Consider the following 288,358-nt stretch of genomic DNA (forward strand, 5'->3'; position numbering starts at 1 on the left):
ACAAGGGGGCACGAGACCCTTTATTCCTGATGCAAGTCCTGCCTCTATACCCTTTCCCCATTGGCTGGGGTCCAGCCATACAATCTAAGCTAATCCCGCTTGGCTAAACATTTGAACTTTTTTTTTTTTTTTTTTGAGACGGAGTCTCGCTGTGTCGCCCAGGCTGGAGTGCAGTGGCGCGATCTCGGCTCACTGCAAGCTCCGCCTCCCGGGTTCCCGCCATTCTCCTGCCTCAGCCTCCCGAGTAGCTGGGACTACAGGCGCTGCCACCACGCCCGGCTAATTTTTTTGTATTTTTAGTGGAGACGGGGTTTCATTGTGTTAGCCAGGATGGTCTCGATCTCCTGACCTCGTGATCCGCCCGTCTCGGCCTCCCAAAGTGCTGGGATTACAGGCTTGAGCCACCGCGCCCGGCCTGAACTTTTTTTTTTTAAGATAAGGTGGGCACGTAAGGGAGACAGGGGGAAAGGGGAAGCGGTGTCTACAATAAGCTAGAGAGCTAGTCTTCTTTCCACATAAGGAAAGGAATGTGAGCTGGTACTGATAACGCCTGGTACTGTGACATGTCTGGTCATGTAGCAAAGGCAGAAAGGAAGAAAAAAGAGAAAAAGGAAAAAGGAGTGGGGAGTACAATGAATTAAAAAATAAAGGATTGACCAGGCTATTTGAAGAGAAACCTCATCATATTCCACAGGAGATTTCTCAAAGAACCTACAACAGAACTACCATTTGACTCAGCAAATGGTAGTTCTGGTTATCTACCCAAAGGAAAATAAACCATTCGACCAAAAGGACACATGGCACTTATATGTTCATCGCAGCTCTATTCACAATACCAAAGAAATGGAATCAACCTAGATGCCTATCGATGGTGGGCTGGTATAAAGAAAATGTGTTACATAACACCACGGAATACAATGCAGCTGTAGAAAAACAGATCATGGTTTTTGTAGCAACATGGATGGAGCTGGAGTTCATCATCCTAAGTGAATTAATGCAGGAACAGAAAATCAAATCATGTTCTCACTTATAAGTGGGAGCTAAACATTGAGTAAACATAGACACAAATAAGGGAACATTAGACACTGGGGTCTATTTGAGGGTGGAAGGCGGAATGAGGGTGAGGATTGAAAAACGGCCTATAGGGTACTATGCAGATTACTTGGGTATCAAAATTTTCTGTACACCAAATCTCCACAACACACAATTTAGCTACGTAACAAACCTGCACATGTACCCCCTTGAACCTAAATACAAGTTGGAAAGAAAAAAAGGAATTTATGCCAAGTAAGGTAGCCAAATATACTACTCAATAAGTTATGGAAGGAGTCACGAATACATGGAAGGAGAAAGGTGCACATGCGCAGTTGGGCTTCCTGCTTCTCCATAAAATGGTGATGTAAGGGTGGAATTTTCGACCCTTTGACATCCAAAGATGAAGCAGAGGATAAAAAAAGCCCTTACTGTGCAAGCTCTGTTGACTCACAAGAACCACTCCATGACTGTGATTTCTTAATCAGGCAAAACAAAAGAGAGGCAGCATCAGGCAGTTGGTTGATATCAATGGTGGAGTCATTTAAAAGGGTTGGTTCCTCTTTAGCCCTTAGGGAAGAAAGGCTAATCACCGTCGTGAGGGAGGGAGGGACCTAACACCCTCATCCCATCAAGACTGACAATTTCATTTTCAAGGTTACTCTGGGGTCCCCTTGGTCAAGTGATGGTCTGTTTAGTCAGTTGTAGGGTTTAGGATTTTATCTTTATTTATCATTTATTTGTTTTCTTCTCCTCTAGAAAGAAGGCTTTACAACAGCAGGTACTTCACTTTGTTCCCTGCTATGACCTCAGTGACTGAAATACTGCCAGGCGCATAGGAAATGCTAAATGAGTATTTGATGAAATCACGAATAAATGATATTTCCAAAATCAGAGGCATGGTAATAAAAACAGCCAACATTTATCTGATATTCATGTTATGTCAGGTAAGTTCTAAGCACTTTACATGGATTATCTCAATTAATCTTGACAGTAATCCCATGAGATTGATATTACGATAATGATCTCAGACTTACAAAACTAGGAAGTATTAAGAAAGCAAACTAAAACAAGGTGTTCTGATTTCGTGGCCTGAGCTAGATGCTACCTAGAGTCCTAGAAATCCTATTTCAAAGGCTGCTGTATATAGAATCTGTCCAAATGATCTAACTTTCCTAATAGATGTTCCTGAAGGGGACTCTTGATGATGAAGCATAGAAAATGAATAAAATTTGTAGCCAGACTCTTTGTTTTTCACGTTTTTTTAGCCTTTAGGAAGTTATTAAACTCAGGGAAAGTCTCCAAATGCTTCCAACCCTCATTTGTAAAATAGATGAATAGCATATACTTCAGAAGATCCTGTGAAAGAAGATACTACGTATAGTGTGTTTTTACACAGAAATGCTCACCAAATGGCTATCTTTATGAGGAGGATGATGGTGGAATTTGTGGTGGTGCTGTGACTGCTGCAGATGGCAGGTGCATAGCACAGTGGTTAGCATCTCTATCAGTATGACTTCAACATGCTTGACCATGCCTGCGGACTGGCCAGGATAGAAGGGACAGGAGACTGTGGTATGGGGTATCAAAGATTCTTAGGAAAAGCCAAGTTTCTCATGTGGGGGGTGACAGCTGACATCGTGGATGAATAAGTCTAAGCTCCAGGGTAGTCACTCCAAGGTTCCTAGGCAGATATGGAGAAGGAATTCAGCTTCAGGAAGGATTGAGTCATGGGCCTGATCTTGGTTTGGAAAAAAAAAAAAAAAAAAAAAAGGTAAGACACACAAGGTTCATGTCCTGATAATGACTATCAGATCATCTGCCTGCCAGTGCCAGGGGGGATAAGGAAATAGGAGCAATAATAAAAATAACAAACGGTCACTGGAACTTCTGGATGAGCTGAGGGGCTTTGTAAAGCATGTAATAATAGCACCAATTAAACTAATAATAATATCTCAATCATGTGGCAGGAATGTGATTTTATCCTCACAACCATATGAAGGGAATAATTATTATTATTTTTTAATTGAGATGGAGTTTCGCTCTTGTTGCCCTGGCTGGAGTGCAATGGTGCAATCTTGGCTCACTGCTACCTCTGCCTCACAGGTTCAAGCAATTCTCCTGCCTCAGGCTCCTAAGTAGCTGGGACCACAGGTATGCACCATCACAACTGGCTAATTTTTTTTTTTGTATTTTTAGTAGAGACGGGGTTTCTCCATGTTGGTCAGGCTGGTCTCAAACTACTGACCTCAGGTGATCCACCTGCCTCAAGCCTCCCAAAGTGCTGGGATTACGGGCATGAGCCACTGCCCCCAGTCAGGAATAATATTATTATCCCATTTTTTTCAGATGAGGACCCCAACAGGCACAGAGAAGTTAAATAACTTTCCCAACATAACTCGGTTAGCAAATGGCTACTGGGAGTCTATATAAGTAGAAGAAACAGAGGATTCTTCTGGGAAAACCAAGGAGATGGCCTCATTGAGCCAGAGAGCCCGACAAAGACACAAATGAAAATATTGGTCCCAGTAATGAGAAGAATGAAGATTTTCAAATCTTTCCTTGAATAAAATTGTAAGAGAAACTAATCATATTGTCAACTCATTAATTAAAATAACATTTGATGATAATGCTGTGAGATATAGCCTTCAAAAGATATTTAAGTATTTGGATGACAGCTTTATAATGAAACTCCAATCTCCATTTAATTATGTAAGTACAGTTGCTTACTGTTATTTGTAGAAATTTTTAATTTCTACAAAAATTAGAAATAGCATTTTCATTGAATTTGGTTCATTGTTTCAAGTAGACTTCATCCACAAGTAATTTAATTAATGGACAACGAAAGAAGCTCCATTTATCTTATTAAATGTATTTTCATTTAAGATTTTTACTTTTTAATGATTTTCAAAATTTGGAATATATTTATGTCCTTTGGGCAAATTGTGATGATTTGTAATTTTAATTTAACTCCAAAAAAAAGTTAATACTTGGAGGATTTTTTTTTTTTTTTTTTTGAGAATGAGTCTCACTCTGTTGCCCAGGCTGGAGTACAGTGACACAATCTCTGCTCACTGCAACCTCTGCTTCCCAAGTTCAAGTGATTCTCCTGCCTCAGTCTCCTGAGCAGCTGGGATTACAGGCATGCACCACCACGCCTGGCTAATTTTTGTATTTTTAGTAGAGACGGGGTTTTACCATGTTGACCAGGCTGGTCTCGAACAGCTGACCTCAGGTGATCCACCTGCCTCGGCCTCCCAAAGTGCTGGGATTACAGGCGTGAGCCACTGCGCCTGGCCTACATTCTTAAATAAGAATTAAATATACGTATTTTTGTTTCACATTTGTGTGATAGTAATCAATAAAATAACTTAAAATATAAGACTTGCTGTATCAGGATAAAAATGTTTGAAGCAAGTGGAATAGAAATATGAATAAGAAGAAATAGAAATAATATAAAATTTCGGGCTGTTAAAAATGGTTAAAGTTGGATTGTTTTTCATTATTTTAAAATATGATGTTGAGTACCAAATTCCTATAATATTTTGATTTCATTGCTGTCATTTATAAAGAGATGTAACTATGTTATTTTAAAAGTTTGAAATTGATATTATACTGAAAGTTATATGCTTTGCAACTATGGAAACGTATAATAAGAAAGTTAGTTTTTAACTTAAAAATGATTTAGTGGCTACATAACTTTTCAAAATTCTCTTTTAAGTACTTGAGTGACAAAGGTTGAAATCTACTTTTCAAGCTCATGGGTGATATTCAATGGATAATCCTTGCTCCAGAGAACCAAGGCAATGAAGAGTGAGTTGGTGGAGGTGGATGGTAAGTATATAGGGATTTCTGGGTTCTGTTTCTACCTCACTTCTGCGTTTGTGTCCTGGCAAGGTACAAGATCTCTGAGGGGCAAACAACACAGACGTATCTTGGTGGTTTTGGGCCGGAGAGGCTCAAATTGTCTCCCAGAATGGTGCAGGAATAACAGAAAAATTCCTATTCCTCTAAAGCATGTTTGGACATAGTGGAAAGCTCACTTGCCCTGAACAGGCTTTGCATTAGAAATAAGAGACAGCATAGAAGACCTTCGTGAACCGGTAACAAAGTTAAATGGAAAAACTGATGTTATCATAGACGTCAATATGCAATATGGATAAATGACATGAAATATCAACTGAACTATGTAGATGCAATCTGATGAAAAAGAGAAAAATGCTCAAATGAAAAAAATGGTTTTGCTCTCCTGATTTAAAAATAATAGCATACGCTGGAAGAACTCCATGTATTTTATTCTCACAACATAACTACCACATGGGATAGATATTATAATTCCAATTTTAGAGAAAGTGACAATTCATCAAGAGGGATTAAATAACTGTTCCAGTTTATATCACTTATAAGTGGAGAAGCTGGAATGGGAACTTGAAGCAGAAATTGGGGCTCATTTTGGAATAATGAATACACTGAATATAGCTGGTGTGTGGATTTGTGGGTATGTAATCTGTATATACATATACACATACATATGTGTACATGAAAACATCACTGGGATTCTGCTGAATGTGCCAGGCTGGTGGGGCTTGGGGAGCATCTCCTTCATTTTATTGTTTTCTGTGGTCTGCTTTTCCTACACGAGACAAGCTGTCAATACAGAACCACAGCTTACAACACTTCCAGTTCACATCAACTCAAAGGAAGGTAATTTACAGGTATAATTTCTCTGTTTGACTATTCATGATTTGACAGAGAAGTAAAGATGAATACAGTTTATCCCCAGAATCAGTAATAAAGGAAAAAGTTAAAACATATAACTTTTCTTATTTTGAAAAGTCCTAAGAAAGTGAGAAATTCCTTTTATCTCATGAGCCAAGGATAATTTGTATATTGAAAAATATCCAGAGGAACAATAGGAATGACCTTTTTCATAATTCTATCATATATTCATTCTGCCTTGCAGAAATAATTTTGTTTATGATCTCATAAAGTACTTGGGTAACTTTTTTTGTGTGAATAATTCAGAGAATTAAAAAGAACACTAAAGGAATAGAACTTCACCCTGCTTTTGTACTTGGAGGTTGAGAGGTAACCTCACATAAACAGTTTTAATGTGTTTGTTATAATGTCATTCTTTAATAGCACTTTATGTAAGTAACACTCAAGCATGGCAACATAATAGCCCTGAGAAATACACAATTTAAACTATGTGGAAAGTAGTATTTTATGAGGTGAATAGACAAATACATTAGAGTCACTAGAATGAAGATGGCATTTTTTTTTTTTTTTTTTTAAATCTTGGAGCTGGTTCTTCCAACTCTCATACCTGTGTACTATGAAGGTAACCTGTGTACTATGAAGGAAACCATAAAAATTAAAATGTATACCAGAGGTCCCTTAAGAAAAACAACTTATTGACAATGAATTTCACCAATTGGCATGCATGCCAGTAGAATTCGTGGTGGTTTTAATTTTGTGGAGGGGCCTGCATTCTTGTGCAAAAGGTGGTTGGCTAAAAGGTTACTAGGATAAACTCTTAAAAAAAAAAATTCCACAGTAATCTGCAGCTTTGTCATCACACATGGAATTCAATAAAATTCTCAATGTCTCTGGTTAAATAAACATTTTTTCTTACTTAGTCTGCTTATTTTTTTGTCTAGACTAAAGCTTTTTAACAGGCTGCAAAACAAGCTGAATGTTTCTCTTGACTTTAGCTAGCAGAATACACGTAGGAAACTGTTACCATTTTCTTAAAAATTTTCACTTAGGTAAAAGACATAAATCAGCAGCACATTAAAATTATAAGAAACACATCAAATATTTTAAAACTCAAGTTAAGTTGAACCATAAGCAAGGAGATACTGAGAAATAATGAAGCAATTAGTGAGTAGTGCAGAATTGTTAAGTTGGAAGACCTGTTAAGACAACTTTTAATTTTTGTGGTTTTTTCTTCACTGACATTATAAAAGATTGAAAACCCAGAGGTAGAAGAAAGCTGTAATAGGTCTGCCATTCAAATGTGTTAACTGGATTATGAGTTAATCTGTGGTTTCTTTCCTCTAATTTATTAAAGGCTCATTTTACCTGATAAGGTGTTACCTAACCCAATGACTGCAGTTTCCCCACTTAGATCATTGGTATTTAACTTGCCATAGAATACAACTGAAACATTCCTTCTTGTTCTAGCAAAATGATGCCTTCTAAATAAGGCAACGTTAAGACATTTATTGAATACTTACCATGTAAAATGTTCTGTCCTAATGCTTTACTGGTATGAACTTGTATAGGAAAGGAAGGCAGAATTTTAAAACTTTCCCAGAATAAGACAGTTAGTCTGGATTCAAATGCAAGCAATCTGGCTCCAAAGACCGTGCATTCCTAAACTGTGTATTTTTTCCAATGTAGACACAACATACTCTGAATAAGTATCTGTAGATGTGTATGGATGTACAATATTGGGAGAAAACAAATATGTATTTGTTTGGAAGTATACACAGAAAATGGATGATATTGGATGTCCTTTGGGTTGGGACTCAAATAAATGAGGGCTATTGGTACTGGGAGAGCTTTATATGTGCATCTTTCTGCAATTTAAATCTTGAAATAGATGTATTACCTTCACAAAAATGGATAAAGGAATATTTAAAAATCATATGAATTCAGTAGGTTGTATCATGCTAACAAGTAAGTTAATCCTACATTAAAAATAAAGGCTAGAAACATAGTTGGGGAATTCAACATGTTTTATTTTGCCAGGCCAATGATTTCATCAATATCCAATTAAATTTTAGTGTGACAACTACATTTAGTTTGTTTTCTTACACAGATTGAACATTCACCATTATGACAGTTTCATCATGCTAAAATCTATTCACAAACTTACACTTTGGAAAAAAGTGTATTTCTAGAAAATTTTATGTACAATACAAATGGAAAAGATATTAAGTCCTGAATTGTCAAACTACACAAAACAAAACCAATCAACCACCAGTAGTATACATTAACATTTTTGAAAAAAAATTTCTTTTACATTCAGCAGAGTTATGTTCATGAAGAATTTCTACATTTTTAAAAGTAATGAAAGTATACACAATTTAATAATTGTGAAAATATAAAGAATTAAATAGCACAAATATAGTATAAAACTAAACACCCTTACTGTCTATCAATTTGGGCTTATGTGAAACAAAGGGAACTGTGACTCTAAAACAATTTTACTTTTAACTTTGGACATAGAATAGATTGGCCATAAACACAGAAGATGGTTTTGGCTTTACACTGACACATTTCTATGTGTCAATGTAGAGGAGAAAAGTTTAATTATACCTTTTAAGCAGGCAAACCATTATAATAAACTGCTTTAGAAATTACTTTAAAATTATACACATTTGGAACAACAGATTTTTTTAAAAATGAAGTTTGGTGTTATGTTATACATTTTAACTATTTTTGCCATATCGAGGCCTCCTCATATATTATCATAATTTATGATAACTTAAATAGTGAATCATATTCTGATATTCTGACTAATAATCATATTCATTTTGACAATGACTTTAGTTTTTGAAGTTTTATACTGCAATACTTAAAAAGGCCATAATCTACTTTAATTACCTTCATCATAGATTATTAACTATAAATAAAATTTTTATACAAGATTTGGATTAGGTACATGGTACAATATCTGTCTTTACCTGGAAGCATGAAAATGTCTTAAAAGGTAAATAAAAAAGCAAAAGTAGTGTTTTTTAAATATATATGAGAACATGAATAATTTTTTTCACATTTTTCCATCTAATTTTTATTTGGAGAAAATAATTTCAGTATGGAATTTTTCTAATAAAATTATTCAAACATACAATTGGGAGATAATTATTTTATTCATCACAAAACTTACTACATTTACACTTAGAGACCAGTGAACATAGTACCATTACCTTTTGAAAGAAAGAATGTCTCTTCATACTGTTTTCTTACTTTCTAGACATAACAAGCACCTTGCCATCACACCAAAAAGATCATAAAATATATAGTGTTGACTTAAAAATCAGTGTGATATCTGAGACTGGTTTTAATAAAAGGGAGAATCAATCATTGAATTTGAGTACTGAAGTTGAAAACTAGCCACATTTGTTATAAATTCCTCTTTAAAAATTAGTAGTTTCTACTTTGATTTTTCTTTTTGATGATTTCACCCCTTATTTAGAAGTCTAATACTTCAAAGATTTTTCCTTCTTATATTTTTTAATTTGCCACACAGACTAGGAAATAAGAGAACAAACAGTAATAACTGAACAGTGCAAGATTATATTCTTTGAGTCTAAAATAAATTAAATAACTTCCAAAAAATGTAAATGCTTTTGTTTGGAAGGTGATAACAAGAATATAAGCCGAACTGCTTCACTGATATAACTCCCATCAAGTATCTTCATGGAGCAGGTTACTGATTTTTATCTTCCTGAATAAGGAAACAAAGGTCAATGACAGATACTGGTAACTGATTATTTCTACAATCTTAAAAAAAAAAATAAAATATTTCATTGGAACCATATAAACTCATCATTTTCTCTTTATGAATAACTCATGTTTTCACACAATTTTAAATGCCTTCTTCCTTTTATATTTCTTTTGATAGCCATTCTGTCATATGCATTTATGACTTTTACTATGTAAAAGCTGTGGATTTGGAACTTGTTTTCATATATAAAATCACTGACAATTAGAATTCTAAAGCCCCAGAGCAGGAAAGGAATACCACAGGGATATGGCCCTCATTCAATTGAGGGATGCAACAATTCTAGTTTTGTAGCTACCATATCGATTTTGAAGAAAAGGTGAATAAAGATATAAATAAAATCTGGGTTAAGTTAAATATTTATATGCACCATGAGGACCATGACATGTCTAGTGCTAGTCACTATCATACAAGAAAATGCATGCTCATTTCAGTTCATGTAAAACTCACTTTAGGAGTAATTACCTTTTTCAGTAATTCTCATTGGTAAAGCACAAGTTTCTTTGCTCAAAATTTGATCATTGAAGACAGAGCATTTGTTAATGGAAGCATAAGACCCACATAAGAAAATATTATGACTCTGGCAACTGATTCCTCCTGTTTCTACTTTTCCGGCTATTGATGAGGGCCTTTAACTTGCCATAGTCCCCTCTCATTTTCTGTGACTCGTCTCCCTGCTGATGTTGCTGCCGAGTGTCTTTGCAGTATTGGTTAATCATCTGCATTTCTGAGTGGCTGAATGCTCCCATGATGTCCTTCGGGTGGAAGGGTAAAGCCCTCACAGAGCTGGCCCAGGTCCATGGGGACCATTTGTCAGTCACAACGGCCACCATTTCTGAATCTAAAACTTTGAAGTTGATCTTGGCTATGGTCTGCTTGAAACTATTTTCTGTAGCAATGCAGTGATAAAGTCCTTGGTCAGAACCCTGAACAGAGCGGATCAGGAGTCCCTGTGAAGTGGCTATGATTCGTTCATTCAGCTTAACCTAAAAGAGAGACACATTAAAGTTACTGAAACTGAACATTACATTTCCTTAGATTATGACCAACATATACAGAATAGTGTCAACTTTCACAGATTTGGGAAAAAAGTATTGAGTACTACTTAGCATCTTTCTCAGTGGACACGAAATTTTGGTCAGTTCCACTGCCTTTAAATAAAAAAACAAACAAACAAACAAACAAACAAACAAAAAAAAACCACACAGGAGATCTTGTCACACTGTCACAGGGGTATTGAATCTAATAAAGACAGGGTGAAGATATTATCCATATTGGCAAAAACAGCTTAAAGTGCTTTCCCCTGGATAGAAGAAGTTTCTCCATATATAAGCACAAAATTGTGGTTGCCTTTGAAATTAGAATCACAGTCAATATATGTAAATGAAACTCACAGATACTTTAAAATATCTATTCCATCCTGGTGTTCTAGTCTTTTATATTTATAAAAAGTACTCACTAGTAAAAACATGAAGCCACAATTAAAGGGTGAATTTTATCTTTTTGTTTCAATGAAGGAATGTTCTTCTAAATAAAAAATACATAAGCAGAGGCAGAATTTTGAACATTATCAAGGGCCTTTTTCAATTATCCCCAAATAAACAATGTCTAAAAATTAGCTGGGATGTCATCATCTTTTAAGTCCTGTAAGTGGTTTTACTTTACAAGGAAAGGTAATAAAAAGCTATGAATTAATATTTAATTGCTTTATAGATTTTACTGGAAAAATGATTATTTACTGGGTATCAGTAAATGCTTGAAACCTTCCTTACAGTTCCACCTGTAGTATTGCCAATGAATAGATAAAAACGTAAGTGGTAAGAGGTTCTTTGACACGTATACTCAAGAATACTCTTTCATTGAAGAAAAAAGAAATTTGATCAAAATCAAAATTAGATAATGCATGTTAAATGTTTTCCTAAATGATAAAGTTCTGTGCAAATGGACAAGATATGACTAATAATATCTGAATCAAAGATCAATTGGTTTGTGCACACACACACACACACAAAAAAAACACACAAAAAGGCAAGTATAGTATTAAAAGACAGATAATAGAACAGAACTAGAAAAGAGAGAGTCACTTGGAGGAAGAAAAAATTTTGACATTAATTAATTTTACTAAGTTTAAATGTCCCTCAAAAACAAATCATGTATAAATACATTCAGAAATTAAAGAAAAAAGAAATGTTATCCTATTTGTGCAAAATTGGGAAAATATTTTGAGTCCAATATGGTAAATCCATTAAACATGTATATAATATTTGGCACAATTACATTTTAGGAATTTATCTAGAATATATACTCTCACATGTGTGCAGGTGTTTTTGATAAGAGGAAAACAAGAAATTATCTAACAAATAGATGGCTTTGAAAAAAAAACACTTACAGTATATTCACATGATGGAATATTATGCAGCCAGGAAATATGACATTGAATCACATGTACTGATATTCAAGCAGGGTCTGTGTGTGTGTGTGTGTGTGTGTGTGTGTGTGTGAGTGTTGTGTGTGTGTAGGGGAAGAAAACTATGGAACATATTTGGAGAAATATATAAGTCTTGGGAATCTTACTCTGGGCAGTGGGAATAAGAACTGAGTAATTATTATTCCATAAGTATTAGTATTATTCAATAAGTATTAGTATTATTCAATAGATATTAAAAGTGATAAGTATTGAAGTGGAGGAGGGCTTTCAGTTTTCACTTTATGCTACTTAGTATGAACGATTTGCCTTTGCTCTGTGAGCTTTTATCATTTGTCTTACTTAAAAAAATGATTAATGTTTACACAGTAATATGAGTGAGAAGCATATGTTTTCTTAAAATAGAAAGGATCACAATAAGTTTAATAAAATATTAATAGTTTAAGAATAAGTAAAATTGTGCTCTGCTTAAATTCTGAACAAAACAGACTTTCATACTTGTGTTAGAGCTAATGTTATTGCAATATTAAATTATTAAATTCTTATGTTTTTGAGATTGAGAAAGAAAGTCAAATAGTAATATTTGAGTCTCCATATTCTTGAGCATTCTGAAATAGAACTTTGGAAATATTATTAGAGGGAATAAATCCTTAACATTCCATTTACATTTTACTATTAATTTATATGGCAGATATTCAAATATATATACTTATTTTAAATCATAGATGTTATATTCACTTATATATTATTCTATTGAACTTTTTACTGAAGAAAAGAAAATTACTTTTTAGTTGATCCTTGTTTCAGTATTACCCAATTCACATATATACCTATAGGCTTTTTCTGGAAGGACTGTTAATATCCTTGTGTTCCTGCCCTGGCCTAACAGCTCACTTGTGTATAGTAATCATCATCACACATTATGACTTCTAACCCAGGTTACTCTGCAAGCTAATTATTATAATCCATATCCATTCAAAATAGTTGAAAATTAATTTGACTGCAGAAATGTCAAGACTTCTTTGATAACAGATTTTACAGCAAAGAAAAAAGATCTCAATAATTTTCATGATTAAAATCTTTCTAAAAGTATTGTTAGCATGATAGGCTTTGGAAGAGTGATGGGACTCTGATGTCCAACTAGCTCATCTTTCCTCCAGATAATTCAATTTCCTCCTGCAAGTAGTCATCTGCTTATGGTGTAATATTCCAGTAATGAGGGACACATAATTTCCGAAACAGTTCATAAGATATTTGGGTAGACAAGTCTGAGAGTCGGAAAGTATTTTGCATATGAAACCAACATTTATATCAGTAATGTTGATGCAGTATCTGTGTTCTACAGCTTAAGGCGGTACTCAGTCTACATACCCTTAATTAACTTAAATGTAGTAACCAAATTGCCCACAACAGAAGAATACACATAAATGCAGAAGGCTCCACTTCCCCCTTGGCTCCATCAGACTTTATGATGCACAAATGATGGTATGTTTTAGACCTCCCTAAGGCTTTAAATATACATATATATTTTTATCATCTCATTTGTCAGGACAACATGACATCGATATTACGAAATTCATTATTTACAATATATCACCCTATGCCATTTTACAATGTCTCCCTTATTTCAAAAAACCCAGCTCTTTCCAATCCATGAAAAGTTTCAGTAAGCGTGTTTTTATTTGAAAATCTAAGGACTTTTTCCATATCACTAAATAAAGGCAATGGTCTCATAAACAATGATTCCATATATTACCTAACCAAAGCACAAGAGTTATGAATAATAAAGCAATGGAAACAGATTACCACAGAGCAGAAAAAACGCTCTTTGTCATGAAGGTTATAGTTCAGTGTACTTTCTTGCTGAGGAAAATTAAACTTTTTTTAAAAAGCCCCCTTTTATCTTGTGAATCACACAAAGGTGCTGTTGTGTGAAAACTTGGCTTCTGGATTTGCACACATCTTGTTTCTTTTAGGAATGTTTCCTCACATCAGTACCACTGTCTTAGTGCCCAGGCTCTTGTTTCAATCACCATGTTACAGAGGTGAGCAGGCAGAGAGAATTTCTAATTAACCCATCAATTCTTAGGACAAAGGATTTTAAGGAAAGTGGCACTTGTCATCCCAAAGACATAAAAGATGATCATATGCCTTTCCTTTTTCCTTAGATCTGAGCCTCACCGAGGGACGTTGATTTAATGTTCTCTCCGAAGCCCTGATGGATTGCTGCTGTGCTGCTTTACTCACCTCTTTCCTCCTGTCTTTGTCTTTCTGTAACAGCCACTTGATAGATGCCTGCGGAGACTTGGGGGCACACTCCAGAAAAGTGGTGTTATTTTTTACTCCATACTGGACAATTTCAGCTGCATTTCTGTATGCTAGCAGGCAAAAATAAAAGGCGAGAAAGAAAGAACACAACTGAATTTAGAGCACATTCTCCTGTAAAAATGCTATATACATGATTATTTTTATACAAAATTGTGAACAATTTTGGCAGCCAGTAAAAAGCAGTGATAATCATTTAACAAGCAAAGTAGGATACGTTGTTTACTTGTTTTGTTTATGTAAAGGGAAGGAGAGACTGTGAATTAAGGTAATGTTGATAAAATCATGTTTATTCAAGAATTACTCTACACCAAGGATTGTTGTTAATATTACTTTGTTAACTTAATTATTACAATACTCCTGCCACATTTTCTCAACTTTTCACAGCTGAGCAAACTGAGGCTGTGAGTTATGAGGAAATACACTTTAGTGAATGTGTCAGGCAATACCGAAGCCAGGTCTATCCCATTCCTAAAGTCCATCCTCAGTGTCATATAGAGGAAACAGGTAAGCACTGGGAAAGGGCAGAAAGAAAGCTGTGGCCTTGGTGGAATGCAGTGATTGAGAACACTGTCTTCAGAATCAGTGGAACGTAGGGTAAAATCCTGACCTTACCACTACCGGCTGTGTCAACTTAGACAAGTTACTTGATGTCTCTGTGCTTTAGTTTTACTCATCTCTAAAACATGGATTATAGCATTTTTACATAGGGTTCTCAGTAAAAGTATTAAATTAGGCAAAACATTTAGTATTGCCATATGGTAGCTTAGATGTGAACAGAATCCTCACTAATAAAGCAGGAATAATAGGACTCTAGTATGGTTTTTTTTAAGCATTGAGTGAAATAATCATTAAAAAACACTGAGCTCAGGTTCTGACACAAAGTCAGCATTAATATTTGTTTGATGTTACCTCCACTGCCATTATTCTTACCACTATGACAACTACTACTGATGGGAACTGATACACTTTTATAAAATTGCAAATGGAGAAATGGTAACTTGAATTTATTCACTCAACTAGATGTATGGAACAAGTAAGCAAAATCTGTCTTAATTTGCTCTTTGCAGTTAGAATAGTAAAAAGAATGTCATTTTTTACTACAGGAAAGCACAGACTCAAAGGGATTAGAAATAGGAGTCTCACTGTTAATTTTTGAAACAGCATATCTGTAGCACCTTGGTGAGCCACAAGGAAGGTCTTCTTGGAAATATTTTTATTTGGTGGGACTGAGGAAGGGAAAGTATTGTAACATGGTAACTCCATGTCAGAATGGGAAGGATGGAATTAGTTTAATTGAAGGACACAAGGCAGGATTGTCAACAGGCATTGTAGTACACCCATGTTCACAGCAGGATTCTCACTATAGCCAAAAGATGGAAGTAAACCAAGTGATGGATGAATCGATAAACAAAATGTGGCTTACCTACATACATATGTACATATATATGTATATATACACACACACACACAATAAATACACACATGACAAAATATAATTCAGCCTTAAACATGAAGAAAATTGTGATATATGCTACAATATGAATGGACCTTGAAGACTTTCGGTTTAAGTGAAATAAGTCAGTCACAAAAGGACAAATATTGTATAATTCCACCTATAGGAGGTATCTAGAGTAGTTGAATTCATAAGAAATTCGTAAAGAAGTAGAATGGCGGTTTCTAAGGGCTGGAGGGAAGAGGTAATGGTTAGGTGGTATTTAATAGGTCTAGTTTCAGTTGGGAAAGATGAAAAATATCCAGATGTGGCTGGCAGTATGTTGCACAACAATGTAAATATGCTTAATGCCACAGAACTGTAAACCTTAAAATGGTTAAAATAGTAAATGTTATGTTATGTATATTTACTGCAGTAAAGAAAAATGCTGTTCTAAAGGTTCTTCGGTGGTAAATCTCAAAATGGAAAATAGGTTTTCTTTAGAACGAAAATAGTAGCTAAGAAAATCTGTAATTACAATCTGTGTGAAAGATCTTCCAGCTAACATACTTGAAGTATATGTGTTCCGAGACATTTGTTTTTCATGATTCTCAGTATACACACAAAAAGCCTTTAAGTTTTAATTACCATATATAAATACACAGAATGTTATAATAAATATTTTTGAAAGTGAAACGTTTGAATCTATGACAATGTTTTCCCTTACTGAAATGTGACACGGAGCATTGCCACTGTGCACTGAGATTGGCCATTGCTCACTTTTAATACCTTTTAGATTAAATCCTCTGCATTGAGTCAGTGGGTTTCCATGTCTCACGTCTTGTCTTCGGCTCCTCCTGTAAGTGCAGAAATACATAAAAGTGACTGAGAATTATCACTGCCAATTACACCACTCTTAAAACACTGTAATTTTAAACGTTGCATCCTTTTTATTGCTAAGCTTTCATAAAAATTTTTAAAAAGAGTTCTGATTGATGTAGCTATCTCACATTTCTTATACAATTCATCAATAATGGGGGGGGGGTTACTTATCTTTGCTTTTCAATCTGAATAAGTTTTTCCATCTACATTCAGGATGGAATGGCTCTGAATCTCCTGTTGCATGCATATCCTGAGTAAATGCTACCTTCTCTAATTAATAGTGTAAATGTTTAGTTTAGAGAAATTCAGCCTAAATTTTCTAAATCTATAACCTCCAAAGTATAAACTCACTAGCATTTTTCTTTTTATAATAGTTTGTCTTAAATAAACATACTTGTTTCTTACAAAAGTCAATGTTTTCTGTTTCTAGATATATTAAAACTTTTCTGAAATAAGCAATAAAGATAAAAATAGGGACATTTAATAAAAAGTTAATTTCATTTACTAGAATAAGCATGTTGTCCCCAACTTTTTATTTTGAAAATTTCAAGTCTACAGAAAAGTTGAGATATGAGTAAAATGAATACTCGTATACCTAGATTCACAAATTGTTATATTTTGCCACATTAATTTCTTTCTTACATGTAAGTACATATCATGTATATATTATGGATCCACACCTATGAAAGCCTTTAGAAAATAAGTTACAGACACAATAATGCTTCACCTGTAAGTGCTTTAGTATGTATTTTTCAACAAGTAATCTTTCAACATAACAATATAATTATCATCCTAAATATATTGATATTTAACAACATAATCTAATGCATATTCTATATTAAAATTTCTCTAGTTCCCAAAATCTCTTTTATGGATTTCTTTTAAGTTAACTAGCTTCCAATCAAGGTTCATCCTTTGCATTTAGTTGTTATGTATTGTTAGCTTAAAGCATTTCGACATTTTAGTTACATTAAGCCAGATGTGGTGGCTCACGTCTGTAATCCCAGCACTTTAGGAGGCCAAGGCGGGCAGATCACGAGGTCAGAAGTTCAAGACCAGCCTGGCCAACATAGTAAAACCCCGTCTCTACAAAAAATACAAAAATTAGCCGGGCATGGTGGTGCATGCCTGTAGTCCCAGCTACTTGGGATGCTGAGGCAGGAGAATTGCTTGAACCCAGGAGGCAGAGGTTGTGGTGAGCCGAGATCATGCCACTGCACTCCAACCTGGGCCACAGGGTGAGACTCCATCTCAAAAAAAAAAAAAAAAGTTACATTGTTTGCAAACTGGTCATTATTTAAATAAAAGTTTTAAGTTGTATTAAATTATTTAATTTCGTGAGTTTCAGATGCACTAAGTACCTTACTTTCAGTGGTATTACATCGTCTAAGAAATCGAAGTGGAGCAACTGAAATCATCTGAGCAAGGCATCAAACATTGTTAAAAGTCAGAAGAAGGTGACTCTTTAAATATTGTGAATACCAGCCTAAATTGATTGCTTACTATCAATACGTGACTGAGCATATCACTTAATTGGGTTAAATGCTAAGTCTTTCTTAATACTTTTAAAGATAAATAAAAATATTCAGCAAGAACAGAAATATTAAAAGTACACAGTGGTTATTAAACTTACAAAGAAAAATTAATCTCAAAGTCATTGATAGTGAAAAAAGCTCATTTTCTAGCTAAAGAAAACATTACTTCATGTACACAACAGACTTTATAAATCTACTTATGGCAGAATAGGTATAAAATTTTGTACCACTTAGGTATTCCTTTTCCAAAGTCCCGTGACCCTTACCAGCTGTATATTTCTGTACACACACAAACACACAACAGTGAAAGTGTTAGTCACTTTTCTCTCAGGAAATATGATTAATATGGCACTGTACTCTAGAATAGCTCCCATATCGAGTTTTTACTGCATAATATTTGCTATATTTTGAAGTCCAGCATTATTTTACTATAGTCAACTTCTAAATATATATTATATGAGCATCATGAGAGCGTTTTCAGCCGTCTAGGCAAGCAATATCATTCACAATGGCTAAATTTATTGTCCTGTGATCAACACTATATAATGGTTTACTCATGTATACAAACTCTCAAGCTGGGCAATCTCAATTTACAATATCACATAGCTTCTAGACATTCAAATATAGAAAAAACACTGTTATGGCTTGGCTTAAATCATGAGATCAGCAAGGCAGCCATCTGAGCCTTTTTTATGTATAGATTCCTTCCACGGTACTCACATAGCATCACAAAAACATGCTCGTAGGCAGAGTAGTACTGTATTGCATGTAGGATTTGGAATTTGGTTCAAGTTTCCCATGTTTCATACACAATAGTAAATTCTTTTCGATAAACAATGAAATCTTTTATAGAAAAGGTATTTATTTGAAAATTGATCTGATTATCTTGTCTTAAAATAAAGTTTCTAACTACTTGTCTGAATCCAGAACAAATAATGTTAGGGACTATACAGCAATATTTGATACAAAACCACAAATATTTAAGATATTTGAGAATGAAAATGGAAAAAAAAATGCTTTTATTGTTTACTATAGTTTTTTTTGTTTGTTTGTTTGTTTTTGAGACAGAGTTTCACTCTTATTGCCCGGGCAGGAGTACAGTGGTGCAATCTCGGCTCACTGTAACCTCTGCCTCTTGGGTTCAAGTGACTCTCCTGTCTCAGCCTCCTGAGTAGTTGGGATTACAGGCATGAGCCACCATGCCCGGCTAATTTTGTATTTTTAGTAAAGACAGGGTTTCACCATGTTGGCCAGGCCAGTCTCCAACTCCTGACCTCAGGCAATCTGCCTGCCTTGGCCTCCCAAAGTGCTGGGATTACAGGTGTGAGCCACCATGCCCAGCATGTTTACTATAGTTTTTTTAAAAAGGCAGACTATTGAGCCAATGATATTTAACAACTTCATTATGTCAAAGTATGGATTCCACCAATTTCCAAGTATAACTGTATTTCTCCATTTGTATACAAATAAAACAGTTTTTTGCTTTTTATTTCTATGAAATCCTCAAAGTGATCTTTGTGTTTTGCTTAGAGTGGCATCAGCACAAAACTAGGTAAATTAACACTATTAAATAAAATAAATGTGGAAAAATACTTCAAATCCATTACCTTCAAAGGAAAATCAAAAATTCATATGGGAATTTACAAAATAGTTAATTCATTCACCAATATGTTTTGCATTTACTATAAGTATAGGCTTAACTAAGTTAGGACATAATTTGGAGAATGTAAATACTGTAGATATTTTTAGTGAAACTTCCAATATGCTAGTCAAAGATAAATATGGGTAGCCTCAGGCATATTTTATACATATGTAGCATTTTCTGGCTTTTCAAGATAGAATTAAAGCACTGCTGGAGATAATCAAGATAGCCTCCCCCCGTCTTTTTTTTTTTTTTTTTTTTTAAAGACAGAGTCTCATTCTATCTCCCAGGCAGGAGTGCAGTGGCGTGATCTCAGCTCACTGCAATCTCCAGCCCCCAGGTTCAAATGATTCTCCTGCCTCAGCCTCCCAAGTATCTGGTATTATAGATGCCTGCCACCATGCCTGGGCTAATTTTTTTTTTTCCATTTTCAGTAGAGATGGGGTTTGCCATGTTGGCTAGGCTGGTCTCAAACTCCTGACCTCAAGTGATCTGCCTGCCTTGGCTTCCCAAAGTGCTGGGATTATAGGCGTGAGCGACTGCACCCAGCCAAGACAACTCTTTAAATAGCTACTACTTTCCTTCTCAACCCATTATTCATGGTTTAATATCAGACATGATATTGTAAATGCAAAGAACTGTATGATAGACTCATTTCTTTATTAAAAAAGTATGATTAAAATTGTAATTTGTGGCGGTAGAATGACAATGTAGAATCTATATTTAAGCACACATCTTAGAAAGGATACTTGGGGTTGTAATAGGTGGGAAAATATGCAAACAAATGAGCTGGTGCATATTGGGCAGCAACTTCTAAAATGTAAAAAAGTATCTCTAGTAAGCAATGACAGTCTATATACAGTATGGAATTTTACTTGAGAAATATTATTTGTTACATAAAAATGCTTATTGGTGAAAACCAGTCTTTGCAGAGAAGGAGTACTGATGTCCACTTCCCTTACATTATATAATAACTGATATACCTATACAACTATGGTAAAAGTCCACTTACAGTCCCCATATCCCTTTCTTCCTTGGAAAGTATAGTGCTTCAGCTTCCTTCAGCACTAAATCTGCTTAATAAATTGAAGATTATATTGCAGGTGCTAGAGAGGAAAATTTTCAGAGCATCTTACCAAGTAAACAGTATCGCCTTACAAAGAATTATGGTAATTTAACATATCACTACTATCATATTTGGCAGTGAAAAACAAATATGGTTGAAAAATACCAACAGTGGCCACAAAAATCACTTCTTATGTGAGATTACATTTGAAATTTGCCTCCCTCACACTGTCTGTCCAGGTTGAGGCCTCCAGCCCCATATTAAGATGAAAGATCAGAGTAATGATGTCTAGAAATTCTAGATAGACATCAAAAGAAGTCAGGGACCTCCTGCCTAGCACCTAAATTAACATGGAGGAACACAGAGTCTTGGAACGCATCTATGAGACTCCTGTTTTGAAGAGTGGGAGTTCTCTTCCTATCTCATGCCATTAAGAATCTCAAATGATCCAGCCCAGGCCACTCCTTTCTACTCCAGATTCATATTTCTAACTGCCTACTCAATATCCCTGTGTGAACATCTTATTGATACCATTAACGTAACATCCTCTTTCTCCCCACAAACCTGCTCCTTTCACAGTCTCTTCTTTCTCAGGAAGTGACATCTATATAAATCCTAATGTTCAGTTCTGAGAACTTGGATCATTTTTGACTCCTCTATTTCTCTAACCTCCCACACCCAAATACATCAACAGATTCTGTGAGCTCTGTCAAGCATCAGATCATTTTTTTTTGCCACCTCTACCTCTACAAGCCACCATTATAACTCACCTAGATGATGGCAGTAGCCTCCTGTCATGCAGCTTCTGCCACCCCTTCCCCTCTAACTCCAACTTCTTCCTACACCAGGTCTTCAAAGTAAGCCAAATCCAACCAGTGATCTTTTGAAACCAAAGCCAAACACTATCATTCACATGTTCAAAACTCCTCAGCTGTTTTCCATTTCACTTTAAATAAAAACTTTTCAATTACTTACAAAGTCTGACATTGTGTGGCATTCTGACCTCATTTCTTCCTATCATTCCTTTTTCTCATTACAGCGCAGCCTCATTAGCTTTAGAGCTGTTTCTTGAACAATCCTGGCATCCTCCAGTATTAGAGATTTTTGATCCCTCTTCCTGGAATGTTACTCTGCTCGATAATGTCTTGGTGCATTCCACATCAAGTCCTTGCTCACACAGTATATCTGCAGTAAGGCCCTTTTTGACACCCATTTAACTTCACAACCTCCTGCTTACCACATATCATACCTACTTTCTCTGCCCTTTTTAAATTCACAGATTGTGTTATTATTTGATATACCAGGGGTTTTCCTTATTTGTTTATTATCGATCTTTTCTCTTTAGAATGCATTATTCCTGAAGACAGAGGTTTTTGTCTTTTTTCCTGTTATACGCCTAGCTTCTAAAACAATGCCTAGAAAATATATTTCCAGTGAAAATATTTGTTGAACTAATGAATAAGAGGATCAGAATACTTTTAATACACAAAAGCACTAAGGTTGTTATAATCTGTTAAGGTCCTCAAAGAAAGGTAGAGAATAAAAGCCATAAAGCACCATCACCCCAGTGCTTTACTTGAAAGATCACTCATGCTCGTGGCTGCTACTATTTGCTCCCTCTGCTAACCCTAATTTTCAAAGGTTTTAGCCCCATCACCATCATGACCCATGTCACTCACTGTATAACTGAAAATAGCTATGACCTTGGCTGACTCTGAATTCTGCATATTCCTTTTCAATTTCTCTACTCATGGTTCCTTCCAATTTGGTACAAGTTGATGCAGTTTCCCGCCTAGGTTTACACTTGGATAAAAAGTACCCTGCCTCAGACTGCCTTTCTTTCTTAACCCAACCAGTAATCACACAGTCACCACTCCAAGGATAAAGCATGGTCATCAAGGTTCTGAAAGCAAATCTCAAGGTATCCATGCTGAAATAATACTCTTGTAGCTTGAACTGGAACCAGCATTATAAGATAATTATTTATATCCTTGTTTACAAGATAATTAAGCAATGTAGAGAAATCCTAGGAAGGTGGGTTTTAAGGATACACTAAAGCATATAAAATAAAAAAGACGGCCTGGAGCGGTGGCTCACGCCTGTAATCCCAACACTTTGGGAGGCCGAGGCAGGTGGATCACAAGGTCAGGAGTTCAAGGCCAGCCTGGCCAAGATGGTGGAACCCTGTCTTTACTAAAAATACAAAAATGAGCTGGGCATGGTGGCGGGTGCCTGTAATCCCAGCTACTCGGGAGGCTGAGGCAGAGAATTGCTTGAACCCGGGAGGCGGAGGTTGCAGTGAGACAAGATCGCGCCACTGCACTCCAGCCATGGCGACAGAAGTGAGACTCTGTCTCAAAAATAAATAAACAAATAATAAATAAAATAAAAAAGACATAAATTAGATGATGCAAAAAATGAAAAAAGCTAAATGCTACTTGAAATATTTGATGGGTCCTAGAGGAGTAGGTGTTACAGAGGAGCTCTAAAGGGAGAAAGGACTCTTTCCAAAGTACTGTACTCTGGACTTGCCATATCTGTGAGAATCTCAAGTTATAACGCATTACCATTTTCTTCATTCAAATACTATGTGTGGTGCTAAACACAGCTTCTACTTTTAATGTCATTTAAAGAAACAGCAATAGAGCTAATTCTAAAGATGTGAAACACTTCTGTATTGTCTGGTGTCATACATTTGGATGTTGAACTGTTTAGTGCTCACCGTTTCCCAGTTGGGTAGAATCTGGAGCAGGAATGGCCATCCCAGGCGCAATAAGGGTCCCGTGCCAGGCAGCAGTCAGCACAGGCTGTACCATAGATGTGGCAGCGATGCAGAGACACTTGGGAAACCCCTTCATTGGAACTCACATACAACTGTTGCTATTAAAGGAAAATGATGATTTATTTCAGATGTGGAAGTTAAAAGAAGACTTTCAGCAGGAACACATTATAATATATGCTCACAAACCCTTGGATTCATTTTGGAACCGACTAAAAACGTGAAGCAAAGCACAGAAGGGTATAAAGCCAAAACAAATAGAATTTTCCTACGTTAATATGCCTATAACATTACCACTTTCCTGTTAAAAAAGAAAAGCTCAAAGCACCATATAGAATGGTAATGTGTTTTAGACATTGGGATTCATTGTTCTCTCAGATTTGAGCTAATATATTACAGATTTAAGTTATGAATTTTTTTTCTTTGAATGCAGTGTCTTAGCAAAGCACAAGGAAGCATTCTTATTTTTTAAGTATGGCCACACATTACTTTGTAAATTTGAGAAAGTCTGGTTTAAAATAAAGGGCATTTTAAGTTTACAAGGAAAAAATGGTCAATAGTAAGCATTGGATGAAATAAAAAAGTACATTTTGGTCACCTGCCTTTGAAAGTAGCATGTTATCCATTAAAACTACTTAAAAATAATTATTTAGAATAATATCAGTATTTATATTTATACATGTGTTAAAATTCTGCTTGATCCAGTGATCATCATCATCCTAAAAATCTCATGAATGAAAATTTCATCCTCTTTCAATTGTAGGATGTCTACTGCTTCTAATGGTTTGATTCCTTTAGCTGGGCATAATATGGTTCTAAGGAGTTGAAGGAATGAGTCTCTTAATTGACACTCCTTACTTTCCAAAGGACTGATATAACTCAAGTTAGCACAGAATCTGTAAGCTGAAACTTGAATAGACGTGGATGTATGGGTGTGTGTGTACTCCTCCATGTACACATACACATACATGCACATATATATACATTTAAAGATTAAATCTCTGGAGATACCATGTGTCCACCAGGCCCTGAAGCTCTGGAACCAGAGTTCCAAGATTCAAATCTCAGCTCAGCTACAAATTTGCTGTGCAACTTTTCTGAATCACAGCTTCCTCATTAGTAAAATGAGGATAACATAACACTTACCATATGGATTTTTTGTAAGAAATAAATGTTGTAAGGGTTTCCTCCACATAAAATGCTTGGAATAGTTTCTGGCTCATAGCTTGCTCAATGAATGTTAATTAATGGTAAAAAGTACGGTAAAATATCAATTAAACTATCAATATATGTTTTTAATTCTAATCAGTTATTTGAATCACATCTCACTCTATTACATCTAATAATTTTATTCATATCAATTGAGTTTTCAGAAATTTTGCTGAAATTGACTGGTCTCCAGTTGAAACATTCAAACTACAAGAAAACAACTGCATGTTTTGACAATAACCATTTGTCCAGGAACATTTGAAATAAATGTTTATTGAATAAATTAGTAAGTAATACAGTAAATTTATCAGCTTCATTAAAATACTTTAAGGATACTAGTATATTTGAGTGTAGGACACAGGTAGTTTCATTCTAGATAATATAATTTTTATTAGTCCTACTATTTTCTGTTATATGGAGTAAAAGAACAAATTAAAAAAATAAGAGAGCATAAAATGGATAATAAAATGAGAAACACTGAGAAAGTTATTTAAATACACACAAGATGTCATTAACAATTTGTAGTCCTCTCGCACTGAAAAAAGGATGCAGTATGCAGTTGTACAAATGATTTCCAAAAAGTCAAATAATTATCCTTGCCTTGAATCTCACTGTTTTAATGAGACATTTTAAATTATCTACAATTTAAGATGTTGAAGACAGATGTAATACGTAACTACAGTTAAAACTTGCATACAGGATTACTATGCCACACAAATGACTTTGTGTTCATTTTGAATCTTGCCCTGATACTTTCTCTTTCCATTAACTACTGTAAACAAAGGGCTTCCCTGCTGACTTCAAAGACAATTCCGACTTGAGAGTCGCTCCCTAGGACATTAGACAAAATGACGAATGGCTTCTCGTTACTTGGGAAAATGTTTGTTATGCACCATACAAACATTTTTACAGATGAGATCGTTAGCTCCATTGTACCTTATTTATTTTCCCTAATAAAATTCAGTGATGTGAAAAGAGTGTAAGACTGACCACAAAATACTACTTCATCTCTAACAAACCAAATATGGTGAAGAGCTCCAGAATTATGTAATCAGTTGTACTAACACATAAAACCTTTATTGTGTATTCCAAAAAAAAATAGGTCTCAGGCTTTTACACAGACAGCATTTACTGAGGATCCACTTTATTCCAGGTAATTTATATAAATTAACTTGTTTGTGAGAAAAGCATTACCTTACAAATGTAGAAACTTAGGTCAGTGAAGTTACTTGATTTGTTCGTACATTATGGTCAGATAGGGATGCAAATGCATGCCAAGCCTATTTGGAAGCCTACTCCATTCTGACTATATTACTCTGTACCTTAAAAATTTTTTTTTAAATAATACATTTTGGGAATGGAGAGGTACATGGTTTGCTCACGTATATAATGGAATTGTACTTTTTATTTCCACGATCATTGTATATTTGCATGTGTAGGGACAGATTTGACAATTAATTTGAGGATTTCAATTACAGTCAAATATTTCTTTTTCAATTCCTGAACTCTTAGATTTGAGACTTTCTTTCTTTTCTTTTTTTTTTTTTTTTTGACATGTTTAAATCCTAGGAAATAATATTTCCTTTAAAATAAGCATAAAAGAATGCACTGCGTATTTCAAATATGTGACAACAGTAGAAACTTAAGAGAGGATTGATGACTCATTCCAAGCCTCTAACAATGTTGTGACATTACAGAGTAGCCCAAACTTTATGCTAAATTCTTCTCAGAAAGATTATTTTTATTTTAGTTGGCTTCACACACCGTAATATTTGAGAAAATCGGATATACAAAATGTTGGAACATCTTGCTGTATATATGTTCTGCTCTGACAAACTTTTATACAAAAATAAACCTATTCGGTCTTTCACTAATAACTAGGTAAGTTCTACATCAAAATTAAAGGTGACTTTGTGGTATACTTTCAGAGGTATTATTTATTTTGTTAATACGAGAACTAATTATTCAGAAGTTATAAAATATAATGTCTCATAATAAAATATTTTAATAAGCAAAGAGCATAAAATAGCTTAGTTTTTACCTTTTTAGATGAAATTTTCATTGTCGTTATAGGAGCATGATTCTAAAATATTAGAAAACAACATGTTAGGTGCTCAAATATTCCTTAAAAGGATTTTACATTCAGATTTTTTTCTATTAAATCTCAAGAATAAATCATTTTTCTTTATATACACATCTACTTTAAAAGTACTTGTCATATATGCACATTTGCATATACTTGTCTATAAAGTACACTTTCTCTTTGGAAACTAAGGATAGAGTTGTTATACCTAAAGTTTGAGACCAGCCTGGCCGACATGGTAAAACCCCATCTCTACTAAAAATACAAAAATTAGCCAGGCATGGTGGTGGGCACCTGTAATCCCAGCTACTCGGGAAGCTGAGGCAGGAGAATTGCTTGAACCTGGGAGTCGGAGGTTGCAGTGAGCCGAGATTGCACCACTGCACTCCAGCCTGGGCAACAAGAGCAAAACTCTATCTCAAAAAAAAAAAAAAAAAAAAAAAAAAAATGTAGTAATTAAAACACATGTATCGATATAGGTACTAGAACAAAAAATGAAAATCCGAAAAGGAAATTTTTGGAATATTCAATACAATGAATAATTCAGAATCAGATCCATGGACTCAGGTGGAGGAAGACGTGGAATGGTACACCACCTAATTCCTCCGCAACACAAGCACTCTGCATAAGACACTGTTGTTCACCTGCCAGTGCTGTTTTGGAACGATAATATATTAGGCTGAACTATACTAGTTAATACTCATTGTTGCAAACAAAAAATATTGTTAGAAAAGGTTCTCTTTTGATAAAATGTGAATGAAAGAACCTAAGAATTTTCTGAAATAGTAATGTGCTTGCAAAGTATTCATAACTTTACTTCTTAAAAATTATCCGTTACTTTTAATGATTAAAAATTAGACTTCTGGTGGGGTGCAGTGGCTCATGCCTGTAATCCCAGCACTTTGGGAGGCTGAGGTGGGCGGATCACCTGAGGTCAGGAGTTCAAGACCAGCCTGGCCAAAATGGTGAAACCCTGTCTCTACTACAAAATTAACTGAGTGTGGTGGCACATGCCTGTAATCCTGTAATCCCATTTACTCAGGAGGCTAAGGCAGGAGAATCGCTTGAACCCAGCAGGTGGAGGTTGCAGTGAGCCAAGATTGCGCCATGGCACTCCAGCTTAGGTAACAAGAGTGAAACCCATTTCAAAAAAAAAAACCAAAAAACAAATTAGACTTCTGGTAAAGTGATTAAGATCCATGAGCTTTACTTGAATAACTCAGGTGGGAACAAGCTCTCAAAATCAAGTGTACCCCATTTATTTTGCTTTCTGGAGCTGCATGTATTTGCCAACATTTTAAAAGGGAAAACAGTGGTATCTTTAATTCTCCATTGCAACAATTTTTGATCATCCCATATAAATACGTGCATGCACATGTGCGCACACACACGCATATACACATATACAAATGTTGCAACTTATAATCAGCTAGACAGTTACTAGTAGTTATACTTCCAATTCTAGTTAAGCTCAGGGAAACCAGACTTATTGCCAGAAAATGTGGAACAGAGGACTAAAAGAAGAGATTATGGTCCTGCACTGTATAAAAACTAAGCTCCTGGTTTTTCGAAGTCACACTGAATTTTCTGCAGTACGTCAGTGTGACACTTAGCTAAGAAAACTTTTCAATTTAAATGCATTATTTCCTCACATGCTCATCACAGTATATCATACACACCCAATTATTTTTACCCCACCTCAGAAATGTGACACAAACACCATGCTGAAGACAGTAACTGTATTCGGTAACTGTGTCTCCCGACTTGGCCGTATCAATCACTGGCACACACATTAGTAAGAAAATTCAGACTTTTTTTGGTGTCTCTTGAGCTGATGTCCCCACATGCATTCTGACTGACTCTGTTTTTCCACTGAGAGTTTATTATTCAAGATGATAACACCAGCATAACTCATATGACAGACCATAAGTAGTTAGCACGTGATCAGAATAACTCATGTTTCTTTCTGTAACATGTATGTTTAGGCTTATGTCATGCTCACTTAATTTAACATTTCCTGATAATCAAAAGGTGATATTTCAGTATAAAAAATGAAGTGCTGCTATATGACATTTTTGCTATCTTCAAGAATACTCCAGAATAAGGCACTTCATATTATTTTGGCAAGCCAAGTTGTCCCTACAGAGTTGAATGAGAAAAAAAAAATGTTCTATATAATGTAATTTTGGTTAATCTAGTGAAAAAATCAATTTCTTTATAAAACAAAGCATGAAAAAAGCACTTGTTTGAATATCATTAACATCATTTTATGAGCCCAATTTTAACATGCCAATCACAAAGAACCTGTGCCAGTTAGTCTGGCATTAAAACTTGTAAATTTAATAATGTAGTAGGAAACTTGCCAGAGTTCTGCAAATTTTTTATTTGATTCTATTACATATTTCTTTACATTTAAAATTTATTACCTAAATCTAACAGCGCTGCACCCTACCCTCTTACGTGCTTATAAAGTCAATATTTTTGGTGACAGTGGGAATGTCTATTAGTGAGTCAATACATTCTAAGTCTACTCAACTAAGAAAAGCAATTTGCTGGACTAGCAATAGTCTGCTACTGGGAGTTCTAAAGTGCTACTTTTACTCAGTCATAGGCTGACTCTGGTCTTTTGTTGTGTCTGGGCCATTGTTTCTTAATTGGTTTAGTTGGAAATAGTGGTCTGCAGCAGGATTGATTCCATGCCAAACTTTCTTTGCAATTCTAATAGCTCCTCCGCTGCGCTTTACCCATCTTTCCAAATGCAGATAAAAAGCACCATGTGAACTACAGTGACTGATACTGTGAGCAGAGAAGGGCACGGCAGGACACCACAAATCCCCTCTCCTGGCTCACAGATAAAGAACAGGCACTCTGCCCTGACCAGGTGAGATCTTACAGTACTGAACTTCCCTTGGGTACGTTTTTTTTTTTCTGTCCTTTTTCTTTTTTCTTTTTTATCCCAAATTCAAGGACAAGGAGAATAATACAATGAAATCTCAAGTTCTGATAGAACATGAAGTTCTGAGTGGTAAAGAGACAACATTTGTTTTATTTAACTGAAGTGACATTTGAGTTAAAGGCAATAAAACAAGAGAAAACAAAGTCGTTTTTCATGAAATTACTGGCTAAAAAAATATGAGAAAGCTTATCTAACAATCAATAATGTGCAAGTATTTGGGTTTCAGTGGCTTGTGAAGCAAATGATAAAAGCCCTTTCATGGCAAAATCTTCCAGACCTTGACAACTAGAACTCATTTTTTAAAAATAATGATGACCACAATTCTTCAAGTTGTGATGATAGCTTAAAAACAGAAAGAATCCTTTTATGTTAAGATAACTTGAAATGTAGGAAAACACTTTGCAAAAATATTTGTTCTGTATTTCTTATTTTATCTGGTGTTTTCCTACCCTCAAAAATTCATAACATTCATTTATTTGATCTTTTATCAAATATAGTTTCCTCCCAACTGGCTGTAAGATTAAAGAATTCACTCATCATGCATGTTCTGAGATTAATAGAAGAGATGTGCAAACCTTAAAGACTTCCAGCTCCTCCAGAATGAGCTCGCCACTGACAGAGTTGTTAGTAGGAAGAACAACCACTTTTTGCACAGTACCCCGATCTAAATTTAAAAAAAGAAGCAATGAGATGTTACAATACTTTTTAAAAGAAAGCTATTTAGACACAGGACTACTGACTTAGAATATTATTTATATAAGTATTTAGTAATCAAAAAACATTGTATGTATTAAGCCATTGACATGTGCTGAATGTATTCCAAATCTCATAAAAATTGAAACACATACAATTCAAGGGGAACCAAGAATATCTTTTTTTTTTTTTTTTTTTTGAGGCGGAGTCTTCACTCTGTCGCCCAGGCTGGAGTGCAGTGGCACCATCTCGGCTCACTGCAAGCTCCGCCTCCCGGGTTCGCGCCATTCTCCTGCCTCAGCCTCCGGAGTAGCTGGGACTACAGGCGCCCGCCACCGCGCCCGGCTAATTTTTTTTTGTATTTTAGTAGAGACGGGGTTTCACCGTGTTAGCCAGGATGGTCTCGATCTACTGACCTCGTGATCCGCCCGCCTCGGCCTCCCAAAGTGCAGGGATTACAGGCGTGAGCCACCGCGCCCGGCCAAGGGAACCAAGAATATCTTATATTTTGCACATATTGGGTATAGCTACAACTATGAGAGAAGGAAAGAATCTCCAAATGTTAAGTCAAAAGTTCGGAACCGAATGTGTATTCTTGTAATACAATACATAAGTTTTTTTGTTTTGTTTTGTTTTTTTGAGACAGAGTCTTGCTCTGTTGCCCAGGCTGGAGTGCAGTGGTGCAATCTCGGCTCACTGCAACCTCCGCCTCCCGGGTTCAAGCGATTCTCCTGCTCCAGCCTCCCGAGTATCTGGGATTACGGGCGCCCACCACCATGCCTGGCTAAGTTTTTGTATTTTTAGTAGAGACAGGGTTTCACCATATTAGTTAGGATAGTCTCGATCTCCTGATCTCATGATCCACCCACCCTGGCCTCCCAAAGTCCTGGGATTACAGGCGTGGTGAGCCAATGTAACCAGCCAATACACAAGTTTAAGTTTGATCATTAATATTACTTTCTCCTCCACACCAACATTCTAAAGTGACAATCTCATTTTGTTAACATTAAAACAATGATTTCATTATTCAAAGAAAGATGACTACAAATGAATTTTTATAATAACTGTATAAGTCACTAGGATTGGAAAATTCACATTTGGTCTGTAACTATGATGAACTTTAGACATGGTAAAATGTTTCCCTCACCATTCAAAATCATCTTCAAAAAAGAAACATAACTGATTTTATTTCAGGTGTGGATTCCTATTCATAGAAAAGTTCTACTATTTACACAACTTTGTCAGTTTGTTACAGTAGGTAGATAGTCAGACATGAATAGGTGAGGAGAGAGTCCCCACCCCCAACCAGTAATGTCAGGCAACCAACGGGTGACGGTCAGGCAGTTATCACATGTCATGTCTCTCTAAAATAATAACTGGTTGCAGCTGGTGCTGAGGCAGGAAAATAGGGTCTGGAGGCAGGGAGTGTCAAGCCAATTCACACTTCAGCTATGACAGGAAATATCCTCTCCACAGGGCATACACCGGGTAAATGACTTTGTAACTTTACCTCATCCCCTTCCTTTACACAGGTCATACCCCAAATAGAGGGTATTTAAACTCCAAAAAATTCTGTAACGGGGCCTTTGAGCCCCTGTGCTCAGGCCCACTCCCACACTGTGGAATGTACTTTCCTTTTCAATAAAACCCTTCATTCCTTCCTTGCTTTGTGTGTTTTGTCCAACTCTTTGCTCAAGATGCCAAGAACCTGGACACCCTCCACCGTTAACAGTGCCAGGGAAACACAGTCTCCCAGTAGATGGAAACACCTGAAACTGGTGATCGGCAGCTTCCCAATAAGATCTCAGGAGCTGGGTGAGTGAGCTCAAGCATGTGCATTAACAGGCAAAACGGGGCAGTTTTACTCGTCTCTGACCTTCTTTTAGGAATGCTAGACTGTGAAGGGAAGAACGCCTCAAGTGAGCACGGGCACAACTCCAGTAAACACACTGTGCATGCTCCCCTCCCACGTGCTGGCAGGCCACCATGCCTGCGGACAGCCTACCCCAAGGCAGGAATCAAGGGAGAAGGGACCCAAGACCCCAGAAGTATGTGAACCTGTAACACCCTAAGTCAAAGGCCAAAACTGCAAACTTGATTTCTCAAGTCACACAATTGTATTTTCCTTCCTTTAATTCCTGCTCTAAAGCTTTTCAATAAACTTTTAACTCCTGTTCTAGAACTTGCTTTGGTCTTTCACTCTGTCTTAGGCCCCTTGGTCAAGTTCTTTCTTCTGAGGAAGCAAGAACTTAGGTTGCTGCAGACTCATACAAATATGCCGCCAGTAACAAGCTGGCAATATGTTTCTTTGGATATTCTCAAAATGTAGAGGAAATACTGAAATTAGAGGATCCAAATAAGTTAAATCAAATAAGAAACGTACTCGTATTTCCCAATTACAGATAGCCAAAAACTGAGATGTCCAAATAAATATAAGAATATAAGAAATAACATTTATGTCAATATTTGTAATTAAAATGGTTTCACAAGTCACATAAACATTATGCATATAATCATGCCACTCAACCAATCACATACATTTTAGGTTGAAAAGACACTAGTTTAGATTTAGCAATGTGGGGGTTAAAGCAAATTTGTGAGTAATCTGGCAAAGTAAAAATGTATTTACTTAAAATGTTTCTATTAATTAGTGAGTTGGATCATAAATATCAAGATATTGCTCTTTTAAATTATAACTATAAATTTTTAATTTGTAAATATGTATTATAATCAACATAATGCACATTTTTAAATTCTGTTGAAAATGTTCTAAGAAGAATTAACTTGAACTGAATTGTACAGGGATTTACAACCAGAAATCATTTAGTGAGTAATATGATAAATTTCAAATCTCATATCTCAAGTTGGCTTCTATTCCACAGGCACAAGTTACTCTGACATCAAAGATTTTATCTCATGTTTATAGTTTGTGTTTTATGAATCCAATGGAGTCAAAGTAATTCTTAATAAAGAATAAACTCAACTTTAAAACACTGCAAACTAAAAAATAAAAATCCACTAAATTAAAAACAGTGTTTATACAAAAGAGCAAGACAGAGTTTGCCAGAATAATGCCTGAAATTTGTAAGGATACAAAGTATAAGCACATAATCTTAGAAGTTGCAAAGCACTCTGTAATTTAAAATTCACTTCTTAAACCATACTCAAAAAAAGGGAAAATAATAATAATCCAAAAGATTTGCAGGCTTTAGTTTTAATCAAAAAGCTCTGAAATATCTGTTTTGTAGCTGCTTCCTTAGAATTACCCCGATAACAACTTAGATGATTTTCTTGAAAGATAAATAATACAAGTAAAAATTAGAAGTGAAAAAACATTTGGGGATGCTGTGCAGAGACATGTCACAATTGAAAAGGGATGCATGTGGTTGGAGGTGTTCCTTAATTTCTACTAACGACCTATTGGAATTAGCAGTGGAAACTTCTAGGTAAACACAACATACCAAAAAACGATCTGAAAGCCAGGAAACTGTGATAGCTAGGGCAAGATTTGTGTGTGCATGTGAGTGTGTGTGCGTGTGTAAATGACCACACACATGTGTATGCATATATGTTCCTGTTGAATATTTGTTGAATTAATCTGTAGGCCATGAAGGATGAAAGAAAACTCAGGAGGATACAGATGTAAAATCTTTGTTATACGGGCATGTTATCATAAAAAGCATGTTCTTTTTTTTTGTTAACAAATCATATCAGTTTTACAGTTCCCTGCTGCAGTTTGTAAGAATCACTACCATTCTATGTGACAGCAAAATCCACATTCTTTCTTCTTTGTTTGCAACTCTTTAAATTTTTTTATCTTTAATCATTATGGATATATAATAGTTGTACATATTTATGAGGTACATGTGATATTTTGATATATATATATACAATGTTTAATGATCAAATCAGGGTAACTGAGGTACTCATTATCTTAAGCATTTATCATTTCTTTGTGTTAGGAACATTCCAATTCCAATCTTTTAGTTATTTTAAAATATACAATAAATTTCTGTTAACTATAGTTGCCCTATGAAAAGAGACGGAGTAGAGGCTGTGTATAACACAGCTCCAAATAAAACCATGTAAAAACAGGTTTTGATTAGAAAGGTTCCAATAGATAAAACTATCAGCTCTGAAAAGAAATAAGTACTTCAAATGATACAACTGACTCCATATTCCCCTAATGTTTTCACTTACTATGACAGCAAAATTTTACAGAAATCCCCATTTTCTTCTGACAGGGCCCACAACAAACGTACTTTATGCACACCACCTTTCAAATATTACACAAAGAAGGGCTATAAAGATGAGCTAATAAAAAGATAATGCAGGCCGAGCACAGTGGCTCATGCCTGCAATCCCAGCACTTTGGGAGGCCAAGGTGGGCGCATCACCTGAAGTCAGGAGTTAGAGACCAGCCCGCCCAACATGGCGAAACCCTGTCTCTACTAAAAATACAAAAAATTAGCCAGGTGTGGTGGCAGGCACCTGTAAATCCAGCTGCTGAGGAGGCTGAGGCATGAGAATCGCTTAAACCTGGGAGGCGGAGGTTGCAGTAGGCTGAGATAGTGTCACTGCACACCAGCCTGGGGGATAGAGCAAGAGTCTGCCCCCCTTCCCCCCCAAAAAAAAAGATAATGCAAACCCTGTTTTTTATCCATTTGCAGTAAAAGTTACAATACTACTTTTAGTCATTTCTCTTTTCCTTTGTTATTTTTGGTTTTGACAGTAATGGGTTCCCTATATGAGGACTACTTCTGAGGTATCCGTGGGCTGTATCGTTTACTAATAATTAAGTAAGTAGTCTTAAGTTGTCTTCTATCCATTTTCACTCACTGATTCAACAAGAAAGTATTGAGTGAGTTCAGTGAGTTGAGCAGTATGCATGCAAACACACAGGCATAGGACTCAAGAGTTTAGAATCTAGAATTTATGGTTTTCTGAGAAGTAAGTGTGTTCCCATTAAAATGTTCGTCATTGAGAGATAAGCATTCCAGAATGGCCGTAAAACTCCCAATTACTTATGTCCACAAAAAGCCATCTCCATGCCCTTTCATTTGAAGATAATAATATACTTATCAAATGTCTTCCTTCTGGGGGTGGTGAGAATGGTATTCTCTGAATGTATTCACAACTATAAATCCTTTTTAGTGTTCTGTAGAATTGGGTTATTTTTACATCCTTGGGGAAAGCACCATGCCTGTGATACAGTTACAGTGAAGCTGTCACTTCTTTTTTCTTTAAACCTCACTTTGCTATTGTATAAAATGTAAATAATAACCATGCTTTTCATAATGGCTATCTAAAAATCCATTAAGCTAAGGCTAAAGCCTAGCCAGAATCACTTCCCTTCTTTTGGCACTAACACCCTGACACATCTTTCGGAAACACCAACTACCTCATTTCGAGCCTACCTGCTTAAGGAATGGCTTACCTCTCTCCCAGCTCCAGGGAGGCCCACATGATGTAGGCCTGGCCAACAAGAGCATACCCTTGCCCCTGTGATTCACATAGGAACAGGCTAGAAACAAGTGAGGGCCCTGCCCTTCCCGGGAATGAGTGAAGTGAGACTCTTCTTCTTTCTGAAATCAGGAGCATTAAACCTTGTAAATCTGGAGGTGCTGGAGCCATTCTTGCTACCACATGCAGAGACTTCGTTTAAGAACAAGCAATGCACAGGAAAATAAAACTGAAAGGTAGTGAAATAAGTTCCTGACAACATGATATTAGCACAAATTCAGCTATGTCTGAGGCTGTGTTCTGGACTTCTCAGTTAAATGAAGAAAACGGTATTTTGTAAGTAGTCTGAGTAAGGTGTGTGGTCACTTTCAGTTGAAAGAGTTCTGACTAATAAAAATTAAACAAATAAGACATGGAAATTGCTTAGCATGGTATCTGGCACATCAATAACATTCTCAGTAAGTGGAAGTTATGTTTTAGCTTTAGCTCCATCATTGAGTACACTTTTGACACGATTGTAGTCACGTTCTTTGACTGGATCTCAATTTTCTCATCTGTGAAGTATAGATAATTTAAGAGATACTCTAAATACATTAAAGCATTGTGTGAATAAGCAAGACAAATCTGCAAAGTGATTTACATAATGCAACTCTATGCACAAAGATAACACAGCAGACTCATCAATCCATATGAGATATTTTCATTTTCTTTTGTTTTATTAAATCATCAAAGAAAATTTCCTAGACAGGCTTCCTTCCTACCTTATTTTATACTATCTAATTTTTTTTCTAATATAAGGAGCACAGCAGTTATCCTTAAGCCTTTCCACTGTCTCTGGCCAAGAGATCAGCTTACATTTATAAGTACAGTAAGTGTTGGCTGTGGCAGGCAAGTGATCAAACACAGCTCATTACCAAGCAGGTCATTGGAATAGTCATTTGTATATCTATCTCCTGAGTCTTATGTAAACAGTCCTTAGGGAGTTTCCCTGGAAACTGATGTGCCAAACTGTCTGCTTTCCCCTGTGGTTCTGGTTGCCTAGGGATTTGGGGCAACACTGCCTCCTTAATGAGATCTGGCCAGTCCCTTCCTCCTGGTTGCTAACCTATAAACGTATTCCAGTCAGGGCCAGCCTAATGGGTGTGTCACCCACAGTCACACAAGTTCCTGTGCTCTTCGTGCTCCTAGGTGTCAGTCTAGGCAGCCCCGTACATGATATTAGGGGTAAATTACTGCAAAATAATTAGTTCTAGTATTAATTTATAGTAGTATTATAAAAGATAAAATCACTACATTTACTAAAAGGCATCTCTTCCCTTTTAATAATTTTCTGAGACAACTTGCTTATTAAAATAAAGAAACATACTTTGAAAGCCCAAAAAAGAACTGCAAAATCTTTGCTTGGCAAATGAATGCTTAATAGAGATGAGGGAGGTATGACTAGACATGTCAATTATTAATTTCTATAATTATGTATTGATAATTGGCTGCCTTATTTTACGTTAAAATACCCATTCCTAATACATTTATTTTCCTGTTAGGTAATCAAACTGCTGCTACAATCTTTTAATAGTGAGTTTTAACATTTCAGAATAAAACTGAATCATGAGTTATAAAATCTTTGTTAGTTCACTGAATCTACTTTTAAAATGTAGCATTCTATGCATGTGTATGCCTTGTTACAAAAAAATATAAAGTATTTCTAAACTGAGTTATTTAGCACAATTTCTCACGTTTAGCAGGGTTTCTCACATGGTGAGCTTTGAATTGGTCATTGGAAAACTGTAACGTTGACACCTTCAGCCTCAGCCCTGGGGGCATTAGAGCCCCAGTCGGGCATCTCAAGTGTCTGTATTTGAGGGGAGGCCCTAAGAAAGGCTGTCTCAACAAAAGCCATCTAATCATCTTCCCAAGTGTGTTGATGCTAAAGATTTTATAGGGTCATATAAATTTGGAAGGACTGGGTTAAACTAGGTTAATTTTTTTTTCCCCTGCAGAGCCTTTCAGAAAAGTTAACATTCTTTGTTGCATTACGAGGAAAATAGTGCACTCAGTGACTTTCAAGTTTATTTGCTGATACCATTAATTTCACTTGGCTCCTTAGCACCTTAGTCTGGCTTTCAGATTACCTCACTCAAAGTCACCTTCGGAGTTTACTAAAAATACAGATGCTGGTTCCCACATCACACCACAGACATAATTTCTGGAGGTGCTGCATATTAAATAAGCTTTAGAGAAGAAGCATGTGTTTGCTCAAACATTAAAGAATCATGAGAGACAAACAGTATCATTTTTTAAACCTATTTCATTTCTTGGTAGTTGTCTGTATTTAATCAAAGAGAAAGCTACCAAATTAGTTTTTAAAATATAAATATGTTACTTTTTTTCTATTTTTAGCTAAAATAACATATTTTCTACAACTATATTAAATTATTGACCTATTTGCAATATATTAAAATATTTGGGGGAAGTCTTCAGGCAGAATTTTAACAAATAATTTTCACATGGTTTGAAAATTAGAGTACATATATAATTTAAGAAATTGTAAAAATAATGATCTTCAGTAAAATGAACGATAAAGCCTAGAGTTGGCATAAAAATAAGGAAATAGACATTTTCAAATGCTTTTGGTAGAAATGTAATCAGGAAAATCTTTCTGCAGGGCAATATGGCCATTAACCATGATGGGGTAACTGATACTAGAGTACTTTCCTGCAGTAAGGAAATAAAAAAACTGGACAAAATGTATGAGGCCATTCTTTTTAGGTAACAGCTAACAGGCAGTGCAAGACTAGAAGAAAGGATACTCACAAGCTAATCTTCATGATCATCCCCCACTTTCTGTCTGGGAACAATCCCAACAGAGGTTCAGAGAGCTTGTGTTCAAGCAGAACATGGTGGTCCCACTAAGATGAGGAGGCAGATACGAAAATGTGGGGCAGCAGAAAGAAATCAATTCTGTGGTCCAGAGTGTCAGAGAGAGGGAGGCGTCCAGAAAGCGGGTTTCAGAAATCCACGTGGAAACACTCTGTGAGTCTGTGCTTGAGTCCTGGGCTACATATGCAGGATGAGAGCACCGGAGGCTTACCAGATTGCAGGTGCTACTTGAGAAAACTGTTCAGATAAATTACAGGTTTGGCAATTCTGGAAGAGCAAAGCTGGATGAAGTTGTTCTTGCTTCAGTCAGATCTCATTAACACCTTGTTAAAAACCGTGACATCCAGCTGACACAAGAAAGGCTGAGGTTTTTAAAGTGTCACATTCTAGAGTAAGACCTAATTTAGGCCTGCCCTAACAAAACCTGTAACCTAATCTGATAAGATGTGGAAGGGAGAGATTTTGGAGTTTGAGTCCTGTAAAATTGGAGTGACATGCTTTAAGCATATGCATTTGAACAAAGAGTAGTACAAGTCCAAACAAGCGCAAAGCGATCAGCTAATAATAAAGTGCTTGCTATAATAAGAATGAACACCATCAGAGGAAGAAAACAGAACTCAAGCCCAGGGCATTATCCATGATTTCCAGGATTCAACAACATAATTCATTATATATCAAAAAGAGAGAAAACAGGACTAAGAGTCAAGAAGAACAAAGTTGAGATAAACCAGATGCTGGGCTTAGCAAATAACAGCTTTAAAGCAGTTACTGTAATTAGTATAAATATGTTCAAATAATAAAACAAATATATTCAAAAACTAAAGGAAGGCATGGTTTCAACAAAATAACAGGAAAATTCAGAAAAGAAATAAAGACTATCCACCCAACAAGATGGAAATTTTAGAACTAAAAGTATAATAACAGAAATAAAATATTAACTCCATGGGTTTAACAGCAGATTAAAGTATTAAGAGTTGAAAGAGAAAACAATTAACTTGAAGGCAGATTATAGAATTTATGCAATTGGAAGAACAGAGGGAAAAGAGACTGAAGGAGGTGAACAGACCCTCTTGGTCTATGTATTATCAAATGGTCCAACATATATGTGACTAGAGTTTCACAAGAAGAATAGAGAGATTGGAGAAGAAAAATACTTGAAAAAATAATGGCCATACACTTCCCAAATTTGATGAAAAACATTACATTACAGATGTAAGGATTCATTAATAACCAAGCTGAAGAAATGTTAAAGGAGTCAAACCCTGGCATATTTTATGTAAACTGCTGAAAACAAACCATAGAGAAAAATCCTTGAAAGGAACAAGAGAAAAAATACATTGTCATGAGAACAAGGAACATAATTATTGGTAAGTTTTTATGAGAAACAAGGGAGGCCAAGAAGATAATGGAATGACTTTTTTTTTTTTTTTTAATGCTGAAAGAAAAGACTAAGTGAACCCATAATTCTACATCCACAAAAATACTCTTTTTAAAAAAGTGAAAACAATCAGTAAAAGCATGGAAAGTTTGTTGCCTGCAGACCTCCTGCATTTGGAGAAATTTCTAAAGGATGCCTTTTAGCATGAAGGGAATTGGTACAAAATGGAAACTCCAAAAGGAATGAGAATCTGGTATGATTCTCTTTTTGTTAGTGCTAACTGGTGTGCAGGTAGAAATTTTGGAACTGCTACAGATATTTGAGAACATGGTAAAAGCTGAAATAAGAATAAAGCTGACCCATTTCCGAAAATCTTAGTGACAGAAAAATAAAACTATCTACTCTAAAAAATAAATTAAAAAGTCAAACAGACCTGTATGTGATATCTTACAGAGTATTAAAAAATCAGTATTTTTAGTCTAATCCCTGTATTAAGTAGGGAATTATATTCTATTTTTAATGCAGGCCCATTATCTTTTATCTACAATTGTAAAATTCACAAGTTTGTTTTCTTTTTTCTTAAATTTCTTTGGTGGCAAAATCTGTCCTTACTTGAACTAATTTGGTCATAAAACCTGACCTGCACTGACTTCAGGCTATTTATGGCGGTTGTTTTTTTTACACAGGGTTTGAAGATTTCTGTTTCGCTGCAGAAACAGTACTGTGCATTATTACAGGGTGTGATCCCGGGTTCTGCAAGTCATGTTACCTCATATATATGAATACATTACCTTTTCCTATTCAACTACTTCTGAATTCTGAGGCACACTTGGTTTCAAATAAGGTAATATAAACTGTAATTGCTTTTCTTTTTTAAAAAAATATTTTCTAGATCCTTTTTACAATGAGCATATGTAACTTTGGCAATAACAATGTAAGAGACATAGTTAAGTGAAGCTATAGACTGAAATGTATGTTCCTGTTTTTACTAAGATGATGAGTGTACATCCTCAAAAGCAGATCTACAAAGACGACTTTACTAAATCAGGATACCACTATGTCTACGCAACAGTTATGTTAGAAGGAATACAACTAATTTGTACTGTTCCCTCACACGCTGAACACCATGTATGTACAAGACCGTGCTCTATGAAGGTTCTCTTTTTGCAGTTATCAATGGCCCTCAGGAGTAGATAATGATTTCTCATTAACACACCAGTTAATGGCAGCCCCGACAACACTGCCAAGTAAATTACAAAGAAAAAGAAAATACACCTCCTTCTCCTGAATCTGCAACAAATGTCCTCTATTTCCATTTTAATCGTTTTCGTTTTGCACTTGCACAGTATAGAGTAAAACCTGCCAACTGTAATCCTTTGTTTCTTTATAAAATGTGAATACAGTATTTGCCCTACACACCTGACAAGGCTGTTCAAGATCAAAGAGTCTATGTGAACCTTTCTTGTAAATTCTACAGATTGTAACTAATTTTACTCTCCATAGTCTGAAACTGCCTTTCCTATTTGTCTCTTCACCTGTTACATAAATTATTTATGTTCTTTTGCTATACACCAGTGGTTTTTACTTTTATCTACAAATTCCAAATGAAAGAAATGCCACCAACGTACTACCAACGGATTCATCTATGATGTCACTGAAGTTTTAAAAATATATATACTTTTTGCTTTCAGCTTTTCCTGATATAGTGGGTACTCAAATGTAGTTGATACTGGAAAATAATTGCATGCATATTGTTCATTACCATTTGTATTGCTTACAAGTATCCGAGCTCTGTCAAAGGAGATGCATTTTTTTGTTTTGTTCACTGCTTATGTCTAGTGAATAGAACAGTATTGGACATGTGACAAACATTCAAAATACGTATTAAATGCATATATACTAATATATATGACATACATCATAGATATGTGTGATTGATTTCAATAATAGATATTATATAGGTAAGTGTGTGTATGTCTCTACTGAATGCTTACCAATTGCTAGGTTGTACACTCAGGCTTATACATATTTTATCTCATTTGGTCTTTAAAGTAAACCTATAAAGTCTACTTTAAAGGTCTCCTATAAGGAAACTGGGCTTAGAGATGTTATATAATTTCCTCGAAGTAATACAACTGATAAGTGATAGAGGGCAGGATTTAAACTTGAATGCCAAACTATATTCCCTAATTTTTCATCCAGGAATGACATTAAAAAACATTCTAATAAATTATTTTCTGGGGGTGTTTTTTGTTTGTTTGTTTTTTGAGACAGAGTCTGGCTCTGTCACCCAGGCTGGAATGCAGTGGCAGTCTCGGCTCACTGCAACCTCTGCTTCTCGGATTCAAGAGATTCTCCTGCATAAGCCTCTTGAGTAGCTGGGATTACAGGTGCATGCCACCACACCCAGCTAATTTTTGTATTTTTAGTAGAGACGGGTTTTGCCATGTTGGCCAGGCTGGTCTCAAACTCCTGACCTCAGGTGATCCACCCGCCTCGGCCTCCCAAAGTGCTGGGAGTACAGGCATAAGCCACTGCATCCAGCCTTGTATTTGGTTTTATACAAGGTTTTGGAGAAGTCACAACCAAAATTAGAAATCTCTTGATGTTCCCATATGTTGATCTAGATTTTTATAGGTGCACACACATGCTTGCATCCATCATGGTTGTAGAAAGTTTCAGAGTTAAACCTTTAGGCAGGTTAATTGAAAAACAGACTTCTGGGACGAAGTTGAAAGAGAAATATTAAGGCCAGTGGTTTTACTAAACTAGAAAGTATGTAACGAATGACTAAGTTATGTTTTAATTGAAAAATACCAAAAAAGCAGAAAACAATAAAATGTTCCCTTTTAAGATTTGACCTAATACTTTATTCAACTAAGGTGTCTGTCCTCACAAAAATATCTGCTATATCTAATGTGTCAAAAAGTGTTTAGTAAGTTTGTATATTCTGGTTCTAGAAGCAAATTTTCTCTGTGAGGGTTAAAAAAAACACCATAATACAGTATTGGCTCAAGTGATAATCCACCAAAAAAGGAATTACTACTATTATTTCCTGTGATATAGCTAAAGAATATTCACATAGGACCTCAGGAATCACTGAAATTAATGTTGTAGGACTTTGTAAATTACTAAAAATTAAATATCACGTTTTAGTATTCCTGTTGCATTACATTAAGAATTGTTTCTATTTTAATTTCAGATAAACTGACACATCTTCAATAAAGAAGTCTTATTATGTAAGTTTTTACTGATCCTACACAAAAGATGCAACAACTACATTTCCAAAGATGTAAATTCAGGGCTAACCTTCTCTATTTAATCCTTTATTGTTTGGGGAGAATTACTCATCCGGTATTCATGAATTGTATGGTCACTCAACCTGTTTTCTTGCACCATTTTTTATCATAAGATAGGTTCTTCTGTGTTAGTTTTCAAAGTTTAAACCACATACATAAACTGGCCTTGAATATCTATCTACAGTTCTAGGTGCCTGGGTAAGGAAAACATCTTTCCTCTCAGAATGTGGTCATCAAACAACCCATTTACTTGCATTGTTAACCTCTTCCTACTTCTTTCTGTTCATGTCTCAGGTCTTTCCATCTGAAATGGTTATTCTCCTGGCAAATGTTACTAGTGTGTAAGAAGATAGGATGAGGAAAACAACCTACTACCAGGGCACTCAGCTATAACTGTGCCATGTCTGATGATCTTGACCACTGCATCTTCCTTCCTTTCAGTGTTTGTTCTTAAGACCACCACAATATCACATTCTTTTATTCTCCTGTTACTTGTATGATCACTCTCCATTTTCTTGGTAAATATTCTTTATTTTCCCACCCCTTAAATGAGCTCCAAGAGTTAAATCCTTATCTGCATAGTCTCCTAGACTGACTTCAAGCATTTTCATGGATTCAGCTAACACCCACATTGCTAATGACTCCCAGATCTCCAGCTCTAGCACAGTGCTCTCTATAACACCCTCTTTGACTCATCTGTCTGAATTAGTCCACCAAATCTTCAACTTGTTGTGAGACAGAGCAGAGCTTGAATTTAATTACTGTTCCTACTAGCTTTGCCATCCTAAGCAAGCATTTAATGTCTCAAAGCCTCAATTTACACAACTGTAAAATGGGGATAATGATTTTTATTGGGTTGCTGTGGGGTTTTAATGAAATAATGTAATTGAAGTGATCAATTTAGACTCTTATGCACAGTAGGTCAAAGAAGGAGGTAAGTGTGCCATTTATTAACAAAAATGAGTTCATCACTCTCCAAATCTGATTGCTGATTCTCTCTTACCTTGATCAGTCAATGGTATTTCTTTCCACCATTTGCCAAGTCATAAATCTATGAATCAAGTCACAAATCAATTTTTTATCATCAGGTCCTTTCTTTCTCCCAAATACTTTTTAGACCAGATAATGTCATTTCTAACGCCTGTCTTAATTTAGGCTCTCATCATTTCTTACCTATAACCTATAAAGAGTCTTATTTTCTTTCATCTGTCTTTAATGTATCCTCTACAACACTGTAAAAATGATCTACCTAAAAACGTGTATGGGTCACGGCTGACACACTCTAAGGTGACCCTCAATGAGGCATGCTCCTGTATAACTCCTCCTCTTGAGTGCAGGTGGAACATGTGACTTGCTTTTAAGCAACAGAAAAATATAAAAGTGATGGTATGTCAATATCAAGATTATGATTATATGAGACCCCATCTCAGCAGACTGAAGTGAGAGACTCTACTACCCTTGAAGAAGCAAACAACCACATTTTAAAAAGCCAATGAGGAGATCTATGTGCAAAAACCTGTGGGTGGCCTCAAGGAGCTAAGGACCTTACTTCTGCAAAAGTAAGGAAGTGAATTTTGCCAAAAACCAGGTGAGTTTGGAAGAGGACCTTGAACTTTAAAAAACAATTGTGGCCTGGCTAAATTTTGTTGTGAGACCGTGATCAGAGAGGCTAGCTAAGCAATCATCCTTGGGAGCTGTAAGATAATAAATGTATGTAGCCTTAAGCCACAAATTTTGTGGTAATTTGTTATACAGCAATAGAACACTATCTCAAATACGTATCAGGCAGTAGAACACTATCTCAAATACTCCCATGCAAAATAAATATTTATTGAATTGGATTAAATTGTCTCCTCCACTGAGTCAAGACATTCTTAAAGGAAAATGATGTTGCCATTTTTCTAAGTCCTGGAATGCAATAATCTCAATAAATTCTAATGACTGAATAAATGACATCTTTGTGATATATTACTATGTTATTCTATACTGGTAGAGAAAAGCTCAAGAACATAACATGTTATCTTTTTGCATAAATCATTAAGGACATTTCCAGAGTTTTAAAACATCAGAATTGATTAATCTTTATTTTAAAAATTATTAAAAGAAGCATAGATTAAGTTATAACTCAAAAGTTAGTTGTCTTAAGCTTCTATTGCTGTCATGAGCAAATTACTACCAATTTAGTGTCTTAAAAACACACATTGAAGGCCGGGCGCAGTGGCTCATGCCTGTAATCCCAGCACTTTGGGAGGCCGAGGCGGGCAAATGGCTTTGGGAGCCCAGGAATTCAAGATCAGCCTGGGCAACATGGAGAAACCCCATCTCTACTAATAAGAGAAAAATTAGCCAGGTGCGGTGGTGTGCGCCTATAGTACCAGATACTCGGGAGGCTGAGTTGGGAGGATCACCTGAGCCCGGGGTACGGAGATTGCAGTGAGCTGAGATCACATAACTGCACTCCGGCCTGGGCCGCAGAGTGAGACCCTGTCTCAAAAACAACACAAATTTATTATCTTAGAGTTCTGTAAACTAGAACGCCATCACAGGTCTCACTGCACTAACAAAAGGTTTTGAGAGGGTTCCTTTCTGGATGCTTTAGGGACAATGAATATACTTCCTTGCTTTTTCCAGCTTCTAGAGACCACCTGCATTCCTTGGCATATGGTCTCATTCCTCCATCTCAAAAGCCAGCTAAGTCACGTTTCTCTGACACTTCTTCCACTATGACATCTCTAACAATGGCCAGGTAAGCTCTGCTTTTTAAGGACTCATGTGATTAGAATAGGCACACCCAAGCAATTCAGGAAAATCTCCCCATCTCAAAGTCTGTAACATTAAACATATCTGCAAGTTCCTTTTCACAAGTAAGATAACATGTCCCCAGTTCCAGAGATTAGGACATAGAGATCTTTTGGGACAGAGGCATTATTCTGCCCGCCCCATTAGTGGAAGAGAAGAATAAGAATGCAACTCATTGTAACACATACGACTCTTAAATACCACAGACTTCCTCAGAAACTCTGTTTTCAGATCTTTTCATTCCAACTTATACTACATTTCACATTCTAAAATGAAACATTTCCTTCTATTTTCTAGAATTTGAACTTTTCCAAGTTAAATAAAAAAATTTAAAATCAGCTTTCTGCAAAAACCACCACAACTGGCAGCTATAGCCTTCCTATGGATACTCACATAGGGAAGGCCTGGCCTGACTGAGCAGCAGGCTGTGAATTCTTCTCCTCGGGACAAAGCCTGCCAAGTCTGCCTCAGGGAAACTTGGCAGCACATCAAGAACAAAAACTTAGTGTGGCCATTTATTCCTGACACACAGACAATAGACTGCATCATTTAATGTCTTCAGGCTAGAACATTTTTCTTACATTCATATCACTAGAGGGTTAAATAGGGGCAACACCCAGGGATGAGGTGTGACTGTAATTGTTTTCAAGTCATCTAGAGAAACATCAGGGATTCAGTAGTAAATGAGCCAGCGGTGCAGAGCGAGTCACTGCCCTCTGTCCTCCTGCTGAGAGCCACTAGGTCCTTGCATGATATTCTAAACTCTCCAAATATATGCAGAATCCATTTTAATTAAGGAAACAAAAACATGCCAAAGAGTTTGATGGGTGTTTTGGTGAGCGTGTAAGACATTTTGAATATAGATATGAGTCCCATTTTAACACAAATTGTAAATGGGCAAAAATTTAGTGATACATCAAAAATGAAGGTAAAGTTCTACTCCCTTTTCACATCTTCCCCTCTTGCCCCAAAGTTTTATCTCCTTTCTTCCTAGCCATAATGTAATTGACATAAACATATCAAATTCATAGGTTAAATTCGAGCACATAGGTTAATTCACACAAAAATTCAGTCTGTTCCAAGGTGCAGTTCATCCAAGTCTTCTCTGTCATCTTGCAAGATGAATCTTGTTCACATGTAAGACTTGGCAACAACATATGGATGGGTTAAAATGAGTGGTATCATTCAAACAAAGCAATGTCAATGCTAATGTTGCATGTCAACACATCAGGGATATCATCATGATATATGTGGATGAAACATTTAATTCATAGTAAAATGAAAAAATATAAATGAAATGAACTTCATTTAAGGAAAAAATGTAAAGTAGTTATGGTAAATGAGGTAAAAATGTGAAGAGAATAAATGTTCAATATATGAAATCAGATGGCATGGGTTTATATTTTGGTTGTATTACATATTAACTACTATCTTTTTGATCTTATCTGTGATTCTTCCCGAAAACAATGACAAATAATAAATGCAACTCATTCATTCAAATAATATCTATTGAGTGGCTACTGTGAGTGAGGCACTAGTCTAGGTACTAAGGATGCATCAATCAATCAATGAAACCCATATCCCTGCCCTCCATGGCACCTACATTCTTACAATTCTTCATATGATATTTATAAGGGTTGGATGAGATAATTTATTTAGCATTCCTGGAAAAAGATAAGCACTGCAAATAAATTTAATTAGCATCATTATAATAGTAATAAAATATTTTAGGAATCTGTAAATATATATTTGCCTAAGTCAGAATACTAAATAAATGGGTAATTTGAGCAGACTAGAACCAATTATTATATATAACATATATATAACACATTATATGTATATATTCTTTATACTATCATTATATGAGATTTTAAACTGTCCTTAAAATAACAGGTGTCCGAAGAGGAGCTTAAAGAAAAATAATTCTGCTTTTTGAAACAAATTTTTTCAGCAATGAGCCCTATTTTTATTTCTAATAAGTTCTCTTTTTAAAGTAAAATGTAAATGACAACATTTGCCTCTAGATTAGCATTCACTCAGGGCTATGTTCCTTTCTTCCCCTCTCTCTTCACATACCCCTCTTTGCTACTCTTCCACATGATCAAGTAGTCATGACACCGTGACTTATCACCTATCTCCCATCAATTCAGCCATCGTTCTACTCTGCTCCATTAGTATTTCCTGCTGTGAAAATCCCTGTAGAATCTATGGTAAACTCTCAGAGGTTTCCACGTTCTGCTTTGGAAAGCAGTGACCCACAATGTTATTAAAAATCAGTAACTTACAAAGGGATTTTTCCTCACGCCAAAGCAAAAGAGACATCTAGACATCATCCTCAGAGTGACATTCACGCACAACTTCCAGCTGACAGTCATCGCTTCTGAACTCACATGCACTGCTCCAGCTATCAAATTTTACATGGGGTATTTTAAGGAGTTCTTTAAAAATCAAAATTCCTGGCTCTGCAGTTCATTAAGTGTGCCATTCCAAGAGATGCAACTGCCAGAACTGGTTAGTTACTATGAAGGCAGTTATCCTCTAATGCTACAAGGCAAGCATTTTAAAGCTTTATTCAAATATGTGACACACACTTCAAAACTCCACACTTTCAGAGGACTTCCTGGAACTAATATTCCAACTTAGTACTCCTCCAGTTAAACGGAAGCTAATAAGAAGCATGAGACAGTATACACTATGTAAGAATGTTAGCAGAACACCACATGTATTGACCCTACATTAAAAAATCATAATAGCATTAAATTATCCTAAACCTCTAACACCCATTCATAAGAATACTCTCACTCTTTCATCAAAAACCACACGTCATTCTGATTCATGTATAGTGCTAAAAATATAAATTTTACAGAATGTCTCTGAACCTGACCCAGACACTTAAATATTTTCATAACTCCAGAAGCAAAAGGAAAACCAGCAAAAATCTCTTGACTGTGTAACACAGTCTGCTTTGAACAAACGGCCTGGATGCAAGCAGTAGGTGGCAAAGTTAAAATAGAAATGTTAATCCTATGAGAACCCTTGCCTGCTGTTTTATAGCCCTTCCTCAAGATTAAAAAAAAAAAAAGAGAGAGAGAGAGAGAGGTAAAGAACATAAAAACACCTATAGCCCTAATACTACAGAATAAAAGGAAGTGCTGATTTTAAAATACATGTTTTCAACCTGTGATTTTTTTTTTTATAGACAGTAGTATCAGGAATGGGTGGGAAAATAAATAAATATAGTTTCCAGTTTAAATTTTAACAAAGTAGCAGCCTTTTTTCTTTACCCAGGATAAAAGAAGAAACATTAATTTTGGGTAACATTATGAATTACTTTATTGTATCTACATATTAGAAAATAGCTTCTTGAAGAAGTATTAATTTTTAAAAAATTTACAATGATCAACCAAAACAGTAACAAGCAAACTTTTTCTATAAAAGGCCTATATATATATATATATATTTCCGGCTTGGCTGGCTACAGGGTCTCTGTAGCAACTAATCAGCTCTGCTGCTGTAGTACAAAAGCAGCCACAGATGAAATGTAAATGAATGGGTATGCCTGTATTTTAATAAAACTTTCTCTGTGGACATTGAAATCTAAAAATCATACAATCTTCACTGCTCATGAGATATTCTGCTTTTTATTTTTTCAACCACTTAAAAATGCAAAACAACATTATTAGTGTATGTACCATACAGAACATACAGTGGGCTAGATTTGGGCCACAGGTTATATTAACAGTTTGCCAACCCATAGACTAGATAGCAATAATGAAAACCGTAAGAAATAAAAGGTCAGAGGACAAAGCTCACTTTTCCTTCCTTCCTTCCTTCCTCTTTCCCTTCCTTCCTCCATTTTTTCTTTTCTTTCTAAATTAATTAATTAATTAATTAATTTTGCTTGATATCTGGCAACACAAAAAATAATCCGATGCAGTTTGATGAAGTAGAAGGTCAGTATCTCAAATTCAGTCAGAGTTGTACATGATAATGGTACCGGGCTAACTGTAACAGTTACCAGGCACAGAGCTCACACATCTACCATGGAGATTCTGTAAGCTACAAAATCATTCATAATATTCAAAGTGAATATCATTACATGGAATCCTATTTGCATTCCAATGAACTGTCACATAAGTTTCCCCTATGGCATCTTCTTTGACAAATAATGTCTTCATTGAATTCCCCTGAATTTTCCTTGATGATACAGAAAAAAAGACAAAAGAGAAACTTGCTTCACTGTGCCAATAACTGGAGCATCATTATTCGTTTATAACAGCTGAAGGGTTGTCTGACACTAGGGGACCTGGAAACACCCTAGAAATGTTATATCCTTCCCAAGACAGTTAGATATATAATGCTGGGAAATCCTGGGACAATGACCTGTGATTCTCCCCCAAAAACGCTATTTTGTCTCTTTTAGTTACAAACAAGAAGAGAGAACTCTCTTTGGGAGAAATTTCACCAGCAAACCAAGAACTACTTGAGCAGTAGTTTTTTTGTTGTTGTTGTTGTTGTTGTTGTTGTTGTTTTAGATGGAGTTTTGCTCTTGTTGCCGAGGCTGGAGTGCAATGGCACGATCTTCGCTCACCACAACCTCCACCTCTCAGGTTCAAGCGATTCTCCGGCCTCAGCCTCCCTAGTAGCTGGGATTCCAGGCATGCGCCACCACACCCGGCTAATTTTGTATTTTTAGTAGAGGCGGGGTTTCTCCACGTTGGTCAGGCTGCTCTCAAACTCCCGACCTCAGGTGATCCGCCGGCCTCGGCCTCCCAAAGTGCTGGGATTACAGGCGTGAGCCACTGCGCCCGACCGCAGTAAATATTTTATACCAATATACTGGTTGTTAGAGACTCAGATAAATTGAAATCATTGTTTAAAAATTATAATGCAGCCTGTAATGACAGTAAAGTCCAGTGGCTAAGGGCGCTACCATGTCTTCAGTAAGATGCTGGGGCATTGCCACAGCACACACTTTCCTATTAGGATGGGATCCTCAAGAGACTCCTGTGGCTTTGTAAGCAATCATCAGTGCAGCTTCCACTACAATTAAAAACATATGCCTAAATATTGTTTTTGAAAATGACACAAGTGTTTAAATACCAAAATAAAAATTCTATGAAATGGTGCCAGAAGCTTATGTGGTAAGAAAAGCCAAAGAATTTGTGCAAAAGTATGCTTCTTACTGTCTTCTATGAATAAACACTGCTGAACAGTTCATAATGGCTTAAAATTCCACCCATGAAATCTACATCTTTTATGTAGAAAATATAATTATTTCATGTAGATTTTCATGAAAAAACAACAACAACAACTTAGTTGTGGCATCTAAGTCCACCTTTAAGGCAGGCCTCACAAGAAAAAAAGCCAGTCATCTTTTCTGGGTAATATGAGACATTATGGAGAGGTAATATTCCAAATTACCACACAGCCTCAGGAAAAAGAAAACTGCTAACACGAACTCTACGTTGAATGATTGAGCTAAGGCTAAAAGCAAATCTTTGTAGTCACTGACATGAAGGCTGTATCTGTAGAGAACAAAGCTTATATGCGAATGAAGATTAGCTTTTACAGTCACATTTATGAATTCATATTACATGAGTAACAATGGACATAGTTATGATTTTCAATTTATCTTGACAAATATTTATTCAGCTTATCAGGTACTGTGACGTGCCTAGAAAAGAAATTATATAGCAAAGAGAGATAGAACTTTGAGAGAAATGTTCAGTAATGAATACAAATATGGGAGATTGGATTAATTGCTGGGTGGAGAATTTTCAAACAGGATAAATTGAGTTTGAAGCATGATGTTTGAAATGTTAATGGGTTATACAATGTGTGTTATCTAACAGTCAACTGTACATGAAAACACTGAGCATAGGAAATGGTAAGGAATAACGATATACATTTGGGATTTGTTTGCACAGAATGGATAATTGAAGCCAAGTGAATGAATGAGATGGGCATGGAGTATCTTAAAAAAGGGGACTATAAGGCCAGGTGCGGTGGTTCATGCCTGTAATCCCAGCACTTTGGGAGGCTAAGGTGGGCGGATCACGAGGTCAAGAGGTCAAGACCATCCTGGCCAACATGGTGAAACCCCGTCTCTACTAAAAATACAAAAATTAGCTGGGCATGGTGGCACGCACTTGTAATCCCAGCAACTTGGGAGGCTGAGGCAGGATAATATCTTGATCCTGGGACGCAGAGGTTGCAGTGAGCAGAGATCGCGCCACTGCACTCCAGCCTGGGCGACAGAGCAAGACTTCATCTCAAAAAAAAAAAAAAATGGGGGGGACCACAGACAGAACCTCAAGGAATACCCACATTCATGGGCAGGAGGAAGCCAGCTAAGACGGAACCACTAGGAAGAGAGGAGAATCCTCTGACACATGAGTGGAGCAATAGGTAAAGTGAGATTCTCCAACGCCAACTGATGCAAATAGGAGACAGAGGTATTTCAGTGGTTAAAAGCCTGTATTTTTCTTATCATGAGACCATGCAAGACCTTGGCAAAATCTGCAAAACAGCAGAGGTGGCAGTGGGTGAAGACAGATATCTAATTTCATAACCTGGCAAGGCTTCTAAGTTGAGGATTCAGTGGAGGATGAAATGGAAGAATCAAGTGAGTAAGAATATAATTGATAACAAAAATCCTGGAGATGGTAGGATGAGATACAAATTGAGAGCAGAGTGAGGAACAGTTATTCTGGGAAGGAAGGATTATTCCTCAGCTGTCAGGCAAGCAAAGAGAGGACTAGTGAAAACTCAGATATGTCCAACTGTGGGAAAGGATGCCAACCAAGGATGCCAAAAAGGATAACCAATGTAGTAGTACATTTTAGAAGATTCTCAGTCTCAGTCCAGTAAAGCTGAAATTACATGAAAATGAAACATTCAGATATGGGATTTTTAAGAATAAAAAAAGGATAAAATAAAATCCTTATCTTAGCACACTTTGGAAATTTTATTTAGCCAAGAAAAAGTATCCACATCTTAAACTGATCGAAGTATGAGTGCAATTTATCCCTTCATCCAGAACACATATTCCACCACTGCCATATTTTATAATGACTTTTACAGACGTGTGGTCTATTTCCTAATAAACTACCTAATTTCATAAAGTAGTTCTAAGATTACAATAAGATGTTATTGTAAGGAGTGTTATTGTAAGTGAAGAGATTTCATCAGTTCCTGTAAGGTAGTTAGGGATGTTTGAAATAGATTTTAAATTACTGCCTGACCAACAGCCAGGGTGTGAAAGACGTGAGGAGTGGTTCCTAACTTTTGTGTGCATCAGAATTACTTAGAGGGCTTGGGAAAGCACAGATGAGTGGGTTTCATCCCTAGAATTTTGGAGGAAGCACCTCAGAATTTGTATTTCCAACAAGTTCTCAGTGACACTGATATTGCTGGTCCAGGGACCACACTTTGAGAACCACTGCTCTGTAACATACAATGCTAGTTATTCCTTATCGTGTGGGTCTATAAACAAGCACATTTTCATTCAACTTCTATCAAAGTAAATTGATGGAATTTGTAGATGTGTTAAGACTGCCATCAATATTTTCAAAAAACCTGTCTATATTTGAGTCACATTCACTTCCAAATGTTGTATTGAACATGCTATCTGTCATTATCATTATCCTTAGAAAATGGCTTCAGGTACTGATTAAGAAGTCACAGAATCTGTTTCTGTTGAAAGGAACACTTAACTACATGGCTTATTAAATAAGGGATAAACCAGCTTCGGTTATGTCTGGATGCAATTCTAGTACTTAATCATTGCTTTTTTTTTTTTTTTCCCATCGGGACAAGTAGAAGTTTTTCACAAGGCTGGTTCATTTCCAGTTCAGGTGGAAAGTGCAGCAGAGAAATCATACAAATATCTTGTAATGACAAATTGCCAAGAAAATCATATAGCCCTACCTACATATATTATATGTATTATATATTAAATATATATATATATATTCCTCACAAGAACTCTATAGTTTATTTACTAGCTTCATTTTACAGACATGGAAACTGAGGCAAAAAGAGATTAAATATCTCACTAAGGGCTAGACAGAAGTAATTATTGGAGTTTTTCTAGTTTCAGTATCATGGCCCTTACCTACTACCTATATTTAATACATACTTTTACTACATATTAAAGCACATGTTGGGCTCAAATATTTACCTGTTCCGAGAAACAGGACGTGGTATCTCCCATCAGCAGCATTCACTCGATCCACAGCTATCTTTGTATACTTGTAGTCAGTGCCAATACGAACAATCAAAGGCCTTTTGTGGATTGGGTAGATGGAATTGTACATGAGAGGATGGTTCCGAATAAAAGTGACAACATCATCTGGGAACTCCTTGGTGGTTCGCATATTGGGTGTAAATGCTCCTCCTGGACACTAGAAAGAAAGTTTTAAAGAACCAAGTTAATAAAATAGTTGCCTTGTTCTAGTAATAACAAAAACTCTCTACTTTTGAAATCACTTAGTAGCTCCAGTTGTTTTAAGCATATCTGCTACCTATGGAGGTGAAAAGAAATAGCATGACTATGTTTTACTATCTGTAGATGATTAATACTGTGTGTATTAACTTTGAATTAGGCTAAGTCCTTGTATGTTATTCTGTTTTCAGAGAAGAGCTGATGCCATCTTGTATATGAGATAACTCTTCACCCTTCTCACTCACCATTTTTCTATTTCTTATTTTGTGCCAGACACCATATTGTTAGGAAAACAAAAACTAGTGGACACAATCTAATGCTGCTACTTCTTAAAGTAAGTCATATTATCATTAAATTCAGTCAAACTCTGACATGTAAGTTTTATTTCATCTGATCTGCCCTCCCAAAAGAGAGAGCTTAGAAATTGGGACTTAGGGGCTTAGGTGGCTCAGGCCTGTAATCTTAGCACTTTGGGAGGCTGAAATGAGAGGATGTTGAAGCCAGGAGTTCAAGACCAGACTGGACAACACAGCAAAATTCCATCTCTGGGGAAAAAGTTAAAAATTAGCTAGGTGTGGTTGTGCATGCCTGTGATCCCAACTCCTTGGGAAACTGAGGCAGGAGGATCACTTGAGCCCAGGAATTTGAGGCTGCTGTGAACTGTGATGGCAACACTGTACTCTAGTCTGGGCAACAAAGTGAGACCCCATCTCCATAAAAAAAGGAAGAAGAAGAAAAAAAGGAGGAGGAGGAGGAAAGGAGGAGGAGGAGGGAGAAGGGGAGGAGAGAAGAAGAAAAGAAGAAGAAAGAAGATAGCTTAGACTGGATGTGTTAAATTAAATCTGGTAACTCCCCTCTATCAAAGATCCCATTCATTATCCTTAGAATAAAATACCAGCAGCTTAGAACAGCCTACAAGCTTCTGCATGATCTGGCCTGAGCCTGCCCCTCCTACTATAGGTCTTGCTGCTCCTGAGCCTCAAGCATACCTTCCCTCCAGGATCTCGGCACCTGCTGTTCCCTGCCCAGCATACTCCTCTTCAGAACACCCCATGTCGTTTTCTGTTACCTCATTCAGTTCTCAGTTCAAAAGTTGCTTCTTGAAAGTGATGACATATAAAAGTATCTCCCCTTCTCCATCTCTACTTTGTCTCCTTGGCCTGCCATTTTTCTTCACAGCCCTATTTTAACTAACAGTATACTATATATCAGTTGCTTGCGTCTTTATTGCAAGCTTGTGCTGACTGTAACTGGGTCTATTTTGTTATTGTTTTGCCATCAGACTTTAACAGAGCTGGTTAGTAGATAATCACCAGAGTAGCTGAATGAATGCATTATATCATTCATTGTATCTGGCCTGCAATTTTGGTGCAGGGTCTGTATGAAACAGGGGCCTCAATTCTGGCCAGGAGGGAAAAGTTTCAGAGCATTAAGTCCAAAGGGGCAGGCAGAAAACAAGAATGAGATCTGGAGAAAGGACTGCTGAACAGCGTCAGCAGTTCTGGAAAGAGAACCTGACAAGGGCCTCTGAGGAGAAGATTCCATTCGTAGGGTACCTAAGGCCAAACTTAAGGGTAGGCTGGGAACTGCTGAGGCCAGAACTCAAACTCACTAATTGGATCTGAGTGTTAAGCTACATGAGAAAAACCATTGGGTATAATATTTTAACACATACAACATTATTACTAATGTTATTAAATACCTGTCAATATTAAATTCCTGTTGATATCTCTACTTCCAGAAACAAAAACACTATGTTATAGTTTTCTTGAAACACACAGCACTATTGTGTTATTTTTCATTTTTCTTCTTTAGAGAGGTATGTGGTAAAAGGAAAGTAACAAAGCAAGCTGCCTGTTCAATAGCAACAGGCACAGCATCAGACATAAATAGCAAGATGCAATGGGGACTGTGACAAACTGGGGAGTTATGTGTTATCCAAAGATGGTAATGAACACTTATCCAGCTGACTGCTTCTAAGCAGGAATAAAATCCTCGTGCTTCCAGACCTCAGCAGAAGACAGAATGTGGAGTTTTATGTAAAATCTGCCAAGTGTTTAATGTTGATTCAGTAAAAAAAGAACAGCAACGTGGGGGGCCAAACAAAATATGACAATCTCCAGGTTAAATCCTTGCAACAGCTGTCCAACAGTATTAGTGCCTTCGGGCCAATGCTGCCAAGCAGACCTCCATGTGCAGCTAGATCTCAGCCGATTACTAATATCATCTCACTCATTTAGATTGCATCATCATGAGTGCAATATTTAGACTAACTTTGACCAGTTAACATTACTAGACTAGAACTTTTTACAGATCTGATAAATATAGTTCTCTTTTTGTAGAAAGGCACAAGGAGCAATTAAATGACTTAAAAGAGTAGCAGTAATGAGACAAGTAATAAAATGAAACCTCTCATTCTTTATTCCATTAACTAGACTTTCATCTGGAGTTCACGCTTTTATTTTTTAAAACGTATTATATTTAAATACACGTTTATAAACTGCTCACAATGAAGACCAAAATGAGGACAAAAGTTTTAATTTGAGGCTGTTCTAAGCTGATGAATGTGTTCCATACTTCTGCAAAATACAGAATTATGGGTGTTTTCTAGCCTCAATCTTCACACAAAGTGGAAAAAGGGAACTACATTGCTCACTGCATGAAAACATGGAAAGAGCAATGCATGGGTAATTTAAATAGTTCCAGATCTTCATAAAACACCACTAATTATGGCTTGCTAAACTGATATGTCTCCTTAAGTATTTGCAAGCATTCCCGTTTCTAAGTTCTGGAAAAATCAAAGTTAGCATACATTACTAAACAATTTACATAATTTCTAGTTAGTACAGTTTGATGTGAGATAAGCTTATTAAGTTATCAGTGCCTAGTCTCTGGCTTTTCCTTAAAGGTAACTGAAATCCAGGTTAACAATTATGTCAAGGTTGTTCAAAACCATAGTTATTAAAGAGGTAATCTAAGCAAATCGAATCAAAGACGTTACTTTGCATTCATTAAAATATTCCCCACAAGACTTTTTTTAATCCTCGCATGAATTTATCACCTAGAAATAAGTGTCTCCTAGTACATGTTCAAACTTACCAAATAATTTTTTCATAATAATTAATTCTTCTATTGATTCATGGAATCAACTCTGCTGATAAGACAATGAGTGATAATAATGTAACACAAACAAAAATTGATTGCCCTTTGTAGACTCTATCTGCAGTACTGAGTTTGCTCAGTGTCATACTGCCAAGAATAAATCAGAAGTGATTAACTTTTCTCTCACCTTGCAATATAATAAAGCATGTTTATTGAAACTTCAAGATAACATAACATCTATGTGCTATCGTAAAGTATCTGTCCACTAATTTGGCTGGTGTTTCATTCTTTAGAACATTAATTTTACTCTGCAAATAGTCATTAAGTAATTTTAAGTAAGTAAACTTCTCCTTTAAGTGTTTTTCCTCAGTTCTCCTAGCTATTTGTTTATCAAGCAGTGATAACCCCTCCTTTTTTGAGTAAAGACAGTTCAAGGGCTCTGATTACTAAAGTGTGAGATAAAATGCTACGAACAATAAGAATGCCATGTTAGGAAAGTAACACCAATTGTCCTTACCAAACTTCTTTCCTATACTCAGGTATTCATAAATATCTGTTGCCCTCTGGAATTTCTAAATGTTCTCTTAATCTTCACATCCATTAGGCCAGTTTTCAGAATATGCTTATATATTAATATACGTATCCATTATTTGGACATACTTTATCCAAAAAGCACTCTGATGTGCCCAGTAGGGGATATAATAATATAAAAGTACTGTTATCTTCTAGACACAAGTATTCAAGTAAGAAAGACATATTCAAAGCAAAATAACAATATTATGACAAAAAGTAATAACTTGAGACAAATGTAAGATAAATAATCAATTTTGGTTTAGGATCAATTTCCCTACATAGTCAAGAGCCAATATTTTTAAACTGAGTTTGTAATAGTGGAGAACTTACAGCTGCCAAGGTCAGTGAAGATGTTTAGAGATGAGAAAACAAAATTTAGAGTATTTAGAGAACTGTAATTCCTAGGGCATTGCTGGATCATGGAGCCCAAAGTGAAGGAAAGAGGTAGGAGGTGAGGCTGAAGACGGATTGCAGAAAATAATGCAAAACCAGGCAGAGAAAGAGTGACTACCATGGTCGAGGGGATCTTAACACGTGGGGGATGAGTGGTATATAGATATATAAAGGGTCTTAGTGGCACTCTAGAATCTAGGTTTATTTCTAGTACTGGTCTATGAAATTTGTATACTGAGAAAAACTCATATTTTATGTTTCAACCTTGGTAATCCAAGCCCTTTGTTTGAAGCCCAAAAAATTACATAGTTGAAGACTTGTACTTGTGTATTAGCTGACCCTCATCTTCCTTATATTTGCCCTCCCCTACATATAAAAGCCCACTGTTCCAGTCCTACTAACCCACACAGAGCTTTGAAAACTCACTTATTCATTTCCATCTGTGTCTTGTAGTGTATGCTGTACCCTGCATCTGAAAACCCCTTCCTTTCTTACCCAATTTATTCACATCCAATCACTCTTTAGGGCAAGTTCAATCTTACATTTTTTTTTATCCCTTTTCAAATCAGGCTGTTTTACTACAATCTCTCTCTCCTCTAAACTTTGATATTTATTTTTTTTATGATGTGAGATGACATGTAATTAATTTTTCATGTCTGCATGTCTTATGCATTCAATTTTCCTAGAAACGTTCCTGTTTTCAAACATCTAAGAGAAACAGAAATACTCTAATGTAAGCACAACCAGAAGACGTATGTAATCAACAAAACTGCCAGCAATGAACTTCTCGTATCCTTGCCACTACTGACTATGTGGATCATCAATTTTCTGTGATCCTTTGCATGTACCCGACCTGTCCAAAGCATGATGATGGAAGCACATGACTCTGTTATACTTATAAGGAGATGTTCAAGTTGAACACTTTCATTAAGTTCTGCCTTAACAGGATATACAACATATACAAACAATCTCCTGCAAAAGCTTTATACACGTTGCAGCAGAATAATGTAATATGCTTGCTTGGCCACAGAATTTTCATTCTTTGGCTGCCCTTTGCAACATACCAAAAGTGTCTTGTTTCTTCCACAAACTTGAATTACTTATGGAAAAATATTATGACACAATTGGCAGACTTCTTCCTACTGACTTGGGCTTGCTGATGGGGTCGTTTGCTAACTGAGCTATCAACCGTGCTTTAAAAGAAGTACCTACAGGGAACATTAGAACGAGGGTATGAGATTTCTGCCAGTCTCATTTCTTTAAGAACACAGCCATATATTTATGGGGTTGACTGGGCAACCATACTACAGTATGAGGAAATAAAGTAGGACAATCACAGTTGATCCTTCATTGGGAGGACTTCAGAAGCAACATTCTTAACCTTAGAGAAGAGAGAATACTTTGGATTACTTGGCTGCAGATGGTTTGGCTACATGAGACGATATTAAACCCTGGAAGTGCAGGAAGAGACAGACACTGCCACTCTGAGTCAGAGAGCTGACTTCATGATGTTTTGCTGGTTGAAGGGTGGAGGGATAGAATCTTCAGGGAGGTACGCTTTTCCACGAGGAGTTCCAGAGGTCACTCCTCTACCCTGCCTCTTTTATTCTCTAAGGATCACTCATCTGACAATTTTTTGATTTAAAGGAGCTGCTCTGGTCTCAACACCAGATGTAAGAAACCACATTATAGAAATATTTCTCAAACCCTGACTACTCCCTTTTTTCACGGAGTCTGCTGCAGATGTGTGGTGCTAACCCTGGCTTACTCTACACTGCTTTGGAACAGGAAACAAATGGTCATTCTTCAGAGCTAAAAAACAGTGAAAAGTGGGACTGTTAGCAGAATTTTCTAATTTAGCATTGGTTTATTCTGTTTTACTAAAAAGGGTTTAGTATTCCTACATTTTATGTAGAACAATTGCTGCCTGACATGAGTGGTTTTCTCACAGTGATTCTCTGAGTTCTACACACCTGTTAAGGTGCCTTTCAAGTTGTCACCTGGGTGAAGAGCATGATGAGAGGTAATGTCAGAGGTCACTTTTCTTGAGGAAAAAAAAAATCCCTAATTTGTAGCATTTGTCAGTTTCCATGGTGTAAATAGTTTCACGATGGCTGATTTCAAGTTACCACTCTAATGTTCTTAATTGAGAAGAGGTGCACATTATCTGCTCATGTAAGCTAGGTACATGCTGGCTCCAGCACAGACTGCATGAGGCTCTGAGGCCTCAAACCCTGATTCGAGCAGCATGGCTCTCTTTTATCTTGGTAATATCTTTATATTTGAAGGGTTTCCCTTAAGTTTTTTTTGGGGGGGAACAGAATTTTGTTGAGTTTGCAAATCAAATGCTCCTGTAGTAACCCCATTTATATGTTGTTCAAAAGAATCACTGATGAAAGCACATGTAAACACAACCACCTCTTAGTTTTCCATATTAAGATGAGTCTATGACTAGGTCAATTTCAAATAGCAGGTCACTCTCAAAAGTGTATTTTTCTCTGAAAATGCACAAAATATGTTGAGTAAAATAGTAACAGCCTTTGATATATAATGGAATTTCAAAGTTGTTCAGCCTCCCCTTCCTTTCCTCTTAAATAATTTCTGCTTCTTATCCAGCACGCCCCAATCTTAAAATGGCTGTATCCGCTGATGCTTTTCCCTGTTTTATACAAAATTAATGTTTTGTCCATTTTCTTTCAAGCTGTGAACATCAAAGAGAGATCATCTTAAAGGATAATATAAATTCTGTGACAGGACTTTGTTGTCACTTATAATCATGACCTAAAAGTTTAATCTTTTTATGAATAAGTAGCAATTCCCATAATTTTTCCAAAGTTAATTAAAGATCAATTGTTCCACACAAAATACACATAAATGATTAAACTTTGAGCTTCCTAGCTAGGAATGAAACTTAAGCTTTAAAAATTTTGGAATAAAATGTGCTCTTTAAAGGCTTAGCAAACTATATTTTCAATTTTCAAAAAATGAACAATAGTATAATTTAAGAAAATAAAGGAGTAAACAATATTGCAAATAAACTCTAATAACAAAGATAAAATGAATCAACAATTAGTAAAAATTATATGGGATAATTATTTGGAAGAACATTAGCAAAGATAATTTCAAATTCAAGAAAAAAGGAACACCTTGTTAACCTAACTGTTAGTATCTATCTTTTGATTTTTAAAATAAATTCATTGTTCATATTTATCCATTCTATAATTATAACCCTATTTTATGAAATACAGAGATATAAGATTACATTTCTATTAATGTTCAATTGTATAACATCTCTCGGTGTACTGTCTGACATTTTAGAAACAAAAACTAATGAACATTCTAGAAGGCAGCATTATTATAGGCCAAATGAAAAAGAAAGAGTAGGACTTACCAATGGACCCTTAGAAAAATTCTGGTTCTAATATTCAAGTGCACTCTCTGTATCTTCAGCTGGAAAACTGAATTTTCAATGTATCCCTAATACTACTAATATTGCATGATACGGATATATCTACCTGCTTTAATAACAGTACTTCTATTTCAGACCATTCCTAATTAGAAAGCTGCCTATAGTTAAATCGTTCTAATTTGTGTTACTTTATAAATATTTTTTTTGAATAATTACATCTCATCTGTGGTAATTATTTGCTAACACATAAATTTTCTTCCTTTGAGATGTAAGTAACATAATTTCTATCTAAATAGATGCCTAGAAATGGCACTATCTCTATATGAAGTATCTCTAAATTATTTCTCACATGGTTATTCCTTAATTAAAACAGATATTCAGGCTGCGGTGGCTCATGCCTGTAATCCCAGCCTGTAAACCCAGCACTTTGGGAGGCCAAGGCGGGCGGATCATGAGGTCAGGAGTTCGAGATCAGCCTGACCAACATGGTGAAACCCCATCTCTACTAAAAATACAAAAATTTGCCGGGCGTGGTGGTGCCTGCTTGTAATCCCAGCTACTTAGGAGGCTGAAGCAGGAGAATTGCTTGAATCCTGGAGGCGGAGGGTGAGGTGAGCTGAGATTGTGCCACTACATTCCACCCTGGGCAACACAGCGAGACTCCGTCTCAAAAAAAACCCCCAAAACCCCACAGATATTCATTACTTGTTAAATGAATTTATTATTATTATTATTATTATTTTGAGACAGAGTCTTGCTCTGTTTGTTGCCCAGGCTGGAGGGCAGTGGCACGATCTTGGCTCACTGCAAGCTCTGCCTGCTGGGTTCACGCCATTCTCCTGCCTCAGCCTCCCGAGTAGCGGGACTACAGGTACCCACCACCACGCCTGGCTAATTTTTTTGTATTTTTAGTAGAGACGGGGTTTCACCATGTTAGCCAGGATGGTGTTGATCTCCTGACCTCGTGATCCGCCCACCTCTGCCTTCCAAAGTGCTGGGATTACAGGCTTGAGCCACCGCACCCAGCTGTTAAATGAATTTTTATAAAGCATCATAACAAAGAATTTTTCCTGGATACTCACAGTTCCAGGGCGAGGATATGGAATTCTGCCCTGATAGGAAATCAGCTGGTGATTGGGCCCTTCTTTGTGGGCAAAAGGCCCATTAAACACAGTCTGTATATCAGATAAATGATACACACACACTGCTGATCCTTTGAAAACTGAGCTAAAAAAGAAAACAGAAAAAGGCATTTTCGAATTTTTAAGATTAAAGTACAATTAAAAAATATATGGTAAAATTTATGATAAAAAGTTAATATAATTCACCATAGAAAAGTTAAATGTTATCGAACACATGTGAAAAGTTGAAAAACTTTGAAAAAAGGTATTGATACATAAAGCATTACAATATTCAATTCATCCACGGAGATAGACAATAAGTTATAGTAAAATCCTTTTCAATGTTTCCAAAATATAGGACAACTCAAAAAAGTTTCTAACTAGTTTATCTTAGCAGCAAGAAAGTATACTGATGATTTTATTTAAAAATATGAATTTGAATTCCAAATCACTATCATATAACCTATCAGCATTTAACTCAAAGAAATGAATCTCATTAATAATTTAACACCATATCTTTCTGTATTATGATTATTTTAATGAGAGTGTTCTCACATGGTATCTTGAATACTAGTTGGAGAAGTCTATGTCGTCACGGTTTATGTACTTCCCCTGTTGGTCACAGAACAAAAAATAGGAGCCCCAAAATATTCACCAAACCATCTTTAGTCAATGACACCTCATAAAATTTGTTTGACTATTTAGTAAGAAATATTTCCATTGTCCTATGGCAGGTTGGCTGAAACCAATATTTCTCTGACTCACATATTTATTTCAAATTAGATGTCTAATGAAAAAAGGTGCATTCCCATAAAAACAAATAAGATACATTGTTAATCGTTAACATTAACAGGCAGAATGATGATTTTGAATTTTTTTGATATTAAAGTTACGGGTATTGGAAAAAAAACTAGAAAAACAATTTTATTGAAAACAACATTTTCTTAAGAATTTGATTTTTTTTCTTTGTTCAATTCTTTTTTTTTTGAGACAAAGCCCAGGCTGGAGTGCAGTGGCGCAATCTCGGCTCACTGCAGCCTCCGCCTCCCGGGTTCACACCATTCTCCTGCTTCAGCCTCTCGCATAGCTGGGACCCTGTAGTCCGCTATCACGCCCGGCTAATTTTTTGTATCTTTAGTAGAAACGGGGTTTCACCGTGTTCGCCAGGATGGTCTCAATCTCCTGACCTTATGATCCGCCCGCCTCGGTCTCCCAAAGTGCTGGGATTACAGGCGTGAGCCACCGCGCCCGGTCTCTTTGTTCAATTCTTTCGTGAGTTAAATCAAGACTACTTAGAACAGGAGTTAAACACATCCTTAAAGACATCTTTTTAGACATCTTGTGGGGCAACCGCAAATATTTAAAAACAATTTCCTTGTACATTTCTTTTACTTTTAATAGCTCATTGCAGTTTACAATTATACTGTGTTTTTCCCATTAAAGAAAAAAACAGCGAAAATCTTTAGAGTTTTGTTTTGTAGTTGATTGTCTAATCAAAGAGACCCATTATCTTCAACACTGGCTGAGTTACAGCTCAACTCTAAGGAATATGCCTAGTATAAAATTAATAAAGAAAAATATGAGCAGGAAAATATGAAAATATTATTTTTTATCTTGAAATATATACTTTAGTTTGGGCATCCCAGAGAAGTGAGAAAACATTAAACTAATTTTCAAATACATAAAATAATCGCATATGGAATAAGACAATTGGCCGGGCACGGTGGCTCACGCCTGTAATCTCAGCACTTTGGGAGGCACAAGTTGGGCGGATCACAAGGTCAGGAGTTTGAGACCAGCCTGACCAACATGGTGAAACCCTGTTTCTACTAAAAAAAAAAAAAAAAAAAAAAAATACAAAAATTAGCTGGGTGTGGTGGCACATGCCTGTAATCCCAGCTACTCAGGAGGATGAGGCAGAAGAATTGTTTGAACCTGGGAGGTGGAGGTCGCAGTGAGCTGAGATCACACCCTTGCACTCCAGCATGGGCAGCAGAGCAAGACTCCATCTTAACAACAACAACAAAAAAAGGCCAGGGGCGGTGGCTCACGTCTGTAATCCCAACACTTTGGGAGGCCAGGGCGGGTGGATCACGAGGTCAGGAGATCACGGCCATCCTGGCTAACACAGTGAAACCCTGACTCTACTAAAAATATAAAAAATTAGCTGGGCGTGGTGGGGGGCGCCTGTAGTCCCAGCTACTCTCGGGAGGCTGAGGCAGGAGAATGGCGTGAGCCCGGGAGGCGGAGCTTGCAGTGAGCCGAGATCGCGCCACTGCACCCCAGCCTGGGCAACAGAGTGAGACTCTGTCTTAAACAAAAAAAAAAAAAAAAAGAAAAAAGAAAAAGAAAATTGGTTCAATGTTTTGTCAGGTTCTAAATAGTCATCACTTTACTTCAGAAGTAGAAAGTATTTTTACAGAAATGCCCAATTGTTTCCAGCTTTCCTAAGGTATAACTGGTATACAAAAACAATACAGTACATAATTAATGTATACAATGTGGTAAGTTTGAACATATGTATACACTTGTGTTACTATCACTACAATCCAGGTGATAAACATTTATTACCTGTGATAACAGCAACCAAAAAAATGCCAAAAGTTTTATTTGCTCATGAGTCCTCAAATTATTTTATTGAAAAAAATCATTTATTTTTTCCTACATGATAATTCATATCTTCATTTGTTTGATAAAAATATCATGCAATCGCTACAAATACTCTCTACAAAAGCATTTGGAAAGCATTAGTTTAGCTCCAATATATTTTGATAATCAGGCAAAAGTAAATAAAATGGAAGGGTTACATCCCAAATGACATGTAAAATTAAAAGTTGAAGAGAAGAATGCTTTTATAATAATTACTGTTACTCCATGAAGTTTATTGTTTAACTCGTAAAATGTAACTGTTGAATAATTACCTTGATGTTGTAAAAATGCCATACACTAGTGTTGTCCTCGGGTTATCAGTTTCCAGCAGAAACACGTCCTCTATAAAAAGAAAAATATTCTTTAAGTTTCTAAAGAGTAACTTTTGTTTTGAAAAATTTACCCTAAGAAAATAATTTCAACTATGTAAAGTATTCTGTAAAAAGATATTCCTGTACCATCATGGTAATCTGGAAACAAGTAATGATAGAAACACTAAATTAAGTTAAATTAATACAGATACTAATAGAATTTATAAAAATTTTGTATCCTTGTGAAAACCATGCTAGTAAAATAATATTATGGGGAAAAAGTACAATGGCATATTATATGGACTAGAACCATATTAACCTCAAAAACATCCATCAGAATATAAGAAAAAGATTAACAGTGAGTGTTCCAGGAGGCAAAGCTATAGGAATTTTCTGGTGCTTCTTTCTAAATATCCTTTAATGTTAATATATTACTGTTTTAATTTTAAAAAATTACAAATCTCAATTTCTTTTTGATCTAATCTTAGGAGTTGGAAGATGGAATAAAACTTTTTCACAGTAACTTATCATACCATCAAATAGAACTTTCTGTGGCAATGGTCAAAATTGCTAGTGATACTTTTATTTAATGATACCTCCTCTAACAAAAAGATGTTTAAAGTACACTAAGGCAAAGACAAAAGACAAAAGTATGCATAGTGAAGTGATAAATAACAGAATATGAAAGTAGATTTCCGATAGAAAACTCCAATTAATAATCAATTGCCATGATTATATGAAAGGCCTAGATGTAGTGACAATCTTGCTAACATAATTATTGCTGAGAAACACAAAGAAATATGTATTTATTTTAAATTAACAATGAATTTAAATGACCTCATAAGCAATAAATTTATAACCACTCAAACAAGAAATTAACAACCACTAGTCCTTCCATATGTGAATAAGGGCTGACAATGTCTAGCTCTCCCTAAAAAAAAAGAAAGACTGAAACATAAAAATATTCCCAAACATTTGGAGGGATAGAATGAGCAAGTAGGCCTTTTCACAAAATAATACTTAGAACTTTTCTCTAGAAAAGCTTATCCAGAAACTTTTGTTCTATAATCAACATAATGGTTTTTGAGCAGAAGAACGATATAGTTCATGTTTATAAAACTATTAGAATCAGTAAATTTTTTCCATATGGTAACACAGATTTATAGCTTATATTATCACCTGTCTCAAAATCTGAGAATGACCATTATTTTACATTTTAATGAATTACAGTGAAAGAAAAGTCATTTATAAATGGCATTTAGTAAATATGATATGCCCTGGGATATTCAGATTAAAAAAATAAAAAACTGTTCCTTGGCAGATGTAATCAGACTGTCAGTCCTTATTTGACCTGGAAAGTATAAGCCTCATGTCACACTGAGAATACTTAATCTCAGAGTCACCAAGCAGAACTAAGAAGGGAACACGAGTCTCCAAATTTCTACTCTGACACTTTTTTCCATCCAAACTCTATTCTGTCCATTAGCTACAATAGTAAAAATATATAGCTGTATTTTCACACAAAATGAGAATATTAGATATTCTAATATACATGAAATAAATATAAAAACACAAACATATCATTACCTATATACAAATTATACAAGTTACACTCCAAACACACACATTCGTTCGTATATTATGGTGAATTCAATGAGCTAAATGTTTCAGCAGTGACTCATGGGCATAATAGATTAAAAAATACTTAAGAAAATTTATGAAAATTTAATTATTTAATTATTTTAAATTAGCATACTATTTATGCTGAAAATACGGAAAATACATCCTCTTCTGAGACCTTATTTAAATATATAAAGCCTTCTTTCAGAAACATTTTTCAATCTCATATGTATGTACCTAATTCATCAAAGTGCGTTTCTGGGCCGTCTTCATCTGTTACCGAGCACACCAGCCTCGCCTTTAAGAAAGTGGTCCACTTGTTGACAAGGCTACGCAGTCCACCAGTGTCATTCTAAAACCATTTTGTAAACATAATTCAGATTGCTTAAGTAAATACTGAAGCACATTAAAAATTCAACTTGAACTCTAGTTGCTTGGAGGATGAAAATCTGAAGAATGGATATGTTAACCACTTCTGCACATCGATAGTCAAAGAGGAATATTTATCACTTATAGCATTTTATACAATAGTTATACTATTATTCTCTTACAGCATGATATCAGCTGAAAATACATGTATTTGATAAATGTATGACATAATTATTTCTAATTTTAACAATGTATAATGGAAGTATTTATAAAATGTCATGGAAAACAGATCATTTAATCTACCTTTCCTTGATAAAACTAATTGTCTTCAATTTGAACATAAATTATTATATACGGTGAGTCCTGCAGATTGTGGTCAGGAGAGTGCTTATATATTTACACCAAATGGTCCCCAACAGTTTTGTATTCACTCCTTCATTTATCCAAATTATCACATAATTTTCAGTATTTCTAATCTGATGCCTTATTATACATTGTAAGGGGAGATGGCATTTGGATCATTCACAAATAGTCTCTATTGAAGACATTTTTTTTCTGTGTCCAAAAGCCTTTTAGCCCTTCTGCTGACTTTGCTGTCTTGTTGCAAATGACTGAGAAACAGCTGAGCTCCATGATCAGTGGAATATTATAATATATAAACTATTTTAAACACTAAGCACTTTAAGAAACATTTTTTCACAAACGACGCTAATCATAAATATGTCAGGACAAGTCTGTAAAACTCTATGATAAATAGGGCGTCACAAATTTCCTTGTGTTGCTATGTATACTTATTGTTTCTACACAAGAACATTTTGGTTACTGTTTTTAATTAGAATTTTATTTTATTAAAGCTGTTCTTTTCACTATTTATAAATGGTTCCTTAATAATCATCTTTTACTGAGATAGTTACTGTATTTTATTCACAAAAATCAGTTTCTTTTGGTAATATACAATTTAGCTATTTTTTTGAATAGCAATGCATTAAATGGATACGTAGAAATTTGCCACAAGTGTTTATTTGTTCAAGAACACAAACAAAATATTTTCTTAAATTAAGATATTTACTAAAATAGGGTATGCTTATCTCATATAACTTAATGAAGGTTAGAATTTGAGTTAGGGTTATAAACACTATATTCAATATAAAATGATGAATATTAAATACAATAATGATGAATGCTACCTTAAATGTTCCCCTCAATATTTCATTTATTTGTAAATAGTTGATAATAAAAGCACGGAGATAAAGTACAATTTGAATTTCTTGGTCTTTCTTCAAATTAGATTTGGTACTGTTAAAATATACAAGCATTAATACTTACAGGACATATTCGAGCAATCATGGAATGAATCTGTTTTGTGCTCCTGTTATTGTCAGTCAGTTTTTCTTTGAAGAAGAAGTATACCTTAGCATCATTTGGATCAGTACCATCTGGGATGACATGTGCATCTACAAACATAGGTTCTAGAAAAAAATACAAAAGACTAGGTATATATTCATGATGAAAATCCATCTTCTGTCATCTAAGTAGACCACCGGCACATGCCTTCCCCATCTTTGGTAGAAAAAACAATTCAATATTTACAGATACCATTTCTAAAAGCAGTAATTGCATTCACTCACCATACCATATTTGATGTCAGGTACCACAAAGTATAGCTATAGTATGATAAATCACTTTATTTTTTGTCTGCAATATATTCTGGAAGTGCAGGAAATACAAAAATTCTTTGTGCACTGGTGAGTTTCAAAAAATTGAAAAACTTTTCTACCAGTTATTTCCTAAGGAACCTGATGGCTGTTTTATTGAAAAAAAATATTTATTTTTCAAAGTGTGTTTTTCAATCTAGCGCATATAAACTCAAATTCGTTGAAGCAGAATAAGGAGTTGGAAGTCCAAACTCTGAAAAACATGATCTTTCTTAAAACGCAACATATGAAATGAAGGGGAAACTTTTCAAGGAAAAACAGCATCGTTAGTCATTTGGAGACATACAGGGTTTCCTTATTTCAAGAACAGAGCAACTTTTAGAATATTCTATTTCCAGATGTACTGGAGGAATAATCTGAAGAAGTAAATGAACAATCAATGCTTTCTTGTGCTGGCCTATCAGCGAAATAGGATGCTTCACTGTGGTGATTCATGCTTAACTCTGCAATGTTAAATGAATTGCCACATTAAGGGTCAGCTAAAAATTTTCTCTAGGGTGAAATGACAAGAATCTTAGTTTTGTTTTTTTTTTTTAATTGCTCTAAACAACAGCAATTGATTGGAATAATACGGTAAAACCAAATGAGCACCTTTTTTGATGTGAATTCCATATGATGCCAAGAGCTGGAGGCAACTGAATATGGATAATCATAAAGTTATCATTCCTATGATTTCTACTGAATATTAGTCCATTTATGAGAAAATACATACCAGTTTCATAATTTTAGAATCTAAGTTTAAAACAAAAAAGGAGGACCCGGCTATACCCTATTCATTGCATCTAAATGTCATACATTTGGGATAATTTTTAGATTTGGTATTGTTAAAATATACAAGCAGATTAAATGAAGTAAAAAGCATATTTAATTGCAATATGTTACAATTAAACAACTGGAGAAGATGCTTGGGTACTGAAATATAAATTATCACTGTCACTTTTATTTATTCATATTCTTATAATTGTAGGATGATTAATAGAAATAAAGAATCAAAATATGGACTATGAGCTATTCAATTATTTATTTTCCCCAAATATTTTAAATCATAGAGTACAGAATTACTATTATTCATGTCATAGCCTGATATTTTAGTTTTTAACCATTATCCCTAGTTGTTAGGATGGAATTAAATAAGTTAGTTTAACATGATACTAAAAAAAAAAAAAAAACATCAAATGCTTTCTTACCACTTAGCCATTTGGAATTATGTTGATCAGTTCTGACCGCATTCCTCTTGGTTAAACTTCGAAAAATAGCAGCATCTGTCCCCATGAAATCTATATACATTCCAGAGAAAAGCTCCTCATCTATGAAAAAGAAAATATTAATGAAATGTAAATTTTTAAAGCTAGTTTGAAGTTCTATATGAGTTTATTAGGAGATCACCACAGGTATTACAGTGTTATGATAATTGGTTATAACCAAATGTTAATTGGTTTGCACTGTTCAGTGAATCAATAAATTTTATAAATTTTAATCTTTTCTCATTATTGCCTGAATGATAATTACTATGTTTTTAAAAAAATCAAACCTCAAAGCAACTTTATTCTATGTAAAAGTGAAAGTTCCTCTACCTGTACTTAATTATACTATATATTAATTTTTATATAGAGTCTATCAGAAATGGCAGGTGTATATAGATAACAAAATAGCTTAATTGTTTACCTATAACACATTTAAAAGAAAAACACTGTAAGAGTCAGAAAACATTGTTTCTAACTTTGGTAATCCCTAACAGGCTGGGAATTAGTGCTAAGCTATTGAACATCTGGAGTTTCAACCTTCTAATCTATAATGTATGGGAATTAGATTATGATCTTAAAAGTTCTTAACGCATATTAAAATTTCTATGACTTTCCTAAATGGATTGAACATAATAGTTTTAAAAACTATTATTATGACATGACGAGGAAGCCACATTATAACTGTCAAAATATTATCAGTGATTGAAAAATGTAATCACTAAAAGTATATATTTTGATCTTTAGTGCTAGAAGGTTCCTGGTAAGGTAAACAAAGTGCTACTTTTTCAACTGCAACTCAGCCATAAAAATAGAATACAATGATAAGAAAGAAAAGGCATTTAAAATTAACTAAATTTTTACTATTAACAGAATCAGATGTATTAATCTATACATACATATATACATAACATTCAACATTTAGCTTATTGTCCGAAGATCCATATTACTTTTCATCTAGTAAGAAGCAGTAAGCATTGAATTGGTAACAAATGTGACTCCTGAGTATAAAACAGTAGCTAAATATCTATTTTAAAAAGCATGAAATTTATCAGCCTGGCCCACTGAACTGCCATGCAGCTGTGTTCCTTGACTGTTGTTCTAGGATTACTCCCTGGGCTACCTTCAGACTGTGGTCATTTTGGCAGGACTGGAACGTTTCAAAGTACTCTAAGCTCACTGTTTAGTAATAAGCAGTACCAGTCGGCCCAGCATCGAATGGAGAATGGAATGTGTCTAATATGTGCTCACCAGGTTATGAACTGGACCCTTACTAGTTAGCAAGCTGGTGTGGCGGGTATTTGGTTGCTCAGCTCTCCTTCCTAGTAGGGGTTCTAGGCCCATGGAAACAGATTACAGGGAGATAACAAAAATGTGCATGAAGGCTTTTTTTTCTTTACCATTTTAGCTTCTTTAAAATTCTGAGAACATTTGTGAGGCTTATATATACACAGATCTAGCTATTAAATTGTGGCAACTTTGTAAATAATTATTTCACATTTTTGTTACAATAAAACTGTGGATTATACATTCCTGCTATTCAACAGATTGACACAGCTATCAATTGTCGTACCTGTTTTCAAGCAGAAAGAGAAAAAAGATACTAAGAAGTTTATGAATGGCAGAGAGGACTAATTCTAATCCTACTTCATACCATCTTATTAGTTATGTCTCAAACATTACATAAGCCTGCACATCTAATTGGCTTCATTTCCTATATTAAATTCTCAGTAATTTTAATAGCAAGTTAGGAACTTTCTGCTTCATTTTATATCAATAAGAAATTTTTGATTAATGTCACTTTGGTAACCATTTTGAGAAGAAGATTTTTTGCAGGACTTCATGCAGAGATAAACTTGTGCCTTTTAACTTTATTTCAAAAACATTTTGCTTTCCAATTGCATTTCTACCAACTAGAAAAACTTTATAAAGTTTATGTAGACTCTTTAAAAGACAACATCCGACTTCGTTGTTGCCCTACAGCAGTGACTGAAAATAGCAAAAGCACAGTGAACTTGCACAACTACATTATGAAATTTGGAATTCTAATTCTTCAGGTCTCTGGTCATTTAATAGATATAAATATCTTAACCAATCTGTGCTTTTTTTTTAGCGCACTGTGCTTGAATGGAAATGATAAAGCACTATTACAAGGTTAAGGGAGATGACCACACAAATCACAGGAGGTAATTTTAGAGGGATAATCAACTGGATGAATAAAATTATAACTACAATCTCATAAAGCATTTTGTTCTTTTTACTGTCAGTTTTTAAGGTAAGCAAATTGTTTAATGACTTTCATTTGATTAAAAAATGTAAAGTTACTCAAATATTAATAGTATAGGAACATGAGCATAGGAATTCAACTCTCAGGTCCTTGAGAAACAAAGAAGGCCAATGTCTAACTCCTATTCTGGAAACAAATCCCGTTCTCTAAGGGCAAGACTATTAAATGACTTAAGACAATTTAGCAAGAAAATTTATAATGCCTTGTTCTAATCCTTATTATTCTAAACAATATTCAATGAGATAAAACTCCAGTAGCAGCTATGTGAACAGACCCTTGAGGTTTATTTTGTAGCATTTAAATGGAAACAAATGAAAACTATATATATTTAATTACTATCAAACACACCACATGGTTTCTGAAGGTGAATAAAATTTCCTTTATAATGGAGAAAAGAATTTCCAAAGCACTGCTTCTATTAAATAATATTTGGAAACATGCCTTGCATAGGACATAATTGGATAACTTTGTAGTTTCAAAGCTAACTTTATGTCCTAAATGATATACTTTTGGCTCCTCCCTGTCTGATTTGAATGCCAATATTCAAGCAATTCACTGAATAACTTCCAAGGTTTACCTGTCTTAATGTAATTTCCAGATATGAGAAAGAAAGATGAGTTATCTATGTAGATGAATCAAAGCAAGCATTTTGAACACAATAATTATTTTTCACCTATTCTATGGTTGAAGGATGAAATTTTAATGCTGGCAATACATTAAAAAAAAGCAAAGAGGAAAAGGTATCTACTGTAGGTATGACATACTAAAATCCAGCATTTGTTACTTGGTCAACACATGGTAACTCAGATATATATATATATTCTCAGATATATAAGTATATACATATATATTTGTACTCATATATATAAATATACATATATATTTAATACTCAGACATATAAATATATATATTTATACTCAGATATATAAATATATATATTTATACTCGGATATATATTTATACTCATATATATATATATATATATATATTTTTTTTTTTTTTGATACGGAGTTTCGCTCTTGTTGCCCAGACTGGAATGTAATGTCACAATCTCAGCTCACTGCAACCTCTGCCTCTCAAGTTCAAGTGATTCTCCTTCCTCAGCCTCCCAAGTAGCTGGGATTACAGGTGCATGCCACCATGCCTGGCTAATTTTTTTGTATTTTTAGTAGAGACAGAGTTTCTCCATGTTGGTCAGGCTGGTCTCAAACTTCCAACCTTAGGTGATCCACCCACCCTGGCCTCCCAAAATTCTGGGATTACAGGCATGAACCACTGCTCCAGGCCAACTCAGGCATATTTTTAAAGTGTCTTAATCAAAAGAGAATGTCTTTTAAGTGAGTCATGGAAAGCCATTCAATGACTGAGGTTTAAAAATTGACTTGTCAATGTGTGGATCATTAAGCAATTAGGCACGTGGCTTAACTGATATTTTGTGTAAAGTGAAAAAATGAAAAAAATAGCTTTATTACCATCTCCTTTTTGCCATAGCAATTTTTAGACAATCCCCAGAGAATGTACTTGGCTAACACGTGCACTTTGTTCATCTTTCCTTTGAAAAAACACCCCTTTAACTATTTCTAAAAGATTAATAAAACACAGTAGTGCAGATACCTCTTTGACATACTGGTTTCAATTCCTTTGGACATATACCCAGAAGAGGAAATGCTGGATCATATGGTGATTCTATTTTTTGTTTTTGGGGGAATGTTCATAACATTTCCCAAAATGACTGTACTAATTTACAATCCCACCAACAATTTACACAATTTCTTCTTCTCCATATACTTCCCAACACTTGTTATTTGTCTTTTTTGATAACAGCCATTCAAACAGGTGTGAGGTGATATTTCATTGTCTATACTTCCATGTTAATTTCAGCATTATTCACAAAAGCTAAGACATGGAAGCAACCTAAGTGTTCATCAACATATGAATGGATTTTTAAAAATGTGGTACATATATACACAATGGAATACTATACAGCCTTAAAAAAGAATGAAATGTTGTCATTTATAACAACATGGATGGAACTGGAGGACATTACACTAAGTGAAATAAGCCAGGCACAGAAAGACAAATAACATATGATCTCACTTATATGTAGAATCTACAAAAGTTGATCTCATAGAAACAGAGGTAGAATGGTAATTATTAGGGGCTGGAGGATAGAGGGAGGGGCAAAAAAAAAAAGATGTTTATCCAAGGAATAAATTTTATGTGATTTTAGTGATCTACTATACTGCACAGTGACCACGGTGACAATAAATAAAATTTATTGTATATTTCCAAATTGCTTAAAAATAGATTTTTAACATTCTCACCACAAAAAAATCAGTTGGTGAGGTAATGGATATGTCAATTGGCTTGAATGAATTTTTCCTTTACGTATACATCGATCAAAACACCACATTGTATTCTATAAATATACACAATTATTTGTCAACTAAAAACAAATAAAAAATAATGAAAGGTAAAGAAAAAATACTAAAACATGAGGAAAAGTGGGTGTACTTAATACTACAAACACAATTACAGAAAACACTGAAAACTACTTTATGATAATATATAAGTATACATATGATAACATATAAGTATACATATACACACTTTTAAAAATGCTTGGCTTGCTCTAGGTATGACGAAACTGTCATTTATAGATGAAAAGTTACATGCTTATTAATTAATCTTATTCTTACAAATGAGAAACTGAATTCTCTATTTCTCAGCTCACAACTTTCTTCGTATTATTTTACTCATATACTATCATCCATACAACCATCAAGAACAGGCCTACCATGTCAAGCTAATTTTCCATGTTATTTTATGTTTAATCCTCCCTCTTTCATTGTCTACTTACTGATCATAACAGACACCGTGTTCACGTTGGGGTTGAAAGAGCAGCGTCCTTTTCCAGATTCACACTTGGAGTCAATCATGAAAACTTGGTCCTTTATTGTAGATAAAATTTAAAATGTGGCAACAATAACTTATTTAGTGAAGACAATTGTTCATCAGTAAAACAAAGCATCGTTAAAATTAATATGCTTTCTAGTTGGTTGCTTATTATGCCTTCCAATTTACTATATTAAGATTTGCTAAAACTATGAGGAGAATTGATCTGTAATTACAAGCTAACCACAGCAGGGCTAGCTCTCATTCTATTACACTCCCCAGAGGGCTAATCCAAGAAGTCGTTCTCCTCAAATCGACATTAGCAAAAATCACTTGAAAACCAAGTATTATTATAAATCTCAACTAGATGTGTTGAACATCAGCCGAAAGAAGACAATTGTCCATAGAGGAACAATCTATGTAAGGACTATAATATTTTCAAAATAATTAAGATTTTTAAAACATAGAATTTTATCTTACTGTTTAATTTTATCATATAAAGCATTGTACAAGATTCAACAAAACAATTCATAATTCAGATTTAAAATGTGCCATTTACTCATGAATTTATTTAACAAAAATTTACTGAGCATCTGCCATGTACCAGAAACTGACTAAACACTGGGGATATTGTAAATAAAATACACCAAAATTTTTGTCCTCAAGTAATTTATAACCTAGTGAGAAACCTAATAAATAATTAAACTATGGAATATGTTAGATAGTGCTTGCTACTGAGAAGGAAAGTTAAGCAGGAAAAGGGAAGAGAGAAGACTATAGATTGGGGGCAATAAATTCAATGGTTTTAGCCTCAGCAAGAACAAATATCTTGTCAGTATAAATATGTACCTTTTTCTTTATATAAAGTTAGTACAAGCCCCCTACTAAAATTCAAAGTAAAAACAAATGACCATTTTAATAGGTCAAATAAGATGATAAGGAATCTTAATTATCAAGCTAAGGCTTTTGAAAGTTATCCTGAAAGAAATGTGAACTCAGTAATATTTTTGAGTGTGGAAATGGAAAGATCAAAACCTTGCTCTAGAAAGTTGGCCTTTATCTAGGAAGACTGGGAATGAAATGTATAAAAACAGACACTGCATTCAGGAAAACTGGTTAGTTTCCTATTACAAGAGTCCAGGAATTAGAAGGTAATATCTGACATGGCATGTTTTCAGTGGTCAAGGTAAGAGCAGCAGAGATGTAAGAAAATTTATATAGTGGCAATCAACAGAGCTTGGCAATCAGTTGTAATTTGGTGGTTCTAATTTCATTGTACTTGTTGTCCTTTTCACATTGCCTCCACACCTGAAAGGATACATCTATTACATTCTCTATACGTGCCTCCAAACTACTTTTGTAAAAGGAACCTAAAAAGGTAAATCCAAACAACTATAGATATGTGATCATCAATCACAATCAATTTCTAATTGATCATATTCAGGAAAACAAAGATGATTCTAAAGTTTTGACTCCTTGAAAAAATAAAGCTAGTACACAGTTGTTATACTGAGTGTCTATACTACCGCAGGACCTCTCTGAACATAACAGAGAATAATAAAGCTTAAAAAGAATCACAGACCTCTAGCCTAAAAAGGTTCTTTCTGAGTATCCTAAGATCTTCATCAATGAAGTCACTCTACAGGTGATGAAAAAATATGACTTGTCCAGAAGACCATGTAGCTAAAGGGTGATAATAGCACAATTTGAATTCAGTCTCCTGACTCCTAGTGAATCAGATTTCCAAAAGGTCTTCATTCATGTTAACGACTAAACTAAAAAAAAAATCATAAACCAGAAGAAAAACAAACAAAAAAGCCTTATTGTGATTCTAGAGCTGGAGACCGATTTGACCAAATAAGTGAGAGTTCGTCTTGCAGGAATGGATGAGGTTGTTTAGGTACCATTTGCTCTCAACTGACCTACTCCTACATCACACAGCACTCTAGATGTAGATCTTGTCACCACCAGGAGCAGACGTGGTCTATCCTAATAATAACTATCTCAAGTACCCTGAAATAATTCTTCAGACTTGTCTCCTAAGAACTCTTCTCTACTTCTCCCCAGTTCATTAGGCTTTTCTCTTTTTCACTTTGTTAACAGGTTAGATTCCATGTTTTTTGTTTGTTTGTTTGTTTTTTAAAGACAGGGTCTAGCTCTATCTCCTGGGCTGGAGTGCAGTGGTGCAATCTCGGCTTACGGCAACCTCCACATCCCAGGTTCAAGCGATTCTCATGCCTCAGCCTCTGGAGTAGCTAGGACTACAGGGATGCACAACCATGCCTGGTTATTTTTTTGTATTTTTTTTTTCTTTTTTTTTTTTATAGAGACGGGGCTTTCACCATGTTCCCCGGGCAGGTCTAAAACTCTTGGGCTCAAGTGATCTGCCCACCTTGGCCTCCCAAAGTGCTAGGATTACAGACATGAGCCACTGTGTCTGGCCAGATTCTATTTTTAATTTCAATAAATTTTGACACAACATTCGATTCCTTGAATGTATGACTTTTTTCATTGCATCCACACCCCAAAGGAATACATCTATCTACATTCTCCATACTTGCCTCCAAACTACTAAAGATTTTGTAAAAGGTAACCTAAAAAAGTAAATTAAATACACTACAGATTTGTGGTCACCAACCACAAGTGGATCCCCTACAATGTACAGTGGCCTTTCAAAGATTCTCTTATCACAACTGGTTCTGTCATCAAAAATTTCAAGCCTTTGCCACTACAGTCAAATCCTGATTTTTCTGACCCCCTAACTTATTCTCAACTCATATTATTGCTACTGTGCAGAGAAAGCAAAGCCCTTAAATGGCATATCTTCAATTCCTCACTACTAAACACACAAATACCATATTATATTTAGTAATGTAGTATTATATTGATATATTCACTAATACATGAGACTAGTTCTCTTACTTTGAGGCCAGTACTTCGGATTTCATTGCTTTGGATTTCATCTTGTCTTGTCTTTTTGGGCACCTTAGATTTCCATTATTCCTTGCGTTTATTTGATACATACTTTCATCTTATTAATTGGAGCCTTTATGCCATTATTTAAACAACTCCTTCAGCTCCCATATACTACTCTCCTTATAAACCCCACTTCTCAGGGAATTACATACATCCTCATAACCATTTTCTGACCTGCCATTTTATTTTCAATCCACTTTAATTCAGCATCTAATGTCAATTTTGCATTGAAACACTTATTGATAAGATCTTTAATGACAATCATGATACACAACTCAGTGCTTATTTTTTAGACCTCATCTTACTTGAATTCTCAATGGCACTTGGAATTGTTGAAAACTTCTATGTTTTTACAATGACTTATTTTTATTTCTCAGAACCAACATAGTCTTTTTTTCCCTACCCCCCTTCCTCTGTCTGTTTCTCTTTATTTTTTTAAGATGGAGTCTTGCTCTGTCACCCAGGCTGGAGTGCAGTGGCTGCGATCTTGGCTCACTGCAAGCTCCGCCTCCTGGGTTCTTGCCATTCTCCTGCCTCAGCCTCCCAAGTAGCTGGGACTACAGGCACCCACCACTATGCCTGGCTAATTTTTTGTATTTTTAGTAGAGACGGGGTTTCACCATGTTAGCCAGGATGGTCTCTATCTCCTGACCCGTGATCCACCCGCCTTGGCCTCCTAAAGCGCTGGGATTACAGACATGAGCCACCCCACTCCGCCCTGTCTGCTCCTTTTAAGGCTTGTTTGTAAGGTGATTTTCCTCCAATTGGCCATTAGTTAGGAGACCCTCAAGTCTCAATCATAGTCATTCTTTTCTTTTACTCTATACTTTATCTCCCTCTCTGCATAATTAAATCCATACTTTTCTTGGGCTCCAGTTACTCTTATAAACAATGACTCACACATGTATATACTCAGCCTTATATTTAACCACCTACTTGATATCACTAGTTAGACCTTTCCATGGCATCTCTCATTCAACAGACCAAACTCAGGCTTATAATCTTTACCCTATACATGGTCTCTTCATTCTCATCTCAGTTCATAGCAACTATACCATTAAAGAGGCTGAAAATAACAAACGAACAAGGAAAGTGTCAACATTTATATCATTTTCTTTTCTATATCCAAATCCATCAACATCATCTATACTATTTTACACTTTATACCATTTTATACTCTCTGTCACCATTGCTATCACCTGAGTAAAACAATCTCTTTTGTGGTCTTCTACGTCAACTCTCAAACTAATCTCCTACAACTTTTCCACTCCCCTTCTCCCCATGCCACAAATCATCTGTTACCTAACACACGAGTGACAACACAATTCTGTTCATGCCATTTTCTGCTAAAGATTGTTCCAATTTACTTCTCTGTTGAGATATAAGAAAGACCATGATCTTTAAAGTAGACTAAGCTTCAACATGATTTTGATTCTGCTTTTATTCTCATTAAATGAATATTTCTGGATTGAACAATAAGAGAAAATAACAGAGAGTAGGTGGTGAAAAATTAAAAAGTAGGCATAGCAAAGTGTCCTATGGTCATAGACGTCAATAAAAGCAATGAAAAATACAGACCATGAATGGCGGAATTTAATGTCATAGATTGTTCTAGGAGAGGGGATACAGATTGAGGGAGTCAACTTGGTCACTGAGGAATCTGCCATTAATCAAACAGTTTCAGTTAATGTGTAGGAGTGAAATATTAGAAAGGATGAATAAAGATATACAGAACTGGAGCATAAAACTTAGAAATTCAGCCTCCTACTCTGAGAAGCTTAGTAATGAAGTAAAAGAGAAAGGAGGAAATTAGAAAAAAGAAGTCACAGAACCAAAAAAAGGATTTTAAGGGAAAGAAACCCAATCCTTTCTTTAAATGGGCAAAAAAAAAAAAAAAAAAAAAAAAGTAAAATATGAAGGTTATTTATCAAAGAATTTAATACAGAAAATGTATAATTTTTCTTCTAAAACAGAAAACATACTAGCAAAAGATACTGAAACAGACTAGATTGGTGGCAAATTTCATTCAAAAAGCATAGAGGATAATTTGCATACCTATGACATTCTTGGTCACCCGTGATATTCTTGGTCAGTCTAAGGTAAAGTTACCTGCCTGATGAGGGTCAGGGTCAGGGGAGCTTAGGGGGAGCTTAATTGGTATTCAGTTATTGAAACAGATGTTATGAAAACATCTGATGAAATCAAAGATAAGATGTGGTAATATTCCAAGAATTTATTGCAAAATTAACCAATCACCATTTTTGCTTTATGTTTTATTCATTCATTTAAAGTCATAATTCACTTGTATTGCTTTATCTTTTTCCAGGAACAGAAGACAAGGAGTAAAGACAGTAGACACAGGAGAAGAACTGGGGTTAGGTCTTCATGTAGCAAGGATTCTAGGCTCTTTAGGTGGGTACTGTTGAAATCTCAGAAAGCTCTGAATCAGTCTTGCAAATAATAAAAGAGAAATGGGATATAACAAAAGCATGTGATGTGCCAAACACGAAGTAGGCTCATCAAATATCCCCCTAACACCAATGAATATCTATGAAGACACTCCAATGAAAGATGGCAGGTAATGTCCCAGATATAAAATTGAATAATTAAAATAACTCTGCCAACCTAACTTGGTTCACCTTCAAATTATGGTTGAATAGATGAAAAATGTCATCTCTCAATAATAATAAAAGAGTATCAGCAGTAACTATTACCTTTGGTGATTACAAAATACAATGTTAGTGATAGAGAAGAATTCTCTCAAAATAAAACTTTCTGCATCATGGTCATTTTATGCTAGGAGATCTTTTATCCTAAACTAAAAGAAAGCAAATCCATTATCTGTTTGATTAAACTGTGTAGTTCTATATTTACACTATGGTTTTCATACTACAAATATACAAAAGTGACGTTATGGTGAGATTCTCCGACTAGAGTGAACTATCAAGGACTACATTTTATAAAGCTTAAAAATCATAACCCTGTTCATACCTAAATTGGCTCTTAAGATGTTCACATATTATTTCAGAGATTCATTAATGAAACTGCTTCTCTTTTGAAACATATCTTTTGAAGTGAGACTAAAGTAGTTCTTATTTAGCAAAGTGATTAAAATGTATTCCATGCTGGTTTTCCAAAGGAGATTATTTTTTTGGACAGAATTTCCAATTACGCCTTGAAGTGCATAGTGGGCAATTCGTACATGGGAAAATAATTTTATTTGAAATGTGTGCTCTGAAAATGGCTATGCTATTGTTGGCCTGTACAGTGACTGCACAGACTTCAGGGAAGTGTCTGACAGATTGCAGACGTCTGAGGCAGTAGTTTATTTAATCAATTGATCACAGGCATGTGGTTTTAATGACAAGTTCAATGCAGCCAACTGTATTCTTCCAAAAAGCATAACTTTACTTTCCTTGTAAGAATTTTAATATTTCATAACATCTTGAACCACATTAAAAATGTCTCATTTTGGGGTCAAATTATAATTATTTTTAAGTGACTTCTTATTCATTAAAACATACTTATGTATAAATTACATGTCTGAAAAACAACTTAAAAAAGCATCATTGTTCAGTCATTAGTACTAAAATAGATTAACTGTTGTTAAAGGAAAATAAGCTTTAGATCAGTAGTCATATTTATTTTTTGCAAAATTCTAATCTAAAAAATCAAATTAAAATATTATTTAAAAACTGGACTTTCTATATTTAAGTTGCATAATAAAGCCAAACCAAGTTTGAAAATTCAGTTTTTGGCCAGGCGTGGTGGCTCATGCCTGTAATCCCAGCACTTTGGGAAGCCGAGGCGGGTGGATCATAAGGTCAGGAGATCAAGACCATCCTGGTTAACATAGTGAAACCCCGTCTCTACTAAAAATACAAAAAATTAGCTGGGCGTGGTGGCAGATGCCTATAGTCCCAGCTACTTGGGAGGCTGAGGCAGGAGAATGGCGTGAACCCAGGAGGCGGAGCTTGCAGTGAGCCGAGATCGCGCCATTGCACTCCAGCCTGGGCGACTGAGCAAAACTCCATCTCAAAAAAAAAAAAAAAAAAAAAAAAAAAAAATTCAGTTTTTAAAATAATTATATTAAGTAAAACAAGATGTTTGACTAAAAGAATGAGTAGAAACTCTCTCGGTGTAATGTACTTTCCTTAGTCAACAGCTGTGGACTGGGATAACAAAAGCTTAAGTAGCACAGGTGAAGTTCAACCAGCCTCATATTCGACTATACATTAGGTATATATTTGACTAGTGTGCAGCAAACATCGTATCATAATACCCCATATCACTCTAACTAATGTAAGAATAAGGCTGGAATAGCCTAATGTAGGATGATGTTGGTCTAAGATAAAAGTATGATTTGTTAATTACATCAAGTTCTTTTCAGCAGATACTTGGCATCCTGCTTTATACATCTTTTACAGATATACATTTATAAAGTTTTATTGAATTTGAAAGACAAGAAATTATACTAGATTTGAGAAGGTTAAGTTTATGCTACAATATTTCTATAATTTGGAGCAAATATCACTGTATTACATTCAAGTTATCTTGAAACTATAACATTTTTCTTTTATCTTTTACAGCTTTACAAATATATACTAAAAATATATACATATACACTAAAACTATATATATATAGTTGTGTCCAACTAAAAGTATATATATATATTTACATATTTATAATACACACAAAAATATATACACATTTTTAGCTGAAGGCAAAAGGTGATACTTCAAGTAACTTGGCGGACAGGAAAATATGTAATATACTTTATGTTTAAAGGGCATGAAAATATTTATGAATATTGATATTTCCAAGTCTTTACTCTAAAACACAGTTTCAAAAATCCTTGACACTAATATCAAAACTAAGAATGTTAAATAGTTACGCTTACCTCTGATCTCCTCCCTCTGTTCAAGTAAGTACAGACGGGACTGAAAGCACCACTCCCACAGACATATAAATGTGTACGATTGAAAGTCTGAATTACACGGACAAAGTTCCCACAGCCGTGCTAAAAGAATCAGTAAATAAGCAGTTAGTAACTCAATGATTTTCACTGTTATTTCAGTTAGCTATGTTAACCTGAGATCGTGTATGATAGGTAACAATGAGGTGACATAAACTTTTGATGTTATTAGTCCAGGGGTGTCCAATCTTTTGGCTTCCCTAGGCCATACTGGAAGAAGAATTGTCTTGGGCCACGCATAAAATACACTAACCCTAGCAATAGCTGACGAGCTAAAAAAAAAAAAAAAAAAAAAAAAATCGCAAAAAAAAAAAATCTCATGTTTTAAGAAAATTTACGAATTTGTGTTGGGCCACATTCAAAGCTGTCCTGGGTTACATGAGGCCCGTAGGTCACAGGTTGGACAGGTTTATATTAGGCCATATCTTTGGGAAACTATTAATATATTTGCACCTCTTCAAGGTAATTTGAGAATACTTATCTAACTTGTAGAAGTACCAAATCAAATACTAAGATTTGGTGCAACTGAAGGAAAACAGTGGTTCAGGAATAGTCAAAACATTATTACAGGAACAGTCGCTCAACAAATATTTACTGATTACCTACTATTTGACAGGGTATAATCAAATTCTCTGGGCATCCTTACTGAGAAAAACACAAAAATCTCTACGCTTGTAGAATGCAACTGAACAAAGTTGTCATACGTGCCCTGCTTTTTCTATTTCTGTTTTAATCTGGACTAATTCTAATACTTCATTTGAAAATGATCTCAAATTTATACATGTCAATGCAAATATTGTTTGCCAATACTTTGCTATACATTTTCCTTTCTGCTCCATTTTTTTATTGTTAAAAGATGTATTTCCAGAAATATTAAAATAACAACATGGTTTATTCCACTGATTTATTTCAAGAGAAATATAGTGCACGGCAGATAGTAAGTAAAATGCTCTATTTCATTATTCTCATATTACAACACTGTCTAAATTTTTACGTCCTGAAACTTTATAAACATATTATTTACCTGAGAAAGTTTACAAATTAACACATAGAAGTTATTTTTTCTCAAGTTTTCCTTAAAACAATAAACACACACACATTATATAAACGTGTTCTGAATGCACCTGTGCCTATACAAGTTCCATATTACCATTAGTACACAATGGCAAACACTATTCACCTTAAGAACTGGCAAATAAAACTAAATAAAACTAATCTCCAACAAAATGCCAGCATAATGACTGCCTTCTATGAGGAATGACATAATCATTCTCTTTGCCCTGGATCCCCTAAAATATTCCCTTCTTCTCTCATAGAAACTCCTTTCTTACTTGCTCCCAGTTCAAGTAAAAGCAAGGCTGTCATTTATTCACCCAATGAAATAAAATAATTATTGCAATTCTCAATTGACTGTGACCTTGCAGGAGCACAGAAACATAGTCAGCACTAGATACACATCTCTGTGACTAAATTAACCACTGAATGTTCCAGTTACTAGCTTCACTATCCTTTGCTGACTATAATTCAATCAAGCCTGAGACTGAATGACTTCACGAAGTCATTTTTCTCTCAAAGAACATAATAAAATGATTGTATATTAGAGACAGTATTTTTATTAAAAACTATAAAGAAACGTATCAAAAGTTAACAGTAATTTTTCCCTGGGTGGCCTGGGTGGTCAGAAAATATATTTTGCTTTTCCCCCTGCTAGGTACCATGTATGCTCCTTTTTTTTTTTTTTTTTTTTTTTTTTTTTTTTTTGAGACAGAGTCTTGTTCTGTTGCTCAGGCTGGAGGGCAGTGGCGCGATCTCAGCTCACTGCAACCTCCGCCTCCCGGGTTCAAGTGATTCTCCTGCCTCAGCCTCCTGAGTAGCTAGGATTACGGGCATGTGCCACCATGCCCGGCTAATTTTTGTGTGTGTGTGTTTTTAGTAGAGATGGGGTTTCACCATGTTAGCCAGGATGGTCTTGATCTCCTGACCTCATGATCCACTCGCCTTGCCTCCCAAAGTGCTGAGATTACAGGTGTGAGCCACCACGCCCAGCCTCTCCTATTTTTTAATAAAGCGTATCTATTATTTAAATTATTGAAAAACTAAAACAAAATAAACATTGCTAAAATAGAAGTTAAAATTAAAATCAATATTATTTTACATTTTCCATCATTTTTCCTTTTATGTTCATTATTACTTGCCAGCAAATATATACTTCTTTTCTTATGCAGTAATTTTATACAGGTGTTTCTATGATACATTTTTATTATTAAATAATCAATCATTAATTCTGTAGTCAAAGAAATTAATCCTTACAGACTAGACCATATACTTTATTTTTAAATCATTAAGGACTTTTGTTAAATACACAGTGTCATTTCTTGACACCTGTTTATAGAGGTATCTGGAAATTGATTACATAACTACAGATAACATGTTTCCGAAGAAAAAGCACAGATGAAATATGGTGTGTTTATAATGTGTCTATGTAAAGGGAATCTATGAGGAATGAGACGCATGCATATTTTTTCACATTCAAGTTTAGTCATTCTGGGATTCTGTATACAATATTTCAATATTTCCCCATAAGATATAAATAATTCAATCCAATTCCTTTAATAACAGGTTATGTCTCTCTCATCTTGGGTCTTATGGATGTCAATGTACTTTCACGAATTACTGGTATTGGTAAAATGAAAGAAGTCAATAACATCTCTTTTATATTTCAAATGCACTATACTCATTTCATGTATCTATCTGCTTATTATGACTAATATTTATTTAGAGTTTATTATATCCTAGACTATGAAATAATCATATTGTATGTTTTACCTTTTATTTTTACCTTCAGAAAGTTTGATTTTTACCTTTAGAGCAGACATTTATTTAAAACTTACTGTATGCTACTTAGGCACTGTAAGGTTTTTACCATATTCATTCAGGTTTTTACCGTAACTCAGTTCCTTTTGGAAAAATAAACTGTAGAGCTTTTTAAAAAAATAACCTGTCTGAGATCATATAGGTAGTAACTAAAGCAGATTTACAAACACATACATCTCTAACACTGAATCCTGTACTTTTAGCTGCTTTATAATTGGTCATTGGATGAGAAGTCCACAGTTGTTTCCTGCGGGGGTTGGGGTGGGGAACTGAATGTCTCTGCTGCCCAGGCTGGAGTGCAGTGGCACAATCTCGGCTCACTGCAACCTCCGCTTCCTGAGTTCAAGCGATTCTCCTGTACATCCTGAGGAGCTGGGACTACAGGCATGTGCCACCACACCCGGCTAATTTTTTGTGTTTTTAGTAGAGACGGGGTTTCATCACGTTAGCCAGGATGCACAGTTGTTTTTATAAGTTAATACTGATATAACTTTTTAGTTTTTATAACATTTATTAATATTCACAGAGCTCTTAATCCTTTCATGTAGATTGTTTAATTCTCATAACAATGCACCAATTTATTACTACTCCATTTTAGTGATGAGGAAATTGAGTCCCAGAGAGGTTAAATAAAGAGTTCTAGTTTTAATAAGTAACTAAACTGGGACTTGAACCACAGCCACTCTCCACTGTGCAGCTTTTCTATAGGAATCTGATTAGCAATGAACAGATTCCCACACTATCTGTTGCTCAGTGTGCTCCCTACCCCTCCCCACACACAAGACTACAAAAGGAAAAACAATTCAGATGAGTTAATTATTGAAAATTATTATCTCGGTCCTTTCCATTTCCATTGTGCTGCCTTCGTTTCTGACCTAAACTGCTGCAATAGTGTCAATTCCATCCTGCAAATATGTGCTGAAGTCATTCTACGCAAGGCACTGTATATGGTACTAGCAACACTGGAATGAATAGACTCAACCAACACATGCTTTTAGAGAAAGGAGAGCATAATGTATCAGACTGTGGTAGATACTGCAATAGGACTGTATTTTTAAAAATGTATTGTAGAAGGAAAGAAAGACATTAAATAATGCTGATCTGGAGTAAAGATTTGAGTAGAGGTGACATTTGAGCTGAGTCTTGCAGAATAATTTAGAGATTTTCACAGGCAAAAGCATAATAAGGAAAGAACATTTCAACAAAAAAAATAGCATGAACAGAAAACAGAGACATGAGAGTGCAAGATTTACTTGCAGACTAGTGCCTAGAAGGGTTACAGGATAACTGTGTGATGAAATCAAGAAAGGTGTAATTACAGTTGGTCTGCCATCCTGCCATAGTCTTCAGATAGGCACTAGAGAGTATTGCAGAGAAGACCGAGTAGATTTAAGTATGCAGGTCTCAGAGCCAGATGACCTCGGTTTAAACTTTGGCTTCATCTTTTACTAGCTTTCAGAACTGAAGACAGTTACTTGGCCTCTGGATGCTTCAATCTTTGCATTTCTAAAATGGCAATGGTAATACTTGTTGTGGACAATATATTAATAAAGCAGTAGAAATAGTATCTGGAACATAATAAACACATCCAACTGTCCAATATTAGATTTGTTTTATTTGCATTTTAAAATTGATATTGTCTATAAACCCAGTGAAATGGTCAGGGCATCTGTCCTGCATAAAGCTTAATGCAGGTCCTGACCACAGTAAAAATCCACAAAAAGTCTGGAGTATGAATGAAGCCTTAGAGACTTCAGTGGAAATAAATACCATGGATGCTCTCTTTTCATTGTTTAATTCTCTTTTGAAATGATTTCCTGGCACAATGTTAATGAAATATAAGGCTGCTAACATTATACAGCATATAATAAAATTCTATTTTTTATAAACATTTATGTCTATATAACAAAATCCTGGAAGAATATACCCTGAATTGTTAAGAGTGATTATGTTTCAGTAGTGCAATTTACTTTCTTTAACAGTGATACAGCATTAACTACGTACTATGCACTGCTCTAAGCTCTCTGCAAATATTAACTCATCAATCCTCTTAACAACCCAATAAGGTTAAGTGCTACAGATTAGCACATTTCACAGATAAGAAAACCAAGATGCACAGAAAGTTTAAGTTTCCAAGGTCGAAGAGCTAATAAGAGATGGTTTATTTTCTGTTGCTTTCTATGTACTTTTCTAGGTCTTCAAAGATTGTTATATTGAAAATATATTACTTTTATAATATAAAAATATATGTTTTAAAAATATATCCTGGAGCACAGGTGAACAGGCCTTTAAAAATATTGACTCATCATGGCCTATACTCTGCAATGACATAAATATACTTCATACTTTATTCTTCTTGGTCTGTACCTTCTTGGTCTAGGGAAATTAATCAAGGTATTTTGATAAAGAAAATGTATTTTTTAGGAGCTTAGGATTGTATGGTCACAGAAATAGGGAAACTGATATTCTACAACTAATAAATCAAGTTTGACACCATGTGCATGTAATGTATATATATCTAAATATATATAATCCTACTTAATTTTTCAACTGTCTCCTATAGTATTTACATAGTACATTCATTAAGCCCTATCTCATGGATATGTTTGACAGCATGTGCTATTGTTTAACCTCAATTTATTTAGAGTATGAATAAAATATTAGCATTTAGAAATAAATGGAGCATGTAGGAATGTGAGTATGCAGTGGCAGGAAGAGAAATGGGAAGTAGGTTATATTCTTTTTAGCTGAGGCAGAAAATTAGCTATATTCCCACCATGAAAATTTATTTTCTTTAAAAACGTTAGTTTATTACAGAATTATGCTATATTATTACCTAAGATCAAATGTTAAATCACATTAAATTTTCTTCTAATAATTGTTATCTTGTTATAATGTCAATTAAAATTTGATACAACCAAAAAATCTGAAGGATTAAGGGATGCTTAATTCTTGTTTTATTTTTGCTTTCAGTTGTTATAGTAGTATGGATATTAATTGCTACCACTTTATGTTCTGCTTAGATGATTAACAGAGCTAAAAGCAGAAAGTTTTAGCTTAATGAAAATATACCTCTAAAATATATGCATAATAAATGTGCTACAAACATAATTAATCTAAAAGCATTAATAAACTCAGCATCTACTGTGTCCTACCCTCAAGCCCTGACAATCAGTTGCAACGATTTCCCATGCTTGTATGCACTGTGACCTGAAGGGGTGAGTAGATGTTTCCCAGGCTGAAAACACGGGAAGATTATTGAAGGACAAGAGAATCAACATCATGTAGCACATATCAAACACTGGAAGAGAGAGAGGGTACAACTTGTTCGAATTTCAATACCATTGAAATAAAAGGTTAACAAGTTCTAATATGATTACCACAAAATCTATCAAACCTTTCCTAAATATCCCAGATGTGCTTTGTGGGTATCCCTTAGCATTTATCATTTTCTCTCTGGTAGGGTAGCATGTATTAGTGGCTAAGAGTACAGAATCCAGAGTTGCGTGTGACTTAGACAAAGACCGTCCCACTTCACAGCAGCACAGCTTCAGTGTCTCGCTTTCTTAGTAATGCAGGTATTTTATCTTAAAAATACAGGTGGTGACAATAATGCCCACCTTGTAGCATTGTTATGAGGATTAAAATAAAGCACTTACAAGAAGACCTGGCCTGTTCCATTAAATGTTGGGTATTTTTTCTGAATATTATTGTATATACATCTCATCATCTCCAGTACGTTATGAAGACTTAAATGTAAGGACTCCATCTAACTCACCTCCAGCTTCTTCACAACAACTAAATAATTTGTGCAAATTAAAATAATCGATTCCTGTGTTTTAAAAGTATTAGGTTATTAGATAATATTTATTCCAAGTTTTAAAAAGTTCTTAAGTATGTGGTTTCATTGAGAAATGAAAGGAGGATAGGTTGTTCTACAGAACTTCCAAAGATCTATTTCACATTATTTTTCTACCACAGGCCTTTTTTTCCCCAGAGTCTAAGTAAAGGACACTTCTGTAAGTACTTCACATGTATGAAATGAGACGGATTTGTCAGACATTATTTTCTTGCATAGACCAACCATGTATTTTTTTGATTAGTGTTTCCCAGGACTCAACAATATTATATGGACAAACAAAACCTGTCCGGCCGAGCCCTAAAAATACCTAGGAAAGAGCACTCCATTAGGTATTTCCCTTGTGTAAAACAACTGGCCTTATAGTAGAAATTAAAAATATCAACAAATTACAGCATGACAAAACTATGGGAAAATGTCAGCATGTATTGAAGATTTTTATCTAATAACTTTTAATTGTCAAAAAGCAAAACAAAAACCTCAGGGTTTCTATTTTGACAAAGGAAGCAGAAACCAAATGACTTGTCTAAGAATCTTCAGAAACTCAACAGCAATTTTTGGAAATAGAAGGTACAAAGGTACCTAAATTCTGCACATTCTGCCTGTGGCAGTTCTTATGAATGGGAATTGCAAATCATTTTGAACAAAGGACAATGAAATTCAGGAACTACAGCCACGGGATATTATTGTGGCAAAAGGCAAGGCATGATCAGACACACATCAATGGGAAAAAATCCCATTAGAGAGAAAAGAAAATAGTTTAATTCATTCACAATTATTAAAATAATAGCCTCAGGGGACAAAACATCATTCTCTGCAACATTATGCTTCATTCTACCATTAGTTTCCTGGAACATCGTTGTAATATATGTAAGTGTTTTTTCTACATTTTTCTGGATTTTCCCCCCAAGATTGTGGTCTAACAGGTCCCTTGGATAGCAGATATGCCCCTGCAAATTTCTCCTGCTCACTTTTAAATTTTTCTTATTGGATAAATCACTCCAAGAACCCTTTAGTTAAGGCCAGATATCCTACCCTCCAGAGTCTTCCATGGCCCTGCCTTCAGCCAAAAATTTTTGCAACTTTACACCTGGGGCTGTTAGGAGTCAATGAAAATAAACGTTTCATTTCCTCAATCCCATATTTCCACTTTCCACAGGATTAGTATTTTTCCCATGTTTGGTCTTGTCTGATCCATCTCTACTTCCAAGACTCAGGGCACAGTCTTCACTTCTGAAATCAGTATCTCTTGACCCTACCACAAAATAAATGATTAGTCAACATTTTTTTAACCCTAAGGTGGTCTATTACTTGTTATGACCTGAGACCTGAATGTATGTGTATATACTGACTAGTCTGTCCACCCGATTACCATATTTCTAGCTTATTTCTAAATTAGTTTGTATTTCCATGCTCATTTGATTATGGCTGACTTTTCTAACAAGATAATAAAGTTGACTGGAGTTAGAACTATTTCTGTCTTTGCACCAACTATGTCTTTAGCAACTAGCTCCGTGCTAGATATATAACAGGTGCTGAATCAGTATTTATTTAGCAAATAATGGAAGGAATGAATGAAGAAAGAAACCTCTTGACCAAACTATTTTTGAAAGAGAGGGTGATTTTGATGCTTGGTTCTATTACATTTTCATTATTTGAGGCAAAATGGTGAGATGACATATACGCTCCCTTATAAACATTAAATGACGTGTACACATTAAAGATCTGCTCCACGTATTGTTTTAGAATATTCAAGAATAACAATGTACTACTTTCAGCAGTCATTTGTAGAAATTAATATAGATTTCTTCCTTGATTCTTTATTTTGAATCTCAACTAGAGGAATACAATTTGCACAAGCGTTGCATACTGAATATTTATTGATACTTGTATCTGTCTCTATTGCTGTTTCTGTGGCTATTTTTAATTAACAGAGGTACCATTTATCACCGGTGATTTATATTTACGGAATTTGCTGGCTAACCACTACCCTTTTGCCAAGAATCTTTGTTTGGAAAAGCCCACAGGGTATCTGGGAGCTGCTCCAGACACTTGCATTATCATCGTTTCAGGAGCCTGCTGAGAATTCTGCAGGTTGGATCCACTAGGAACAGAGGTTATTACTGAAATCCATCATGAAATGTATCTGAATGAAATAATGAAAGCAAGGCAAGCAATTTTTGTCCAGTTAGGAATTCTGAAGTGACAGAGAGCCCGAGAGTTCCAGTCTCCTCAATGTTTAGGTGTTTAGCCTGTGTCCAGCCCAAAATTTAAAACACCACCATCCTTTGTCTCATTTTTGGCTTCCCTCAAAGTACATGGATTCGAAAACCAAATATTTAAGTTAGTGGGTTTTTTTTTTTTTAAAAAAAAAACACTTACTGTGGGATCTTTGCCAGCCATTTTGCATTCTTCAACTTTGATTGTAGATGCTGGCCAGAAAACCTGCTCAGAAAGAAAAATAAAGGTTGCATAATCTCACTTGGACGTATGACAGCCCAGTACTCTTCATTTACTTTTTGTTAACAGATTTATTTAAGGTGATCCTATACTAAAACTTTAAAATTCTTTTTATGAATTCATTAATATTCTATTAGTTTAACAATTACAATTACTTTTTATTTCTTCCATCAGTGTTTCCTTTCACAAATGCTTTTCAATAACGTATGTTCATTTACTGATTGTATATTAAAACAATTATTAACATAAATGTGAACGATATAATTTTTCACTCCTTCTGACGTACACTTTTCCTAACTGCTTATATGACAGTAAATTTACATTTACATCTCTTTCTCAGTTAATATTATTTTTGGTAAATCACACAGCCAGGCTAGATTTACATAAGATGGGCCCCTAGGTACTTCAATAGCTAAAATAACTTGGATGAAATCCAAGAGATTCTCTCTCTCTCTCTGAAATACTGTGCTAGTATTCGAAGTAGTTGCAGCCTTGGGTCCAGTCTGGCAATAATCATTAATTTAGTTGTCAGTCCATTGCCTATGTTAACACTTCCGCAAATGCGGAAGTCTCCTTGTTGTAATAAATTTATAATTAATCTACTTGTATTTCTTTACTCCAGTGAAGCTCAATTTTATTTCCTTGTGAAATAGAATGATAAATATAGGCCACACTGGATCAAGTAACAACGTATTTAATAGCTGTTTTCCTTTCAGGCCCTTCATGGGTTACATGGAGATGACAAAGTAGATCTTCCTTTTCTCTGACCATTTCTTTCATGCACTACTCTACACTCCCTTTTTTCTTTCTTACACACAGGTGGTATTTTCTCAGTTAGCTCCGGGTTTTGAATTGTTAAAAACTATGGAACTAGACGAGGAGAACTGAACTTAGTATCTTTTCAGTCCATGAAAAAATACTAACTTTCATAGTAACATGGGACCAGTATTTTCTATTGCTCTAATAAAATGCATATTATTTTTTACTTAATGCTTTTTAAAAAAGAGACACTCAAAAGGTGGACACTGGCCTCGTGAAAAGGATAAACTTACACTCAAAGGTTCTTGACTTATATTGTTAATATTCAGGGAAAGAATATGATCTTTGCTTCCCACATATATCCGGTCCTGATCTTCATCCATTAATAAAATCCTGTAGTCTAAAGGGTAGTGGGAAAGGCTGAAGTATTCAGAGGTCTTGGTTTCTCGAAGTTCTGAAAGAGTGAACAGCACAAGTATAGATGGAGCATCCTTGTTCTATAATTCTATTATTTTAATAAAAACCATTATGCAAATATTTACCAGAAAAAGTCAAGGTACATTTCCTTCTACAGTAAGAAATTAATTTTAAAATAGAGTTACGGGCTAGTTTCCTGTAATCTCAGCATTTTGGGAGGCAAAGGTACAATGGTCACCTGAGGCCAGGGGTTCAAGGCCAGCCTAAGCAACATAGTGAGACCTTGTCTCTACAAAATTTTTTTTGAAAAATTAACTGGGCATGGTGGTGTGTGCCTGTAGTCCCGAATACTTTGGAGACTGAGGTGGGAGGATCTCTTGAGCGCAGGAATTCGAGGCTGCAGTGAGCTATGATCGTGCTGCTGCACATCAGCTCTGGCAAGAGAGTGAGAGACCCTGCCCCCCTCCCAAAAAAAAGTTATGCTAATGGACATTTTAATTCATTATATTTATGCTGAAGTAAAACATAAGTCAGTAAGTGCAATGTTAAAGTTTATGGTAATAATATGTGATTACAAAATCAGTCATGTTTGCAATAATCTCAATTCTGTTTTATTACTGGACATCATCAACTTAAAACAAGTTAAGTTAAACAACCAAAAAAAAAAAAATACAGTGAGCAGACTGAACAGAAAACAAAACCAATAGCAGTGTGATTGTCTTCTTATGCTCTATTAATGTTTTATTCTTGGACTCTATTTATTCATCATTTTAGGATTGCTATTTCCTACTACAAATATTTGTCTTACATCCCAACATAATTCTAATTAGTCCAACTTGTTTTTTCTATAAATTACTTGAAAGTAGATGTACTTTCAAGAGGCAATGTTATTTTTAGCAGAATAACTATGCATATATCTAACGAAAATATATGAATTTTCAGGTATCTAAATGTTCATATTTTCAGTATCCTCAATGGTTAGTGACTCACTCACTCATTTAGCTTCTTTCACATTGCCTAAGTGCCTTTGAAGGTAATGAATGTATCGTGACATTCATGATACATTCTTCAGTCAAAATGCTCCTCTGAAGGAGTGGAACTTTAGACCTTTCTATTCAAATGGTTCAGGATTTCTTTGTTCTTTTGATTATAATCTGAAGAATGACAAACTCTAAGAAAGAGACTGCTTTTTGAGACTACTGCTTCCATGATGAACTGTTCCTAGATTTTTAGGCGTTGAATTACAAACACATTTCTAAAAATTTTGATAGAGCTGCAGTTTGACTTAAACCGAAATTAAAATGACACAAATTCTTATAGAAAGTCATGGACTATATTCCATGAGTACTTGGGCCATAGCCCATATGAGAAGATACGGAAGTCACAAATTTAACCTATTTTCTGGGCACATTTGTTCAGAATGTCTGCCATAATATCCTGCAAGTAGTTTTAGCCAATAATCTGAAAATTCCTGGAAGAATAAGAGTGATAATGAAACCAGGTTTTGTTGCCAAACTTCCTGTGATACTGAACAAGTTACTTAACCTCTCTGTACTTTAATTTCCTCATTTATAAAAGCAATCATAGTACCTTCTGCCAAGAGTTTCCATGGAAATCAATTTAATTGACACATATAAATGTGTGAAATGAGTGACAAGAGATAGTATTCAATAAATTATAATTATTGTTATTAAGTTTGGATCATGATTTTTAAGAAAAATATGAATTTAGATAAAATACGTTTTCCTACTTTTTAAAAATTTTGGGAGCTAAATCCGTAAAATTATTAAGACATAATCTTATAGCCTCAAATTTACTGTTCATACAACAATAGTAAAATACAGGATTTTTTTATGTTGGAAAAAACAATCAAGAGGTTAGAAAAATATTTGAGAAGAATCTTAAAATGTAAGATCATGACAGTATACAAGGACAAAAGGCAGGTCATTAACATCAAGGGCCTGGATGAAAGATCTGTGGAAACAGGGGGCTTGGGTGCTGAGCATGGTGTAGCCTGCTGACTTTCCAGTTACTGAGCCTCCCTAGGAATCACAGAGAGGTGACACGGTTGGCAGGTGGTGCCACAGCCCAGAAACTGAAACAGCTTCCTTCATAAGGAGAGCAGGTAAGGGGAGAAGGAAATCCTTCAGGAAAAAATCAGCCCATACCAGACTAGAGGTTAGGGCTAATAGAAAAAAATCCACGAGCTGAGAACATGGGAGAGACTACACAATCAAAGCAAGTATCACTCTAAGGTTGGAGAGGACACAGACTGCCTTGATTCTGTCTAAAATCCAGGTGTTTTGTAAAGCTTGCTTTCATCTCAGGGCTATGATTCATGGTTGTGTAAGTCTTCTGTAAAACACCAGGGGTAAGATATTGCTTGGGCTGCTGGAATACACATTCAACAAGTAACTCTTAATAAATAATTGTGGAGTGACATACACAGACTAACATAGTAAAATATAACTGAGTTCATGGCCTCTGGGGCTCAACCACTGGAGTCTGGATTCTGGCTCTACCATTTCATTTCTAGATGTACTTGGCAAGTGCCTTTATCTCTCTGAACTCCAGTGTCCTCATCTGTAAAATCAGGATGATAATATTATCTACATTATGGGGTTGTTGCGAAGTTTAAACTGTTGTCAAGTTTAATATACATAAAGTTTTAAAAAGAGTCCCTGAGCTATAGTGATGCTGGTTACATGGGTTACCTATTATTATAATTTGGGGCAAGACATCAATCTTCAGCAAGCAAAGTCAGAGCAATTTCTTATGCAGGGAAGAAAAAAATGACTAGAATGCCTGCTTTAGAGTTAATATTAATATATTCAATATTTATTTTTTTACAAGTAGAATCTACTCAAATTAATCAGGAGAACACAATAATAAAATAAGGCATTTTTTAAGGAAAATAATTTGAGTATGCAGAGTAATTTTTTAAGTGTATAAGCTGAAAAGACTAAAAGACACTATTCTAGTAGTTGAGATATTATATTGATGAACACCTGATATGCTAAAATGGAAAAGAAAAACTGATGTGAGAAACACCTAAAACAAAGAACTTGGAATGATTTTATATAGGTTTTGGCTAGGGGTAGAGGGAAGATTGGGGTAAATTCCCCTTAACATTGAAAGCTAAGTATAGGAGAAATGAATATGCCCTTACAACTTTTGGGAGATCTGAAAAGGAGATATATTTGATAGAGAAAGTACTTAGGTATGGATAGGTTAAATTACATTCAAATCAAAGCAGAAATTTTCCACAAGAATGTAGAATTAGATAAGGAATTTAATTTTGCCATTCCAAAGAGCAAATCTTCAGGTAGAGATGTTCAGTTACTTTCATGGATGATTATATGGAATTCTGAGAGTAGATACACTCTCTGGGGAACAGTGTATCTAAAAAGCAAACCAAAGCATAGAGATGAGTTGGTTGTTAGATACAAAAAGGGAGCTGGAAGGTGATTCATGATGTACAGGAATCAGTTTGACATTGGGAAGAGAGTACTCAATTGGTGTCACAGTTCCGAGTTGAATTTCAGTTTCATCACTCACTAAGTCTATTATTTTGGGAAAACTAGCTCATTTCTGTTTTAATTTTCTCATCGATACATTGGCAATAATAACACCAAGTTCAAAGTATGTTCCACCAGCCCATAGTAGAGGATCAACACATGCTCCTTTCATCAAGAGACACTGTTGATTATCTATCTAATAGATACTATTCTTTTCTCCCACCTTGACAGGGCTGTTCCATGACAACCATACTGGCCCCATTCTTCTAGCCAGAGAGTGTTTTAAATACAGCCATGTGAACAACTTTAGCCAGTGAACTCTGGAGGGAGGGCTTCTGCATGGCTACTGAAAAAAGGCTTATTGAGTCTTAAAAACTGGCACACAGAAAAGAAGAGGTGATTTCTTTTTCTGCCTCTGGACATTGGTATGTGACTATATGATGCTTGCAGCAATTGCATCTACCAAGAAAGTTGCTTGCTGAGAATGGCAAGCAGAAATGTAGAAAAAAAATCTGGATCTTTTAAGAAATTGAGTCACTGAATTAACAGGAATTCCATTATTAATGGAATATTCTGTTATATGAAATAAAAATAAATCCTTGCAGTTTTTAGGCACCTTGAAGTTTTCTTTTTCTGTTTTAGAGATAAATACTAACTGATATATCTTTTGAGGGTCCACAATGCCTACTACCACTTTCTCACACTTTCTCTCATGAGGAAAGTTTAGTTTTGATGTTTTTTCCAACACATTATTTTTTCTTTTTCCCTTCTTTTTCTAATCTGTACTGAAATAAAACCAAGAGTATGATCTCAGCTGGAAAAATAGGCTCAACTAAATTTTATTTGCAAGTAACAAGCAAACAATTGCAGTTCTCCTCTTTACCTGTTTCATTAGAAAATCGGCAATCCAGGCCAGGCACGGTGGCTCACGCCTGTAATCCCAGCACTTTGGGAGGCAGAGGCGGGCCGATCACGAGGTCAGGAGATCGAGATCAGCCTGACCAACATGGTGAAACTCCGTCTCTATTGAAAATACAAAAATTAGCTGGGTGTGGTGGCAGGCGCCTGTAATCCCAGCTACTCAGGAGGCTGAGGCAGGACAGCCTCAATTCTCCTTCTGAAGCAGGAGAATCGCTTGAACCTGGGAGGTGGAGGTTACAGCGAGCCGAGATTGCACCACTGCACTCCAGCCTGGGGTGACAGAGTGAGACTCCATCTCAAAAAAAAAGAAAGAACAGAAAATCGTCAATCTATCGCATTAATTCAAATACCGCAGGGAGCAATAGCTACATCAACTTAAGACCTTTCTGGTCCAGGGATTTTTATCTAGTTTTCCAAGCCATAAAGCATCTTCAAATTTAATTACCTATAGCTCACTGATAGTTGACAGCTGTTAATCAGGGAGATTTACTTCAGAAGTGCCCTTGTTGTAATAAAAGCCTAGGCTATTTTGTTAAAATGCTATTTAAATTGCTGTTAGTAGTCATAATTGAACCATATGACTTGGGGAGAGAAACAACTTTTTGTTAGAACACAGAGATGAGCTCAAAGCAATGAGAATTTTATTTATAAAAACAATGACCCAAGAATCTATCATTTCGTTTCACATAGATCCAATTTAAGTAAATGAATGATCCAGTGATTTGGCCACGGTTATAGAAAGTGACTGATGTAATGATTTGGCTACAGTGAGAGAAAAACATTACAATGACTAGTCCATCATCTAAACAAGGCAAAGAATGGCATTGTCATTCCATAATGCTGTCATCCTTTTTGAAGCATATGAGCTACAGCTATTTGTGTTGTTTCTCAGGACATGCTCAGTTAATGAATAAGGGACTCTGGCTGAGAGTATGTAGTATTAGAAAATGCAGTGGCTCCGCAAAGAGCAGCATAGGTCTCCTGGCCCCTGGGAAAATCTCCCAGGAAACAGCATTAAAAAAAAAATTTCTGCATGTTTGTTTCCCATAATCCACATTATTGTACAGCTCCATGATGGAAAATTACTGTAATGTCTTCTACACCAATGTTCCCTGGGGTAAAATTTGCCGCATAATATGCTTACCTAAAATTCATGTATCTACATGAACTTTTCTTTGTAATAGAAACCACTGTGAAGCTTGAGAATTTAACCAAAGGTGGAAGAACAATAGGTTTCCCCAAAATCTAAGCCCTGGCAACAGAAGCTTCCGGAGCTACCTGAGTATAGTCAATATATTGTTACAGCAATTATAGCATAATTCAAAATACAGTAATATATTATGTCTGTCAATAACACTCTATTACTATTCATGAAAGAACAAACCTTTGTTCTCTGTTAAGCCAGTCAGTGATCTTAATATTTTTGAATTAACTAAGTCACGAAGAATCTCATTCATGCACTCAAATATGTGATCTTGATAAAGGAAGGTAGAAAGTTTAGGGTTTTATTTTAGAAATATTTTTTATAGTTGTCCCTTGGCCATCTGCGGAAGATTGGTTCCGGGATACCCTACAGATAGCAAAATCCAGGATGCTCAAATCTCTGCTTCAAAAGGGCAGAGTACTTGTATATAACCTACCCACATCCTCCCTATACTTTCAGTCATCTCTAGATTACTTAAAATACCCAATGCAACGTTAATACTATGTAAATAGTTGTTATACTGTATTGCTTTTAAAATGTGTGTTATATTTATTGTAGTATTGTTATTTTTTATTTTTTTCTGAATATTTCTGATCAGTGGTTGGCTGAAACCATGGATGTGAAACCTACAATTCAGAGTGCCAGTTGCATACCTGTCAAACTACACAGTAGGGTAACTCATTCACTCAGAATACTACATTGTCTTCAGCCTTTTATAAAATTCAAAAATAGGTAAAAGATTACTTGATTGAAAATCAATTCCCAGGAGTCCCTGGATTCGAGACATATGCAGTAATTACTCATTAATTTAAAATTTATGATGTTATTAATTTATTCAATATATATTTATTGAGTCCTTATCCCAGCAGGCTAGACATTTTGCTGAAATAAGAGGACAGAAATAATGAAGATACCATGTCCTAATGACTATTTCATTGCTTACCTAACATTCTGTTATTCTGTTTGGCTAGTCCATCAAAACATTCTTCCCATCATAAACCTCAGATCTGCCTCAGGCAGAATGTACATCTACAGATTTCAAAGTAAATCCTTAGGATATCTTTTACTTCAGAGATATTGCTACTGACAGGATAATTGCCTCTTTTGAATGTCTTATCTCAGAAGAATTTCAAGTAGAGTGGGCTCAAGTGACCCATCCTCTCTCCGAGGCTTATTGTTTTGAAACTGGGTTAGAAAGTGAACTTCACCTGTCTGTTTATAAAAATAAATAAATAAATAAAGACAAGCAGTGAAACTTCAGCAGACTAAACTACAGCTACTAATTCCTAATGTGAACAAAGACAACAGAGACCAGAGGGCATGTTGTTAAAACCACATTTGCTCAAAAATAATAGTCCTGGTAGGGCACGGTGGCTCACGCCTGTAATCCCAGCACTTTGGGAGGCCAAGGTGGGTGGATCACGAGGTCAGGAGATCGAGACCATCCTGGCTAACACAGTGTAACTCCATCTCTACTAAAAATACAAAAAATTAGCCAGGTGTGGTGGCGGGCACCTGTAGTCCCAGCTACTTAGGAGGTTGAGGCAGGAGAATGGCGTGAACCCCGGAGGCAGAGCTTGCAGTGAGCCGAGATCATGCCACTGCACTCCAACCTGAGCAACAGAGGGAGACTGTCTCAGATTAAAAAAAAAAAAAAAAAAACAGACAGACAGACAGCAGTGAACACAGAATGTCTCTCCCAGGCACTGCATCAGAGGGAAGATTAGCAAACACACAGGTGCCTAGAAACAATGACTCTCGCCCTGGTTTGTCCCAAACAGCCCCAGCTTGTGCCCATTTCCCCAGCATCATTATCACTAGTGCCCTCTTTCATTCTCAAAAGACTCATGTTTTGGATGTTAAAGTGTATGGCCGCCCTACTTTTAAGCAACCTCTTAATTATCTTGAATGGTTTTCTATTAGTTTTAGTAAAAATTTCAAAATTTTAACCCTTTCCCATTTAGAACAGAAAGTGGAGCATGCTGCCAGTGCTCATTTAATTTTACATAAACATGCTGTTTGAGGCTGAAGCAAATCTGACTGATTTTCGCTGTGAAATAAAATACAAAACTGTTCTTGCAGTTATTTCTAAACAGAGCTAACATCAGAATCATCTGAATCTTCAGAATCATCTATTTCGCAAACGTCGGATTAATCAAATCAATCTTCGGCCAACAACTGTTCAAGATGTTAACATCACACATAGGAATGCTACGTTTTCTGGGATTTGACATTTTCAGGAATTGAGAATTACTATATTTCGTGAATTGAAATACCACTACTAAAAACAGAATACTATAAACAGAATAAGTATTTTGTTTCCTAAGTCGATACACTAGAGTGATGCGAAAATAATAATAAAAGTGAGATATTTTGTGGCAAAGTTACCTTGGGGTAAATGCTGTAGCTCCAAGTATTTTCGGAACAAACAGGAAAGGGTTAACATGGCCCTCCAGGCCTCCTATGATCTAGTTCCAGATTACCTCACCAGAAATCTTAATCATCACTGTTGGCCTATTCTTTGTTCTTGCTCTGCTGGCCTTCTTTTTACATCTTGCTCCTTTTTGGCCTCAGGACCTTTGTACATGTTATTCCTCTTGCTTATAAAATTCTTCCTGCCTTCTTCTAATTCATACTTATAATTTGACCAATAGATTTGATGTAATTTAAACAGGGCTGTCTCATAAAAGCTCTCTCAATCCTTTAGACAAAGTCAGGTCTCAGGTCCGCTGATATATTTGCTCCTTTCCCTCCTTGGTTTTCTTTTCTCTTGAAGGCCACCTGGAAGGTCACCTGAAATAGTCTAAACTGTCCTGGATTGGGGGGTGGGGGACTACACTATGACTTGCTGAAACCTACCTTGTTTCTGTACAGTTTTTAAGTAGAAATTGGCTCTAAACATGAAACACAGGTCTTTGTGCATTCACATTCTACCATTTTTTTTGTTTGCTATATTGATTTTTATTATTTTTAAATCATGGTGAATTAAAAATACGAGCATAAACCAATCAAATGGAAAAAATGTCATCAAATTTCAGAAAATCATGGTTTACATGAAATATTAATAATTTATCACTATTAAAAAGTAGGGTGTGTATGGCTGGGGTAGGCGAAAGGCTTGGCTTTGGAAATAGTTGACCAAGGCTAAAGTTCTAGTTTCACCTTTTGCTGGTACAGGGTTTCCCCCAACACCACCCTCCAGAGCATTCCCCTTAGGTCCCTCATCTACAATATAAAAAGAGAATGAGAATATTTTGGAACCAGAATAATCTCTCATGTTCTGTATAGCAACAAAATGTCTATAAAAATAATTCCTTTTTCACTGTTTGCACATATTATCTATTGTTGTGGGATATCTGTAAAGCTAATGTAATCCTTCATATTACCATACATCTTATAGGAAAAAAGGTCCTATGTAAAAACCAATCTCAGAAGTATAGCCACAGTAATACAACTGTGTATTTTCTACAAAGATGAAGCTAAACCAAAAACAAGGCTATCTTGTTCCCCTACTATATTAGTCCATTTTCACACTGCTACAAAGATACTGCTTGAGACTGGGCAATTCATGTACAAAAGAGGTTTTAATTATCTGTTTCACATGGCTGTGGAGGCCTCAGGAAACTTACTATCACGGTGGATGGCAAAGGAAAAGCAAAGCTCGTCTTACTTGGTGGCAGGAGAAAGAGAAAGAGCAAGAAAGTGCAACACTTAAAACGCTCAGCTTTCCTGAGAACTCCCTCACTGAGAATAGCATAAGCAAAACCACCCCCATGATCCAATTACCTCCCACCAGGTCTCTTCCTTGACACATGATGATTACAATTGAGATGAGATTTCAGTGGGGACACAGAGCCAAACCTTATCACCTACCAAAAACATATTCCGTTTGTGTTGTGTAATTCAATTAAATTGAGAATTCTAAACTCTGATTTCCCTTTCTCTAAGCTCACTTGGAAGACATGGCCAATCTTTTGTTTCTTGTGTGGTAACTACTGTCTGGATTCTAACTCAGGGTATGAAGAATACACAATTAGGGAATATCTCATATGTCTTGAGAGACTCTGAACTGGCAGTAAGTAACTTCTAAAAAGTAGAATAAAATCTGAATCTATCACTAATCTATACAAGGACAACACAGATGAGCTATCAGTATCAGTGATATTCATACAGCTAGGAAGGCCTCAGTTTCAGAGTTTCCACTTGAGATATCAACAAGGCAGATAAACTCATAGAGGAGGAAACACTTCATCTGACACCTGCTTTCTAGACCTGCTGGCACGTCTGAAAAAGCTTTACTTTGAGGCAAGGTGTTCAAGAACAGTGGTTCCAAGACGGTTAACAAAACAAAAGCAGATATCTAACAACAGACAGAGAAAAAAGTGGGTACAGAAGAGAAATGTGGTATCAGTTGGAGCTCGGTGTAAATAAGTGTACCTCTTCTAAATAAAGTATTACACTGTCATTACAATTTTTTGGTAAAAATGTTAAGATATAGAAAACATTTTCTCATGTGCTAAAGTTATAAAAGCAGGCTATATTCAATATGAAAACAAGTGTTAAAGATCATTCACAAAAAATAAGACTTGTAGGGATATATTTTAAAACATTTATAGCAAAGCCCTTGGATGGTGGGACAGAAATATAAAGACAGCCAATATTTCAGACCAATGTGTGTGCATTGGGGAAGGATGATGAGCTGACATGGTGTATCAAGTCAGTAAAACCCCAGAACACCGAGAATCTAATAGACTCCATTCCTCAAGCACGTCCCTTTAAGTGACCACACTGGAACCACATATGGAAAGAGTCTTACAGCAACATTTAACACTTGTCTTTCGCAAAATTTATACTATTTGCTGGATTTGTATGCTTTCAATAAAACTCCCTTGACTATATTGTGGGCTTCCAGTGGGTACTTTTAGTCAGCACACTCAATTATAGCAAGGATAGGAGATCCTATGTGCTAAGTGAAGTCCCTTGTCCCTCTCATCCTCATAAAGTTCTGAACACAGCCCACAGCTCTCTCTGACATAATGCTTGTGTTTATACATAACACAGCCCACAGCTCTCTACGATGTACTGCTTGTGTTTATACGTAACACAGCAGGCTGTACACAAAATAGAAATATTCTTTGAGACATATATTTATTCATTCATTCAACAGATAGTAAAAAGTCCAGGTGTGGTGGCTCATGCCTGTAATCCCAACATTTTGGGAGGCAATGGCAGGTGAATCGCTTGACTCCAGGAATTTGAGACTAGCCTGGACAACATGGCAAGACCACGTCTCTACAAAAAATGGAAAATTTTGCAGGCCTGGTGGCATGCAACTGTAGTCCCAGTTATTCAGGAGACTGAGGTAGGAGGATCACTTAAGCATGGGAGGTAGAGGCTGCAGCGAGCTGTGATCACACCACTGCACTCCAGCCTAGGTGACAGAGCACTTGTCTCCAGGAAAAACAAAAAAGAGACAGAGCGCGATGGTAAACGCCAGGAGCTAGGTAAAACTATGAAAAAAATGTGATCTCTCAAACAGGATATAATCTAAAGTGGAGGTACACAAGCAACTGCAGTATAAAAAGATGACCTCAGAGATTGAGGAGGATTAAAGAATGAAGATTAAGTCTTCCTGGAAATAACAGAGAAATCTTAGACAGAAGGAAGTACTTGTTCTTGTTTCTCCATTCAATAAATATTAACTAAGCCACTCAATATTATACTAAAAATCACAGAAATAAATGTACAAAGTATAGTAAAAGAGAGGGTAAGTGTTTAAGACAAGGGCTTTACATCATGGCTGTGGAAACAGTCAAGTAATCTTTGACCTGAAGGATAAAGTTGAGCTAATAAAGAAATAAGCATTTTCCAGGGAGTAGAAAAAGTTTATGTTGAAACCCTCAGGTGGGAGATGCAAAGGATGATTAGAAGTCTGGGGGGTTGATCAAGAAGAGGATTAGAGTGGGGTTTTCTCAGCAGAAACAAGGAGCCAATCAACACGGAAAGAGACAAACTTCTTGACTGTTAAACCATAGGGGTTAATTTTTCCCAAGTCACTTCAGATGCCAATGAAACAAATCTGAGCAAGTACCTACCGTGATCACATACAAGTTTGCTAGAAAGACAATTCTGCTTAATGAAGAATTATTGAGAGCAAGACTGCTTCATGATACAATATTAAGTGAGTAAAGTAGAATAAAAATATTTTGTATTCTTAAACTATTATATGGCTGCACATAAATAAATAAATGTTGAAAAAAGTCTTGACAAAAATGCAACTGATAAATATTCTCATAATCCTGGAGGCTCATTTCAATGCCCTGTCAGTTAAAAGGACTGTAATTACTCTTTGATCAAGAATCAGGCTATTCAAACTTTCCTTACAGACCACTGTAATTTACATACATTCTTATACAGGAGTCTAGCTGCACGGCACTTCATAAAATGCGGAACTAGGCAATGACAGAAATATCAATATCTAACTGGAAAACAGTTATATGTTGGCAAAAAAATCCCCATCTTTAGATTCCTTCAGAATGATGGACGACCACCCACAGCTTTCAGTAAGACAAACCATTTGAAATTTAAAAACTCAGCTCTCCCCACCCACAAAAATTCTTGAACTATGCTTTCACTTGATTCATTCTTAAACTCATTTTCTTTTGAACACAGGAAAAATATTATAAACTATATACCACAAAACCTCAAATGTAAAGGTCCAGACTTTATGAACAAAGAGATGGAGAGATGTTTTCCTAAAAAGACAGCTACTTTGTCTAAATATTATTTATTTCAATGTGACTCATTGTTTAGCCAAGTTACTACATTTGGCTTCAAAACAAGACACAAGTCTGCAGAACTGCAGAGGACAGTGGAGACATGTTCATTTAACTTTAAACACATCTGTCAGTCATTCTACGCAGAAGCTCCTTTTCTTCCTTTTTTCTTGTCTCTCCCCCCCGACACTGTCTAAAATACAAGGTCAGTGACTCTGCAGTGCTCAGCTGCTGGAGCAGAGATTTCAACAGTCCTTGGGAGTGGGCTTCTACATAGTAATAGAGCCACCCTTTAATTCTTTTCAAGGGAAGCACAAAGGATGCAACCATGTTTCCTGCAGCTTTGAAAGCCCAAGACTCATCATATATACAATGGCTTTTCAATGTATATCCAAGACATTTCTTTTACCTTCGTGCTAGAGTGGGAAACCATTTGTTTCCAAAATTCACGTGATGGTATTTTGAGATGGCATCACTCAAGCTTTCAAAAGAGATCAGTGTTGCACTTTGCTGTTTTTGTTCTGGAAACATAATATTTACCATTCTTGCATGTACTTCAAGAAGAATAGCAGCATATGAGACTCAAAAGTTTATTTATTTTACAAAATGCTGCCACCCCATTGAGACAAACATTAGCCATGACTTTCTTTTTAATTTTCAGTAAAATCTTTTGGTGGAAATAAGGCGCATTTAAAAGAGGAAAGGACAAACCATAAGAAACCCAGTTTGACCTAAGTATTAACAGCTTATGGTCACCTTTTTAATGCAGAGGGAAGTTTCACTTCACTGACTTACAGACATTTTTATACCTGAATCTCAAAAAGCAACACATTTTACTAGGCAAAATGACAGTTATAGATAGCTGAGGTGTTATTTGAGGGACTTAACATTAAACACTTTAAGTAACTTTACAAGATTAAGTCAAACAAGCCACATTATGCCATATGATCAGAAGAGCAAATAAACAGGGCTCTAGTTCAGCATCTATCTTTTGCTTCTTTTCATCAGAGACATATCAATTGTATTCCCTAATTTTAAAACTCTGCAAGCTTTGTTACTTCATCGACAGTGAATATGAAAAGAACAAAATTATCTTTGCACATCCAGGTGTAAAATTAATTCAAGTTAGTACATTTGCAGTCCAAAAATCAGTTTAACCTAAAACATAAAATTAGAGGCTGGGAGTTGGTGTGTGGGTGGGGGTGCGGATAAAGAGAAGTTGGTTAATGGATACAAACATAGAGTTAGATAGAAGTAACAAGTTCTAATGCTCTATAGAAGAGTAGGATGACTACAGTTAACAACAATGTATTATATATTTCAGAGTAGCTACAAGAGAGGACCTGAATTGTTTCCAACACATAGAAATGATAAGTACTCAAGATGATGGATATCCCAAATAACCTGACACTATCATTACACATTCTATGCATGTAACAAAATATCACGTGTACGCTCTATATTATCTATCAGTTAAAACACAAATTAAAACTTAAAATGAGACTCTTTTTCTCTGTGTGTGTGTGTGTGTGTGTGTGTGTGTGTGTGTTTAGCTTAATGCATTTTCCTGGAACAAAGTCTGGCTTTTGAAGACAAATCTATTCTCAAATCTTGGCACTGCATCTGACTAGCTATGCGGCTTTAGGCAACTTAAATTATTAGTGCCTAAGTGTTCCCACCTGTATGATGAAAAAATACCTATCTCATGGGACCACTGTGCTAACTGAATGAGAAAGTAAGTGTGAAACACCTGGAGCATAGTAGCCATCACTCACAACTGGTAGGCTAGTCATGCAAAGATAAGAGTTTCAATTTTAAATAGGGTATTTGTACCCTAGCTTTAGGGCATTACTCCAGAGTTGTTTTCTAAATTAATCCTGCTAAATAAAATCTATTGAATTAACATTAATTTGTATTGAAATGTAATGAATGCACCAATAAAAATCATTACGATATCTCATCAGTCTAGGAAAAACAATTTTCATTACAACACAAAAGTAAATGAGAGGAAATTTTTCTTACTCTTTATCCAGTCTGCCTAATTTAAGTTACCACACACACTACCTAAGTCCTACTGAGAACATACAAAGTACCTATAAAGTCTCTAAGAGGAGTTTACAAGCACTACCTCATTTACTCTCTACAAAAATGTTATTAACTAAATTTTATTATATTCTCCATTAAATATATAAGAATACTGCAGATGAGTCGTGGGCACCTTTCCCAAATTTTGAATGTTAAGTGCCAGTGCCCACACTCTCCTGTCCCCATGGAGAATGAGATATGCTCAGCTGAGGCACTTGGTCTCCATCACTTTTCATGAGTATAGCTGTAGTCTTCAAGTTTTAATGCACATACGAAATATGTAAGTTGCTTATTAAAAATAAACGTGCTGGTCAGTGCCAGTTTTATGCTATAAACTGAGATCCAACAGTTCTCCCAGCAAAACCTATCTGACCAATTGTCATATTAGTATTATTAATGATTACATTTAATCAAACATTTGTCCAATAATATTTTCTAAGATTTTACATAAATTAACATTTATCCTCATTACAGTCCTATCTGGTATACAGTGGTTCAGAGTGTGGGTCCTGAGCTTGACACTTACTTGTTTTATCATCTAGCAAAGTTACTTAATTTCCTTGGAACCTCAGTTTACTTACCTGTAAAATGGGAGTAATGATATTATCTATCTCATGGGTTTCTAATTAAGATAAAGCAAATTAATAAATTAAAGCAGAGCAGTTCCAGGTCTACTATATTGCTCAGAAAATATTGACTATGATCATTATTCTCATTTTTAAGGAATAATAATAATAGTTCTCCGAGAGGTCAGATATCTTTCTCAAGGTCACACAATTAAAAATGGCCGATGGGAGAAAATTAAAATGATTATCTTTCTGGCTCTAGAACTACTGGCCTTTCCAACACAACACATCACCTTTCTACACTGTCAGGGCAAACTCGACCGTCAGTGAACCATGCCTTTTTGAGTAAATGCATGAAATGTGCCAAGGAGTTAGCACATTGCTGCAGTAGTTTTCAAGATGTATAACAAGAGCACCATGAAAATGTCCTTCTAAATCTTTGTATCTTTGTGAAATGTCTTTCTTTTTTTGTTAGAGGGTTCACTATCTCACTGCTTGAGTTGAATTTTCCAAATGAAAGCAGAATCCAGAGTGTGAACTAATCAGTGAGAAACTGCTCTTGTTGAAACTATTGTGAAGCTAAAACTGACAGGAAATTTGGAAATGGGAGACAAAAGGTAGTTATTTCTGTAGCTACTGGGAAGTTGACCACACCCTCTGTGTCATCTTTCACTTTTTTGAAACCTGCATTTCCTGTGTACTTCTTAGGTGGACATCAGTAAGCCAACTGTTGTTGAGGGTATTAACACTTTTACAAACTAAAACCGTCTTCAAGGAGAGAGACAGCATGCTCACAGTACTAGAATACAAGGCAGTATATGATAAATGCCTGTAAAGACAGGCAGCGAACGGCACCGCCATCCATATTCAACCTACAAACAATAAAATCATGCTCCATTCCTCCCTCCCAACCTATCAATCAACCGCTGAGCCTTGCTGATTTTACCTCTAAAATGTCTCTCATGTCTGTCATTTTTTCTCCACTTCTATTATCACTCCATTCTAGACACATATCAATTCTAGTCATTTCTGATGGATAATGGCATGAGCCTTCTACTTGCTCTTCCTGTCTTTAGTTTCCTTCTTTGTTCAAATATTTATTGAATGGTGGAAAACCATGGGCATTACAGTCTGTGTGCTGGGAATACGACGACTAGGACCTACCTTACAAGGCATGTGGAATTCTCACATCAGCTTCGTGCTTCTATCTGAACTAATTTACTACCCAACACTAAACACGACCAGGCTTTCACACATTTTCACTCTGTCCCATTTGAAATCTACTAATGACTTCCTATTTTTTAACCAATAGTTCTGAGAAGTCGTGCCTACTTTAAGAATGTAGCAAATGCGATGGCCTTTCTTCTTCTGAAAAATTTCATATAGGTCATAGTCATAAAATATTTCATGCAAATTCAGGGTGTCGCTGATACTATGAAATTCATTCAAGTATCCCATAAGTGTAGTCTATGTGCCTAGGAGATAAATCTAAAGGGAAAATTTCAAGCCTACAAATACGTTAAACAAGGCCCTTCATGACCTGACCCTTGCTACCTCCTCAGCCCGATGCCTGGTATTTCCTCCTTGATCTTTATGCACCTACAATAGAGCTATCTGTATTATTTGGAAAACATCATGCTATCTCATGCTTCTCAGCCATATTCATACTAGTCTCCTGTGCCTTTTTTGCTTTGCTAACTTTTCGTTGTTTGTGTGTTTGTTTTTGAGACAAAGTCTCACTCTCACCCAGGCTGGAATGCAGTGGCACGATCATAGTTCACTGCAACCTCTAACTCCTGGGCTCAGGGGATCATCTCACCTCAGCCTCCTGAGTATCTAGGACTATAGCCACACAACACCACACCCAGCTAATTTTTGTTTATTTGCTCAGCTGGTCTAGAACTCTTGGCCTCAAGTAATCCTTCCACTTCAGCCTCCCAAAGTGCTGAGATTACAGGTGTGAGCCATCGCACCCAGCCCCCTTTCCATGTTTTTAAGGCTTAATTGATACTACTATCTATATAAAGACTTTCCGGATTCTCCTGTGAGAAATGATGAAAATGGCTCACTTTTATTTAATAATACACTGTTTTACTGGTGCCAAGATAACTAATTGTAATTACATACATTTAAACTTTGCAACAGCACTACGAGGTGCATACACTGCATATCGTATCTTATACATAAGGAAACTACACTTAAGAGGAGTTAAGTATGTGTGGATCAACTACAGCTGAGGAGCAGCAGAGTCAGGACTGGAACTCCGGAACGCTGAACTCTAAAGTTCTTTCCATTGTAACACCTCCCTCCAGTACTCCTTTTGTATACTGAGTACATGTCCATTCTTACACACTTTAGATACAACCTTGGACTAATTTATCCCACAAGTCTGAGTGTGCCGGACAAATTTTACTATTTATTTCAGGAAACTTCAGAACAGTTTAGAGAGACTGGAAGACTGTGCCTGTTCAAAGAAAACTGTTTAAGCTGACCTGGCTGAGACCTTCAATTTTCTACCCAGTTTGGATGAGGAGAGAGAAACAAGGAGAGAAGTGATTACTCATCTCAGCATTTAGTGCTGCCATATTTTGGGTATTTGTCATTCACCCCAGAGCAAATTTGATGAAAGAACGGTATAGATCACTCTCTAATGCTCAGTGGTGAAGAAGTGTTTCTGTGTCTTTGTTTTGTTTCTGTAATATACAATAAGAGTAAATTTCTAGGTAAATAAACATTAATTCAGCCATACAAATATAAGCCCAAATTTCTTAACAATAGATTTGGTAGATATTACTTTGTCAAATCGCTATACATGTCCTAAAGGTACACTAACATGTTCTGCATTTATTGTTTTATGGACTGGTAATAACTGTGGGCACTCTCTGCCAGCTACAAAGGAACATACTTAAACAACACTGGCATTGAGTAGGATTGTTTTTTTCCCTTTCCAAAAGGAAAAAGAACAAACTCACTTGGCATCCTCATTTTGCTTTTGAAGCATTTAGGACAATGAATCCACAATGTAATTTGTCAGCAAATCTTCCAGTACTGAGAAATCTATATAGGGCTGACTGTGGCAACAGGTGTTAAGAGCCACTGGGGCTACAAACAAGCAAGGTGTCACTGTAGAAAGCATACACTAGACACAGAGGAGCTGGAGGGGGCACAACCACCACCTTGTTCATACAATCAGCTTTTTATTCTGAGGCAGATCATCTCACTCAGCCTCAAATTTAGCATCTGTAAATGAAGGGGTTGAACTAAATAATCAGTAAGATCGTTTCTAGCATTGGTCTTTTCTGATTTCAAGATTTTCTAAAACTACCTTTAACTCCTACCCCAACATAAACTTTGAATGCTTTCAGATTTTATGTATAATATGCTGTTCCTTCTTTCCTGAGATGTCCTTTGCTATACATGCAACTAATTCTAGTGTCTCAGAGGTAGTTATACAATTTCTGAATAATGGTTAAGCATGTAATCTTAACTACATCTGAATTTGAGTATGTCTAGTTTGCTCTAATTAGATATTCAGAATAAAAATCAGCACCCAATAACTAAAGTTCAGGACATTAAAGAGAAAACTATTCCCAGTAATGTCTCCCTTGAGATTTTGACTGTGACTATGCTCCCTCCTTCTAGTCTCATAATTGAACTGCAAGCTCTAACTTTTGACTTTGGAAAGTCACATCATCTCTTGATTATAGTCCTCTACCTACAAAAATAGTGCAATAGTAAATAATTGCCTCCTCTATCTAGTACACAACAGTGAATAAAATCTGGCAATGGAAAGATTGCTACTTACTAGATGATAACTTGACTACCTTCATGCCTATATACGCTGGACACTGAATAACACTGAAGGTCAGGTCATGGGGCACCATGTTCCACCCTGCTAAATATTTCTTCTCCTAGCAACATTTGAAAAAATAAAGTTAGCCTTCTTTATAAAAGGATAAAACAACTCTTTGTCCCATCCCTCTTAGTTTTTGATGTTTTTATTCTTCAAAGGATTTATCTCTCTCTGTTTTTCCGGCAAGTATTTTTAGAAAACATAAGCAAAATAGTCCATTCCAAAATTTTCTTCAGAGCATTCTTCCTCTCCATTCTTTCATCTCATTTTAATTTAGTGTTTCTTTCCTACATATTATTTATGCAAACTATGTATTTTATAGAAGCTAGTCTTCTCAGCCTATGTTTTCATTTTATTTTTCAATTTACAGTGGTTTTATTCATGGTGATTTTGTTATAAAATTTAGATAGAAAAATTCTTTTTCTCACTTTGGATGCCCTCTTTTAAATTGAATGCAGTCTCTAACATGGAGAGATGATAAGATCTCTTATAAACCCACTTCAACACTCTTTCCCTCATCATGTTTCACAGCAACACATGTTTCTTAACGCAAGAGATTTTACTGCCTTTTTAATCCAGCTTTTGAATGTCATACAAAACATCATTTTGCAGCTAAGTTTCTAAATTTAGCCTTAAGTATGTCTACCTAATTCTACCATGAGTGGATAATTGCTTAATCTTCTACAGTAATCTTCTTTACTGTTCTGAATAAAAAGAATACAAGAATATATATACATACTTTGCCTTCATTTTATATAATTTACATGCAGCTTTCCATCTACAATTTCAAAACAACAAGTAGCAACACTAAGTTTTAGCAACAGTGGCCATTAATAAACTTTCATGCTTTTGCTGAGTAGACAGCTACATAAAGAAAATCATCATTGCTGACAAAATACTTTTGCTTAATTTTAAATCCTTAATATTTTCTTTTTAAACTGATCAACTATAAGTTTCTTTCATCATTATCTCTATTTCATGCATACAAATGTATATGCATAAAAATACATGTTCTTAAAGATGGGCATTAATGAATATATTAGATAATAGTGTACCTTTTCATAACCGAACGATCAAAGAGAAAGAAAATCAACACTTTAAGTGAGGGTATAGAGTAACAGATATTCTCAGTTGGTGCAAACATAAATTGGCATATTGTTTCTGGAAGGGAAGTCTATTAGAAGTTTAAGTATAAATTTCTACAGCAAAACTCTTGGAGAATAAAATAGGAGACAATCTTTGTGGTCTTGGGATAGCCAAATGTTTCTTAAATAGGGCAAAGAAGTATAAATCATAAAGAAAAGAATGATGAGTTAGAATACATTACAATTCAGAATTTTCATTTATATAACACTACCATTATGTGGTGAAAAAGCAATACAAATAATGGGAAAAGATTTCTAAGCACATATAATCTATAAAGGGCTCATACCAAGAATGCATAACAAACTCCTAGAAACCAATAAAAAAATACAAACTAAAATAAAATGGGCAACGACTTCAAATAAATGTCTTACAAGATATTTAAATGACCAACAAACTGAATAGTGTTCAAATGTAATCCAGAGAATATAAACGTAAACTATAATGAGATACTACTATATAGTTACCTGACTGGCTCAAACTTTGTTTTTAAATAACAGTAAAAAAGAAAGGTGTTTATTTCCAGGATTTATCAAAGACAAAGAACAACTAGAATTATCATATATTTTTGGAAGGAATATAAATGTCTATAACCATTTTGGAAAATGGTTTGGCTTCATCTGCTCAATTAGAATGTATATATACCTATGACCCCACAATTCAATTTCTAGTTACATACCAAAAGATGTGTGTAAAATGTTCACAGCAGTTTATTCATGATAGTTCTAAAACGGAATTGGTATGAATGTCCATCAACAGGGTACTGGGTAAATGAATTGTTGCATTTTTCTTACAATGGGTACTACTCAGCAATAAAAAAGAATTACATGTAAAAATGCCAGTGAATCTCTCAAGACATGAAGCAAAATCAGTCATACACAAAATAAAACATACTATGCAATTCCATTTACATAAAGTTCAAAAAAAGGCAAAAGTAATCTATGGTCATAGAAGTAATCCTGGTGGTTATATTCAGGGAGAAGGGAGGAGATAGTCACTGGAGTGACAAAAGGGGTCTAGATATATTTTTCAACCTGCGTGGTAGTTAGACAAGTATGGTATCTTTTGCTAACTAGTGTGGTATTTCATATATACTGAAGATTTTGTACTTTTTCTCTCTTTATGCTCAATTTGCTGATAATTATAGTTTCTAAAAGAGTATTAAATCGATGCATGCATAATCTCTGAATCAGTGTATATTAGTTCTCTGTGGTTGTTGTAACTAATTACTACAAGTGTGGTGACTTAAAACACAAATTTTTTACTCTCACACTTCTAGAGACCAGGAGTATAAAATCGGTTAACACTGACGTTGAGGTGGGCTGCAGTCCCTCCGGAGGCTTTGAGGATCTGTTTCTTGCCTCTTCCAGCTTCTATTGATTTCTTGGCTTGAGACCACCTCCCTCCAATATCTCCCTCTGTGGTCATGTTGTCTTTTCCTCCTCTTCTGTGTCAGTTTCTCAGCCTCTTTCTTGATAAGTACATTTGTGATTCCATTTAGGGCTCACCCAGATAATCTAGGATAATTCTCCCATCTCAAGAGCTTAAGTTTATTCACATCTGCAAAGTCGATTTTGCCATGTAAGATGACATTCTGCCCAGCGCGGTGTCTCATGCCTGTAAACTCAGCACTTTGGGAGGCCGAGGTGGGTGGATCACAAGGTCGGGAGATCGAGACCAGCCTGACCAACATGGTGAAACCCCATCTCTACTAAAAATACAAAAATTAGCCAGGCCTGGTGGCAGATGCCTGGTCCCAGCAACTTGGGAGGCCAAGAAAGGAGAATTGCTTGAACCCAGGAAGCAGAGGTTGCAGTGAGCCAAGGTTGTGCCACTGCACTCTAGCCTGGGTGACAGAACGAGACTCTTGTCAAAAAAAAAAAAGACGTTCACAGGTTCTAAAGATTAGGATGAGCGCATCACTCATGGGGCCATTATTTAGCCTACCACAGAATATGACTGACAATACTAACTATGGTTTCAGAGGAGCCAGACCTAACTGAGTGCCACAATCAGCTGAGAGGGGCTCATGAAGCAGGAGGGGAAAAACTGCCGTTTATGGACAATGGTATCAGAACACGCAGAGGGAGACAGGTAGTCGCAGCACAGAATGACCACAAATGATGTCAAGTGATAAAGAAAAAAAAAAAAGTTGAATATATATCCACTATTAGTAAAAACAAATTGAAATATATCTGCCTAAAATGTGGTACATTTTCATGAAATAAGACAATATGTTAATTTTAGTTATATTTACATCAGAAACTGTAACAGTAAATATATTAATTTTAATATGATAAAAATATGATGGAAGGAGAATATCATGAACAATGTTTGTTTTGGTTTGTTTTTCCACACTTCTGAAATCCTTGATCTTCTCTAAATGCCTGAGCTTGTTACTCTTACACAGAATTACTCAGGCTGCTAATGCAAACACAATGACAGAATGTTGCCATAGATGAGGCATTTCATCACCCCTCTGGAACTAGAAGACTCTTGGACACATTTGGCTGGAAGCAGAGGAACCCCTTTATTATATCCCCTCAGCAGGTATCTGAGAGAAATCCCTATGGAGAGTCAGGACACTCTCATACACTGCTTTTCACATAACTGTTACTTTTGGCAGCTTCAACGGTGACCTTATTCATGTTACTAGTTTGAAATGTATGTTTATCCCCTTGATACAGTAGCCGGTGTCACTTGTTATTCACTTGTCTCTTCAAAAGAAAAGATTCAAACTATGAAACTACTAAAATAAAACATTAGGGAAACTCTCCAGGACACTGGTCTGGGCAAAGATTTTTGAGCAATATCACACAAGCACTTGCAGCCCAAGCAAAAACAGGATCATCTCAAGTTGAAAAGTTTCTGCACAGCAAAGGAAACAATCAACAAAGTGAAAAGAAAACCCACAGAATGGGAGAAAATATTTGCAGACTGTACACATGATAAAGGATTAATTACCAGAATACATAAGGAGTTCAAACAACACTCAATTTTAAAATGAGCAAAGCTGAATAGACTTTTTTTGGTTTTCTTTGAGACAGAGTCTTACACTGTTGCCCAGGCTGGAGTGCAGTGGCATGATCTCGGCTCACTGCAAGCTCCGCCTCCTGGGTTTGCACCATTCTCCTGTTTCAGCCTCCGGAGTAGCTGGGACAGGCGCCCGCCACCACACCTGGCTTATGTTTTATATTTTCAGTAGAGACGGGGTTTCACCATGTTAGCCAGGATGGTCTCGATCTCCTGACCTTGTGATCTGCCTGCCTCGGCCTCCCAAAGTGCTAGGATTACAGGCGTGAGCCACCGCGCCCGGCCTGAATAGACATTTTTCAAAAGAAGACAAATAGTAAACAGATATACAAAAAGGTGTTCAACATCACTGATCATCAAAACTACAATAAGGTATTATCTCACCCCAGTTAAAATGACTTTTATCCAAAAAACAGACACTAATGAATGCTGGCGAGGATGTGGAGAAGGAATCTTTCCGTACTATTGATGGGAATACAAATTAGTACAGCCACTATGGAGAACAGTTTGGAGGCTCCTCAAAAAACTGACAATAGAACTACCATAAGATCCAGCAATCCCATTGCTGGGTGTATATGCAAAAGAAAGGAAATCAGTATATTAAAGAGACGTCTGCACTCCCATGTGTATGGTAGCATTATTCACATCAGCCAAGATTTGAAAGGAACCCAAGTGTCCATCCACAAATAGATAATGTGATACATATACACAACGGTATACTATTCAGCCATTAAAAAGAATGAGATCCTGTCATTTGCACAACATGGTTGAAACTGGAGGATATTATGTCAACTTAAATAAACCAGGTACAGAAACACAAACTTATGCGTCTTACTCATTTATGGGAGCTAAAAATAAAAGCAATTGAACTCAGGGAGACAGACAATAGAATGATGGTTACCAGAAGCTGGGAAGGTAGTGGCAGGAGGGGTGGGAGAGGAAGTGGAGATGGTCGATGGGCAGAAAAATACAATTAGACAGAATAAATAGGATGGAGTATTTGATAGCACAACAGGCTAACTACAGTCAACAACAATTTATTGTACATTTAAAAATAACTAAAAGAGACTAATTGGATTGTCTGTAACAAAAAGATAAACCCTTGAGATAATGGATACCCCCATTTACCCTGATGTGATTACTACATATTGTATGTCTGTATCAAAATCTTATGTACCCCATATATATATATACACATTTGCTATGTACCCACAAATATTAAAAATAAAAAAAAATTTAAACAGGAGATTCATTTTGGATATCATTTTACAGAAAAAAAAATGAAATACAGTTATCGCTATAAGCTCCATAAATAAAATTCAGGTCATTGAGAAATGTAAAAATTACTTTGCTCTAATTAATATAGTATGTTTATAAGTGAGACATTACAATGACCCTGAAAAAATATATTATGTGTTTTAGGTAAGGTTACTGATAAAAATATTCTCATAAATCTGGAAGACTGTATGTACCCCAACAAGATGCTCTCAAAGAAAATGATAAAAAGTCTTTTCAAGGATCTCCATTTGTCCTTAGCCCAAGAAGACATTCAGATCAGACTCCATATGAGCTTGCACTAAATGGCAGCTCATGAAGGTACAGGGAAAGGGGAGGCTCAGTGTTCCTTTAACTGAGCATGCTCTAGAAAGCAACAATTCCCCCTTGTCCGCTATGTAGAGGTGCTTAACAGCATAGGTAAACAGCACAGGTATACCTCCCATTAGAAAGATGACAGTCTTAAACTAGAACTCAGTTCTGGGGCCTCGCTACTGGGCCAGAAATGAACTTCTTAGTTGTTAGATCCTGGGTAGGACCAAGGTTCTTGTGTAGGGCTGAGGTAATTATTGTGAGAGTCACCTGGGGTGTGTGTGTGTGTGTGTGTGTGTGTATATATATATATATATTTTTTTTTTTTTGATACGGAGTCTTGTTCTGTCGCCCAGGCTGGAGTGCAGTGGCCAGATCTCAGCTCACTGCAAGCTCTGCCTCCCGGGTTTATGCCATTCTCCTGCCTCAGCCTCCAGAGTAGCTGGGACTACAGGTGCCCGCCACCTCGCCTGGCTAGTTTTTTGTATTTTTTTTTTTTTAGTAAAGACGGGGTTTCACCATGTTAGCCAGGATGGTCTCGATCTCCTGACCTCATGATCTGCCCATCTCGGCCTCCCAAAGTGCTGGGATTACAGGCTTGAGCCACCGCACCCGGCCTCCAATATTTTAATATTAGTACATGTATACCAGTGCCTGTCAGTTGGGTATAAGACCTGCATCCATTATATTAATGAGTGGCCACCTGTGCTCTTTTACATCTTTATGGAGAGGGTATTTATCCAACAATGAAATCCAGTTAGCTTATGACCAATATCTAACTTACTATTCACCTAAAATACTTGCCTGAAAGACCAAGAATAATTTTTATACCTATTTCTACCAATAACATTGTTATCTATGTTTGCATTTCATTAAGGTAGTGGTTTGAAACTTTTGGAATGCGGATCTACTAATGGAACAACATTGTTTCTATATTTAGATATAAGATAAGATGTAACCAGATTTTTTGCCAACAGACATTTTGAGGCTATCTTGGAAAGCCACGCTATTTAAAGCATGCATAGCTCTTTGAATTTCCCTTGTCAATTCTTTTATTGATATTAGAATAATACACAAGAAACATAATAATCTTATATTCATAAGCAATATTTCTCTAAGCCCTTTCCATGATTATGGATCATCTCGTTTAACATTCACAATAGCTATATAAATGAAAAGACTGTAAGTTATTATCCAAAACGGAACATTTTTTAATGTGAAAGGAGAAAGCTAGCAGTAATTACTTCAGGACAATTGGCATAAACAGGGATTGTCCCTGGGAAACTATAATGGATGGTCATTCCACATACAAAAATTATTATTATTGTCATTTGATCATTATTGAGACAGTGTCTCACTCTGCTTCCCATGCTGGAATGCAGTGACATGATCATAGCTCACTGCAGTCTTGAACTCCCAATTCAGCCTCTGGAGTAGCTAGGACTACAGGTGAGCACTACCATTCCTGAGTAATTTTTAAATTTTTCATAGAGATGGGGTCTCTCTATGTTGCCCAGGTTGGTCTAGAACTCTTGAATTCAAGCAATCCTCCTGCCTTGGCCTCCTACAGCACTGGGATTACAAGGTAAACCACTACGCCTGGCCCCATGAAAATTATTTTATCCTAATCTGAGGAAACTGGGGCACAAATGTTTCAATAATGTGCGCACATTCACAGCAGAATCAGGGCTGGCTCCCTGGCAGTCTGAGTTCAGAATCTCTCCTCTGAATCTCAAGGCTGGATGACTCGAGTAGAGTCAACATGATGCAAAACGCAAGGCAACTGGTAGTCACAATAAAAGGAGATGACAATTGTAATAATTTACCTTCTTTGAAATATTCACTCCTAACACTAGTTTGAGCTGGAAAGTTAACTTTTTCACTTTAGATTTCACTTCAACATGAAGCTTTTTAAAAAAATAACCTCCCTCAATCATTCATGTTACGTTTTAACTAGACTCGGCAGGGAGTTAGCAGGCTCGGAATCATGAATTTATGAAAAAGATAAGGTTTTGTGAATTTATTTCTTGCTTCCTAAAAAAAGTCACATGTATTAAATATAAGCAGATAACATCACTTTTAATAGTATTTCACACATTAGCAAAGGAATTTTTTATTAAATATAGTTATGAAATTTTTTGGATTCTTTAAATTTTTATTATTTTTTTGAAGGGCTCACTATTAATATGCAGGCAAAAATTCACTGTTCTTTCAATTCTGTGAAGGTATCAGGATAACAATGGATTTGACAGATTATCTGAATTTTTTTTTTTTTTTTTTTTTTGAGGCGGAGTCTCGCTCTGTCGCCCAGGCTGGAGTGCAGTGGCGCGATCTCGGCTCACTGCAAGCTCCGCCTCCCGGGTTCACGCCATTCTCCTGCCTCAGCCTCCCGAGTAGCTGGGACTACAGGCGCCGCCACCACGCCCGGCTAATTTTTTTGTATTTTTAGTGGAGACGGAGTTTCATTGTGTTAGCCAGGATGGTCTCGATCTCCTGACCTCGTGATCCGCCCGTCTTGGCCTCCCAAAGTGCTGGGATTACAGGCTTGAGCCACCGCGCCCGGCCTATCTGAACTTTTTAAATGACTCCTTTGAGGATACATTTTAGAACATTTGATGTTTTCTGTTCATTCTTTTCTACATATAGCAGGCAAACCATGTCCACTTCTTATATATAATAATACATCCACATCTGAACAAAAAAAGCAACATGAATATGAAATAACTGTGAACTAACAAAATGATAACCTGGAAGGAATGAAGATTAGTACAAGCAGAGAGAGGCTGGCACTGCCATGTTGCAGAGCATTCAGTATCATGGTGACAGCCCAGCCAGAGATTTTCAAAGTGTATACAATTCTGCATTGGTTAAGAAAAAAAAACTAGGTCAGAAAAGGAATTTATGCTGAAAAAAAATCCTTACACCGTAGGCTTGGAGGTTAAAGGATTAACAAACAAATGAGCATTGTGAATATAAAATCTTTTCTGGAAAAAAATGTTATAAACATTATTTCATTATCTTACCAACACTTCTGTTCCTAGATAAAACTCATCCACTGCAAACGTCTCTGCTGCTGATGGGTTAGACTGAAAAGAAAGTGGATCTAATCCTGTATCTGGGCCTAAAGGTCCTGACTTGGGAGAACAATGAGAAATTCTGCCCCCTGTGCCACCAAGTATGGCTGAAATTCAAGGTGCTATCATCCTAAATGGACATTCCATTTGCCTCCCCCATGATTTGGAATGAAAATTACAGTTCTCAGGATTAACCTTGAAGTGAAAATCAACATTATCCCCATCCTCCCCTTCCTCCCTTCTTCCTCCCTCTTATTTCATTCTAACAACCACATGCCACTGCATAATGGGAGGACCAGTCACTACGGTGCTAACCTCACCAATTTCATCATCGATATTTACTTTTAAAAAGTGTCTCATCACCTCCACCTTTGCCTTTCATTAAATTAATTCCCGAATTAAATGTGTTTTATTTGCCTTGTTATATGTGTGTATGTGTTCCTTAACAGAGTCAAATTATTGATTTGCACAATTTTCCCAAGAAGAGCACATAAACACTCTGATGCAGGTTTTGGCCTCAGTGACGTGGGCCCTTTAATGAAGGCAATTTGAATTTTCAGGATGTGCTCATGTGCCACATACTCTTAAATCTCCCCAAGTTAGTATTTCCTAAGTATTTAGCAGGTAAAAGAAAGTTTTTAGAAGGCAAGAAATTACAAAAAAAGGTGAAAAAAAGCAAAATCCAATGTCTAAATTATATGATTCATTGCTAATTCAGCCAGGACATCTCAGAATTGCTTATTAGACAAAATATTTGCTTCAGATACGTTAATTTTTGAAAATTGCTTATCAGGATTTTGTTTTAATTAGTAGCAATAAACTGCTACAAAGTATTCTCTTCCCATTAAAAATACTTTGTAAAAACTTAATAGAATATTTTTATAAGCATCTTAATCGATCAAAACTTATTTTCTAGGTAGCATAGTCAGCTTTTTCATTTCTCTCAACCCTTGATAAATGGACAATAATATTGAGGAAAATAGTTTGATCATATTAGTTACAAGTTAGAATTGGTACGAAGAACTTGTAAAAGAGCTAAATATTCTTTGCTAACTAAACAAACCAGAATTTTTACTGGCTCAAAATTTTGCTAAAAAGACAGTGACTTAGTTGCATGTCATGTTTATTAACGCCTTGTTATTGTATGTGATGTTTCTAAATATAGGCAAATATACTCTATGTTCATAAAGTGCAAAACTCATTCAAATAGACCTATTTTTTTCCATACCAAAACTTCTATAATATTCAGATATCAGATTATAATATGGGGAATCCTGTTATGCTATGATATGGCTTAAAATTTACCTTAATATTTTTATGTGTCTAAAAGACTCAATCACACTTCTAGCATTGGCATATTGAAAATAAATATTAGGTATTTGCTATCCAAGATGGCTTATAGTCCCAGTTATTTGTATAAGGAGGAAGGCTTTCAGGTGAGTCTTACAAAACCAGGTACTCCATAAGCTACTAGATCACAGTTTCTTTGGGTGCGGCTCAAAAATGCATACTTGAAAAAATCTTCCAAATGATACTGAGGTTCAAGCAGGTTTGAGAAGCACTGATATACATCATGACGGACCAAATATGTTTGCCTGTACGGCTTCCAGTTGGTTTCACTGATGACCAGATACCAGATCCCAGAGGAAAATGTTTAGTTATACAGATGTCCAGATATATTCCAAACTGAAAATAACTGTGAATAATTTACAACAAGCTAGAGTACTGCTCTTGAGATAGTTTAAGATTAAAGTTTTAGGTTGTAAATTTGTAAAACCACAGACATTTTGAGGAGGAATTCTAGTTTCTATTTTTAAAGATGAGGAAATTATTAAATAAAGTAAACAATAGGCATCAGCTTTGTGTGTTTACAAATCACACATGCTCAAATGAGAGCGCACAAAATGAAACGGCTATTTTTAAAATACCTAAAATAAACAGAAACAAAAAGCTTGAGTTACATCAGGTTGAGTCATTCAAATTCATACATATTAGAGGCCATACTTTTCACATCCTCCTTTGTGACCTTGGAGTGTTTAATTAGAGCAAATGCACTTCAGCCCAGACTAATTCCCACTTTAAATAGAGCAAGCATGAATTCGAGGTAATTCTCCATACCAATAACTGAACCCAAGATGTGTAGGACAGAATGGTATCTTAAAGAGGATAAAGTTTGGACCCCTTAGTTAGAGGTGCATTATTTGTCCTCTTTATTATAACACTCAGACTTTACAAGGGTTTTCAACTTTTCAGGCTTTTCTTCTTTCCTTGATCTTTTCCTATCGTTTGAAACCTTTGAAACTCCCTCCTGAAACAGGCATTCATCATACTTTAGTTCTTAGACCATAAATCCAAGAAAAATAAATAGTGGTGAAAACTCAAGAAAAAGAACAAGTGTGTGTGTGTGTGTGTGTGTGTGTCTGTGTGTGTGTGTGTGTGTGTGTGTAGCTGCAAAGAAGTATATTTATTTTTCCTATAGAGATGAGCCATTGTAATGGTTTATCCTAGTTATATGTTTATGCATACATACATATTTATGTAACTTTTTGTTTTCCTTAATGCCTTTAGATCTAGAAATCACTTCCTTCTGTTTAGAACAAGTATATTATCAAGTTTTGTTATGCCTGTCTTACAGTTTTTGGCTATATTGAAAAAGAACCCAATAAACTCCCAGAGAGAATACTGTTCTGCTCTATCATTTTCAAGTTCATCCTAAAGATGTCTACCAAGTGTCAGGTGATCCAATCAGCTCACAAATGCTCGGAAGAGCCTCTCTAAGTCAGGACAGCAACTAGTTCTCTTAATCACTTTGAGACAACTGCAGGAACTGAATTCCGTATGTTGAAAACAAAAAGAAAAGATTTAAGTCAAACGCAAAGCTTAGCTGATTTCTGTATGTGTATTCCATATTACCAATAGTTTGGGGGCATACATTTTCAAACTTAGCACCCTTCTGTTGCCACAGTCTGCTGACAGCCTCCGTTTAGCTGTCTTTTGAGTCCACTGCACGGCAAGCTCCTCTCTGAGGCAAGCCTCAAAGCCTTATTTGGTGATGACAGTTCAGTGGCTGGCTGGCTGGCTGGCACAGAAAATGTTTCTGAACTGAACTGAAATTTAGCAATCTCTAACACCTTTCACATGTGTTTTGGTTTAGGAGTCCCTTTGTAAGTCTGCTAGACATTATTTGTTTTTTTTAAGTAATCGGGTTTCAAAAATGTCTCATCTGTGGGCTACAAACTCATTTAAACTTGGGAAACAATATTCTAATTAATAGTAGGCATAAAATATAAAAGACTATTTATAGAACAACCACTTTGCTTTTATTCAAATATCTTAATTCTTCTAAAATAATCCTTTTGGTAATACGTATGCTTAGCAAATACATACAGACTAGTATTTTTATCCAACTTATCATTCAGCAATAATACTATGTTCAAGAATAAATGAACTATTGGTTAGTTTTTATGATTAAAGTAAACTATGACTAAACTATGATGATAGTTTAGTGGTATAAATTTGTAATCATAAAAATATTTTTAAGAAAAATTATAAACTTTCTCCTAATGGCCAACTACTCTTGAATTTCTGCCTTAAAATTTTGATGAACACTTTTATTTCTTCCTCAAGACACATTACCAAGTCTATTATGTCTCCTTTCAGAATGCAGCACCATCATATTTCTGTTAACATGTGGCTCTGGACACACAACAGATCCAACCGCACCCCTTAAAACACAGCTGCAATGTGGCAGAGAAAACTGACTTAACTAAGTAAAAACTATAGCCTGAGCTCTGCCCACCAAGCTGAGTATTACAGAGGCATTATCCTGTTTCCATTTGATAGAGTTAAAGTTATCTCAATCAGAGAGCAAGATCTAAGCTTGATGGGCAAAAACGCAAAGTGGAGGTCTGAGATCCCAAACTGCCGAGGTCAAGGGCCCATGGTCATTACTCTTCCAGCAGTGACAGAAACAGAACGGATAAGTGCACTCAATCAAAAGGCATGAACAGCGAAGACGAGGCCACCCACACAAACATCTGTTTGCTTACGAGGTCCTTTTCATAGGATACCGTAAAGACAGGTGTGGGGTTTGAAAAATTCTGTTTGGGGAGACCTGCTGCTTGGTGAGTGCTTTTCTTCCGTAGGTACCTTCGAAGCATACTTTCAACAATTCTTCTTTAAGTCATGTTTGTTTATTGAGTGTCAGTAATGTTGACATAGTTTATGTGTGACTTTAAATCAAAGGCATACTGAAAGAAATAATATGGATTTTCACTTAATTAACAAAGGCTTCTATCCAGTTGACCAAACATGAGAAAATGAGAACATACCAATATGAACATTCCTTTGCCATTCTGTTCCCTCACAACAGCACTACAGGGCAGACTTTGAGTATAAAACACATGACAAAAAATGTTCTTTTCTCCTCTGTTCAGAAAAACTTTGATTATTAATCCATCAATTACTCCTAAAGCATCAGTTTATTATTGAAAAGAAATATATATTTATGTATATATATAAATTATTTTCACAGGGCAACAGCTTCTAGATCAATTAGACTATATATATCAGAAAATGATTCAGTTATTTATAATACATAATATGTTTCAGTTAAATTTGCCATTTAATAACATGATATCACATATTTGCTTGCAAGGATTTTCAATATTCTAGATCTTCCTTTAAATAGTCTATAAAATGTCCAAATTTTAGAAGTTACTTCATTGTATATCTATATCACATTTAATAAGAGGTTATTTGTGGCAATATATCAAGTCAAACATATAACAAGGTAGATTTAAAACAAAACTGAGCATGGGTCACACAAATTAAATAGCTATGAATTTAAACAGTTAAAGCCTTTAGAAGACTGATCTCAAAGTTTATAAAATGCAACTATTATTTAAATTGCAACATTTGTTATTTCAAAGAATATTTTTGTGTATGTATTCTTCACCAACCATTGTATTAGGCTCTAAGAATACAATGTTGAAATTAACAGTGTATCTCAGATGATTTAACACAGGCAAGTCTGGTTTAACATAGGCAAGTCAATAAATGTGATACACCACATAAACAGATTTTAAAACCAAAATCACATGATCATCTCAATCGATGCAGAAAAAGCGCTTGACAAAATCCAGCATCCCTTTATGATTAAAACTCTCAGGAAAATCGGCATACGAGGTACATACCTCAGTATAATAAAAGTCATTTATGTCAAACCCACAGCCAACATAACACTGAATGGGGAAAAGTTGAAAGCATTCCCTCTGAGAAATGTAAAGAGACAAGAATGCACACTCTCACCACTCCTCTTCAACATAGTACTGGAAGTCCTAGCCAGAGCGATCAGACAAGAGAAAGAAATAAAGGGCATCCAAATTTGTAAACAGGAAGTCAAACTGTCACTGTTTGCTGACGATAGGACCATTTACCTTGAAAGCCTCCAGAAAGCTCCTAGAACTGATAAAAGAATTCAGCAAAGTTTCCAGATACTGACTTGTGTACCAACAGCGACCATGCAGATAATCAAATCAAGAACTCAGCCACTTTTACAATAGCTGCAAAAAATGAAATAAAATACTTAGGAATATACCTAACCAACGAGTCAAAAAACTTCCACAAGGAAAACTACAAATCACTGCTGCAAGAAATCACAGACGACACCAACAAATGGAAACACATCCCATGTCCATGGGATGTTCAATATTGGTGGGTAGAATCAATATTGTGAAAATGATCATACTGCCAAAAGCAATCGATAAATTCAATGCAATCCCCATCAAAATACCACCATCATTCTTCACATAATCAGAAAAAATACAATTCTAAACTTCACATGGAACCAAAAGAGCCCGCATAGCCAAAGCAAGACTAAGCAAAAAGAACAAATCTTGAGGCATCACACTACCTGATTTCAAACTATACTATAAGGCCATAGTCACCAAAATAGTGTGGTACTGGTATAAAAATAGGCACACAGACCAATGGAACAGAATAGAGAACCCAGAAATAAACCCAAATACTTACAGCCAACTGATCTTCAACAAAGCAAACTAAAACATAAAGTGGGCAAAGAACATCCTTTTCAACAAATGGTGCCGGGATAATTGGCTAGCCACATGAAGGAGAATGAAACTGGATCCTCATCTCTCTTCTTATACAAAAATCTACTCAAGATGGTTTAATGACTTAAACCTAAGACCTGAAACTATAAATCTAAAAGAGAACACTGGAAAACCCTTCCAGACATTGGCTAAGGCAAGAATTTCATGACCCAGAACCCAAAAAGCAAATTCAATAAAAACAAAGATAAATAGTTGGGACTTAATTAAGCCAAAGGGTTTTGCACAGCAAAAGGAACAGCTGAGGCGAGAGAAGCGCTTGAACCTGGAAGGCAGAGGTTACAGTGAGCCAAGATCGTGCCACTGCACTCCAGCCTGGCGATAGAGCGAGACTCCATTTAAAAAAAAGAAAAAAAAAAAGCTCAACATCACTAATGATCAGGGAAATTCAAATCAAAACCACAATGTGATACCACCTTACTCCTGCAAGAATGGCTATAATCAAAATATTAAAACAACAACAACAACAACAAAACAATGGATGTTGGCATGGATGTGGTGACCAGGGAACACTTCTACACTGCTGGTAGGAATGCAAACTAGTACAGCTGCTATGGAAAACAGTGTGGAGATTCCTTAAAGAACTGAAAGTAGGACTACCATCTGATCCAGCAATTCCACTACTTGGTATCTACCCAGAAGAAAAGAAGTCATTATACGAAAAAGGTACTTGCACAGGCACGCTTATAGCCTGTGCAAGGATGCACAATTCACAATTGCAAAATTGGGGAACCAACCCAAATGACCATCAATCAATGAGTAAAGAAACTGTGGGGTGTGTGTGTGTGTACATTTAAATTGCAGCATTTGTTATTTCATATATATAGTATATATATATTGTGTGTGTGAATATATATACACATACATGATGGAATACTACTCAGCCATAAAAACCAATGAATTAATAGCATTTGCAGCAACCTGGATGAGACTGGAGACCATTATTCTAAGTGAAGTAACTTAGGAATGAAAAACCAAACTTCGTATGTTCTCACTGATATGTGGGAGCTAAGCTATGAGGACGCAAAGGTGTTAAGAATGAGACAGTGGACTTTGGGGACTTGGGGGGAAGAGTGAGAAGGGGCGAGGGATAAAAGACAACAAGTATGGTGCAGCGTATAATGCTCAGGTGATGGGTGCACCAGAATCTTGCAAATCACCACCAAAGAACTTACTCATATAACCAAATACCACCTGTACCTCAATAACTTATGAAAAAATAAAAAGTATAAAAAAATTTAAATACAGAAATAAGAAAAAAAAATGTATCCCTTTCCTTAGAGTTTTTATTCAATGTTTAACTTAGTAACACAAGGGTTATTATGTTGTTACTGAAGTAATCTTAAATTAGGTAGTAATAGGGAAAATATACTAAGAAAAATAGGACACAATGTAGAAGAAAAAAATAAAGAAAAACAAAAGCCCCTCACCAACACCTTACAAGAGAGGTGGGCCGGGCGCGGTGGCTCAAGCCTGTAATCCCAGCACTTTGGGAGGCCGAGGCGGGCGGATCACAAGGTCAGGAGCTCGAGACCACAGTGAAACCCCGTCTCTACTAAAAATACAAAAAATTAGCCGGGCGCGGTGGCAGGCGCCTGTAGTCCCAGCTACTCGGGAGGCTGAGGCAGGAGAATGGCGTGAACCCAGGAGGCGGAGCTTGCAGTGAGCCGAGATCGCGCCACTGCACTCCAGCCTGGGCAACAGCGTGAGACTCCGTCTCAAAAAAAAAAAAAAAAAAAAAGAGAGGTGTTGTAAGGAGGCTCTTACAAGAGCTTCCAAAATATTATGATTAGATAAAACTCAACTTATTCCCATAGATTCACATAGATGCAGATGGTTACTAATATACCACTCTAGATTCTACATCTCTCCTGAGCTATGAAATTCTCATTTTCCCAAATGCCTACTAAATACCTTTTCTTGATTTTTCAAAGTTTAACTCCAACTTTGCATATGTTGACCAGAACTTACTAACCTAACTTCAGATCAACTCTTTGCCTTGTCTGCCTTCTCCTGCAGAAGGTACCTTAATTTCCCCAGACACCCTGGTCAACATCTTTTACTTCCTCTCATTGTTTCTCCAGCTCTCCTCACATCTTTTCTGCTGCATTTCTTATTACTCTACATCACATATTAAATGATTCGTTTTATCACTTGAAATGATCTCTTAAACTAACCAATTACTAACCAATCTTAATCATTTGCAGCATTTACATACACTCTGGTGCAGTATTAATTTTTCTAAAATGAGTTTCTTTAAATCCTCCTTTACAGTTAGCTTTGTGGTCTTAAAAAGGTCACTTAAAACTCTGAGAAATAAATGTATGGAAGTAAAATGGTATCTAAAATCTTGTTCTTTAAAACTCAATGATTCTGTATCTGTCAGAGATACAGAAACATGTTTTAAAGCTTCACTCCTATGTATATTAAATATACATTTAGACTTAATAACACTTAGCTAACATCTGTAGCCATGTCCTCCATGACACCCCTAAATGGTACTGGCCTATTAAACTACTTACTATTCTACTAATATATTCCAATCATTCTATCCTTATGTCTCTGTTTTTACTGTCTCATTTATCTGGAATATCCTTTCTCAATCATATTTCCATCTTTAAGAATGCATATCAAGTACGAGTGCGGTGGCTCATGCCTGTAATCCCAGCACTTTGGGAGGCCAAGGCAGGCGGATCACTTGAGGTCAGGAGTTCAAAAGTGGCCAGGCCAACATGGCGAAACTCTGTCTCTACTAAAAATGCAAGGAAAAAAAATTAGCCAGGCATGGTGGTGGCCACCTGTAATACCAGCTATTCGGGAGGCTGAGACAGGAGAATCGCTTGAACCCGGGATGGGGAGGTGGCAGTGAGCAGAGATCGCGCCATTGCACTCCAGCCTAGACGAAAGAGCGAGACTCCATCTCAGAAAAAAATAAAATAAAAAAGAATGCATATCAAATACCAGCATTCTAATGAAAGCATTTCTGGTCTCTTTCTTCAATTACCAGAATACTTTGTTTATATTTATTTTGTGGCATTTGATCTTTGAGAAGATAATTCCTTACATTATAGTTAACAACAATAAATGTATTAAGAGGCTGTACTATAGTTTTCTTCTTTTGTCTATCACCTGTAGTGCCTAATTCAATGTTTTGCATAAAGTATTGAATAAGCATCGTTTAAATAACATTTATGTAAATATTGGACTCCTATGACTTGTCTTATTAGAGCAGGATAAAGATCCAAAAGTGTTTTCAGGTATGTCTCTTCAATTAATTTGCATAAAACTCTGTAAGTAGATTTAATTTGCATATAAGGACACTGATTCTCAGGAAGTTAAGTAATTTGTCAAGATTATATCCCGAGATGTTACCACTTAGGCCTGGAACTAAAAGACAAACTATCTTCTGAGGAATCCAGTGTCTTCTATGATATTATGGTAAAAATTCAAATTAAAAAAATATTTGCATAATAAAAGCCATACTTTAAGAAGTTTCCTAGTTTAATGAAAGAGCTAGAATCAAATCTTTGAACACAATAATTTTTACTTTTAATTATCACATTTAAATTTTCTTAAGAAGTAGCTCAGCACTATAACACAGGGCAAAAAATAAATAAAAATGAAAAATAACAACAACAACAACAACAAAGGCCAGGCGTGGTGGCTCACGCCTGTAATCTCAACACTTTGGGAGGCTGAGGCAGGCGGATCATGAGGTCAGGAGATAGAGACCATTCTGGCTAACACAGTGAAACCCCATCTCCACTAAAAAAAATTCAAAAAATTAGCCGGGCGTGGTGGCGGACGCCTGTAGCCCCAGCTACTCGGGAGGCTGAGGCAGGAGAATGGCGTGAACCCAGGAGGCAGAGCTTTCAGTGAGCCAAGATCGTGCCACTGCACTCCAGCCTGGGCCACAGAGCGAGACTCCATCTCAAAATAATAATAATAATAATAATAATAATAAAATAAAAAAATATTTAAAAAAGGAAGTAATGTGTCACTTGGTTGACATAAAGCATGATTTCTCAATGAAATCTATGATGATGGCTATGCATAATTACAATCTGCACTCCCGAACGGTGCCACAATAGCTGGAGAAGGTGTTTTGACTGAAAGCTGTCTATGCATTCCAGAGAAGCAAATAGTAACTTGGTGTTGAGGTAGCTCATTCCTAGACTTCTTACAACTTAATCGTAATTTTTTAAAAATCATTCAACATAAGGGGCATTTAAAATATATAGAACATTTCATTTGCATTTACAGGTACTGCCATTTTCCCATAAGATTTTCCTGATGAAAAAAATAATATAAGTGTCTCATAAGAGATAAGTTGTTGAGCCTATATAGCTTAAAAACGGACATATTTTCCAACTACATGCGTGTAGAGAAAATACAGAGAGCAATATGAGGCTGAAATTGTGGAAACAATGGAGCTTGTGAGTCAAGAAAGTTGACCAGGTTTTAGGTAGAGAAAAGTGAGAGAGAATTCTAGGAAAGAGTTCCAGTTGTACTGCCTATTGGGATAATCCCTATTTGGAGAGCATTTATTGAAAATATACAAAATATACAACAAAATTACCAATTTAACACGCAATTATGGGTGTTCATAATATTTTCTGATGAATGGTTGTAGGAAAAGACTTTATAATAAACAAAACATACCTTTTTAAAACAAACAGAAAACATCGATGTTGAAGTATACATAAAACTAATTTCTTTGTTTTCTGCTATTTTATTTTTTCTTTTTAATTTTTTTTTTTGAGACAGGATCTTGCTATCTTGCCCAGACTGGTCCAGAACTCCTGACCTAAAGCTATCCTCCTGTCTCAGCCTCCTAAAGTACTGGGATTACAGGCATGAGCCACCACTCTTGGCCTAACAAATTTCTTTATGTTGGGCCCCACATACTGAGCAAAGTGCTAATATTTCAAAAGATTATAGTGTGGAAATCCCTAATAAGTAGTGATGTTGTAAAGTTAACTCTGTCCTCACTTTCTTCTACAGTGTTGAGTCCTTTGACCTCTTCATGTTTTCCTGTCTTGTCCTGGGTGCCCTGTGAAATTTTGGGAACTGCTAGTACAGGTGGGGTGCATGCCATAGTACTGAAGTCAGGGAGAAACAACAGGGTACAGAGTGGTACCATATAATGCTGGGTGAAAGTTTATCATTTCTTTCTATATCCTTATGAATAAATCACATACACATACACACACACACGTACACACACAAGTTAACCTCTCTGTGTGGAAAATGTCATGAGAAGGAAACACTCAAAATCTTTAGAGACAAAATATGTAATGCAAATGAGTCAGGCAAGCCAGGAGATACTACAAATTGATGATCAACTGGAACTGAGTCTTCGTCTCAACATCAGGGAAATGATAGGGTATGACAAAGGCAGTCGAAACCAGAAAGCATATGCTCTGTCTAAAGAGAATGGCCATTTTTAGCTATTGTAGTATCTTGTGCTGCTAGATTTTCTAATTTTTAAAAAGAGAACCAGACCATTTAATTGTATTATGAAATCTTGCTATTTAAAAGTATTCACAACAAATTCCTTGTTTTTAACAATGTAGGTCAAGCTACACATGTCAGTGGCTCCAGTATGTCTGTAAGAAGCGACTGCTGACTTCTGGAATAGAGGATGGTGCATGTCTGTCTCCCAGGAAGGCAAAAACGATGGCAGACTTGAGGAAGCATGAAGAATATATTCCTTTCCTTCATAGATCCCTCCCTTATATTTTATTTCACTTTATTTTTATTCATTATTTTTTTTCTGAGACAAGATCTTACTCTGTCGCCCAGGCTGGAGTGCAGTGGTGCAGTCTCAGCTCACTGCAACCTCCACCTCTCAGGTTCAAGTGATTCTTATGCCTCAGCCTCCCGAGTGGCTGGGACTGCAGGCATAAGCCACCACACCTGACTAATTTTTGTATTTTTTGGCAGAGATGGAGTTTCGCCATGTTGGCCAGGCTGGTCTCAAACGCCTGATCTCAAGTGATCCACCTGCCTTGGCCTCCCAAAGTCTTAGGATTACAAGTGTGAGCCACTGCACCCGGCCCCTCCCTTGTATTTCAAAATACAATGCTGATTTTTAATGTATTATTTAATCATGTTTGTAACCAGCTGATGACCATTTACTTTCCTTTCTCTATAAGCAAAAATATTCATGAAATTCATACCAAAATTTGTTGTTTGGGGTAGTGGGAGGAGGGGGATTACAGTCTGGAGAAATTCCACAAGTAGCAGATTGCAGGAAACCACAGCTGATTACTGTGCGGTTGTACAGCCCATTACTGAGTATATACCAGGTGTCATAAAAGCAACTGGGGCAACCAACCAACAACATTTTAGAAAACAATTTATCTGTAAATTAGGACTTGCCCACATTAAATGCATAACGAGGTTTTCTTGTCAAAGGAAATGCTGCATTACACCACCAAAATGCATACTTAAAATTAGACATATCAGCGAAGATTTACTAGTCCTAAAACCTAAATTACGTATATATTTAAGAGCATAATATTCCTTACATACTATAATGGAATAAATTATGGGTAACTATAATTTTAACTACAATGAGGATTGTGGAGATTTCTTATTTAAAATCCTGGTGTTACAAATCAGCACAATTTTTAGTCACTGGAATGAATGAACTAGAATACCTCCCTCCTCCTCTTCCACACACACAGATTTGGCAATGCCTGTAAGTGATCACTTAGGAATTTAATGTTCATAATTAGCAGTAATTAGCTAGCAAGATGTTAATGAAAACGTGTTTGTTAGCAGCAAAGAAAATCAGCATCTCATTACAAGACAAGCAGGGATTGCTTGGTATATAAATCTATTTGCTCGTAGATTGGTTCTTAAACATTAAAAATACAAATTTGCTGTGTGCCCTTTAATATTTACAGCCCATAACAACTCTCACAGAAGAAGTAATAATGTGTAGTAGGTGATGTTTGTCTACCCAACCCCATTTCCGTTTCTTACATTCTTCTTTGCTTTTCCAGAACTCACAACAGAGCCATTCAGGGTTAATGGGAAAGGAATTCATATTTATTGATATTCTCCATGCCAGGCACTGTGGCAGTAGTGAAGTGAATCAGAAGAGCCATGAGCACCTAAAATAGGTTTCCGATTAACATGTTTTCCTCCTGTCAGTGTTCAGAATTATAAAATTGTATTGCTAGATTTTTTCTCCTTTTCCTGAGAGCACTATTCGTTTAACAGCATTTTTCTAGTTTCTGGGGTTCACACCTAAGTATCACTCTCAACTCTTACTCCCTCATTCCTCAAACCAAAAAGGGTCGGGTGTCTTATGGAAATCTCTTAACTCATTCTGGAATCTTCCTGAGTTTAACTCCAACTTCAGGTACTTCTCCTTCCTGGCTACTTTTCCAGACATTACTTTCTCTGCTCACCAATTCTTCCTTTGCCTTATTACCAAAGTTTATCTTCTTACAGAACAGATGATCAAAAACTTCATGCTCAAAAATATTCAGTCTCTTTTTCTCTGTCTCTTTCTCAGAGTAAAAGTCCTGCCTATAATTGGTAGGGTCCACTGTTCTCCATGCTCTGTCTGAAAGTCTCTCATTTTGTTTCCACTGCACAGCTTCTTACTGTGTGCTAGATGAGCACTCCTAGTCATTATGCAAACAGATTACCCAGTGCCTTGTTTCCCCTACCTGCAACTACCTTGCCCCAACTGAGTGGCAGGACAATACCCTTCTCATGTGTCCAAAATCCATCTGAAAAGTTCCTTTCTCTTCCATGTCTTGTTTGATGCCACCAATGAATATCATATTAACCATATTGACTTTTTAAAAAAGTCATCATTTATATTCAGCACATCCATTTGTTAAACAGATTTCCTCCCTTTTAATTTATCTAAAGCAAGATTTTGCTTCTCTTTTTAAACAAATAAATCAAAGCTTGGGCATGTTAAATGACTTAATCGGGGTTTCACTGCCATTCAGCTGCAAAGCGAATCCTCCTTGAAACTAGCCTTCAATGCTACCATAATGACAAACACTAAAAAGGACAGGGCGTGCCACGTATCAGATGTTCTAAGTATTTTTACGTGTGTTACTCAGTTCTCACATCAAATCTGTAGGAACATCTATTTTACAAATGCTTAAACGGATGCATAGAGACAATCAATTGGTTGCCCAAGGTCATGCAGCTCATATAACACAGAAGCAAAATGAAGCACGGGGGTTTAGCACCAGAGCCCACATTCTTAATGTTTTGCTCTGAGATTTGTATTTTAAATGAGCACAGCAGAAAGAGACACTTTAAAGAAAGTCTCTCTAGTGGTAGAGTTTAGACATTTGTGCCTTCTGGCTAGGAGGGAGAAAGAACTCCGCTGAACCCTTCAAATCGCTCCAGAGATGCCACACTCCCCCTGCTTTATATGAAAGGACTGCCTTAAAGGAATATGTGTATTTTTGCCTAAGTTTAGACCTTAACACTGGCCCTCTGAACACGATTTGGCCACCTTTAATTTATGTTCCTCTATAAAAGTCAACAGAGTTTCTGGCTGTAAATTCGTCATGCCTTACTAATGAGCTAAATTGTGTTTTCTGTCAGTGTTCCATTTAAATTGATGTGACCTCATTCATTAGCACATATGTATTTATAGTTGTAAGAAATGCACGAAGGTTTCAAAACCTTCTGCCCAATAAAAAAGTCAAGAGGGGAGCCAGTAGGAGAATTGGTAAAGCTATTCAGGAAAAGAAAGAAAAACTAACTTTCTTTCCTCTAACCTTCACTACAAAATAATCTTTCTAATACACCATTTAATCCTGTTACTTCCTTGTCTAGAGATCTTTAATTTTAATCTTTAATTTGGCTGCATGATCCGTTTCATATTCACAGCTTTGTATATAAAGCTTCCTATAAAGCTAGCTCAACCCTATCCTTCTAAATATAACTCCCATTCAAACATTATGCTCATTTATTGATTTGCTTATTCTAAAATGTTTACTGAGTACCTACTGTGTGCTTCAGACACCGCTCGAGGTGCTGAAGGGTATTAACCCATTTATGACAGAGGTTGCAAATTTTTGAATTTTTCCCATCAGACCTTGGCGATCACCCTGAGCACTAGGATATAAATAACTCCCACACGCTTACCGTTCCAATAATGGAACACTGGACATAAATCCTTAAGGTGGAAGTCCCTGCCCTCATGGTGCTTATATTTTAGTAAACAAGTAAATGGGTGACATAATTTTAGTGTTTGATATGTATCTATAAAGCAACAGTTTTCAAAAATTTTGGTCTCAAGACCTATTTGCATTCTTAAAAACTGAGTAGCTCAAAGAAATTTTTTTGGTCTATGTTTATTGATATTTATCATAGTAGAAATTAAAATTGAGGGAAACCTTACATATGTATTAATTTATTAAAAATAACCATAAAACTCATTACATAGTATAAATATAAAAATTTCCTTTCACTACAAAATAATATACCATTTTAATCCTGTTACTTCCCTTTCTAGAGACCTTTAATTTTTCTGCATAATTTGACTGCATGATCAGTTTCATATTCACAGCCTTGTATGCAATGTTATAAAAATAAGGGTATTTTTACAAAATCAGTGAAAATCAGTGAGAAGAGTGGCGGTATTTTACGTTTTTCTCAGAATCTCTTTTTGTTGGTGGTGGTGTTTTCAGACAGTCTCTTTTGAGATGGAGTCTCACTCTGTCGCCAGGCTGGAGTACAGTGGTGCAATCTCGGCTCACTGCAACCTCCGCCTCCCAGGTTCAAGTGATTCTCCAGCCTCAGCCTCCCAAGTAGCTGGGACTACGGCACGCACCACCATGTCCAGCCAGTTTTTTGTATTTTTAGTAGAGACGGGGTTGCACCATGTTGGCCAGGCTGGTCTCAAACTCCTGACCTCAGGTGAACCACCCAGCTCAGTCTCCCAAAGTGCTGGGGTTACAGGCATAATCACAAGAGAGGAGTGAGTAGGAGTTATATTTAGAAAGATTATATCTCTTTAATGTCTGTTTTAATAGAAGATTGCTGAATTCTCAGCCAGGCGTGGTGGCTTACACCTGTAATCCCAGCACTTTGGGAGACCGAGGCGGGCGGATCATGAGGTCAAAAGATGCAGACCATCCTGGCTAACATGGTGAAACCTCATCTCTACTAAAAATAGAAAGATTAGCTCAGCATGGTGGCGCAAGCCTGTAGTCCCAGCTACTCGGGAGGCTGAGAGAGGAGAATTGCTTGAACCTGGGAGGTGGAGGTTGCAGTGAGCCAAGATCGCACCACTGTACTCCAGCCTGGCGACAGAGTGAGACTCCATCTCAAAAAAAAAAAAAAAGATTGCTGATTTCTCATACTGCTTCTGGGTTCAGTATGTTGCAATTTCACCTGTCATATAACTTTTGGAAAACTCATATACATTCATGAGAGAATGAGAGTGAAAAAAAAGAAAGCCACATCTTACTTTTGTTATGAAACTAGTTTTGACCTTGTGGAACTCCTGAAAGATCCTGAGGGCTTCAGAGATCCCCAGACCACACTTTGAGAACTACTGGTAGAAGGGAGCAAAGGGCAGGTGAAGGGTCAAAGCCAAGTAAAAGCTAAGCCGAAGTCAGAAAAGTTAGAAGGACCAAAAACAACTCTAGGCATAAAAAGCAAAAAGCATACAGGGCCCAAAGTAGGCACCAGCTTGAGAAATGGAGAACCTGAAGAGAGCCACTGTGGTGAGACTGTGGTCAGCAGGGAAAAGTGTGGTATAAACTGTGGCTGCAGAGCAGGCACAGCCAGACTGTGCAGGGCAAAGGTCATAAACTAGAGGCCTGTGGTTCTAATCTGGACATCTGTCTTGCAGATGTTTTGAGTGTGCACAGTGCTTTATTACTGTCTTTATGACAATGATGATGATAAGATACCTGAGTCAACTTTTAAGTGGAGACTTTGCTTACAAATCTGGATTTGTGGATTCTCTTAAATGAATCAGAACATCAGGCAATACTAGGCCCATTTCTATGTGGGACAAGGAGAACTGAGTAACATCCAGTGCATTAGAGGAAGCCATAGTCTCCACTACCCCTATTGCATCTTCAGAGTTGAAGCTCTCTTCATTGCCATTCCTCTTGGCCTAAGTCACTTATTAAAGTCACCATCCTCACTGCACAAACTTGTCATAGGTGTCAGACACTAGGAGGTACTTTTGTGGTGTTTGGTTTTTGATTTTAAGTGAAATGAGAAAATCTTTCAATTGTGATATGCAAGGGCATGATACTCTCATTTCCATTTTTAAAAGACTTCCAGTTGTTGCCTGGAAAACAGTTTGTGCATGGGGGCAAGGGCAGAAGCTCTAGTTAGGATGTTCACTGTGCTCTAGCCTCTCCTGGACTTATTTGCACCATCAGGAGCTTTGTTGTTGTTCCTGTTTTTCCCATGCTGAAAGCTCTTCCTCCCACTTGCAACTTAACTTACCTTCTCCTCTTTCAAGATCACCTCAAAGCCCTTTTTCTGGAGTGGAGACAAAGGTGTAACGTGTCCCAAAACCACAAGTGTTCCCGGCCTGGGGCATTTACTGTACTCCTTGTTTACATTAACAATGTATAATGTATGGTTTTGGAGCTTTTCACAGTAAGAGTTATCTCATCAATTAGACTGTAAATTGCTTAAGGGCCTGAACTCAGCTCCTCTTATCTCCTAGAATTGACTGCTCCTAACAACCCCAAAAAGATAAATCATAACAATTAGCACTGGTGTTTACAGCATTCCAATTCCTTAGGTGCTTTTCTCACATGGTCTAGGCTTTCAAAGCCCTTTGCATATTGGTTGATTGACAGGCAGGGTTTTGAGAAAGTATCAGAATTATATCCATGTGATAAGTAATTGTTTTTACAGCAAGGGTACTACCTTGTTATATGCATTATTTAAAAGACCACAGCAAGTTATTTATTTATTTATTTATTATTTGTTTTTTGAGACGGAGTTTCACTCTTGTTGCCCAGGCTGGAGTGCAATGGTGCAATCTTGGCTCACTGCAACCTCTGCCTCCCAGGTTCAAGCAATTCTCCTGCCTCAGCCTCCCAAGTAGCTGGGATTACAGGCGTCCACCACCACGCCTCGTTAATTTTTTGCGTTTTTAGTAGAGACAGGGTTTCACCAGGTTGGCCAGGCTGGTCTTGAACTCCTGACCTCAGTTAATCCACCCACCTAGGCCTCCCAAAGTGCAGGGATTACAGGCGTGAGCCAGCGCGTCCGGGCCATAGTAAATTATTTACTCTTCTCTCTTAGTTTCTTCATCTGTAAAATGGTGTTATAAAAAAATAGCACTTCGGAGGCCGAGGCAGGTGGATCACCTGAGGTCGGGAGTTCAAGACCAGCCTGACCAAAAAGATGAAACCCCATCTCTAGTAAAAATACCAAAATTAGCCGTCGGGTGTGGTGACAGACGCCTGTAGTCCCAGCTACTCGGGAGGTTGAGACAGGAGAAATGCTTGAACCTGGAAGGCAGAGGCTGCAGTGGGCAAAGATCCCATCACTGCACTCCAGCCTGGGCAACAAAGCTAGACTCTGTCTCAGGAAATGAAATGAAACAAAACAAAACAAAAAACGAAAAAAGCAAAACAAACAAACAAACAAAACACCTTCCTCATAGGCTGTTGTAAGGAATAAATTAGATTGCACATACTAAGTGTTCAAATCTTTTTAACTGGATGGTTGTGTGATAAATACCAGCTATCATCAGCAACATGGTTCTTAGATGCTTGTCCCTGCATACAAAAGAAATAATAACTATGTCTGCATTATTGAAAATCAGAGAAAAAATCTGTGACATTTTCAAAGTTCTCCCTACTAACAGGCACCTAGAAGCAGACTTCCATTGCTATATTAATTTTTTAGTACCAAAACTATTTTCAGTGGACTCATATATACATACTACTTAAAGACACCTTTCTAGGAGAAATGTATGATTAACCAACTAATGGGAGTAGTCCCTCCTTATTGGTAGTTTGGCTTTCCACGGTTTCAGTTGCCCTTAGTCAAGCACAATCTGAAAACATTAAATGGAAAATTCCAAAAATAAACAACTTACAAGTTTTAAATTATGTGCTGCCCTGAGTAAGGTGATAAAATCCCCCTCCATCCCACTAGGGTTTTAAACACGCCTTTGTTGAGCATATCCACTACCCGCCTATTACTTCACTTAGCAGCCTTCTGAGTGATCAGACTGACTGCGGAAGTATCTCAGTGTTTGTGATCTAGTAATCCATATTTTACTTGATAACAGCCCCAAAGTGCAAGACTAGTGATGTGGGCAATTTGGATATGCCAAAAAGAAGCTGTAAGTGCTTCTTATAAGTGAAAAGGTGAAACTTCACAATAAGAAAAGAAAAAAAAAATTAAATGCTGATATTGCTAAGACCTACAGTAAGAGCACATCTTCTATCAGTGAAACTGGGAAGGAAGTTTAAAAAATAATTGTGCTAGTTTTCCTGTCGCACCTCAAACTGCAAAACTTACGGCCACAGTGCATGATAACTGCTTAGCACGGAGAAGGTATTAACTTCGTGGGTGGAAGATGTGAACAGAAAAATGTTCCTATTGATGGAAATCGAGTTTGCTACCATGCATGGTTTCAGGCATTTGCTGCGGGTCGTTGGAACATATCCCCTGCAGATAAAAAGGGACTACTGTATTAATAATTCCTCTAATCTATTTTTAGTAACTTTAGAATTTTAGATATTCTTACATTATCTGGTTTAGTATCAAGCTCCATAATAAGTATATTTAAGTGTATATTAAGTATATTAAGTATTTGCATACTTAAGTATTTAACTTAAGTATTTAAGTATGGTGCCACTATTCTATACAGGCAGGTTGAATGTTTTAAAGACGGCACGGGGAAAAGTGCAATGATAAAGAACAGAGACTGGCACCAGATGGCTCAGTTCGAGCTCTGGATCTACCATTTGTTTTGTGTCACAGCTAACTTTGTACCTCATTTGCCCCATCTATCGATTGGAACTAATAACAATATCTAATTTACTGACTTGTTCTAGAGATTAAACAAGTTATAGTAAAAAATTTGCAAAGTGTATTCCAAAATAATGAGAATGTTACCAAATTATTTAAGAAACATTTAAAATATAAATTACACTGCTTTCTAATCATTAAAATATTTTTCAAAATTACTTAAATCATTAAATAGCTGCTTCTGCATTACAAACTAAAGCCCTTTGATAATATTTAAATTAGGCCACAATGAAAGTCCCATGAATTCTTCAATTTGTCAATTTGATTTGTCACATGCAAAATACGTATTCTTAAGCAGCGTGAAAACACTTGTCAGTAAATTGAAAATGCTGCTGGTCTCCCAAACCTCTTCTTTCTCTGCTCTTTCCATCACTGCATTGCTCCCAGCATTTCTCGGGGAATTGCTTTCAGGGTCACGCCAAACTGGACCCAAGAGATTACAATAATTACATCCCAATGGTGTTGACATTCAGCTTTGTCCCACAAGCTGCTGAAGACAGGCAGGGCGCCATCTGTCATGTTAGATGGTCACTAGTTAACGATAAGTGGTGGAGATTTCTTTTCTGACATTCTACAGTTTGCTTCTGAGTCAACCTTGTAAAGTCTGGAGCAATTAAGAGTTATCTTGGGAAAAGATCATAGCAAGACTATGAGTGCATATTGATAATACAGAATTATAAAATGTAAAGCACAGTATCACAGGAAACATGCATACATCACTCCAAATTACACTACACACTTCTTTCTATGGTGGCAACCACGTACTTTTAACAAGTGTCCTAATTTATTATGTATTCTGAGATACAACATTTGTTAGTCATGCCTACTGAATCCTTCAAATTTGGAATGTTTTGCCTCATTCTCCTTTAACTGCCAAATTCTTTGTAACCTGATGATCTCTAACTTCAGCAGAAACACTTTCCTTTATACTGAAAAAAATAAATTAATCTCTGTAAAGATTAATCTCAAGTGTAATGTAAATTACCATACTCCCTAATGTAGTCTCATCTTAATGTTTTCATGCCATTTGGCAATAATGGTCACTATACTTCAAACAGTATTTTATCTACATTTCTATTAAATATACTTATCAGTTGAAAGATGGAAAAAAAGAAAATACATTCGCCTGGTGTTTTCCCTCTTTCTTGTCTATGTGGACACAGTTGTAGTGACTATATAATTCAGTATTTTTCTCAACCAGTCTTTGGTTATGCAGTGGTAAGAAAACTGATTGTAGGCCGGGCGCGGTGGCTCACGCCTGTGATCTCATCACTTTGGGAGGCCGAGGCAGGTGGATCACGAAGTCAGGAGATCAAGACCATCCTGGCTAACACGGTGAAACCCCGTCTCTACTAAAAAAACAAAAATAATTAGCCGGGCATGGTGGCGGGTGCCTGTAGTCCCAGCTACTCGGGAGGCTGAGGCAGGAGAATGGCATGAACCCGGGAGGCGGAGCTTGCAGTGAACCGAGATTGAACCAAGTGCAGTGAACCACTGCACTCAGCCTGGGCAACTGAGCAAGACTCCATCTCAGAAAAAAAAAAAAAAGGAAAATTGATTGTAACAAGGATTTTATATTTTTAATTGTTTTCAGAGTATAACTTTTGAAATGGAAGAAATAATTTCTGATGTGTGAGAATGGATGCACTAGAGTTGGAAGCGGTATGACTGAAGAAGGCAAAATTCCTCTCAGGAGATTCCACATCATGAATTCCCACTCAAGCTGAGCTTATTTATTACTTCACCTCAACTCACACCTTCAGTTAAAGTTTTATACTGGCAACTTAAAATTTATTTCCTTCATTTAAATTTAATTACATTTTATAAGTTGAACCTCTTCCATTTACATCAATTTCTTACTTGTTTCAAGTCCTATAAAATTAAAAAATGAATATAATTTCACAAAAATTGACATTGGGACACTGAGGTAATCTCGAAAGTTTTATATTATAAGCTATAAATGACAAAGCAATTGAAAGTATGGGGCGGGCGAGGGAGGAAGCTAGCTTGGGCATTGGGGATACAGGACTGTCATTTACCGGATACAAAACAAGGAAGAGAAAGCAGTTTGGTGAAAGGAATGAGTGGGGATCCAAGTTAGATATCTTAAGTCTGAGGGTGCCTATGGCTTGTGGATGTTCAATTAGGTGTCCAGTACACCTAATGCAATATTTTTATTGCATATAAAAATATTGGGTTCAGGAGGGAATTAGGGACTAGAAATACACCTGGAAAAGACCACAGCATAAAGATAGTGATGGAAGCCTTGGCAGTGATGAGATTGCCCAGAATGTGGAGTGTGATCCTAGAGACACTGATATTTATTAAGAAGATTCAGAAAGATGAATTCAAAAACATTAGAAAAAAAGTTGTTATAGAGGTAGGAAATGATGTGAAAGAATACTGTAATTAAAGCTAAAGAAAAGAGTATTTTCAAGAACAGTGGCCCATGTCAAATGTTATAAAGTAATCAAATCAGATAAGGGGTGAAAGTATTGTAATGTGGCAATGAAGGTGCAGGGGTCCCTTCAATGCGGTAGTGGTAAAGACCCCCAATTGTAGAGGCCTAGAAGCTAACGAAGAGGAGAGGATGTGCAAATACCAGATACAGAAATGCAGCCAAAATGCTTGCTACCGAACAGGAGAAGGCAGGAACTGCTAGAAAATTGAACCTAGGAAGGAGTTTTTTTAAAAAATGGGAGATATCTGAGCATACATTAATGGAAATGGGCATCTGAGCAGGATTTCCTGGAGGTAGACAAGAGGGACAAATAAGTGATGGAACAAAGTTCTTTTAGAGACAAAGGATGAAGAATTCCAGAGCATGAGGAATGAAATAACCTTTGCAAAAGGGGTATATCATTCTTTTCAGTCAGCAGGGTAAGGGGCAAGAGAGATGTAGGTACAGTAAGGTTGCAGGCACCTGCTTGTCCTCTCAAGATGCTGCACAATAATTGGGAGAAGGAACACAGATTCTAACAAACAACACTCTGTGAAACCCTCCCTTCAGTCCATGCATGGAATTCAGCTACTCATTTCCCTGAGTTATGCTATGGAGTCTACGTTATAGCCTTCAGCTATGTATTATATTCAGTATCTTATATTTAGCTTATTAAGCTTTAGCTTAATAGCTTTTATACTGTATTCAATATCTTATATTTAGCAATACATTAGCCTTTGTTGAGGTAATATATAACTAAAGTTACAGTGTAAAACACCAATACAGAATAAACCTAACAGGAGGCAAACCGCAGAGGTTAGGTGGTATTTAAAATTAGTTTGAACACATAGCCAAACCTCTTCAGGGTGACATGGAGCCAACAATCTTACAGGGTTTCTCTGTGAAGTTTACAGAATTTCCAGTTCTTTTCTTTACAGGAGGTCCATCATGGTACCAACGAAATGAGATGTGCCTTTCAACCCAATTTCTTTTTTACTTTAGCTCCTACTACTCATTCTCTCACTCACTCTGCTGGCCTTCTTCCCAGAATATGCTAGAAATTCTCCATCACACCTTTGGGCCTTTGCTCTGGCTTTTTCCTCTGTCTGGAATGCTCTTCCCACAGATATTCCCTTGGTTAAGTCCCTTATTCCATTCAAATCTTTGCTCAAATCTCCATGTCTCCAGGAGGCAAACCTTGACTACCATTTAATACCACAGTCTGCCCTTTCCCCATCCTTGCAGAACACCATTAACCTACTCTGTGTTTTCTTGTCCACAGTACCTATCATCGTTTAAGATACTGAATAATTTATTCATCATGCTTAGTGTTTTTTATCTGTCTCCTTCCATAAGAATATAAGATTCACCACAGTACAAGTACTTGTTCTGTTCAAAGATGTATTCTGAGTCTCTAACTCACTATCTGGCACATAGTGCTAAATAAGTATTTGTTAAATGAATGAATGAATTTGATGCTGTGGTGATTCTCACTATGTTTAAAAATCATAGTGGTTTCTTATCTCAGAAATACATGTTGGATAATTTACAGAAATTTTTCAAAATATCTATGCCCGGGGGGAAATGCAACTGAAATGTGTTACTTTTACTTCCCTCTATTTATAGGCCATAATCTTATCCAGAAGCAAATCACAGGCTGGGAGGGGTGGCTCACACTGGTAATCCCAGCACTTTGGGAGCCCGAGGCAGGCAGATCACTTGAGTTCAGGAGTTCGTGATCAGCATGGCCACCATGGTGAAACCCCATCTCTACTAAAAACGCAAAAATTAGCCGGGCGTGGTGGCAGGGCCTGTAGTCCCAGCTACTCAGGAGGCTGAGACAGAAGAATCGCTTAAACCCTGGAGGTGGAGGCTGCAGTGAGTTGAGATCACATCACTGCATTCCAGCCTCGGCGACAGAGGGAGACTCTGTCTCAAAAAAACAAAAACAAAAGTAAATCAGATTGCAGCAAGAAATACTTCATCATATCCTTTACAGGAGTCCCTTACATTGTAAATATTCCATCACAATTATTCTTATAAAATTACAATTTGGATGATAATCTACTGAAGTTAATTAAACTGCAAGGATGTACAATGTTGTTTCTGATAAAGAATGATCTTCTACCAAAAAAATTCATGCCTGAGTGTTATTTTTGTTGCCTGGAGAAAGAAACACATACACACACACACACACTCATGTAAAGTTCTTCAATCATTTTACCCAAGAAGTCAATAAGACAAATAAGATTATTCTTCCAAATGAACCTCAAATATTGTTCTACTTATAGTCTCTTAGTTGGTCTTTTGTCATTTTAATATACCTAAAAATAATCTGTAAGTTATAAGGAAATTTCAAATGTGTTTTATGTCAAAGTCATTTTGTGTTTCACAACTAACACAGCAGCACTAGTAAGTATCCAAGAAAACAGAACTGATACTTCCTCTGAGTGCACTCTGAGTTTTATACTATACTTACAAGAAATAATGAACAATTTCTGGCGTCACTGGAGGGGTTTTACATGTGTAAGTGATTAGGAAACTGAATGCTGAATTCTCCCAGAGCTTATCTTTTGTAATACGGAAAATCAAACCTCTCCTACATGTGATGTTTGTCTTAGTAATCATGGGAACAATTAACTGTGCTTACAATTGGCTTCATAGCAGCACCGCAATGAGTTGAAATAAGGTTAGAGAATTAGATTCATACTGTTCCTTAAGGAGATAACCCATTAGTAGGGCTGAAAACCTCTAAACAGGCAGTGCATTAATATGAAGAGTGTGAGGGGAAAACATCAAGCCACATAAAATTTGCTGTGACAGAGAAAGCTTGCTGAGCATCATAAAAGGCTGAGGTTTATCCACATATGGATACAGGTATCATCTATTGGGGGACAAAAACATGAAATAAACCACGCATGCAAATTGGTTGATTTAATATAATAATAAATATTTTGGGCTGGGTGCGGTGACTCACGCCTGTAATCCCAGCACTTTGGGAGGCCGAGACAGGCGGATCATGAGGTCAAGAGATCAAGACCATCCTGGCTAACAGGGTGAAACCCTGTCTCTACTAAAAATACAAAAAAATTAGCAGGGTGTGGTGGTGGGCGCCTGTAGTCCCAGCTACTCAGGAGGCTGAGGCAAGAGAATGGCGTGAACCTGGGAGGCAGAGCTTGCAGTGAGCCGAGATCATGCCACTGCACTCCAGCGTGGGCGACAGAGGGAGACTCCGTCTCAAAATAATAGTAATAATAATAATAATAATAAATATTTTGAATGTATTATATTTAAATAAAACATACATATCTCAAGTGAAGGAAAGATGTTACATATAGAAGCATTTAGGCACACAAGAAGTGGCCATGTTACTTCACTGCCCATCCACGAAGTACAAATTTTACCGTGACTATATAAAAGAACTACAATCACAACCTATTAGTCATTATAAATGTAGTACAAATCACTACACTTCATTCTCAAAATGCTATTGACTCAATACTGTGTGGATCAGACCACTAAAATGCCTCCACACAAAATCTCAAATAACCTCAATTAATAAAATGAGATGTTAATAATGTCTATTTTATTGGCCTGAAATGCAACACATCGTCTGGCATTTTTATTTTCTTGGAGACTGAACCATAGCAAGAATTTTGTGATCACTATACAGTGCTAAGTGAAACCTCAAAATACATTCTGGAATTTGTAAGGGATGCTTTTTTTTTTTTTTTTTTTTTTTTTTTTGTATTTTCACTGTCAACTATGCCTCATATTATTTATTTGCTAAAATATGATTGTATGAAAAAAAGCTACCTCATAGAGCTCATGACACACAGTAGGTATTCACTGAGCATTTGGAGATTTGTTAAGCTCTCACATCAATCAAATATTTCGGCTCAACAGGCACACTAGGGGCCAGATGAGCACTGGCTTTCTCCATTGAAGAGTCTCGATTACCTCATGTCTCACTTCAAACAATTTATTTTTCTTGTATGCATAGCTGGGTTCAAGAGTTCTTTCTTGTTTTAATTGGATATATTCTTTTCTTTTTGTAAGTCCTAAAACACAGTAAAGACATCAAATAGAACTCTTTTAGAGTTATGCGGAAAACTTTTATATATAAATATTTAATTTGGACAATTTTCACATAAAAATAGACATACGAAAATTTAAAAAGAAAAGGTCCTGATGAGGAGGCTCCTATCAGAAAGTGATATTCACCTAAACCCAATTATATAACAATAACAACAACAAAAAAGTAAAGGTAAATACACTTGAAGGACATGAATGAGGATGCCATGAGATACATCTAAATCTCCGAGGAAATACATTCTCTCTCTTCCATTAGGTAAACTGCTTTGAATGACTTCTTCTATGTTTTACTGTTACATACCTTTATACTTTATCTCTCAAGCATTTGTTAATATGCCACAAGTTTTCCTATATGTGCTTCTTTTTATACTTGGCAATGAACACAAAATGCATTCATTACCAAATATTAATTACATCAAATCAACAGCCTCCTTGTAAAATTAAAGGAAAGGGGTCTGAAAATGTTGCTTGTGACTATGCATGTGACATCACACATGGAATTTAGATTCTCTTCCAAATCAAAGGACAGCAGCACACACCTTATTTCAATCACAAAAAGCAGAACCAGTCCCAGGAGTGTCTGTTTGAATTCTGCTTGGTCTGGGATACTTTCAAACTGAATCAGACGTAATTCACCTGAATTAGCAAACAAAAGTAATTATACAATCATAATCTCCTAAGATAAAAATATGTGTTTTCCCTTAATACATGAACTTTTAAGATCAGGCTTCTTACTTCCTCAGTTGGATTTCTGCATACTCAGACACAAGGTCACCACCCTGTCTTTGGAATGACATTTTGTGTTTTTGTCCTATGACTCACCCATGCTTCTTGCTGTTCCTTCCATTCTGGACACAAATGAAGGCTCACAATTTGCCCTAAGGCATGTTTGAAAAGCAGCTTTACAGTGATTCACTGCCCTTTGGTCCTTCATAGTATCAAAGCACATCTTTAAATCATGAGGAAAAGACCCGAGACTTCAACAAAATTCAGTCATACCATTAATTAACTCATAATTCACAAGAATCATTGGTCAACTTTCATTTTTACTTAGCAGTCATTACTTCCCATAAGAAATGTTTTTCGAGTCTGAACTAAGTGTAAGGCATCGTGATAAATCCAAGGGGTCATTTCCTAACATATAGGGTGTAAGTCACTGTCATGGCCATTTTATGAGCAGACATTTCATTTTGGCAAAAATCCTTATTAACGTGGTACATTTTCTTTGAATTGCATTAGCTTTGAATTTTAATTCTAATCTATTAATAAGCTCATTTTCATTTTATTGTTACAAAAAGGTGAAAGCTCAAGAAATTTACCCGCTTTTATATACAGACAGATGAAAGTGAAATTTCACACAATCAACTTGTTTCTCCTAAAAGATACGAAATATTTAAGACATAACTATCCATTTGAATATCTACATTTTATAGGTAACAAAACTGAGACTAGTCCAAAATTACAAGTCCCTCAGTGAAAGAATCAAGAAGAAGTTTCTTGACTCTACCATAGCAGACTTTTAACTAGTGTCTCTTCCTAACTGCTACAAAAATGTGAGACCCTAATAACTAACTTATCAAACATTAGATACTCTGTAAGTATATCTGGTTTTTTAAAAGACTATTATGATTCAAAATGATGAATGAAACTTTTTACAGACTTCCGTATTAACAATTCTGTAGTGAAGATAAGTAGCGAATATTTTCCATCAGTCTAAACAGAAGAGGCAAGCAGAGAGAAACGTCAGCTTTTGAGGGAAAAGTGCTGATGCGAGAACATAAGCAGTTCACTCTCATACAAACAGCAGCTTTGTCTGCCATCTAAGCTAGCGCAAGGTAACCAAGATGTAAACTCTAAACACGTGTTCAGCAGAAACAGTAAAGTGACTGTTTCTTTGTAGAAGAATTTCTTTATGTGTTTATTACTGCTTTGATGTACACCATAAATTTCTACGTAAAGGTCACAAGATTGTGATGACAAATCAAAAACCAAGTTGTGATAATATGTTGACTGTATAGGAACACTGTGTAAAGAACTGGAGAATAATAAACATTAAGGCCAGCACAGGCATTTTAAAAATACAGATTAGATGCTCTTAAAAAATCTTCTACAAAATATTTGGTTCCCACAAAGTACAAGCAAAATATTTTACTGTTGAGTAGAATTCATTCGTTTTTATGAAATCATTTTACTTGAAACCTTTCATAATATTATAGTTTTGTGATGACATTTCTCTTTAGAATGAGACAAGAAAGACAATTCTTATAATTAAATGTGTTAACTGGTTTAATAGTTTCACAACTCAGGATTTTTCCCAATATATTGTTTCTGAAGCAGAGTATCACCTGATGTCTGAAATCTAACATCTTTTTTTGTTTTCAGACATTTGGAAGATAGCTCTTCTCCCCCTTTTCCCCTCTTTTATCCCTATGTAAACTGTGTAAGGAATAGTTTTTGCCTTCTTAAAAAACCTGGATGACTGGACTCAGTGGCTTACACCTGTAATCCTATCACTTTGGGAGGTTGAGGTGGGTGGACTGTTTGAGCTCAGGAGTTCGAGACTTGCCTAACCAACATGACACACCCTACCTCTATAAAAAAATGAAAAAATTACCCAGCCATAGTGGTGCATGCCCATAGTCCCAGTTACTTGGGAGGCTGAGGTGTGAGGATCCTTTGAGCCCAGGAAGTAGAGACTGCAGTGAGCTGAGATCGCGCCACTACACTCCAGCCTAAGCAACACATCGAGACCCTATCTCAAAAAACAAAGAAACAAATATCCTGTATGTTGGTTGTTGGTGAGTTCACAAGAAAATACAATTGTTTAAGGTAAAAGCTTTAACAGCTCTTTTGTAAGTCTTAAACACTAGTCAAAATGATTGCTACATCCATGTAAATTGATATTTAAAATCGGTTTTCAAAACAATATCCCAGAGCATAGGCACCTGCAAACTGTGTACATTCCACCATTCCAAAAATACTGCATATATATATTTGCATCCTCTGCTGCCCCAGACCAGTGACTGTGCCTGTGCAGTCCTTTAATCTGTCTTGTCATTGCACAGTGTGTCATTAGTTTATACAAACCCGCTGTGCTAAGCATCTATTACAACAAACCTGCTGGTGACATATTGATTTTTTAGTTTCAGTTGTCCCCTTTGAGACCATAGGACAGCTGTGTTTTTTTGTAAGATTCCACTGAGTCTAAAGTATACTTACATTATCCATTCAAACTAACTCAAATAGAAGGATTGTTAATTACTAGTGAATGCACCTACTGTTGAAGATTCTAATAGGAAAGACCAATCAGCAAATTAATTAATTATATTGTTGCACATATCAAGTCTACCTTTTTTTGAATTTTTAATTTCTAAGATCTGTTATTGTGGTTATGACATGGTATTGGTATAATAAATGTATACCACATATGTAGTATGTATTCATATATCTGTGCATTTATGAAATAGGCTCAGCTGGATGTTATACAACTGGAAATTAACCTTTTTTGTTTTGTTTTGTGGAGACGGAGTCTCATTCTGTTGCCCAGGTTGGAGTGCTGTGGCGCGATCTCAGTTCACTGCAACCTCCGCCTCCTGGGTTCAAGCGATTCTCCTGCCTCAGTCTCCTGAGTAGCTGGGATTACAGGCACGCACCCCACACCCAGCTAATTTTTCTATTTTTAGTAGAGGTGGGGTTTCACCATGTTGGTCAGGCTGGTCTCGAACTACTGACCTCATGACCTGCCTGCCTCAGCCTCCCGAAGTGCTGGGATTACAGGTGTTAGCCACCTTGCCCAGCCAATTAAACGTCTTAAAAGTGACTTGCATTCTCAAGCTCTCCCATGACGTATCATCTTAGAAGTTGCTTGGTTAGCAAAAATTCAGATATCTAAGGAGTTAAATGTTGCATCATAAAATTATTAAACCAACCTTGTACTAGAATGTCACCAGCATTTATTCTAACCTTAAATTATGAATAATATGACTGAATGTATATACGTAGTTAATAATCTCACCAAGTCCATTTTTTTAAAAATAGCAAGACCAGTAAGAAAAGAATTAGGGTATTGCTAGGTAACAAATATTGATTAATTTTTCTCTCATTTCAACACTAACCACTAAAGTCTTGAAATGTGTGCATGTTTGTATAAAATCATTAATATGTTATATAAACTAAATTAACTAAAATTTCAGTTTATCAGTTCTGGACATACACATATAGTTACCAGGGAGTGAAATTAAAATATTCCTTTAAAAAATTTCTATTTTAATGTATGAATGTAATTTTACAAAACAGATCCAAAATTTAAGGCATAATACATCAAGCAAATTTAAATTTTCTCACATGAAATATTTTAAATGTCTGCAAAGTTTTAACAGTTATTAAGTATCTAAACAGATTATGCTCACCAATTTTAGACAGTATTCAAAACAATTACTTCAATTTGGTATAATAGAAATAGTATGAGGAAACAAGTCACTAAATAGAAAAGCACGATTTATGGAACCTTTACGAGTTTCTGAATGCCTCTCACTATGGTGCTATCTTCAGGAAATATATTGAATTTAGAGTAAAGCAGAAAGATTAAATCAATGATTCAAATCCGTGACCCAAGATTAAATGGATGAATCGAATCTTCAAATCAAAGCATTGGTAGTATGTCTAACAAATTACAGTATTAAACAATACAGTAGTCTTCAGGCAAAGGTTAAAGACTACTACCATCAATCTGTCAAACCAGTTATTGAGATGCTGGTTACAGGCTTTACATTTCTTAGAGTTAATTACATCACAGATTTTTTAAATGAATTGAAAGAGCTGCTTATCCTGAGTAAAAAGCATAACTAACATTGGATACATACTGACAATTACCTGTCATGGAAAAAAATCTTAAAAGACTCCAAATACATTCAACTCTTTAAAGCAATATTCCTGTGTTAGACATAGTCTAATATAGAGGCTTTTTAAATATTGATTTTTATATTATCTTAGACATCTCTGATTGTAATTTTGATTTCAATTTACCAACATTAAATAGTATCCATAAAGAGTATAGCTGGAAGGACAGAAATATAGATGAATGCTACTTGTCTGAAAAGGTCTCTTATTACATGTTTTAAAGATTTAGTGATTTTTATATTAAACAATAAAATGTTTTAGAAAGAAGTCTTTGGCCATTTTTCCCCTTAAACTATGAAAAGTCAGAAATGATTCATGAGCCTCTAGGCAACTTAAAAAGAAACAATTGGCCAGCTGTGGTGGTTCATGCCTATAAATCTCAGCATTTTGAGAGGCCGAGGCAGGAGGATCCCTTGAGCTCAGGAGTTGGAGACTATCCTGGGCAACACCGCACCCCATCTCTACAAAAAATACAAAAAACTAGCTGGGCATGGCAGAGTGTGCCTGTAGTCCCAGCTTACTTGCGAGGCTGAGGCAGGAGGATCAACCGAGCCCAGGGAGGTAGAGGCTGCAGTGAGCTGAGATGGCATCACTGCACCCGAGTCTGGGAGACGGGAATGAGACCCTGTCTCAAAATAAATAAATTAATAAATAATAATTACATGGCTCTTACAAGGTTGTTGAAGTGAACATTAAGTTTCCTATAATAATGTAGCAAGGAAACATCTAGGAGACATACATAAAATATCTATCTACATTGTAATTAACAAAGGACAAGGAAGACATTTCTACTATCATTCTCAAGTGTCTGAATTTTCATCTATGTCATTACTTCTGTGTCAAAAGTATGAAGATTTTTATATCAAGATTTTATACAGTTTTGCTTATAGACATTACAGACATTTAAAATATTATAACCACAATAACGAAAAAAGGTATTGAGTCCAACTAAGGAGACGGTATATTTTATCCCATAATTTAATGTTAAAATGTACCTTGATTTTATCTTATATTTGAAATGTGTTTTGAATTTTTTTTGAGATGGAGTCTCACTCAGGAACCCTGGCTAGGTGCAAGGGCACGATCTCTGCTCACTGCAAACTCTGCCTCTCGGGTTCAAGTGATTCTCCTGCCTCAGCCTCCAGAGTAGCTGGGATTAGAGACATGTGCCACCACGCCCAGCTAATTTTTGTGTTTTAGTAGAGATGGGGTTTCACCATGTTGGCCAGGCTAGTCTCCAACTCCCCGCCTCAGGTGATCCACCCGCTTCAGCCTCCCAAAGTGCCGGGACTACAGGCGTGAGCCACCGCAATCAGATGTGTTTTGACTTTTATATACAAATATGAATGTCTTTTTTGTTTCATTTGACTTCACAATAACTTTATTTGAGAAAAGGCAGTTGTTATTATATTCTTTTAGGTATAATAAATGTAAAGATTGTGAAGTTTACAAGAATAAGATGTAGTAAAATTAAAACTAGAATAGAGGTCTCTGTATTCCTAATCTTATATATAAACTTTGTTACATACAATCATCTTTTTGTGTTATGAATAAATCTTCAAATAATTACTTATGAAATGTAATTTACTATCAATATAGAAGATGTCATTATCCTCTTCATTATATTACAACACGTTCCTGTGAGAGACTTAAGATATCTGTAATATAGGTTCTAAATTATAATTTAATCTTCAAAATATATTGTCCTCAAAGAGGTACGGTTACAAATGTATTATGCATTATTGGTAAAAGTATAGATTATTTTAGGTAACATAAATACAAATCAAAGTAATTATATACTTTTCTACACTGCAATGTTTTCAAGGCAGAGATGTGGTTATTACAAACATAAATATGACAAAATAAATGATGACATATCATATATTGTAAAAAGAAAAATAAAAGATTCTTTCTTTATAGCATCCTCCCAAATAATGCCTAATGATATAAATTTGTTTCATCCATGATAATTTTCTGTAACAGAATCACAAAGAACTAAGTCAAGTCAGCCAGATGGAGTCAGATGTGGGCAATCAATCATTCAGATTATACCTTTGGTATCTTTAAGCAACTTAGTCAAATATTTGTTTTTGGGTGTTTGCTTGTTTGATATGTAGTCTATTATTCTTATAATTGGAAAACTAATTAAAATGTATAGAAGTAAATCAGATTAGATGTGCATTAAGAGAAACCATTTGTTTTCAGAAGTCCAACATATCGAAGGGACTGACGTTGTGGCTAAAAGGTCTATTGATTTTGATAATCTGGTCACTTGTTCAATTTAATCTATCACATTTTCAGTACATAAATCTTTGACATCTGTTGCTATCATCTTTTGATAAAATATTACTATTGGTCAATCAAGGACCAAAAAAAGAAAGCTTGTTTTTGTGATCTTCTCAATGACTTACAGGCAAATATTTTCTGAAGGAACCTGAGGGTCTTCCAATGCTGCAAGCATTCCCAATGATTTCTCCCTTTGGTTGTAGCCCCCTTTTCAACATAGGCCTTAAAACTCAATGAAAAGACTAATGTCTAAGTTAAAAGTGTATAAAGAAAAATAAAAATAAATTCAAAAAGCTTACAATCTTGAAGGGGTACTCAGTAAAATAAACTTTAGAAACCACTCCTAAACGACCAAATCTAAAGGCTCAAAAATGAAAGTTGCTTTTTACTTGAGGTTTGGCAGAGTTATTTTATTATGTATACTTTCCACTTTTTAAATCTATTGGTCTGGAAACTGAAATACACAGGTTCAGTGGTGACTGAATTTTCCCCAACTGGCTCGACACATGATAAACTACAAAGTTCATGGAGCTCCAAAAATACCCAAGAAGAACCAAGAGCTCATGGCAGAGAAATAGGGCTACAAAGGAAGTTTAGATTCTGGCAAAGTTTTCAAAACAATGTCCTAGGTAATGTGATATTATTTGCATATTGTCACTTTCTGCAAAATCTCCAATAGTCAAACGTGCTGTGCATTAAACTGATGCATCATCTGGCTACAAAGCCAGTAATTTATGATCTTTGTAGTGTTGTATTTTAGCTTGTTTCTTTGAGAAGCACATGCACATGTTATCTGCATGTCACTTGACCTCCCTGTACTAATAAGATTTAATGAATATTGGTTCAGATCTCAATTCCAGGATCTAGCACAATTAAAAGCCTCCCAGGAATTCCATGTCTAATTCCCCTGTGCTTTTCTCTGTTTCACTTCTTGATTTATAGCAGTCTGCTTGCTTCTGCCCCAGGTCCACCCTTTTACTGGTTTCCATACAAATTTCAAACACACTCAGCATTTTGTGATATTTGGTTAATTTACCGATGGTCCACAAGTGAAACAGAAGGAAACTCATCAGACATTGAAGCCCTCCTGCCATTTTCTGTCTGTACCCCGTCCTGTGTCCCAACTCCTGACATGTGTCCATCCTCACTTTGCAAAATCTGTTACTGAGTGAGTTCAGTTCCACTCACTCCTTATCACTCCCTCCCCCATAATACTTCTACTGCTTCCCTAGTAGTAACAGCCTAGAGGAACAGCTTAACTTCTCCAGCCCCCTTAAATTCTGAGATATGAACTTTATCCATCATTAAATTCTTCAAACAATTTGAAATACACATGGAAGGATAGGAATCAGAATGAGAAAAAAAGTAAGGAAAAGCAAGAAGACATACATGCCCTTTCTTTGCACACCTATCTTTGTTTTAAATGATTAAAAAGATTAAAAACATGGGAAAGATCAATTAATTAAAAAAGATTTTCAAATGTTTTTTAAAAAGAAAAATGCAAATTATCTTATTGAGTCCTTCCTGGGGGAAAATATTCTAACCTTTTCTGCTGAATTTAATAGTTAAAAATCAGAAATAATACCACATATCTACAGGCATCTGATCTTTGACAAATCTGATAAAACAAGAAATGGGGAAAGGATTCCCCATTTAATAAATGGTACTGGGAAAATTGGCTAGCCATAAGTAGAAAGCTGAAACTGGATCCTTTCCTTACTCCTTATACGAAAATTAATTCAACATGGATTAGAGACTTAAATGTTAGACCTAAAACCATAAAAACCCTTGACGAAAACCTAGGGAATACCATTCAGGACATGGGCATGGGTGAGGACTTCATGTCTAAAACACCAAAAGCAACAGCAACAAATGCCAAAATTGACAAATGGGATCTAATTAAACTAAAGAGCTTCTGCACAGCAAAAGAAACTACCATCAGAGTGAACAGGCAACCTACAGAATGGGAGAAAATGTTTGCAATCTACTCATCTGACAAAGAGCTAATATCCAGAACCTACAAAGAACTAAACAAATTTACAAGAAAAATACAAACAACCCCATCAAAAAGTGGGCAAAGGATATGAACAGACACTTCTCAAAAGAAGACATTCATACAGCCAACAGACACATGAAAAAATGCTCATCATCACTCACTATCAGAGAAATGCAAATCAAAACCACAATGAGATACCAGATACCATCTTACACCAGTTAGAATGGCCATCATTAAAAAGTCAGGAAACAACAAGTGCTGGAGAGGATGTGCAGAAATAGGAACACTTTTACACTGTTGCTGGGACTGTAAACCAGTTCAACCATTGTGGAAAACAGTGTGGTGATTCTTCAAGGATCTAGAACTAGAAATACCATTTGACCCAGCCATCCCATTACTGGGTATATACCCAAAGGATTATAAATCATGCTGCTATAAAGACACATGCACACGTATGTTTATTGCGGCACTATTCACAATAGCAAAGACTTGGAATTAACCCAAATGTCCATCAGTGACAGACTGGATTAAGAAAATGTGGCACATATACACCATGGAATACTATGCAGCCATAAAAAAGGATGAGTTCGTGTCCTTTGTAGGGATGGATGCAGCTGGAAACCATCACTCTCAGCAAACTATCACAAGAACAGAAAACCAAACATCACATGTTCTCACTCATAGGTGGGAATTGAACAATGAGATCACTTGGACACAGGAAGGGGAACATCACACACCAGGGCCTATTGTGGCGAGGGGGGAGGGGGGAGGGACAGCAGCATTAGGAGATATACCTAATGTAAATGACGAGTTAATGGGTGCAGCACACCAACATGGCACACATATACATATGGAACAAACCTGCACATGTACCCTAGAACTTAAAGTATAATAAAAAAAAAAATAGTTAAAATCAAACTAAAAGTTACAAAACCATGAGGACTAGTAATTTCATTCTCTTAAGTAAAATTCATTCTCCAGATTATATACAAGTATCTTAATTTCCCTAAATGAAGATTGTTTTTCCATGCTAAGCAGAAAAGTCGTATTATTATAAAATTTACTTTTTAAAGTAAAAAGCATTAGCAATAGTTTTATAATTCAAACAAGAATAATCAACCAGAAATATTTATTTTCTTTTCAATTCTTTTATAAGATACCTACCCACATGCTTAGGATACTATATTCCCAAAAAGTCTGAAATAGTAGAAATAGTAAGTATCTTACAAACCATAAAATCTTTTCATTCATTCTTATATTAGTTATAGGTTAGTTCATTCAGAGATACAGCTTTGCAATAACTCTTTGCATAATGGTAGAATTGTAGGATCACAGACAAAATCATTGGCTTCTGTAGTCTCTTTATAGGAGGCAATAAACTACTATGTGCCAAATTGACTAAAATAATTTTGACATTTGTCTTGCAGTTCTCTATAATGTTTCATAATTGAAAGTTAAATGCACATTAATATTTTCATGGGAGACCTATCATAGATTATTAAAATGTATTTACAAAGAGATCATTATTTACTTTTAACAGTCAGTATGAATGTCTTTGTTTTTTTCTAAAAGCAAGGTCATCTGTGATATTTTCTTCCTTTTGTATGATTCTCTACCTCTTATTCAAGACCTGTGATTAAGTTGTGTGTGTATTGTCTGTAAAATGAAACAAAAGTAGGTCCTAAACATCCTTAAGAATATGGTACACTAAAAAGCTTTGAAACCAAAAGAAAATTTAAAAAAAAAAAAACAAGGTGGAGTACCTCATACCTAACAGACACTATAGACACGCTGATATTTTTTTAGTTGAAGACATTAGATTATTTTTTCACAAAAATAGATTCCTTAAATAAGACATGTTGTCTAACAGGTATTTAAAAGACATTTCTTGAAATTCAGGCGTAAGTATTTTGCTCTTTGTCTACTCAAGTTTCTAACCAAAACCCCACTCTGAACAACAAATTCCTCTTTTAAAGGTTGGAACATGTGGTTGTACTATGATGTTTTTTCCTTTATTTTTCATGGCTCTAACAAGAAATAATTTTTTCTGGAAAACAAAAGACTGTGTTTCTTCTGATTTTATTCTAAGGGACTAGAGGGTATTGATTATTAGAGTATTTTCCTATTCTTCACTGATAAAGATAGATGCTAGGGATTGTGTTACATTGTGCAACCTAAAGTTGTGCTTCAACTTCATAAAACCTCTTGTCCTTAAAGCACCTTCGTTAGCAGAGGACTAAAAGACAAAAGGTGGAAAATGTGAAGCCCAGAGTTTTTATTTATTTTTAAAGTCATATGTATCCCTTTTCAGTAGCTTATTTATATTGCTTTCCTTATCTAGCCCTCCTTTTCTCCTAATGTACCTTGAATTCCAAACAACTGCCCTATCAGGCCAACTTGTCTCATCGTTTGGACAATTCATGAGCCAAGTTAGGTTTCTCCAGCCCCATTTGTCTGAGTCTCCACCACCATTACATGATGTCTTAGACTTAAGGCAGAACAAATTGGGAAATTAGTATCTACACCATTGTTCTATCAGATACACTCTCTGCCTTCTTTCCTGACCATATATTCTTAAACTGTACTCTTTCCAGGTGCAACTAAGATTTTACACCCCTTTTCCTTTATCTCTCTAGTCTTCAACACTAATTGCTAATAATATCATCTGTTATATAGTTATTACTCTCATTGTCTCCTTACAGGATTGTAAATTCATAGCAAGCAAGAAATTTACCAAATTACTGATGTCTGTTCAATACAAAAGACAATGCCTCAAATACAGTAGGTGCTCAAAAAGAATTTTAAATTATTTTATTTAAGGGAAATACACTGCAAGGTTTGGGTGGGGGGGGTCATATTGATATGTGCTAATGTGTATTTGGTGTTAGATGTCATCCTAGATTTATGTAGACTCTGAGGTTACATAAATAATTCAGAGAATACATTAAGGATATTTCCAAGGTATATAAATAATTCCTGGAAAAGAAAAGAAAAACCAACCTATAAAAACTTCAGTTAAACTGCACTTCCACCATTTTGAAACAGACAAGCATTTTTAAAATGTAAACAATGTTACCATGTTACGGGAGTTTTCATGCTGTATCATGAATGAAAGGTAACTGAAGACATTCCTCTACTTTAATGACCATTTCTACAACTCACTTGAATTTTAACCCTTGACACACATGAATGCTGTGAAAACTAGTTCTATCTCCCAAGGATAAACAATCTACTTTGCCATTGTTAAAAAAAAAATATCCAATTTATCATACAACGACCAAATGCTTTCTTTTGTAGACAATACCATCTACCTACTACTGTCAATTCATTCCTGAATACTGTAATTACAATTTTAATTATAGCAGCTGCATAAGAAAGTAAAGTATACCATTTTTCTTATTTAAATGTAGAGACCTCGATTCTTAAAGAATATAAAGAAAACACAGTAAATTAGATCTGTATATTTGTAATTGGAAACTAAAATCTTTGTACCTCCCTAATAACTGAATTACAAATAGTTCTTGATGTGTTACACAATGGTTTCACATTGTCATGTCAATAGAATGTTCATGGGAATTAAAATTTACATGATTTAGTTTTTCAATGATTATGAGAATTTTTTTAATGTAGCACTCACAGACATATGTTTCTACAAAAAAAAATTTTAATCACACATTACTCCAAAGGAGCTGTTTCCAAGGTAGAGGGATTTGAACCCAGTCAGATGCATTAGCACTGGGGATTTGAAGGCAGATGACTGACTATACATTATTACTTCTTCTTCTTTTCTTTGGATGCTAACAGCAAACAGTGGATATTTTAATAAATCAACTATTTTTTGCTTGTTTTAGGTCCCCAAACCCTTGCAATTGATAGATCCCAATTTACCTTTCAAAACCATATTTTTTTAATGCCTGACCGGACCCACTCTTAACCTATATTTATCATCCTTCACCCTGCATTATCTCAATTCCTCCATTTACTTCTTAAGTTAGGTAGAGAAGAGAGTGATGATGGGGGAACACCATAGATGCACAAGTAGTAAGTATATTCAAGTTCTAGTTACGCTGCCTAGTAGCCAAGATTTGTCATCTCTTTGGGCCTCCCTCAGCTGTAACATAAAGGGCCAGATTAGATGATTCTAATTTTTCTTTTAGACTGTGAGAAATAACACTGTAACATAAAACATGTCCCAGTCACTAATGGCATCCAACTATCACCACCTGATTTCTTCCTTATTGATTTATCCCCACACACGTGAGCATGCACGCGCATGTACACACACACTCCATAAATCCACCTTCTCTTTGAAAGTGCCATTTATTTTACCTAAAACTGTTCCTAAAGTAGTCTTTACTAATGGCACTTAATCTCCATGTGGGTTAAAGTAACAAACCAAGGAGTATGTGTGTGGTTAGCGTGTGGTCATGAATAAGAGGAAATTTGAAAGTAAAGGGCAGAAAGCAATGGAAAATGGAAGCCAGCCGACTACCACTGTTTTTCCAGCTGTTTGTTTCACTGGTCAAAAATTCTAGTAAAACAGATAGTATTTCTTTACAGCCTCATTATTTTCCCCTATGTAAACTGACAGTGCAAGGCAACGTTCACTGCATCTGATGTTCAGATACAGCAATCTTTTATTTTTTAAAATTATTCCTTGTCTCTAGACTTAACAAAATGACTATAAAGGTGTTAAAAATCTGCAAACAAATCTAATTCTTGAAAAATAAAACAAATTCAGTCCTTATATACATATCAAACTACACATTAGCACAGAATGATTAGAAAATTGCAGAGATTATTAAATTTAAACATAAAAGGGTCTCAGGAAATCATGTAATCTATTAACTATCTAGGTGGAAACAATTATGAGCTTTATAATGAGGAGAATGCCTTAAAAAAGCTTGTTAAAGATCCAAACAGCTATTTATTTTCCAAAATATCTCTGTTATCTGGAAAAATTAAGGTGGTGATTCAATTGAGGGCTGTCTAAAGCAAAATTTATTCTATAGAAATTAATTACCTTTATTGCATCCATTTTAAAAGTCTTCTTCCATAATCCTTTAACATCTGACAGATATTTAGGCCTCTAGTTGCTCCTTAATTTGTTTCACAATATTTTCTGAAATATTGTGAAATAAAAATACAGATGATACAGTAATGTGAATGTAAGATTTGTGTTTAGTTTATCATATCAACTATACTTAGTAATATCCCCATAGTAGTCTAAGCATATTAATATCTATTATAATTCATATTACAACATGAATTTTTAAAACTGCTTTTTCAATTTCCCAAAAACATCAATGATTGTCTTTTAAAACAGCCCTACAACTGTTAACATGGAATTCATTCATTAACATACAATAACTGATTCAATTGTAGAGAAACTGAAAATGCTTCAAACCTCAGTAAAATCAGGAAAATAAAGTGGAAAGAACCATTTGTGTTAAATCACAGTTATGTAAAAACTTGTGTTGTCTGCCCTCTGGTTGCTCCAACTCTACGAGTCCTTTCTCGTTTCTCTATTACTGTATGCTGTTATTTAGCTAAGCCTTAGTCATGAATCTGCTATCAAGAAAAGTTATATCTCAGATTACCTTTAAAGAGAATGCATTAAATATATACAGGATAAGGTGCATGCAACATACAATTATTTGAAATCATTAAATATATGAGATAAGGTAGAAAGGGAAATAGAAAAGTTGTCTTAGCCTCCTAAATCAGCCTAATATCTAACTGGGACCTCTGCTGGAATGGGCTGTTTAGCTCTACTGTTGAACAGGATCTCTTGTGACCCTCTGTCAGTCCTGGTTGTTGTTCTTTACAACTGGCGGTCTCAGAATTGTCTCTTGGGCCCTATTCTGGTCCTTGCCATGCGATGAACCAGCTAGTCTATATGTTAACTTCTCTTCTTTCTGAGACAACTTTTCTAGAAGCTCCCGGCTTCTCCTTTCCTTATGGCTTCTGCCCTTACCCAGCTTCCAATGTCTGCTTTCTCCCTGTGTATCTCAATTTCTTCACCCTCTCCTGATGCTCCATCTTGTGTTACGATCTCAAAAGAAAGGAAACCTGGTGAGAGTGTGTGGCAGGGTAGCAGGGTGTGTGTGACAGGGTAGCAGGGCTTGTGTGGCAGGGGTTGGTGGGGCAGGCAGGCCCCCAAGGGCATGGCTGTGGGATGGGCCAGTAGCTTGCACAGCCTGACTCAACCACTGGCACGCACTTTTGGAATGTTAGCAATTCTACTCAATTCTTCTCCCTCTAATTTCCCTTTTAGTAATTATTAGAAAAATAAAGACCTAAAATGAACCAGAGCTAGACAAAACTATTCATTTTTGCTGTCCGAGTTATGAGGCAGCATGTGGAAACATTATATTTGGAAATTCCCATCAAAAACATAAAAACATAAAACCATAAAACAACTAAGAAAAAAGCCATAAAAACATTAAAATATCAACATCCTTTCCTTGTTCCTTGAATAACAAGTGGATCTCCAGAGGGAAGTAATGCCTTCTTTTGCGGGCTGGGAACTACAGGAGAGATTCAGTACTAAAACAGCTGCTTTAAGTAAGTTTTAGTCAACGGACCACATTTGCTTATGTGCCCTGGCCAATTCTGACCTCCCTTCTTCAACACCAGAGAAGAAAAGCAAAGGATAAGTAAAAACAAGAGGAGATGTTCAGGATAGGAAACATAGAAAATAGTGCCCAGAAAGAAGAGGGATAGTAGAATTAAGAATGAGAAAAACTGAAGAGAAAAAAGATAACCCAGATGAGGAAAACATGCTTAAAAAAAGTTTGAGGCTGTTTAATTGACTGCAACGTTTGATACTGGCGTAAGCAAACAAGTGAATAGAAATTCAGAAGGCTTCATTTACCATTTAGAAGATTAAAGCTACTGTTCTGCTTTGATAGCCATACATTTTATTTTTTACTTTGTTGTGAAGTGTCTTTATTGATACTACAGTCAGACAATATAGAACAATGGATCCTAAATACATTGGAATAAATACATAATAAAGCTATTTTCCCAAATTATTTATAAACTTAAAAATATACGGTTGTTTTCTTTGTAGTTAGAGACTGACATGCCTTACTAAAAGTCTTGTCAATTGTCCTGAAGGATAACAATATTTATTATTGTTATTATTTATTATGCTGTTTATATTGATCAATTACAGATTCTTTTTTCTAAAATATATCATAGATTATAAAACAGAAAAATAGGCTGGGCACAGTGACTCACCCCTGTAATCCTAGCACTTTGGGAGGCTGAGGTGGGCAGATCACCTGAGGTCAGGAGTTTGAGACCAGCCTGGTCAACATGCTGAACCCCCTGTGTCAACCAAAAATACAAAAATTAGCCAGGCATGGTGGCACATGCCTGTATTCCTAGCTACTCGGAAAGCTGGGGCAGGAGAATCGCTTGAACCCAGGAGACAGAGGTTGCAGTGAGCTGAGATGGCGCCACTGCACTCCAGCCAGGGTGACAGAGCGAGACTTTGTCTCAAAACAAACAAACAAACAAAAAACAGAAAAATAAAAATCCAAGTACTAAAATGTGAAATAATTCTTATTGAAGATGAGTAACACCGAATTCCATATATATAACAGAAACAAAGACGGATATGTAGCAAAGTAATTGTATTAATAAAATGAGAATTATTGTATGTATAAAAATATGTATGTGCCAAGCAATGTTTTGTGTGTTAATATTTAGCAAAGTATAGGCAGAACCAAATCACACTAGTCCTGCAGCTCACAGGACATGGGAATCAGGCTTCCATCATCACTCTGTACTGAGTATCAGGACACATAGGTAGGGAATCTCTTTCCTCAAATGTACCTCCATAAAGGCAGGATAGGTTTTCACTGAAATTACACGATAATTTTTTCACAATAATTATGCAAAATATTAGCCCATATTGTCTTAGCAGTAGCACAGCCTGTCCATAATTTTTGTGAGAACAAAAAAAAAAAAAAAAAATGAGAACTGTTGGTCACAGCAGTGGCTTGATGAATTCTATCCCAAAGTCTTCCAGCATAGCCTAAATTGGTTTATAGGTGATTTGTAGCTTCATACAAACCTGAGCATACACACCTATGTACATAAATGGATAAAAATGAACTAATGCCATTGTTGAGTCCCTTCACTAAATAAACATTCTATGCCTTACTTTTACCAACTTTTTTTTTTTTTTTTTTTTTTTTTTTTTTTGAGACACAGTCTTGCTCTTGTTGCCCAGGCTGGAGTGCAGTGGCACGATCTCGGCTCACTGTAACCTCCGCCTCCCTGGCTCAAGCAATTGTCCTGACAGCCTCCTGAGTAGCTGGGATTACAGGCGTGTACCACCACGCCCGGCTAATTTTTGTATTTTTAGTAGAGACAGGGCTTTACCATGTTGGCCAGGCTGGTCTCGAACTCCTGACCTCAGGTAATCCACCCATCTTGGCCTCCCAAAATGCTGGGATTAGAGGCGTGAGCCACTGTGCCCGGTCTCAACTTGTTTTTTCATAACAAGTATGTTCACAGACGAAGACAAAAGTAAATGCACTATTTTATTCAATTTTGAAACAACAAACATGACATATTTTTAGAAAGGCATGATATATACCTTGTTTTATGACTTTAACTTTTTCCTAACTGTATTTTCATTGAAATAAATAGTTCTACTTTTTTTCTTCTGTGCCTTGATCAATACCTCCCTTGAGACAGCATTCTTACAAGAATGTTTGCTTTACATAGAAATTAATTTTTTATCTGTCACTATGCTCTACTCTAGACCAAGAGTAGAAAACTCCATGTTATTGAGGTCACGCAAGTAACATAAATTAGTAAAAGAAACTAGGCTAGAAGAGCTGTTCTCAGCCCCCATCAGTCCTTGCCAGATCCTCTGACTTTTCAAGAAAAAATGAGAAATAAAGACTGTCAACTGAAGACTAATTCTTAAATGGTAGCAGCTGATTCATTTTTAAATATTATATGAACCAAGACCATCCTTTTCTAGGCCAGTGACAAGTTTTCCACTTCTATATTAGTATTTCTTAATATATCTAGATAATACATTTCTTCAGGCAGGGAGTCTATTCTAGTTATATTTTAAAATCTGTATAGATTTAAGGGATATAAGTGCAGTTTTGTCACATGGAGAGACCTTGCACAGTGGTGAAGTCTGGGATTTTCACGTAACTATCACTCATATGGTGTACATTATACCCATTATTTCCTAGTCATCTTTTAATTTCCTCACTTTATATAATCTTATATTTAGTATGTTTTTACTGTGTGTCACATCTTGATAAGTTTTACACATATTACCTAATTTAATATTCACAATGATATTATCAGGTAGCAACTAATATTATCCTAATTGTATAGCCTAGTAAACAGTTGAGGAAGTTGAGGCAACTGATGTGAGTTACATGGCTAGTAAGTGGTGAAGCAATATTTCACACTCATGCAGTCAGCTCCTGAGCCTGACCTAGGCTTTCTACATTTGCCTCAGCTAGTAGAGGTTGTGCTAAACAGAATCAATTGTTTCCATCTTGGTTTGAACAAGGCAAAGATAAAGGTTGGGAGGGCCCATTCACTACTGCCCTATAAGTCGTCCGCATACTAAAGAGTAACTCTATAGAACAAATGAATCACTTTCGTGACTAGTTCATTGTACAACACTATAAATACTCCATCACCTCTTCTTCTGCGTACTGCTCAGATAACAAAGAGCAAAGAATGAAGTATGGAAAACATGTAATTTGTGTTTTAACGTGTGTTCCCTAGAATAGATGATGTTGGATATATTGCCTGAATGACTCAAAAATAAACTGGGAAATATTGTGCCATAACACCTCATTTTGTACATTGTGCTAAACAGTCCTGGCATAACTAGATGGAGGAAATGAGTCATAGTTTTTGCCTGTTGTACAGGGTGGTACAACGAATTACTGCACCTAATTTTGGTGGATGAACTCCAGAAATGAATTGGGAACATAAAATTATAACAAAGTCAAACAATGTTTCCAGTTGTCAAGTTAGTTAGAATTAATAATTTTGGTTTTATCAACAATATTCTAAAACAAATAATTAAGTGAAATATGTGAAAAATAAAAACTATCCTTGACTACGTGATTCAAAGATTTACTGATGTGGCTATTTTAGTGTTGTCCAGAAGTAATTTCCATTAGGCAAAACAATTTTTCTTTGTTCCATCCAGGGAGGCACCACAGCTGTGAAATTCACATTTTGACACACAGAGAGCTGTAGTCTTACAGTTTCCTAAATCAGATATTGATATTTTACAACACCTAGAACTGTATCCTAAGCGTTTCTTAATTGTCAGGTACTTCACTGTGTCTATATACTTTGCAAAACTTACCACCAAGTGCTAAGTAATAGGAGCACACTATGTTTAATCACTTCTTTCGAAGGGAAAATATATCTCCTTCTATTAAAGATCAATCAGTGAAGTTATAGGTGGAAACCTGGAATCAATATCTTCGTTCTCTGTGACTACAATTTTAAAAATATACAATGTCCCAGAATATCATCTGCTCTTTCATTTCATAAAATAGTTGTCTAATTTTCTTATCTTGCCTAAAGTGCATCCAATCGGCAACATGTGTGTCTCTGACTTTGCCCATATTAGGTATATTGTACATTATAAGGTATTACATTTATACCTCCCACAAAAAAAGTTATTTTTCCTCTTTTCTTCTATAATGAAAGACATTATATTGATGCACTAAAACAAAGAATGTTATAAGCTGTTGATAAACGCCATGTAAAGTTTTTCAATTCGTGTTGTTTGGGGTTTTTTGTTTTTGTTTTTGAGACTGTCTCACTGTCACCCAGGCTGGAGTGCAGTGATGCTATCACAGCTCACTGCCCTCTTGACCTCACAGGCTCAAGTGATTCTCCTACCTCAGCTTCCTGAGTAGTTGGGACTACAGGTGTGCACCACTGCACTCAGGTAGTTTCTGCATGTTTTGTAGAGAAAGGGTTTCACTATGTTCTAGGCTGGTCTTGAACTCCTGGGCTCAAGCTATCTGTCCACCTCGGCCTCTCAAAATGTTGGGATTACAGGCGTGAGCCACTGCACCTGGCCTTCACGTTGTTTTAGCAAGAACAAATAAAGATAACATATCCTTTCTAGCCAACACTGACAATTTTCAAAGGACCTAAGTACTCAATTTGTATTCTGTTTATTATTGACCTGTCCAGAAGACTTATTTCTACCTCGTATCACACAGTTTTTTCCTTACAAATTTTTTCAATTGTAAATATGTAGCTATGTTTATAAGCTAATGAAAGCATCTAACTGTGCATATTAAAACAAAGTTAATCTCTCATATAACTAAAGAAAAATTATATTCCTGAAAAAGCACAAATATTAAATTGATCACATAAACAACTATAAATTTCTATGGTCCAAACGAATTTTTTAACTATCCAATTACTCAAGGCTAACATCACTGAATCATCTAAAACCAAAACACATGTAATCATAATACAACATGACAGTAAAATAATATATGATTTGTAACTCATAACAGCAGGGGCAGTCTTGTTCCCATTTCCAGGCTCCAGTGAAGTTTCCAATATTCCTCAATGAAACCCCACGTTTATTTCTAGAGGCCCATGGGTATTTATACTTTTCTTTGTGTATTTTTAAGTATACCAAAACAGAAGTGTCAGCCATTAGCCCATGGCTTTCTGCCTACGTGATAACAGCAGGATTATAGTACAAAGGGCAGAGACCTAAGCCAAGATTATGTGCTAAGAAGAACGGTAAGAGCATAAGCCCTCTGAATTACTGGCACCTTATGATCCTGGAACTGAGAGCCCTGACAGGGTTTGATCCACTATTTTGGTTCTTTCTGTTCTACCTATGCCCCCACTCCTAAGGCAGATAAAATTCATTCATTCTTTCACTTGCAAGTATTTACAGTCACACATCCCTTAACAACGAAGGTATGTTCCGAGAAGTGCCTCATTAGGCAATTATGTCATTGTCTGAACATCATATATTGAAGTTACCAACCCAGGTGGTGTCTCTTACTACACACCTAGGCTGTATGCTATAGCGTACTGCTCCTAGCTACAAACCTGTACAGCATGTTAGTGTACAAAATACTGTAGGTAACCCTAACACAATGGTATTTGTGTGTCCAAACATATCTAAACATACAAAAGGTACAATAAAAATACAGTATAATAATCTTATGGGGCCAGGCGTAGTGACTCATGCCTGTAATCCCAGCACTTTGGGAGGCCGAGGCAGGCAGATCACCTGGGGTCAGGAGTTCAAGACCAGCCTGGCCAACATGGTGAAACCTCCGTCTCTACTAAAAATACAAACGCTAGCCAGGCATGGTGGCACATGCCTGCATTTCTAGCTACTCAGGAGGCTGAGACAGGAGAATCACTTGAACCCAGGAGGTGGAGGTTGCAGTGAGCTGAGATCATGCCACTGTACTCCAGCCTGGGCGACAGAGCAAGACTCTGTCTCAAAAAAAAATTAAAAATAAATCTTGTGGGACTACCATAATATATGTGGTCCTTCTCAATGGAAACATCATTATGCAGTACATTAGTGTGTTAAGTATCCACTATGTATCACACATCATTTAAAAGGCTAGAAAAAATAATATACAAAGAAACAGACATAAAGAGCCAGAACCTGTTCCCATTTCCATAAGTGGCATATTCTTGTGAGTGAGAGGAAGCCTTCCCTATCTTCTACTTCCATTCCCCCACCCCTACCACCACTACAGCTTCTTCATCTTTTAGAAAGTCTGCTATCCCACCATTAGACACAGAGGGCATCTATTGTACAAACCTGTATTTAACCCCCTATATGTTAGGCCTGATGATGTAACCTAAAGGCGTATTTAATTTTATTTTATTTGAGACAGAGTCATGCTCTGTTGCCCAGGCTAGAGTGCAGTACCAAGATCTCAGCTCACTACAACCTCCATCACCTATGTTCGAGTGATTCTCACGCCTCGGCCTCCCCAGTAGCCGGGACTACAGCCATGCACCACCATGCCTGGCTAATTTTTGTAATTTTAGTAGAGACTAGGTTTCACCAAACTGGCCAGGCTGGTCTCGAACTCCTGGCCTCAACTGATCCACCCGCCTCAGCCCCCTAAAGTGCTAGGATTATAGGCATGAGCCATCACACCTGGCCTTAATACCTTTTCAGGTTGTTGAGATTCGTACAGAGATGTCACTATGCTTCAAAATATAAAGGATATAGCAAATAGAACAGTTTTCTAAATCATGGCTTTGAAATGGATCTTCACATTCCACACAAAAGTGAAGGGTATTTGTTCACTCTTAATGGGTTGTAGACACACAAACTGCATTACCACTACACTGATGATTTATCTGGCTTTGAGAATCTCAATTGTTGAAAAGGGGCTAAACTTTAACTTTTAGTAAGGACTGTAGCCTGAAAACTGCTAGAACACTAGATTGAATAGTGTTCTCTTTTATTGTTAAAAGGAGTTCCCTGACACTTTCATGTTGTGTAACAGAAACTGCATTTTAGGGACTTGGGGGAAGTGGTTTCTAAATATGGCAGTAGGTTAAGAGTCACCTGGGACAGTTTTACAACACTAGTGTCATCCCTAGAGATACTGACTGAATTGGTCTGGGGTGTGGCCTTGGCATCAGCAGTTTTTAAAGTTTCTAGATAATGTACAGCCAAGGTTGAGAATCAGTGCTCTACGATCTCAGGTTTAACCTTACCAGTCATTACAAAAATTCAGAATTACAGTTTCTTTTTCCTGAATTTTCTGAATCTTAGTGCTAATTTTCTAACTTCAAGCTTTGTGGTCCCATAATAGGGTGGCAAACTGCTGATAAAAAATGAAAGCACAGAGAAAAAAAAAAAAAAAAAAAAACTTTTGAATTCTGGGTATGAAATCTGTCAAGAAAGACATTTTATGAGGTAACGTTGTTTTGAACTTCTGATATTTAAAATAGCCTCCTTCATGCCTTTGCTGCAACCCTCAATTATGGCCAATTTTTTTGGGGGGGAGGTGGGAAAAGGAGGTAGGGAGAGCAAGGGAGAGAGGGGGGAGAGAAGGGAACAGAGGGGGAGGCGGAGAGAGAGAGAACAGAGAGAAGAGAGACCCCTACCACCACCACAGACAGTTTAGGATCTTAAATGCTCTGGGCATTTGGATTTAATTTGACAATTAGAAGTCAGCCTGTTTGTCAGTTATCAGTCAGGCAGTCATAATGACTCTGCACCGTTACAGGCACTGTTGGGAATTTGGAGGTAAAGAAAACAAAATCAGCAAAAGCATTTTGCCCCAGAGGCTGGGAGACCCCTGCAATAAGTTAAGTGCAATAAGCTCATCCTGGGCATTCCAACTTAATTCCCATCTCCATCCAGTTTGTAACTATGATAAAGCTAATCCCTGCTAGCAAAATGATTAACGGCTACAATGAGTTTAAAGCTGATGCTCTAAACTAGTTTAAGATAGTTTTTGTTTTTAAAATGTCACCTTCTGTGAGGTGTCCATGCTTCTTTTATAGTATGCAACAGGGTTTGCCTGGTGTAATATTTACATGGTTGGCGTATCCTGCTTGCTAGAGTAGATGGCTGCTGAGGACCAAATTCATGCCACACTTCTTTTTGTACCCACAGATGTAGCACACAGCATTGTACAAGGTAGGCTCTGGAAAAGAGTCATGGAACTGAATGTAATTTTGGTTTTTTTTTTTTTTAATTGAATAATAAAACCTCTTTGTAAGGAAGGTGAGTGAGTAGAGCAAAGGAAGGAGAGACAGATGGATATAACAATCTTTATAAAAGGGCCTAAAAGCTTTTTTTCTCTTAACGATCCATAATTCACCAACAATCAATTCTAACTAGATTTTCCTGCTTCCCCTGGAAGATGAACAAAATTTCTACTGCTGGAACTTCATACAGATACGTACATATCTTGAAAAACGTCTGTGCTATTAGTGGACCTCAGCAAATTTATCTTTAGTTATTAAAAATCTAATATTCTTTTTACCCAGAAGCAATATTAGAAAAGGTTAAAACTATGTCTTACTATCAAATATTGTAAAATTTGGAAACTGAAGATGGTTATTGCAGAGGTAATTTCATCTAAGTGCTCATGGCACTGAATTTCATCTCTATAGCACAAATAAATGACACATCTTAACTCTCGGCCACCTTTAACTACATTCCTGCTACACATTCCATCAGCACCTGGGCTCTGAAGCTTTTACCATTTCATGAATAATTCCAGGCTAAACTTGATCATCTTTTTCTCATGTCAGTGAAAAAGAAAAGAAAAAAAAAGAGGGAAGAAAGGAAAACGAATGCAAGAGATCAATTGCTAGATAGCATATTTTATATTTTAAGTCTCTAGTGTAGTATCTGAAATGTCTACATATAATTATGCATATTAAAAGTGTTGAATACATATCAGAAGAATAGAAGGTAGATGTAAGATGAAATATACCAATGTAGATCATTATAAAATATTCTATGCAGACAAGCTGTTGAAAATAAAAACATTATAACAGACAGGAATACTATAGATATAATAAGGGGAGAGGCAAGCATTTCCTTTTCACCTAAAACCAGAATATTTCATTATTCTGTAGACAAGTGGTATGTGCTGTTTTTTATTCCACCAAGTAAAGCTGACTGAATATTTTTTCTTCTATAATAGAAACTTGATTATACCACTGCTGTCAATATAATTAAATGAATAACCAAAGGTTATAATACTAGCATAAAGAATCCTTTCCTTACTGTACTTTAGATATCAAAATAGAAAATACAGCTGCATAGATCATATTCATTATCAGTTCCCTCTGAAAACATTTTACATAATTAGATTTTTACACAAAGGTTTTAAAACTCCAGTCATATCAGCAGGTTTTGACTACTAATGGAAAATGGAATTGATGCAGTTATGTTAAACAGTGGCAGGAAGTGTGGCTTTTAAAAGAATCAGCTTAAAGAAAAAAAATTCCAGTTGCATGTGCATTAAAGCTGTCAAAACTCTAAGCTAAAGATCCGCTCTCTGTGCCAGCTAAACCCCTGCCCGACTCCGGAAAGTAACTTTCTGAAGCCATGCCAAGCCCTTTACTTGAAAATAACATCTTAATTGGTTTCTTCTAATAAAATTCAAAATGCTCTTTTGGTGATGATAATACACTCATTGTTTTATTCCTGCTTAATGTTCTGGTCTGTTGGAATGTTTTGGGCATTACTCTTCAGGAGAAAGGAAAAAGCCCTTGAGCCTGGATTTATGGAGCGACAATCTGGCTGGATGGACCAACAAAGTTGGAGGCTTTTGATGCCAGAAAGATTGCTTCTATAAACGGTGGCTCTATTTAATGTCAGATTCCTATATCATGGCAATGAGACTCCAATCTCTTCCTATTAACTGCATCATTAGTATGTAATAATGTTTAGTTGGGAATACAGAACCAGGTTGCTTAGAGAATACTTAGGGCTCTGACTGGCAACTGACACAAATTAAATTATCTGATAATTCTTTTCAAATCAAGGGGTAATTTAAGTCGTAAAGTTTTTCTTTTGCTTGAGTTATGATAGCTAGTGTACATCTATCTACAAGGGCAGACATGTTATTTAAAAGGCTCTAAAGTATCCACCATACCATATCTAAACTTCTACATGCCTTATCATCCTGTTAAGTTCCTTTATTAAAATTTGTTCAATTCAGGCTACTGAATGGTTTGTATACACATGGACTCTAATTATGTAACTAAATTCAACAGAAAAATATCATTTGTATAATATTTATACAAGCCAATTTTATAACCACTTTGCTACTACTCACGAATTCCATTAAACAAGAGATCCCTGTGTTAAGAATTATAGCTGTAGTGGAATTGTCTTTTTACATGTAATAGTCTATCATTTAAAATAAACTGTGATCATATACATTACCTCTACTTGACTCAATTACAAGGAAGGTCAAGCAAGAACACTAGGGTGTTCAACTCCCCTTATTCTCAGTTTCTAATTTTGTTACTGCTGTCTTAAAACCTTCAGACCCGTTGTGTTCATTATTAAATTTCAGTGATGAATGAAGTGCCAGCTTGGTGTACTTCACACAGTTTGTACAAAGTTATGTCTATTTACAAAAGAGAAAAGGTCTTTTCTAATTTAACTTTTATGAAATGAGGATTTTGGAAAACTGAAGCACATAATTAAAGATTATATTTCATATGCTATAATTGAGATTCTGCTCACTCTTTGGCAACTGATGCTAACTATAGTAACACTAGCAACTTGGGTTGCAAGACTTCGCTGGCTGGAAAAAAGAGAAGCAGGCGTAGAGAGCAAATTTAGGTATTTATCTTATTGATGCCTTTACATATTATGTGCCCCATTCACTCCCTTTACATCCCTGTTATCTGTGCTAGGGATGGATTACTTCCTTTTTGTGGGTTGCCATTCAACAACTCATTTTGTTCTCACCATCACTAGCTGTCAGACAAATGGGAGGGAGACAGGGTTCAAATTCGTAAGTCACCAGAGTTGCTTGTCCTGGTCCTCAGCTTGCTTGCACTGAAAGCTGTCACTACATAACTGTTACAATAATGTTTTAAGTAATTGAGTGTTCACCAAACTAACGATCCAATTATATAATTATAAATCTGTGGTTATTCATGAATGTAAAATAAGAAAACATATAAATAATGCAATTAAAATGATACCAGGAATACAACAGCTTTTTTCTGACTTACTAGTTTTTGTTATATGAATATACAAGAGAATACACACTTAGGAAAGACTAAAACGGTATTCAAATATGATGTAATTTTACTCATAGACAATGTGAGTGTGTGTGTGAGAGAGGGAGTTAGGCATTTATTTTTACTCAGATATATATCCTCTCTCTATAATTAATTCTATCTGTAGAAAGTCAAAATCTATAAGGAAATGAGTTTTTTCCTAAAATAATTTAGAAGTTGCTTCTTTAGAGCTATTAATGCTACACAGAGTTAAGGTTTTCTTTTTGCTGGATCAACAGTCTGTCTCCCTTCTCTGAGGAACAGAAATCTTCTGTAAAATTGCATTGCTGTAACTCCCTGGGTTTATCTATTCCATATAGACCAGAGACTTAACATTAGCCATTATATTACAAATAAGAGTGAACATAACAGCAATCTTGCATTCAAAATTCAAAGCCTGGTACCTGATCATTTTTATCAGAAAATAGTTTTACTAAGGTAGTAATTTAGAAATTAATTAGGTAGAATATTTTATACTTTCATTATCAAGAATCTTAAATGCTAGCAAGCGTTAAAGTTGAGTAAGGCAAGAATATTTAGCATTTTCAGTGGCATCAGTTCAAACCAGACCATAAGATTATTTTAATGGGTTTTTCACTCTAAGGCAATACATAAATAAGTAGAGTGGAATATTCTAGGGATTGACTAATGGGACTATGGAATCTTGATGTACATAGCACATCAAACGAGCTCTTGACTACAAGAGCAGTAACTTGGGGAAAGCAAGACAAGACTAGTATGTTCATTAATTTGCATGAATTAGAGATAAATGAAAATATAAATTATTCTTACCTATGTATTGCCTCAATCTTTGCAAAGAGAATTAAGAGGCACTTAAAATATGGTGTTGAGCAGATTTAAAGTCTGCTGTATAATGATCCTCAGATTATTGCTGAAAATCAGCCCTTAATTAAAAATGTAAGGTATGTTAAAGCTACAGTGCTGTACATACTCGGGGCAGAAATAGCATGAAGCAAGTTTGTTAATATTCATGTTAATAGCCTTGCATTTCTGCAGATTCTGTAATATACATTTGCAGGGTGTCTCTGATTCTATACAAGCACTGCTCATAATTAATTTTTCTCTTCTTATACCATTTTGTCTTCTAGTCTTGTCAATGCCACCATCAAGCTGTAGAACCTTAACCAAGAGCTTTAGCCTCCATGCCAATCTACTTCAGACTTTCTACAATAAATTAAATAATATGGGAATTCTTTGAAAAGTAAAAAGCACTCTGCAGAAATAACATCTCTCTACTGAGAGCTTCAAGACAGCTCATTCTCACTGGATAAGGAGGATGGGTTGAAATGACTGTTTCTGAAAAGACTGCAATTTAAAATGTAGAACATACTTGCCATCATTTACAGCTCAGCAAATTGTTTCATGGCTAGTGCTACCCTAAAATAGCACATGGCTCAGCACTTAGTTCTGCCTTCCACGTGCCCTTCTTGCCAACTCATACTCTGAACTAGAAAACATCTTACCTTTCTGTTCCTTGCTTTTGAATGTGTTTTTCTTAACAACAGAAGTCTTCAGTAATATATAAATGAAAATGGAGAAGGCAAAGGAGTGCTGAATTTGCCCAAAGCTCAGAGCTCTATTTCCCAATGTTTGTTCTTTTTTTTTTTTTTTAACAGTAATGGAACTAAAACCAAAGGATAGTTTTTTTGTACCTTGTTATATAAAAGACGTTTATGAAATGAAAAAATTGAGTGTCTCAGTGCTATTTTTTAATGCAATGAATGATATCCCTGAAAAAGAACATCTGAATATTTTATTTGTTTTAAAAGACAGTGCAAGGTATAGTGAATTTATGGAGATACACCCTGATAAATTTCACAGTGAAATGAAGAGAGTGAATAATAATTTTTTTCTACAGTTATCCATCTAAGCACTGATTTGCTCGCATAGACACAAAGGGAGATCTCAGTTACAGCAACAAAATAAACATGTTCCAGTGAGGTAATTCCCCTCATCTTCGCCTTGATGAATCATAAATTAAATGAGGAATTTGGGATGGTATAGAGAATGAATTTTCTTTCATTTTCAGGCAGGTCTGATGTTCTAAGAGAAATGTAAAATTCTAGCATGATACACTTAACATGATATGTTTACAGCATACCTTACTGAGAAAACATTCTTTTCCTTTTTCCTTTCATTGTGATCTTTGTGGATCTTAAAACTAATTCTCACGGCAGCTACAGAAATGGCTGTCACAAAGTCAGTATTAATGTTAGTGTTTAATTACCAAAACTATTTTAGAAACAAAGAAGACAAAAAGTAGTATACACCTAGGAAGAATGTGAAAATGTATAACTTTGGTTCTAGATATACTTTCTGAATCAAAATTGCAAATAAAGGCTATGTAACATTGTTTTATGAATATATGTGAACATATCGACATATATGATCAACATGTGAACAAATTTAAAATAAGCTATCTAGGATCACCTGCACCATCTTCATTTGATAAAGAGTTCAATGTAGTAGGCATGTCTATGGTTAATCCACAGAGTAGAACACTTTTTTTTTTTTTTTTTTTTTTTTTGAGACGGAGTCTCGCCCTCTCACTCAGGCTGGAGCGCAGTGGCGCGATCTCCACTCACTGCAAGCTCCACCTCCCGGGTTCACACCATTCTCCTGCCTCAGCTTCCCAAGTAGCTGGGACTATAGGCGCCCGCCACCATGCCCAGCTAATTTTTTGTATTCTGAGTAGAGATGGGGTTTCACTGTATTAGCCAGGATGGTCTCGATCTCCTGACCTTGTGATCCGCCTGCCTCGGCCTCCCAAAATGCTGGGATTACAGGCGTGAACCCCGCGCTGGGCCACATTTTTTTTTTTTAATGCAACCACTTTGGCTGTTGACTGATTAACATAACACTCAAGCTCACTCTTCTAATTTCAGAACACTAAAGCATTCCTTCTTTGCTCCCAATTGTAGGAACTTTGTTCCTCTGAATGGCTTAACACATAACATCATTTATTGGTAACAGAATCAAGCTTATTATAATCTGATGAAACTCACCTGGAACAGTAATTACCTTTTTAAAACAGGAAAATATAGGCTTACACGTTTTTCTAAAAATTTTTTCTAGGAGAAATCCACAGCATATCAATGTAACACATTTTATCCTAATATTTTCAAGAGACATTCTTTGCAATACCTGAAATAAAATTTCCTCCTTCCAATTCAACTCTATTAGAGTTTTTGTTTTATTTTGATTACCAGAGCCCTATATCAATACATATTACAGGGGAAAATAGACATATGAGGCTATATTTCTCAGCAATTTTTCTCATCTTCCACTGCAACTGTATTTTATAACAGTTTTTACTTTGCTGCTTGACAAATTTAGTGTTACTCTATTCTAGACTCTTATGATTTAGGTAATGTCCAACTCACACATGAATTCATCAATCCTTTGCTGAGTGCAACTAAACTCTCACAAGGGGAAGAGTAGAGGGAACTTTTTATTCACAGGGCACCCCTTGAGTTTGGGTTTACTAAAACACTCATGCGTGCTTCAAGATATTTCAGTGATATTTAATTGAAACCATCATAAGACGACTTAAAAGAAAATGCCACGGCCGGGCGCAGTGGCTTATGCCTGTAATCCCAGTACTTAGGGAGGCTGAGGCGGGCGGATCACGAGGTCAGGAGATCGAGACCATCCTGGCTAATATGGTGAAACCCCATCTCTATTCAAAATACAAAAAATTAGCCAGACGTGGTGGTGAGTGCCTGTAGTCCCAGCTACTTGGGAGGCTGAGGCGGGAGAATGGCGTGAATAGGAGGCAGAGCTTGCAGTGAGCCGAGATCACGCCACTGCACTCCAGCCTGGGCAACAGTGCGAGACTCCGTCTCCAAAAAAAAAACAAAAGAAGGAAAATGCTGTAACACACAGCTGAGAACTAAATATTTCTTAGTAACACAAACTGAGAAGATTCAATACAGCCAGAGTAAGCATCTTCCAAGATTAACGGAGAAATCAGGAACAATTGTTTTTCTTTGCATTTCTTGGGCAACCACAACACAAACTACTACAACAAATGTGCCTTGTAATGCTAATGCTACTAGAGCTCATAAAGAGGCAATTTAATATTTTGAGTTTATGGTCCAATAACAATTCATCAGCTTTGGGGCTTAGTTCATTAGTTCACAGGGGTTATTTGTTGAAGGGGATTTTAAAAGATGTTTTATACAACTCCATAGTCTTTCATTTATATACTATCAAAGACCTGGAGACTTGGCAGCTTTATTAGTAAAAATTCAGCATAGACAAAAGGGAAAATGAATCACTAAGTAAATAAATTAAAAAAAAAAAAAAAAAAAAAAAACAGGGCCAGGCGCAGTGGCTCACACCTGTAATCCCAACACTTGGGGAGGCTGAGACAAGCGGATCACCTCAGGTCAGGAGTTCAAGACCAGCCGGGGCCAACATGGTGAAATCCAGTCTCTACTAAAAGTACAAAAATTAGCCAGCCATGGTGTTGCACACCTGTAATCCCAGCGACTCGGGAGGCTGAGGCAGGAGAATTGCTTGAACCCAGGAGGTGGAGGTAGCAGTCAGCCAAGATCTCCCCATTGGACTCCAGCCTGGGAGACAGAGTGAGACTCTGTCTCAAAAAAAAAAAATAAGAAAGAAAGAGAGAAAAGAGAGAGAGAGAGAGAAGAGAGAGAAAGAGAGAAAGAGAGAAAGAGAGAAAGAAAGAGAGAAAGAGAGAAAGAGAGAAAGAGAGAAAGAGAGAAAGAAAGAAAGAAAGAAAGAAAGAAAGAAAGAAAGAAAGAAAGAAAGAAAGAAAGAAAGAAAGAAAGAAAGAAGGAAGGAAGGAAGGAAGGAAGGAAGAAAAAGGTAATCCTATGCAAGTCTAGTGCTTACTCATAAAATACCTATTTCCAATTCAAAACTCACAGTCAGTTTTCTGTTTTTAAACCATTGTCATGCATACGCAAATGTGAAAATCAGCGATGGGCTGGAAGATTGGCCAATCTTAACTAAGGAAAAACTTATACTAAAAGCATTTGTGTGAACCTCATATTCATTTGCAAAGCTATTTGGCATAAAATAAGAGTTAGACAAATTACAAAAGAAAATATCTATTAGAAGTCACAGGTCTCAACACAGAAGATTTTAGTAGCACAAATGTAACTAATTAATAACATCTGAAGTACACTCTCCCACAGGACTGCTGACCATCTGGTTGACCTTGCCCTAGATCAACAGGGAAGGCGAATCTGTAAATCACTGTTTTACAAATGTTATCACTCCATTATTTCACCACAAGAAAAAGGGATGGAACATGAATGGGAGAAGAGACTCATGGTTCTACACACCTTAAAATTGACTATGATGCTTATGGCACCTGAAGTAACACAAGACTGAGTGGTTTCTTCTCAGGTTCCACCCAGAGAGAGACAGGCAGAGGACCAAGTTATAGTGATGGAGAAGAATTCAAGACAAAAGAGCCAGTAGGTAAAGTAATTACGAGAGAATCTAAAGGTACTTAGAGATATAAAACATGACCTCTGTCTGATACAACTTGAAACTATCTGAATTTCCGCAAAACACCTTTCAGTTGCTGATTTTTTTATTGGAAAACAGTAATAGAAATTTAGAAATATGAAGTAAAAGTATATGTCATAAGTATTTAAATATACATTCTTAAATACGTTAACCTCATACAAAGCTCTATATTTTGATGTTGAGAATAAACTACTTTGGAGGAAACTTAAAAACCTACCTGGTACAATAAGATGAGTCATCATTTCACTAACAAGAAACTTGAAATAATAATAAATTTGGAGCAGGCATGTCAAGCAGGTACACTGTGAAATCTCCTAAGAAAACTATATTGTACCAAGGTTTAAAATTTGTACATTTTGACAACTATTTTTGCCTGATACTTTTCATATACCTTGCCTATGTAGTTCATTGTAGGAATGTTTAAAATTATTGAGCTAGAAATTGTGGAATTTTATTAGATGTATTTTTACTGTTGATACATCTCTTTTAAACAGTATTCAAAATAAGTGATTTTCTCTCTCTCATTATTTGCTCTGTTTTTCTCTCACTTCCTAAGAGTACCAGTAATACACTTGAGAAGAACAAAATATCAGGAATTATAGAACTTTGAGATCAACAACTCACATGTCATATTCTACATAAGTTTCAAGTTAAGGCAAGTCTTATTCTGCAAGAATCTGTTTTGGGTTTGAGAGCATTTAAAATATTACGCATATTTTTTTTAAATCTCATCATTACTTCTAGTCACCGTATAGCAGAGCTGTCACTGTCTTACACAGTTCTGAAGTTTGGTTCTAAAAGATTATACTATGTAATTTCCTTCTGTAAAATAAGAATTCTAACTTCCTTTTCAAATGCAGAATTGGTTCATTATCTCTAGTGACATCCTTTTTGTTAATATTTACATTAGTTTGGATTAATTTTCATGTAATGGAAAAGAGAGCAGGTAGAAACCTCTATTAGATCACTCCATCTCTATATACACTAGGAAAAATATAGAAAATAGAGGGGAAATTGCACTACTTCTTAATGCCCTTTCTCTTTTATTTGAAAAGGTATTAAATAGTTCTCAATTTGGGAGAGAAAGTGTGGGTAGTACATAAGATGCTTTAGTAATTAAGGGGCTAAAAAGGATACTTCAAAGGGTCTGTCTTTCCATTCTTCACAACTTAACTGCATAGCTATGGGTTTTAAGGGGAAATGCCTGGCATGGAGGCTAAGGAAGCAATTAGAAGCTCACACATTCTAAGTTCCAAATATGGCTCCTTTGGTGCTTATGACAACTGTGGGGAAAGCACTGGTGACTTAAAAAGAAAAAAAAAGACAGCCATTTGACTGGTGTCAGTCATTCTGCTATTTGAAATTTGAGGCCGGGCGTGGTGGTTCACACCTGTAATCTCAGCACTTTGGGAGGTCGAGGCAGGCGGATCACAAGGTCAGGAGGTCGAGACCATCCTGGCCAACATGGCGAAACGCCGTCTCTACTAAAAATACAAAAATTAGCTCGGTGTGGTGGCACACGCCTGTAATCCCAGCTACTGGGGAGGCTGAGGAAGGAGAATGGCTTGAACCTGGGAGGTGGAGATTGCAGTGAGCCAAGATCATGCCACTACACTCTGGCCTGGTGACAGAGTGAGACTCTGTCTCAAAAAAAAAAAAAAAAAAGGAATTTGAAACCACAAAGAGTTTCAGAGACACCCTGCTATAGGAAGGTCTGAGAGTATATTGTTTATCAAATGAAAGAAAAATATTTGAAATGACACTAAAGTTTATGCAGAGTTGAAAGAAGTAATAAAATTTTAAACGACCTTGATTGGCAGGATGGTGTTCCTCATCCATGTCTTGCTCCATCTGTCCAATTAGTATGGGTTACTTGACTAACCAAATTCATTCATCTGTAAGTCCTTTGAACTATATACATTAAAGCTCATGCAAACCATTCCCGCAAAAGACCTTGCACCTTTTATGTATGTGAAAATCTGAAATCACACCCATTTCCCTAAGCTTCTGAGGACATTTGTATACAACAACAATCAAAAGCATATTTCCAATTATTCTTTTAGGTCCTTTTAAATTAATTAGGGGCCAACTATGCCAATCTCAGGAAATCCTTGTGGAAAAAGAAGAAACACCATTAGAACACCACACGGAGTAACCAGTTTTGAGACTAATGCCCAAAAAATTAATTGGGAGAATTTTTTAGTAATTGAACCCGCATAGCTCTTTCTGCTGCTCAGGATTAGCACAAAGGGGCAATTTCTTAACATTACCAGGTGAACAGTAAGATCAAAGATGCTAGGCTTTGAGCTCGTGCCCATCTCCCCCATGAGTACACAGGCAAGCACAGAAGAATTATTTTATAAAAAGCAACATATACTATAAGCATTTTCATAAATATTGCCTCAGATCCAACAGAGGGTTTTTGTCTATTAACCAATCATTTAAAATAGCTACTGTCCTCCAAAAAGCAGCTCAAAATATTTTTAAAATTAATATCCAGTAATATTTTATACTCTTAATTTTTGAATCTGGATAAGGAAGAAAACAAAACTTAAAATAACATTTTTTCCCAGAGTGTTTATCAACTCTCTTACCATCAAATGTTAAATAAACTCTTGCTTGGGGCTGGGAAGATCCTTTTACAAAGACAGAACAAATAAATACTCCAACCAACACGCAAATTTTCCGGAATGCCATTTCTTCAGATATGCAAGTTAATCTCCAAGGGAAAATACCTTTAAGAGAGAGATAACAGGTTTGTTATATCTCATTTCACATTTTAGGAGTAGGAAAAAAACAGCAATCTAGACAAAACACCCTATTCACAAAAGAACCATCTGAACTTTTACAGTAATGCCAACAGTAGGAGGTGCTCTGTCTTTGCTTCTCAGACGTGAAAATGTGGATTTCATTCATTTGTGTGGGGAAGTCTTTCCAACAAGAGAAACTTTCGTCTTCGAGTAAACTGATGCTACCATCAAAACAGAACAAAGCAGCGAGGAAAAACACTGATACCCAAAGGAAAGCCCAATATTTTAACGGGTCTTCTCTCTAGAAATCCATCACATTAAGAAGACTTGAATAGCATTGTGCTAATAGACTATGACTGGATGAGAACTCTTTCCCCAACTAATGTAATAGCAGTAGCAAAATCTCATATGAGCATTCATGTGTACCTACTCACTCTTCTATAGTCATTAGCTCTTTTGGAGTAATTGTCTCTGAAATGGTGTTTCCTTACATAAATCTATGTGTGCTCAATCCTTGATCACCAAAGTCACTGGAATCAGTTATCTGCCATTTTATCCAGATGACCAACAGGCAGCTGTTAAATGATGCAGATGAGGTAACCACCGACTTGTGCCAAATTCAAACCTAGCGGTGAGCAATCCAGTGAGCCATATATCCACCAATGCATATTTTAAATAAATCCACCAGAAAGTGGGCTTTCAAACTTCTCAAAGATAAATCAAAGAGACAGGTGTCACTGCTTGAAACTATAGATATAAAATTGGTACATGCTATTAACTAATATCCAAATCCCAAGGCCACCAGATAATGTGTTACCATAAACCTACAGGAGCTCTAGTGGCTACATCATGTAAAATAAACTCAGGAGCATCAAAGAAACACAATCATTTTGCTTCTACCATAATTATACAATAAAATGACCCAACAGTCCAATAAAGAAATTTATTTTTACAGGTTACAACAATGCTGATCTTCATTATTTGGCTTTCAAATTAAAATTTCATAGTCAAAATTATTAATTTCTTTGTAAAAGCCACTAACAACTGAAAAAGACCGCTTCATTAATACAGAATACAAGGAAGAATTAAACGGAATACGCAATTTTAAAGAAAAATTGTAAGTAGATTTCCTAGGTGGTGCATATAAGAGTTAGAAATGAAATTATACGCTTCTTTTACCACACAGATGGAGGAAACTCTAGAGATGTTGTGTTGGTAATTTTCAAAAGAAACAGTTTCTTCCTGCTTCTACAACCTCTTCACCCTGTCATCCCTAAATTAACTTAGAAGAAAACTGATTTTATGGGTGACTTTCCCTTAGTAATTTGCCCCCTTGGGTCTGTTGACTTTATAGTTAAAGCCAAAAGAAAAAAGCTATTAATACGCCTAACCTTTGTTATGTTTACTGAGCAAGCTGATATTAAACATTTTTTTTTTTTTTGCATATTTGTATCTTACATGTTTCTCCCAAAGGTACATATACAACCATTTGCAAAGAATACTGGAGACACAATGGCAGGTGAAACATAGTCTACAGGGCAATTTGATTTACATCCTACCTAGTGATGAGGAGTGAGAGACTAAAAGCCAAGTGTCTTAAATATGCCCCCGCCTCCCCAACAGTATCTTACAAGTTCTTCCCTTTAACTCAGACACAGACGTTCCTCTTGGTGTTTTCGCTTCTGCTGACCGCAAACTAGTAAACATAAGAAAAGAATTCTCTTATAGCCTCTGGAGCAATTTTGCCTTGGAAGGCACTGTAATACTCAACTTGAAACTCTCCGCAGGTGTCACCGCCTAAAGAAACAACTCGAGCTGGACTCTCAGTAAGGGGAAAGCTTCCCTGACAAACCGCGTGTGCTCTTAAGAAAATGTCCAGGCTTGAGCACACTAATGTATGAAAAGTCAATATGCAGGCCAAAAAAGTTATACTTTGCTAAATTTGTAATGCGGAAAACGACCAATTTAGCTTACCGAGGTTGGAAGAAATCAGCACGGAAAAGTCATCAATTTGCTACCGGGGTTGGATCCGCTTGTGTCTCCAGTCCTTTTCCCAAACGACCTTATTTTCTAGCACGTCCCAAAGGTGAAATTCTTTCTTCCCGGTCCTCTGAGTTTCTTTGTAAAGGAATCTCAGCGCTGCAGTGCCGCGGCACCCGGAGCTCTTCTCCGCGTCGCTCAATCAAGCACCTCGGAGTGAATGGAAAGTGGCCGGACGCCGGGGGCGAGCGCTCTTGGTGTCCGATTACAGCGCCGCGGCGCGCGGCTCCAGCTGCCCCGGCGCGCCGCCCAGCAGGCTCGCATCACCGCCGCGCAGCCCCTGCCGCATCTCCGCCGGCCGCGAGGCCCCACCCCGAGCGCGCCCGCGAGAGCGTGGCAAGGAGCCGCGGGGACGGGCCGGGCGGGGCAGACCCTTAGAGCCCGCGGCTAGCCAGACGCAAGAATGCGCGGCCGCAGGCTGTGCCCTAGCCCCGAAACTCTGCTCCTTTCGCAGTCCGCGGCGGAGTGAGCAACTTACAGGCTGCGCTCTACGCTTTTTGTTGCCGGCGGCTCTTGGAAGACTCACACAGGCTTTGCCTGGCCGTAAATATCAAAGTGCAAAGCAGTTGTGGTTTTTTTATTTTTTTATTTTTTTGCCAAGGAAGGATCACTGCAGCCTTTTAAGGCAAAGAGATGCGTTTTTAAAAGGACGTGAGTTTTGTCCTTATTCTGCTGCGTGTTTTTGTTGTTGTTGTTTTGTCGTTGTTGTTGTTTTAGAGACGGAGTCTCGCTCTGTCACCAGGCTGGAGTGCAGTGGCGTGATCACGGCACACTGTAACCTCCGCCTCCCCGGGTTCAAGCGATTCTCCTGCCTCAGCCTCCCGAATAGCTGGGACTACAGGCTCCCACCACCACGCCCAGCTAATTTTTGTGTTTTTAGTAGAGACGGGGTTTCACCATGTTGACCAGGATGGTCTGGATCTCTTGACCTAGTGATCCGCCCGCCTGGGCCTCCCAGAGTGCTAGGATTACAGGCGTGAGCCACCGTGCCTGGCCTCTGCCGAGTATTTTCTGAAACAGGTTAAGATAAACGACCATCTTGTTGCGCAAGTGTATCCTTTTAATGTGTATTGTTTCCTATTGAGTTTCCTTAGTGCCCTGAAGGCAGTAATTCTGCTGACCCCTCCACATTGACTCATACCCAGTACGTTTCCCCCCACCATACTCCCAAACCTAATTACACGATGAAATTATTTCACAATTCTATGTTGAGAGGCTGTTCTGAGTTATGTCAACAGATTGCCATAACCACACATCTACAGAAATATATCAGAGGTATATTTCCAGCATTAGTTTCAGGTACACTCGTTAAACTCTGGAACAGACTTTGATGTTTAAGTGAAAATTACTTCTTCGGACCACAATAAACTAGATGTTTAAACATCGGAAGAAATGAGCTTTGATCCCCATAAAACAAGCAGGCACTTGCTTAAAATCACTGTGACCCACAGCCCAGCAGATGTCACTCTACAGAAGGAACGTAGAGTGTAATTTCTCCACCTTATACCTGACAATTTTCTTCACATAATGAAACAGAATCATGAAATTCTTATAAACTGTATCATAGAAAACACCTCTGAGGGTGCAAAATCATTGCTTGGTGGGAAAGTCGAATGAAATCCCAGGTAGGAGGAAGACGTGAGCGAGACGCGTCTTTACGTGTCTAGGGCCCACCTCTTGTGTTCAGTAAACATAAACGTGTCTCAGACTCATGCTGCATAGTCAAGAAACGAAGGGATCAAGTCAAATAATGCAAATTTAAGAGTTCAAAAATACTATTCCGGGGCCAATATTATCTCCAAACTTCAAAAACTTAGTATAGTAACAGTTAAAATTATTTTTTTGTGATGATGTGTGAGAAGATCCTTGACATAAATTTGTAATAAGGAATTTAACCCCCCCAAAAACTTCCAGTATTAAAATCCAGATGTCAATGTGAATAAGCACTATGAGTGCTTCTCTGAAATACTTCTGAAACTCAGTAAGATCCAGGTTATATGCTCTGCACTATTATCCTCCTACTGATATCTCATTTGGCATTTACATATTAAGCAGGGAGAAGAATAAATCATTAGACGAGCGTGGGGATTACATTGTGTAATTATTAATTTAGAAATGAGCTGCTAGAAACTGATCAACACATTCACGTAAGATGGAATTTGTTTATACATTTTAAGTTTGAGAAGACCACGATAAAGAGTTGCAAGATGAAATACATCACATACGGTGTGTTTACAAAGGAGCTTAATTCCAAACTCAATTTACAAACACTAATGAATTAGCTCAATCTGTTACACATTCAGGGGTTTGGAGGCCTTGACAAATAGCTTAGATTTAAATCACAGTCCATGAAATTTGTGCCGAAATTCCCTCAATGTTGCCCAAATAAACCTCTTTTCAATGTGCTCCTGGGATTTAATGGTATTTGCTTAGCTCTGAGACGTTTACAGTTGGCCACACCTCAAAATGAATCATAAAAATACTGATAGGCTTTAGCCAAGATAGATTCAAGCACAAGGACACAGTGCTCATGCTGGCCAGAGACTTAGGCCACAGAATGGAATTTTAACAGTGGTACTAGAAGCCCCTAAGATTAATCTCTGCCCACATTTCCCCACACTGCTTAAAACACCTTGACAAAAAAAGACGTGCCTAAGAAACATTGCTGGGCACTGCCACTTTTTTAAGACGTCAGCTTTGACTGTCCTTACAAGTGGAAAACAACAGCTAATTGAGAACGGTGTTTTTGGTAAGGGGAACACTAAATGGATCTACAGGAGTAATGGCGCAACTAAATTTAGAGAGCACTAATTACAATGTTTGCACCCAGCAAAATGTTTTAGACAAACAGCCAAACTAAAATACTTAGGATCACTTTTATTAAGATGTTTTAGAAATGGTGCAGTATCTTACACACTGAAGTGTCTCTGCCTGCCAAGCTGTAGTGGGCATATTTTTAATATTTTATGTTTTTGATGGTCCTGAGGAATACTATTTAACTTAAAACTCTAGCACCGATTTTGAGTTACATACTTTTCTTCAGGAGTTTCTGCAGCTATACATTATCTTATTTCAAATTTAAAGAAAACAGATTTTTGCCTATGATACAGATGAGTCATGTAAATAAACTCTACCCTAACCAGAGAATATGAATCCTTCAGAGGTTAAAAATTGTCTTATTATTTAGTCATAACTGATATTTGTAATAGAAAATAGATCGTGTATTTGCCAGGTACTTTGCTTATTATCTGCATAGCATTCTTTAATGAAGTTACAATTTTCCATGAGAGAACGCTGAAAGTTTGCCCAAAGTCAAATGGATAGTAAATATTAGAATAGGAAGAGAAACTCAAGCATGATTGCCTTAATGTCTCATGTTTTTCAATAAGTTTCAATAGCTTTCTCTTACCTTTTTTGCTGAACTTTTTTCTCCTCTTTTCTACTTCCCTGTCTTTCTCCTTTACTCAACTTACATATGCCATCTTTTTAAGTTTCCTGAACTATATCTTTGGAAAGTCTGAACTTCCAATGGTAACTTACTTTATTTACATTAGCCTTACGTCTCCTTGGGTTACATTAGCAGCTCTGAGACCAAGCCGGTCAAACAGGTCTGGTCTAGAAATCTGTGTGTGAAGCTGCTACCTGCACAGCAACTAGGCTTTAATATTTCCTCTATCAAATCATTTCTAATTTTTCAATAGGATGAGTGTATCTCTATTTTCATTCTTAATCCATTGCTAATCTATATTGCTGACTGTTTTTTCTCTGTTGATATGTACTACTCTATGCTTCTCAAATTGTAGGGTTCTTGACATTAAACAAAATAAACTGGCAACAGTGGTTTTCTCTGGAGAGGAAAATTGGCTAGAAAGGTTTCACGGTTCACTCTGTTTTACATTGATAATTTTAAACGAGGTGAGTGTATAAGCTATTTCAAAGTTCAAAGTTTAAGTCCTCAATATTTCTTTAAACATATCAAATATATAAAGCGCAATATTTCCCAACTCAACCAAAATAAGAGCATATTGTCTCTAATGTTTATATTATTATAATATTGCACGTATAAGGTAGAATAGTAAAGAATTTCAGTAGTAAGAATCCCTTAGTGAATTTACTTCTTTAGTACAAAAATGTCATGTGTGCATGACAAAGGTTGTAAAAGAGTTATGATAGTTCACATTTTCATCACTAGGACAAAATGTAAATTTTCTATTTGTTTTGTCCTTCTTGGAGTATTTCATGTGAAGCCTCAGTGAAGACAGAGTATATGTATTTGAGATTAACTATATACAACTGCGGTTGCAGACAATCCCACAATTACTTAATAAATAATGTTGGCTAGTTGAATATATGCACATACATCCACAGTCATGTCTTGAGGAAAGCCAACAGCTTTTATGAATCATATTGGATCCCAAGCTCTCTGTCTCTACACCTGGAAGTACAAAACCACTTCCCATATCTGTTCTCACAGGAGAGCCATGAGAGGCCTGTATAAGTGCCTCTTATTGTCAGATGCATGTAATGAGGCTCAAAAAAAATAACCAGCTGGAGCAATGAATGCAGGACTGTCAGTTATGGCTAATTGACTCCCATCTACAGCCCTTCGAAATGGGCAAGGGCCTCTCCATGTAATCTTCAAATTTTACTATTGTTATCCTCTTCTTGGACTTTAAATGGTTGACTAGAAAGTGGAATATTAAATTGTGCAAAGAACTTTCATATCCTAGCAGATGCATTCTCATAATGAAAGTCCCATGAGAAACCCTGCTGTCTACCAGTGAGTTCCAAGAGGTAGAGGGGGCTGTGTAGGAAATTTGCAAAGAATCAACCACTTATTCAGTTTATTTGATTTATTTTTCGTCATGAGGCTTTGAATTTTTTTTTTTTTGCTTTTAAGTTCAGGGGTACATGTGCAGGTTTGTTATATAGGTAAATTCATGTTAGGGGATTTTTGTTGTACAGGTTATTTCATCAGCTAAGTATTAAGGTTAGTATCCGTTAGTTGTTTTTCCTGATCCTCTCCCTCCTACCATCTTCCACTCTCTGATAGGCCCCAGCATCTGTTGTTCCCCTCTATGTGTCCATGTGTTCTCATCATTTGTGGCATTTAACAACTTTAAAGAAGGAGATACAATTTTCATTATTCAACAAATATGACATACTTTAAGATATAAAGCTCTTGGAATATATTTCAATTAAATATTTTTCCTTGATCAGTTTTGTCCACTGCAATGGACTCATTGAACTTTAGACCAGCGGAGTACCAGAAGGAGCAACATGATTTAGAGGGCATGCATTATTAATAGACATTTGAGGAAGTCTATTTCTTTCAATCTCCATAACAGCCCTAAAAAAAGAAGATGTAAGTACCTCCATCATGCAAACAAGAAAGCCAGTCAGAAATTTGAGGTGCCTTCCCCTACTTTCGTCCCTAGGCAATAAATTCAGGTCTGCCTGTCCCACAGTCCATGTGTTTCCTGCTTTCTACCACCTCTTGGCAAACACTTCTAATAAAAAGCTCGATAAATAAGAAATGGGAGTGGAGACTTTTACTTTCCTCCTAGGCTCTTTCGGTCCTGAAGAAGGTTTTCTGTTTTAGTTGGATGTTTATCACATTACAGTTCAGATTTGAATGATAAATGCAGACATTGTACCTTCACTAAAATTGCAGACAGCTTGAGAGCAGAAACAATGTCTAATTCTCCTTAGTATCGTTTAGAATACCAAGAACCAAGATGATTAATGAACAGCCCTGGCAGATAAATGGAGAAGGGGTTCAAGAAACAAAGAGGGAATCAACAGCAAATTGACCACATAAATGATTACACATTCTAAAACAGAAAATCATATGAATTATTTTATTACCCATCCAAGTACATGTATAGTTATATAAATTAAATCTATTCTCTTTAAATATCTAGTTTGTTACTCACGTAAACACAGTAAATGAAAACCCAGAAACAAATTTGCACAGTGGATTCAAGCCTAACAGGAAGTTCATCAATATCAAGTGTAATTTTAAAATTAAAAGTCACAGGTTACCTGTTTGCAAATTGTCACCAGGGTTACTGAAGTCTTTTGTTCATGTACTGAAGGATAAAGTTGCAGCTTATTCCCATGGCTTATACAGTATCTTTCCACTGCTTGGGTCAAGGTTAATTCTTCACCCCTTCTCGCTCATTCCTTCTCCTGGCACCTTAAATTCTGTATGTATCTGATGTCTTTACCTGACCGTTGTTTGACTACACTATTCCTCCTCACACTTCCGTGGCTTTGCAAATGCTCCTCTGTCTTTAATACATCCTCTCTATAGTATAATCCTTTTCTTTAATCCTAAACAAAATTAATCAAGTCCTAGATGGCATATATAGAGTTGTAACTATATCAATTTTGATGTCAAATAAATTTACATGTAAATCACCAATTTCTAACTTACTAACTATATTTTGGGTATTGTTCGATTTCCACTTCTAGTGTTGTTATTTGTAAAATGAGAATTAAAGCAACTACCTTTAGGTTTATTGGTTAAAAACTATAACGTGTTAGTTAAATACTACAATGTGTGTGAACACCTCCCTCACTTTTGTATTCTCTTAAGTTTTTTGGCTATATCATTTAATGTTACAATTATGTGAAAATTTTCTCCATTGACTCTCAACAGCTCCAGAGTAGGACACAGGAATTGTAGACATTTTGTAGCCAGCTAAAGCCAAGTCTTGGCACATGGTGACAGCTGAATAAATGGCTGATCAATTAATTAAACTGATCTTTTCTTTTAATGATGATTTGAAGACCTTGAAGACCTAAATAAAATATCTTATTGTCACTGAGACTGTGGTATTTCAACACATGTGATTTCTTACAGGATTCTTAAGTAATCACTTTCCAAGGTTCATAATTTTACTCCAAAGGTAATTATGTTTGTATTATCCCCTTTAGACCATAGTAAAATTTGATTTTGAATCTGTAAATACTTTGGGAACATTTGAATTGGTTTGATTATTGATAATCAGGTGCCACAGTAACAGGTGGTTTGGATAAATTCTTTTTTTTTTTTTTTTTTGAGACGGTCTCGCCCAGGCTGGAGGACACTGGTATGATCATCGCTAACTTAACTGCAGCCTCAACCTTCAGGGCTCGAGCAATTCTCCCACCTTAGCCTCCCGAGTAGCTAGGACTATAGGCATGCACAACCATGCCCGGCTATTTTTTGTAGAGACAGCGTTTCCTCATGTAGCTCAGGCTGTTGTCCAACTCCTGCTGGGCTCAAGCAATCCTCTTGCCTATGCCTCCCAAAGTTCTGAGATTACAGGCACCAGCCACCGTGCCCAGCCTTAAATTCTCTTTTAAGTTTTAAAAATTAAGAATCAGAAATTACGTTTTTAATTTTCTGTTAATAGATTAGAATAAGATTCCCTGAAAATCATATCACAGTAAAAATAAAAAGAAAATATGATTACAAAGAAACTAGTAGCAATTCCTGGCATAGGAAGGAAAAAAGTTTTCTAGTACAGAAATTCAATATAAATTTGTTTTTTCTCGTTTCACTGTAGGTTTGTTTCATTCTGGATTTCTTCTACTAAAGTCTTAATTTAAGGCAGCAAAAACATAATTCTTTAAAACCTAAATTATCTACTAATTGTATTTTTATATTTTCATCTATTCTGTAAGTTTCCATCTCAAGTTTTTTCTTTATTTTAAAGGTAGATATCATTTAAGATAATCCATATGTAAGAATCTGGAGTTAGCTAATGCCTTTATAACAGCATGACTTTTAAAACTTGCTTTACAAAAGGATTCTTCGTCTGAAAGATTCCTTTAATTAGCAACTTCCCGTAATATATTCAGATTTTAAAAATTATATCTAGATTTTCAGAAAATGTCTATGGTTTAAATGAGAAAGGAACTAAAAAAGTAATACCAGTTAAACAGTTTTAAAATGATATGATGAATAGACTAATTTAACATGCTTATAATTATTAGCATATTGGTTTAGAAATATGTTGTTTATTGTACATATTTATCTACAGATAACACATATCAGCTAGGAAGGAAGAAGCATTTGTCCTTCACGACCATAGAAAATGTAAGTTTTGCAAAAGTAAACCTTGTTGGGAGGTATTGCGCTGTCGCCATATAGTCGAGTGCTATTGTTGGCTATGTTTATCACTGGTCCCTTAGAAAGTATAAATGTGTACCTGTAACTCCAGGAAAATCTTCTTTATGGTTACTACAAGGATAATATTTTATTTAGAGAACTTCCTCTTTCAAAATAAACTATTACTCTTCCTGGCTTTTTAAATCCCGCCTCTCACATGCCCATATACACACCTCTATTTTTGAAGAAGTGTCTTCTTAATTTTTTTAAAACAGATTCTTACTCTGATACTATAAAGTTTAATTAAAAACATTAAAATAAATTTCGATAGTATTACAACATAGGCACACTGAAGTCATGATCTTGATTTTGATAGTATACATCAGATTTGTGTATCCATTTATTGATGTTGTCATCTGTCTCTCTGTGTATTATGGACCACATTGGAAAGCTCTGCCAAGTACAACAGACTTTCTTCAATATTTTATTGAGAAATATTTCATTATTTGACTTCCATTTAATTTGTCTCTTAAATATGCATAAGCTCTTTGGTCACAATATATTGCCTCTCCATAGGATTTATGTCCTTTAACATTATATGATAAATGTACTTAAGTACTTTATTATTATATCATTTAGTCTTCTAAGATTGCTGTATATTTTGATGGACAAACAAATGTCCTTTAACATTACACGAAGTAAGCACATTTATTATGTAATGTTAAAGGATACTTTATAGACTTTATCATATACTTAAGTACATTTATCATATAACATTAAAGGGTACTTTATATTCAGAGCCACTGAAACTATTGTTGAGACAACATGGCCATGGTCTGCCTGCAGGGAGAACATCCCAGAGGATGTGGCAGGGCTAGATGGAGATGGCCTGTGTCCAGTTCCCCAAGCCAGATTCCTTACATGTAGCTGTGTGGAAGGAGTGGAGAGGGGTGGAGATGCTCAGTACAGCTTTCTGTCTTCCCTATGTTTCATTCAGATGTGTTTCCTTAGTGTCATGGTTAATGCTGAGTGTCAACTTAATTGGGTTGAAGCATACAAAGTGTTGATCCTGGGTGTGTCTGTGAGGGTGTTGTCAAAGGAGATTAATATTTGAGTCAGTGGACTGGGTGGGCACCATCTAACTAGCTACCAGCACGGCTAGAATATAAGCAGGCAGACACATGTAAAAAGAGACTGACCTAGCCTCCCAGCCTACATCTTTCTGCCTTGCTGGATGCTTTCATCCCTTGCTGGATGCTTACATGAAATATGCATTACATTAAATAAGCACATTAAATAAGTATCATCATATAATGACACTTTATACTTTATATACTTTATCTTTTATGTAATTTAGCATTATATGATGTGTGTACACACACACACACACACACACACACCCACACCCTCACACATACACCTGGGTATAGATGGTTTAGGCATATGACACATTTATACAAAATATATGTATTTAAGTCTTTTAGTCTCCCAATTTCATTTAAGGCTCTTTAACCCCATAGCCATCCGTTGCTTTTATTCTTTTAGCACTTCCTTCCTTGTCAGTCTTTTTTTTTCTAATTGTGGATAATTATTTGATAAAACAAAAATACTATAAGAGTATCTGCAAATTCATTTCTTTTAATGAAGAAAGTAGCCTTTGGCAACACTTTAAACAATTACTGGCTAAATACTGCACTGGTTAACAATTTGAAGATCTAGATATTGCATTTTTTAAAATCTTCTAAGATTGCTGTGTATTTTGATGGACAAAAATATGTCTTCTTCTTTTAAAGCTTAACATTTCCCCCATATTTAGACTTCACAAGAAATTTCTTCACCACTCAGTTTCATTTTAAAATAATTGTATACATACATAAAAAATGATAAAAATACATATATAAAGTGTGTATATATATAGGGAGCATATATAAAAGGGATATATATAAAAAGGAGATATATATAAAGGGATATATATAGGGAATATATATAAAGGGGATATATTTATATAAAAGAGATATATATATAGATATATATATAAAGGGGAGTTTATTAAGTATTAACTCACACTATCACAAGGTCTCACAATAGGCCATCTGCAGGCTGAGGAGCAAGGAGAGCCAGTCTGAGTTCTAAAACTGAAGAACTTGGAGTCTGATGTTCAAGGGCAGGAAGCATCCAGCAAGGCAGAAAGATGTAGGCTGGGAGGCTAGGTCAGTCTCTTTTTACATGTTTCTGCCTGCTTATATTCTAGCCGTGCTGGTAGCTAGTTAGATGGTGCCCACCCAGCCCACTGACTCAAATATTAATCTCCTTTGACAACACCCTCACAGACACACCCAGGATCAATACTTTGTATGCTTCAACCCAATTAAGTTGACACTCAGTATTAACCATGACACTAAGGAAACACATCTGAATGAAACATAGGGAAGACAGAAAGCTGTACTGAGCATCTCCACCCCTCTCCACTCCTTCCACACAGCTACGTATTAGGAATCTGGCTTGGGGAACCGGACACAGGTCAACATCATCTAGCCCTGCCAAATCCTCTGGGATGTTCTCCCTGCAGGCAGACCATGGCCATATTGTCTCAACAATAGTTTCAGTGGCTCTGAATGATGTCAGCATTACTCAGGAGGGATTATAGGATAAGTTGTGTCCCCTCAAAAGGTATGTTGAAGTCCTAACCCCCTTGTACCTATGAATGTGACCTTATTTGGAAATAGGGTCTTTGCAGATGTAATCCATTTAAAATGGGGTCATTAGGTTGGTTGTTAATCCAATACGACTGGTACCTTTAAAAGAAGAAGGCAATGTGAAAACAGAGGCAGACATTGAACTCACGCTGCCATAAACCAAGGAATACCTGTGGTTAACCAGAAGCTCAAAGAGACAACAAAGGATCTTCCTCCAGAGCAGGGGTCCCCAGCCCCTCGACTGTGGACCGATTGAGGTCCTGAGCTCAACCACCTGAGCTTGCCTCCTGTCAGATCAGGGGCAGCATTAGATTTTCACAGGAGTGGGAACCATACTGTGAACTGCGCATGCGGGGGATCTAAGTCGTGCTCTCCTTGTGAGAATCTAACCAGTGCCTGATGATCTGAGATAGAACAGTTTCATCTCGAAACCATCCCCCACCATCCTCCCCCCTGCCCCCCTTCATGGAAAAACTGTTGTCCTCGAAACCATCCCTGGTGCCAAAAAGATTGGGGATCACTGCTCTAGAGGGTTTGCAGGGGGCATGGCCCTACTAATACCTTGTTTTGGGACCTCTAACCTCAGACCTTTGAGAGAATCCATTTCTGTTGTTTTAAGTCACTCAGTTTGTGGTACTTTGTTAGGATAGCCCTAAGAACTTAATAAATGTTAATTTTCTGTCCCTAATCCCTGTATTATAATATCATCTTTCCCCTCGATCATAGTACTTATTATAAATTAACACTCCGTTCTCAGAGTGGAAAAATTCTCTTTCTTCTGAGCTTCAGACTCCCGACTTGTCAAATGTTTTCAATCATGTTTTCCTCTCATAATTGTGTAGTTTAAGCCAAATAAGAAACATGAAATATCTGACATATGAGTCAATGATTCTTTAACTCCTTCAATAATTTTAACAACATTTTCTGATTAACCATAGTAGTAACAAGCACACTCAACACCCAGAACTTGGTGTCTAAATACTATTCTCCAGTGAAAAGTAATGAGGGTTCATTGAGAAAGTGGCTAACTTTAGTATCATGAGCAGAAAAATAGAAGATGGGTCTACAGCATCTTGTAGTTTCAAAAAGTAAAGTACTCAAAAACAAAAGAATGTGACCACTTAAAAAGGACATAAATAACCTAAAAGAACTCTCAATGGCCAAAGCTACAATTTGAACCACAAATACGTAATATAACATAGTACTGGGTTCTAACCTAAAGTATAATGTAAGTATACATGGATACATGCTGATATAAAACAAATGACTGAATAAATGTTTCTTTCAGAAGAATTCCAAATAATATGTGTAGATAATCCCCAGTGCAGGAGGTGGAGCTTAATTCCTATCCCCATCTCCAATGACTCACTTACAAAGAATAGAGCAGGAGAAAGAATAACAGTAACTGCACAATGGAGAAACCTGGAAAACACTACTTTAACCTGATAATCAAGGATAACCACATGAGTAGTATAATCTGGATACCATATACTTCCATTGTGATATGAAGAAAAGGGGACTTCAACTCTGTTGTAATCTTTCCAAAACCTGTAACCACAGTCTATTCATGAAAAATACAGACAAACTCAGATTAGAAGACATTGTGCAGAATACCTGGCCAGCACTCCTCAAGATTATCAAGGTCATGCAAAGAAAGAAAAGAAAGAGAAACTCCTACAGACCAGAAGAGACGGGGAAGACATGAAGACCAAATGCAGTGTGGTACCCTGGGTTGGATCTGGCACATAAAGAGAACATTAATAAAACACCTGGTGAAAGCCATAAAGCCTGGAGTTCAATTAATTATAATGCATGGTGTCAGTTCCTTAGTTCTGATAAATTTATCACGGCCATGTCAAATGTTAACAATGAGGGTAATTGCATGAAGGTTTTGAGAACTGTCAGTAATATCTGTCACTTTTCTATAAATCTAAAATCATTACAAAATAGGTTTTTTTGGAAGGTAGCATCAATCTAAAAAAATGTAAATAGTAGAGAGGGGCTTACAATGAAAAATAATATTTCTCTGGCCATTGGATCTGTTCCTGTAGTCCTGTTCTCCACTTTTAAACATTTATAATGGTCTATATTAATATTTCTTAATTTTAGAGATTATCTTTGATGTTCATGGAATTATAGGTGGAAGTAGAGACCTCATATCACATTTGCTGTTGATCGTCTCTCCCTGTGAGAGATTATTATTTATTCGTTTAGTTTTTTATGTTATAAATAATATTCTTATACTTTTATTTCATCAACAATAAACAAAATTTCTTGAATACACATTTTATAGGATGTGTATATTATTACTACCCACAACTTCTTCAGCTCTTCTCAAACTTCCTCTTATTAGTAGCTAGAACATTTTATCATGTGTTGTCAAAATTAGTTACATTTTATTCCATTTTGTAGCCAAAATTAACCCTTCTGGTCTTTTCTATAGCTTAGTTTATAAAATTGAAAAACAAGAAGTAGTATTCTTATGTCCATCTAAATAATGTCTATGTGGAACCAAGAGGTATACTGCGATACCATTTTCTTTCCTATCTAGTGCTGTTCATTTCATCAATTTACGTTTTTCCTTTTTTTCTGCAATATTAAGGTGACTTTCTTTTTTTTCCTTGTAGCTGATATCATGTTTCATGTTCTTCAGAATTCTCAAAAATAACAAACCTGTGATATCCCTCTTTTGTTTCCCTCCTGAAATGATTCTTTTCTCTAACATTCTATTCTTCTGCTTTGATCTGGGCTGATTATTCTGTAAACCATGTGGTACAATTCTACATGACTATTGAGGGTTAGATTCTCCATTTTCCATATTCAATATGTCTATCTTCCTCTTCTTGTGTATTTGTATACTCCCTGTTTTCTTCTGGAATGCATATGTCAAGAGTTTCCTAAGAAAGGCTGTGTGGAAAGTAATATTAAAATACCTTAATTTTGTGCCAGTGAATACTTAGTCCACCATTCTCTCCACACAGTCCAAGATGAAGATTGGTTAACCCTGAAGACATTGTGTAGCATTTTTTTCTAGAATCTGATTTTGTTGTTACGTAGTCTGACTCCAGGTTGATAACTATTCCTTTCTAGTTGACCAGTTCACCCTCTCCTTTAGGAATTCCTCTTTCTCATTGTGATATTAAAGTTTCATAATACTTTGCTAAATGCATATCTTAAAAAAAAACAAGGAAAGCAAATTTTATTATGAGCACACATGTGCAGAGGAGTAATACAAAATATAAAAACTCAAAGTAATGGCCAGATGGTTGATGCTTTTATGCCCTATTGAGGTTACAGTAAGAATAGGAGCTGCGAGCATGCAAAACAGGTTATGGTGGCGAAAAAGGTTATGGGAGGAGGAGAAGATGAATAGTAAATGTGTATCTCTGCAAGCACTGTGTTGAGAACTGAATTAGACCTTTTTATCTGTAAACTTGTGCCTGTATCTCTCAGAAGTGATTCTCTATTAATTCCTTTTGAATTATTTTCCTTGTATTTTCTCTCTTCCAGCTTTTCAGAACTTTTGAATTCATTCAATGCTAAGTCCCCAGAATTCATCTTCTGTGTATTTCATTTGTTTAAAAAAAATTATCAGCCGGGCACGGTGGTTCACACCTGTAATCCCAGCACTTTTGGAGGCCGAGGCAGGCAGATCACCTGAGGTCAGAAGTTCGAGACCAGTCTGGGCAACATGGTGAAACCCTGTCTCTACTAAAAATACAAAAATTAGCCAGGCATGGTGGCGGGCGCCTGTAATCCCAACAACTGGGGAGGTTGAGGCAGGAGAATTACTTGAACCCGGGAGGCGGAGGTTGCTGAGATCATGCCATTGCGCTCCAGCCTGTGGGACAAGAGCAAGACTTTGTCAAAAAAATTCTTTTATCTTTGTCTTCTGAATTTTTTAATGAATTATTTGAGGAACAATAAATTATTATTATTTTTTTTTGATGGAGTCTCTCTCTGTCGTCCAGGTTGGACGACAGAGTTCAGTGGCACGATCTCGGCTCACTGCAAGCTCTGCCTCCCAGGGTTCACGCCATTCTCCTGCCTCAGCCTCAGCAGCTGGGATTACAGGCGCCCACCACCACGCCCAGCTAATTTTTTGTTTTTTTTTTTTGTTTTTGTTTTTGGTTTTGGTTTTGGTTTTTTTTAGTACAGACGGGGTTTCACTGTGTTAGCCAGGATGGTCTTGATCTTCTGACCTCGTGATCCACCCGCCTTGGCCTCCCAAAGTGCTGGGATTACAGGGGTAAGCCACCGCGCCCGGCCTAAATCATTAATTTTTAAGATATACTTTTTGTTCTCTAATGATTTCTTTGTCATAAAATCATATTCTTGTGTATACTTTATATTCTTTTTAAAAACTCTAATGACCCCTACTATATTTGTGAATGTTTCCCTGGGGTCATTTCTTTGTTTCGTCTGACTTTTTCATGTTTCAGACTTCTCTCAACTGTCCTGTGAACTTCAGTTATGCATTTATGTGGCTTCATGACTTGAGGTTTCTGAAGTGTGAGGCACTGGATTGCCAGACTTAGGATGTGGTCAGAGGGCCAGGTTGCTAAACATTTGGGTCCCTAAATATCAGTATATTGACGGTCTTATTTGGGGGTGGCTATTTCTACACATTGAACTACCCTTAAAAGATTAATTTTTGGCCAGGCGCGGTGGCTCACACCTGTAATCCTGGCACTTTGGGAGGCCGAGGTGGGTGGATCACAAGGTCAGGAGATTGAGACCATCCTGGCTAACACAGTGAAACCTGGTCTCTACTACAAATACAAAAAATTAGCCAGGTATGGTGGTGGGCACCTGTAGTCCCAGCTGCTTGGGAGGCTGAGGCTGGAGAATGGTGTGAACCCGGGAGGCAGAGCTTGCAATGAGCTGAGATCATGGGTCACTGCACTCCAGCCTGGGTAACAGAGCTACACTCCATCTCAAAAAACTAAAATAAAAAAAGAAAGATTAATTTTTGACTATCAAGTAAAAAGGCTGTCTTCCAAGTGTTCTATAATCAGTCCTGAGAAACAGAGTAGGCCACTTCTTCCCTCTACCTGCTTTTATTGCATTTCCCACCTTTTATAGTGGCTGGTGCTTCCAGGCCTGGACCTTGTTGTGGTTTTGCAGCATGTATTGACTCTCTTCTCACCAGCTGCTGCCTTCTCTTGGTGTCCTCTAGGCCACAGATTTTCCTATCCTGTTGCAATACTGCCACTTTACCATCTGCCTTCTGCCTTCTAGAAACACGTTAAAAGCTTGGGAATAGCCTCATTCTGCTCACTTTGTTGCTGCAAATTTATACTCTTTACAAAACTCTTCAATATTGCTTTAATATACAGTTAAGTAGATAAAGATATAAATTCAAATGTTCCAGCTACTATTTTGAACAAAGCCTTCCCTGCTCCCCTTCAATTAGCACTTGATTCCCACTGCCCTCCTCCCTACTGTATTCTGTTTGGAATTACTGTTGCTCCATCCCACCTCAACACTGGTAAACATTTTGTTTTGCTTTGGGAATATTTGCTTACCAGGAAAAACATAATGCTCATATAATTGGTCCCCAAAGACCATGCTTATTAGGCTCCGGCTGGGCTAAGAGTTCACTACATGTGAGAAACTAGACAATTCTAAAAATGAAATACATTATGTGTGATATGGAAAAGACTGGCTATCTTCCCTAATTTTTAACTTCTGGCCTTAATTTCTCATCTGTAGAATTAAAGAAAAAAATTATACGCAAACCACGTGTTAATGTTTGTCTTTCAATTTTTTTTTTTTTTTTTTTTGAGACCGAGTCTCACTCTGTGGCCCAGGCTGGAGTGCAGTGGCGCAATCTCGGTTCACTCCAACCTCTGCCTGCTGGGCAATTCTCCTGCCGCAGCCTCTGAAGCAGCTGGGACCACAGACATGAGCCACCATGCCTGGCTAATTTTTTGTATTTTTAGTAGAGACGGGGTTTCACCATGCTGATGAGGCTGGTCTCGAACTCCTGAACTCGTAATCCACCTGCCTCGGCCTCCCGAAGTGCTGGGATTACAGGTGTGAGCCACCGCATCCGGCCATTGTCTTTCAAATTTTTAAATAACATCTCAGTAGTATAATCAGATAACAATATTACATATTTTATATTTTTAGATATTTTATAGAAGGCATTTGCAAGGCATTCTATAAAATATTTGCAGAAATGGTTTTCGTCTAGGGATGAAAAGAATATTTTGGAATTTGCCCTCATAATTTTTCCCATTTAATGCCACTTATGGGCTTTATTATACACTATATCTTTTCATTTAATAAATTTAATAAATAATATACATATTATTTTCATGTAATTTTTTATGCATTCAGGAGTCTTGAACATTATGAGTCTTCATCCTCTTGTAATAAGTTACTACATCTTCTTGTAAGGATTGTTTCTATCAACAGAAATGAAAAGTATAATTACTTTTTCATGTGGAGTGGATCGTTGACTTCAATGACATTTTAATGGATCTTAAGTGGATCCTGACCCTGCCCTTATCTTATTTGTATGTGACTTTCCATAAACCATTAGGCCTGTGTTCTTTATTCACTTAAGTTGTGTGAAACAAACCTGGTACATGACTCACTTGCCTTTTATTCCTTTTGTTATGTGATAAAACAATATTTGTAAATCGCTTTAACTCATGTATTAATGACACGATTAGGTAGTTATTTTTAATCATAGACTAAAAAATTGGGTAAGCCAATTTTGGATCAGTGCTTTTGAGCTTAACACTCAAAATGATGCCATTTCCAGTGTCAGGAATGGCCTCTGTCTAATGTATGGTCATTTCATTGATGTCTAGGACACCTTGTCTTTCTCCACTGGAGGTATTTATAGAATTTCCTTATATGACTAACTGGTATCTTGGAACTACTTATTGTAAAAACCTGGCCATCTTTATTTCTGCATGTAACATAAAAAATTAAAAGGAAATACATTAAAGAAGAGAATTTATAATCACTGTATTTTGGTTATAATTAATATAATTTTATACAAATTATAAATAGATACTTTCCTTAAACCAAAAGATTTCTTTAATTTTTCTTCTGAGAGAAACCAGTATTATCTTCTAAAAAACAGTTTTCTACTTGATTAAACTCAAATCTAGTCAAACCACCTTTTATCTCTAAATAATCTGCAATATTTAGAATTCTAGAATTAGAAAGGATCTTTAAGATGGTTTTGTCTAATTTATTCATTATACCTATAGAAACTGGGGCTCAAAATAGTTGGTGATTGTTAGGATATCAAAATTAATAGGCAGCAGAATCTCAAAGAAAACCAATACCTGGCCGGGCGCGGTGGCTCAAGCCTGTAATCCCAGCACTTTGGGAGGCCGAGACGGGCAGATCACGAGGTCAGGAAATCGAGACCATCCTGGCGAACACGGTGAAACCCCGTCTCTACTGAAAAATACAAAAAACTAGCCGGGCGAGGTGGCGGCGCCTGTAGTCCCAGCTACTCAGGAGGCTGAGGCAGGAGAATGGCGTAAACCCGGGAGGCGGAGCTTGCAGTGAGCCGAGATCCGGCCACTGCACTCCAGCCTGGGCGACAGAGCAAGACTCCGTCTCAAAAAAAAAAAAAAAAAAAAAAAGAAAAAGAAAAAGAAAACCAATACCTGTTGATCACCAGACCGGGGCTCTTTCAGTTGTTACTTTATGTCCACCACACTTCTATATCTTAGAGAATCAGATTGGCATTCTTCATTGGTTCAGAGAACTGATACGAATGAGTAGATGTAGCAGAAGCTATTGTCATTTACCGTTGTACAGGAATTTGTGAAGTCCTGGCATTATAGGATGAGAAGCATCTAGGAGGCTAGCTAATCTAATCCATCTGTACCCTAATACTGTGTCTATTATGTATATTACATAGGCGTAATGTAGACACACACATATATCTCTATATGTCTTTTTTATTCCAGTTTGTATACCATATGTATTTTTAAATCCTGATTTTTTTTCATTGAATTCGAACTATTGAGTCCTTATCATGTAAAAGACACAATGCTTGGCACTTTATATACATTACCTAATTTCATTTTCACAATAATCCTGAGAAGTTTTCTTATGCCCAATTATACACCGTGAAACAATGTTAAGAAACAATCTCTGAAAGAGTGAACATTTCACTTCATACCTCACAGAGCAAGGATTCAAATTCAAGTTTGTCTTTCTCCACAATAGCTTGTATTGTTAACCATAATTTTCTCTGGCTTTTCACACTTCTGTTCTTCAAAACTGCCATGCTTGTTCTCACTTTAGGGTCTTCAACCTAATGAGTCTCTCTATCTAGGAATGCTCTCCCTTCCATCCTGCCATGATTCACACATTCTACAAATTGAGATCGCCGCTGACATATCAGTTCTTCAGAGAGTTATTTCTTGTTCATTTGTTTATTCATCATCTATCTATATTACCTATTATCTATCTATCTATCTTCTACTGTCCTTTCTCTCTACTAGAATGCAAATTTCATGACTGCAATAAATGTGTTTCCTTTACCACTATAATATCCAATAGTCCAATACCTGGCATGGATTAGCTCTTGAAAAGTATGACTTGAATTAATTAACTAATTAATTAATTTATGCAATTTACAGACCATCAGCATTTTCTACTTCATTATCATCTCGTCATAAGTGTCAACAATTTTTTAAAAAAATAATTTATTTTCAGTGATAGCATATTATTTAGTTCAGGGGATGCATTATAATTTATTTAATCTTGCTCTGTTTCTAAATTTGTAAAATATTTGCTTTCAACTTTTTGTTACTCTATGTTAAAGTTTCTCAACTGTACACTATTGACATGTTGGTCCAATACTTTTTCGTTGTTGGAGGGGGTGTGAGACTATTCTGTGCACTCTGGGTTGTACAGCACCAGCTGCTAGTAACTTCCCATCCCTGAGCTGTGAAAACAAAAATGTCTCTAGATACAGCCAAATGTCCATTAGGGACCAAAATCACTCCCAGTTGGGGACCACATCTCTAAATTATGCTGCAATAAATACCTTTAAGTGTAAAGTTCTTTCCATATTTAAAGGTATTTTTAAGGGTTAAAATCTCAGACTCATTTTATAGATGGAAAATCAGAGGCTTAAAGAGCAAATTGCTTTGCCTAAGGTTATACACTTGTGAGGTAGAAAAGTTGGAATTTTATCCTCAGTCAGTATGAAGTCAGGGCCCTGTGTTTCAGCACTATGTTTCAGGACCCCTAAATAAAGGTCCCGTATACTATGGTGCCAGACAATAGTATCTCAATTCTTGATTCCCCCTTCACCCTATTTGCCCTCCTTTCTTGCAGGATTTTTTTTTCTCCATCCTGCCTTCCAGTAATCTCTTATTTTTATCTCACTCTTGGAGATTCATCTTTTCCCTGTCTCCCCTTTTTATTCACCCCTCCCTTTGTCAGAGGTTTAGTACAAGCTGACCCTGAGCCAAGGATGTATGTGTAACCGATTTATTAAGGAAATTCCTCTAGGGCATGCAGGTTAGGGAGTTGGAGAAAGCAGAAGGAGGAAGGGAAGGAAGCCAAGCAATAGTGCAAGTGCAGAGGCATGCATCCTGGAGAGGAGAACTTTAGCCTGATTTTGCAGGGAGCTCTGGAGTATGTGTTACACCTTAGAGTTGCCCCAACTAGAGGCAAGAGAGCTGGTTTTCATAGCATCAGACACTCTTGTGTCATTGTTATAGGAGAGAGAATATACACAAAACACTTAACATCCCTCCTTCCACACATACAAATAGCAAAAAAGGATAACAAGGGATTTGTGAAGAGCTCCCATATTGTTCACCACATACTTCTCAGGTATTGTGTTATCGCCACCATGAAATTTGCCATCTGCTGTTTTCTGTTGCTGTAACTGCTCTGCTAGGTCCCAGCTAATAAATTAGGAGCACTGAAGCGGAATATAAATAATGGCTCTGGGAACCAAAGTTCTGAGATAGTCTCCTTATAGACCTCTTCGGTTTTTATCCCAAAAGGAAAAAAATGGAGGCTGCTTATGTGTGTGGAAATTCATTAACACTTTAAGAGATCTCTGGATCAAAAGTAACCTCTTAGAGAATGTGCATTTCAAGGCCCTGTCTTACCTCAAACTGGAATTTTTGGCCAGAGGAAAATAGCAATTATCTCACTTAGGGACAGCTGGTGTCCTCATGCAGGTTTAAATTTAACTTAGCAGCTAGAAGCTAGTCATCTTTAGATTCAGAAATATGAATTCATTGCAATAAGGAGTTCACCAAGGGCAGGCAGAAAGGACAAAGCAGAGACGATTACAGTCTTATTTCAGTGCCATAGAGGAATTGTCATATGAGCCCTGACACAAAAATTCCACAACTGAAGATCATGCAACTATTGCCCAAGAAATTTAAACAGAGTGATTGCACTTGGCCTTAATTGTCCAGTTTCTATTTTTGAAAAAATCCAATGAGCAACACAATGATACATAACCAAGAAAGAAGTTTTTGGATTTCTTTATATCAGAGATAGTGAACACAATCTAAAAATAAATATTAAATAATCAAAATCCCAATGCAAACTATATATCTATCTGTACATATTATCACATGGAGGGAAAATTTGCACCATTAATATACATGCTATTTATTAGGCATTGCTTTTCAATAGATTTTCATCTACTCCTTGATTCTTCTGCTCTATTACTTGGTCACCTTCCTTCCATCTCTTTTCTTTCCCCTTTTCTCCATCTTCAATTTAGTGTTTATTTCTTAAGAAACACATTTACATATTTCTTAGTTCTCTGTTTATCAACAGAACCTTTCTGACTCTTCAGCTGCAAAAATCAAGGTATTTTTCTAAAGAATCCATCAAGATAGAAGTTCTAATGTCCACTGATTAAATAACAATTCTTCACAAGGTGCTTCAGATGCATTGACATATTTGAGAAAGTTATTGCAGACAGATAGCAAATTTATTCCCCTCTTACTTTGTTAGTACTAACAAACAACTGAAGTCAGTTTGTACAATCAGATTGCTATTTAGAAATTTCAATTCTAAATCAAAGGCTGTTTTTCATCTTCACCAAACACTGGCTAGTCAGCAGCTCCTGCCAGCATTCTCATAGCTGCCCCAGACAGCCAGTTACAGAAACTCTGGCTGAGTCATGTCTCTGCTCAGCTACTCAGTAATGAAATATCCGTAGGGACATTCCTAAGACGTGCCAGAGATGTATTTCTGGTCTCCACCTATTTCTTTGTCATGCCCCAAGCTGTGCCCACATTAGTGGAATTTCCAGTGCATTGCCATGCTCAGTAGGACAAAGAGAAAAGTCTGCAGAATTGCTACTTAATATTACTTAATAAATCAGTAACAGAAGCAATGAATGGAATGGAATGCAAAATTCTTGGCTCTTAGCCTTAGAACCACTTCCTTCCTATGAGCAAATAGTGGTTCATAGGTTAGCTTGGGGAGGGCTACTTCAAAGGGATAGTGTCTAAGTAGTCAATTTTGCTTGAATAAAATATGGAAAATACATTTTTCAAGAGGAGAGGCTATGCTACTTTTTTCCCTTTGGGATTACTGGGTATATCCTAGGTAATATAGCGTCAGTGAACAAATCTTTGCTGATGCTAATAGTTAAACAAAATGATTCAAGTAGTTACTGAGCAAACATTTGCTGATTAAATAACATAATGATTCATATATGAAACGTGTTAGTTAGGTTCTGCATATACTATATCATTTCCTTTCAACCAATATTCTCTATTTGTCCCAGAATAGCCTCCAAAAGAAAATTGGTGCTGGCAATTTAAAAAGACAGCCATCTAAAAAAAAGTAACAAATTGGCTGGGCGCGGTGGCTCATGCCTGTGATCCCAGCACTTTGGGAGGCCAAGGGAGGCAGATTACGAGGTCAGGAGATCAAGACCATCCTGGCTAACATGGTGAAACCCCGTCTTTACTAAAAATACAAAAACGTAGCCAGGCATGGTGGTGGGCGCCTGCAGTTCCAGCTACTCAGGAGGCTGAGGCAGGAGAATGGTGTGAACCCAGGAGGTGGAGCTTGCAGTGAGCCGAGATTGCACCACTGCACTCCAGCCTGGGCACAAAGCGAGACTCTGTCTCAAAAAAAAAAAAAAAAAAAAAAAAAAAGGAACAAGTTAATAAAATATAATAAACAGATGGTAGAGGCAGGCAAACATAGAGAATGCAGAAGCACCTCTTCTTTTAGTCCTTATTTCATTAATAGCCCTTTCTGCACCAAAACAAAGAACAGTAATAGACAAATTTTCTTGCAGATTCAAGAAAACTGCTTCATATCACTATTTCCTAATTATCTTCATCAAGTTGTCACACTACTGTTCTAAAATGTCTCTTCAATCCAAGCACTCCATGTGCTCCCCACTGTCAATGACCCAGTGCTATAGAAACTGCTCCCTTCCAACCTTTTACCTGCTACCCACTGGGTTGATGCTCCTGGACTCATGACCAGATCTTATCTTCACATATGGCACACATCACTGTTGGATAAACACTTTCTGCAGATATTTCCTTTCGAGGCATGTATCTAGGTGGCCATGGGTTGCAAGAATTGGTGAAAAAGTTAAAATCTATTTGCTCTGCTAACTGTGGTCAATTGTTGATGTAATAAATAACATAATGATTCATATATGAAATGTATTAGGTTCTACAAATACTGTATCATTTCCTTTCAACAAATATTCTCTTTTAGTCTCAGGATAGCCTCCAAAAGAAAATTGCTGCTGGCAATTTGAAATAACTGCCATCTTAAAAAAATAACAAGTTAATAAATATAATAAAGAGATGATAGAGGCAGTCAAATGTAGAGAATGCAGAAGCCGCTCTCCTTTTAGTCCCTATTTTATTAATAGTCCCTGCTGAACCAAAACAAAAGAACAGTCATGGACAAATTTTCTTGCAGATTCAAGAAAAATTAATTAATCCTTAATTTACTTCATGCTTTAAAATACTGACAATGTTTCTTTTCAAAAAAAAAAAAAAAAAAAAATCTGAATATTCCACTTCCCTAGTTAAATCTTGCATGGTTCCCTGTTTTATAGAGGATAAAAGGTAAACTCCTCAGCATAGTAACATGGCTTTCCAATGGGACCTTAATCAGTACCTTCCTTTGCCTGTCTCATGGGATCCAGTCTCGGTAGGCTCTAAATCACTCATTGTTCTCAACACCTGGCTCCCTCTCAAGCGTCTATGTCTTTGCATTTGCTCTTCCCTTTAGCTAGTATAACTTTCTCTCACGCACTGCACTTTTTCTCAATTGCAGGATTTGTTTGAATGGGGACTATGAAGATATTTTTATTTTACTTTATATTTTACTTGTTTTGTATGGTCCACTGAACTCTGAACTCTTTGAATACAAAAATCATAATTTATTTATTTTGTTAACATTGAATGTAAAGTCTAAGCAAAAGTCATTGAGGACCCTAAGCAAATTGGCATCAAGGAGGAAACAGAATGGACACTTAAGAAAGAGCATTACAGGACCTTACAACTGCTAGTTAAGTATTGGCCAGAGTATTAAAGGGAAACATGTCCTGCTACCCCAGCTTTCCAAATGGGCATCACTTTTTCAATCTGCTGAGATGCGGTGACAGTCACAGACCCACCTGGGGATGGCCTGGCTATTAATTATACTGAATGCAGAGTTCAAAAAGGACTCCAAACCATCAGGTGATTAAAGGATGTGGATTATTGATATAATTTTAGAAGAAAACAGAGCCACTAGAGTCATTCCCCTAATAAAGCAAATTCTGTTAGAAGAGGTAACACATTAAGCAGCATGATGATATGTATTTATTAATTATTATTATTATTAACATTATTATTTGAGACAGAGTCTCACTGTGTCGCCCAGGCTGGAGTGCAGTGGCAGGATCTCAGCTCACTGCAAGCTCCGCCTACTGGGTTCATGCCATTCTCCTGCCTCAGCCTCCCGAGTAGCTGGGACTACAGGCGCCCACCACCACGCCCAGCTAATTTTTTGTATTTTTAGTAGAGATGGGGTTTCACCATGTTAGCCAGGATGGTCTTGATCTCCTGACCTTGTGATCCGCCCGCCTCGGCCTCCCAAAGTGCTGGGATTACAGGCATGAGCCACTGTGCCCAGCCTATTTATTATTTCTTTAACAAATGTTTATTGATGACCTTCTCTGTGTAAAATATTGTACTAGGTAGAGGTGACAACAGATAGATATAATCTCTTATGGAGCTTACATTCTGCAAACAAAGCAAAACAATAAATAACAAACATGCAATAACATAAATTACAAATAATAGGTTGATTATTTAATTATAATCTGAGACTTGGGTGAAAAAAGTATAGAATGGAGGAATATAATCTAAACTTTGGGGTCAGGCAAATTGCTATGGGGAATTGATATTTAAGGTATGATATGAGGGTGGAAGTTGTTACTAAGGTGAGGAAGGGATGGTGAAGAATTCCCGGGACTTAGGGTATAATCTGTGCAAATGCCCCATGGTTGCATGGTGTAGAATACATTCAAGGAAGAATTTTGAAAACGTTGATTTCATTAGATTTTTCTGGCTACAGAATTATAGCTTGGATATGAATAATGCTGATGTGAGGAGTCCGGTTAGCATGTGAGAAGTGAAAATATTTGAAATACATTGGCATAAAATTAACAGGACTTGATGCTAGATTGGATATCAAGTTTAAATGAGAAGGAAGTGTCAAGGATGACTTCCTGCTTTCTGGCTTCAACAACTAGGGAGATGTGAAGCCCCTCTCTGCCAATGGAACACATGAGAGGGCAGTGAGAATATCATACTTTCAGTTCTAGAGACACTAAATGTGAGGTAGCTATGGGATGTCTGGGTAGAGCTGTCAAATGGGCAGGTGGTTATCCTTGCAGAGCTCAGATGACAGTTGTAGGACTGAGGCTTCCATTTTAGAGTCTTCCATATATACAGGGTAAGTGAAGTCATTGGAGAAGATAAGAAAGCCCAGGTAAAATATGTGGAGTGGTAAGGGAAGAAGGCCTAGGAGAGAGCCCTGAGGAACTCCAGCATTTAAAAGTTTAATAAAGTATGAAGTGTCAGCTAGTCAGACTGAAAGTGAGTGTGAAGTCATTTGTCAGCTGGAACGGTTAGCAAGCTAGAGATTTTAAAAGACAAAATACTTTTGCAAAGAGAAAATTATCCAAGCAAAAGGATTGGATAATTTCTTGGCAATGAAAGTTTTCGAAGGTCCAACAGTCTTTTGTCACATTCAAGTAATGTAAGTAAAGTTTAGAAAAAATTACTAGTAGATATCTAATAGTTGTAAAAATGAGATTGGTTCAAATGCCACAAAATCTAAGATGGATGGATATTGTATGATTTTTTTTTCTGACTAGAAGCAAAAACATTTGCCTAGTGAATTGTTCATATGAATAACATTGTATTATTGGAAAAGTAATGTAAAAATAAGTGCCTAAGATCATCTGATAAATTTAAAAAGTTAGAAAGTGAGCCTTGGAATCAAAATGCAGCAATTTATCCTCAGGATAAAATCTCTCGGTTAAAAATCAAATATCTATGCGAAACATCAACATTTTGACACTCTCCATTGTCTTTAATTTTGTTATAGCAAATATCTAAAATCATCTCATTAACCTAAAAATGAGTTGACATTTAAATTTGCCTTCCTATAATCTTCTTCTGAGAGCATCGTGATGTGTGGTCTTGGAACTCCCTGCAAGGGCAGTGAACTGATGTTGATATGCATGTGTAAGACAAATTTTATTTTATACAAAATTAACATATGACAAAGCACAGGCCAGAATTTTTAAAAATATTTTTATATCAGAATTTAATTATGTATTTTAGAAAGTAGCTTACTAAAATCTAATTTTCAACCCAGTGAATTACTTTACAATAAAAAAAATACTCTTTGAGAATTAAATTTTCCTTTGTGGAAACAAGTCAAATGGCCAGGAGGTGTGGCATTGTCATTACTGTCTATTAGTGCCATAGGAAAAGAGATTTAGACTGGAAAGTAAACTTGGCATTCATAAATCACTCTCATCAAAACCAAATATCTTGGACTTCTGGAAAACATTTGCAGTAATTCTTGAAACAGAGCACAATACAAGATCAGGGCAGACAGGACAAATGAATTTTCCCCAAGTCAGGAGTTAAGATGGCTTCTGAAATATTCAAGCAATGGGAAAAGACAACATTTGCTCTCAGAATCATGATTATACTATTGTTAGGCACAGTGGCTCACACCTGTAATCCTAGAACTTTGGGAGGTCGGTCAGGCACAGTGGCTCACACCTGTAATCCTAGAACTTTGGGAGGTCGGTCAGGCACAGTGGCTCACACCTGTAATCCTAGAACTTTGGGAGGTCGAGGTGGGCAGATCACGAGGTCAGAAGTTCGAGACCAGCCTGGCCAACATGGTGAAACCCCATCTCCACTAAAAATACAAAGAATGAGCCGAGCGTAGTGGCACACACCTGTAATCCCAGCTACTCAGAAGGCTGAGGCAGGAGAATTGCTTGAACCCTGGAGGCAGAGGTTGCGGTGAGTGGAGATCATGCCATTGCACTCCAGCCTGGTGACAGAGTGAGAAAAAAAAAATCTTTCATATTATAGTACTTGGTTTGAATACTGGTGAGCCAGGGTGTTCCAGAAATTGATGTCTCTTCTAGAAGAATTAGCACGTGAGGTATACTTAGAAGAATGGGGATTCCTACAGCCAGAGAATGACAGTAAGACTGTACTGTCTGAGAAAAGACACACAGGGTCATATAAAAATGAATGTAGGTTGGAGGAAGCAGTTAGTATTACGGTCTGCCTAGAGCACTTGGTACCTGAAAGGAAATATCAAGTAGGTAGAGTGAAATAGCAGCACAGGAGACATCTGTTGTTTGGCTCGTCTAACATTTACAATGTCTAACATTTTCCCTCCTTCTAAGAAAAGCCATCTCTTCTTTCAATGGACTGCTTCCCATTTCACTCCAAATACATGGTTTTATTTGGGGCTGCCAAATATCATATGTTGCCTAGCTCTCAATCCCATCCATCCTTACCATGAGAGTGGGCAGGTGGCCCTTGCTCGGCTAATAGGAATTCTTCTCTAGGACTTTTGTTCTTAAATTGAAACAAAGGGCAGCCACTTCTTTGTCTTTTCTGCAGTTTGGTCATTGTAATAGAATTGTCTCCTCTTCCCTGCAACACAAAGACATCCCTATCTTAATCCATGAGGTCTGTGAATACGTTAGGTTACATGGCAAGGGAAAAATAAGGTAGTAGATGAGATTAAGTTTGCTTCTCTGCTCACGTTAAAACAGGGAGATTATCCTGGATTATTTATTTACAGGGCCTTTAAAAGTGGAAGAGGGAGACAGAAGAGGAGGTCAGAGTAAGGAGATGTTAGAATAATTCAACCCACTTTTGCTGACCTTGGAGATGGAGGAAGAGGGTCATGAGTCAAGAGATGAGGGCCTCCAGAAGGAGCGTAGCCCTGTTTATACTTTGATTTTAACCCAGTGTATTAGTCTTCTTAGGCTGTCACAAGAAAATACCACAAGCTAGGTGGCTTCAACAATAGGAATTTATTTTTCTTATAGTTCTGGATGCAGGAAGTTCAAGATCAAGGTACCATTAGAGTTGATGTCTCTTGAGGCCTCTCTTCCTGCTTTGCAAATGACTACCTTCTCACATAACCTCAAATGCCTTTCTTCTGTTCACATGGAGGAAGAAGAAGAGACCTCTAGTGTCCTTTTGTCATATTGTTAAGACAACAGTTATATCAGATTAAGACTCTACGCTATGCCCAAATTTAACCTTTAATATCTCTTTATAAGGCCTATCTTCAAATACAATTAAATTAGAGTTAGGGCTTCAGCATACAAATTTGGTGGACACACAATTCAGTCCATAGCATGCAGTAAAACATATTTTGGGCTTCAGACCTAGAGAACTGTAAGCTAATATATTTGTGTTGCTTTAAGCCACTAGGTGTGTGGTATTTGTTACAGAAGCAATAGAAAACTCATGCCATTATATTAACAAAAAAACAAAAAAACTTTTCATTTAATCTCACTGACTTTCTGATCCTTTGAAACAAGAGTCTTGATTTGGAGCCAGGTCATGTGCAAATAATTAGGACCATAATACATAAGGCTTTTGGTAAAAACAGGGATACGATGTAATTTGTATTTAGGGCAACTATTATGGATTCTGGATTGGAGAGGCAAGAATTCCAATCCTATTGATTGTTGAAGTAACACAATTATTTAAAATTTATTGAACCTTATAAAAATGAAAAGTAGGCCAGGCACGGTGGCTCACACCTGTAATCCCAGCACTTGGGGAGGCTGAGGCAGGTAGATCACGAGGTCAGGAATTCAAGACCAGCCTGGTCAAGATGGTGAAACCCTGTCTCTACTAAAAATGCAAAAATTAGCTGGGAATGGTGGTGGGCATCTGTAATCTCAGCTACTCGGGAGGCCGAGGCAGAGAATTGCTGGAACCTGGGAGGTGGAGGTTGCAGTGAACTGAGATCGCGCCATTGCACTCCAGCCTTGGCTACAGAGTGAGACTCCGTCTCAAAAAAAAAAAAAAAAAAAAAGAAAGGAAAGAAAGAAAGAAAAGAAAAGAAAAGTTGTCACCTTATTCCCGTATTACCAAATGGCTATTTGTACTCTAGAGGTTGTGCCATTTTTCTAGAGAACCACCAGCTTTAAGACCCAACACAAAGGGCCTGTCAGACACTTGTGCACAATTACACAGTATAAATTAATTCCATCAAAAAGAAAGCCACACAAGCACACACACACACACACATGCATGGACAGAGAGAAGAAGAAGGAAGAAACAATGGAAGAAAGAGAGAGAAGAATGGAAGAAGGGAGGAAGAAAGGAAGAGAGGGAGGGAGGAGAGAAGAAAGTTTCTCTGGTAGATTTCTACTTAGGACCAAAGACAGTCACTTTGATTATGCTTTCCAATACAATCCAATTTTACAATTAAGTTGTTTTTAAATTATTAATTCTTAATTAACATTCAACAATGATGATTATTTGTTACTTTCTAGTACTGTTATAAATATGTGCTATATTCAGGCTATTTTAATTTTTTTTATCTACCAATCTAACTACAAACATTTTCCAAATAGATTAATTCACTCTCTTAACTTTTACATGTCTGCAGAAGTCTAATAAAACATATATACTATTCTGTAAGTCGATTTCTTATTTTTTTAAAAAGGCATGAATTTGATCTTGTACTACAACTCTCCTGCTGCTCTCTTTGCTTTTCAAGCTTCTATTAACGGTGATATTATCTGACTTTCTTTTGTAGATAAATTAATCCAATCATAAAATGTCTTCAAATTATCATCTTTGAGAAAATTGCTTTCAACCTGTCCAGCTTCTAGGGCCTTACACATTTGAGAAATTAGGAGGATTTATTAGCGCTCTTCTGCTTTATGGGTAGACTTGGTATTACTATAATATCTTTTCCCGTACTTTGGCTGACTTATTTTCACTCACAGCCGTGTGTGTGTGTGTGTGTGTGTGTGTGTGTGTGTGTGTGTGTGTTAAGAGACACAAAGACAGAGACGGAGAAGGACAGAGAGAGATTAAATGGAGAATATCTTTCTTTCATACTAAAGCAGTTGTTTCATATTCTTAATTTTAGAGCAACATGACCGATGCTTACATTATCCACTTGGGTAGGAACCCCAAACCTGCATATATACCTGCAGAATCTGAAATAATCTAATGACTTCCACAATGATTTCTGGGAATGTCCTCACTTATATGGTCCTAGCCTTCCCATCTCTTGATGTGCAACAGGCACAGCAAATGGTAATTCAGAGAATACATTACTTAAGAAGAAAAATTGCCTCTCAATCTGAAAGAAATCATTTGAACAACACAACGAAGGAGCAACTCAATGAGTGCTACTCATTTTTTGATTGGCTCTAGGCTCTCAGATCTATATAGGCAAGATTCCTCAAGAATAACCTACAATTTAGCCTTCTCCTCTAATAATAAAGGGTTCAGTTTCCCTGTATCTCTACTTTCTGAAAACATTCTTCTACCCAAACCATGCATACAGCTCATGTAATGGAAGTATCAAAACCTTAGACCATTGAACTCAGGAACCTTGAGAAATTATATGGTCTTCCAGTAATTTAGAATTTTAGTTTCCCATTCTCCTTCACATCTTGTACTTCCTTGCTCAGATTTTCTTCCTTTGGTTTCCTTGTTAATACAAGGATCAATATACAATGTTTTCTTAGTCCTGAGACATAAGCTTTATATTTTTAAATATTTATTAATTTGGGATACATAGTATAATCAATATGACATTTACATAGCACATATTTTTTCCTTGAATACTGTTCTCAAGTCAAGGGTGTCTCTACAATGGAGAATATCTTAGAATTGAGGAAATGTGCTAATTAATGTCTAGCTGTTATAAGGATTAAATGAGTTAGTCTATGTAAAGAATTTAGAATACTACTTAGCACATAAGAGTCACTCAAGTAATCTCATAAACGTCACCATTATTACCTTAGGCAGAATAGTACATTTGTCAGGAGCATAGTTTCTGAAGCTAGACAGACCTGAGTTCAAATTTCACTCTGCTATTTATTACCTTGGGGGTCCTGGCATGTTATGTGATTTCTCTAAGCCTTGGTTTTCTCTTCTTAAAAATGAAGATGTAAGACTTACATTTGAAAAAGTAGTGAGACTGAATGAGAATAGCTATTTTTACAAGCTTAGCATAGTACTTGAATCAGAGCAAAATCTTAGTTGAGGAACTATCAATTGCTTCCAATTAGCTGTAGCCAACTATTAGAGCATTTAGCTTTCTGAATCCTAGGCTATGCTCACAGGACTGGCTTTTGCCAGCAGGTATTTTCAGGAACGAAGAAACAAGAACGAGCTGAATGTATCTGGATGTGTCTGGTCCTGGCTTGCAGCCCTCTTCCTAAATCCAGTGTCACTACTTGTGGTTTTAAACTTGATGACATCTCTGGACCTAAAATGATAGATGATCACAACTTTGTTGCTGCTGTGGTTTAGAGAAAGGGATAAAAACTGTTATGGGACATCCTGATGGTGACCTTGGGCACAAGTTTTAGCAAAGTCATACAGTGACCCTTCGGTGTCCCTGTGTGTAAAGGTCTCAGTTTGGTGTGTGACTCCAAGTGTTTCTATTACTGTCACATAATTGGCAGGTGGTGTAGGGGGAATTGTGGGGGAAGTTACTAGCATGCAGAGCAGGCTTGTACTGACCTTGTAGAAATGATTGCTAAATTTTCAGTTTTGCAAGCCAGTTATTAAACACAATCATTATTAAAATTAAATTATATAAATTTACAATGAATTATATTAAAAGCAACGGTAATGTAAATCCCAAACTCCTCACTTCCTAGTTATTTTACTATGTATTACTATAGCCTATGCTTTTGTGACTATTTAAATCTATTGTCTCCATATAGTGAAAATGCCCTCTAATAGTACGTCAATAGCTTTAAATCAGCAATAGCGGGAGTATATACTACAAAATAGGAATCTATCTCCCTGAACTTGTTCCTTTTCCTTTTTTTTTTTTTTTTTTTTTTTTTTTTGAGACAGAGTCTTGCTCTGTTGCCCAGGCTGGCGTGCAGTGGCATGATCTCAGCTCACTGCAAGCTCTGCCTTCTGGGTTCACGCCATTCTCCTGCCTCAGCTTCCCGAGTAGCTGGGACTACAGGTGCCTGCCACCACACCCGGCTAATTTTTTGTGTGTTTTTAGCAGAGATGGGGTTTCACCGTATTAGCCAGGATGGTCTTGATCTCCTGACCTTGTGATCCGCCCACCTCAGCCTCCCAAAGTGCTAGGATTACAGACATGAGCCACTGCGCCTGGGCCCTGAGCTGGTTCTTAAATATGTACCAGAAAACCACTTGAATTAGAATAGAGTTGGGTACATTGGACTATAGTGGAAATGGTTTTTAAGCAGTTATTTACTAGATTTCCCTGAAAGCATTTGATGTCAAAGTAATGATAGGTTTAGAACTGTGTGTTTGTGAGTATGTGTACGGGAGTGTGTCTTTCTGTTTTTACAAGGCAAACTAGTGAGTTTAGGGTGAAGACAGGTCATGTTCAGTAGGACATGATTGTTAAATATTCAGTATTTTGATAGTCATTTATTAAACTGTTGACTTGCCAACAGTTGAAATTGTCTATGATGTGAGAATATTTGTAATACAAATTAAAGGGAATTTTGTTTGTTTTTAAGAATTGGTTTATCAATATTCTGCCTAAAATCCTTATCTTTGCCCAAAGCTCCAACAAAATATTATCTGATTTATCATTGTATTTAGTCATTTTGGGGTTGTTCTTATTCAACTATCTTTTTAAATTCTACTTTAAGTTCTAGGGTACATGTGCACAATGTGCATGTTTGTCACATATGTATACATGTGCCGTGTTGGTTTGCTGCACCCATTAACTCGTCATTTACATTAGGTATTTCTCCTAATGCTATCCCTCCCTCATTCCCCCATCCCATGACAGGACCCGGTGTGTGATGTTCCCTGCCTTGTGTCCAAGTGTTCTCATTGTTCAGTTCCCACCTGTGAGTGAGAACATGCGGTGTTTGGTTTTCTGTCCTTGCAATATTTTGCTCAGAATGATGGTTTCCAGCGACATCCATGTGACTACAAAGGACATGAACTCATCCTTTTTTATGGCTGCATAATATTCCATGATGTATATATGCCACATTTTCTTAATCCAGTCTATCATTGATGGGTATTTGGGTTGGTTCCAAGTCTTTGCTATTGTGAATAGTGCCACAATAAACATATGTGTGCATGTGTCTTTATAGTAGCATAATTTATAATCCTTTGGGTATATACCCAGTAATGGGATCACTGAGTCAAATGGTATTTCTAGTTCTAGATCCTTGAGGAATCGCCACACTGTCTTCCACAATGGTTGAACTAGTTTACACTCCCACCAACAGTGTAAAAGCATTCCTATTTCTCTGCATCCTCTCCAGCACCTGTTATTTCCTGACTTTTTAACGATCGCCATTCTGACTGGTATGAGATGGTATCTCATTGTAGTTTTGATTTGCATTTCTCTGATGACCAGTGAAGATGAGCATTTTTTCATGTGTCTGTTGGCTGCATACGTGTCTTCTTTTTTTTTTTTTTTTTTTTTTTTGAGATGGAGTCTCGCTCTGTCGCCCAGGCTGGAGTGCAGTGGCCGGATCTCAGCTCACTGCAAGCTCCGCCTCCCAGGTTTATGCCATTCTCCTGCCTCAGCCTCCCAAGTAGCTGGGACTACGGGCGCGGCTAGTTTTTTGTATTTTTTAGTGGAGACGGGGTTTCACTATGTTAGCCCATGTTGGGATGGTCTCGATCTCCTGACCTCGTGATCCGCCCATCTCGGCCTCCCAAAGTGCTGGGATTACAGGCTTGAGCCACCGCGCCCGGCCTGCATACGTGTCTTCTTTTGAAAAGTGTCTGTTCATATCCTGCGCCCACTTTTTGATGGGGTTGTTTGATTTTTTTCTTGTAAATTTGTTTAAGTTCTTTGTAGATTCTGGATATTAGCCCTTTGTCAGATGGGTAGATTGCAAAAATTTTCTCCCATTCTGTATGTTGCCTGTTCATACTGATGGTAGTTTCTTTTGCTGTGCAGAAGCTCTTTAGTTTAATTAGATCCCATTTGTCAATTTTGGCTTTTGTTGCCATTGCTTTTGGTGTTTTAGTCATGAAGTCCTTGCCCCGCCTATGTCCTGAATGGTATTGCCTAGGTTTTCTTCTAGGGTTTTTATGGTTTTATAGACCAATGGAACAGAACAGAGGCCTCAGAAATAACATCACACATCTACAACCATCTGATCTTTGACAAACCTGACAAAAACAAGAAATGGGGAAAGGATTACCTATTTAATAAATGGTGCTCGGAAAACTGGCTAGCCATATGTAGAAAGTTGAAACTGGATCCCTTCCTTACACCTTATACAAAAATTAATTCAAGATAGATTAAAGACTTAATCATGTCTGGGCGCAGTGGCTCACACCTGTAATCCCAGCACTTTGGGAGGCCGAGGCGGGTGGATCACGAGGTCAGGAGTTCAAGACCAGCCTAGCCAAGATGGTGAAACCCCGTCTCTACTAAAAATACAAAAAGTTAGCCGGGCGTGGTGGTGTCAGGAGGCTGAGGTAGAGAATTGCTTGAACTCGGGAGATGCAGGTTGCAGTGAGCAAAGATCACACCACTGCACTCCAGCCTTGGTGACAGACTGTGACTCCGTCTCAAAAAAAAAAAAAACAGACTTATTGAACTCATATAATATTTAGTCTCATTCTCTGAGTGATACAGGGATAAACTCTCTGCTAAACTTTCAGAAAATGCAATAAAACTAAACACAGGCCGGGTGCGGTGGCTCACTCCTGTAATCCCAGTACTTTGGGAGGCCGAGGCGGGCGGATCACAAGGTCAGGAGTTCTAGACTAGCCTGGCCAATGTGGTGAAACTCCATCTGTACTGAAAATACAAAAATTAGCTGGGCGTCGTGGTGCAAGCCTGTAGTCCCAGCTACTCGGGAGGCTGAGGCAGAAGAATCGCTTGAACCTGGGAGGCAGAGGTTGCAATGAGCCGAGATCGTGCCACTACACTCCAGCCTGGGCAACAGAGCAAGACTCTGTCTCAAAAAAAAAAAAAAAAAAAAAAGGATTGGCACAGTACACGTACTGTGCACAAAGCAATTTTATATAGTTTTTCTGTTTCTAAAATGTTATTCTCTAAATTCTTCTAGCATTTATTTGATATGAATTCTGTCTCTTATCATGTACCTGAAAACACACTGGAATCACTTTCGTTTTGGTAGTAGTTTTACTCAGTGAATATATTTCTTTAGTAAAAGAGTCAAAAGGCACAATAAAATGTTTTTACTCAATTTCTACACACTAATACTAAATCTGCATCTTATGGCATTTAAAACAGAACTGTTTACTTTCTAATATATATATACACATAAATATCAAAGTCTAGAAAATAATAAGTGCTCATAAATTGATAACTGGAAATTTTTGCTGCCTTTTATGTGTTTGGTTTGGGTAATTAATGGATGATTGCATTAATTTGGGGGAATCTAAATTCCATTCATTCATGACCAGACTAGATATGAAAACTAAGTTATCCGCCTTTAATTATTACTCATTTATCACACTCAACATGCTAAAATAACTTATCACAGAAATACTGTTAACCCAATTAGTTTTAACCTGCCTGATAACAAACTAATTAATAAAAGCTATCATTTACCAAAAATGTATTCGTACAGGGATATTTTTAGAGAACTTTGTGCAGAATCTCTCTTGGAAAAGCTGTAATAGAAGAGAGACAGTTTGATAATACAGAGGATCATCAGAACTTCAGTACTGTTATCTTTTAAAGTCTCCAGTATAAGTGGCTCTGCCTTTCCTATTTTCAGTATGGTGCATCATTGCCAAGAATCACCAGTGCATGCCTGAGGCTTTTGAAACTTTATCCTCAAATTCCAGAGGGTCTGTCACGAAACCCTCTTTGACTTTGTCTATCTGTTAATCCAATGCCTGCCCAGATGATGTTCCCAGGATAGAACCAAGGGGCCTCACAGTTTGGCACTCAGTTCATATGACATAGCATAAAGGATCATAAAAGAGAGTAAAGCTATATATAGTCACATATGAGGATTTATTGAACTTCAATGACAAAATGGTTGTAATTTCTACATGCTAGATATTTCACGTGATTTTAGAATTTTCTCCATTTATGACATTGATTTTTATTTTAATGACCAGGAATCAGTACCAAGCTGGAGTTGAGACCATTTTGAGTGACAAAGCAAAACTACGCCAAATTGTAAAAATTCTAATTTATTTTTGTCTTCCTATTTATTCAATATCTACTTTTCTTGTACCTGAAATGTGGTGGGTATTGAATAGACTCTTGATAACAATGATTAAAGAAAAAGACATTTCTTTTTCTCATGGACCTATGAAGTATTGTGGAAAAGATAAACATTAGGGTATAACTATAAGTGCAATTAAGTGTTCCAAGGGGACAGGTAAAGTGGGAACCAGTAACACAGGATGTAATATTGTTTGGGGAAGTCAGAGGACACATTCCAGAAGAAGTGATGTTTCCACTCAAGTCAGAAGGAATAAAAGGAGTTAATTAACCAAAGAAGGTGGGCAGCATTACAAGCCTAGAGGCATCTCTCTTTCTCATCTGTGTTCCATTCAGTTTAGTTGTCCTCTTACCACCTCTTGAATTATTTTGGAGAATATGATTGTAGAGAAGAGTAGTTTAATAGGGGAAATGGAGGAGAACAGTCCTGCCCTGACATCCTTCCTGATTCCTCCCACCTCCCCACAATCTTTACTTTTTCTGTGATCCCAAAATTTGAGCAGGATTCAATTAATTCAGGAAGCCAGTCTAAACTATCTAAAAGAAAATTAACTTCTGGAGGACAGAGGGAGAACAGTGATATGCAACTAACCACTTTTCTTTATCCTCTACGCATTTATCGCTTTTGCTTTATTTATGCATCATCTGTAATGACACGCAGCACATTCTATGTGTGCACACGTTCCTTTCCTCTCCCCAAAGAGAGGCTATATAGCCATTCATTTAATTATTAAATGGATCTGAGCCAAAAATAAAAATTGTTAAAAAATGATCTAACTGACCAATATCAGTTAAATATTTACTTATATATTCTTATTATTCTTTAAAAAATGCTTTGTTGATACATAATAGATGTACATATTTGGGGGGTACATGTGATATTTTGATATCTTCTTATGATGTATAAAGATCAAATCAGAATAATTGAAATAACCACCACCTTAAATATTTATCTTTTCTTTATGCTAGGAACTTATTATTCTTTTATGGTTTCATTTTAATTTCAATTATTCAAATACATATACTTTTATAGATAAGGTAAAGAATCAACTTTTCTTATACCATATGTTGAAAAATAAATGCCTCTGTAATTACTTCACAAGGTACCTTTTGTAATGTATCATGTTCATGTGTAATATAAGATTTACTTTAGGACTATTCACAATAATCTCTTAATCTATGTGCCACTTTTTATAACAACCTCCTGGTGTTTTAATTGTTGTAATTTCATAATGAACCTGCATAGCTGAATAAAATCTATCATGTTTAAAAAATGTAAACTATTTTACATTTTAATGACTTTGTCAAGTTACCAAAAACAGTTCATTGAAGTTGTGATTTGGAGAATATTCAAGCTATGCATTCATAGAGAAGACTAAACTGCTTTGCTAAATCCATCTTTCCATTCAGTGATCTAGTATATCTCTCGCATACATATATTTTTATATATATATAATATATATATTTTGTATGTACAGCCTATACATTCTGTACATTTCTTGTTAAAGTTATTCCCAAAGACTGTACATATCTACATGTTATTGCAAATGAAGTCTATTCCTGATTAGCATTCTAATAGGTTCATGCTGATGACTTAATTTTTTTATTCTGTCCAATTTGTCAAACTCTCTTATCCATTCTAAAAGATTTAAACTTGATTCTTTTGCATTTTCTAGATAATCTACAAATACTGAAAAATATAAACTCTTGCTTTTCTTTACTCTGTATTCCATCACTTTTTATAGAATTCCAGTAAAATATTAATAGTCCTGGTAACAGTGGACATCCTTGCCTTTGTCCTAATTTTATTTTATTTTATTTATTTATTTATTTAGTTAGTTAGTTAGTTAGTTAGTTAGTTATTTTCGGAGATGGGGTCTCACTCTGTTGCCCAGGCTGGAGTGCAGTGGTTTGATTTCAAGCTCACTGCAAGCTCCGCCTCACAGGTTCACGCCATTCTCCTGCCTCAGCCTCCCGAGCAGCTGGAACTACAGGTGTTTGCCACACGCACGGCTAATTTTTTGTATTTTTAGTAGAGACAGGGTTTCATCATGTTAGCCAGGATGGTCTAGATCTCCTGACCTCATGATCCACCCGCCTCAGCCTCCCAAAGTGCTGGGATTACAGGCGTGAGCCATCGTGCCCAGCCTTCTGTCCTAATTTCAAAGAGAACTAATCTATAAGTGTTTCAATAATGGTGAACGGATCCTTACTTGTGATTTAAGAAAAACTGTATTCCAGATGACAGGGAATGCTCTTCTTAGGATCATAAAACCTTTTGTATGTTTATCTAGGATTAAAATATTCATTCCAGCATAGAATCGCATCCTGTGCTCTTTAATAATAGTTATCCAGTGTACTTGATGACCACAAACACAGCTGCATTTATTCTTGTTCAATGGTTGCTTTTTATATCTTCGCAGAAAATGATGTATCTCACCTAAAACACTTCAATGCATGAGTAACTGTTATACATAGTTAAATAAGGTGGAGAGGGGTGTGTGTGTGTGGGGGGGGGGTGTGTGTACTAATTACCATGCACATTATTGGTAGCAGCCCGGGAATACTGTTCAAATTTTGCTTCCTCCATGAAGTCTGTCTTGAGTTCCTGTACATAAATATTTCTTCCCACCTAAATTTCTAAAATATGTTTTCAACATTCATGTGATGCTTAACACATACAATTAAATAGGGTAGATTTTTTTTTTTTTTTTTTTTTTTTTTGAGATGGAGTCTCACTGTGTCACCCAGGCTAGAGTGCAGTGGCACTATCTTGGCTCACTGCAAGCTCCACCTCCCGGGTTCACACCATTCTCCTGCCTCAGCCTCCGGAGTAGCTGGGACTACAGGTGCCCACCACCACGCCCGGCTAATTTTTTGTATTTTTAGTAGAGACGTGGTTTCACCGTGTTAGCCAGGATGGTCTCAATCTCCTGACCTCGTGATCTGCCCGCCTTAGCCTCCCAAAGTGCTGGGTCTACAAGTGTGAGCCACCACGCCCGGCCGCCTCTAATTTTAAGCAATGTACAATTCAGGTTTCCAACCAGTACCATGAGGAAAATGGGTCTCTTTTATACAAATTTAGAGATTCACATAGAGCACAGGGGAAGCTTCATATGAACTACAACTCATATATTGCAACTAAAAAAAAATAGCAATGGTGCTCAAAACTCTGCTGTACTTTACAATGAATTGGTATTAGAATTTTGTTTTGTTTTGTTGTTTTTACTTTCTTCTTCTTCTAAATTCCAAAGCACAGGGTACACCCGTACTAAATATGAGTCTTTGAGGGTGGGGTTGTAGACATCAATATTTTTTAAATTCCCCAAGTGATTCCAGTGTGTAGCAATTATTGAGAATCAGTGTTTTAGAACAGTGATTATAATTAGAACCAATTAGAATTTACTGGAAAAAAATCCTCAACTCTTCCAGATGGGTTAGGGAGGGTTTTACAGAATAGGAGTCATTCTTCACTTGATATTTGAAAGTCGAAAAATTTGTCAGAAAAATCTTGGGGAAAAAAACAAATAGGGAAATGGGAAATTTTGAATGAATAGAACATTCAAAAAAGCAATACAGGAGAACAGAGTGTAGTACTCCCAGACAACAGCTAGAATTCTGCATTCTTGGTCATCCTGAACCACCCCCTAAACGGTCTTGTATATATTGTTTCCAATTCTTCACTGATCATATTCATCTTCTACTCTAAAAACATGGTTTCTTTGTTCCTTCCTTCTCAACTGCTCTCTGACAAGCCATCTATGGGGTATTTTCTTTGAATCTCCAAACCATTACAATGTGACCACATTCTTAGTTTCTGCTTATGATTTAGTGGTCTAAGTTTTCATTAAAACATTCATTAAAACATTTCATTTTTGTTATCTATTTATTCCTTTTTTTTTTTTTTTTTTTTTTTGAGACGGAGTCTCACTCTGTCAATCAGGCTGGAGTGCAGTGGCGCAATCTTGGCTCACTGCAAGCTTCACCTCCCAGGTTCACGCCATTCTCCTGCCTCAGCCTCTGGAGTAGCTCAGACTACAGGCGCCCGCCACCACGCCCGGCTAATTTTTTGTATTTTTAGTAGAGACGGGGTTTCACTGTGTTAGCCAGGATGGTCTCGATCTCCTGACCTCACGATCCACCCGCCTCAGCCTCCCAAAGTGCTGGGATTACTGGCATGAGCCAATGAACCCAGCATTTTTTTGTTTTGTTTTGTTTTGTTTTGTTTTTTGACATAGATTCACTCTTCTCCAGGCTTGAGTGCAATGACGCAATCTCAGCTCAATGCAACCTCCACCTCCCGGATTCAAGAGATTCTACCTCAGCCTCCCGAGTAGCTGGGGTTACAGGCTTGTGCCACCACATCAAGCTAATTTTTGTATTTTTAGTAGAGATGGGGTTTTGCCATGTTGATCAGGCTGGTCTCGAACTCCTGACCTCAGATGATCCACCTGCCTTGGCCTCCCAAAGTTCTGGGATTACAGGCGTGAGCCATCACGCCCAGCCAGTTATTTCAAATATTGAATTATGTATCTGTTTTATTATGTGTTATATGTATGTAAATATGTATATAATTATGTCTATTAAAGTTGTAAGTTGAAAAATAAACGGCATTTTAAAAATACATTAAAATTTAAGCCTGCAATGAAAAATTCTATTCACGTAATTCATCTATGTATCACAAGCTGCCTTAATAAATAAACAGAGTTTATGTTTTAATGGTTACAGATGGGATGACAAGTTGGGTATAACAGGAATTTCTGTAAAACCTATTATTTCGCCTGAAACCATGTGCAAATGACCTTCCAGGAAACAATTGGTCAGAATGTGATTTGAGTCATTACTTAAAATTCCAAAGAAGACAGTAATAAAAACAAATTAAAATGCTATGCAAGTCTACTGGGGAGAAAAGTTGTTTACTACAAAGTAGAAAATCCAAGTATAAAGAATTAAGACATTTCTTTTTCAAAGTGGAATGGTAGTAAAATGCAACATATGGCTTGAAATCACAATCCTGACACTTTTTGGAAATTACTCAGGAGTTTCCAGTATGAAACCAAATAATAATCATATTGGCTTTAAAATGTAATAAGCCAATATGTGTCTGAATTGTTTAATGAAATCTTGGAGTGTTAACTGCCTGTGTGAAAAATAATGTCATGTATAAGTGGAATCAATAGATTAGAAAGTTGATTGACCAATTTGAACTGATACCTTCATAATCATGTGGCTGCCAGCCTTATACACTCAATAGATATGACTGTTGACATAACATTTCAGATAACAGAATAAATTTTACAGGTGCTTAGAAAATACACATGAAGCTTTGGAATCAACCTTTGGATGAAACTATCAGAGCATTTGTGAACTTGTCTGACACAGTACTCCTGGGAGCTAGTGGCTGCAAAATCCACTGTCACCCTGATATACTGGTATACAGAAAAAGACAATCAAAACAATCAATTGTTCCTTTCCTCCCACAAATGGTTCCTTATATAGGTCAAAGACTGAAAATCAGAATACAAATACAACTAAAAAGTGTCCCCACCACAAGAAAATCGTGGTGGATTTATTAAGACTTCCCAAATCATGTTAGTTTCACAAATAGCACTCTAGAATTCTACAACTTTATAATCACCTTAAGAGGTGACTGGGCACGGTGGCTCACACTTGTAATCCTAGCACTTTGGGAGGCTGAGGCAGGCAGATCACAAGGCCCAGAGCTCGAGGTCAGCCTGACCAACATGGTGAAACCCCGTCTCTACTAAAAATACAAAAAATAGTTGGGCACGTTGGCGGGTGCCTGTAATCCCAGCTAATTGGGAGGCTGAGGCAGGAGAATCTCTTGAACCCGGGAGGTGGAGGTTGCAGTGAGCCAAGATCATACCACTGCACTCCAGCCTGAGCGACAGAGCAAGACTTCGTCTCAAAAAAATAAATAAATAAAAATGAAAATTAAAAATTAAAAAAAGGACAATCTTGGGATCAGGAGATTTGTGTGTGTGTTTTCTCTCACAATCCTTTTGATCTTGGGCAAACCATTGAAGTTTTCTGAATCTCTTGGCCTCTTCTGCAAAATGGCAAAGTTAGACTAGAATGGTAGTTTTCCACCTTTTTTTTTTTTTTAATGCTGTGAAAGGCTCATTTCATACGAAGTCATAGAAACATTAGACTTTAAAAATATGTCACCATGTTCATCAACTTACGTTTCTGTTATAAACCAATTAGGCAGTAGAACCTGGAGCTCATGTTGAAACCAACCCAATAGTCCCGTAGATAGTTTTCTGGATAAAGGAAGAAATTGACCCTTCTGGTCATAAAACTTGAAACTTAAATTGGTTTTATCTGAGTTCATTGCTCAGGAAGAGACCTTCAGTCCTCTCAAAAAGTATCAAAGAACTGAAACTCACCGGATCACCACATCCAAACAGTGAGATGCCAGAGGCCTCGTTCCTCATGATTGCTTCCTTGCCCCTCCCTAGTTCCTGTTTTTGTATACATTGTTTCATCTCTTTCCTGCTATACAAACCCCTAGTTTCACTAGGTAAGGGAGATGGATTTGAGACTGAGCTTGCATGTCCCTGGCTGCAGCCTTTCTTCCTTGGCAATAATCATTGTCTTAGTGATTGGCTTTCTTTGCAGCAAAGAGCAGAACCTAAACCAAATCCCTGGTGTTTAGATAGCAATGTGGATAGGGGGTGGGGTGGGGGCTATACAATAATTTTTGTGCTTGGAGAATCTTGTAAGGTTATCTAAGAATTTGTCTAACTTTTTTTTTTTTTTTTTTGAGAAAAGCAGATTTGAACTATTGGTTTCAAAAAAAGGAGACATAATGTCTAACAAGGCATTTCAGTAGCTCTACAAACCAGAACTCAGAATTTGAAGTGTTATGACATTTTTTTTCCTCTTTTTTTTGTGGGTTAAACATATTTTTGTTTTTATTTTTATTTTTTTATTATACTTTAAGTTCTAGGGTACATGTGCACAACGTGCAGGTTTGTTACATATGTATACATGTGCCATGTTGGTGTGCTGCACCCATTAACTTGTCATTTACATTAGGTAAATCTCCTAATGCTATCCCTCCCCCCTCCCCACACCCCACAATAGGACCCGGTGTGTGGTGTTCCCCACCCTGTGTCCAAGTGTTCTCACTGTTCACTTCCCACCTATAAGTGAGAACATCTGGAGTTTGGTTTTCTGTCCTTGCAATATTTTGCTCAGAATGATGGTTTCCAGCTTCATCCATGTCCCTACAAAGGACATGAACTTATCCTTTTTTATGGCTGCATAGTATTCCATGGTGTATATGTGCCACATTTTTTCAATCCAGTCTATTGTTGATGGACATTTGGGTTGGTTCCAAGTCTTTGCTATTGTGAATAGTGCCGCAATAAACATACATGTGCATGTGTCTTTAAACCAGCATGATTTGTAATCCTTTGGGTATACACCCAGTAATGGGATGGCTGAGTCAAATGATATTTCTAGCTCTAGATCCTTGAGGAATCACCACAACAGTGTGTTCCACAATGGTTGAACTAGTTTACAGTCCCACCAACAGTGTAAAAGTGTTCCTATTTCTCCACATCCTCTCCAGCACCTGTTGTTCCCTGACTTTTTAATGATGGCCAGTCTAACTGGTGTGAGATGGTATCTCATTGTGGTTTTGATTTGCATTTCTCTGATGGCCAGTGATGATGAGCATTTTTTCATGTGTCTGTTGGCTGCATAAATGTCTTCTTTTGAGAAATGTCTGTTCATATCCTTTGTCAACTTTTTGATGGGGTTGTTTGATTTTTTTCTTTCAAATTTGTTTCAGTTCCTTGTAGATTCTGGGTATTAGTCCTTTGTCAGATGGATAGATTGCAAAAATTTTCTCCCATTCTGTAGGTTGCCTGTTCATACTGATGGTAGTTTCTTTTGATGTGCAGAAGCTCTTTAGTTTAATTAGATCCCACTTCTCAATTTTGGCTTCTGTTGCTGTTGCTTTTGGTGTTTTAGTCATGAAGTCCTTGCCCATGCCTATGTCCTGAATGGTATTGCCTAGGTTTTCTTGTAGGGTTTTTATGGTTTTAGCTCTGACATTTAAGTCTTTAATCCATCTTGAATCAATTTTTGTATAAGGTATAAGGAAGGGATCCAGTTTCAGCTTTCTACATATGACTAGCCAGTTTTCCCAGCACCATTTATTAAATAGGGAATCCTTCACCATTTCTTATTTTTGTCAGGTTTGTCAGAGATCAGATGGTTGTAGATGTGTGGTATTATTTCTGAGGGTTCTGTTCTGTTCCATTGGTCTATATCTCTGTTTTGGTACCAGTACCATGCTGTTTTGATTACTGTAGCATTGTAGTATACTTTGAAGTCACGTAGTGTGATGCCTCCAGCTTTGTTCTTTTGGCTTAGCATTGTCTTGGCAATGTGGGCTCTTTTTTGGTTCCACATGAACTTTAAAGTAGTTTTTTTCCAACTCTGTGAAGAAAGTCATTGGTATCTTGATGGTGATGGCATTGAATCTATAAATTACTTTGGGCAGTATGGCCATTCTCATGATATTGATTCTTCCTATCCATGAGCATGGAATGTTCTTGCATTTGTTTGTGTCCTCTTTTATTTCATTGAGCAGTGGTTTGTAGTTCTCCTTGAAGAGGTCCTTCACATCCCTTTTAAGTTGGATTCCTAGGTCTTTTATTCTCTTTGAAGCAATTGTGAATGGGAGTTCACTCATGATTTGGTTCTCTGTTTGTCCGTTATTGGTGTATAGGAATGCCTGCGATTTTTGCACATTGATTTTGTATCCTGAGACTTTGCTGAAGTTGCTTATCAGCTTAAGGAGATTTTGGGCTGAGACGATGGAGTTTTCTAAATATACAATTATGTCATCTGCAAACAGGGACAATTTCACTCCCTGTTTTCCTAATTGAATACCCTTTACTTCTTTCTCCTGCCTTATTGCCCTGGCCAGAACTTCCAACACTATGTTGAAAAGGAGTGGTGAGAGAGGGCATCCCTGTCTTCTGCCAGTTTTCAAAGGGGATTCTTCTAGTTTTTGCCCATTCAGTATGATATTGGCTGTGGGTTTGTCATAAATAGCTCTTTATTATCTTGAGATACGTTCCATCAATACCTAATTTATTGCGAGTTTTTAGCATGAAGGCTGTTGAATTTTGTCAAAGGCCTTTTCTGCATCTATTGAGATAATCATGCAGTTTGTCTTTGGTTCTTTTTTTATGATGGATTACATTTATTGATTTGTGTATGTTGAACCAGTCTTGCATACCAGTGATGAAGTCCACTTGATCATGGTGGATAAGCTTTTTGATATGCTGCTGGATTCAGTTTGCCAGTATTTTATTGAGGATTTTTGCATTGATGTTCATCAGGGATATTGGTCTAAAATTCTCTTTTTTTGTTGTGTCTCTGCCAGGCTTTGGTATCAGGATGATGCTGGCCTCATAAAATGAGTTAGGGAGGATTCCCTCTTTTTCTATTGATTGGAATAGTTTCAGAAGGAATGGTACCAGCTCCTCTTTGTACTTCTGGTAGAATCAGCTGTGAATTCATTTGGTCCTGGACTTTTTTTTGGTTGGTATGCTCTTAATTATTGCCTCAATTTCAGAGCCTGTTATTGGTCTATTCCAGGATTCAACTTCTTCCTCAGTTAGTCTTGGAAGGGTGTATGTGTCCAGGAATTTATCCATTTCTTCTAGAGTTTCTAGTTTATGTCCATAGAAGTGTTTATAGCATTATCTGATGGTAGTTTGTATCTCTGTGGGATTGGTGGTGATATCCCCTTTATCATTTTTTATTGCATCTATTTGATTCCTCTCTCTTTTCTTCTTTATTAGTCTTGCTAGCAGTCTATCAATTTTGTTGAGCTTTTCAAAAAACCAGCTCCTGGATTCATTGATTCTTTGAAGGGTTTTTTGTGTCTCTATCTCCTTCAGTTCTACTCTGATCTTAGTTATTTCTTGCCTTCTGCTAGCTTTTGAATGTGTTTGCTCTTGCTTCTCTAGTTCTTTTCATTGTGATGTTAGGGTGTCAATTTTAGATCTTTCCTGCTTTCTCTTGTGGGTATTTAGTGCTATAAATTTTCCTCTATCACTGCTTTAAATGTGTCCCAGAGATTCTTGTATGTTGTGTCTTTGTTCTCATTGGTTTCAAAGAACATCTTTATTTCTGCCTTCATTTTGTTTTTACTTTTTAAACCCTATTATAAATAACTTTTATTTACCAATTACTAAGTAACCAGTGCTCTTCTAAGCACTCTACAGATAACAACATAGGTTAACCTCATTATAGATGAGAAATGCGTTACAGATGAGAAAACAAAGGCAAAGAGAGGTTAAGTTAGTTGCTCCAAACCACATAACCATTAGGTGCTAGAATGGGCATTTGAAACCAGGCAGTTTGGCTCTAAAGGCTACACTCCTCACTCTCTAGTGCATTATACAATAAATTCAAATGTAGAATATGCATAAATCTCCTTGTGTCTTCACTGTGCATCTTCTTCAACTGTGTAAATATAGAATTGTATATCCTTTATTAGAAATATCTAGCCTTGAACATATCCATCCTCTAATGTAAAACTCTAAAAGCCAGTGTTAACCATGTATTAATGGTTTTCAGTTTATCTTTTTTATTTTTAGGCAAAGCTCTCCTTTGAAAGTCAATCTGAGTAGGGCATGGGGGATCACGCCTATAATCTCAGAAACTAGGGCGACTGAGTCAGGAGGATAGCTTGATGTCAGGAGTTTGAGGCTGCCGTGAGCCATGATCATGCCACTGCACTCCAACCTGGGCAACAGAATGAGATCTTGATTCAAATGAGCAAATGAATAAATAAATAAAACCAAAGGTAATTTATTTAACTTATTATTTCACTCAATTCATTGTGAAACTTTTATTTATTTTAATGTATGTCAATGAGAAAAGTTTAGTTGTCTTGATGATTTGTTTTGTTTTGTTTTGTTTTTTGGAAATGCTTCTGAGCCATATTGATGAAGGTTTTATAAACTGAAAGCAAAGGCTAAAAGACACCATTGCAGATAACATCCATCGTGACTGTACTTGGTTTGGTTGTACCATACATGGCACATTTTTATCAATACAGACAAATAGGTGCAAAGATAATTTTTTCCCAGTTTACGTCACAATCTTAGGATAATCTTCTATTAAGGATTGGGGGATGAATTGTGGTAGAAAATGTTGAAGTACTGCTTATATTTCTTATCAGAAATATAAAATCAGAAAGAGAATCCCCCACGTTGACTAGTAGTAATAATATATTATATCTCATTTACTATTTTTACATTTGCACATATTCTGATGTGTACAACTAGTAAGTAGATGTACTGGGGCCTTGCTAATTGAGCTTGATACAGGCACTCCTTTCTACAGATGTGCATTAACAGATATGCTCAGGTCTTAATTTAGTTTTAAAAACATCGAGAAAAAGTACTGATCTGCATTTGATTAAATTACAACATCTTTACAAGAAGTTCAAATACATGCACAGAGATGGCAGATCTTCACAAGATAAATTTACCCCAAAGAACAAGTTAATGTGTTTGTGGTTCCACAGGGCTGCAACTTAACACAAAACACATTAACTATGGATGTTTTCTCACATTACAGCTTTTTTTTTTTTTTTTTTTTTTTTTTTTTTTTTGAGACAGACTCTCCTTCTGTCGCCCAGGCTGGAGTGCAGTGAGGTGACCTTGGCTCACTGCAAGCTCCTCCTCCCGGGTTCTCCTGCCTCAGTCTCCTGAGTAGCTGGGACTAGGGGCGCTCGCCACCACACCCGGCTAATTTTTTGTATTTTTAGTAGCAATGGACTTTCACCGTGTTAGCCAGGATGGTCTCAATCTCCTGACCTCGTGATCCTCTCTCCTCAGCCTCCCAAAGTGCTGGGATTACAGGCGTGAGCCACCGCGATCGGCCTATTACAGCTTTTAAAGATTTAAAATATATTTTAAGGCCAGGTGCAGTGGCTCACGGCTGTAATCCCAGCACTCTGGGAGGCTGAGGCAGGCGGATCACGAGGTCAGGAGATTGAGACCATCCTGCTTAACACAGTGAAACCCCGTGTCTACTAAAAGTAGAAAAAATTAGCCAGGCATGTTGGCGGGCACCTGTAGTCCCAGTTACTCACGAGGCTGAGGCAGGAGAATGGTGTGAACCCGGGAGGTGGAGCTTGCAGTGAGCAAAGAGCACGGCACTGCACTCCAGCCTGAGCGACAGAGCAAGACTCTGTCTCAAAGAAAAAATAAAATAAGTAAAATAAAATAAAATATATTTTAAAATATTAAGTTCTAATTAGCTATAGAGTCCCCAAAATATCATAATAAACCTTGTTTAAATTTTGAAAACCATTCAACTAAACAACATGTATGTCAGTTTCATAGTTGACATGTAATTTTTTAAAATGCAGAAATGATTACTGAGCACTAAATTCATTGTGGGATTGGTTTATTATTCATAGATATTTTGCCACATGTGCTTTGCTTATCTTTTATAAGAATTTTCTTTATAAGAGGAACATACAGAAAAATAAAGACTACTTTTTTTATTTTTATTTATTATTATTATTATTATTATTTTGAAACGGAGTCTCGCTCTGTCGCCCAGGCTGGAGCGCAGTGGCGCGATCTCGGCTCACTGCAAGCTCTGCCTCCTGGGTTCACGCCATTCTCCTGCCTCAGCCTCCTGAGTAGCTGGGACTATAGGCGCCTGCCACCAGGCCCAGCCAATTTTTTGTGTTTTTAGTAGAGACCGGGTTTCATCGTGTTAGCCGAGATGGTCTCGATCTCCTGACCTTGTGATCCGCCGGCCTTGTCCTCCCCAAGTGCTGGGATTACAGGCGTGAGGCACCGCGCCCGGCCAAAGACAACATTTAAGCTTACTTCCTTGTCATGGTACATTGTTTAAATTTTGTTTTTTTGTTTTTTGTTTTGAGATAGAGCCTCACTCTGCCACTCAGGCTGGAGTCCAGTGGCACGATCTCGACTCACTGCAACCTCCACCTCCCAGGTTCAAGCGATTCTTCTGTCTCAGCCTCTGAGTAGCTGGGACTACCGGCGTGCACCACCACGCCTGGCTAATTTTTTGTATTTTTAGTAGAGACAGGGTTTCACCATGTTGGCCAGGCTGGCTCCTGATCTCGTGACCCGCCTGCCTCGACCTCCCAAAGCGCTGGGATTACAGGCATGAGCCACTGCGCCTGGCCTATAGCTGAAATTTTATCTAGTAAAATTTGACGTATTTTGAACATGTATTGTTTTGATTGCTTTCCTCTCCTTTAACTATATATGTTATCAACTTCTGACAATTATTCCTTCAAAATATCTTGTGTATCTGCCTCTTTATGTTCATTACCATTGTAAGCAACGTAGTCCCGGCTGTATTCTTCATTATTGCAAAATATAGTCTGTTCCTCCAATAATTCTACACATGCCTTTCCCATCTAATCTATTAATATTCCTTAGTGTGAACTCACCACTGCCTCTATGCCAGTCTCCTTACTATCTGTTTCACCTGTCCTCTCCTCTTTTTAAATATTCTTGAAAGTTGCTTAAGATTTAGAAAATCTAGGCTGAGCGCGGTGGCTCACGCCTGTAATCCCAGCACTTTGGGAGGCCGAGGTGGGCGTATCACGAGGTCAGGAGATCCATCCTGGTTAACATGGTGAAACCGTGTCTCTACTAAACATACAAAAAATTAGCCGGAGTGTGATGGTGGGCGCTTGTAGTCCCAGCTACTCGGGAGACTGAGGCAGGAGAATGGCATGAACCCGGGAGGCGGAGCTTGCAGTGAGCCGAGATCGCACCACTGCATTCCAGCCTGGGCAAAAGAGCGAGTCTCTATCTCAAAACAACAACAACAACAACAACAACAACAACAACAACAAAAAAAGACGAGGCGTGATGGTTTATGCCTGTAATCCCAGCACTTTGGGAGGCCAAGGCAGGCAGATCATGGGGTCAGGAGATCGAGACATTCCTGGCTAACACGGTGAAACTCTGTCTCTACTAAAAGTACCAAAAATTAGCTGGGCCTGGTGGCAGGCGCCTGTAGTCCCAGCTACTTGGGAGGCTGAGGCAGGAGAATGGCATGAACCCCAGAAGCGGAGCTTGCAATGAGCTGAGATCACACCACTGCACTCCAGCCTGGGCGACAGTGCTAGACTCCCTCTCAAAAAAATAAAAAGATTTAGAAAATCTAGCCTTCCCCATTTCAATAAAATGTTATTATTCTTAATAGTAATGAGGGAATTGTGTTTCATTGTGATAATATCATCTTATTTTCTATTTTTTACCTCTAATTTTATTGTTCTTTTGAGGCTGTGGTAATTTCACCTGAGAAGTAACTTTTGTTTTAATGATTTTGCTTCCCTGTGAAGCATTTTTTTGCAAACGAACTGAACTTTTATTTCATATTATAGAAAATACAGTTGCCAGTATACATGAGACAAGCCATTTGCTGAATGATTGTGAGAAAAATTAAAGTTGGTCAAATTGGTTCAAATTTATCTAAAATGATGACCTCATAAATGTCAGACCCAAATGCAATTTACTCAGACATGCTGTATGATTTCTGTAACAATGTTCTATCACTGACATCCCTGTAATTAATTTATTCATTTTTTCAAGAACTATGTATTGCACAGTGTTCTGGGTGCTAAATACATAATGGTAAACAAAAAAGATCTGGCCTCCTACTCTTCCAGATCTTAGATTCTAGTGGGGCAAAAGGGAGTAATTCATAATCATTCAAATGAACAGGAGAAGAGACCAAGAGGAACTGTAAGAGCCTAAACAGGGCATTGGCCTAGAGAGGGATCACAGCAAATTCTCCCTGAAGGAGTGATTTTGTACTGAACCCTGAAGCATAAGCAGACACTAACTCGCTAAAGGAAAGGAGGAGTGTTCCACCACAGCTAAAAATCTTATGTTAAAAAGAAAGCGTGGCTGGTTCGGGGTCTGAAAGAAGAGCAGAGTGGTTGAAAAGGAGAAAGTGAGGAGAAATGGAATGGAAAATGAAGCTGGAGAAAAAGATGGCAACCATAGCAAGCCTGCTGCTAATCATCTTACATAGTGTGGTTTCTCATCACCCTAAGAGCACAGGGAAGCCAAAGAAGGACTCTAAACATGGGGAGTGATGTAAGTGGAAAAAGACCCAATATCAATTGGCAACTAAAAAAGTAAGATTTCTAGGTATTAAGCACTCACAATAAAATTAACACTTGGGAACTCTTCAAAGGCACATTAAATGCCATGTACTTGTGTTTTTATGAAGTGCTTTACAATTCAAAAGTACATTGTGTTGACATTTGCAGACTGTATGATATGCCTGAAAGTGGCAACTCAAGGTCGTTTCATAAATAATCCATAAATTAAAGTCTAGGTGTATTAGTCCATTTTCATACTGCTATAAGGACCTCCCAAGACTGGGTAATTTATAAAGGAAAGAGGTTTAGTTAACTCACAGCTCTGCATGGCTGGGGAAGTCTCAGGAAACTTACAATCATGACAGAAGGCAAAGAGGAAGCAAGGCATCGTCTTGGCACAAGGCGGCAGGGAGAATGAACACAGGAGGAACTACCAAACATTTATAAAACCATCAAATCTCATGAGAACTCACTCACTACCATAAGAAGAGCATAGGGGAAACGACCTCCATGATTCAGTTACCTTCATCTGGTCTTTATCTTGTCACATGGGGATTACAAGGATTATAATTCAAGATGAGATTTTGGGTGGGGACACAGCAAAATCATATCACTACAGATGGCCAAGTGTTTTAAAATTAAAACACTGGAACTGAAGATAGGACCAAAATGCTTACATAATAGTAATCTGATGGCTTCATGCATTCTTAAGCAATTTTACCCCTATGCCCCTGGTTTGCTTCCAGTTTAGGTTGGAAATTGCTTGGAATTGTTATCACCTGACAGCTACTGACATATTTGAAGTTAAGCAGTTCTGAGCTTAGCTTCTAGAGCATGTGTTCACACGGTAAAGCCAACATCCTAATTGCCACCAACTGTTTTCTTCTGCAAAGTCAGTAAGAGACCACAGATCAAGTTGTTTAATGACATCAGTAAGAAATGGAAAAGAACCCTTAGTTCGCCTTTCCTTTTCCCTTGAGACCACAGCATATCTGCTTCTTTTCTCTTCAAGTGTTTTGCCCAGTCCCATCTAAAACAAATCAAATGGTATGAATTCTCTGCTTCCCTCTGCGATTCTCTCCAAAACCTCTAAACACTTTGCTTCCCCCATCCCCCAATTATTCTCCTTTTTGCTTCCTTAGTAAGCATCTTAAGGAATCCCTGCCCTTGCTCTGTATTCCCAGGATTCAGAAAGCAAGATGAGATGTTTAGTTAGGTTGTGGAGGAGGAATGAGATGGAAAACTGAATTGCCTAATCATTTCAGTGTGTGGTCCTCATACACGGAGATAAAATTAATCATAAGGGTGGGACTGTGGTAACTATAAGCTATCCACAATGCAATAACATAGACCTCAAGTGTATTGGATATTGTGATCAAATATTGGCCAAGAAAGAAAGTCACCAGAAAGGCTAAACAAAAAAATGCATTGAAGACTGGATAGGAAAAATGAGAATCTATGCTCTGGAATATTCCATTTGTTATATTTTTAAGGCTGAGTAGAATGTATGACTGTAACAAGCAGGTGTTTTATTCAACAACCCTATTCTAAAAAGTGATCATTGGTGGGTAATGTTCAAAGTGGTTATCACAAATGTTTGGAAAAAAGCATTTCTATTAGATGTTCTTTTCACATTATGAGAAAATATCTTTTAAAGGTTGTCTTTTTATGTTCTTATAATATGACCCTATAATATTTCTTGTTTTACAATATAGGAAATTGAAATTCAGTAGTTTAGTAAGTGAGAAACAAATCTAGAATTAGAATTTAGGGATCTTATTTTTCCAAGGCCTACTTATTTCACCATTACCATCTGTTAAGTTTTTCCCTTTATAGGAGGTTTTTATCATACATGAGGGCCAAAATGGAATGTTCTGAGTGATGACAAAGAAATCTTATAGTTATGGGGAGAGTGGTAAGGTGAAAGGGAAAGCTTGGGCTGACGAACAAAGAGTTTTAACAGCTTCGTGTTTCACACATGGAGAAACAATCCTGAGGTCAGCTAACACCTGTTTTTCCAGATTCTGATATATCTGGCTTATGTGTAAACTCGTTTATTTTCCTTTTTATGTAAAGGATTTTACTGGTAATAGCTATGGGGAAACAGACTGTCAATAGCAGAAATAATGTGGGAAGTTTATAAAACTCATAAGGTTTCATCACTCATCTTTATCTTCAAACTTCTTTATAGAATTTTAACACTAATTCTAAACAGATACTAATTGCAATTTCCCCAGAAAAAGGAGAACGAGGCTGTTAAAGAATTGATACCTTCCTTTTGAACATGTATCCAGAAGTAGGAATGCTGGATCATATGGTAGTTTTTTTTTAATTTTTTAAATTTTTATTTATTTACTTTTAATTGGAAAGTTGAACTCATAGAAGCAGAGAGTAGAAAGGTATTTTCCAGGAGTCAATGAGTGGGGGTTTGGGCTGGGGGAAGGAGGAATGACTAGATTACAAACTTTTAGTTATAAAATGAATAATCTCTAGAAACATAATATCCAACACGGTGACTATAGTTAGTAATAATGTATTATATATTTGAAATATGCCAAAAGACTGTATCTTACATATTCGCACTACAAAAAAAGCAACCACGTGAGATAATGGATATGATAATCAGCTAGATAGTGGTAATCATTTCACAGATATATATATATATATCTCCATCATGTTGTAGATCTTGAATATATGCAATTTTTATTTGTCAATTATATCTCAATAATGCTGAAACAATTTTTTTAGGAAAGAACTGGTACTTTTCTTACAGAAATTGTTCCCAGATGCTGGGCCTCCCCAGTGTTGGCCTATTGGAAGAACATTAATAGAAAAAGTCAAATGACTTTATAACTGTGCCATAATATAGCAAGTCCATAATATTCCTATTTGGATTTAGGATTTATAAACGTGGCTGTAACAAACATTGTCCTCTACAGGGTGCTTTGCGTATTACATGACCTCATTATCTGTTTTTGAGGCCAAGTTTTTAGTTACGCAATGGAATAGCAGCTCGTTAAGGTATAAAGGTAACTAAAAAGCATACCAAAGTTAACATGCAGGGTTAGCTTTTTCTTTGTGATATGGGTCTTCACTGAAATATTTTTCTTATCTATCTTGTATCTATGATCTCGTCTTTCTTTACTGGGAGTATTATGACTTTCATTCAGATACCCAACACTGTTATGCAGCCCATGAGGATTTCACATGATTTCCGCTCCCGTCCCCACAAGTTTGATTTTCTATATGCACACATAGATTCTGAAATTTGGTGCAGAATAATTTTTAATAAAGTTAAGGACAGGTGTGGTGGCTCATGCCTGCAATCCTAACACTTCGGGAGGTCAAGGTGGGTGGATCACCTGAGGTCAGCAGTTCGAGACCAGCCTGGCCAACATGGTGAAAGGCCGTCTCTACTGAAAATACAAAATTAGCTGGGAATGGTGGTGGACACCTGTAATCCCAGCTACTCAGGAGGCTAAGGCAGGAGAATTGCTTGAACCTGGGAGGTGGAGGTTGCAGTGAGCTGAGATTGCGCCATTGCACTCCAGCCTGGGTGACAAGAGCAAAACTCCATCTCAAAAAAAAAAAAAAAAAAAAAAAAAGTAAATAGCAACAATTATATAAATACTGAATGAGGATTTATTTTTATTACTCTTGTCACAAGTGGCTAAATAATTATACCATAAGGCAAATAAGTATGTTAAGTATTGGGGTGGAGCTGTGTTTTCTAAGCATTTGCTGAACACTTAATACCAGGGCCAATGCTCACAAGTTTAATACCTACTGGATGTACTAACAGAGGAAACTCATTTATTTCTTTGTAATCATGTATCTTTAAATATTGTATAAGTCTTAGTCCAATCAGGAGATTAAAAACACAGCAATTTGAAAAGGAAAGGGGTAATATAAAGAATTATTAAATATAATAAGAGATTGGAGTGACAAGGCGTTGGTTGGTTAGAAGTAAAAGAACTCTAAAGTATAGAAATGGAATATATAAGCAAGAGTCAGTGTCCTAGGACTGAGATAATTGTCCATGGAATAGTTCACATAACCCCAGGCCTGAGATCCAGGTTTTATTGGGAAGAAAATAACCTTGGCTCACTGAAAGGCAGAGAATTTGTTGTAGTGCCCTGCCAATGGAGCTAAGAGAAAATCTACCTTTCAGAACTGGCAGAAATCACCCTCTTGGTAGCTGGGGAAATCTGTTGACGGCGAGATGTCTCACCAGAGGCCCTCCACGATGAAACTGCTCATCAGGTATTCTGGCTCCTGAGTGCTGTGGGTTAATTGTCTGCAAAAGCCTAGTGCTAAAGAAGCTGCCTGCACTGTTGGAGCCTGCTGCTGAAGAAGCTACCTGCCTTCGACACTTTAAACCTACTTGAATATATTGGTTCATAAGCACTCAAGAATAAAGCTAATTAAACTTCTGACTGGAGCACCTGGAAAGCTCTCTCTTCCTGTGAGGCTCATGAATTTGGCATCTCAGCTTTGTTGGACATGGGCCCCCATTGGGTTCTGGGTTCAGTCCACCAACTAGACAAACAATTTCTATCACTCCCAATCTCATATGTTAGCATACCAAATCATATCCCTGTTATCAATATAGTGTAATCTAAAATTAAGATCTGTATTCATTCTAGCTCACTCAGAATTAATATCTATAAACATTCCCCCAGCATTGGGAGGATATATTGCAAACTTGCTACTAGGATACTTGTACAAGTGTTCATGTAAAACTATGGCCCACACTAAGTCACACTGCAATCCCAGAATTGCCATAGCATAGTAGTTCTTAAGCAGAAATGACTGTGTTTCCACTCCCTCCCCAGGACATTGGCAATGTGTGGAGGCACTTTTGATTGTCACAACTAGAGAGGTGCTGGCAGCTTCTACTGGGTAGAGATTAGGGATGTGGCTAAATATTTTTTTTTTTTTTTTTTTTTGAGACAGAGCCTTGCTCTGTCGCCCAGGCTGGAGTACAGCAGCACGATCTCAGCTCACTGCAAGCTCCGGTTCCGGGATTCATGCCATTCCCCTGCCTCAGCCTCCCGAGTAGCTGGGACTACAGGTGCCCGCCACCACGCCTGGCTAATTTTGTTTTTGTATTCTTAGTAGAGACAGGGTTTCACCATATTAACCAGGATGGTCTCGATCTCCTGACCTCGTGATCCGCCCGCCTCGGCCTCCCAAAGTTCTGGGATTACAGGTGTGAGCCACCAAGCCTGGCCGGATGTGGCTAAATATCTTACAATGCACACAATAGCCTCTACAAAAATATAATTATATGGCCCAAAATGTCAACAATGCTAAGGTTGAGAAATCTGCTAGACTCAAAGAAGTGGTAACGTTAGAGTAGAGAAAATCTAGTGTGGGAGGGGCCCAAGGTACACTTTTACAAAAGAATGGGTTCAGCAAAGTCTTTGGAAGCCAGAAAGCGAAGCCATTACAGAACTCGGCCCAATGATGGCATTGTGGATGATGGGATCCACATGATGGTTATTTCACCAGCCTCTGAATGTATAATTGGAATGAAATAGAAATAAGTGGTGGTTGGCACAATTCCCACAAAGGGTCCTTGGTCTGTGGAGTAAGAGCTATCATTGTTCTACATTTACATAGCCATATAATTTTCTTTACAAATCATTTTGCTCTGCACTGAAATCTAGATTAATAGAGGACAAAAATGTTCTGAACTAGAGAAAGATCACTATTTAGTAACTATTATAGGAATGTAACTAAAATTTCCTACTAAAAATGATGAAAAGATTCCCTTTTATTAACAGTAATCGTTAACAGTCTCATAGCTTCATTATTGTTCCTTGTTTATAATGATTTGAATTTGTTATTTAGAAGGATCTAGGAAAATAAAAGTTTATTTTGTTCTAGGTACAAGTTTGTCAAAATAACAAAACAAAACAACAATAACAAAGATAAACTTGGGTTCTGCTTACCAATTTCCAGACAAAATATGCAATATTATTTTTTTGCTTTCTCTCTTTAGGTCCAGACTGAAAATGCAGGCATGTATCCTCAATCCAAATAATTTAGTTGTCAACTGGAGAATTAAGTGTCCTGAATTTTATTCCTAAAAGTGGCCTTAGAGTTTATTTTACAGATAAAGAAATTGAGGCTCAGGAAACTGAAATTACTTCCCTAAAGTCAAACTGTTGATTGGCTGCAGCCTAGATTTCTTCACTCCCATTTAATGCTATTTCCATTAAATAACAAAATAATAATATTAAGGATAGTCAGAATAACATGTGAATTTATCATGCTATCTAGTCTATTTTCAACACATTTTATTCATTTGGGCCTAAATATATTTACTAATTTGTACAGTTAGGGAGTTGTTTTACACAGGGGAAAAAAGACATTTACATTAAATATTTACTGTACGTCTTATTAAACAATTTATTTGACATCTCTAAAACACTCCTTTTGTTTCTAATGTAATTTTCAACTTTCCACAAAAGGCCACGAGAGTTCAGGGATTGAGAAAGAGCTTATCTATTCTTGATTTTCATCATCATTGATAACATCCATGCTCTTGATAAATCACTCTGTCCCTTGTGTTTGTTTCCACACTAACACTCTGTCTTTTTTCTCCACCTCATCAGAGTTGGGTGCAGATGGATAAAGGAAAAAGAGAGTTGTTGCTGGGACGACAAAGTGGTAAAGATAAAGGTTTGAAATAGAATTTTCCTGGTATATACATTCAGGACATAGGCATGGGCAAGGACTTCATGTCTAAAACACCAAAAGCAACAGCAACAAAAGCCAAAATTGACAAATGGGATCTAATTAAACTAAGCTTCTGCACAGCAAAAGAAACGATCATCAGAGTGAACAGGCAACCTACAGAATGGGAGAACATTTTTGCAATCTACTCATCTGACAAAGGGCTAATATCCAGAACCTACAAAGAACTCAAACAAATTTACAAGAAACAAACAACCCCATAAAAAAGTGGGCAAAGGATATGAACAGACATTTCTCAAAAGAAGACATTCATACAGCCAACAGACACATGAAAAAATGCTCATCATCACTGGCCATCAGAGAAATGCAAATCAAAACCACAATGAGATACCATCTCACACCAGTTAGAATGGCCATCATTAAAAAGTCAGGAAACAACAGGTGCTGGAGAGGATGTGGAGAAACAGGAACACTTTTACACTGTTGGTGGGACTGTAAACTAGTTCAACCATTATGGAAAACAGTATGGCGATTCCTCAAGGATCTAGAACTAGAAGTACCATATGACCCAGCCATCCCATTACTGGGTATATACCCAAAGGATTATAAATCATGCTGCTATAAAGACACATGCACACATATGTTTACTGAGGCACTATTCACAATAGCAAAGACTTGGAATCAATCCAAATGTCCATCAGTGACAGACTGGATTAAGAAAATGTGGCACATATACACCATGGAATACTATGCAGCCATAAAAAAGGATGAGTTTGTGTCCTTTGTAGGGACATGGATGCAGCTGGAAACCATCATTCTCAGCAAACTATCACAAGAACAGAAAACCAAACACCGCATGTTCTCACTCATGTGGGAACCGAACAATGAGATCACTTGGACTTGGGAAGGGGAACATCACACACCAGGGCCTATCATGGGGAGGGAGGAGGGGGGAGGGGGGAGGGATTGCATTGGGAGTTATACCTGATGTAAATGACGAGTTGATGGGTGCTGACGAGATGATGGGTGCAGCACACCAACATGGCACAAGTATACATATGTAACAAACCTGCACGTTATGCACATGTACCCTAGAACTTAAAGTATAATAATAATAAAAAAATAAAAAAATTAAAAAAAAAGAATTTTCCTGGTATATAATTTAAGAGTAATGGTATTGAGCTAGATAGTGACTGAGTATGTTTGAGCAAAATACGTGGTAAAAAAGAAAAGGTAAAAGGAGAACAGAGAGTGTGTTGGCAAATTTCTGTTTCCTAAAGGCTTAAGGTATGATTTTTTCTGTTTATGAATAGAATTACTTTTTTGCATAGCCCATTGTTCTAAGGTCTTAGATTGTCATCTAATTCAAGAAAGATGAAGAATTGTTCTCTGAGTCTTACAGTACAAAAAAAGACAAGATGTGAATGCTGAAAATATAATTTAATATTGTCCAAAACTGGACTTCATAATGTAAATTGGAATTCTAAAATATAGATATTTACTTTTATTTTTATCATACATTTTTTTCTAATACCATCCAAATCACTGGGGTCTTCGTCTTCAAGTGGGATGAAAAACTGACCAAAGCCTATTTTGCTTAATGAAAGCTTTATTTCAATAACATATATCTATTTTGACTAATATACTTTAAATCTTATACTGTATTAGTTCTAAATTTTTCATGTGTATTGTTATTTCATTTTCTTTTGACAAATACTACTTTCCAAATTAAGGATGAAGGCATTCATTCAACAAATATTCATTGAACACCTTCAAGATGCAAAACTTACTGCTAGGAATCAAAAGGAGATTGTTCCTGCCCTTGAACACAATTTTAATTATCAAAAGTAAATGTATAACTTTTTTCAGCAGCCCAATCCATACAATTAGGAAGGGGAACTCAAAACTCATTACTATATTTTGAAATTTCAAATAACTAATTCCTTTATCAAAAAAAAAAAATACTGAAATTGCTATAAAGCAGAGTGACAAAGAATCTGTGAAAAAAATCCTGTATTTTGAATTTTCTCATATAATATTAATCTAACTTTAGAAGTGTTAATCTCATTCCCCAAATAAATTAAGACTTATTAGTGTGTCTGGAATTGATGGGTTCTTGGTCTCACTGACAATAAGAATGAATCTGCGGACCCTCGCGGTGAGCGTTACAGTTCTTAAAGATGGTGTGTCCAGAGTTTGTTCCTTCAAATGTGCCCACAGTTTTGGTGGGTTTGTGGTCTCACTGACTTAAGGAGTGAAGCTGCAGACCTTTGTGGTGAGTGTTACACCTAACAAAGGCCAGTACAGACCCAAAGAGTGAGCAGCAGCAAGATTCATTGCAAAGAGCAAAAGAATAATGCCTCCACAAACTTGAAGGGGACCCAAACAGGTTGCCCCTGCTCATTTTGGGTGGCCAGCTTTTATTCCTTTATCTGGCCCCACTCACATCCTGCTGATTGGTCCATTTTACAGAGAGCTGATTGGTCTGTTTTACAGAGAGCTGATTGGTCCATTTTGACAGAGAGCTGATTGGTGCATTTACAAACCTTTAGCTAGACACAGAGTGCTGATTGGTGCATTTACCATCCTTTAGCTAGACACAAAAGTTCTCCAAGTCCCCCACCTGTCCCAGAAGCACAAGCGGCTTCACTGCTCACTGGCACTCACCATGGTACTTTGCGTCACCTAGTCCCGGCACTCCAGCAGCCTAGAGGAAGCTGTCCCAGACAAGCAAGAGGAAAAGAGGGGAAAGGAGAAAGAGACGGAGACCCGCCATTGTGGCCAACAACCCCGCCAAGAGGGAATGGCGGTTCAGGGAATGGCGGTCCACGCACTGGACTCAGCCTGCGATCAAGCCCAGCAGGTTCCAGCCTGCTGCGCCCAGTGCGGGGCCAGCCGAGCCTGTGCCCACCCTGAACCTGTGCTGGCAAGCGCCACACCTAGCCCCGGCTTCTGCCCACGCCTCTCCTTCCACACCTTCTGGCGAGCAGAGGGAGCCGGCTGTGGCCTCAGCCAGCCCCAGAGAGGGGCCCCCACAGCGCAGCGTTGGGCTGAAGGGTTCCTAGGCCAAGGAGGTGCCCAGAGCCAGCGAGGGCTGCTAGCACGTTGTTACCTCTCATTAGTATAGAAATAACTTGAGTGATGTTGTATTTATGCTATTGTGACTAATTTAATTTTTTTGTCTTGGAAGAAAATACTTCGTGAGATTTAAATTTTTTCAAATTTCTTGAAACATTTAATGATTGAATATGTTTTATTTTAGGGAACAGTTCATGTGTACTTGAAAGCATGCTTATTCTGCAAATTTAGGGGTATAGTGTTTTACAAAATGTCAATTAAGTGGGTTGACAATATTGTTATAAACTTATATATTTCCCTCCTTCCTTCCTTCCATTATTCCTTCTTTTTCTTTTTTCATTCATTCATTCATTTATTCTAGTTTGCAATCATTTACCCAGAAAGACGTATTAAAATTTCTACAATTTTGGATCTGTTGATTTTTATCCTTAGTTGTATCCAGTGTTACTTTTTCTTTGTAGCGTGGACTCTTTTTTTTTTTTTTTTTTTTTTTTTTTTTTTGGAGATGGAGTCTTACTCTGTCACCCAGGCTGGCGTGCAGTGGCCCAATCTCAGCTCACTGCAAGCTCCGCCTCCCAGATTCACGCCATTCTCCTGCCGCAGCCTCCCGAGTAGTTGGGACTACATGTGCCCACCACCACCATGCCCAGCTAATTTTGTTTTTGTATTTTTAGTAGAAATGGGGTTTCACTGTGTTAGCCAGGATGGTCTCGATCTCCTGACCTCCCAATCCACCCGCCTGGGACTCCCAAAGTGCTGGGATTACAGGCCTGAACCAACATGCTTGGCCGACTCCTCTTAATTATTGTGAAATGACTGTATCTTGGTAATAACTTCTTGTGTTATTAAGTTTTCCTAGCATTAATATAGCCACACCAGATATGTTTAAAATTTGCATGGTACATCTTTTTATATCATTTTACATTCAGTCTCTCCAAGTCTTTATATTTAAAGTGTATCTCTTGTAGACAGAATATACTTTTTTTTTAACTTGAGGTTTTACTTTTTCTATCCAGTCTAACCATCTCTGCCTATTCATTGAAATATTTAGTCCATTTTCATTTAGTGTACTTCTTGATGATATTCAGTTTAGATCTACCCCATTTTATTATTTTTCTCCTTGTCCCACTCGTTATTTTAGGTTAATCAAGTGTTCTTTGTATTCCATCTTAATACTTCAAATTGCCTTTTTTTTTTTTTTACTGTAATTGTTTATAAAACGTGGTTCCACTAAAAAATACTATATATACATTTTATCACAGTCTCCTTAGAACTACTACTATACCACATCATATGAACTGTAAGAAATTTGCAACAGTACTGGAAAGAAGAGAGTTAACAGCAGGCCTCACTACTATCCCTTGAAAGGTCTGTTTACATGTCCCACCCTTGACTGGTATATGGAAATTTAACTCTTGGAAGAGTTCTCACAATTAACTGATTGACAGTGGTTTACTAGGCCGAGGTGGGCGGTTCATGAGGTCAGGAGATCGAGACCATCCTGGCTAACACAGTGAAACCCCGTCTCTACTAAAAATACAAAAATAAAATAAGCCGGACGTGGTGGTGCATGCCTGTAATCCCAGCTACTTGGGAGGCTGAGGCAGGAGAATGGTGTGAACCCAGGAGGCAGAGCTTGCAGTGAGCCAAGACTGTGCCGGTACACTCCAGTCTGAGCAACAGAGCAAGACTGTGTCTCAAAAAAAAAAAAAAAAAAAAAAAGAAAGTGGTTTACTGTGCCTAAATCATTTGTAGAAGCAACATGATTTAGGGTGGGCACCCACTTTTCCTCTAGGAATCTGGAATTTGGGTACATGCCATCCAGGGGGTGCCTACATCATTAGCCTCCCATAAAAGCTCTGGCACTGGGCTCTAATGAGCTTCCCTTGTTGGCAGCATTTTACCCATGTTGTCACAATTCACTGATGGAGAAATTCAATGTTATGTATGATTCTATTAAGAGAGGACTCTTGGAAGCTTGTGCCTGATTTCCCCCCAGATTTTGTCCCACTTGATGTTTTCCTTTGCTGATTTTGCTTTGTATTCTTTCATTATAGTAAATCATAGCCACGAGTATAACTATGCACTGAATCCTGTGAGACCTCGTAGCAAACTATCACACCTCAGAGTGATCAAGACCCCAACACAAGTATAAATCTGTTTGCCAGAACCTCTCTTTTGTGTCTTTGGTATTATTGTTGACATATATTTTACATCTATATATATTATAACCCCTAGTAAACAACGTTTTAAATTTTTCATTATGCAGTCATTTATCTTTTAAAAAACAAACATAGAAACGTTGTGTTTTATGTTTTATTTACCTACATAAATACAGTTTCTATATTCTTTATTCACTCCTGCAGAAAGTTTCTATATATGTCATTTTTTTCAGATCCAAGAACTTATTTCAGCATGCCTCATAGTGCAGTTCTACAGACAACAAATTCACTCAGTTTTTTAAATCTCAAAATGTATTTTGAAAAATTAAGTCTTTATTGTTTTTGTTATGTGTGACCACTGAAGTCTGTGTTCTATTAGTCTTGCGGTCAGCTGGTGATTTGCAGATATTTCCTTTAATGTCTGGTATTAAAAACAACAGCCACCACCACCACAACAACAAAAACAAAAACAAATAACTTCCCGTGCCTTTGTAGGTTGGTTCTGTGTTGGAACATTCCTGGAATGCATAGCCAGGCAGTTTATAACTCTACTTTAGTCTTCACTTCCTGCTTGTGTAAGCTGGAAGATCAATCAGAGATGAGAGCTTATAATCTTCTCAGGTCTTCTCTGAGCATGTTGTTAGCCTGGGCATGCATGTTGGTTTCTAGTTTCCCTGAAATATGTACAAGTTTCTCTAAGCCTTTATTTTCTCAAGTATTTTCTTCTTCTGGCTCTTTCTTCCCAGGTTTTTTGGTCTATTGCTTTCCCTGACTATTATGGCTCGCCCCAAATGGCAGTGGCTAATACATTTGCTTTAAATGCTTTCAAAAACTGCCACCTTGGAAGTAATATCTGCCATAGAGAAGCTCCAGTGCAGGTGAAACAAGCACAAACCCTTGAGTCAGTCCTCTAGGAAACCACCAGACAGATTAAATCACATGGCCACAATCAAAAACAAAAAAATAAGATTTCTATTGCTTCCTCTGGTACCAGTAACCTGCGCAAGGAATGAGAGAACTGGAGAGTTGGGGATGGCACTAGGGTAGGTTAAAATGCCAGAGACCCCTCTTAACAAAACTCAGAAGCTCTTTTTTCATTAAGTGCTTTCCTGGTTGTTGTAGATTTTTTTTTATTAGATTTTGGAATTCCACAAAACTTGATTCTTACAATTTTTGCTAGCTTTATTTAAAGGAACAGAGTTTTGTACATTCCTACATGGCCATATCCCCTGATGTCACTCTTGCTTTCATATTTTTTTTTCTTGCCTTCATTTTTTTTTTGTTTGAGACAGAGTCTTGCTCTGTTGCCCAAGCTGGAGTGCAGTGGTGCAATCTCAGCTCACTGTAAGCTCTGCCTCCTGGGTTCTCACCATTCTCCTGCCTCAGCCTCCTGAGTAGCTGGAATTATAGGTGCCCGCCACCATGCCTGGCTAATTTTTTTGTATTTTTAGTAGAGACAGGGTTTCACCGTGTTAGCCAGGATGGTCTCGATCTCCTGACCTCGTGATCTGCCCACCTCAGCCTCCCAAAGTGCTGGGATTACAGGCATGAGCCACCGTGTCCAGCCCTATATAATATTTTTACTGCTATCTTATATAACTGTTGACTATATAATAAAATATGTATTGGCCTTATTCTATAGTGACTTCATTATAATTTTTCCTTTTGTTGTATTCTCAACTTCAGGAGTGTCAAAATACTTCAATTATTCCTATTACCAGGAATCTGGAACGAGAGGACTCTATTTGACAATTTCAATCAAAATTTTTGTTCCTATGTTGGCCAACAGCCTAAATATAAGTTACACACTCTGTAAACTGTTGAAATAAAAGTGTTTTTTTTCTGCCTGGAAATGCTGTTTGTTTCAATATCATAGAAGTATGAATAAAGAAGCCTGAACATACAAAAATAGCTTTGGGTTATTAAAAATTTTACCATAATCCCTAACATTACTCATTAACTGAAATCAAAATCTAAAAGTCTGCTATAGCACATGTCATGATTTTATTCAAAATCTGCTTAATAAATGGTCTGCTGCAGTGATTTTCCAAATTACTCTTAACAGATTTTATTTTCCAAATAAAATCTTATAAGTAACAACAATGATGAATACAATAAAACATTACAAGGAGATCATCTCTTTCTAAGTAGGGAGGAAGATGATGAGACAGCCAGGTGGGAGGGGGGGTCCCTGGAGAAACTCCAACCAGCCTATCCACTAGGGTAGAGCCTTGGGAAGTTCACTAGGTTTGCAGCGGGGAGGAGCCTCGCCCCTCCTCTTCCTCTGTGGAACCTGGGATTTAAGCTGCCGGCAGGAAGCACTCTAGCAGATGTACTCTGGCCTTGCAAGAGTCCCTGTTTCCCCCTTTTCTTCCTTTTTACCCAATAAAACCCTGTGTTACTCACCATTTAAATTGTGAGCCTGAATTTTCATGGCTGTGGGACAAAGAAGCTCGTTTTTAGCTGAACTAAGGAAAAGTCCTACAACAATGAGACCCCACCAATCTAACATCTCAACTACTTTGGATCCTATCTGGGGTCCACTAGGTCTCCAAGGAATCCAGTTCTAAACTTGTGTTTCAGTAATGTCATAGTGGCTTGTTTCAAACTAACCCTACCGCAAATAACAATTAAGAAACATGCGCCGGGTGTGGTGGCTCACAGCTGTAATCCCAGCACTTTGGGAGGCTGAGGCTGGCAGATCACAAGGTCAGGAGATCAAGACCATCCTGGCTAACACTGTGAAACCCCATCTCTACTGAAAATACAAAAAATTAGCCAGGCGTGGTGGTGGGCACCTGCAGTCCCAGCTACTCGGGAGACTGAGGCAGGAGAATGGCATGAACCCAGGAGGCGGAGTTTGCAGTGAGCTGAGATCGTGCCACTGCACTCCAGCCTGGGTGACAGAGTGAGACTCCATCTCAAGAAACAAAAAAAGAAGCATGGACAAAATGTGTTATAATACAAAAATAGAAATTGAGCTATTAAAAACACTGGAGACTGACACAAATTAATCAGAAATTTGAGGTAAGGTGACCCTTGAAAAAGGATTATTCACTGGGCAAGATCTATGTTTTTATGGCTTTTCTCCTGAGCATTGCCTATTCCACAGGGTCTAGGGCAAATTCCAGAGATGAAGCAGAAAGTTGCAGTGTTACAGGTTTGAGGTGTGATATCAGAGTTTGAACTTGGCAGGTGGCTGGAAATTGAGAAGATACATTCAGAAAATGAAGGAAGCCACAAAATGAAAGCTGGCAATATTGTATATAAAGTCCCCTCATTCCCTTGGCTGACTCTTTGTGCACGAGCGGGAAAATCTATAAGAAACTCAGCAGAAAGTAAAAGATGGATGTCAGAAGAGGGTGAGTGGGACACTGATTGATGATCACTGAAGGAAAGTTAGAATTTTGAATGTAAAATCTAGTAGGTTAGAGGAGTTTCCATGGTAACCAAAGAGAGTCCACACTCTCACGTATTTTTGTGTCTTAGAACTAAGGATTTTTCTTATGAATAAAGGGAAAGCCTAAATACACCTTCTTTAGCAAGGTGCAAAACCAAGCTTCCAAAAGCTCAGCGTGCCAATCAGTAATTTAACTCCACACTGGAAGATAAATTATGACTTTTCAGAGGAACATAACAGAATCCATTGTCTGTACTGTCATCTGAATTGTTCAGTATCAGTATCATCTGAATTGTTCAGTATGCACCAAGAACATATGTGTAAAGAAACAGAAAAAAATTGATAAATGTTAAAAAGAAAAGACATTTAATAGACCCAGATCATGAGATCATTTAGATATTGAAATTAGCAGACTTGAACTTTCAAACAGCTAATGATAAATATGTTCAGTGACTGGCTTAAAGGAAATGATCATTAAAGTTGGTGAACCAGAGAGGAATGTCAAAGAATACATGAAAACTGTTTTGAAAAGAATCATAATGGAAGTTCAAGAACTAAAAATTACAGCATTGGAAGTAAAAAATCTATTGTTTGGTCTTGCACATGGCTAATTACTTAACTATTGTTTCTGTCTGAAAATTTTATCATCCAGCATAATGTTCTCATTTGCTTTTGAAATGCACCATTCCAATAACTTTTATCAAGACAGAATTTTTATCAATTTTATTTCTAAATAAATGGTATTTAAATTTTTCAGTAACCATAAAAAATAGCGTGTTATATTTTCAGTTTGAATGTTAATTTTATAACACTTGGTGGGGTAGAATGAATTGTGTTTATTTGTTCAATGTTACATTTTACCAAAAGAAAAAAAATATGAAGTGGACATGATTAGCCATTATTAGACACAAGTTTGTCTTACTTTTTTTTTTTTTTTTTTGAGAAGGAGTCTTGCTGTGTTACCCAGGCTCGAGTGCAATGGCGTGATCTTGGCTCATTGCAACCTCAGCTTCTTGGGTTCAAGCGATTCTCCTGTCTCAGCCTCCCAAGTAGCTGGGATTACAGGCGCCTGCCACCCTTCCCAGCTAATTTTTGCATTTTTTTAGGCAGGGTTTCACCATGTTGGTCAGGCTGGTCTCGAACTCCTAACCTCAGGTGATCCATCTGCCTCGGCCTCCCAAACTGCTGGGACTACAGGCGTAAGCCACGGTGCCTGGCGAATTTACTCAAATATTAACTGCCAATTTGTTGTTATGGAGAATACATTGCAATTGTCCTCATGAAGCTGAACAAAAAATCTCAACCTTATTGATGTAATGAGGTCAATGTACTAACCAAGCATATTAAATAGTTTGAAACACACTAACAGAAACTTGCTAAATAATTAAAAATAAATAAATAAAAGTATTTTTTAAAAAAAGAGTAAAAATGGGCTGGGCACAGTGGCTCATGCCTATAATCCCAACACTTTGAGAGGTCAAGGCAGGTGGATCAAGAGATGGAGACCATCCTGGTCAACATGGTGAAACCCCATCTCTACTAAAAGTGCAAAAATTAGCTGGGCATGGTATCGCGCACCTGTATTCCCAGCTACTTGGGAGGCTGAGATAGGATAATCACTTGAATCCGGGAGGTGAAGGTTGCAGTGAGCCGAGATCATGCCACTGCACTCCAACTTGGGGTACAGAGCAAGACCTTATCTCAAAAATAACTAACTAACTAACTAAATAAATAAATAAATAGCAAAAATGTTGAATATACGTATGAGCATCTTCCAGTTTCCCTTTGAATTATCTTGTTTTCAAAGAGATAATCCTTTCCCCTTTCGGTTTTTTTTTTTTTTTTTTTTTTTTTTTTTTGGTAATTACTTATTCTGCATTTTTAAAACAAGAATTATGCTTATATAGTAATACATCAACAAGACCAATGGATACATATCCATTTATGCTTACATAAATATATACCTACACACATATATTTCTCTATCTTTAATTATGTAACCATTTTCCTTAAGGGATTCATAATAGTGCAGAATTTCTCAGAGTATACACCTAGATTAAAAGACAAACCACACATTTCATAGACTCTAAGATAGTCTCATAATAATAACAATCTTGAATGTTGCTTTAGAAACTTCTGCCAGATCTCAGGTCTGGAACTTGTTATACATACGGGTATGATAAATAGCAAAAAATAAACAAGTGAGCTGAATTTTCGACCAAGGCAAGGAACAAAAACTGCCAACACACTGTCAAACCAAATAGCCCTGAAAGGCTCTTGTATGCCTAACCACCATTTAAGGGAAAGAAGGCAGAGGGAGAGGATAGAATAAATGAATCTTTGGATTAGTTGCAAACATGAGCATTTTTGGATAGTTTAACTTTGGTGGTGATGTGATCAAAAAAAACAAAAGTTTGATTTTAAATTCTGTAAGCAAATCTTTTCTTTTAGAACATAGTGCTTATTTTACACCGGCATTCTTGGTTCATCTTTAATTTGAACCAATTTTTATCTCATAAACATCAATAACAAAAGAGACGTTTGTAAGTATAGCAGTGACAGAGAGATTGTTAGTTTGAGAGTGGGTGACAGAATTCTTTAGGGAGGGAGCTGTCTTTTCCTGAGCACGCATACTATGAGCTGTGTTTAGTTGGAAAAAGATAGATCTTAGGTATTTTATGGAGCTGTCTTAGGACTTATACATAAAAACTAAATTTCTCCTCTCTAACTTTAATAGTAACATCAGAATACATTGGGGAGTTTCTTAAGGTTGCTCATAAAGAGAATGATATAGCTTGGGGACCTGAAAATGGCTGGAATCAATGAGGAACACAGGTAAGGAAAAGGTGTGTGAATAGCCGAAAGGAATTGAACACAGATATCCAATTTTATTTTTTGAGACAGAGTTTCACTCTTGTTGCCCAGGCTGGAGCGCAATGGCGCGATCTTGGCTCACCACAACCTCCGCCTCCCAGGTTCAAGTGATTCTCCTGCCTCAGCCTCCTGAGTAGCTGGGATTTACAGGCATGCACCACCATGCCCAGCTAATTTTATATTTTTTTAAGTAGAGATGGGGTTTCTCCATGTTTGTCAGGCTGGTCTTGAACTCCAAACCTCAGGTGATCCACGCATCTTGGCACCCCGAAGTGCTTGGAATTACAGGCGTGAGCCACTGTGCCCGGCCCAGATGTCCAACTTTTAATGAAAGTACAGTATTCTTACTTACATTATATTCTATGATATAATGGATATTATATGATAGAATATATAATGGTCATGATATTCTATGCTTTGGACACTACACCGTAGGCTTCTGCATCTATTCCTGATTTTGTTTTTAGTAAAATTCTCCTACACAACTAAAGAGCCACAATATCGTACCTATGGTCAACAATACTGTGTTGCACACATAAAAATCTGTTTAAAGGAGAGATTTTATGTTGTGTTCCTACCACAAAAAGTATCCTTGTGTAAATGTGATTTGAGAAACACAAGAAAAAAGAATATTATATGATTGGGCCCACATGGCACAGATAAAAGGAAAGGCTAAGACGATTCCAGGCAAAGCAAGGAATGAAACGCATAACTAGAAGATATGCAGGAACCATCTGGTGAGACTGAGGATAGTATATCCCACTATTGGTAGAAGGAAGTTTTGAGTTTTCCCTTTTAAAAATGAATAATGGGACACAAGGACCTCCAAAGACTGGAGGACTTTAGGGAAGCTGAAAATGTTATATTAAGTCATGTTTAATTTAATTAATGTTTAATTTAAATATCAAAATTTCTGTGAGAATACCATTGTTCTGAATTCAGATGTCATGTTAAAGTTAATACTGAATTCATTAAAAACACATAGGTTTAAAAGCTATATACCAGTGAAGACGATGCAGATTCTTAGCATATGAAATACTATTTAGCTAACCTTAAATAGTCACTAATGTGCTTCGTCTTGCTACCCCTACCTTCTGACATATTTTGTCTTAATAAGTTAGGTTTGGGGATTTTGTGTACACTCTTTCCCCAAACCTGATAATAATAAAATGAATTTTTAGGTTTGTCAGTGGGGGAATCTTGTACTACTTTATCCTTTGATAAGAGAAACATGTATTTCAACATTTAGTAAAATATCAATTATACCAAGTTATTTTAGTTCAGATCACTTTCTGGGTAAGTGTTATAGTGTTTTTTAGTTTTTTTAAATTCCTTTATTATGGACATTTTACTGCTTAATACCATAGTGACCACAGCTAACTATATAGACTCATAGTTTATCATGGAAGATACCTCAATCAGAGAGCTTTGGGAGTGGTGCAGGAAGATATTTTCTCATAGATGTTGCTATTTTGTCACATTTTAAACACAAATGTTAAAAACTAATTTCAGATGAACAGGAATTATAAATAATTAAACTAGTTTACTGTAAAACATGTATTTAGCTCCTGTGGTTGGCTGTTTTGCTTAAAGTCACTCAAAATAATATATATAGTTAATTTTCATAATCAAAATCATACATATTTATTGCTAATTTTTATTATCAGGAACTACATATTGTGCTACTTGTTGGGGAAATTTATGAAGCAAGGCACATGGAAATGATTTCAGGACAATGTTCTAGAGAGTGAGATGAGAGCTAGCTTGGGATAGAAGTGGATGGGTTGGCCCTGGTGGAACAGGAATGCTTCTGTAATTTCAATGTTAAACCCTAACCACGAGTAATTTCACATCTAGGAGCACTACTAAAATGCCCATCACGAATCAGCTTCTAAGTCCTTCAGGAATCTAAGTGCTGATGTTTTCGAATTCAGGTCCAAGTACTACATATCTGTCAAGACTTTGATATTTGCCACCAAAAAAAAAAATTGGGGGAATCTTACATTTCAATAATATGATTATTATTAAAAAAAAACTGATTACCTGGAAAACTGTGTATGTTTTCAAAAGAATATCATGTAAATAGTACATTATGAATTTTGTATTTAGTGAATCCAAACCAGTTTTGTTCCTGTCCATAACACTTTACCTTATGAGAATGCACTGAAATAAGCATTTCATGTGTCACTAGTGGGTGATGAAATTGGTACAACTTTATGAAAAGATATTTGGTGTTATGTCAACAGCAATAATACATACATGCCCTTTGATACCAATATGCTTATTCTCAGAAACCAATCTAAGGTCAAAACAATTTAAAATACAGGGAAGGAAATATGTGTTATATAAAATGTTTATTGCAGTAATGCTTTCAATAGCAAATATAAGTGATAATGAAAATGTCCAGTAATATATTAATGTTTTAATATTGATCATTTGCAAAATGAAATATTTCACAGCCATTCAAAAGTACTTTCCTGGCAGGGCACCGTGGCTCATGCCTGTAATCCAGCACTTTGGAAGGCCAAGGCGGGCAGATCACGAGGTCAGGAGATCGAGACCATCCTGGCTAACATGGTGAAACCCCGACTCTACTAAAAATACAAAAGATTAGCCGGGCGTGGTGATGGGCGCCTGTAGTCCAAGCTACTCAGTAGGCTGAGGCAGGAGAATGGCGTGAACCTGGAAGGCAGAGCTTGCAGTGAGCTGAGATCATGCCACTGCACTCCAGTCTGGGCAACGGTGTGAGACTCCGTTTTCAAAAAAAAAAAAAAAAAAAAAAAAAAATTCTTTATGGCTATGTAAGAATATCAAAATAGTGGCTGAGCATGGTTGCTCACACCTGTAATTCCAGCACTTTGGGAGGCGGAGGTGGGCAAATCACAAGGTCAGGGGTTCGAGACCAGCCTGGCCCACATGGTGAAACCCCCATCTTTACGTAAAAATACAAAAAATTTAACTGGGCATGGTGGCAGTCACCTGTAATCCTAGCTACTTGGGAAGCTGATGCAGGAAAATCACTCAAACCTGGGAGGCAGAGGTTGCAGTAAGCCAAGATTGCCCCACTGCACTCCAGTCTGGGTGACAGTGTGAGACTCAGTCGCAAAAGAAAAAAAAAAAAGAATATCAAAATACTTTGTTAGAATTTTAAGAAATTATAACAAGTAGGCATATAATTAAAAATGCATAAAAATATAGAAAGAATGACTTATAAAATGCACCTAGATGCACAAAGACATATGAAATGCACTGTTACAAACCCATTGCCATTTGTTAAATGCTCTGTGAGGTTTTTTTTTTTTTAAAGGGGCTTTAAAGTCATATAGTTATAGGTGTATAATATTTGCCTTAAAGTCATTAAATTCTCTTAGCTAAAATATAACGGAAGGTCTTGCTGTTAACAAAAGGAGAGACTTAAAAGTAATACTACTACTTGTGGATTTGATTTGCCCATTAGTGAATCCCAATTTAAGGCAGACAAGCAGGAGTTTCTTTTCTACTCCCTACTGAAGATTTCTTTGTTTCTGAATAGGACTTATTTGCTGTCTAGTCATGTGGCAACAGATCTCACATTCTTGCCATCTCCATGCTGTGGTCCCTAACTATGAGATTAAATAGCTTTTCGTGGATTCATGTTGACTACATTTTTTAAAATCTGAAATTTCTCTTCCAAATGATGGTTTTGGATCGTGCCATTAGGCTCTATAAAGGCAATGAGAATGAAGTTTCTCAGAAATCGAGTGCTCATTCTTCATAGGCTCCCTTTCCCTCTTTTTTTTTTTAATTTTTAAATTTAATTAATTTATTGATTGATTGATTTTTGAGACAAAGTCTCACTCTGTTGCCAGGCTAGGGGTGCAATGGCATGATCTTGGCTCACTGCAACCTCCGCTTCTCAGGTTAAAGCGATTCTCCTGCCTCAGCCTCCCGAGTAGCTGGGATTACAGGTGCGTGCCACCACACTAGGCTAATTTTTGTATTATTAGTAGAGACAGGGTTTCACCACGTTGGCCAGGCTTGTCTTGATCTCCTGACCTCGTGATCCTCCCGTTTCGGCCTCCCAAAGTGTTGGGATTACTGGCGTGAGCTCCCACGCCCAGCCCTCTTCCCTCTTTTTAAGGGTCATTAACTTTTGGACTTTAAGCAACCAGGTTAGTTAGAGGAAAAAACGAAAAAGAAACAGAAAACTAAAACAAATAAACAAAAAAAAGGGCATAATTCCGTTTTCACCAGTTAACTTTGCAAGTGGTTATTATCTATTACAGATTTTACTCTTATCCCAATCAAGTAGCAGAGAACAATTAATCTATTTGTTTGACAGCTGACATAATTTAAGATATGGACTCTTTGCAATATTTCCTGAGGCATCCTTTTTCTCTTGGCCCATTAAGGGTCCATTTTTTCTAATTGCCAATGAATAAGGAGGCCAAAGTAATGGGGGTTTTATTGCATACATACAGTTATTTAAGTGCACTTTTCTTTCCACTATATTTTAATTACCAACATTGCTACCTCATTGCAAGTTCTCATACTGGATGCCATAAGAATTGCTAAATCTTGTCCTAGTGTGCTTTGAGCACGAGGGAAAAAATGCAATTGAGGCAACAGTCACATTTTCTAGAGGATGCTGGGATACTGATGTTTATCCATTAGTCTGGATGAGTCTTTACAGCTCTTCAAAAGAGAAACATTTCAAATATTATATATCAATGAGATGAAGTGATGACAAAGTCAAGCATTAAGCACTCTAAAGCCATATTAAAAATTCCTTCGCTGGGTGGGGCAGAGTTTGTGGCTCTGCTTTGCTTTACAGACGGATTCTTCAGGAGTTTGGGAGCCAATACAAATTTAAAACTCAAGAAGTTCAATTATGCAGTGAAAGGAAAAGTTAAAAATTGCCAAATAACTAATAAAATGTGGCAAAATATCTGTTTTGAACTACTAATAATGGTTATATTAACACTAGTAAATAAACAGTAAAAGAAGCATCCTGTGTTTATTCTTTGCCTCAATAACTTAATTTCTTAGCTTCTTAATTAGCTTAGGAAATGAGTGAAAAATATTTTCTTGGATAAATGTACTTGAATATTCTGTACCAATGTGTACTGTTATACTGATGATCCTTTGAGAAAATAAGATTTTTGAATTGTGTAAGATTTCAAATTTTATAAATTATGAGAATATATTGCCTCCACAGAGATGTTAACTGCTAAAAAGTATACTGATCTCATCAATGGCTCTCTGCTCTTATCACTTAGTATCTGTTGTTATGATTAAATACCATCTTAAAAATAAAAACTAAAACTCTATACTCTGATTATGTGCAATTTGCACATGCAAATAAATTGCATTCAGAATAAGATTTCTAAAGCAAACATTTTATTATTAACTGCTCCATCTTTGTTACATTTCAATAATTCATATGTCATAATTTTTATAATTTTAAGTAGATGCAAATTCTTAATGCAAAGGTAGAGATCATTCTCAGTCTCATATATCTAAGGCAACTAGATATTTTGGTTTAACTTGTATTTTAGCATATTTAAGGCAACTGAAATGCTTTTACACTTTCAGATTTGGAGCCTTGGACTCTTCTTTAAGTAGCTCTATTGAGCAGGTCATAAAGAAAAGGTCCATCTGAGAATGGGAATTTGAGGCCAACCAAGAGTCTGGAACAAGGACATTTGGGACCCTTCCTGAAAGTAGTAAACATACATATACATTCGACTTAGGGGTTTAACTCTGTGCAAAACTAAGAAATGGAAGAACATTGGACAATCTTTCTCTATTTCTTGCTCCCATATACTTTGGTACAACTTATTTCTGTTGTATACATTTTTATTTCTTTGTTTTTGTTTAGCTGTTTAGATTTTTAAAACTCATATTTAAATTTGCACTAAGCCAACCAAATAATCGTGTTAATAAATATATTTAATTTTACACTTTAACTTCTGAAGTCTATAATAAATTCAGTTCAAAAGAAGGAGGAACAATTCAGAAAAACAAACGTGTGTTGGTCAAATATTCTTGTGGAGTGTGTGTGTGTATGTGTGTGTGTGTGTGTGTGTGAATATATATCTTTCAAATTTCATGGAACTGTTAGATTAATTTGTAATATTTTTTCCTTTTTAGGTGGGATATTGTTGTTGTGTCCCTCGGGACCAATTTTTTTTCAAACTCTTTTAGTGTTATTTTATTTTTTAACATTTTTAAGAAAGAAAGTGGTTCAAAAAAGTAAATTATTTTAAAAACTTAATATAACTAGATAATATGTGGGGTTTTCTTTGGAATGAAGAGAAAACTTTATTAACTCATAATCTTAACACTATTTTCAAGATAACATTAATGTTAATTTTTTGGAAGTTTTAAAGTATCAGTGGAAAGTTCCTCTTAAAAGTTGTGTCATCTGCTTCATTACAGATAAGAACAGTTTTCTCTTTTAAAAACATATTTGCTTTAAGTCCCCTATAAAATACATTTATTTACAAATAGTATGTTCTTGATCAGGTTTTCCCTCTGAGATCAAACATCCAAATTCATTTCTTTCTTCTTTTATCTTTAGTCTGTGTTTCTGTCATTTATTGGTCTTGTGTGTCTTTCTTACCGTTTATTCAAGACAATTCAAAAGTTTGGTGAAAGGATATATATTCAAGAAAGATGGTTGCTGAATTTTTTTTACTGTTTTCATTTGGTAAAAAAAAAAAATGCAGTTCTGTGTTAAATGTTGTGTTTGTAAAGAGGCAAAACCAGAGTTATTAAATTGACTGTGGCCAGGTGCGGTGGCTCATGCCTGTAATCCCAGCACTTTGGGAGGCCGAAGCAGGCGGATCACCTGAGGTCAGAAGTTTGAGAACAGCCTGACCAAATGGAGAAACCCCGTCTCTACTAAAAATACAAAATTAGCTGGGCATGGTGGTGCATGCCTGTAATCCCGGCTACTCAGGAGGCTGAGGCAGGAGAATCGCTTGAACCTGGGAGGTGGAGGTTGCAGTGAGCTGAGATTGTGCCATTGCACTCCAGCCTGGGAAACAAGAGCAAAACTCTGTCTCAAATAAACAAATAAATAAATAAAAATAATAATAATAAATAAATTGACTGGAAGTTCACAATTTTCTTACCTTGAGTGTGGAATAAAAACCTTGCTCAAAGTCTAAATAACTCTAGCTATTGGCACAATAACAAATTGAAACTCATTTTTAAAACCACTTGACATCTGAACTTTAAATAACCTTATATATCCTCTCTATATAATTGCTTTCCTTGTTTAAAGCATGATGTTGAAAAATGTATCTGCATAAAAATACCAATTTTGGTAATGAAAAGCAATTATTATTGATACGTTGTAATCAATGACATCTAAATAGTCACCTGCCTGATATGTCCTTCACTTTGTGCATATCAGTTCTGCTTTAGGAAACAAACATATTTATTAGCATTTAATTTAATTCATGAGTTTTATAATCAATTCCAATGAACTTGTACCACACAGATAATGCTTATGTAGTACTTGCTTAAGTTGAAATATTGTATGAGATGCCTTGAGTGTTTTGTTGTTGTTGTTGTTTTTTGAGATGGAGTCTCGCTCTCTGTCGCCCAGGCTGGAGTGCAGTGGCGCGATCTCGGCTCACTGCAGCTCTGCCTCCCGGGTTCACCCCATTCTCCTGCCTCAGACGCCCGAGTACCTGGGACTACAGGTGCCTGCCACCATGCCTGGCTAATTTTTTTGTATTTTTAGTAGAGATGGGGGTTTCACCATGTTAGCCAGGAAGGTCTCCATCTTCTGACCTCATGATCCACCCTCCTCAGCCTCCGAAAGTGCTGGGATTACAGACGTGAGCCCCCGCACCCGGCCGAGTGTTTCTTTATTGTAAAGATTTGTTTATATCACAGTTTTAGACATGATCTTAAAGTTTATCTATTCCATGGGTTTACAGCTTTGGCGCTATGCAGTAGAGTATGTTTAGCAGTATTCCTGACCACTAGCCACTAAAGCCAAAAGCAGCTCTCTAGTGTGACAGCCAAAAGTGTCTCCAGAAGTTCCCAAATGGTCACTTGCAGACAAAACAGTCCTTGTTGAGAAACACTGATATATTCCAATTAGCCAAAGGATCCTTAAAACTCTATTTATTCATACTGATGATTCAGAATCATTATGCAGTCACTTATTCTGTGTGTAAAAATATTTCATGAGACACTCAAATTAGAAAAACTGATGAGTAAAATTTTATTTAATTGACCATTTTTAGATCTCTTAATAGTACATCTGGTGAATATTTGCATTAGTTTTGAGAAAATGTATACAGATACAGATATTCTAATTTCAAAATACATTAGCTGATGTTTGGATATTGGGATTGAAAAGATCTATATAAGCATCCTGTAGTAATTTATACATTAAATTAGTCATCAACATGATTATGTGACTATTGCCAAAATAATTCTCTTAAATAGTTATTTCTCTCAAAATATTTATAAAAGTTCGACTAAAATCTTCAGGTTTTATTTTAAATATGTTTTTTCTGCTTTAAGTGCCTACAAATAAGCAATTAATCCCCCTCCTTCTTTCCACATTAACACATTATGAGGAATTATTCACAGGGATTAACATTGCATTGGCCACAGTAGTAAAATAAATATGACCAATCAACCAATGAATGAAAATACAAACATGGAGTTTTAGTGAAAACTTGCATTGCTCATTCCTAGAAAGTCTGATTCCTGACAAAGAGGCTATGGAAGGAAAAGGATTATATCAAAGGTATTTACATGGGTTCCTAGAAACCTGGGCAAGATTGACTTTGGTTAAGAAAACATTCTTTCTACAGAATATTGGGTGATTCAGAGGGTAGGACAGGTGAAAATAGGATCTGCCAGTAGTAATATAAAAAAATCTGGAGAGAATTTGCTGTTTCTCTTTCTCATGAAAATAAGTCCAATCACTGTTTTTCTCCTCATCAGTGCCATGATTATGTTAATCGCACTCCTGAGAGAGGTTGAGGGTGAAATGCTGAGAGTGGGAAATGGACACTGTGTTACCTTCAATCTTTCCTCCACCTGACCTTAAAGCCCCTCCCTCTATGAAGCAAAGACAGTCAGATATATACAGTGGGATGGCTTTAATGAGTATCCAATTCATTTGGATTCTCTTCTGTGAGAAAAATGGGAAAGAAACAATAAATCTTGCAAGCAGATTTCCCATCAAGCATGATTCATCAGAATAAAAGAGGAACAAACCTTGGAAGGTAATGACAACAAAGAGGAGCATGGCCCGGGTGGGCCAGTGTTGAAGATCAGGAAGCAATGGAGCAAAGGGTGCTGCCCATGGGGAGGGAGGTAACTCTGGCAGAGGCAGAACCAGGGTTCCCTAGTAGGAGGCAGTCTCAGGGCTGAGTCAGAACTATGGATAAACAACATCAACAGATCTGATGCAGAAAGGCCATCGCTGGTGTGGAGACAGCAGATGATGGTGCTAACTCAGGATTCCAGAGTTGAAACACACTGGGTGAAAAGCACCATTTATTCAACAGTTAGAGTATGAAAAGTGAGAAAAAAATTCAAGGGGTTAGAGGGCCATTGTTTGGGCGATGAAAATGCCTGATGGATAACAATAGACACTAGGGAGGTTGTGGAAAAATAGGAATGCTTTTACACTGTTGGTGGGAGTGTAAATTAGTTCAACCATTGTGGAAGACAGTGTGGAGATTCCTCAAGGATCTGGGACTAGGAATACCATTTGACCCAGCAATCCCATTACTGGGTATATACCCAAAGGATTATAAATCATTCTATAATAAACACACATGCACACATATGTTTATTGTGGCACTCTTCACAATAGCAAAAACTTGGAACCAACCCAAATATCCATCAATGATAGACTGGATTAAGAAAATATGGCATATATACACCATGAAATACTGTACAGCCATAAAAAAAGGATAAGTTCATGTCCTTTGCAGGGACATGGATGAAGCTGGAAACCATCATTCTCAGCAAACTATCACAAGATCAGAAAACCAAACACCACAGGTTCTCACTCATAAGTGAGAGCTGAACAAGGAGAACACACAGATACAGGGAGGGCAACATTCACAACGGGGCCTGTGGGGGTTGGGGAGCTAGGGGAGGGATAACATTAAGAGAAATACCTAATGTAGGTGACGGGTTGATGGGTGCAGCAAACCACCGTGGCACATATATATACCTATGTAACAAAACTGCACGTTCTGCACATGTAACCCAGAACTTAAAGTATAATTAAAAAAAAAAAAAAAAAAAAGAAAAGAAAATGCCTGATGATATGCAACACAATAATGCTCATTTGAGGAGATGGTCTTTTCACCTGTAGATTGCATGGATCCTGTTACTGTATCAGGGGAACCTATAGAGTAGCAAGTGAAAGATGGGAGGTGGAACAGACCTGACAGTTGATTTAGAACGGAACTTTGTGACTGTTCATACAACTTGAAAAGACATAAAGGTTTGGATTTTGATGTCTCAGTGAGATGCCTGGTTAAGAATCATGCTCTTATACCCAGTACATTTTGTATAATAAATTCCCTGATTACTGTGATTCTGTGGAAAAATCATTTCAGGCTGAGTATGGTGGCTCATGCCTGTAATCCCAGCACTTTGGGAGGCCAAGGCGGGTGGATCACGAGGTCAGGAGATTGAGACCATCCTGGCTAACACGGTGAAATCCCGTGTCTACTAAAAATATAAAAAATTAGCCGGGCATGGTGGTGAGTGCCTGTAGTCCCAGCTACTCAGGAGGCTGAGGCAGGAGAATGGCGTGAACCCGGGAGGCAGAGCTTGCAGTGAGCTGAGATCGTGCCACTGCACTCCAGCCTGGGTGACAGAGTGAGACTCTGCCTCAAAAAACAACAAAAAAAGAAAAACCATTCATAGTTATTTTCATAAATCATCAGGAACATGCAAATCCATTTATATTAAATCTAGGATTCACGAGACTACAAAGGAAAGAAAAAAATTAAAACCTTAATGTTCAACTATGCTATAGACAAAGCATATTTTAGAACTTGGAGTCCTATACCTTGGAGTATAGTTTATATACAAGCTCAAGCCATGTGAGGAACCAGATACAGAGAGGGAACTGGAAGCAGCAGAAAGGCGACCTAGGAACACATTTTCTCATCCTGAGGTGGCGGGTTGCCTGCCATTCACATGTGCAGCAGATGGCATAAAGACAGTGAGGGTGGGAGTGGCTGGCACCTCACAGACTGCCAGGCTCCGTCTGGGCTCTTGATAAATATTAATTAAACGAATTGAATTCATTGAAGAGCATTGTCCATGTTGCCAATCATGACAACCAGTCTTTGTTTTTTGTACTGTCCTCATGTCAGCATGACAGGGTAACTCTGATCTGTCTTTATAAAGACTGAGTGAGATACACAGATAACCTAACAGAGATGAAACTCAAAGGCATAGCTGTTGCATAGATCTTTCTTTATAAACATACTGTTAAAATCATATCCTAGTGATATCTTGATTCACAATTAATCTGGAAATAAAGCTATAATTCTTTTATTTATTTATTTATTTATTTATTTATTTTGAGACAGAGTCTTGCTCTGTCACCCAGGCTGGAGTGCAGTGGCGCAATCTCGGCTCACTGCAACCTCCGCCTCCCAGGTTCAAGCGATTCTCCTGCCTCAGCCTCTCGAGTAACTGAGATTACAGGCGCGTGCCACTATGCCCAGCTAATTGTTTTGTATTTTTAATAGAGATAGGGTTTCACTATATTGGCCAGGGTGGTCTCGAACTCCTGACCTTGTGATCCACCTGCCTTGGCCTCCCAAAGTGCTGGGATTACAGGTGTAAGCCACTGCACCCAGTCAAAGCTATAATTCTTTAGCAAAATCAATCTCTGTGTTATAGAGACTAGGAGAGTTTCAGATTTTTCTATTGCTTGGTGTGGGGATATGGCAGACAAGGAGGAAAAGCAGCAGCCCAGAATTTGTTCCTGAATGGCTCTTACATTTCTGAGGTTCACAATCCATGTAATCTAGAAGTTGTGAAAGTGTTACCTGAGCCCCCGAAATGAAAACCATTCAGAGGGACCTGTGTGCCTCTCTTCAGGAAAGAGAAGGTTATAGTGCTGCAGCCTAGATAAAATGAGGGTAATCTGGAAGTTAGCCATTTCCTGGAGGGATGAGGGTTGAGGAGCCATAAAGAAATCTCCATGTTCAAAAACATCCCTAAATTAAGGTGTGTTAATTATACTTTGTATCAAGGGAGACCTAAGTTAAAGAGTCATAGGAATACATTTTCTCAGTTATATCAAGGTACCCATAATGTCTGCCAGCCTCACCAGCTTGTGAGTTCAGATGAGGATTCATTAATATTAATGCCCAAATTCCACAGGCTCACTTGTAATGGCAAGACATCACTCTCCCTCATGTGCAATGACTGAAAATGTTGGCCAGTTATTTCTGGAAGTCCTCATAAGCTATCTCATAAGTTCTCAGCTTCTTTTACACCATTCTTTTTGTTAATGGGTACGGCTAGGCAATGTCCTCAGGGGAGGCAACTGGTCACTGGCAGTTTCCCAGGATTTTTTTTACAAGGACATCGCTAGGCACCAGAGTTACCATATGTGAGTGATGTCTCTCTTCCTCTATGTACACAGCCAATGTGCCCCAAAACTGCACACTTAGCACCTGGGCCCCTCAGAAATACAGCTACCACTAGTTTTAGTGTGTCAGACCCAGCCCTGGGCACAGATGAGGAATTCTGACTTCTCCTCCTTACCCTTCAGGAATGAGGATACACATTGCTGCCCCAGGATAGCATTGCCTCATTTCTGGAGCATCTTAGGATTGCCATCTTCAGGTTCTCATGATTCTCTATACTTCTAACATTGCACTTTGGGATTTTACTTACATTACACATCTCTCTACCTTCCCTCCTCTAAATTCTTTATTTTTAATGGCAGAGCATTGTATGTCTTGTATATCACAGTATTCCCTGGAAGGGCTACCATATTGCATACATCCAGTGGACACTACTGGCATGCAATTCTCTGACATTGAGCAGCAAAATTCCCATTTCCCAACATCAGTAAAACTTGGTAAGTGCTTAAGTAATTTTGAATGAGTAAATCATGTTATGCATTTCTCTGTCTTTCCTACATCTTTACTTAAAATCCTCGAATAGAACCTCTGTGTTCTATTCAATTCCAAGGACATAATATAATACAATATAACATAATCTCTTTCACTTTGGGGAAAACTGATGATGAAGCAAGTGCTACTCAGAACAGGATAAAATTTCCATCAACCCAGTTCAAATATCCATACAGGATAGAGACATGATAAACATGTGAACAGTAAAGAAGACAGAAAAGTTTGGGCTGAGGAAACAACAAGGGGACGTGGACATGTCACTCAGTTGATTCCATAAATACTCACTGAGCACAAACTCTGTAGGTGTTGTTCTAGTTGCAGGGAACACAGGGTTGTATGAAACAAAGTAAACAGTGACTTAGTTGATAAATAACAAAGAAGGTCCATATTTAAATAATAAGTATTATAAAAAATGCAGGAGAGCCACAGGACACAACATGATAGAGGCATGCGTTGATCCAATACAATTTGATCAGGGATTGACCTCTGAATAATGAAGAGTGAGTACATAAAGATATTGAAAAAAACAATTATAGGAAAGGAAACACCATCCTAAGGGAAATCAGGTAACACTAGTTATTCTTGAGTTTATTGGATGAAACAAAGAAAATGGGTGATAAATCTATAATATAAAAATAAGACTTAGGGCTGTGTTGAATTCACTAATACACATTCATCTTATGAATATTGGCACTTTACAGACAGTAGAAAACTGAAGCTTTATGTACTCTGCTAAGCATTTTACATTTAACCATCTCAACAATTATATGAAATAAGGAATATTATTACTCCCCCCTTACACATGAGGATATTCAGGACAAAAAAATTAAGAGGCTTTCCCGGCCGGACACGGTGGCTCACGCCTGTAATCCCAGTACTTTGGGAGGCCGAGGAGGGTGGATCACAAGGTCAGGAAAGCAAGATCATCCTGGCTCACACGGTGAAACCTCGTCTCTACTAAAAATAAAAAAAAATTAACCAGGCGTGGTGGCGGGTACCTGTAGTCCCAGCTACTTGGGAGGCTGAGGCAGGAGAATGGCGTAAACCCGGGAGGCGGAGCTTGCAGTGAGCAGAGATCACGCCACTGCACTGCAGCCTGGGCCACAAAGCAAGACTCCATCTCCAAAAAAAAAAAAAAAAAAAAAAAAAGGCTTTCCCAAGATCATGCAACCGATAAATGTGCTTGGATTTGAATCCAGGAAGTCTAGTAATAGAATCCATGATTTAATCAGGTAAATATACATATGGTCTCTGACGTTTCCAATGTTAATGTTATATGAAGATATTTAGACATATGGAGAACTATGTGTTTTAAAATTTAAATTATCTAAATAATTATTGTTAATTATTTGGTTTTCCTCATTGAAAAACATTAATAATATAATTAGTTGTATTATTTTCCTTATTGTGTGCTGTGTAATTGAAGTGCTTGTGTAAGAAATAGGTATAAAAGAGTGTAATCAATGCAGTTTCTACTGTTCTCACAGTTGTTGACATCATTTGGCATCACAAAATTAGCTATGGTAGTTGATGTCAACTATGGCACCCAAATAATTGGGTCAACTTTACTTTGAGTAAATAATAATTTATGAATTTTTATCAGCTATATATAACTTTAGTATTAGTCAAATATACTTGTAATGCTCTCTGAGAAAAGAAACAATACGAAATAACACTTTAAGGTTTTGAACATCTATTTATATTATGCTGGGTTTAAATATGATTCAGATAAATATTTTTATTTTTATATTTTTTATTTTGAGACAGAGTCTTGCTCTCTCACCCCAACTGGAGTGCAGTAGCACGATCTTGGCCTACTGCAAGCTCTGCCTCCCGGGTTCGCCATTCTCCTGCCTCAGCCTCCCAAGTAGCTGGGATTACAGGTGCCTTCCACCACACCCGGCTAAGTTTTTGTGTTTTTCATAAAGGCGGGGTTTCACTGTGTTAGCCAGGATGGTCTCGATCTCCTGACCCTCGTGATACACCTACCTAGGCCTCCCAAAGTGCTGGGATTACAGGCGTGACCCACCGCGCCCAGCCATATTTTTAAAGTATTAACAAGTTTAGTAGTAGATGAAACCCTAAAACAGAATATTAAACATAGAATCCGCATCTTGTACGGCACCTCCACCACAAGATAATAATGTATTACAAAGAGTAATTTTTGATAGTTTTTCTGGATACTTCTTGGAATTCTTCCCTTGGGCAATGTTAACATTGAGATATCAACATTGTTATTAATGAAAGCATCCAAAGCAGTGAACAAATAGAGTCAACTTAATTCATGGAACAGTTACATTAATTTCATTTACTAAAAGTTTGGCTATTTGTACACACTCATACTTCACAGCTCAGTGAATGAAAAGCTGGTTCCCAAACTGCTGCTTGTCCACAAACTGCTATTTTTCCTTAAACATTTTTTAAAAGTTTGCTTCCACTTTTGTTTATTTAAATTTACTGGTAACAATGGCCCCACCTATCCATCTGTTCTTGGCATGTTTTTTGCTATGTGCAAATAATTCTGTCCAAGTGCTTTACCCCAACCAAAGCCATGTTAGCAGAAATGATAAATTTAACAGGTATGCATGGTAATAGTTGGAAAAACACTGACTTGGGAAGATCACAACCAGAAAAGAATTTTAATGCTAAAAGCCACTCTGAATGTTCCAGTGGGCAGTGCCAAGCAGAAACACAGAAGATGACAGATGGTAAATATATTCTCACCAACTGACAATTGCAATTTCCTTGGCCAACGAGTCCCTAAGTCATGCAGTTTCCAGGTCAAATAGACTTCGTTCTACTTCTATGCATAACAAATATATATAATTATATTTAATAAAAATTGTTTTGAGCTACTAGAGGGTATCTTGGCAGGTATAATGAAAATATAAACAATTATTAAAAATTTTAAGACACTGAAAAATCTATTTGATCATACATATTGTGTCATATTATTCTTGAATGTTTTGAGTATTATAGAAACCTCAGCTAATGCCTTTAGTCTTCGGAAAAAGTATTTTTCCACAATGGAAACTAAAACAAAATCATTTGGTACTATCTTGCAAAATTACATGTTTTTATGGGAATTAAAATTAGATCAATGATTAAAATGTCTAAGAGGCAATTATTGTATCCAGCTTTTGCTGTATGCATTACAAAAATTACAAAAAAAAAACTTAGTGAGTTTCTCTAGACTGGTATGAATTAGATTATTTAAAATAGGCATCAGTCTGCTTTCTTTTACTACTGCTGTGTTACAGAGATAGAATTCTTTATTCTAACATTAGTAAAGAGCATCACCTGCTCACCTAGAAAAATATGATCATTGGCTGATGTTCAGATATGTAACACATTGAAATGCTGACAGTGTTGGCTAGTTTCTTTCTCCATTTCAATTATACTATTACATGGCAGTCAACATTTTAGAGTCTTTAACAATCCCTCTAAAAATAGGGTGTATCCAAAGGAAATTGACCCACCCTGTACAGAGGGTTGAGACTGTCATGTTGAAAGGCATCTACTCTCTCAAGACTGGCAGGATTTCCTATGCCATTTTTTTTTCCTTCATTCACTCTGAGAATAGGACTGAGACGTTTTTCCAGATAAAAATCTCGCTGAGGCTTTGAAGCTAATAGTTTTCAGTTCCTAATTTACATTAAGCTGTAGCTCTGCCAGCTTCAAAAGTATGACTGAGTACAAAGCCAGATGACCTTAAATAACTCCAAGAATGAAAAGTCACCTGTGCATTACTAATTTGCATACTAAACTCCAGAGCCAGTTAAACATTTTAGAAAGAAAATAATTTAATAATTTGCCTATGACATGATCCCATGTAGTACCAAAGCTGATAATGTAGATCAGAATATGGATATGACTGCCTCAATACGTGTATCCATGCTATCTTATTAATCCAATAATTGCCAAATTTCCACATAATTTCCCTTCCACTCCAAACTATAGTATCAATAGAGTTTAATTGGATTCCACTTTCTTATTTTATCTGTTAGTTTGAGGGAGAGATATGTCACCCTGAATGCTAGTGGCTTAAAACAACAACTATTTTTTGGCTCACAATTCATCAGGCTGCAATATGGGCTGGATTTCATGAGTGGCTCTTCCAAAGAGCTGAGCTAATCTCATGCATTCATCAACTATTACCTAGAAACTGATTGGGGCTGGCTGATCTAGAATGATCTCATTCATAGTCCTAGTGAATAGCTGGCAGCTGGCTGGTACAACAGTGATGACTGGGTCATGGGTCTCTCTTCATCCAGCAGGCTGGTCCAGGCTTATTCACATAGTAGTTGCAGAGTTCCATGAGCAGCAAGAAAAAACAAACCCCAAAGCATAAACATTTACAAGTTTCTGCTCATTTGCTGTTGTCCCATTCACTAAAACAAGTCACATGGCCAACTCCAGCATTAGAGTGGGTGAGTACTCAGGATTATAGGGCAAAGACATTGTGGATACCAGGGAGAGGAATGATCTGTAGCTATATTTGCAATCTATCATACTTATTAACTGTGGTCAGTTTAACATATAGAAGTGAGCTGAGCTCTGAGCTTACTGCTTTTACTGGAAAACAAGGCCAAAAGCTGTTATAATATTCAGCTTTCAGTAGGTCAAAACTCCAGATGAATAACTTAATCTACCAATTTAACATTAACTAATGTTGATTGAGCATTTACTGTGTACAATATATCAGCATTTTACCCACATTTTTTCATTTGACTTAAAAAAGGGAGTATGGTATTTTTGAGTGTAGACTTGAAGTCAGACTGCCTGTGTTCAGTCCTAGGGGATCCAAATACTCTAAAGATATATTTTCTTCCTTTTCAATATTCTATAGAAGGATCTTAACTTCTCGCTCTAAGCTCAACTTGTTTACTTCCTGGAAGCTCTTATTTCCATCAAGTAACAGACTGACCTTTTGCTGAAAAGAAGATGAATGTAAATATAACAAAAAATAACTAAATAGGCACATTCTGAAAATCAATATCTATTAAATCATGGGTCAAAGAAGCCAAAAATTTCTATTAAATGAGACATCTTGGCAAGGTATATCAAAATAGTTCTTCTCTTTACACATTCTATAATAGCCACTGACATTAATTTTTCACCTGATATATGAAATTTTCCTTTGTTATCGCTATGTGTTTCTTTACCAAAATATCTTTTTCTTAGCTGCCACCCATCTTAATGTGTCACCTTTATTGTTCAGCTCCTGTGATTTTCATTATCTATCCCTGGTATTGCAGCAATACCTCTTCAATCCTGACTACCACACTGACACCAATGTCCTAAAGTGAATGGAAGGAGGTGATACACCATTCCCGCTTCTAGCTACTTACATCCGCTAATGAGAAAGCCAAGAGTGGAGGGGTCCCGGGAGAAACTCTGACCAGCCTGCGCACTGGGAAAACAGGGTAGAGGCTCAGGAAGTTCACACAGATTGCAAGAGGGAGGAGCCTGGCCTTTTTTATTCTGGGGTAGAACCTGGGATTCAATCTGTGAGGCGGGAAGCCAGCCAGCAGGACTCGGGCTTTGCCGAGAGTCCCTTTTTCCCCTTTTATCCTTTTCACCAAATTAATTCCATTTTTCTCACCCTTCAAAGTGTCTGCGAACCTAACATTTCATGGCTGTGTGACAAAGACCCCGTCTTCTGCTGAACGAAGGAGGAAGTCCTACAACACTAATATATGTTAGTGGTGATGATTCTCCTGGCCGAACGGCTTGAGGTAAACTGCAGCACAAACATATTCTGTTTTCACAGACTGGTTTTATTTCTGTGGAGTCCAGATTGCCTGGAGAAAGAAACGTGCTTCCAAGACAAAACTTAACCGAAGAAGAGGATCAGAATGGTGAGCCCGACGTAGAGAGAAGGACAGCTGGAAGAGCTAAGGAAGACCCAGTGCAGATTCATGAGATATGCTAATATATATTTTTATATATATATATGTGTGTGTATGTAAAATATATATATATTTGAAACGGAGTCTCGCTCTGTCGCCCAGGCTGGAGTGCAGTAGCGCGATCTCAGCTCGCTACAAGCTCCGCCTCCTGGGTTCACGCCATTCTCCTGCTTCAGCCTCCCAAGTAGCTGGGATCACAGGTGCCCGCCACTATGCTCGGCTAATTCTTTTGTATTTTTAGTAGAGAAGGGGTTTCACCACGTTAACCAGGATGATCTCGATCTTCTGACCTCGTGATCCGCCCGCCTCGGCCTCCCAAAGTGCTGGGATTACAGGCATGAGCCACCGAGCCCAGCTGAGATATGCTGATTCCAACCCAACTTCCTTGTCATCATATTTGAATGCTAGAAATTAGAGGTCTGTCTACAATTTGAAAGATCTGCTCAGGACTATAACCTTTTAAAATGGAAGTAACTTTGCTTTAGGATCTATTTACCAACTTGAGTGTTACAGGAGACTGTTGTTTTCTCACTTCATTAGAAAGGATATTGCTCATCTACTTTAAGGTCTGAAAGTAGTTTTATACTTCTACTCAGGAGTGGTACATTTCCAGCCCCACCAGATCCTAGGTGACAAAAATGGCCTCACAAAAATGCACTGGGAACCATGAGCATTGCAATTTGGAAAACTGGACTGGCTACACAGGTCCAACTCGGCCACCAAGTAAGCATTGAAAGAACAGTTTCAAAAATTTATGTAATATTCTTCATCCTAATCCGTTTTTTATTGGATATCCTAAATGGACATAACATGGAAAACTCTGTTCTTTCTTATTTTGTAAAAGGAGAAAGAAGGTAGAAGTTGATATCCGAGATTTACCAATAACCAATGCTCTCCTGGTAATGACCTCAGAGAAACACAGTATCTGTGGATCTGCAGGAGGCTTGGACCAATCAATCCCAGCTCCACTGCTCCCAGGAGCAAATTACAAGTCAAAGTGATTCATGGGCATCAATATTCTTGCAGGCAAACAAGGGGGTCTTGGAACATGGAGATTTTGGTGTTAATGGCAACACACAGCATCAGCAGTGGCTGGAATAATAAGGCTTCAGTCCATGTTGCATAGAGATAAACTGAGGCTCCTGTCACAGCTCTAAATTAAAAATTGTATTAATAAAATGATAAAATAAGTAAAAACTGATATCTTTATTATTATTCCAAATTAACAAACACTCTTGTGGATGAGTCTAAACGTCAGTGTAAATTGTTACCAGATTGTTCTTCTTTCTACCTGAAAGCACATAAAATATGCTTTTTAAATGTGTACAATATGGTTTAATAAATTTGGATTCCTGCTCCATTCTTTCTCCTCCCTTTAGCTCTTGGCTGACCTAACTGGGACTGGAGCCACTCCCTTCATTTTCCAGCAGAGAACATATTTATTCTTCTAACTTACAGTAGCCTGATGTTTCTAATCAAATCCAAAGATTCAGGATATAGCTTAAAGGCATCACCATAACACATTACAGTACTGATAAGTTGCTTCAAGTGTCACTCTCTAAAGTTTCCAGAATACATTAATAATCGAGGCTATTTTCTCAAAGTTCAGATTGTTTTAACAGTTTCAACTGATTTAATCAAATGCTATTTTTAAATTAACCTTAGTTTTTATTTTATTTTATCCATATTTCTTTTTAAATTAGTAGTTGGATAGATAAAATTCCTTTCCCATAGTAGAAATTCAATTCAGTTTGTTGAACAACTAGAGACTCTGTTTTGAGGAATATGTAGAAATCCAGGTAGTAGAGAGAAAGAATTGTGCTATCTTTCTATTTCTTTACACTAGAATGTTTTACATATAATGGAAGTTCAGTAAACTACTACTGAATTGAACTAAAGCATATTTTTACTTATGCCTTTAAAATATTCTTAAAAACTAGACTATAGATTTCATAGGCTAAAAATTTATGTAGATATCAATAGTCCTGACTTTAAAGTAAGTGTTAAAGAAGTTCAGTGGCAGTGAAAAAGTGAGATGATTTCAGAATACCCTTCCACCTGTCAGATAGGATAAGGCACATGCTAAATATGGAGAAACAGCCATTGATTTGTTACTCTGGTGATGGATCCATGGATACTTGAATAAGTATAAACCTGGGACCAGATGAAACTTAAAAAAAAAAAAGCATAGATAGCACCAAAATTTTGCTTAGCCATGTCTAAAAGATAAAAAAATGAAGACTATTTTAATATTGGTGGAACTGGAGGAAGGATTCAAAAGCAGATAGGCAAATGGTACCAGGAGATTAGGATACTGGGATGCAAAAGTGGGTAATTCAGCCATTTAGAGAAGATTACAAGGACATGAAGCCCAGTCGCTTTAGGAATCTCTAAATTAGGTTGATATTGTGAAAAGAGCATGAGCACTGTAATTAAACAGACCTGGAATTTAATCTTGTCTGTGGCTTTTAGCACATTAATTCATGTGTTTAAGCCTCAGTTTATTTCAAAAGTGGGAACAATTACATTAAATATATTTGAAATATCTAGGTTAGTACCTGTCACATTGTAGAGGCTCAGTAAATATTAATATGTATTCTCATAAATCCATACTGAATAGATGTACAAGGTGTGATACTGTTCCATGGAGAATCAAGGTCAAAGGAAAGTATTCTCTAGGACAGATAGATTGTGGTGTGGTGTACCAAGATGACCTTGAGTTCTGAGGAACCAAGACCAAGACCTATTGACTGCTAAGACAGAGAGCAGTTATCTTCTTGGAAAGTTTGGGACAGAACATGAATGTCCTTATTTTCCCAGTTAAACAGATACAGATTTTTTTTTTTTTTTTTTTGATGGAGTCTCGCTCTGTCACCCAGGTTAGAGTGCAGTGGTGTGACCTCGGCTCACTGCAAGCTCCACCTCCTAGGTTTACACCATTCTCCTGCCTCAGCCTCCCTAGTAGCTGGGAATACAGGCACCTGCTACCACGCCCAGCTAATGTTTTGTATTTTCAGTAGAGACGGGGTTTCACCATGTTAGCCAGGATGGTCTTGATCTCCTGACCTTGTGATCCACCCGCCTCAACCTCCCAAACTGCTGGGATTACAGGCATGAGCCACCACGCCCAACCAACAGATTTTTTATTACAACTAATGTTAGGCCGGGCAACGGTGGCTCTCGCCTGTAATTCCAGTACTTTGGGAGGCCAAGGCGGCTGGATCACCTAAGGTCAGGAGTTTGAGACCTACCCGACCAACATAATGAAACCCCATCTCTACTGAAAATACAAAAATTAGCTGGGCATGGTGGCGTGCACCTGTAATCCCAGCTACTTGGGAGGCTGAGGCAGGAGAATTGCTTGAACCTGGGAGGTGGAGGTTGCAGTGAGCCGAGATCTTGCCACTGCACTCTAGCCTGGGCGATAGAGCAAGACTCCATCTCAAGAAGTAAAACAACAACAACAACAACAAACTAAGATTACAATTATCTTCTTTATCAATAATATCTCAATTAAATATCTACTGTTACTCTCATTTAATGTGGATAAAAGTGAAGCTCAAATAATCTAACTTCCCCAGGTGCACCTGAAATCTGACCGCTTCCATGCATCTTTTGTCAACACCCTCATCCAAGCCACCCTCATTGCTTGTCTCACTACTTAAGCCTAGAAGCCTTAAATTCACGATTTCTTTCTCCAGTCAACCTTTCAACATTGTTCAGTTGCCAGTCTATTACTTAATTTTGAAATTTTAATAGATCTTTCATCTTTAAAGCTTTCAATAGCTTCCCATTGCATTTAAAGTAAAACCCAGACATTTCCTGACTAACATGACCTTTCCAAATTCATGTCTCTACTTGACCCATGGTCATTATGTGCCAGCCAGCCACACTGCTCCTCCATCCATTTCCTACTACAAAGACTCCTTAAATGTGAGTCCTCTGCCGGAATAGTCTACTCTCCGAGATTCTTTGCCTTTTTGTCCTTTCCATATCAGTCTAAATTCGCTTCCTCAAAAGGAATTTCCTTGACTTTCCAGTTTCAATTGAGTCTCCCTCATAGTCTTTTAAAAAGTATATTCATTTCAATTATAGATCTTTAAATCTCAGTTTGCAATTACATGTTTATTTGGGTGATTATGACATTCTATATCTTTTCCTCCAGACCTTAAGCACCACAAAAGTAGGGATCATGTCTGTCTTCTTCACAACTGTCCATGTACCCAATGTCTAGTAATGAACATGACTCAGATAAGGTCCTCGATAAATATTTTAGAATGAAGGAATAAGTGAAAGATTACAGTTAAGTAAGTAAAATGACTGAGATTCTGAACATTTTGTAAGGCATGAAGGTCATAACCAATATTTCTGGTAAATTAAGAGTGGCCTCATATAACAATATACTGGTTGCAGAAATTTATATAGTAAAGTTACAATATTCTTCTTTAGAATTACCATATGAATATCAGACTTGTTTTTCCTTTACAGTTACTGAACGTCAGATGCTTAATATAATCTTTGTTTTCTGAATTAGAGGTTGAATTATACTTGCTTTTTAATTTTGTTTATTTATTTATTTACTGAGACAGAGTCTCACTCTGTTGCCCAGGCTGGAGTGCAGTGGCGTGATCTTGGCTCACTGTAAACTCCACCTCCCAGGTTCAAGTGATTCTCCTGCCTCAGCTTCCCATACACTTGCATTTGTTTAAAAAATTGTTTTACATTTTCTTTATGGTTTAATCGTAATATTTCTTTCCATACTCAATAGAAGTTATTACAAGGACAGAAAACAAATTAAGTTTAAATATTTAGCTAAAACTTGGCCGGGTACAGTGGCTCATGCCTGTAATCCCAGCACTTTGGGAGGCTGAGGTGGCAGATCACAAGGTCAGGAGATTGAGACCATCCTCACTAACACGGTGAAACCCTGTCTCTACTAAAAATACAAAAAATTAGCCAGGCGTGGTGGTGGGCACCTGTAATCCCAGCTACTCGGGAGGCTGAGGCAGGAGAATGGTGTGAACCCAGGAGGCAGAGCTGCCAGTGAGCCGAGATCACGCCATTGCACTCTAGCTGGGGCAATGGAGCGAGACTCCGTCTCAAAAAATAAATAAATAAGGCCGGGCGCGGTGGCTCAAGCCTGTAATCCCAGCACTTTGGGAGGCCGAGATGGGTGGATCACGAGGTCAGGAGATCGAGACCATCCTGGCGAACACCGTGAAACCCCGTCTCTACTAAAAAATACAAAAAACTAGCCGGGCGAGGTGGCGGGCGCCTGTAGTCCCAGCTACTCGGGAGGCTGAGGCAGGAGAATGGCGTAAACCTGGGAGGCGGAGCTTGCAGTGAGCTGAGATCCGGCCACTGCACTCCAGCCCGGGCTACAGAGCGAGACTCTGTCTCAAAAAACAAAAAATAAATAAATAAATAAATAAATAAATAAATAAATAAATATTTAGCTAAAACTCAAATATGTATTTTTTTAAATGCAGCAATTTTTAAACTTTCTCAAATACTTCTTATACATGCTATTTTTAATATATGAATGTATTAAATTACTGGCACATTGTAGAGGCCCAGTATTTCATTCAGCAAGAGATAAGAATAGTCATATAAAGCTCTTCTTAAGTTGCTCAAATTTTCAACAGATATTGATATAAAAATAGATGTATTATGTAGGACCTAGTAAATTCCCTTTCTTTTTTGTTTTTTGGAAATGGAATCTTGCTCTGTCACCCAGGCTGGAGTGCAGTGGTGTGGTCTCGGCTTTCTGCAAGCTCCGCCTCCCGGGTTCATGCCATTCTCCTGCCTCAGCCTCCCGAGTAGCTGGGACTACAGGTGCATGCCGCCATGCCTGGCTAATTTTTTTGTATTTTAGTAGAGACGGGGTTTCACTGTGTTGCCCAAGCTGGTTGCAAACTCCCGAGCTCAGGCAATCCGCCTGCCTTGGCCTCCCAAAGTGCTGGGATTACAGGTGTGAGGCAACAAGCCTGGCCTGGACCTAGTGAACTTTCATTGAAATGTAACACAGACACAGAAATTTGCATAAATCATAGTTATGCAGCCCAATGAATTATTACAAAGTGAACACAATTATGAAACTACCAGCACTTCTCAGTAATATTGCCCCTACCAAAGATGATGACTACTACTCTGATTTCCATCACTGTAAAATGATTTTGCCTATTTTATATATATATATATATATATACACACACACAGTACTTTATAGTACAGAACTTTATACATAGTAAATATGTACAATATACAATATCAGTATACAGTAAATCAGATAATATGTACACTTTTGTATATTCTGGCTTACATCACTCAACAATATGGTAGATTCTATTCTGCTGTTAGGTGTAACATGAGTTTTGTCTTTTTTACTGCTCTATAGGATTCCATTTTAAGAATTCATCACAATTGGTCAGGCATGGCAGCTTACGCCTGTAATCCCAGCACTTTGGGAGGCCGAGGCAGGCGGGTCGTGAGGTCAGGAGATTGAGACCATCCTGGTTAACACAGTGAAACCCCATCTCTACTAAAAATACAAAAAAATTAGCCAGGCATGGTGGCGGGCACCTGTAGTCCCAGCTACTCGGGAGGCTGAGGCAGGAGAATGGCGGGAACCCAGGAGGCGGAGCTTGCAGTGAGCTGAGATCCCACCACTGCACTCCAGCCTGGGCGACAGAGCGAGACTCCATCTCAAAAAAAAAAGAATTTATTCCAATTTACTTGTCAATGCTACCTTTGACATACATTTAGATATTTTTCCTGGTTTGGGGCTCTTGTAAATAATGCTTCTATGAACACTCTTGAACAAACTGTGTGATGCATATATGTGTGCAGTTCCGTTGGGTATATGTCTAGGAATGGAATTGTTGGGTGTGTGTATTTGTAGTATTAGCAAATATTGCCAGTTTTTCAGCCTAATTTCCATCTTTTTACATCCCTATTGGCAGTGTATAAAAAGTATTGTAGTTTAAATCTGCACCAACTAGTCATGGCCTGTTTCAAATTTAACCATTCTTTTAGGTGCTTAATGATGACACATGGTTGTTTAAGTCTGAATTATTTGATGAGTAATGATGTTAAAAATCACTTTTTATATATTTTAAATGAACATTTGGATATCATCTTTTGTCATGTACCTAATCAATCGTTTATTCTTTTTTCCTCTAAACTAGAGATTCTGTTTTTTTTGTTGTTGTTGTTGTTGTTGTTTTTTCTCATTGGTTTGTGGGAGTTTTTTTAATGTGCATTATGAATACAAGCCTTTGGCAGATTGATATATTGCCACATCTCAACTCTGAAGCGTTTTTAGTTTTGGTGGTATCTTTTGACAAACTGAAATATTTAATTTTAGTGAGGTTGAATTTATTAATTTTTTGTTAATTTGTAGTGATTTTATGTCCTGCTTAAGAAATATTTGCTTACTTCAAATCAGAAATAAAGCTGTTCTCCCATCTTAATAAAATTTTAAAAACATATTGTTTACCTTTTACATTAAGGTCTGCAAACATTTGAAATTGACTTTTGTGCATGGTGTATGCCGGAGATAAAAGTTTATTTCATTTTTCCATGTGAATATCCAATTGAATCAATGCTATGCATTGAAAAGACTACTTTTCTCCATTGTATTGCAGTGGCACTTTTTGTAAGACGCTGACTCTGTAAGTGAAAGTCTGTTGCTGAACTCTATTCTGGCCTATTTGTCTTGCTTGCACCAATAATAGAATGTTTAAAATAAGTCTAGATATTCAATGATATGTACCAGTGAATATTGCTCTGCTTTGAGAATAGCTTGGCTATTCTTGAATAATGATATAAGTTTTAAAAACATTTTTCCAACTTCTAAACACACAAACATGAAAAAATAATCTTCCAGGATTTTGTTGAAGATTAAATTTTTTTCCAATGATCAACTTTTGGAGAATAAATATTTTTACAATATGAAGTATTTGACATGTATGGTATATACTTTGGCTTGTTTAGACCTTCTTTAATTTGTCAGTGATATTTTGTAGTTTCTGTTTAGATGCTGGTGTATTTAGCATTAAATGTATTCTAAGTTATTTGATATTTGATTCTTTCGTGAATGGTAGCTTTCTTAAATTTCATTCTCTAACCAATTGTAAATGTATACAAAATGATTTTTGTGTACAGATCATGTGAATCTGTAGTCTATAAAATTTGTTCTGTTTTAAAAATCTGGATTATTTAGGTTTTCTATATTCTACTATCTGTGAATAAAGGCAGTTTTAGTCTTTTATCACCATTTATATATTTTATTTCTTTTTCTTGCCTTATTACACTGGCTAGGACTTCTCGTACAATGTTGAATAGACATGATATTGGGTATTTTATTTCTAACCTTTAGAGTTTTCAACACATCACTAATGTGTATAATGTTTGCTGTTGGTCTTTGTAGATATTTCAGAAGGTAAAAAATGTTCTGTTCTAGTCATTGTTTCCTTAGTTTTATTATTATTATTGATAGTGTTGAATTTTAACAAAATAAAATTTTCATCTTTTTCCATTATCCTATCATTTTCTCCCTCTTTATTAATGTGGTGAAATTATCTGGCTTGATACATATAATTTTAATTTCTGCATGTACATATAGTTGGATTAAGGCCATGGATTGAATCTTCGGCTCTTTAGCTTAATTGCTTTTACCAAGTTTGGAAAATTTTTAGACATTAAGTTTTTAATACTGTTTTAGCCTTATGCTCTCTCTCCTGCTTCCGGGACTCTAAACATATACTATATACTTTTTTTCTTTTTATAACATCCCATATTTTTCTTATGTTCTTTTCTGTCCCTTACTGTTTGTTTGTTTGTTTGTTTTGAAATGGAGTCTTGCTCTGTTGCCCAGACTGGAGTGCAGTGGCACCATCTTGGCTCACTGCAAGCTCTGCCTCCCGGGTTCACACCATTCTCCTGTCTCAGCCCCTTGAGTAGCTGGGATTATAGGCGCCCGCCACCACGTCCAGCTAATTTTTTGTATTTTCAGTAGAGACAGGGTTTCACTATGTTAGCCAGGATGGTCTCGATCTGTTGACCTCGTGATCTGCCTGCCTCTGCCTCCCAAAGTGCTAGGATTACAGGCGTGAGCCACTGCGCCTGGCCTCTACTTTCTTCTTAGTTTTTTTTTAGACTCTTTCTCTGCGTATAGATTTAGAAAATTAAAGAGAAGTATTCCTAACCGTAAGCCCATTTTTGTCTTCTGTCTCTCTTGGATTTTGCCTTTTAAGTTCTAGATACCTCACTGTAATTTCTGTCTCTTGATCCTACCATATTTTCCCTACATACCTCATGTGTTTACCAAAGCTATTTTGTTTCTCAGCTTTTTGGTTTTTTTCTTTGACTTCTGCCTTGTTTCTCAATCTCTCTCTCCAGCAAATGCTCTAAGTATGAAAGCTGCTTACAGAATGTCAGGTAAGTGATTGACCTCTTTGAGGGATCTTGGCCCCTCAAGTCCTGATAACCTCAGCGACTCTCCAGTGACTTCAAACGAAGCCTCTCCCTCTTTGTAATTATATCTGTTTTTATGGTTGTTCTCAGTGGGAGGGTTAGTCAGCTACTCTATTGCAGCCATCTCAGAAATTCCCTGTAAATTTGTTTTGATGACTCAAGAGTTTCATGTTGTTTTGAGTGTCAGAATCTGAGTGATTTAACAAGTATTGCATAAGCTTTAATAAAAGCCATAAAAACATGAAAAATATGTTTGCTACAATATGTGTGAAATCCTTTAAATAGGCAACCCAAAGGCACTGTGCCAGTGGGAGATTTCTTATTTCTGAAAGAATTGGAATGGAAAGGAATCCTAGTTTTTCTGAATCTGAGAACAGATTATATTAGAATATAAAATGGCAAAAACATATAAATACATAGTCACTTAGTATTCAGAGTAGAAAGAATATACTGATCATAGGCTACAGGAATTTCCTTTGCAATCCGTTGGAGATCTGAAATATTATTGCTCACTAGTTTTCCAGTTAGGGGAGAGGTAAGAAATAGGGTTGTGCTCCGGTCAGATGAGTAGTGAAAGCTTCAATGGCAACCAAGAGAGTACCAGAAGTTGAGAAGTTGCAGATCCATGGGGCTCAGGAACTGTTACCAATGGACAGACTGTTTCATTTCTATTCTGCCGAAGGGCATTAATAGGCAGCTGGATTTTGCCAAAAAAGAATTAGGATAGTGAATAAGAACCTATTGAAATGATTTTAAAACCCTGTAAATCATTTTCAGATGAGATTATATTTTAGATGTGAATTAAAACATATGAAACCTATGTTTGATCTTTATTTTATGTATTAATTTTTCAGGATTGGTCTAGTATAAAACTAAATATAAACTAAATAACTAAATCAAATTTAGAGATTAATATTCAGATACTTTAGATGATAAGGGGGGAACTTATCTATGCTCATATCTCATGCATTAGGGCTGCATTTTCCTAAAAATATTTATCCAAATATTTTAATGGTGTCAAAAACATTAAGTATTTACAATTAGGAATATTTTACTTTGAAATTGTAAAGTAAAAGTTTTAAAACTAAAATATGTCTAGCATATAAAATTTCATATCACTATATTTTATTATGAAGGATACATGTATTCATGCTCTAAAAGAGGAATTAGTCACAATTTTTTACATATTTTAGAGACATTAAAAGTTTTGTTATCATTGTAGACATTCTAAATCTCAAAAGCACTAATCTACAAAGAGCAACAATCGGGAGAGTCAGGGAGAGAAGATTATAGTTTCAGATGTAACAACTTATTCACCATTATGGCTTGCATATTGATGGCTGTGGAGACTGTTGACTCATTAGTGACTTACACACTCAAGACAGAGTAAAATTTTGACTCAGTAATTCCATTTCTTATTCAACTGTGTTTATAACTTGGTATTATGTAATCAAATACTTATTTTACAGAGGTTATGAATTCTCTAAGTCCTCCATTAAATTAAAAGTAAATGTTTTATGTCAACTTCTATATATTTATTCATTCTATCATTTATTCTGAACATTCTAATATGCCAAACAGTCATTTATCACTAATATGTTATGATTTCACTCCTTATGGATATAGAGTTGGGGCGGAAATAATCTACGTGAGAATTAGAAAACCCCAAATCAAATCTTTGCTGTCCCACTGGAGCATGGGTTAGGTTGGGCAAGTCATTTTCTCTCACCAGAAACAGAGATTCTACATATATATTTATTAAATGTTATTTAATTATGTGATTATCTCAATTAAAATCTCAATTAAAATAAATTCTAAAAATGAGCACAAAGATATTTACATTGCAACATATAATTATACAACAATTATTATTTTTCAGTTCTGTTCATTGCAAATGCCTGGAAGCAATGGCAATCCAATAGGAATAGACACTACTCATCTATATTATGGCCTTAAAATACCATTCCTCATTAAAGGGAATTATAGCTTTTGCAAAGAATACTGGACTTTAGCCATGTAACAAAAAATATATAATGAACCTGGAGAATTTCAGTGAGTCAATAATCAAGCATCTGTCAAACTCTGTTATTTTATGTAAAAGGACACAGAAACCAACATAAATAGCTCACATTTTTCAGATATAGGAGAATAATTTAAACATAAGAAAGAATGATTAAGGGAATTATATAAAATATTGAAATAGGGTTCTGAGTTTATTATGTGACAAGAGATTGAAAGAGGTAGAGATGAGAGAGAGAACAATGTGGGGCTGGTGGTGGGGGAATTGTGAAGGGATCAAGAAATTCATTGAACACCACTGAAAGAAATTTAGCACCAACTCCTGTTCCTTAAATCAGCAACTAAAATGAGATATTCAATAATTTATTCTGAATTTTCCTTATGATTGATAATTCATACTGTCCAAATAGCTTTGGATGATGAGGGAGGGAAAGTTATTACTTATTATAATATTTGATCTAATGATAACAAAGTATAATTACATTTTTTAAAATTGTCATTTTAGACCAGGCTTGGGGACTCCTGCCTGTAATCCCAGCACTTTGGGAGGCTGAGGCAGGCAGATTGCCTGAGGTTGGGAGTTTGAAACCAGTCTGACGAACATAGAGAAAGCCCGTCTCTACTAAAAAATACAAAATGAGCTGGGCATGGTCGCATATGCCTGTAATCCCAGCTACTCGGGAGGCTGAGGTAGGAGAATCGCTTGAGCCCGGGAGAAGGAGGTTGTGGTGAGCTGAGATTGCATCATTGCACTCCAGCCTGGGCAACAAGAGTTAAACTCCGTCTCAAACAAACAAACAAAAAGAAGTCATTTTACAGCTCCAGGTAAAATAAGTGATTTAGGAACTAACTCTCAATGGAAAACAAATATGTAGAAAATTGATGGAGATGTTTACAATGAAGGGAATATGGTCCATGTTGGTTAGCATGACTAAGATGGTGGAAAAACACTGTATGGTTCCTCATGTGATGTAATATGAAACACAGAATAACTATGTTACTCTTCTACTGCTATTACAAAATACCAGAAACTGGGCAATTTATAAGTAATAGAAATTTATTTCTCATAGTTATGGAGGCTGAGAA

The 288,358-nt window shown here is 36.6% G+C and overlaps 1 protein-coding gene across 1 annotated transcript; it reads right to left on the reverse strand.

Annotated features, from left to right (window-relative positions):
- Window positions 1-7,757: 7,757 nt before the first annotated feature.
- Window positions 7,758-187,047, reverse strand: SEMA3C (semaphorin 3C). The gene is made up of 18 exons (XM_050785237.1): window positions 186,525-187,047; window positions 184,395-184,535; window positions 94,726-94,886; window positions 93,596-93,658; window positions 84,406-84,525; window positions 76,494-76,584; window positions 71,292-71,411; window positions 69,716-69,858; window positions 68,258-68,372; window positions 66,362-66,431; window positions 63,402-63,546; window positions 54,579-54,801; window positions 30,460-30,548; window positions 26,887-26,928; window positions 23,580-23,737; window positions 16,522-16,589; window positions 14,220-14,350; window positions 7,758-10,533 (listed from the first exon to the last, which is right to left on the reverse strand). The coding sequence occupies exons 2-18, from the start codon at window positions 184,495-184,497 to the stop codon at window positions 10,120-10,122; spliced, it is 2,256 nt and encodes a 751-aa protein (XP_050641194.1). The 5' UTR covers window positions 184,498-184,535; window positions 186,525-187,047; the 3' UTR covers window positions 7,758-10,119.
- Window positions 187,048-288,358: the final 101,311 nt, after the last annotated feature.

This window comes from Macaca thibetana, chromosome 3, assembly GCF_024542745.1.
Source record: "Macaca thibetana thibetana isolate TM-01 chromosome 3, ASM2454274v1, whole genome shotgun sequence".
Lineage (NCBI taxonomy): Eukaryota > Metazoa > Chordata > Mammalia > Primates > Cercopithecidae > Macaca > Macaca thibetana.

Bases quoted from the DNA above. Each gene is read 5' to 3' on its own strand.
- SEMA3C (XM_050785237.1), bottom strand. From the start codon at position 184,497: ATGGCATTCCGGAAAATTTGCGTGTTGGTTGGAGTATTTATTTGTTCT. The intron at 66,432-68,257 runs GTACATACATAT...TTCTTTTTATAG, and splicing joins AACGCACTTTGATGAATTAG to AGGACGTGTTTCTGCTGGAA. The intron at 10,534-14,219 runs GTGAGTAAAGCA...TCTCTCTTTTAG, and splicing joins ACAAAGACAGGAGGAAAGAG to GTTAAGCTGAATGAACGAAT.